The 288,358-nt window shown below is 39.9% G+C and overlaps 3 protein-coding genes across 3 annotated transcripts; 1 reads left to right on the top strand and 2 right to left on the bottom strand.

The window, feature by feature from the left end:
• Nucleotides 1–42,441: 42,441 nt before the first annotated feature.
• Nucleotides 42,442–44,712, bottom strand: LOC116758023 (follitropin subunit beta). Its single transcript, XM_032640616.1, has 2 exons — nt 44,550–44,712; nt 42,442–42,920 (listed from the first exon to the last, which is right to left on the bottom strand). Exons 1-2 carry the CDS (start codon nt 44,706–44,708, stop codon nt 42,690–42,692), a joined length of 390 nt encoding a protein of 129 aa, XP_032496507.1. The 5' UTR covers nt 44,709–44,712; the 3' UTR covers nt 42,442–42,689.
• Nucleotides 44,713–104,438: 59,726 nt separating this feature from the next.
• Nucleotides 104,439–236,521, bottom strand: FSHB (follicle stimulating hormone subunit beta). The gene is made up of 4 exons (XM_032641181.1): nt 236,506–236,521; nt 106,465–106,523; nt 106,237–106,395; nt 104,439–104,669 (listed from the first exon to the last, which is right to left on the bottom strand). Exons 1-4 carry the CDS (start codon nt 236,519–236,521, stop codon nt 104,439–104,441), a joined length of 465 nt encoding a protein of 154 aa, XP_032497072.1.
• A 10,809-nt stretch (nt 236,522–247,330) lies between these two features.
• On the top strand, nt 247,331–254,799 carry KCNA4 (potassium voltage-gated channel subfamily A member 4). Its single transcript, XM_032640620.1, has 2 exons — nt 247,331–247,700; nt 250,803–254,799. The coding sequence occupies exon 2, from the start codon at nt 251,590–251,592 to the stop codon at nt 253,579–253,581; it is 1,992 nt and encodes a 663-aa protein (XP_032496511.1). The 5' UTR covers nt 247,331–247,700; nt 250,803–251,589; the 3' UTR covers nt 253,582–254,799.
• Nucleotides 254,800–288,358: the final 33,559 nt, after the last annotated feature.

The following is a 288,358-nucleotide window of genomic DNA, read 5'->3' as shown; positions in this document are numbered from 1 at the left end:
GTCCAGGAAGTGCAGAGAATCCCAGACAGGATAAACCAAGGAGAAACATGCCAAGACATGTAGTAATCAAACTGACAAAAATTAAAGACAAAGAAAAATTATTAAAAGCAACAAGGGAAAAATGAGAAATAACTAAGGGAACTCCCATAAGGTTAACAGCTGGTTTTTCAGCAGAAACTCTACAAGCCAGAAGGGAGTGGCACAATATATTTAAAGTGATGAAGGGAAGAACCTACAACCAAGATTACTTTACCTGACAAGGATCTCATTCAGATTTGATGGAGAAATCAAAAGCTTTACAGACAAGCAAAAGCTAAGATAATTCAGCACCACCAAACCAGCTCTGCAACAAATGCTAAAGGAGCTTCTCTAAGTGTGAAACACAAGAGAAGAAAAGGACCTATAAAAACAAACCCATAACAGTTAAGAAAATGGAAATAGGAACACACATATCGATAATTACCTTAAATATGAATGGACTAAAAGCTTCAACCAAGAGACACAGTCTTGCTGAATGGATACAAAAACAAGACCCATATATATGCTGTCTACAAGAGACCCACTTCAGACCTAGGGACACATACAGACTGAAAGTGAGGAGATAGAAAAAGATATTCCATGCAAGTGGAAATCAAAAGAAAGCTGGAGTATCAATTCTCATATCAAATAAAATAGACTTTAAAATAAAGAATGTTACAAGAGACAAGGAAGGACACTACATAATGATCTAGGGATCAATCCAAGAAGAAGATGTAACAATTGTAAATATATATGCACCCAACATAGGAGCACCTCAATACATAAGGCAAATGCTAACAGCTATAAAAGAGGAAATCGACAGTAACACAACAATAGTGGGGGACTTTAACACCTCACTTACACCAATGGACAGATCATCCAGACAGAAAATTAATAAGGAAACACAAGCTTTAAATGACACAAAAGACCAGATAGATTTAATTGATATTTATAGGACATTCCATCCGAAAACAGCAGATTACACTTTCTTCTCAAGTGCACATGGAACATTCTCCAGGATAGATCACATCTTGGGTCACAAATCAAGCCTCAGTAAATTTAAGAAAATTGAAATCATGTCAAGCATCTTTTCTGACCACAATGCTATGAGATTAGAAATCAATTACAGGGATAAAAACACAAACACATGGAGGCTAAACCATACATTACTAAATAACCAAGAGTTCACTGAAGAAATCAGAGAGGAAATCAAAAAATACCTAGAGAAAAATGACAATGAAAACATGATGATCCAAAACCTGTGGGATGCAGCAAAAGCAGTTCTAAGAGGGAAGTTTATAGCAATACAATCCTACCTCAAGAAACAAGAAAAACCTCAAATAAACAATCTAATCTTACATCTAAAGGAAGTAGAGAAAGAAGAACAAACAAAACCCGAGTTAGTAGAAGGAAAGAAATCATAAAGATCAGAGCAAAAATAAATGAAATAGAACTAAAGAAAACAATAGGAAAGATCAATAAAACTAAAAGCTTGTTCTTTGAGAAGATAAACAAAATTGATAAACCTTTAGCCAGATTCATCAAGAAAAAGGGGGAGAGAACTCAAATCAATAAAATTAGAAATGAAAAAGGAGAAGTTACAACAGACACCACAGAAAAACAAAGCATCCTAAGAGACTACTATAAGCAACTCTATGCCAATAAAATGGACAACCTGGAAGAAATGGACAAATTCTTAGAAAGGTATAACCTTCCAAGACTGAACCAGGAAGAAATAGAAAATATGAACAGACCAATCACAAGCATTGAAATTGAAACTCTGATTAAAAATCTCCCAAGAAACAAAAGTCCAGGACCAGATGGCTTCACAGGTGAATTCTATCAAACATTTAGAGAAGAGCTAACACCCATCTTTCTCAGACTCTTCCAAAAAATTACAGAGGAAGCAACACTCCCAAACTCATTCTACGAGGCCACCATCACCCTGATACCAAAACCTGACAAAGATACTCCAAAAAAAGAAAGTTACAGACCAATATCACTAATGCATATAGATGCAAAAATCCTCAACAAAATGCTAGCAAACAGAATCCAACAACACATTAAAAGGATCATGCACCATGATCAAGTGGGATTTATCCCAGGGATGTAAGGATTCTTCAATATACGCAAATCAATCAATGTGATACACCATATTAACAAATTGAAGAATAAAAAACATATAATCATCTCAATAGATGCAGAAAAAGCTTTTGACAAAATTCAACACCCATTTATGATAAAAACTCTCCAGAAAGTGAGCATAGAGGGAAACTACCTCAACATAATAAAGCCCACATATGATAAACCCACAGCAAACATCATTCTCAATGGTGAAAAACTGGAGGCATTTCCTCTAAGATCAGGAACAAGACAAGGATGTCCACTCTCGCCACTATTATTCAACATAGTTTTGGAAGTCCTAGCCACAGCAATCGGAGAAGATAAAGAAACAAAACGAATACAAATTGGAAAAGAAGAAGTAAAACTCACTGTTTGCAGATGACATGATATTTTACATAGAGAATCCTAAAGATGCCACCAGAGAACTACTAGAGCTAATCAATGTATTTGGTAAAGTTGCAGAATACAAAATTAATGCACAGAAATTTCTTGCATTCCTATACACTAACAATGAAATATCAGAAAAAGAAATTGCGGAAATAATCTCATTCACCATTGCAACAAAAAGAATAAAATACCTAGGAATAAACATACCTAAGGTGGTAAAAACCTGTACTCGGAAAACTATAAGACACTGATGAAAGAAATCAAAGGTGACACAAACAGATGGAGAGATAAACCATGTTCTTGCATTGGAAGAATCAATATTGTGAAAATGACTATTCTACCCAAAGCAATCTACAGATTCAATATAATCCCTATCAAATTACCAATGGCATTTTTTACAGAACTAGACCAAAAAATCTTGAAATGTGTATGGAGACAAAAAAGACCCTGAACAGCCAAAGCAAACTTGAGGGAAAAAAATGGAGCTGGAGGAATCAGACTCCCTGACTTCAGACTATACTACAGGGCCTCAGTGGTCAAGACAATATGGTACTGGCACAAAAATAGAAATATAGATCAATGGAACAGGATGGAGAGCCCAGAGATAAACCCATGCACCTATGGTCAACTAATCTATGACAAAGGAGGCAAGGATATGCAGTGGAGAAAAGACAGTCTCTTCAATAAATGGTGCTGGGAAAGCTGGACAGCTACATGTAAGGGAATGAGATTGGAACACTCCCTAGCACCATACACAAAAGTAGGCTCAGGATGGATTAAAGACCTAAATGTAAGACCAGACACTATGGAACTCTCAGAGGAAAACATAGGAAGAACACTCTGACATAAATCACAGCAAGATCTTTTTTGACCCATCTCCTAGAGTAATGGGAATAAAACCCAAAATAAACGAATGGGACCTAATGAAACTTAAAATCTTTTTCACAGCAAAGGAAACTATAAACAAGACAAAAAGACAACCCTGAGAATGGTAGAAAATATTTGCAAATGAATTAACGGACGAAGGATTAATCTCCAAAATATATAAACAGCTTGTGCAGCTCAATATTGAGAAGGCAGACAGCCCAATCAAAAAATGGGCAGGAGACCTGAGTGGACATTTCTCCAAAGGAGACATAGAAATGGCTGAGGGGCACATGGAAGGCTGTTTAACATCACTCGTTGTTGGAGAAATGCAAATCAGAACTACAATGAGGTATCACCTCACACCAGTTAGAATGGCCATCATCAGAAGATCTACAAACAACAGATGCTGGAGAGGGTGTGGAGAAAAGGGAACACTCTTGCACTGCTGGTGGGAATGTAAATTGATACAGTCTCTATGGAGAACAGTATGGAGGTTCCTTAAAAAACTAGAAATAGAATTAGCGTATGACCCAGCAATCCCACTACTGGGCATATACCCGGAGAAAACTATAATTCAAAGAGACACGTGCATCCCAGTGTTCATTGCAGCACTATTTACAATAGCCAGGTCATGGAAGCAACCTAAATGCCCATAGACAGATGAATGGATAAAGAAGATATGGTACATGTATACAATGGAATATTACTCAGCCATAAAAAGGAACAAAATTAGGTCATTTGTAGAGATGTGGATGGACCTAGAGACAGAATGAAGTAAGAAAGAGAAAAACAAATATCGTACATTAACGCATACATGTGGAATCTAGAAAAATGGTACAGATGAACCAGTTTGCAGGGCAGAAGTAGAGACACAGATGTAGGGAACAAATGTATGGACAACAAGTGGGGCAAGTGGTGGGGGGGCGGTTAGTGGTGTGATGAATTGGGAGATTGGGATTGACATGTATACATTAATATGTATAAAATAGATAACTAATAAAAAAATGGTAGTCTGGCTTGGTAATGAATTCTAGTTTGATAATAATTTTCCTTCAGAATTTTAAAAGGATTTCACCACTGTTATCTAGCTTGCAGTACTGAGATTAAGCCACTTTGAATCCCATTTTTCCTTTCTTGTTGCTTGAGGGATGGTCTCTTTGTCTCCAGTGATCTGAAATTGGAAATTGCCTGATAGTTTTTGTTTTGCTTTTTTTTTTTGGTGAGGTGTGGGCTGATTCTTCTCTCTACATAGTGTCTCCCTGTCATTTTTTTCTCTCTCAATTCTTCCCTCCACCTGCATCTTTTAGTTAATAAGTATGTTATAATAACAAATACATTTGGTCTTTTCCTCTGGTTTCTGGCAGAGAGCTCCTTAAACCTTGGAATTTCCTGAGTGATAGGAGTATCATTTGTCATTCATAAGGGGCCCCTTTTGAGTACACCTGAGCTTTATTAGTTTTTTAATATTTATACATTTATTTATTTATTTGGCTGTGCCAGGTCTTAGTTGTGGCACGCAGGATCTTGTAGTTGTGGCCTGTGGGCTCTTAGTTGCAGCATGCGGGATCTAGTTCCCTAATCAGGGATTGAACCCGGGCCTCATGCATTGGGAACTTGGAGTCTTAACCACTGGACCCCCAGGGAAGTCCCTACACCTGAGCTTTACTGAGGTGACTTAGGGTGGTGCTCCTAGTCAGCCTAAGGTTGGGGCTGGTCACCAGAAAGACCAAGTGACTAGAGGGTTGGAACTTACAGCCCCATCCACCAGCCTCTGGGAAGGGGAAGTGGGTGGCATGGGAAATGCATGTTAAGCTTTAAACTCTTGAACAAAAAGATTTGGAGAGTTTCCGGGTTGGTGAATGCATCCACAAGCCAGGAGGGTGGTATACCCCAGTTCCATGGAGACAGAAGTTCCTGCTCTAGGGAACCTTCTGGACCTCACCCTGTGTACCACCTCTTTATTTGCCTGTTCATCTGTATCCTTTAAAATACCCTTTATAATAAGCAGGTACACAAAAGCAAATGTTTCTCTGAGTTCTGTGGGTGGCTTTAGCAAAATAACTGAACCCAAGGAGTGGGTTGTGGGAACCTCTGATTATAGCCATTTAGTCAGAAGCACAGGTGACAACTGGGACTTGTGATTGGAGTCTGAAAGGGAAGGGCTGAGTCCTTAACAGGTGGGATCTGATGCTTTCCAGGTAGATAGTGCTAGAATTGAGTTAAATTGTAGGATACCCAGTCATTGTCCACTGAGAATTGGACAATTGCTTAGTGGCATTGGAAAAAACACATATTAGAGGAAGTTTTCCCTAGATGTGTGCTGATCTGTGGTTTTCTGCTCAGTTTTCAGAGGGAACTAAAAGGTTAATTTTCACTAAGAATGTGAAAACATGAGTGCAGACTGTCAACTGAGAGCTCCCTTGCAGGTTGCTCCACCTAGTCCTTTGGAATGGGGGACCTCTCATGTTTATATCCTCTAGTGCTGGTGAGATTCTGTAGAGAAGAATCTAAAGTCTCCTTCCTGGCAGTGATAGCTGGCTGACAGCATTCTGTGAGCCCGGTGGGGTAGCAATGTCCTCTATTTTTAGTAAGCTATTTTTAGTAGCTGACCCTTCAGCTATTTTCAGTGACATCAGTCCAGAAGGGAGGTACCTCTGTCTTACATTCTTTAAAGAAAAGACCTCCAATCTTTTGCTGCTGCAGAGCTTTGCTGGTTTCCGGGCTATTCAGAGTAGACTGAGCATGTGAGATCTCCTAGACGTTCAGATAATTTTCTTTTTAAAAATCCTCCCTTTACCCACATTTCCAAAGATACCTGATACTGCCAATTTCCAGGGTTTATTGCTGCCAGCTAAGGATTCAGTTTGCTTGTATCTGCTAAGTCATATATTTATTTCCTTCTGTTTTATATTCTCTCAGAATTTGTTTCTGTTTCATGTTCTCCATGTTTTTGTGGGTTGTGCCTTTAAAAAAAAGATCCCTTTACTATTTCAGTGGATCTTTGATAGGTAGTGAAAATAGGTATGTGTATTCGGATTTCTGTCTTTACCCAGAAGTCCAGAAAATGCCAGGAAACTCTGGAGTCTTTTGATGTTGCTGTGCTTTTGATTTCACTTATTAAAGCTAGTTTCCTTGGTGGCATCCTTTATGGAGATAAAGAATGATAGCCAAAATGCCCTTGTTGAATGGATTGGAACAGGTTCGTTTTTTGTTTTTTTGGTCTCTGCCATCAGCTGGCTCTGCGGTTTGAGTCAAATCCCTTAAACTCTGCTTCTTAGTCTATGTCTCTATAAAATAGAAATAATACCTTATGCTCACAGGTTATTATGAAGATAAAATCAGATAATCTGGCAGTGTTTTGTGAAAGGATTTTTAATGTGCTTCATAAATGGAAACTAATATATGTGAAGATACCTTAGTGTTCTTCATGGTATAAACAATGTCAGTTTTAAGCCCTTTCCCCCACAGATTCTTTTCTTTTTTCCACTGCCTAATCATTTTTGTTGCTTTTCCCTGAAACTTTACTCCCGTTTTCCAAGAGCAGCTAATTGCTCTACCCTATGCCAAGAGAAGGGAAATGATTATCCTCAGCTCTTGTCAGACTTCTGCCAACACCTCCCATGACATTTCTTCACTAAGACAAAAACAATGAGGGAATAAATTCATCTTCAGTTCATTATGTCTTCTCTGTTTTTCTGTCTTTGAGTATCCCATCTGCTTACCATAGATGAGGGACTTTTCCCTGTGTCATCACCAAAGTTGCAAACCAAATGACAGGGCCTGTCAGTAGCTTATCCCAACTGCCAAACTGTGGACTATACTTGCTCTACTAACTGGAGAAAAAATACTGACAAAAAAAAAAAAAAAAAAAAGGTGTGGATTCAGTGACCTAAGCCAAAAATAGTTACAGGCTTAAAAAAAAAAAATCAATTGTTTATGATTCTCTGCTGGCAGCAAAGAACTCCAAAATAGCCGTTCTTCTCCTGAACTTTCTCTGAAAGATTAATTATCTCATGTTTCTGTAGCATCAGTTCCTGATATTCATGTGCTAGAGATACAATTCTTAAGTACCTTTCCTAAGAAGTTTTTCTTGAGGCTGTTGATGGCTGGAAACTGTATGTTTTGTAATATAAAAAGAAAATGAGATGGATTTTGACTTCTGGACCTGATGGAGTAATTGGGACCAGCCTAGCTCTCCAACTTTAAGCACCTAGAAAACTGGACAAAATTTATGGAACAACATTTATTTTGTAAACAGTGGATAAGAGGCATCCCTGAACTCTGATCCCTGAGAAAGGAAACAAATAAGGTGAATCCTAAAATCACTTTGGTTTTCTGCCAGAGGAACAGGGATGGGGATCCCAGGATGATTCTCCTGATTTCAGGAGACAGAGATCACAGTGTGGAGAAGAGATGAGGCAGCTGGAATTTGCAGGACAGAGTACAGGAGAGGAGAGAGCTGTGCAGAGAAAAAACTCGAGAAATCTGCTTATGAGTCCTTTGGGTGTGATGCTGAATACAAATCCAGAAATTTATAGGGTAGAAACCAATGAGACTGGGGAAAGATAGTTGGGGAGTTGTTAGCTGAAAATTCCCATAGCTCACACAGGGCTGGGAGATGTTAAAATTCTGACCGCTAGATTAGAGGGTGCTCATTTAACACCTATGACATTTCCATAGAGACTCCAGAAAGGTCATACATTAGAAGTGTGGCAAAACTAGACATAATGTAAAGGCTACTCTAGACTTTTCATAACAAAGCTGAAAAAGAAGTTTTGAAAAGATCAGCCTTATTGGCAAGCAGATTAAACACCTGGCAGAAAAATGTCCAATGCTATTTAAAAGCTGAAACAAAATCTAGCAATCAAGAATGTAAAATTAACAATGGCCAACATCCAATAAAAGATACTAAAGCAATAAAGAACCTCAAAACAGCTATTATGAATATGCTTAAAGATATAATGGAAACCATGACAATAATATTCAACTATAAAAAATAACCAAATGGAGCTTTTGGAGCAGAATAATACAATGTTCAATATACTTATTGGATGAGATTAATAGCAGATTAGATACTGCAAAATAAAAAAAAATTAGTGAACTTTAAGATATATGAATAAGGTCTACCCAAACTGAAAGTCAAAAAGAAAAAAGGCTGAAAAAAAATCAACAGAGCCTCAGTAACCTGTGGAAAATATTAATTCATTTGGAGTCCCAGAAAAAGGGATAGAGGGCAAGAAAATACTTGAAGAAATAGTAGCTGAAAAATGTTCATATTTGAACAGTCCCAAGAAATTCAAGGAACCCCAACCCAAGCAGGTTAGACACAAAGAAAACCACAAAGAGGCACATCATAATCAAATTGCTAAAATTAAATTATTAAAAGAAATTTCTTAGGAGCAGTTGGGGTGTGTGTGTGAGGAGATATATTCCATACAGGGGAACAAAGATAAGAAAAACTGGTCTTTTACACACAAACATACACACACACACACACACACACACACATACACAAGTAATGTAGAAGACAATGGAATGATTTCTCTACAGTGCTAAAAGAAAAATTCCACCTTAAGTTCTATACCCAGTGAAACTATTCTTCCAAAATAGGGGAAAACATTTTTTTTTTTTGCCCCAGACAAACTAAAGCTGAGAAAATTTGTTGCCGCTGACCTGCATTATAAAATATAAAAAAACATTGAAGAAAAATGTCACAGATGAAAATTTGTATGTAGATAAAAGGAGTGAAGGGTACCAGAAGTAGTAAATAAGAGGGTAGAGATCAAAATTGTTTTTTCTAATTGAAATCTTTTTAAAAAATAAATGACTTTTTAAGACAAAAATATATTGTCATGTTTATGAAATATGTAAAAGTAAAATATATAAAAACAAGGATGGCAGGGTGATATGGAAGTATATTGTTGAAAGTTCTTATAAGTAAAACAGTATAATATTATTTGAAGGAAGATTGTGATAAATTAAAGATGTATAAACCCTAGCATGACCACTAAAACAACTACAAACTTGTATAGCCAATAACCCAGTAGTGGAAACAAGATGGAAAACTAAAATATACTCAGTAAATCTAGAAGAATGATGGAAAAGAGAGAGAGAGAAAACCTCAGTAAATAAATTACAAGGGAAATGAGAATGTAACATGAATGGAATGAAAATGAGAACATAACATTGAAATTTGTGAAATGTAGCTATAGTAGTGTTCAGAGGGAAATTTCAAACATACTTGCTTATGTTTGAAAAAAAAAAGGTCTAAATCAATAATCTAGGCTTCCAATTTAAGCAGTTAGAAAAGGAAGAACATGTTAAATCCAAGTAAGTAGAGGGATGGAAACAATAAAGATAAAAATAGAAAACAATAAAATATTAAATGGGAAAACAATAGAAAAAAATCACTGGTACCAAACGCTAGTTTAAAAAAATAGCAAAATTGACACATCTAGCTAGACTCATCAGGAAAGAGAAGACACAAGTTACCAATTACCAGATACTGTAAACATTGAAGGAATAACTAGGTAATATTATGAACAACGTTGAGGCCATAAAAATAAGTGAATGCATTTTGTTGTATGTAAATTATATCTTAGTAAGGGTGATTGAAAAAAAGAAAATGAGTAATTTTAGTTGCTATGATTGAGTTTCCATCTAGTCACAGCTTATGTCATTTAATCTCACAATAAAATGGTGATACAACTTAGTGGTTTGGAGTATATACTCTACACTGAGACTACTGTCTTTGAATTATGGTTCAGCCGATTAGTAAGTATATGACTAGGTAAGTTATTTAACTACTAGAATGTAAACTGCACATGGACTGGGAATTTCTTTTTTGTTCACTTACATGATTTCTTGGCACGTGGTAGGCAACCAGTAAATATTTGTTCTTAAACCCTAGTTGACAGATGAAATTGGCAAAGAAGAGATTTACTGACTTTCAAAGATTACCAGGAAGGGAGAAACTCAGAATTTGACCTAGGTCTGCCAGATTCGAAAATTAGTGTCTTTCTCCTGCTGCTATCTCAGACAAGTAAGAAACCTTAAAAAGAGTAAGAGAGCCTGATAGGTAACTATGCATGTGTCTTGGAACTTCCTTATAAGAAAAGGAAATTATACTTCTTTTGATTACCAAATTAATCCTTGGAACTGTTGCCTCTCTCAGTTTAAATAGAACTGCTATTGCAGAATGGAAAGAAAGCAGGGGTCATTTTTCTTTTTCTAATACTTTCATTTGATGCTGCTGCTTAAACTGTACAGTTGAGATCTCAAATGCAAGTACTCAGTGTACCAGGATTTTTGTAAGGCAAAACCTTACAAAAACAAGTTAAGAGTTTTGATTCTTGAAGAGCATGCCATTTTGCTCTACGTTAGACTCCTCTAATATAGGCCATCAGAGCAGTATGAGATTAAATCCTATTCAAATTAATTTTAAAATGTGAAGCACATGCCCAGTATTTGGTAGGCATTGGGATAGGTAATGAAACTGAAGATATCAGACTAACTTTTATGTGCCAGATATCTCGCTCATTTTTATTCGATCTTCACAACTTTAAGTGCAAATCCCATTCTAACCAAATGGCGTAGAGTGTAATTGTGTAGAGTTACAGTAAATAATACATCTGGGATTTTATTTTAAGATTGTCAACCACAATCATAATGTGTTTGGCGTGTTTATGTTATTTTTTCTTCCTTCTAATCAGGTAACTCAATTGAAGTGTGACTTAACCAAGAATAAATCTAAAAACATAAGTATCCTCAACTGTCTTTCTCCAGCTTAGTTTCCTCGTGTTGCAAATTTTTTTTTTAAGTTTTATTGTAGAAAATTTCAAACATACAGAAGTGAGAGGCTAGTTCAACAAACTCTTATGTAGCCATCACTCAGCCCCAAAAAACATCAAGTGTGGTCAACATTGCTTCAGCTACTATATTTCTGCCTACTCCTTCACACTCCCTGGTAATAATATTTCATCAGTAAGACTTTCAGTATGTATTTCTAAAAGACAGGGAAATAATTGTTTAAAAAATCAAAATTACAGGGCTTTCCTGGTGGCGCAGTGGTTGAGAGTCCGCCTGCCGATGCAGGGGACAGGGGTTCGTGCCCCAGTCCGGGAAGATCCCACATGCTGTGGAGCGCCTGGGCCCGTGAGCCATGGCCGCTGAGCCTGCGTGTCCGGAGCCTGGGCTCCGCTATGGGAGAGGCCACAACAGTGAGAGGCCTGCGTACCGCAAAAAAAAAAAAAAAAAAAAAAAAAAAAAAAAAAAAAAAAATTCATTGGAGTAGATGATACACATAAATATTAAAGTTAGAACTATAAAATGCTTAGAAGAAACTATTGGAGAAAATATTTGTGATCATTGTCTAGACAGTGATTTCTCAGAGCACAAAAAACACAAACCATGAAAGAAAAAAAAAGATAACATGGCCTTCATCAAAATGAAAAAATTGCTTTTCATTTAAAAAGTTTATTTTTTCCAGCTTTATTGAGATATAATTGACATAAAACATTGTATAAGTTTAATATGTGCAATTTGGTGCATGTATATATTACAGAATGGTTACTACAGTAAAAGTTAACAGATCTATCACCTCACATAGTTATGATCCTGTGTGTGTGTTAAGAACTTTTAAGATCTACTCTTAAGCAACAAGGATTTACTGTAGAACAAAGGGAATTATACCCATTATCTTGTAAAAACCTATAATGGAATATAATCTGCAAAAGTACTGAATCACTATGCTGTACACCTGAAACTAACACTATATTGTAAATCAACTATACTTCCATTAATAAAAAGGAAAAAGAAGAAAAAAATTTAAAACAAAAAATATCTACTCATTTAGCAACTTCTAAATATGCATTACAGTATTGTTAACTATAATTACCATGCTGTGCATTACATTCCCAGAACTTATTCATCTTTTTTCACAATTTTATTGAGATATAATTGACATATAACATTGTATAAGTTTAAGGTGTACAACGTAATGATTTGATGTATGTATATATTATGGAATGATTAGTACAATATGTTTAGTTAACATTCATCACCTCACATAGTTACATTTCTTTTCTTGTGATGAGAAAAGATCTATTCTCTTAGTAACTTTCAAATATATAATACACATTGTTAACTATAGTCACCATGCTGTACATTACATCCTTAGAATTTATAGATCTTATAACTGGAAATTTGTGCTTTTTCACTGCCCCTCCCCCTGCCCCTGCAATCACCAATCTGTCCTATCTGTTCTCTGTTTCTATGACTTCAGTTTTCTTTTTAGATTACACATATAAGTGAGACACAATATTTGTCTTTGTCTGACTTGTTTCACTTAGCATAATGCCCTCAAGGGCCATCTCATTTTGTTCCTGCATTGTTTTCCTAATTTCCTTTAGGATATATTCTTGTACTTCACTAAACTTCTGTTAAGAGGATTATTCTGAATTCTTTGTGAGTTCATACTCTCCATTTCTTTAGGTTCAGTTATTGGAACTTTATTAGTTTCCTTTGGTTTTATCATGTTTACCTGATTCTTCATGATCCTGGATTCCTTGCGTTGGTATCTACATGTTTCCATTTCCTCTTCTAGACTTTACAGGTTCACTTTGGCAGGGAAAGAGCTTCACCAGTCAGCTCAGTTTGGGGTATTGGACAGGTCAGCTGGTAGAGCCCATGGTTTGCTATCAGGGTCTCTATGTGGGTGAGGTACTCTGAGGTGTGTGTGTGGAGGGTGCCCCTGGCTGGTCTGTAGAGTCAGTTGGGCCTACTGGCTAGGCTGTGCATTCAAGTGGATTCCTGGTGGTGTCCGTGATTGGGCAGGGCTGTAGGCTGGGCTCTAAGTCTGCTCAGGGTATTGTTCAGGCTCCCTGGTTATGGAAGACCAGAGGCTATACTTGTTGGGAAGGGCTGCTGGCTTAGCTCTTTGCCAGAGTGGGGCTGTAGGATGGGCTCTGTGGTTGCCGGTGTTCTTGGCCATGCTTGCTGGATGGATGGGACTGGAGCCTATGCTCAACAGTTGGGTAGGGCTGCAAATTTGCTTTCCTGCCCTTGCGACACAGTAGAATGGGCTCCATTCCTTGTACAGTCTGTTGACTGGGCACCAAATCAGGTAGAACTGCCTGTTAACCTATAAAAAGAGGTAAGCTGAGTCAAGCTCATATTACTAGAAATTGAATTTATTCGGGAATAGCAGAGGAATTGCAGTTTGGGAAACATACTGTAGCAAGCTACAGGCGAGTCTATTGAAGGTTTGGGGCAGGCTGTGTTAATGCAGAAGGGGTGTAAAGAGTCGGGGGAGTCCAGTTAGGGTTCAAGCCGCAAATTCATTGGCTTGAGTGACGATAGGGAGAGGTTCTCGGTGGATGTTCATTGGTTAGGAGATAAGTTCTAGATAGTTCTAGTCAGGCATTTAGGGGAAACCACTGTTTCATTTTCCTGTGGGCGCATGTGTGAGATTCTCCATTTCATATCTCCATTCCATTTTAGATTGAAATCCCTTTGCACATTGGATGAGCCCCCTGACCAGACGGGATCACCAAGTTGGCTCTGCAGATGGGCAGAGCCACTGGCTGAGATTTCTACTCTGGTGCCACTGCAAGCAGGAATGTGGTCCACCAAGATCTGATTGATGTAAGTCCTGCCCTCCTTCCCCATCTTTATCTGATCCCCACGGCTGAATCCTGCAGATTACCCCAGTAATTCCTGGGAGGTGAGACCCGAATGGCCCTCTTGGGAAGTGTCCTGCAGTGCTGGGGGAGCTGGGTGTCTAACTTGGTCTCTCATTTCCCCCTGGAGAAACAGTAAGCTGACGGGGGCCCACTCAGTTTGGCACTGTGCCAGCCGAGGAGCCGTGATGCAGTCAGAGTGTAGCCTCTCTTCTTTTTAATGCTGTCCTTCTTGGTCTCTGTGCTCCAGGCGGGTGCTTCAGCCCCACCCCTGGGTTCTGGGATTTTCATAATGGTGTTTTTGTCTACGCATAATTGCTAGTTCTTCTCGTGCGAGGAACCAAAGTCAGGATCAATCGATAGCACCATCTTGATGATGTCACCAAAACTTGTTTTGAAAAGACACTGTCAAATAAAGGGAAAAATAATCCACAGGCCGAGGGAAAATATATATATATATTTTTTGCGGTACGCGGGCCTCTCACTGCTGTGGCCTCTCCCGTTGCGGAGCACAGGCTCCAGACTTGCAGGCTCAGCGGCCACGGCTCACGGGCCCAGCCGTCCCGCGGCATGTGGGACCCTCCCAGACCGGGGCACGAACCCATGTCCCCTGCATCGGCAGGCGGACTCTCAACCACTGCGCCACCAGGGAAGCCCCAAGGGAAAATATTTTTGAAACTGATAGCTGATAAAGAAATTGTATCCAGAATAGAGAAAAAACTTTTACAACCCAGTAATAAGATAACTCAGTGTTTAAAAAAAATGGACTAAGGTATGAATAGACGTTTAATCAAGGAACATATACAAATAGTAAATATGCACATGAGAAGAGGCTCAACATCATTAGGCATCAGGGAAGTACAGTGAAGGGCCACTGCCCACTTAGTGGAATGACTAAAATTAAAAAGTCTATAATAGCAAGAGTTCGTGAGGATGAGAAGCAACTGTAACATTCATGCGTTGCTGTGGGAATGCAAAATGGTGCAGCCATTTTAGAAAACATTTCGGCAGTTTCCTATAAATTTAAATATCCACTTAACATCCTGTCTGGCAGTACTACTCCTACATATTTATCCAAGAGTAAAAACAAAACAAACCCCCAAAACCCCATATTCACACAATGATTTGTACCCAAATGTTAAGAGGAACATAATCTATAATGGCCATATGTAGAAACACTCCAAATGTCCATCAGCTGGTGAATGGATAAGCAAATTATGATATCCATCCAACGGAATGTTACTCAACAATAATGTGGGGCAGGACACCATGTACCAGTAATCACTGCCAGGGTAGGACTGCAACTACTTGGAGGACAGGAAAGATCATCACAATGCCAGCTCCCAGGAATAGAAGTCCAAACACTTTCCCCCACTATAACTTGGTATCAGAGTTGCCGGGGAAAACACAGCACAGTCAAACACTGGATGGAACAGTGCTTTCACTCACATAGAGAAGAGACAGCAAGATCAGCTCGTGTGTGTGTCCATCTCTAATGGCTAGCAGATGCCCCTGGCAGCTGACCAGGGAAATTGGCCTGTGTGCACCCCTCTTGTACTGCAGCAGCAGGACACTGACTGACCTCTCCTGTGTGGAGTCTGAAATACTGAAACCTGGGGCCATGCTTGAGAGCCATTGACATACATGCTTAAGCAGAACAAAGGAACACTCATTCAGCATGAGACAGTGAAAGCAGTCAGCCTGGCACAGGCTGTGTGGGCTCCTTATCTCTTGGTAAGGAAGTTTTCCAGGCCTAAGGCCCATTTTTGTGTGACCGAGCAGAGGTTGAAAGACTGCATGTGTGAGACTGACTTTCCTAACAAATAAAAAGGAACAGGTGAATATCAAAGCTCAGTAAAATAAGCCAAGACCCAAAGACTATATTCTGCGTAATTTCCATTATAGGGGATTGGGGAAGGAGATTGACTGTGAAGGAGCATGAGGGAACATTTTGAGGTGGTGAAAACATTCTATATCTGTATGTGACAGTTTTATAAGATTATGTATTTTTCAAAATTCATCGAATGTACGCTTACACTATGGATACAGCAGTCAGTAATATAGGTAAGGGGCTTGCCCTCATGAAGCTTATATCCTCTCTCTACTTACCTATGCATCGCCTCAAACTAATAGAGAATTTTATTAATTTATGCTGATCATTGGCCAAAACCTACTTGTTAGGAGGCTTCTTTTAGGCTATAGGACCCGTGTCTGTAGCAGCTGTTCCAAATCCCATGGTAGTGCCCGTGGTGGCTACCGTAAGTGTATTAGTTTGCTGCGGCTGCCATAACAAAATACTGTAGGCTGGGCTGAAACAACAGAAATTGATTTTTTCACAGTTCTGTAGGCTAGAACTCTAAGATCTAGGTGTTGTCAGGTTTGGTTTCTTCTGAGGCCTCTCTTCTCAGCTTGCAGATGGCTGCCTTCTCACTGTGTTTTCACATGATCTTTCTTCTGTGTGCATATACCTGTGGTGCCTCTGTGTGTGTCCACATTTTCTCTCATAAGGACACCAGTCAAGTTGAAGAAGTCCCATCCATATGACCTCATTTTAACCTAATTACGCCGTTAAAGGTCTTATCTCCAAATGCAGTCTCAGCCTTGGGGGTTAGGGGTTCCATGTAAAGATCTTGGAAGAACACAATGTAGCCCACAACACATGGTGTCATGCTTTTCCAGGCACCCCTTCCATGCATCTGCTGAGCATCCTAAGCACTACTTGTTAAGTTCTTGAGAAATGAATCACAAGGTGATTTGGGGAAAAAGTCTCATGCACTTTACATCATTTAGAATGTTGCAAGGACAATAAACAGGGATTACAAAGAAGCACCAGTCTCCAAAGCACCAGGCACCATAACCCAGCCTGAGGAGTCCCCTTTTATAGGTCTCATGGGCCCCCTCCTGGGGATTCCACATATTTTCCTTTGAGCTTTCTTCAAGCAGGGGATATACACAGCAGGTAACCTCTGGGGGTGTATCCTGATTTTCACCTGTTATTCCTTTTTCTATAAGTAACTTTTAGTATCTTAAAAGCGTGGCTTTTGAATAGCACTAAAAGGAATGTGGGCCCCCCTATATCTTGAGTGTCTAGCTCAATATCCGTCCAATTATGGTTCCTGGAGGTATCTTCTCTTCGAATTGGCTGTAAGCTTCTTAAGGGCAGTGGTTACTCCTGTTATGTTTCTTGGTACCTGTTGTAGTAGTACCAAGCTTAGTACCATGAGTGTAGTAGAGACTAAATAACTATCTGTTTAATAGATATTTTACAGATGAAGTTGAGAGACTCTCAAAGGCATGAAATATGTTTCTCAGCATCCCCTTTACTACATGGTCCTCGGTGAGAGTTTGAGGTGGAAGAGAAGGAGAAGTACCAGAGGCAGTTGAGGGTAGATATGAAGGCAGACAGAGGTTCCAGCTGCTTCTAGATGAGCTTGAGAATTATCACATTGGTCGTGCATACTGTGTGCGGGCTTCTCATTGAGGTGGCTTCTCTTGTTGCAGAGCACAGGCTCTAGGTGCATGGGCTTCAGTAGTTGTGGCACGTGGGCTCAGTAGTTGTGGCTCGCGGGCTGTAGAGCACAGGCTCAGTAGTTGTGGCACACGGGCTTAGTTGCTCTGCGGCATGTGGGATCTTCCCAGACCAGGGCTCGAACCCTTGTCCCCTGCATTGACAGGCGGATTCCAGACCAGGGCTCGAACCCTTGTCCCCTGCATTGACAGGCAGATTCTTAACCACTAAGCCACCAGTGAAGTCCCCAAAGTGAACTCTTGAGACTCACCTGTTGACTGTGAGCAGACTGGGTGAGTTTGTGTGAGGAGCTTCCCAGAGGCTCACCAGATTGTTAGCAGCTTTTGGTTCATCTCTTGAAAACCATCCACATTAGTACTTCAGGCTGGGGTAGTTGGTGGCAATTTTCCTGACTTCTCTCCCAAGTCTTCCAACTTTGGTAAAGCTCTAATTCTCGTGCAGACCTGTCCTATCTGGAATACGAGGAGGGACTTCGGCTTTCCCCTTTGAAGTCCAGTTGGTACACAAGACCACTCAACTGAGCAGAATTATAAACTGCTCCAGTCAGAGAACGATAGAATTAGAAGATAACTTAGAGATCTCTAAGTACATTTCTTATTTTACAAATGAGGAAACAGGGCTCAAGTAATTTAGTGATATGTAAGAGAGAAGTAGAATTGTACTAAGAATCTGATTTCAATCCAATGCTTTTCTATTTTTATCATACTATATTTGCCTTTAGAAATGCATAAAGATAAAGAGGGATTTTTAAAATTTAGGCAATTACTTAAGCATTTATTTATTTTATGAATGTGAGATATTCTTTCTTTATAGATATCTCTATCTTTGTCTATCTACCTATCTATCTATCTACCTACTTACCTACCTATCGGGAGAGAGATCAGCGAGAGCACCAGAAAGCATTTGCTGGAATCCAAGGTTGAAGTATGTCTGTGAAGAGAAGATTGTTCAAGTTTCTTAGGACAATTTAGAGAAGAAGCAGCTAAATAGAGAAGCAGGGCAGCCTGGAAATGAAAGGGCCATATTAAATAATCTTCCAAAGCTCAGGATAGATCAAAATAATAATGAAAAAGAATATGGAATAAAGTTTCATTAACTCAGATACCTTATGATGATGAAAGTGAGGAAATTACCAGGATGTCCTATGTTGGGGGACTGATTAAATAAGTAACAGTACATGTTACGATAGGATTTTGTACATCTATTAAAATGAGCTTAATAATGATTTAAAAATAATATTAGAAAATATTATTGACATAGTGATGACTGGAACACAAAAAGGATTCAGAATTATCAATAAACTGTCACCTTGACTCTATTTGATATGTGCAAAGGACAAAGGAAATTTGCCAAAATTATACTAGTCTCTGCTTGGGGAGTGGGATTGTAGGAAAACATTTTTTTGCATTTATTTTCTCTTGCCTAAACTTTCCAAATTTTCTACAATGACCATATTATGTTTATCATCAGAATTAAAATTAGAGGGGAAGAAACTCATGGTTTCAAGAAGTAAAAAATTAATAGAATAGTTAATCAAGGACAAGGTGAAGTTGTTTTCCTGAAGAAAATATCAGCTACATCTTTTTCTCTTCGTGAACTGTTATCATAGTAGAATATTTGCAGTAAAGCCTTAAGGCCTGAATGGCTGGGTAACTGGCAGTTTTTAAGAGGTTCTGTCGTGCAGTCAGAGAAGTGCATAGATTCTTTCGTTTGGTGTGACATGTAGCAAATGAGGATGGAGGGCTATTTTCTTAAATGATTCTGGAATGGCTCCTAAGCTTTTTTTTTTTTTTTAAGTCAAATTTTGAATTTTTTACATACACCATGGGAAATCTTTCAGGTTCTTAGAATGTTCACAAGAAAACATGCTGAGTAAAACAGTCTCTTTGTTAGGAAAAAACATGCTGCTTACCTTCACAAATTCCCTTTTAACTCCCCAGATATTCATGACCACCACTGAAGCATCTCTTTACAGAATTCCCAAACATCTTTTTGTAGGTCAATAAACCTCTAGGGTTGATATTTGACTTTGATTCATTTTGTAGAAATGTTCAAAAGGATGGAGCCAGTGCCTCCCATTTCTCTTATTGTGTGGCTTGTTGACATTTGAATTTTCAAAATATCAAGGGTTTCTCCAATGTGACTCATTTGAATCAGTTGCTTTTTTTCCCCCTCTGAATGATGGGCTGCTGATTCAGAACTATGTGATAAAATTAGAAGTACGAATATTTCATTCAGTCTACTTTTAAAAATCTGTTCTTTCATTTTTGGTATCAATTGGCAAACTAATTTGATTATTCAATTTGGTACAGAACTTTGTATTTTAATTTTATTCTTATGAACAAATAGCCTGAAGCACATTGATAAAATCTGTATTGGAAATGGCACCATTCTGGGACTCTGGCTATCTAGGTCATAATATTATCTCTATCACTAACTTCCTAGGTAGGCTGGGCTCTAAGCTGTTGGCTCTTGGTTTTAGTACTTGTAATATGAGAGGCGTTGGACTATATATCAGTCAGGATAGGCTAAGTTATGCTGCAGTAATAAAGAGCACCCATATTACAAGGCTTGAAACAATCAGAATTTATATCTTGCTTCTCCTATTGGTAACCATCATGAGTCATCTGGGATCGCTGCTTCCAAGTCATCATCCTCCTCAGGCTGACAGAGCGGCCATTACCTGAAACGTTGGTGAGACCATGGCAGAAGAAAAAGAGAAGATGGCAGAGCATGCACTGGCTTTTAAAGCCTTTGCCCAGAAATGACACATGTCACTTTCTTATATGTTATATTGGCCAAAGCTAGACTTATGGCCAAGCCTGACTTCAAAGAAGGGAAATTCGATATTGGTAAAACAATGCAGTCTATTGGTAATCTATAAAGGTCCTTTAATTTCTAGTAGCCTGTTTCTAAAGTGCATTGAGGGACTTCCCTGGTGGTCCAGTGGTTAGGACTTCACCTTCCAGTGTGTGGGGTGGGGGGATGGGTTCAATCCCTGGTCGGGGAGCTGAGATCCCACATGCCTTGCGATCAAAAAGCCAAAACATAGGGCTTCCCTGGTGGCACAGTGGTTGAGAGTCCGCCTGCCGATGCAGGGGGCATGGGTTCGTGCCCCGGTCCGGGAGGATCCCACGTGCTGCGGAGTGGCTGGGCCCGTGAGCCATGGCCTCTGAGCCTGCGTGTCCGGAGCCTGTGCTCCGCAACGGGAGAGGCCACAACAGTGAGAGGCCCACGTACTGCACAAAAAAAAAAAAAAAAAAAAAAGCCAAAACATAAAACAGAAACAGTATTGTAACAAATTCAATAAAGACTTTAAAAATGGTCCACATCAAAAAAAAAGAATCTTAAAAAAAAAAAAAGTACATTGAGAGTGGTTATGACAAACATTTGCCTTGAGAACAAATATGTGCTTTGCAGCAAAGATGGATGATATTTTGGGGGAAATTTTTATTGAGATAATTGTAGATTCACATGTAAGTATGAGAAATAATACAGAGAGATCTGTGTACACGTTACCAGTTTCTCCTAATATTAACATTTTGCAAAACTGTACTATGCTGTCACAACCAGGATACTGACATTGACACTTACCCATCTATTTTATTCAGATTTTCTGGTTTCACTTGAACTCATGTTTGTGAATGTGTATTTAGTTCTCTGCAGTTTTATCAGATGCGTAGGTTCAGGTGTCCTCCACCACAGTCAGAGTACTGATCAGTTTCAACATCACAAGAAACCTTCATGTTGACTTTTTATAACCACACCCATCTCTTCCTACCATTATTACCATTACCACTTGTGTTCTCCATTTCAAAATTTTGTGATTTCAAAAATGCTATATAGGGCTTCCCTGGTGGCACAGTTGTTGAGAGTCCGCCTGCCGATGCAGGGGACGCGGGTTCGTGCCCCGGTCCGGGAAGATCCCACATGCCGCAGAGCATCTGGGCCTGTGAGCCATGGCCGCTGAGCCTGTGCGTCCGGAGCCTGTGCTCCGCAACAGGAGAGGCCACAACAGTGAGAGGGCCGCGTACCACACACACACAAAAAATGCTGTATAAATGGAATTATGCAGTATGTAACCTTTGGGGATTGGCTTTTTTCATTTAACGTAATCTCCTGGAGATTCATCCACATTGTATGTATCGATAGTTCCCTTTTATTGCTGTGTAGTGTTCACGGTATGTCTCTATCTCAGTTTAACAACTGCCTGTTGAAGGATATCTGGGCTATTTCCAGTTTTTGGCTAATATGAATAAAGCTCCTTTGAGTATTTTTGTATAGGGTTTGTGTGAAAATAAGTTTTCATTTCTCTGAGATAAATACTCAAGAGTGAAGTTTCTGTGTAAAATGATAATTGCGTGTTTAGTTTCATAAGAAGTTGCCAAACTGTTTTCTAGGATAGCTATACCGTTTTACACTCCCACCAGCAATATATAAAAGATACACCAAATGCTTGCCCGCATCTGGGACTGTCATTATTCTTTATTCATCAGCCATTCTGATAAATGTGTAGTGATTATCTCATTGTGGTTTTAATTTACATTTCTTTGATAGCTAATGATTTAAAAAATCTTTCCAAGTTCTTATTTACCATTTGCATATCTACATTTGTGAAGTATCTGTTTAAGTCTTTTGCCTATCCTTTTTGTTTTAATATTTATTTATTTTTATTTATTTATTTTGGTGTGTCAGGTCTTAATTGTGGCATGCAGGATCTTCATTGCGGCACGTGGACTTCTTAGTTGCAGCATGTGGACTTCTTAGTTGAGACATGTGAACGCTGAGTTGTGGCATGCATGCGGGATCTTGTTCCCCAACCAGGGATTGAACCTGGGCCCCCTGCATTGGGAGCACAGAGTCCTATCCACTGGACCACCAGGGAAGTCCAATTTGCTTGTTCTTTATTGGATTTTTTTCTTACTACTGAGTTTTGAGAGTTCTTTGAATATTCTAGATACAAGTTTTTTGTCAGATATATGATTCACAAATACGTTTTCCCAATCTATTGCTTGTCTTTTAATTCTCATTGCAGTCTTTTGCAGAACAAAAATTTTAATTTTGATGACACCCAGTTTATCATTTTTTCCCTTTTGTGGATTATGCTCTTGGTGTCATCTAAGAAACCTTTACCTGTCCCTACGTCTTGAAGATTATCTCCTCTTTTCTAAAGAGTCTGACTGCAGGACAAAATCCTATGTGTGGTCTTTCAGGCCCAACCATAGACAGTTACAGGGTTGTGACTGGAAGTCTGCATGAGGGCGGGGAGGTTGTCCACCCCACACCAGCTGGCACACAGCCAGTGCACTGTAGTTTTCTTGAAGGAGTTGCTGTCAAGGCCCCCACTAGTAAGCCATGCTTGTGTGCATATCTGCATTCCTAGCCCAGTCACCTCGAGTCAGAGACCTCTTTATTGGGAAGCTTGGCTGAGACACTTCCCAAGCACCTCTGCTGAGACCTCTTTATTGAGGTCCTTGGCTGAATTACATTTCTCCACTTTGCCTCAGAACCTTTCCGCTCCTAGCCTTTCCCCAGCCCATGAATCCATAAAGAGGCAGGAACCTTTTGTTGAGGGCTCCTGAGCAGTGACACAATGTTCTCAGGCTGTGCTGGATCCACCTGATCCTCACCTTGGGCCATTTTGGGGGGGAAATATATAACACTAGGGAGCCAGCACCTCTTGATTACACTGTCACATTAAGTTAATAAAAGTTTGATTTTTACTTTTGGTTTGGCACATTGTCCTAATTGAGCACCTCAATGCCTGATTGCTTGACATTTTTTTTTTTTAAAGATCACACTATTAGTATTTACATTTAATTGCATGATTCTTTTTTTTTTTTTTTTTTTTTTTTTTTTTTGCGGTACACGGGCCTCTCACTGTTGTGGCCTCTCCCGTTGCGTAGCACAGGCTCCGGACGCGCAGGCTCAGCGGCCATGGCTCACGGGCCCAGCCGCTCCGCGGCATGTGGGATCTTCCCGGACCGGGGCATGAACCCGTGTCCCCTGCATCGGCAGGCGGACTCTCAACCACTGTGCCACCAGGGAAGCCCCTGCATGATTCTTGAGTTGTTTTGTATAAGGTGTGACATTTAGGTGGAGTTTCTTTTGTGTGTGTGTGTGTGTGTGTGTGTGTGTGTGTGTGTGTGCACCTATGAATATCCAATTGCCCCAGCACCACATTTTATAGTCTGTTCTTCCTCCATTGAATTGCTTTTGTACCTATGTGAAAAATCAGTTGAGCATATTTGTTATTTGTGTGGGTCTATTTCTGGTTTTCTATTTTGTTTAGTTGGTCTGTGTGTATATCCTTCTGCCAATACCACACTGTCTTGATAACTTGTAGCTATATACTTGTAGCCTTAATATCAGGTAAAGTGATTCCTTTCACTTTATTCTTTGTCAAGATTATTTTAACTATTCTAGTACCTGTGTTCTTTTTGCATATTAGAATAAGCTTGTCTCTGTTTACCAAAAAAACCTTACTAGGGTTTTGATATGAATTGTATTAAGCGTATAGATCACTTTGGTGGAGAACTGATAGCTTTATGTTGAATCTTCCAATTCATGAATATAGTATGTCTCTCCATTTATTTAGGTTTTCTTTGATTTCTTTCATAAGCATTTTGTAATTTTCTGCAAACAGATCCTATACATGTTTTGTTAACTCTGTACCTAGAGATATCATTTTCTTCAGAGTGACTGTAAATTGTATTGTTTTAAAATTTTGTATTCCATATGTTCATTGTTAGTGTTTAAAAATGCAATTGGGGCTTCCCTTGTGGCACAGTGGTTGAGAGTCTGCCTGCCGATGCAAGGGACACAGGTTCGTGCCCCGGTCTGGGAAGATCCCACATGCCGCGGAGCGGCTGGGCCCGTGAGCCATGGCCGCTGAGCCTGCGCGTCCGGAGCCTGTGCCCCGCAGCGGGAGAGGCCACAACAGTGAGAGGCCCGCGTACCACAAAAAAAAAAAAAAAAATTGCAATTGATTTTTGTGTGTTGACCTTGTATCATTCAACCTTGAGAATTTTAGAAGGTTTTTTGGTTAATTTCTTGAGATTTTCTATGTAGACAAGCATGTCATCTGTCAAAAGAGAATGTTTATGTTTTATTCCTTCCTTTCCATTCTGCATGCCATTTATTTCTTTTTCTTACTGCACTGGCTGAAACTTCTAGTATTATGTTGAAAAAGAGTGGTGAGAATGAACCTTCTTGCCTTATTCCTGATTTTGGGGAGAAAGATACAAATTTTACCATTAAGTCTGACATTAGTGTAGGTTTTTGAAGATGCTCTTTATCAAATTAAGATAATTGCCCTCTATTCCTAAATTGCTGAGTCTCGTTTTTACTGTGAATGGTTGTTGGATTTTGTCAAATGATTTTTTTCTGTTTCCGTTAATGTGTTAACGTGATTTTTCTTCTTTAGTCTGTTGATGCAGTAGATTACATTGATTTTTTTAAAAATTAATTAATTAATTTATTTTTGGCTGCCTTGGGTCTTTGTTGCTGCGTGAGGGCTTTCTCTAGCTGCGGCAAGCGGAGGCTACTCTTTGTTGCGGTGCGCGGGCTTCTTATCGCGGTGGCCTCTCTTGTTGTGAAGCATGAGCTCTGGGCGTGTGGGCTTCAGTAGTTGTGGCACGTGGGATCAGTAGTTGTGGCTCACAGGCTCTAGAGTGCAGGCTCAGTAGTTGTGGCACACGGGCTTAGCTGCTCCACAGCGTGTGGGATCTTCCCAGATCAGGGATCGAACCCGTGTACCTTGCATTGGCAGGCGGATTAACCACTGTGCCACCAGGGATAATTCAAAAACATTGATTTTGAATGTTGAGCCAACCTTACATAGCAATAAGTCCTACTTGGTTGTGGTGTATAAATATTGCTGTATGTTGTTTGGAATTGATTTACTGATATTTATTGAAGATTTTTGCTTCTAAGTTGATGAGAACCATTGGTCTATAGTTTTCTTTTTTCTTTTTTTTTCTTTTTTATTGTCTTTCTTTTTTATTTAAACTATCTTGGTTTGGTATACTGGCCTAATAAAGTGAGTTTGTAAGTGTTCCCTACTCTTCTATTTTCTGGAATAGGCTGTGTAAAATTGATGTTAATTCTTTAAATGTTTGGTAGAATTCTGCAGTGAAATCATCTGGGCCTGGAGATTTTTTTGTTGGGAGCTTTTAAATTACAGATTTAATTTTTTTAATGAAAATATATCTATTCATAATAGATAGTTCATCTTGATTGAGTTTTGGTAGTTTGTGGGTTTCAAGGAATTGGTCAATATCTTTTAATTTGTAGAATGTATGAGCATAAAGTTGTTTGTTGTATTTCCTTATCTTTTTAATGTCTGTTGGATCTGTAGTGATATCCTCAGTTTAATTCCTGATATTGGTTATTTGGGTCTTCTCTCTTTTTTTCAGTCTTTCTAGAAGTTTACCAACTTACTGATTTTTTTCAGAGAACCAGCTTTTTGTTTCATTGATTTTCTCAATTTTCCTATTTTCAATTTCATTGATTTTTACTCTGATATTATTATCTTTATTGTTTTTTGGGATTATTTACTCTTCTTTTTCCAGTTTTTTGAGGTAGGAACTTAGGTTATAGATTTGAGACTTTCCCCATTTCAAATGTAAGCATTTAGTGATAAAAATATCCCTCTCAGCACTACTTTAGTTGTATCCCACAAATTTTGATATGTCATACTTTGATTTTCATTCAGTCCAATGTATTTTTCACTTTTCTTGAGATTTCCTCTGACTCATCAATTATTTAGGAGTTTTCTGTTTAATTTCCATGTGTTAAGAGGTTTTCCTATTGTCTTTTATTATTATTGTTTTTTGGTAATTGATTTCTTGTTTGATTCCACTTATATTGAAAAACACACTCTGAATGATTTTAGTTCTTTTAAATTTGCTGAAGTTTGTGTTATAGCCCAGGATATAGTGTATCTTGGTGAATGTTCCATAGGCACTTGAAAGAAAAAGATTTATTCAGCTGATAGTGGTGGAATGTTCTATGTAAGTCAATTAGAACCTCTTAGTTGATTGTGTTGTACAGATTTTTTAAATTCTTTCTGCTTCCCTCTCTTGTAGTTCTGTCACTTGCTGAGAAGAGGGTGTTGAGGTACTCAACTGTAATTGTAGATTTGTCATTATGTCACTGCCTTCTTTGTCTCTAAGTAATTTTCTTTTCTCTGAAGCCTACTTTATCACATTTTAACATAGCTATTCCTGCTTAACATTTTTTTTATTAATATTTCCATGGCATACCATTTAACTTCCTTTTACAAACTACCTACGTTATTGAATTTAAAATGAGTTTCTTGTAAATAGCATATGGTTGGGTCATTTCCTTTTTTATTTTTTTAAGGGGTGCTGCATGGCATGTGGGATCTTAGTTTCCTGACCAGGGATCTAACCCATGCCCCCTGCATTTGAAGCACGGAGTCTTAACCACTGGACCACCAGGGAAGTCCCTGAGTCATTTCTTGGCACATTCTTGAGGGAGGTGTGAAGGGACGGTGGAGGGGTCTGGCCACTTTTTGCTGTCAGGGCTCCTGATCATCCCAGCGGTGTTGGGCTTACAGGATGTTTTCACAGGGCCAATCATGGGGAGGAATAAGCCTTACTAGGTTGGGGGTTGGTAAACACAGGTCTGGGTTGCCTTCTTCTCTTGGGTGGATGTCCAGCTGCTGTGTTTTTCCTCCAGTTAGGATCCACATAAGTTACTTTCTCCTCACCACCTTTTAGAATTCTCCTTTGGTTGCCTTTTATGTTCTTTCCAGGATTCATATCTCAGCAGGGAGAAGCAGGGGGAAATGAGTCAATACCATCTTGTACAGACTGAAAGTCAATATACTTTCTATGTCAAATTACTAGATTATAAATTCATTGAATGTAAGATCTGCCTTATACTTCTCAGTATCTTTCACAGTCCATAGTACAGTTTTTTGTATATTATAGCTTTTCCATAAATATTTGCAATTTTAAGTTGGAATGTTTACAATTGTGAACTCTAGGTTATTTCTAGACCCAGTAACTGGGTTTAAATGTCCATTTGTAATTGTTTTTATACTGAATAACAATCTTCCTTATTGATTATTAAGTGAATGCTTCTGTGTCATTTTGGCAAAACTTATAGTGCTGTCACCATCTTTGGGACATTGCTCATCCTACTTTTCTTTCAGGATTTCTGTATGTTGGATCTAGTGACTACAACTTAAGGACTTTTCAAATTATTTGTAGATCCTGTAAACAAAGATCGTAATGGTAAACTGTTAATATGGAAACAGGATCCCGTTAAACTAAATTTACGTTCTGAAATAGATGAAATATTTATTTCAAAGTCAGCTATAGTAAGACAGAGAAAAAGATCTAGAGATTTTGAAAGTAAGACATAAGAACTTGTCTTTTAAAAACATTGTTTTCCACTAAAAGGAGATTAGCATGTGATTTGGTTTAACATCATTGAATGCACTTGGCTTGATCCCTGCTGGAGCTGAGTGACATACACTGGTTTGCTTTTCCGGCTTTACCTCACAAATGATAACTTGTCACATATAATTACCTTTTCTATAGCAATTTCAATAGTTCATTTGCCTGTCGCGTTTCAGAGAACTCTAAACCTTTCTTCATGTATCTTTTAAGCGGGCCGAAATGCTCCTCCCCCATTCCATCCTGTGCAGCTGGTATATAGTAAAATACTCACTTATTATGATCAGTGGCTATATATTCCAGTTACCACATTTCTTTCATAAATACATTTCCTTTAAATGATTTAACTTTTGGATCTGCCAAAGTCATTTTGAATGTGGCACTGTTCCAAGTGAGTAGGATGAAAAGTCATTTAGAATAAGGAATCTAGGGGTCAGGTTTTTGCTTAACAAGAATGTCAGTTACTGAGATGACCAGAATGCTCAGATGAATGGATGTGAAAATGTATAAAATCACTCAGAACTCAAATGGAAGTTAACATGAAATATTTGAAGTGGACATGTATTTCTCCTTTCTTCTGTAGCTTTCATCATCTGTACTGTACAACCTAGCACTTGATTGTATTTTGTTTTCTAGTGTTTATTATCTCCTTTGGTTAAGTATTATTTTACTTGACATTATATACAAGCTGCTTATAAATCAGAATTAAGTCTCATAATTTATCTGCTTTCTCCTTTATCCCTTCAACTCTTCCTTTTGATAAGATCTTGTATTTCAGACGTTCTGGCCAGCAATAATTTTAAAGGTTCTACCATGCTGTCCCACAAACCATCAACATGTCTCAAAATTCCAACACCCCAGTGTTTAAACTAGATCCAACAAACTGGATCTCATAATTGAAGTAAAACTGCAATTCTTTGGCAAAATGAACTGTATTAATATTTGTGTTTTCTGCTCTGCTTATGGAGCTAACAATAGATAATCATGCTGATATTGAAGGCAATGGCCAGAGTGATGTATTTTATTTATTTTATTTTTATTTTATTTATTTATTTAGTTTTTGCAGTACGGGGGCCTCTCACTGTTGTGGCCTCTCCTGTTGCGGAGCACAGGCTCCGGATGCACAGGCTCAGCGGCCATGGCTCACGGGCCCAGCCGCTCTGCGACATGTGGGATCTTCCAGGACTGGGGCACGAACCCGTGTCCCCTGCATCGGCAGGCGGACTCTCAACCACTGCGCCACCAGGGAAGCCCTATTTTAAATCAATTTTTGATTCAGAAAATACATTCTTCTATCCATAGTTCCTAGTTCAGTACCTGGTTACATTATAGGATGTTAGGGGATGAAATATATTTATCACGGTTTCCATTGTTGCTGAAACCTAGGGGAGAGGAAAGAAGGAGATAATTTCACCAGTAGTATATTCAAATTTATATTATAATCTTAAAAATAATTTTCTATATCTGTTGACTTTAAGTGTGGGAAATGAATATCTTTAAGAGTGGGTGTGATAAATTCTGTTTTGTTGTTGTGTCTTTGGAGAGATCTCTTAGGTAAGTGGAAATATATTTTAATGCTGTTTTCCCTGGGTGAGTAAGTGACATTCTCTCATGAAACAATAATCTATTAGAACAGAAAGGAATCATCAGGACTATCTAGTTTAAAGATCTGTATTTACAATTTTCAATTTTAGTAATGGAACCATTTTTCAAACAAGGGAGAGGATCCTGAGGACATAGTGTGAGAATTCTTCCGGACTTCGGTGTACTTGAAGCTGGTACCATGCTAGCCCTTCTTAATTATGTGTATTACAGATCTCCTCATTTGCTTGAGTTTCTGGCTCTTGTAAACAAACAAAACAAAACAAAATTCTTGACAAATGTAATAAGTTTATTTATAGTAAAATTGAGAGTGAAAAATTATAAAGTATCTTAAGGCTTATTCTATCAAATTTCACCCATAGTCTGTGATAGTTACTTTATTTAATATTCAGCGAGTGATTTTTGAGTGCCTACCATATGTCAAGCCCTGAAATTTTAGGCTCTGAAGACAAAAGTACAAACAAGTACTTTTGTAGTTACCATCCTCAAGGGGTGCTTAGAGTCTAGAAGATTTAGCATCAAAAACAGACATTAAATTATCTCCTGAAAGCATCCTGAATTTTTTATCATGGAACTGTGCAGACAGGCCATAAACTGTCCTGATTCAGGTCCCATGTACCTTGAGTCTAGCCAGTCATGTTTTACATTTCACAAAAGTATTCGTATTTGAGATATGAATCTCGACTGGAAGAGTTGGACCCACTTTTGGGGAAGGAGGATGAGAGCCTTTGACAGGTGTGTTAGTTTTCTATTGCTGCCATAACAAATAATTACAAACTTAGTGGCTTAAAACAACACAAATTATTGTTTTACAGTTGTGTAGATGTTCAGCACAGGTCTCACTCAGCTAAAATCAAGGTGTCAGCCAGGCTGTGTTTTTTTTTTTTTTGAAGCTTTAGAGGAGAATCTATTGCCTTGCCTTTTCTAGCTTCTAGAGGCCACCCACCAGCCTTAGTTCATGGCCTCCTTCCCATCTTCAAAGTCAGCAAAGGCAGGTCAGGTCATTCTTACATTGCATCACTCTGACTTTCCATAGTCACATCTCTCTCTGACTCTACTCTTCTGCCTCCTTCTTCCACTCTTTTTTCTTTTTCTTTTTTTTAAGACACACCATGTGGTTGCAGGATCTTAGTTCCCCCAACCAGGGATTGAACCTGGGCCCCCAGCAGTGGAAGCACGGAGTGCTAACAACTGGACCCCCAGGAATTACACCTCTTTCACTTTTAAGAATCCTTGTAGTTACATTGGGGTCATCTAAATAATCCAGGGTAATCTCCCCATTTTAAGATCCTTAACATTAATCGGTTCTGCAAAGTCCCTTTTGCCATGTAACATAATATATTCACAGGTTCCAATGTTTAGGGCATGGATATCTTTGGGGGCCATTATTCTGCCTACCACAGTAGATTATATAAGCTTAAAGATAAAGGGTCCTGATATGGCTTGTAATTCACTATTAGAAATTCAGGACCATGTCACCTTCACATTTAGCCGTTCCAGCTATAGAGGCTACTAGTCTTATCACAACATGGAGTAAAAGAATGTTAAGTTGGCTGGTGTTATAATCATTTCTATTATGGTCTAAATGTTTTTGTCCCTGCTCACCCTCCCTCCCTCCAAATTTATATGTTGAAGTCTCAACCCCCAATGTAACAATATTTGGAGGTGGTGCCTTTTTGGAGGTAATTAATTAAATTAGGTCATAAGGGTGAGGTGCTGATCTAATAAGATTAGTGTCCTTATAAGAAGAGACATGAGAGAGTCCTTTATCTCTTTCTCTTTCTCTCTCTCTCTCTTCTCCCTGCTTCTCTCTCTCCCTCCCACCCTCATTCTCTGTCCTATGAGAACACTGTGAGAAGGTGGCCATCTACAAACCAGGAAGAGAGCTCTCACCAGGAACTGAATTGGTTGGCACCTTGATCTGGGACTTCTAGCCTCCAGAACTGGGAGAAAATAAATTTCTGTAGTTTAACCCACCTACTCTGTGGTATTTTGTTATGGCAGCCCAAGTGACTAAGACAGACTATGGGTCAAGCAAGATGATTGGCCAGAGACAACCCAGAAACTAACCCCATTACCATAAAACCTGAGACTGCGAGCCACGTTGGCAGAGCAGTTCTCCTGGTTCCCTTACCCTGCTGCTCTCCACCTGGGCACCCCTTCCCAGTAAAGTCTTTTGCTTTTTCAGCACGTGTGTCTCCTCAGACAATTCATTTCTGAGTGTTAGACAAGAGCCCACTCTCAGGCCCTGGAAGGGGTCCCCCTTCCTGCAACAAAATCACCCAGTCTGTGGTATTTTGTTACGGCAGCCTGAACTAAGACAGTTTCCCAAACTGCTTTATTCCCTTCTTCCTTTTTCAGTCACTGGCCTGTCTCCTTGCAGCTTCTGCCCATTTGTCTTTGTCCCAACTTTTATTTAAGAAAATAAAAAAGGACATAAAACATGTTCAAGCCTGGATGAGAATGTAACATTTTGCCCAGAGGAAAATTAAATTGGGAAGCAGCATTCTGCAGGTGCATATTAAGTGAACTGGTGGGGAAAGTATAATTTAGGAGATGGTGAAATTGCATTTGAGTGGAGATGTCATCTCACAGTGCCTGTGTTGATCTAGAGATCATTTTCATTTTAGTTGCTTGCATGTGTCATGTACCAGCACTCCCCACTACATTTCTTTTGGGATCATCAAGAATAGATACTCAAGAATGATTTGCAGATCAGTGTACAGCTAGGAGAAGGTTCCTGCATTGAACTAAAGACAGGGCAAAAATAAAAATCATGGGCATAATGTTTTTCTTTCATTTTTAATCAGTTGATTTCTCACAATGTATTAGGCAGTAAAACACGATGTTTAAAACTGGGATTTCAAGATCTCAAAATGTAATAGATTTCAGATATCAGAATGAGCCCTGAGATAGACCATCCTCTTGGAATATCAGAGCAGATGGCCAAAAACTTCATAGAGAACCTCTAACCCTCATTAAGGATTAAAAAAATGTAGACGGTTGTTTTGTCAAGCCCAGGTCTGTGTGCCTGATGCACAGTGAGGCCAAACAAACTGAAATGTTGGAGTGTGGAGCAGAAAAAGGTTTATTGCAGGGCCAAGCAAGGAGAACAGGCAGCCCAGGCTCAAAAGATCCAAACTCCCCAGTGGTTTTCAGGGAAGAGTTTTTAAAGGCAACGTAACAAGTGGTGAGGGCTGCAGGGCACATGACTTTCTTCTGAGTGGTTGGCGGTGAGGTAACAGGGTGGTGTTCCAAAAATCGCAGTCAGCTGCCCTCTCGTTCCAGCCAGTCTGGAGTCTCAGCATGTAGTTAGCATCTTCCACCTGGGTGGGGGCCTTAGTTACTGCAGAACAGCTCAAGGATTTGCATCAGATTGTTAAGTACATCCCTTGAGGAGGAACTGAGACTCTGTCTTATGGCAGAACAGTTGTTTCTTGACTGATTTTCCTTTGTTTCTGCACTCCTTCACTTCCCTAATTAGCAACTACTTGAATCTGCTGTTTGGAACTCAGGGAAGACCTAGGAAGCTAAAGGGTTTTTCTACAAATAGGAGACAGGGGGACATGGAGGGGCTTTTGTACCTGGGAGGGCCCCTCTGGGCCCTGCTCGGTTTTAGTTGGAAACGAGATTTTACAAAGAGGAATACTTTGGAGAAATTCCCACTCTATCAACTCTTGCTGAGGAGGCAAGACAGAGAGGTACCCTCTCGTTTCAAGTTCAAGGGTGGGAGGCTTCAATGTAACCATTCAGAGAGCTTGATACACATTCCCTAGAGTTGGTGGATGCAGTGGCTGATTTCTGACTTGTGCCTGAGAAAGCCAGAAGTCAAGAAGCTGGCTAAAGCTTCCTGTGACCTCAAGGTAGAGGGCTGGATCTGATCTTGGGTGGCCTCGGCCTGCAGCGGCTCGAAGAAAGATTTCAGTTCCCCGGCCAGAGATTGAAGTCGGGCCATGGCAGTGAGAGAACTGAATCCTAGGCCACAAGACTACCAGGGACAGTGGCCAGTGACAAGACCCTGACCTGTCAGCTTTGTAGAAATGAATTCCCACAAAGAGATGGAAAGTGGTGAAACAAGTACAGTGTTTATTAGGAGGAAAAAGGGTATGTGTGGATAGGTACACAGGGGGGCTCAGAGAAAGAGTCATGCCCTCGTGGTAGTTTGAATCACATATGGGGCATTTCTTCCAGGTTTCCTTTGGCCAGTCATCTTGCTTTGCCTGGTTCTGAGTCTGAATTTGGTTTATCTCAGGGTCCTCCCACGTGTGTGCACGCATCCCTTAGCCAAGATGGATTCTAGCGAAGAGGCCTATGGTTAGGTTGACAACACCTACTATAGGGTGACACCCCCCCTCCCATTTTGACCTTCAAGGAGGCTTTCTGTGCACGTGAGGTCGGGAAGGTCTCCTTGACTTGGAGAATAAGGAATATGTGGTCTGTTTGTCTCTTATCTGGGCAGTGCTCAGCTTCTCTTCCCTCCTGTTATTGCCTTCATCTTGGACTATCTGTCCACAGGGGACAAACTCCAGCTGCTCAGCCTGGGGCCCATCTATCTCCTGCCGCAAATCTGGAAAGCAACTGCTCTCGTCTCCAGTATTGGGCCAATGATTCAAGAGTTCTGGGATCTGAGTAGGAAACCCACTTCAGGAGTATCTATTTAATAAGGGATCCTGCTTAAGAGGGTTTTTGCCAGAGGCTGGAGGTGTAATGTTGGGTGAAGGAGCTGAGGGAGGTCAGGAAAGGCCTGCTTATGGAGATGCACTACCCACGTCAAGGGAATTATGTTGGAGGGTCCGAGCAGAGGAGCCTCTGAAGAACACAGACACATTCTCAGGAAAGAGTCAGCCTCAAATGATTGTCAGGTCCTAAGAGCAGACAATCATCTTTTTTGTCCTTTCTTTTTTCCCTACTATTCTGCATCCTAATCCAGAGGGGTCAGCAACCTTTGGGTGCAAATCCCAGATGGAGAGAGAGAGTTAAGAATCATGCCCCCACTCCTCCAACGATTGGAAAAGTTTAATATCACCTCCCGTTGAAGTTTTTAGTATTAGCTGGAACTGAAGCTTTGGGGTTACTGTCATGTTTGTGGAGTAATAATGAAGATTTTATTACTCAGGAGTGACCAGTGGTATTCTGTAGCCTGATACATTTTCATGCAGTGGCTGCAGAACGACAGCTACTTCTGAGCAAATTCAAAGGGACAGGGGGGAACAAAATAAAGTTGCTTTTAGGATTATACCCCGTGAATCCTGCTTGTTTGGTGTACCGATGACAGAAGCATGTGATATTCATCTTTCCTTTTTTTTTTAATTTCAATTTTGTATTTTTTGGCTATGCCGCATGGCATGTGGGATCTTAGTTCCCTGACCAGGGATCGAACCTGCGCCCCCTAAGGTGGGAGCATGGAGCCTTAACCACTGGACCACCAGGGAAGTCCAGTAGCATGTAATATTCATCCCTTGGGGCCAATGTACAGAAAATAGACTGAATTCAGATCAATATGCATATCTTCAAAAGGATGAGTCACCTTTTCTTTTCAAATGCCGAACGACAACTTAGAGCTTTTCAATGCCATTAAAATCGTTGGGTCTGACTTCAGATAAATATTTATTTTAGATACAGCAATCAATCTGCCTGCCATGTTCAACTTCCCCTTCTAAACTGCCTTTTCACTTCCCCCTTGCTCAAGAAAACAGCATCAGGCTGTTCTTTGCTGGTAAGAGGCCACTGTAGGAACAAAGGTTGTATCCTTTGTTGTATCCTGCTTCCAGAGGCAGCTTGATACTAGGGTACTCAGAAGTCTACTGTTGGGGTACCTAGTGGCCTTCATCATTGCTTTGTGTGAAGAGCTCTACCAAACAGAGATGGTAACATTTGAGTCCATCAAATCCTTTCTCTTGGAAATTTAAGCTGAGAGACTCAAAAAGAAGTTCTGATGGATATTGGGTGCTGTGTTGAAAGGAGCCCATGATTAACAACACATCCATACTGAGGATATTGGAACTGCTATGCAGAGAGAAAGGCATGCTAGTAATGAACCTTGGGGGCCCCTGACTGCCTTGATCCTTTTGGGTGTTCTCATTTTAGTTCCAATTCCACGAACATCCTTACAATAAAAGCTTCCTTTCCTGTAAAAGAAACTTGATGAGTGTCTGTCCTTTGCCAATATAAAAGCTCTGGCTGGAAGAATATGGTAAACTTCACGCAGCAGCACTGAGTTCACTGCACGCTCATTGCAGCCACATCTTCAGTATTTACTTGTATCTCAGCTCCAGTGTGAGGGGCCCTTGTCTTTCTGCTTATTTTAAGGACAACTGACTTCCTAGATGCAACATCTATTATTTCAGTTGGTTCTGAATGTTTATTATTTTCACCATTTAATGTGAGCTGATTGTCTAAATACCTGTGTCTTCACATGGGCCAGCAGACCATATTCTATATACAGGCTTTACATGTGATCATTACATATATTGCTTCAAAGTGGCTCAGATTTTTTTTTATTATTATTGATCTTATTTGCTGATCTTTTCAGCATCTATATTGAAGATTGAGAAAGAAATGCTAATGGGGTAAAGACATTGTGCTCTAGATTTTGAAAAATTATATTAAGATGGAAATAGATATGTTCCATGTACAGGAGCCTTTGAAGACTTATTGCTTAATAACCCCAATTCTTTTCCTAGCTCCTCTGTGCTTCACCAGTCTCCCTGGTACTAATCTTTAATATTTGGTCTAACCAATATTACCTCTCCCCCAGGATCAACCACTGTTTCCCCAAAGTGGGTTGAGGCTTTGAAGTAATCTCATTTGAAAGGCAGCATTTAATCCTAGTGCCATGTGAGTTCCTGGATTCATTAATCCAGTTCCTTATCAGTGAACTGAGGGTGAACAACATTTTAAGTTCTAGCCAAAGGTTGCCCAGAGGTCTACCTCTACATGGACCCCACCCCCTAAAATACCCTTGCAGTGAAGCTTGTGGAGAAACAGTGGAGCACAGTAGATAGCACGCAGGCCTTGAAGTCATGAGAACTTCCTGAATTCTGTATTCCCCAGTTAGTAGCTCTGTGATCATACTGCCTCAGGGAAAGGGACTTTACCCAGGGAACAGGCAGGAGGCACTAGCTTGACTTTTTATGTAGGGTTTTTCACTAGACAGCAGGGCTCTTCAGTGTCATCCCCTGAATCCATTTTCAGACTGAAAGACGAAGGAAGTTCCATTTAGGGAAATTACACACACACAGGCACATATATCTGGGATCAAAGTTAAAGTACTAATTAACAAGTCTTTTTCTTTTTTGACCAGAAGCTGGTGATCTAGGGTGTATATGGGAACAATAGTAGATTACTTGTTTTGTGCTTGGTTCATGTGGCTTGGTGTGAAACATTGTATTTAAGTTCCTGAGATACTGTGGATACCTGTTAAGGTAGCATTACCTGCTGTAACATAAACCCTCAAGTCTCAGTGACTTAACACAAGAGAAGTTTATTTCTTGCTGACATTAAGCCCTCTCAGAGGGAGCAGGTGTGTGGGTGTATGTGGGTCCTCTGGTCATTCAGGGATACAACCTCATGGATGCTCTGCCATCTTCTATACAGGGCTTCCATGCTTGCTTTAAGCATGAACATTCAGCCATTCAAGAGGGGGAGAGAGTGGATTCACCTGTGGGAAGGGTTTATGAGCCAGACCTAGACAGAGTGCATATCATTTCTGATAACCTCCATTGCTAGAATTCAGTTACATAATTAAACCTTTCTACAGGTGAGGCTGGGACAAGTACATTATGTATGTCCCCAGGAAGACTAGAGAAAGGGTTTTGGTGAACATGGAACAATCTCTGTCACAGTCCAAATCTCTGAGAACAAATACAGTTTCATCTTTCTCCCTCAGATGGAACCACCTCCTTCCCTCTCCAAAGATCTCATCCATCTCTAAATCCAATTCCCCATTTTCCAGATGAGCCTCCTTATGGGATGGCAACCCATGAACTAAAAAGACAAGTTATCTTTTTTGTCTCCCTCCATTCAGTATTCAGTGATGAAGTTGGGACACTTCCACACAATAACACTGTTCACAGTAACACTTCCATTCATAAAAAGGAAGACTAGAAAACATAGCTCACTGGATTAAGCAATGATCAAACCCTTCTTGGCAAGCTCTATGGAATCCTGCTTCTTGGCAGTGGAGGAAGTTCCTTAATTAGATGATGATTCTTCTGGAGGAACATTCTTTCCTTGTCCATTGTTCTCCATAGCTCCTGGCTCCATCATCTAGAAGGTTCTTCCATATCCATTATCTTCCACAGCCACATTTGAAGTAGGTATTGGAGAGATGCCATCCTTGGGGTTGTATAGATTTAGTAGCCTACTTCCTGCTTGTCAAGTTAGGGGACCCAAAGGTTGTGCAAACAATCAGGCAATTTTAGTCTGGTCTTAGTTTTGTTGGCAATAAACTCCCTTAAAAGCAACTTTCATTTGGTTCCTGGTGCCTATAAACACATCTAATGTTCTCTTCTTAAACATAATTATCAATCTTAATATATATATATTTTTGCTTCCTCACAATTTAATGGTTCTACCACAAGATAAAAGACCTGGGTGGGAAGGCCACACCCTAAATCTGTCGTACCTCAGGGCTGAATCTTAATGGCTTTTTCCTCAAATTTATCTTATCTCTTATTATTTGGGATCTAGAAGCAATAGGCTTTGATATACCACCAAGGCTCCAAATTCCTGCACTTTCTCCATTTCCTTTTACATCCCATTGTAAACAAGCCATCTCTTTAATAACTAGGAAGTAAAGGTCCAATCCCATTAACATTCAGACTCTTTGTAAACCTTTCCCTTACAGCATGAGTTGTCACACTTTTTCTATTAAAGGTCTAGATGTAAATATGTTAGACTCTGTGGACCATATAGTCTTGTCACAGCTACTGAATCCTGCTGTTGTAGTACAAAAAAAGCCTTAGACAATATGTAAACAAGTGGGTATGGCCGTGTTCCAGTAAATTTATTTTGAGAAGAGGGTCAGATTTTGCCTCTGGGGCATAATTTCCTGACCACCAAGCTAAAGCTTCAGTAGGCATGTGGTTCTTCGTGTTTTCACAGGGGAAATTTTTACTCTGATTATCACTCTTATTCTGTTGCAGGACCACTAAGCCAGTGCCATATACACTAAGTTTTCTGTTAAAGCAGCCCTCCACATCCAGTACCAATTAATGTATTATTAAAATAATGCAATTTTTCCCTAGCATATAAACCCACAAAACTCAGCAACTTAACCGATAGAAGCCAAGTCCATCTGGTTTGCTATAAAGGGTTGTTGATGTTGGGGCACACCATTCCATGTAGACATTCAGGAATCCAGGCTGATGATGATCCTGTTATCACCCACACAAAGCTTTCAAGGCCACTGTGGATGGTGACATTCAGCCAATAGAGGAAGAGAAGGAAAATCCTTATGAGAGGATTTTGTGGGCCAGGTATGGAAATATCTCATTGTACTTCTGCTCACATTTCATTGGCTGGAATATGGATATACCTGATTATGAAGAAAGCTGGGAAATGTAGTCCAGCTTTACAGCCAGGAAGAAATAGGCACAAATCCTGGTGCACACTGAATTCTCTGCCACAGTCCCTAAGTGAATATTAATGACTGAGCCTTTCCTCACTAGCTGTGTGAGTTTAGGCTTAGAGCCCATTTCATTTTTCTTACAGTAGACATAAAATCAGAATTAAAAATATAAGGCACATAAAGATGCCTTGTTAGTTTCAAATCGCAAGCACTTTACATGCCTGCAAGAATCTAGTAAATACCTGCATAGCCCTCTCCCAGATTTATGTATATTAACGTTATACCATATTTGTGACTCAGATTTATTTTAAGATGTAAACATTACAGATATAGTTTGAGGCCCCCTAAGTACTTCCATTCCTCTTTCTCTTTCCTCACTGTCATGAACCCAGTGTCTATTAATCTTATGTACTGGCATCACATTTTTTTATCACTTGGAATTCAGTGCTGCTGACTTACTGACTAGTTTACAATCATAGCCACATCTCCTGTGGGATGAAAGGCATGGTATTATGGCTAAATCATTTCAGGAGTGGAAGGCACAAAATCCTCCCTCAACCCTCACAGCTGGTCTCTAGGTCCAGAAGCCTCTTGGGGAAGAGGGAGATACGAAGTTAGAGGTAATCACAGGTCAGACCATGAGGGGCCTTATGTGCTAGCTAAAGATTAGATGGGACTTCCCTGGTGGTCTAGTGGTTAAGACTCTGCGCTTCTATTGCAGGGGGCGTGGGTTTAATCCCTGGTTGGGGGACTAAGATCCTGCCTGCATGCTGTGTGACACGTGGCCAAAAAAAAAAAAAGATTAGAATTTTATCCTCTTGAAAACAATGGGAAATCCCATTTATTATTAAGCATGGTCAAGGTTGTGGTTTAGAAGGATAGTTCTTGTTGCTGTGTGAGGACTGTCCAGAGCTAAGAGAGACCCTTGCCATAGTGCTGGGGAGAGATAGTATGGGCTTCAACTCAAATGGTGGCCTGTGGAGGAGTGCCTTTTCTTCGCATGGCCCTGGAGGGCTCACAGATTTTCTCTCTTGCTTCTTCAGGAAGGGCTGCACTTCAGTGTGGCATGGAGGGGCCTCAAGCAGAAGCTGCTGCTGCTTCCTAGCATTTTGACCTTGACCTTTTTTAGCTAAGTGGTGAAAAAGTCTCTCTTTATCAGGTTTATAGCTCTTCTGTTGGACTCCCAAGCACCTTACATGCATTATCTTTTTTAACCTTCACAGCAACCTAGTGGGATAGTATTCCGCTTAAAAAGGTAAGAAAAGTGAGACCCAGAGTGGTTAAATAGTTTACCTAAGATTACTAGAAAGAGGCTAAGCTGGGTTGTTTTTAAATCTGATTTACCAACTTGCTACATTATCTCAAGGCATAACAGCTAATATTTACTGAGGAATTGCTATGTGCCAGACACTATTCTAAGCTTTCTATATGTGTTATTCTGTTTAATTATCAGTATAATCCTCTGAGGCAGATAATATTAGTATCTTCACTTTATAGTTAAGAATCTGAGGTCCAGAAAATTCAAGTAATTTGTTCAAGATGACACACATCTGGTCAAGATGATTAAGACAAATTAACTCTGGAGCCATTGCCTTCCAGTACCTCTAAAGCGAAAGCAATTATTTTGACTTTCAAAAGTATAGGGAGAAGGAAAAGGCTGTGTTATAATTTAAAGCATCTTATTAAACATTGTAAGTATAGCTCCAATTTTAATGTATCAAAATGTTGTAGAGAATATAGCTATAAGCCACACTCAACAGCAGATTTGAATGGACATAGCTGATTATCAGTACCTGCAATTTTGCTTCAATCCTTGCCAAAATGACTTAATATGATAGAGTAGCCATAAGAGAGCTGGGCTAAGAGCTGGGAAGCCAGGATTCTTATCCTGCCTCCCATAAACAGTCTTTGTGATCTTGTCTGGGTCACTTGACATCTTTGGGCTTCAATATCAAAAATCCAAGGAATGAACTAGAGACTCTCCAGTGACCCCATCTACTCTGTGATTCTCTCTTGCTTTTTCTTTCCCCACTACATCAGAAAGTGACTTCAAATAGTGACAAGAAATTTAAACAAGGAAATACTTTTAGAAATGCAACAAAATTAATTTTAATATCTCCAAACGTCAGGACAAGTAAATATTACAGATGCACTAGAAATTTTTTTGTAAGATTCTTTCTACTAATATTATAAACATATAGACATTTTAGTCATCTGCTTTTATGTGGAAAAAAAATCCAAATCTATGACTCTGGTGGCGAGTATCTTTATTAAAAAAATAAGATTTAAATAAACAATCTGAAGATGAAACAAGTACATAACTAAAAGAGGTAACATCTCGAAATCAACTCATGAAATAGTTTCAATATTTACCCTCTTGAAAGAAACAGATTTGGGAGAATATTGATAGACAAAAGACTGATATAGAGAGGATTCTAGAAAATAGCAGTTTTTTTTTTTCTCATGGCTAATTCTTCCTAAAAGAGCTATTTCTTTACATAAATGTATTTGTAGGTAAGACAAATGTACTTATAAAGTTGCCAGAATTGCTTTCAAACCTGCTTTCAAATCCACCTCTCTCCAAAGGTGTGGATCCCAGCCTGGAGGGCAGAGCGATGTAGTTTTTTTCCTACTTCCCAAAGGGAGTTTTGCAGGAGCCTGACAGCATTTGTTCAATTTATTTAAATGATGGAGTAGATGTGGGCTAATTTCCACAAGCCCACATTAACATTTCTTGCTTTTGCCCTTAACTAAAGGGGTTGGCAGTAATAGCTTGTAAATCCTGAGCTCGTTAACCACCACCTGCTTGAGCAATTCAGAGAGATGCATCCTGTCTCCATCCACCCTCCATGTGCCAGAGAAGAAGAGGTGAAGCGGAACTGGAATGGATGCCCCGCTTCCGTGGACTGACCGGCATTGCTGAGCACAGCCTCATCAGATAGCCTCAGACATCCTCTTTCAGTGTTGTCCTACCCCCTACCTTTCTGCTCTTACTTTCCTTAAGGAAGCCATTATTGAGTTTCTTACTAAAGTCTAGTCATGAAGTTAGGCATTGAGGTTACAATCACGAAGAAGAGACTGGGACTGCTCTCGAGGGCTCAGGAGTCTGGCAGGAGAATGCTACATTTAGTACTTTCACCCACTCTTAGCTCATTTCCTTCCTCTGGGCCCATATCCCTATGTCTAAGAGGAAGGGATTGCCTGAGAGGATTTCTAAGATTATTAAATGGGAAAGCAACCCCATGTCTGTAAGTTAAGTAAGACCGAATAAAACTTATGGAACCAGACCTAGAATACAGGGTTGGGTGGTGACAGGCCCCAGGCCCCAGCACTCTCCATTCCTGGAGCTCCCTTATGCAGGAGAGCAGGGATCAGTGTGCTCTCCCACAATGGTTTGCAGCCTGGGCACATGTACACACAGACGTCTTGAATGTCTTGGTCCTTCAGGTCAAGGGTGGGCAGCTCAAAGTGTCCACTGCTCTTTATTCTTTGATTTCACTGAACGAGCAGTAGTTGGGCCCCAGGCCTCGCACGGTGCAGTCAGTGCTATCGCTGTTACACTTGCCACAGTGACATTCAGAGGCTACTGGGTATGTATACAGGGAGTCTGCATGGTGAGCACAGCCAGGCACTTTGACCGTCTCATACCTCAGCTCCTTGAAGGTACATGTTTTCTGGATGTTGGACCTGGCTGGATCCTTGTACACTAGATCCTGAGTGGTTTAGGAGACAGAGAGAGTTAAGTTACAGTATTCTGGAACTTTCTGTTTAGCTTAATCAAAATGAGACGGGGATTGAATACCGCTTGCTCTAACGTTTACCCACTAAAGCTCACTTATGGAATTCCTAACCAAGGAAACATGATCTCAGAAGTGACCTATATGCTATACCATGTTTCCAGATTGTTTTGGAAATCTTACAGAAAATATAAGTTATTTCTTTTCCTATTCCTTATGTCAATGTCAAAATATTAATTATTTCTCCAACTATAGAGAAAGTTGAATTTTAATATAGAAAAATGATGAAAAGGGAAATATGACAAATTTTAATGACTTTTTATACTTAGTTTAAAGCTATAATGACAACTTGAACCATAAAACAATGGAACTTAATTTCTCAGAAAATTTTTCCAAATACATTGTCCTTGAGTATTTATAAAATATAAAACACTGAAGTTTAATTTCTCAGAAAAATTGTCCAAATACATTGTCCCTGAGGATTTATAAAAAGTCAAAAAATATATAATGTGGAATGTTAATGCTTAGCTTAGCATGACTATGAAAGCTTTCATGAAAGCTCATGAAAATCATGAAGATTTTAAATATTCCACAGTCCTGTAGACATCTTTCCCCCTTAAATGCTGTGTATTTTTCAGAGCTCTCAGTTTCAAAGCCTACATGGTTTGCATATAAAAACTTTAATCCTGGTAGTATAGGTTTATTCTAACACTTTCTAGTAAAAAAAAAAATTCACTGAGGGAAGAAGTTGGCACTTCTGTTTATTTCAATATCGTGCCACCAAGTCTGTATCCCAGGAAGATATGATAAGTGGAGTTTGGTCAAACTCATTTACCACCCCATAAAGTATATTTCATTAAAATTTGCTGTTTTCAATTTCAGTTTATAGAATGAAATGCTGCATAGATAGCCAGGTACTATAGGGGAAAAAAAAGAAAAAGGAGAAACTGCTTCTTTACTTGGATTAATTCAAAGAAGCTGCGTGAACACAAACTAGTGGTTTTATGCCTCTGTGCCTTGGGTTTCTCAACGGTATAAAGAAGTGAGTGGGTTTGCTGATTCATTTTGGTTCTAATAGTCTGCAAGGACTGGTTGTGTTCTCAGGATGCTTGTTGACATTTGTATTCAGGTGGGCCAATAAGACAGTTTTTATAACATGGCTGTGTTTTTATATGGTTTGCAAACGTATTTTGGTACTATCTCTATTGTAGAGATATGGCTTCAGTTACAGAAATTGGCTTTTGGGGAATATCGTAGCTCTTCTATTATTAAATGTGTGTATGTTTATCTCTATGTAAAATCTAGTATAGAACAATTTTAAAAAATTGTTTTAAATTTTAAATAAAATTAAAAAAATAGATTTGACATATTACTAAATTGATCAGATCAAATCTGAGGCTTTCTTGCATTTACCCTAATCAAATATAAGTCCAGATGTTTAACTGATATCATGGTAAATAACCCCAATCACAATACAGACAGTACTAGCTAAGGGACTCATGGCTATTCCTTGGGAAACTTAGAATATTGATAAAGTGGGAATTAATGAAGCCTGCCTTGTCCAGACCCTCAGCACCCTCACTTCCAGCAAAGCCAAGTACCTACCCGGGTGTAGCAGTAGCCCGCACACCATGTGGTGTTCATGCTTATGCAGAAACCACATTCCTCTTTCTCCACTGTGATGGTGATGTTGGTCAGCTCACAGCAGTTGCAGCAGATTGCTGTCCAGCAACAGAAGAGAAAGCAAAACTGGACCAACTTCATCCTGGGCTGGGAAGCAAACAATTAAGGCCCATGAGAAACCAAGACCAAAGCATTATAATTGTTATGTAAGTTGACCAAACCAAAAATAATTGGTCTACCCAATCCTCTCCGGTCACATTTTGCTCCAGCAATGTTTTCTCCTTTTCTTTACGTCTTCATTTCTTGAACAACGATTTCTTCTTATTCTCCTCCTCAATTTCTTTTTTGTCAAAGTAGGAACATATTATAGATCAAAACTCTAGTATAATGATTTAAGCAATGTTTAAGGATTAGGGTGGTACTGCTGACTGTCTTAAAGTGAACACGCGAAAGCAAGTAATCTTAATCATCATATTTGTCCCTCGATTATCATTTTAAAGACTAGTTTTATTTAAAAAGAAAAAGAAGCTTCTATATTACAAAATTAGTTCTTCATTTTTAGCAGCTCATAAGTATTATCATTTGCTTTTGCCCCAACCTCCCCCCCACCCCCGCCATTGTTTAAAACAAGACTCTTTCAGAGGCCAGGTGAATGGTCTATGTAAAGTCAATTGCTTGCTAGCAGTGATTATAATTATTAACCATATTTAAGAAGCCAGGTTGACAAGCAAAAATTCCCTACACAACAGAAGTCGGAAAGCTCTAGATTTGTTCTCCAGATCCTGAAAAATCTGTAGATTTCAGAAATAACTGTCACTGCTTGATAACTATAGATCTGAGACTCACCTGCGGTTGGCTGCCTTTTCTGGGGAACGTTGTAGGCTGAGTCTAGTCTCAGTTCACCTTTTATACAAAATCGTCTGAAACTAACACCTTGTGGATTTGTTGGGTATTAGTAAGAGCAATGTTAGCCTGAAGCTTACTGTAAGTGAATCAGTGTTTAGATAGACAGGGAGATCAAGCCTTACTAAAGTAGTCTAAAGGCAATAGATCAAGAAAAATAATGTTACCAGAGATGATTATTTTATACAGATTAAATTTGATATAGTACACCCACTCCTTTACCTTGTCAAATTAAATCTGACTCTGGGTTTTTCTTTTGTATCTTTAACCCAGGGGATTCAGAATCCTTTCCAGGTGTTGCTTTGGCCCTGTTGAGGTTCATCAAAAATATATGGTTAATAAGTTACTCCCAGGGTAGATTGAAAGCTGTAAGGGAAGAAACAAATAGAAAGTCTTTCATGATCTGATTCCTATCTAAAGTATAGACTGTATTTCTGTTTACTTCCCACATCCAGATCCTCTAATCTCAAATGTTATTCTTTGATGCTTTACTTGTAATTCTTCAAATGTTCTGCTGATTCATTTCTCTAGGTCTTTGCATGTGCAATGTTCATCCTGCCTGAAATGTCCTTGCTTCCTCCCTAGGTCTCCTACACCACTCACCCCTGGCCAATTTCTCAACCTTCAACACTCACTTGCCAGCGTTTAGGATGGGAGATAGAGGAGAGCTTTAATTACCACCTTCTTTTTGTAATCCTTTATATATCTCTGTTTCTCCCAGTAGACCAAGAGCTCCATGGAGACCGGGCTTGATTTGTTTAACAAATATTTATTAATTAAGCAGTGTGGCTGGAGCAAAGGAACAATGGTGGAAACACTAGGATGTGATGTCAGAGATGTAACAGAAGTCACATCATGTAGGACCTTTTAGGCCGATATAAAGACTTTGGTTTTTACTGTCCCTGACTGGGTACCAATTGCAGGGTTTTGTATAGAGAAGTAACACAATCGATCTGACTTAGGTCTTAAGGGATCCCTCTAGCTGCTGTGTTGCTAATGCAGGGGGAAAAAGGTAGAAACAGAAAGTCCTGTTAGATGCTATTGCAGCAATCTGGGTAAGAAATATTTGTTCAGACTAGTATGGTAGCAATGAAGGTAATGAGACAGTTGGATTCTGGATATATTTTGAAAGTAGAACCAATAGAATTTTTTGAGGGATGAATGTTGGATGTGAGAGAAAAAGTCAAGGATGACTCTAAGGATTCTGGTCTGAGCAACTTGAAGGATAATTTTGCTACCACCTGAAATGGATGGCTATAGACATAGTAAGCTTTGGGAAAAGATAAGGAGTTCAGTATGGACATGTTGAGCTTGAGGTATCTTTAAGACATCTAAGTAGAATGCTGAATCTGGATTTTGGGAGAAATATATTGGCTGAAGGTACACATTTAGGAGTTGTTGACATGAGCCTACAAGAGAGTACAATGGGAGTGGGTGTGAATAGGGAAGACAAAAGGACCAAGAGTGGAGCCTGGTGTATTCCAACATTAAGAGGTCGAGGACATGATTAAGTTTTTTTCTTCCTTTATCCAAAGGAAACAGAAGGGCCATTGAGGAAAGAAGGGAATGGAGAGGCTGTGGTGTACCAGAAATCAAGTAAAGCGAGTGTATCAGGAGGAGTGAGTGACAAGTGTACCAAATGCTGCTGACAGGTTAAATAAGAGGAAATTGCACACTGCGTGTGGCAGTGGAAGGTCGCTAGTGTCCTTGGCTAGAGACGTTCCTTTGGAGTGAGGGGAACAAAATCCTGATTGGTATGTGTTTAAGTGATTGGCAAGAGATGAATTGAAAAAAAAACAGTTGAATATAGATAACTTTTTTTTCCAGGAATTTTGATCCAAAGATGAGGAAAGAGCTAGGTGATTTGGTAAAGCGGAAGTGGGGTAAAGATAATTTTCTTTTGATTTTTATGTTTTAAGATGGGAGAAATAACTGCTTGTTTTTATGGTGATGCAGATGATTTAGTGGAGAGTGAAAAATGATGATGTTGGAGGAAGAGAGGAGAAGTCCTGCAGTGTTCTTGAGTAGGTGAGAAGAGATGAATCTTAGAGCACAGGTGGAGGGACTGGCTTTAGACAGGAGGATGGAGAGCTCATCCTGTATCAGGCAGGAGGCTGTCTTGTGGGTGCAGGTGCTACTGGATGGGGAGGTATGGTGAGCGCAGAAGATGGTGATTGGTAGGTGTGGTGATAGTCTCTGTGCAAGCTCTCCTGAGATTAATTTCATTTTCTCAGTAAAGTAGGAAGTAAGGTCATCATTTCAGAATTAGGATGGTGGATGAATTGCTGAAGATTGAGGGATGAAAAGATCTGAATAGTTTTCTGAGACTGGGAGAGGGCTGAGTTATCAGTGAGTTAGGCAGAGTAAAACTTCCTATCAGCATTAAGGGCCCACTTGAGGTTTATGGTAAAAAAATTAACATGAGGTCACTAAGCATGGATGTGCGTTTTTCTTTTGACCCGTTTAGTGGCAGGGGTTCAGACTTACAGGTGACAAATAGTTGGATTTATCCAGGGTTATGATTTTATCAAACATGCATGACAAAAATAAAACTTAGCAAAGTAGTGGGCACTGTAAATAATAATTCAGCATTTATGTAAGTGATATCTGGAATGCAGAAATACTTTTGAAATCTGTTAGTAATAGGTAAGTAAGCATATTATCAAAGTTATAGAATGGATAATTAAATTTCATATAATGCATATTAAATGACATATACTTATGATTCCTGGAAAATTATAAATCCTTTCAATTTCTCTAAAAGAATACTAACAATGTTATGACTATTAGTTACACCTTGTGTTTGAAATTAGCTCTTTTTATGTTATCTATGTGTGTTCACAAAGTATATTTATATGAATATATGTTAACCTATGTGTTTTAATGACTAATGTATATACAGTGTTATTAGCTCTTTACATATTCAGTTTGAAATATTAACAACTTCTTTTTATTGAGCACCTACTATGCCCAAGGCACTTAAGTAAACACTTTAAATATATGATCACATATTATCTTTACAACAACTTTTTAAAGGGGTTACTATTATTGCTCTTTGAAAGGTGGGAAAACTGAGGATAAATGACTTGAGCAAGACTATGGAACCTGTAAGTAACAAGGCTGGAGTTCATATCTAAGTCTGTTTGGCTCCAACACAGAGAGCTACTCTTCAAACCATATTGACCTCAGTAGTTTATAATTCTCACCAATCCCATTAGTGGGAGAGGGGCCAAGACAGAAGCCATTCAGAATTTGGACAGATATTCCTAATGTCCTTGTTTATACATCCATCCACATTTAGGTCAGAGGTCCCCCCAAATAACCCTATTTTCCTTGGCCTGTCAAGAGGTCCCCCAAACCTTTCTCCTAACATCAAGCCTCTTATAGCCCAGTTTACCTGACTAGTGTATTTCCTAATTAGGTGTTATTGTTTTCACAAAGCTTGTCAAAATATTTTTTAGTGAAAATTTAGAGATCTTTTTTATTTACCTTTGTATTCCTAATAGGAAAAGAGTTTCTAGTCCACAGTAGGCACTAATACACTTTTGTGGAACAAATTGAGACACAAATCGCTCATAGTTTTCCTTATGCTCTGCTGGTCCATAGTCTGTTTGCTAGCTGATGCATTCCTTGTTCTTACTCTGTTCTGCTCTTGGGAGAAAGGACCTCTGCAGGCTACCTTTCCCAAGCTGCAGTGTCAGCAGGCTTTTGCTTCTGGGGAGGAAGACTGGCGAGTGAAAGGAGGGGGAAGTCAGAGCATCTGTCTCCTTTTTTTCTTTTGGCTGCACAGCGTGGCATGCAGGATTTTAGTTCCCCAACCAGGGATTGAACCCGGGCCCTTGCCAGTGAGAGTGCAGAGTCCTAACCACTGGACCACCAGGGAATTTCCACATCTGTCTCCTTTACATTCTTTTTTTCTGGTGTGTAGCTGCATCTTTTCCCTGGGTCCAGGCCACAACAGGTAGCTCTTCTCTTAGTTTTCCCAGCTTTTGTGAGGAAACTCCTTTTGTGGTTTGAGCTTCTGCTGGGTGGTCTCAGGTTTTGTTTCTGGAAACCCCACTTGTAACCCTCCAATCCTGAAGGTGAATGGGGCTTCTGGTGGCTGCTGATCCTTGGGTTACGTCCTTTCTCCTGTCTGGCTTCTCAGCGGTTCTAACACTTGCATAATTAATTCCCTGGATTAAATTCCCTGTTTTACATATTAGAAGTGGTTTCAGATTTCCTGGTTGGAAACTGACTGATAACACCCATCTTTATTCCTACCCCTTTATTACTGGGTTTTAGTATAGTAATATTAACTCAATATTTTAAAAAATATTGATTATTTAAGGAGACCCTATGTCAAATTCTTACTTTATTGGCTTGAAACACCTCCCCACTTCCCAAATTCACATGTATTTTTTGTTGTTTTTGCTGTTATTTTTTGCGGTACGCGGGCCTCTCGCTGTTGTGGCCTCTTCCGTTGTGGAGCACAGGCTCCGGATGCGCAGGCTCAGCGGCCATGGCTCACGGGCCCAGCCGCTACGCGGCATGTGGGATCCTCCTGGACCAGGGCACAAACCTGCGTCCGCTGCATCGGCAGGCGGACTCTCAACCACTGCGCCACCAGGGAAGCCCGATGTATTTTTTCCTCTCTTACTTGAGAGAAAAAAGGTTCTATTCCTTAGGTCTGAGATACGTTTCTCCTACAAGTACTTCTACAGGATTTCCATTTAGATGTAGCTTCTTCTAGGAGTCATTCACTCATTCCACCTTACACAGTAGTCAACATTCAATACTCATTCCAGTACTTTCTGTTTCATTTCCTTAGTTCCTAGTACCTATTTCAATGTTAACACTCATCACATTATATTTTAAATGAACAGCAGACTTCTCTCGTGAATTCTGGTGAACCAATGTCCACAACTGTGTGAGCATCCTTAGAATTTCTACCTGTGCATATGCTCAATGACCTACATCGTTCTTTTCACTTGTAAAGATTTTTTTTCAAACGATTTCTTTATGTTTGTGTTTAAAAATAGGAAATTAAGGACCTGTGCTCATATCTTTATTTGCTCCTTCTGTGGTCTGGTATCCTTTTCCTCCTTCTCTTTTGTCCATGAGATATATGTGTTGTAATGTAAAATTTAAAAAAATGTTTAATATATTAAATTTTCTAATTTAAATTTATTTCCTTTATTTAAATTACAAAGTAATATATAACATATATGATGTGATAATTCCATATAAAGTGCTAAATTTTTATTAAGTTTTTACCCTACCAGATTACCCAACAATAGTTGAGCTGCACTGTCCAGTATGGCAGCCACCAGCCACATGTGGCTATTAAGCACTTGAAATGCATCTAGTCCAAATTAACATGTACTGTAAATGGAAGATACCCACTGGATTTCAAAGACAAAATAAGAGTGCATGTAAGCTATCTCAATGATTTTTGTATTGATTACATTGAAATGACATTATTTTAAAGAAAATTTATCATTAAGTCAATCTCACCTACTTCTTTTTCTTTAAAAGTACTTTATTTTAAACTGTGTTACTAGAAAATTTTAAATCACGTAAGTGGATCACATATTTCTGTTGCACAGCACTAGTATAGAACTTGTCAGCTAATGTAAATTTTCAGAGGTCACAAGACTTACTCACAGGTCTCATGTCTGGTCCTTGTTCATTACACATTGCCAGCCTAGGTCAATTGGTAAAACCCTGAAAAAATAATAAACTGAAAAGCCCACTGGTTGTCAATATTTATAAATATGAAGATACAATAATGTACTTTATATTTTTCAGGGAAGGGGTCAGGAAGGTCAGTCTCCATATTAGCAGGTAAACTTCTTGTTCTCATCCACGGGGCCAGTCAGATGGACCTCTAATTCATATCATCATAACAGTTTATGATGTTTCGCGGCTTCCTTAAGCTCATGCATGTCCTTTAAGTATTATTGCCCTCATTTTACAGAGCATAGACATTTATCGAGCAATTACTCTGTACCAATCACTGTGCTAAATGTGTACATCAACAGCCTAATGAATTATATATTACTATTATCTGTACATTATAAATAAAGAAATGAGGGTCAGAGCAGTGTATTAACCCAATGTCACAGTAAATAAGTGGTAGAGCTTCAAGTCCAGACCAGGCAAGGAGACGCCAGCGTCCCTGTTATTCTTCCTTCAGTCACATAACTATTTGCTAGACAGATTGGACCAGTGGAGGAGAAGCACCCAGGAACTAAAAGGCATTGCCACTGCTCTGCATTAACATTGTGTGTGTGTGTGTGTATGTGTGTGTGTGTGTGTGTGTGTGTGTGTGTGTGTTTGTGAATTTTAGAGAAGCCCCATTTGATTCCAGACAAGAGAGAACCAGCAACTGGGGAGATTAGAAAAGCAGAGACTTAGAAAGAAGAGAGAGGAGAAGGGTATGGAAACTATACAATGAATCATTAATCCAAGGAGACGTGTTAGAAAACTGGAGTCTGAAACTGAATCAATGGGGTAAAAAGACGGGACACTAAACAAAGAGTTAACTTTCATTGAACATGTAAGTGCTAAATATTTTACATGCACAATTTTAATTTAATCCTTACAGGAACCATAAAATAAGTATTATAATCATCTTCATTTTAAATATGAGGAAACTGACATAGAGAGTTCAAATATCTTTACCAAGCTCATGCAGCTGGTAAATGGGGGAACTGAAATTCAAACCCAGGCTGTCTGGTTCTAGGGCCTGTGCTTTTACCTATTACACTGTTCTATCAGCCACTCTCATCAGAACACAATTCAGACTATTTTAGAATAAATACATGTGTACTTCCATGCCCTTTAGAATAAATTTTTATTCTTTCACTATGTGTGCAAAGAGGGAGTCATGCTGGAAGACCAAGATATTGTCTTACCTTCTACAAAAGAAGAAAGTTCTTCAAAATAAAACCTGTCATTTATAGAAAGCATGAAGAAAAAATGAGGCAGGAAGCATTTCTTAGATAATTCAACAATCACTATGGCATAGAAAAATCGCCAAATATTCCATGTACTTGCCCACATCGTCTAGCTTCTTTGCATTTAGATTGGGGCCGTGTGACTAGTTCTGGCCAATGGGCTGTGAGCAGAAGTGAAGTGTTTTATTTGTGGGCTATACTTTATTTGTGGGTAAAAATCTCTTGCATGACTCTCCAGTGCGCTCTCTCCTTTCTGTGGGTACAGCAGAGGCTTTGTCTTCCTGGTGATGCACCTAGAAGTTGGTAGAGACTGACAGTCTGTGTCCTTGGACAGATGTGTAGAGCACAGTCTCCTCTGGCTTAGGTATGTAGCATGGGAAAGAAATTAACTTTTATTGTGTTACATCATTGAGAATTTGAGGTTCTTTTGTTAGTGTACCATAACCCAGCCTATTCTAATAAGTCTTTACCAGGTTACCTAGAGGGCATAACAACCTGCTTGACTTTGTATGTTGCCAGACCACAGGAAGAGGATAAAAACATACAACTGAAGCCAGAAATCTGCTCTAATATGATTTTCAGATTTGTCCTTTGCTTTTCCAAAACGTTCAATCCCCCCACTCTGTGCTCTCTCTGTTCCTCCTGCAGAGCAGGGCAAAACCACAGCATCTATGCAAGTTATCTTTAACAAGGCTCCTTTGCCCGGATTTGTTTCCTTCCTTGAAGCAGTTTAGAATGCTTAGGTGCTTTCTAGACATTCCATCTCTCCACTGCTTTTCAACAAACAACAACAGAAACATCAATAATGGCAGCAAAACTAAACCCTCCAGAAAATTATTAAAAAACACCAGCTGATTTTATAGCTGCTCTACTTGTTCGAAATGGCTAGGGTAGCTTCCTTTGCAAAACAGATTGCTAGAACCTAAAATTTGTCCGAGGGATAATAACTTCTGGTATGAAGATCTAATCCCATATCTAATAATAACAATTAAATATAGGCAGAAGGTTGAGAAACCAGGTTGATGGTGTGAGTCTTCACAAATATTGGCAAATTCTAGAGAATTTCCTTTTCTTTCTCAATATACAAATGACCCTATCTGAATCAATATCAGACCACACAGCTTTGTTTCTGACCCTTTGCTCTCTTGACATCTATCTGCCACATTTCACTAAGAAACCTAAAAGGGGAATGGAGATACTTTGAAAGAGAGACATATATGTTTAAAGAAGACAAAAGATAATTTATTGCTTTAATTCTACTTTGCCTCGAGAGTTATTTATATCATGTTTCAAAAATTACTTTCACCTTTATTATCTCAGTTTATTCCCAATCAATCCTCAGAACAATCTTTTAAGGTGGCAGGACAGACATCCCTATTACAATAAGGCAAAGAATTAAATCACTGAGTGACTTGCCAGTGGTTACACTGAGTGGCAGAATTTTGACTTGTAGCTCAGCTTTTTATAAAAACAGGAAATTTAAAGCATTCTATTTTAGGTGACTCCAGGGTTTATTTTTAGCACAGAGAAAGAGTGATTTCAGGAGCACAATATAACAGAGACTTCTATTTGTCCCCTGATATCCATTCTCTTTCTATTCTCCCACAGGAATAGACTTTGTAGGTGGGTATATGTCTGCCTAGAACAAAGAGTAAAATGCCCCTACCTCCCTTTCAGCCAAGAATGGCCACGTTTTGAACAAAAGGATATGTAAGTAGAATGTTGTATGGCAGCTTTTAGGAACTTCAGGGGACAGGTGGCAAGCAGCTTTTGCCCCTTTTTCTTCCTTCTTGTGCTATCTTTCCTCCATCCTGCCCCTTGTAAGGTGGGTATGTCATTTTGGACTAAGAGGGCAAGGGCTACACTCTATAGTCGGTGGTACAGTGACCTAGAAGCACATGAGTTGCTGAGGACTTTTCACAGTAGTCTAGCCCTAGACTACTGAACTTCAAAATTTTACAGGAAAGGGAAAACAATCTCTATCTTGTTTAGGCCACTATTATTTTGGGTCTCCATTACTTCAAGCTGAATGACTCTCACTAATACATGTGGTCAAAGTCATTATCTCAGGGCAGAGTTCCCATTCTTAGGTTAAATGCTTAGGATAACTACCTTTATAGAGTCTGTAGAGGTCAGGGGATGCCTCTGGTACCATGAGATGAACCTGAGATTGAGTCTTGGCCATAAGATATTGGAAACCTCAAAACTGCGGAAGTTGCCATTTTAAAACTACAGGTTATCGTCTTCTAAGATGGAGATTTTTTTTTAACATCTTTATTGGAGTATAATTACTTTACAGTGTTAGTTTCTTCTGTATAACAAAGTGAATCAGCTACATGTATACATACATCCCCATATCTTTTCCCTCTTGCGTCTCCCTCCCACCCTCTATCCCACCCCTCTAGGTGGTCACAAAGCACTGAGCTGATCTCCCTGTGCTATGTGGCTGCTTCCCACTAGCTATCTATTTTATGTTTGGTAGTGTATATATGTCCATGCCACTCTCTTACTTTGTCACAGCTTACCCTTCTCCCTCTCCATATCCTCAAGTCCATTCTCTAGTAGGTCTGTGTCTTTTTTCCTGTCTTACCCCTAGGTTCTTCATGACATTTTTTTTTTCTTTCTTAGATTCCATATATATGTGTTAGCATATGGTATTTGTTTTTCTCTTTCTGACTTCCTTCACTCTGTGTGACAGACTCTAGGTCCATCCACCTCACTACAAATAACTCAATTTCCTTTTTTATTATGGCTGAGTAATATTCCATTGTATATATGTGCCACATCTTCTTTATCCATTCATCCAATGATGGACACTTAGGTTGCTTCCATCTCCTGGCTATTATAAATAGAGCTGCAATGAACATTGTGGTACATGACTATTTTGAATTACGGTTTTCTCAGGGTAGATGCCCAGTAATGGGATTGCTGGGTCGTATGGTAGTTCTGTTTTTAGTTCTTTTAAGGAACCTCTATACTGTTCTCCATAAGTGGCTGTATCAATTTACATTCCCACCAACAGTGCAAGAGGATTCCCTGTTCTCCATACCCTCTCCAGCATTTATTGTTTGTAGATTTTTTGATGATGGCCATTCTGATCTGTGTGAGGTGATAACCTTGTATCACACGTTGTAGTTTTGATCTGCATTTCTCTAATGATTAGTGATGTTGAGCATCCTTTCATGTGTTTGTTGGCAATCTGTATATCTTCTTGGAGAAATGTCTATTTAGCTCTTCTGCCCATTTTTGGATTGGGTTGTTTGTTTTTTTGTTATTGAGCTGCATGAGCTGCTTGTAAATTTTGGAGATTAATCCTTTGTCAGTTGCTTTGTTTGCAAATATTTTCTCCCATTCTGAGGGTTGTCTTTTCGTCTTGTTTATGTTTTCCTTTGCAGTGCAAAAGCTTTTAAGTTTCTTTAAGTCCCATTTGTGTATATTTGTTTTTATTTCCATATCTCTAGGAGTTGGGTCAAAAAGGATCTTGCTGTGATTGATGTCACAGAGTGTTCTGCCTATGTTTTCCTCTAAGAGTTTTATAGTGTCTGACCTTACATTTAGGTCTTTAATCCATTTTGAGTTTATTTTTGTGTATGGTGTTAGGGAGTGCTCTAATTTCATTCTCTTACATGTAGCTGTCTAGTTTTCCCAGCACCACTTATTGAAGAGGCTCTATTTTCTCCATTGTATATTCTTGCCTCCTATATCAAAGATAAGGTGACCATATGTGCATAGGTTTATCTCTGGGCTTTCTATCCTGTTCCACTGATCTATATTTCTGTTTTGGGGCCAGTACAATACTGTCTTGATTAGTGTAGCTTTGTAGTATAGTCTGAAGTCAAGGAGCCTGATTCCTTCAGATCCATTTTCCTTTCTCAAGATTGCATTGGCTATTCAGGGTCTTTTGTGTTTCCATACAAATTGTGAAATTCTTTGTTCTAGTTCTATGAAAAATGCCATTGGTAGTTTGACAGGGATTGCATTAAATCTGTAGATTGCTTTGGCTAATATAGTCATTTTCACAATGTTGATTCTTCCTGTCCAAGAACGTGGTATATTTCTCCATCTGTTTGTATCATGTTTAATTTCGTTCATCAGTGTCTTATAATTTTCTGCATACTGATCTTTTATCTCCTTAGGTAGGTTTATTCCTAGGTATTTTATTCTTTTTGTTGCAATAGTAAATGGGAGTGTTTCCTTAATTTCTCTTTCAGATTCTTCATCTTTAGTATATAGGAATGCAAGAGGTTTCTGAGTATTAATTTTGTATCCTGCTTCTTTACGAAATTCATTGATTAGCTGTAGTAGTTTTCTGGTAGCATCGTTAGGATTCTCTATGTATAGTATCATGTCATCTGCAAACAGTGACAGCTTTACTTCTCTTTTCTGATTTGGATTCCTTTTAGTTCTTTTTCTTCTCTGATTTCTGTGGCTAAAACTTCCAAAACTATGTTGAATAATAGTGGTGAGAGTGGGCAGCCTTGTCTTGTTCCTGATCTTAGTGGAAATGGTATCAGTTTTTCACCATTGAGAATGATGTTGGCTGTGGGTTTGTCATATATGGCCTTTATTATGTTGAGGTAAGTTCCCTCTATGCCTACTTTCTTGAGTGTTTTTATCATAAATGCGGGTTGAATTTTTTTGAAAGCTTTTTCTCCATCTATTGAGATGATTATATGGTTTTCCTCCTTCAATTTGTTAATATGGTTTATCACATTGATTTATTTGCATATATTGAAGAATCCTTGCATTCCTGGTATAAACCCCACTTGATCATGGTGTATGATCCTTTTAATGTGCTGTTGGATTCTCTTTGCTGGTATTTTGTTGAGGATTTTTGCATCTGTATTCATCAGTGATATTGGCCTGTAGTTTTCTTTTTTTGTGACATCTTTGTCTGGCTTTGGTTTCAGGGTGATGGTGGCCTCATAGAATGAGTTTGGGAGTGTTCCTCCCTCTGCTATATTTTGGAAGGGTTTGAGAAGGATAGGTGTTAGCTCTTCTCTAAATGTTTGATAGAATTTGCCTGTGAGTCATCTGGTCCTGGGCTTTTGTTTGTTGGAAGATTTTTGATCACAGTTTCAATTTCAATGCTTGTGATTGGTCTGTTTATATTTTCTGTTTCTTTCTGGTTCAGTCTCGGAAGGTTGTACTTTGCTGAGAATTTGTCTATTTCTTCCAGATTGTCCATTTTATTGGCATATATTTGCTTGTAGTAATCTCTCATGATTCTTTGTATTTCTTCAGTTTCAGTTGTTACTTTTCCTTTTTCATTTCTAATTCTGTTGATTTGCATCTTCTTTCTTTTTTTATTGATGAGTCTGGCTAATGGTTTATCAATTTTGTTTATCTTCTCAAAGAACCAGCTTTTGGTTTTATTGATCTTTGCTATTGTTTTCTTCATTTCTTTTTCATTTATTTCCGATCTGATCTTTATGATTGCTTCTGCTAATTTGGTTTTTCTTTGTTGTTGTTGTTCTGCTTTTTCTAATTGCTTTATGTCTAAGGTTAGATTGTTTATTTGAGATTTTTCTTGTTTCTTGAGGTAGGATTGTATTGGTATAAACTTCCCTCCTAGAACTGCTTTTGCTGCATCCCATAGGTTTTGGGTCATCGTGTTTTCATCGTCATTTGTTTCTAGGTATTTTTTGATTTCCTCTTTGATTTCTTCAGTGATCTCTTGGTTATTTAATAGCGTATTGTTTAGCCTCCATGTGTTCGTAATTTTTACAGTTTTTTTCTTGTAATTGATATCTAGTCTCATAGCATTGTGGTCAGAAAAGATACTTGATACGATTTCAATTTTCTTAAATTTACCGAGGCTTGATTTGTGACCCAATATATGATATATCCTGGAGAATGTTCCATGAGCACTTGAGAAGAAAGTGTATTCTGTTGTTTTTGAATGGAATGTCCTACAAATATCAGTTAAGTCCATCTTGTTTAATGTATCATTTAAAACTTGTGTTTCCTTATTCATTTTCATTTTGGATGATCTGTCCATTGGTGAAAGTGAGATGTAAAAGTCCCCTACCATGATTGTGTTACTGTTGATTTCCCCTTTTATGGCTGTTACCTTTTGCCTTATGTATTGAGGTGCTCCTATTTTGGGTGCATAACTATTTATCATTGTTACATCTTCTTCATGGATTGATCCCTTGATCATTATGTAGTGTCCTTCTTTGTCTCTTGTAATAGTCTTTGTTTTAACGTCTATTTTGTCTGATATGAGAATTGCTACTCCAGCTTTCTTTTGATTTCCATTTGCATGGAAAATCTTTTTCCATTCCCTCACTTTCAGTCTGTATGTGTCCCTAGGTCTGAAGTGGGTCTCTTGTAGACAGCATATATATGGGTCTTGTTTTTGTATCTTTTCAGCCAGTCTGTGTCTTTTGGTGGAATGTTTAATCCATTTACCTTTAAGGTAGATATTGATATGTATGTTTCTGTTACCATTTTCTCAATTGTTTTGTGTTTGTTATTGTAAGTCTTATCCTTCTCTTGTGTTTCCTGCCTAGAGAAGTTCCTTTAGCATTTGTTGTAAAGCTGGTGTGGTGGTGCTGAATTCTCTTAGCTTTTGCTTGTCTGTAGAGGTTTTAATTTCTCTGTTGAATCTGAATGAGATCCTTGCTGGGTAATCTTGGTTGTAGGTTTTTCCCTTTCATCACTTTCAGTATGTCCTGCCACTCTCTTCTGGCTTGCAGAGTTTCTACTGAAACATCAGCTGTTAACCTTATGGGGATTCCTTTGTATGTTATTTGCTTCTCTTCCCTTGCTGCTTTTAATATTTTTTCACTCTATTTAATTTTTGATAGTTTGATTATCATGTATCTTGGAGTGTTTCTCCTTAGATTTATCCTTTATGGCACTCTCTGCGCTTCCTGGACTTGACTATTTCCTTTTCCATATTAGGGAAGCTTTAAACTATAATCTCTTCAAATATTTTCTCAGACCCTTTTTCTCTTCTTCTTCTGGGACCCCTATAATTCGAATGTTGGTTCATTTAATGTTGTCCCAGAGGTATCTGAGACTGTCCTCAATTCTTTTCATTCTTTTTTCTTTATTCTGCTCTGTGGTAGTTATTTCCACTATTTTATCTTCCACATCACTTATCCATTCTTCTGCCTCAGTTATTCTGCTATTGATTCCTTGTAGAGAATTTTAAATTTCAATTATTGCATTGTTCATCATTGTTTGTTTGTTCTTTATTTCTTCTAGGTCCTTTTTAAACGTTTCTTGTATTTTCTCCATTTTATTTCCACGATTTTGGATCATCTTTACTGTTACTCTGAATTCTTTTTCAGGTAGACTGCCTATATCCCCTCCATTTGTTTGGTCTGGTGGGTTTTTATCTTGCTCCTTCATCTGCTCTGTATTTCTCTGTCTTCTCATTTTACTTAACTTACTGTGTTGGAGCCCTCCTTTTCGCAGGCTGCAGATTCATAGTTCCCGTTGTTTTTGGTATCTGCCCCAAGTGGGTAGGGTTGGTTCTGTGGGTTGTGTAGGCTTCCTGGTGGAGGGGACTGGTGCCTGTGTTCTGGTGGATGAGGCTGGATCTCGTCTTTCTGGTGGGCAGGATCATGTCTGGTGGTGTGTTTTGGTGTGTCTGTGAACTTATTATAATTTTAGGCAGCCTCTGTGCTAATGCATAGGGTTGTGTTCCTGTCTTGCTAGTTGTTTGGCATAGGGTGTCCAGCACTGCAGCTTGCCAGTTGTTGAGTGGAGCTGGGTCTTAGCATTAAGATGGAGATCTCTGGGAGAGCTTTCGCTATTTGATATTACATAGGGCTGGGGAGTCTCTGGTGGAGCAATATCCTGAGCTTGGCTCTCCCACCTCAGAAACACAGGCCTGACATCCGGCTGGAGCATCAAGACCCTGTCAGCCACATGGCTCAGCAGAAAAGGGAGAAGAAAACAGAAAGAAAGAAAAAAAATAATAAAAGAAAGTTATTTAAAAAATTATTAAAAATAAAAAATAAAAAAGTAATTAAAAAAGAAAAGAGAAAGAAAGAGCAACCAAACCAAACAACAAATCCACCAATGATAACAAGCGCTAAAAACTGTACAAAAAAAAAAATAATAGGACAGACAGAACCCTAGGACAAATGGTAAAAGCCACGCTATACAGACAAAATCACACAAAGAAGCATATACATACACACTCACAAAAAGAAAAAGGAAAGAAAAAAATATGTATATAAAAAAAAACAAGGAAGAGAGCAACCAAATCAATAAACAAACCTACCAATGATAATAAGCTCTAAATGCTAAAGTAAGATAAACATAAGACCAGAAACACATTAGATGCAGAAAGCAAACCCCAAGTTTACAGTTGCTCCCAAAGTCCACTGCCTCAATTTTGGTTTGGTCATTGTCTATTCAGGTATTCTACAGATGCAGGGTACATCAAGTTGATTGTGGAGATTTAATCCGCTGCTCCTGAGGCTGCTGGGAAAAATTTCCCTTTCTCTTCTTTGTTCACACAGCTCCTGCAGTTCAGGTTTGGATTTGGCCCTGCCTGTGAATGTAGGTCACCTGAGGGCATCTGTTCCTGCCCAGACAGGATGGGGTTAAAGTAGCAGCTGATTAGGGGGCTCTGGCTCACTCAGGTCGGGAGGAGGGAGGGGTACGGAATGCAGGGCGAGCTTGTGGCAGCAGAGGCTGGCATGACATTGCACCTGCCTGAGGCGCGCCGTGCGTTCTCCCGGGGAAGTTGTCCCTGGCTCACGGGACCCTGGCAGTGGTGGGCTGCACAGGCTCCCAGGAGGGGAGGTGTGGATAGTGACCTGTGCTTGCATACAGGCTTCTTGGTGGCTGCAGCAGTAGCCTTAGCGTTTCATGCCCATCTCTGGGGTCTGCGCTGATAGCCGCAGCTCGTGCCCATCTCTGGAGCTTGTTTAGGGTGTGCTCTGAATCTCCTCTCCTTTTGCACCCGGAAGCAATGGTTTCTTGCCTCTTAGGCAGTTGCAGACTTTTTCCCAGACTCCCTCCCAGCTAGTTGTGGTGCACTAGCCCCCTTCAGGCTGTGTTCACGCAGCCAACCCCAGTCCTCTTCCTGGGATTTGACCTCTGAAGCCCGAGCCTCAGCTCCCAGCCCCTGCCCGCCCCAGCCGGCAGGTGAGCAGACAGGCCTCTCGGGCTGGTGAGTGCTGGTCGGCACCAATCCTCTGTGCGGGAATCTCTCCGCTTTGCCCTCTGCACCCCTGTTGCTGTTCTCTCTTTCATGGCTCCAAAGCTTCCCCCCTGCCCAGCCCCTGTCTCTGCTAGTGAAGGGGCTTCCTAGTGTGTGGAAACTTTCCTCCTTCACAGCTCTCTCCCAGAGGTGCAGTTCCCATCCCTATTCTTTTTTCTCTGTTTTTCCTTTTTTCTTTTGCCCTACCCAGGTACGTGGGGAGTTTCTTGCCTTTTGGGAAGTCTGAGGTCTTCTGCCAGTGTTCAGTAGCAGTTTTTCCACATGTAGATGTATTTGTGGGGAAGAAGGTGATCTCCACCTCTTACTCCTCTGCCATCTTGAAGGTCCCCTCCAAAGATGGAGATTTTAATCCATCTTTGGTACAGAACGTTTTAGTTAGACAAACATACATGTGACATGAGCGATTTTCATTTTCCATTTCCCTCGTTTTCCTTCCTGGCACTGGTAGGAAAAGGGTCTCTGGGCATAATGCATCAATGTGATGCTATTAGAGACAAGAAAGGAATGGTTGGCTTATAGATGCTCAGCTGTGAAAAATTTGAAAAACCCAATATACAACTATGGAGGAGCCGTGAAAAAAGGATATGTATGGCCTTGATCTGGGAGAGTGGGGAAACCAGCAGGCCAGGAACAAAAGGGTAGAAAAGGTAAGCTGGGAGGGAGGGAGGGAGATCAGGGAGAGAAGATTCTCAGATACTCTTCTGAGTCTGATTCAGTGTGGATCAGAAGTGATCAAGAAAAGTAAAGAGATGTTTGGATGACTCTGAGTATTCCTGAGAGATGTTTATTTCTAATAATACATCTTTATGCCTGCCCAATGCTGTGGGTCATAGAAGGGGTTACATAAAGCCAAACCCTTCTTATAAAGTGGACGTTTTTGTGGATGTGTGACCGGGGAACTAATTGGAAGGAAAATACCATGTCAGTAAAATGAGAACTTGAGGGTATATATTTTTAAATGACTAGATTTAGACTGTCCTGAGGAGGAAGAACTGTTGCATATTGTTGGAGAAAAATGTGTGAGTTCTGGTTAGGGACTTGCCCCAGGAAGATGACAAATGTTTTCTTTGGGGCCCAAGTGACAAAGTGTGGTATAGAGTTAGAGGGAGAGGAACAATTTCCTACCCGGAAGGGAAGCCAGCATCTCTCTCTTTCCCAGCTTAGCAGTTTCAGCAACAATATCTTTGGCCAGAACTTTGGCATTCATATGACGGGCATCACCTGCAGTGGATATTGCTCTCAGGGCCCTAGACACAAGGAGCCAGAGTCTGAGAAAACATGGCGGACACTAGGTAAAGGACGAAACTGGATGCCTGGTCTATGGGCATGTGAGACACCCCTTTGTGGGCCTCTTAAAAAGTTGGAGACACTTTGGGGGAGGTAGGGTCAGGATTCTTCCTGAGGTGGTGGGTAAGGGAGGAGGCTATGGTGAGTCATAAGGTAGTAGAATGAGGAGTAATCAAAACAGTGGACTTAAGGTTTTGCAGATAAAGGGAAGAGTCTATGCATACCCCAGAAAAAAGTGAGGGCACAGTGCCTACTAAGGGCTCTGGTGTGAGTAGCTCTAAAGGAGTATGAGGGGGATTGACATAGCTGACAACTGTGTAGTGGAGACTGACTTTACACAGAGACTAGTATATGTGCCAGCTGACCAACTTAATGGATTAGCCCTAAGTTCCATTAGCCCTAAGTTCCATTTTGATTCCTAAGTTCAATTTAGGGATCAGAATTCTGGGGAGGCTCTGAAAGGTTTTTTTTAAAAAAAGAAACTGGCTACAGTCAGTAGAGAATCTTCTTATTTAGATTTTAAAATATGAGGTGGGATTTTTTCTAATAGCAAAAAAAACCCCATCTCCCTTTGGCACCATGGTGTTTTTATTCAGTATCAGTCCTTTTTCCATTCTTAGGCCAGCATATTTCTTCCAATATACTAATAAAAGCAGTTTCAGTTAAGTACTTCTACCTCGGGCAGTTTCTTTTGATGTGACATTTCTGCAGACACCACTATTTTAAAAGGCATAAGCCTGAAAGAATAGTTACAAAAAAAAGACAGTGCTTTTGTGTGTGTGTGGGTTGGCACATTTAAGGATTTTTAAAAAAAAAAATGGGTCATAGGGCTTTTGAAGTGGGTGGAAAGAGCATATATTATAGGCTTATGTACCATTCTGGAGGATAACAGGCAGTTTAATTTTAATAAACTAGGTTGACCCTAGAGTGATGAAAGACATAGAGGCCCATTTTGATTTGTAACTCCAGCAGATAGGTCGTGAGGTAATCAAGAGGGTGTTTATAACATTGAAACATGCCTGGTTTTCATTTGTGCAACACTCCTTCTGCCTCAGCACTCTTCTAGATATACTAAAACAACCCAGACTTTGCCAACTTTTACAAGCACTTTGAAAATCCTGTTGCTTCCCAAGAATCTTTCCAGTTCCATGTTGGGGAGACTTGTACTTGATAACAAATGCTCTTACTAGGGACATAATAGTAATAGTAAATACCAGTTTTCAAATAATTTTCTTGTGGTTGTTGTCAAAGTGAAAATGGCATAGTGGAAGTAGAGAATGATCAACGAATATACTCAAGTAAATCAATGTTCTGTAGTCTCAGGATAATATAAGGAAAACAATTCCACTGTAGTCTATATCAGAGATCAGCAGTCATTTCTGTAAAGGGCCAGGCAGTCAATATTTTAGGTTTTGTGGGTGTCAGTCCATTTGGGCTGCTATATTAAAATAGGACAGATTGAGTAGCTTATAAACAACAGAAATTTCTCAGTTTGGGAGGCCAGAATTCCAAGACCGAGGCATCAGCAGATTTGGTGTCTGGTGAAAACCTGCTCTCTGGTTCATAGACAGCCATCTTCTCGCTGTGTTCTCATATGGCAGAAGGGGTAAGGGAGCTCTATGGGGTCTCTTTTATAAGGGCACTGATCCCATTCATGAGGGCCCTACCCTCATGACTTGCATCTCCCAAAGGCCCCACCTTCTAATACCATCACTTTGGTGATTAGATCAACATGTGAATGTGTATAGAGACTATTATAAGTACCACCCACCCAATTTAGTGGATTAGCCCTCAGCTAATCCACACTTGGTACATAGCAGCAGGCCATATGGTCTCTATTGCAGTGATTCAACTCTGCCTTTGTAGTGAGGAAGCAGCCATAGATGATAAATAGATATGGCTATGTTCCAAAGTTCCAATAAACTTTATTCGTGAAAACTGCCAGTGGGTCAGATTTGGCCCATGGGCAATAGTTTGCAGACTCCTGGTCTATACTGTCAGAATTGAATTATATAGTGATGGAAAGCTTCTAACAGTGAAATTGTAAGCCAGTGGCTCTCAAAATGTGGTCTCAGGGCCAGCAACATCAGCATCATTGGGGAACTTGTTAGAAATGCAAGTTATTGTGCCTCACCCTTGACCTAGTAAATCAGAAACTCTAGGGGGTGGGGCCTGGCAATTTGTTTTAAGCAGCTCTTCAGGTAATTCTGATGCTCACTTGTTTGAGAACTGCTGTTGTGGGCAAAGATTTTTTTTTTTTTTTTTTTGCGGTATGCGGGCCTCTCACTGTTGTGGCCTCTTCCGTTGTGGAGCACAGGCTACGGACGCACAGGCTCAGGGGCCATGGCTCACGGGCCCAGACGCTCCGTGGCATGTGGGATCTTCCCGGACCGGGGCACGAACCCGTGTCCCCATCATCGGCAGGCGGACTCTCAACCACTGCACCACCAGAGAAGCCCATGGACAAAGTTTTGATTGCAAGAAACAAATCTACCCAAGCTAGCTCAAAGAAATATCTTACTGAAAACCAGGATAATTAAAAGTAGTTGCTGTGGGCTTCCCTGGTGGTGCTGTGGTTAAGAATCTGCCTGCCAATGCAGGGGACACGGGTTTGATCCCTCATCCGGGAAGATCCCACATGCCGCAGAGCACCTAAGCCCGTGCGCCACAACTACTGAGCCTGAGCTCTAGAGCCTGCAAGCCACAACTACTGAGCTCATGTGCCACAACGACTGAAACCCGCGCACCTAGAGCCCATGCTCCACAACAAGAGAAGCCACCACAGTGAGAAGCCTGCGCACTGCAACAAAGAGCAGCCCCTGCTCACCACAACTAGAGAAAGCCTGTGCGCAGCAATGAAGACCCAGCACAGCCAAAAAAAAAAAAGTAGTTGCCGCAATAGGCAATTCCCCAAATTTTGGTGCCTTAACTTAGAAGTTTATCTTTTGCTTATGTTATGGTGTGCTTTGGGTGGCCTCTGTTTTGTAGCTTTGTGACCTGGAACTCTTGGCCTCTGAGGTCACTGCAGTAGAGGAAGAGATAGCTAGAGGATTGGATTTTGTATTTTTAAGTGCCGGGGTTGGAAGTGGCCTATATCAGTGCTTCTTGAACTTTAATGTGCCTCAGAATCACCTGGGATCTCATTGAAATGAGGATTCTGATTCAGAGGCCTCAGGTGGAGCCTAACAAGCTCCAAGATGATGGTGTTGCTGCTGTCCTGCAGACCACATGTTGAGAAGCAAGGGCTCATCTCCCCTCTGAACACATCCCATTAGCCTAAACCTCTCACTTGGCCCCAGTCTAACTGCAAAGGGGTTGAGGAGCATAGACTTCCTATGTGCCTCGGAAAAGGCATTATTTCTGCCACATGAGATTACAATAAGCGACCTTACAGAGTCAGGGCTGGAAATAGTCTGAGGCTGCGTGGTCACAATGGTAGGCTAATAATGCTCCCCAGGTGTCATGCAAGGTAATATAGCAGGCTAAGGGAATTAGGTTGTAGACAAAAGGGACTTTGGAGATGTGATTAAAGAGCTTGAGATGGGGAGATTATCTGGATGGGTCCAGTGTAATCATTAGAGTCCTTACAAAAGGAGGTCTGAGGGTCGTAATAGGACATAGTAGGGGAGGCCATGTGACAGCAGAAGTAGGAGAGAAAATGTAATGATGGAAGCAGAGGTTGGAGTGATGATGTAGCTGGAAGGAGGCTACAAATCAAGGAAAGTAGGGGCCTTGAAGAAGCTAGAAAAGGCGAGGGATTTTTGGCTTTTCCTGTAGAGCCTCTGGGAGAAATGCAGTTCTGCCAACACCTTGATTTAAACACAATGAGACCCATTTCAGCCTTCTGACCGCCAGAATTATAAGTTTGTGTTGCTTTAAGTCACTGAGCTTGAGAATATTTTTGTAAGGTTAGAATTGCTTTTATTGGGGGTAGGTGCCTCAGGGGGGAGTTACTGTTCTGCCCTCACAGATGCAGCTGGAAGCTCCCGCCTCTACCTACTGCCTGCCTGGGTTAGTGGAACATGCAAAACTCAGAGGGTAGAGGCACGGGTGGAAGCCACCAAGGCCAGGGGCTGTTTGGAGCGGGAGGGCTGGGTGGTACCTGGCTAGAGGGCCTGGGTTGGCATAGACAGCCCAGCTAGCATCCATGGACCAAACTAAGGGGCTGTGGCTTTTCTGGGGGCTGAAGCTTTGTAGGAGAGACAGGCAGACTCCAGGGTGAGGTTCCACCAGTTCAAGGGACCACTAGGCCCACAGGGGAGAATAGCTCTGCAGAAGCCCCCAGCCATGTCCAGCCTGACCCTGGGCTGGCATGCCTGAGAAGCCTGTGATAATTTGTTACAGGAATGTATAAGCACTCTCCTCACTCCTTTCTTTTCACGTCCGCTACTCCTCTCTTAATGAGCTTTCAGTATTATTTATCCTCTATATGACTGTAGCCATCAGCTGCAAGTCTGTATTCTGATGCTTCAGCTCCACTTCCTTCCAGTTACTGGAACTTTCCTCTACTATTCAGAGTTTCAGGTGAGAAGTTTTGATTGAATCAGATTAGTTTATGGATGGGCCTCCTCTAGGGTCAGTTAACCTGGTCCCATTAATTATGGTCAAGGATTAATTTCACCTGGTTAATGTCCAGTTAGAAGCTTAGTGGGACAGGTAATTATAAACATATTTAATATGCAAGAAATGGAAAAGATTATCATCAGTATTTGCTAGTTACTCTGCTAGATAGACTCTTTACAAGTATTATGCTCATTGGACAGATGAAAAAACTGAGGATTAAAGTTTAATTAATGTCTCCAAGGTAATGAGACCTATGAGGGTAATGTGTGGTGAAATCAAGACCTTAAACCCATATTCGACTTCAACGTCGTGTGCTTTCCTCTACCTTTAGCTCTCAGAGAGCCCAGGAGCTGGTTAGACACTCAGAAAAGCAACTGGCCTTTTTTAAAGATAAAGACTTTTGCTGAGGATAAATTTGGCCTCCTAAATTGCCAAAGTAATAAGCTATTCAATTCTTAGACTTTATCTTACATGACTTTTGTTTACCATTTTTCCAGTTGACTACTCTCCTCTTTTTAAAATAATTGTTTTTTCCTGCAGTCTCCCACTTAATACTTTATCATTAGCTTTCATTCATGTCATTAAATATCCTTATAAAGTTTGTTTTCAATTGTTGGATGAACTTGGTTGATCTAACAACCACTTTCCTACATACAATTGGATAATCTGTTTCCATTTTTTTCACTATTATAAGCAATACTGCCAGCATATCATAATATTATTCATCTGTATCTGATTCTTTTTCCTAAGGTCAGATTTCTAGAGGTAGGATTAGGAGAATAGGAAAAAAATATATATGTATATGTTGGACTACACCCTGCAGGCCTGCATTTCTTGTGATCGCCCAGCCTCGAGACCGAAGAAAGAGCCCCGAGCCAGTGACAGAGACATCAGTGTCTTAATGGACATGGAATCTTACCAGCCCAAAGCAAGGTCCTGGAGCAGCATCTCCACTGTGTACAGCAGAAGGTGAGCAAGACATGACAGCAGACTTCGCTACCCTAGGGGAGAAGGAGGCTACTATTTATAGGGCGAATTGCCGTCAGGTGGGCTTGTCAGTTATCAGGGTCTAATGAAGCCCTATAATTAAGCAGATTGGGTAGTCATGTGAGTGAAGCAGGGACTGATTGAGCAGGGGATGTACAGTGAGCAAGAGAACAGCCATCTTGAATGGCCTGACTATATATATATAAGGATTGGGGTGAGGGAGGCCTGTAGACTGGCTCAGCTTGACTTGAGCTTTTAAATTTCATTGGTGTAAGCACGTTGCCTAAAGAGGCAGTTCTGTTCCTTCCTGCGTTACAGCTCTTAGGGAGCAGGGCCTTGGTTCTTCCTCCTCAGAACACAGGTCTGGGGGAGGTTGGCCTATGGCAGAAACCAATCACAAGTTGTTAGTGCACAGTGGGGAAATGGCTGATGTCACCTGTCAGGTACTGTCCATTAAGTCTGGGCACAATCATTGGAATATCCAACTGCATCCAGGCCTGAGGCTGCTGACACTTGACACTAGGGCTCCAATTTAGTGCAGAGTGCTCATTTGTCCCTTGAACGAAGAAGCAAGGCCTGGGGTTGGGAACCAATACTGAGGTGCTTGCAATATCTACTGTGTCTTCACTATTCAGAGCTTGTAACTAAAATATTTAAAGAAACTGATTTTAAATGCAAATTAAAGGGCAAATGTTCTCAAACGGGGGAGATATATATATATATATATGTGTATGTGCATGTGTGTATGTGTGTGTGTGTGTATATATATATACATACATATATATGTCTATATCTGTATATATAGACACACACATACACACCCACATTCATACATATGTAAAAACTGATGAGGTTATAGTAACAAGGACCTTACACTGGTGGCAATTTATATTGAAAATCCTAAAAGAAGGGGTGTGTGTGTGCGTGTGTGTGTGCGCATGTGTGTGGCATATTTGGCAGTTTGCGGCTCAGCAACTTGTAACTTGTTTGTATTTTCTTTATTAGTAATGCTGAACTTTTTCTTATTTGTTTATTTGCATTTCTTTGGTGAATTATTGGCTCATCTAATTTGCTCATTTTAAAATGTGAGTAAAAGGATATCTGTTTTAGTAAAGAATCTTTAAATTTTAATCTCTCCAAATAATATTTTCCTCCATAATTTCCTTCTAAGACTTCAATGCAAATCAGTTACAATTCAGCTAGCTTCCTATGTGCTAGGTTAAGATGAGTAATACTTGGTGCCTGCCCTTAGGGATCTTACAGTCTATCAAGTAGACAAATACATGGACCATAGGCAATACTGCAATATGACTTGGGCCACAGTGTGTTGCAATAAGATCACAGCAAAGGGAGTGACTAGTCCCAGCTAGAGTCAGAGCAGCCTTCTCAGATGCTCACAGGTATTTCCCGATAGGTACATGGTAATGTATGTTAGGGGAGAGTTGGAGTATGATAGTCAGGAGCATCGTAGGGCGAGAGGGTTGTCAAAAAATGAAGCTGGAGGGCCTTAAAGCCAATTGCCTGATATCAGAATTTGCCCAAGGCCAACCCTGTGTTTCTTTAGGAGTTTCTTAAGAGCTATGACTGTAATTTTCATTTCTCCTGGCACTTGACTATGAAAAGCTCTGTCAAATAAGGAAGACAGACCCCCACCTGTTCAGCCTGCAGAGCTCAGTGCCCTGGAAACAGCTGCTGAGGATGAGTCACAGAGTATTGCCTGGGACTTCGTTGCCTGGAAATGAGAACGGTGTCTCTGGCCATGGCTGTGGCCTTTTGGAGGAATCCCATTCCCAGTCCAGTTGGAACTGCCCCAAGGTTCACCTCTGGGTCACTGACTTTCTTGACTTTCAAAGTGAGTTGCAGTCTAAATTCGAAGGTGAGGTGAGGGATGGGAAGCTCAAACCAGGGGCCCTGATGGGTATCTCTGTTGTCACAGGCTTGTGGGAACAAGAATCAGAAGCAGGTGTTGTTAAAGTTGATGATGTTAAGGCAGGTGGGGGTGGTGGTTTAGTAGGAAAAGAGTGATGAGTCCATGATTCGGAATCACAGAGGACATTAGGACCAACATATAGTGTGTGAAGTGTGTGGTCTTAAACTTGGTAAATCTGCTTCATGAACTTCAAGGATAGAAGACAGCTTTGCTTTGTTATTTCTTACACAGTCAGCAACCATTTATGGAACTGAGAAACCAGCTCCATCCTAGGCACTGTTCATGACCACCAATTATGCTTCATGAAGAAATATTTTTAAAAATTTGAAAACATTTAAAATCCAGAATTCAGGTATCAACATCAGAGGTTGTTTTAGTGTTTTTGTTTCTGTTTTTTTTTTTTTGGCGGTACACGGGCCTCTCACTGTTGTGGCCTCTCCCATTGTGGAGCACAGGCTCCAGATGCGCAGGCCCAGCGGCCATGGCTCACGGGTCCAGCCGCTCTGTGGCATGTGGGATCCTCCCAGACCAGGACATGAACCCGCGTCCCCTGCATCGGCAGGCGGACTCCCAACCACTGTGCCACCAGGGAAGCCCTGTTTTAGTGTTTGTGTGCACACAGAATTCTGAAGTTTAAGACTTTAAAGTTGCAACTGAGACTTTTAGTTTCTTCCTAGGAGATTTACCTCCCTGCAGGTGGCTGCCACCAGGTGAGAGATGGAACTAGGTATTGCCATCAGCTGTTCAGCTTTCCTGCTCTCTGCCAGGTGCAGCTGAACACACACCTGCTGCAGCCCAGATCCTCACTGTGCTTAACCATAAATGAAATACAACGGACAGCAAAAATGAGCTGTAGGGCTTCCCTGGTGGCGCAGTGGTTGAGAGTCCGCCTGCCGATGCAGAGGACGCGGGTTTATGCCCCGGTCCAGGAAGATCCCACATGCCGTGGAGCGGCTGGGCCCATGAGCCATGGCTGCTGAGCCTGCGCGTCCAGAGCCTGTTGCTCCACAATGGGAGAGGCCACAGCAGTGAGAGGCCTGTGTACCGCAAAAAAAAAAAAAAAAAAAAAAAGAGCTGTATTACTAAATCACGGATTCCCTCCTACTGAAAGCACAGTTGCAAAACAACAAGAAAATATTTAAGTGCTAAACGATCCATTACCTGTTTGAGCTGATAACTCTGATTTTGTTCCCTGATAGCATTTTACTTTTATCCAAAGTCCCCCTTTTCTAGAAACTTTCCCCATAGTTGTACTCTATCTATATTTTGTTTCCCTTACAAGCGCATCAGCAATTTAGATAAAGCCTTTATTAGAAGTAGCCTAGTTATATTGTTTTTAAAGATTCTGTAAATGCATTTTGGAGTAAGTTCAGGGTGTAAGTAATTAGTGTTGCTCTAAGCAGACTGTCATTCTTCTAGATTGATAGTCTGAATGCAAATGAGAAACTCTGGGCCTTAGAAGAGGTTCTGAGAAGGACACACAGAGCCAAAGCTAAGGGTGGTGCCTTGAGCCGCTAGTACTGTATGATTCTAGAAATCCCGAGCCTCTGGACAGTTGGCTGCTTTCCCCTTCCTTAGAAGAGGAGGGTATATATAGCACTGTGTTAGGGGGCAGCAGACTCCTAGGGCCAGGGCTCTCTTGGCATCCTTGGGGTCTAAAAGAAACTGCTGAAGAAGGAATAAAGAACTGAGTTTGTCAGAGGTGGAGGAGCCTTTGGAGACAATCTATTTAAGCAGGGCAGATTCCTGGCAGGTGGGCCTCTCCTCCTTGCTCAAGAGCCGTGGCTGAAGTCTTAAGCAGTCATGATGTCTCCACTTGCCTAAGCCCACTGAATTCCAGCACTTCCTCCAAATCCTTCTGAACCAGCACCCCAGACAGTGACTGCTACGGCCAACATGGAAATGCCTGCTCAGGTCTCCTTTCAGGAAAGGACTTGCTGCCCAGATGCCGACGGTATGGTTTGTTAGTGGCCTTCCGCTCTTCGGTCCTTTGGGGTCTGTCTTAACTTTTGAACTGAGGCTGTACTCTTTCAGTCCTTGAGCGGGGCTGTGGTATAAGTGCCCAGCCATTTGTGCCCACTGTGAGACACCTCTAAGGGGCAGCCTGCTCTAGAGCTCCTAGACGGGCTTGTCAGATAGTTGCCTCTGTCCAATCCCACTTCCTCTCCATTTCCTTCTATAGGTATTACTCCCTAACACACCTTTTGCACTCCTAACTTCACATCACATCTATATCCAAATAACCCCAACCAGCATAAGTACTAATCACTTGGTGAGAAAGACACAGCAATATTTATTGAGCGCCTATCATGTGCCAGGAATTGTTCTAGATAATCAATATGTACTCTCTTTTTCAACCATGCCACAACATTATGTGCTAGGAATTGTTATTATCATTATTTTTAAGATGGAGAAACTGTGGCACAGAGGACATAAATGACTTGCTCAAGGTCAAACAGCTAGTGGAATCAAGATTTGAGTGTCGACAGCCTGACTCCAGTGCTCCTAATTGTTTTTCTCACCTAGCTTATTTGCCATTCTCGGGCTAGTTCAACCACTTTAACCATTCTATGCTACCACTGCTTTAGCAGTCTGTTGCCCAAGCAGTAGATGGTTAGTATGTATGTGGGAGAAGATGGGACCCTTCATTCTCTTTCTGGTATTTCCAACCCACAGTATGTTGCCTGGCACATAATGGAAGCCCACTAAAGTTTTGATGGTGAATGGACAAAAGAGAGTTGAACATCCCAGCGTCCCAACTCAGATAAAAGATCATGGCGCAAAGGAGAGTGAGTGTGGGGAGAACGTAATGACTGTATGTGGGGTCAGTGTGACAAGGAAAGAGAGTACCTATAGACTGTGAAAACTATGTGTGAGCTTTTATAATTTTGAGCTCACTCTAGTTTCAGCATAGCTGTCTCCCCCTTAGTCTAGCTGCTGACTGGTGTGCTGATGTGGGAAAGGGTATAAAGCAACTAACTCTAATATGTTTGACCTTGTTGTGTGGGTCTATACTCTCCCTTAACTGAAACAGAAGTGTCCTTTAAAGTTCAACTGGGATATTGAAAGTTAACAAGTATCTCTGAGAGGGGAGTTGATTTTTTGTTTTAAGCTATAGTTTAGAGTCATTCAGTTACCTTCTTCCTCATTCTTCTTCTCATCCTCATGCTGAAATCCATACTGGGTTGGGAACTGTGGAGGTACTGGTTAAGATTCAGAAACATCTCTGGAGATCAGCCCTGGGTGTTTGCTTAGGGATTGGATCGCTGGGGTCCTGGTAGTGAAATTAAACCTCGATGTGCTCACAGTTTGTATACTTGTAAACTTGTATGTTGTATTACGTGCTTCTTTGAAAATGTAACCCTCTTTGAGACCTGTTACGAGAGAGGAGATCAGAATTAGTAGCCCCTCTTTGGCTTCCTTTTTTCACTTCTCTTACTGCCGTCTTAGCACATTTGTTTCTCTCTCGTCCAGGACTATAAATTCACAGCGGGTAGGAACAATGTCTCATCCACCACTGTTTCTCCAGCTGATTCCTAATAAACTTAAAATGATATACTTCCATAAACTTTTGTTGAATAAATAAAAAAGAACAGTCTGAGCTAGCTGAGGGTCTTGGGCTCTGGGACTTGAATCCATTTTTATATTTCACCAGCTATGTGACCACAGGCTATTCACTTCTTTAGGTCTCTGCACAATTTTAGGTTGATAAGGAATAATATTCTTTTGTTATAAGGTTGTGTAAAGAAAAATTGATAAGATATATGTATATTTGCCTCACAATAGGGATTTGATATTCATCCCTTCAACCTCTGACAGAAACATTATCTTAAAGCTTTACTTTAATTGTATCCGTAATAGCCAAAGAAATGTTTTTCTCTTTTTAGCACACACAGGAAATCTGCTCTATCTTTGACTGTCATGTTTTCCCTTTCACCGGTTTGTCAATTTCCAACACTGATACTGAAGTTTTGTGCTAAATGCTCTTCTCCTTAAAATGCAAGTAATGGGAAATACTGCAGCCGAATCTGATGGGAGTTAACCAAAAAGGAGACTTTCTAATTTGAGATTTTACACCCATTTCAGCTGAGAGTAAGGTTTGGTAAATATTTAACTGGATTAACACTTCTTAAAAGGACTTCTGTTGAATTTCATAAAGAAAGATGAAAGCTTTGAGGTTTAAGTTCTGATTCTATGTATTTTCTACTTATAGTGAAAACCTCTGAAACTTTTTCTCCTACAGGAAAGTTCTAATAAATCCTTGGTGAACCATTTCCACTAGAGAATTTGTCTTTATTACAGTCAGGAGACTGGGTATTTTAATTCATGGTTGAATTCCAGTTCCAGGGCATCTAAATGCTCTGTCTTCTACAACATAAATGGTCAACTGGCTAACTATATTTCATGACCTTGGTTTGTATAAAATTCATAGAGGGAAGATGTTTAACTAGTTTATTCTTACTATCCTTAGGACATAGTTCTAAAAGTACAAATATATCCTCGAATTTAATAATGATGATAATAATAGCAGCAGCAACATTAATTATAGCATCTAGTGTTTATTGAGTGCTTAATGTGTCCTAGGTACTTTGCTAAGGACTTTATAGGTATTATTTCATCGAAGCTTCATAATAACTCAGAAGGCAGGTACTATTATTATCCCCAAATTACAGATGAGAAAAATGAAATTCAGAAAAATTATATGACTTGACTAAAGCAATATTATAATTGGCCTAGCTGGAATATTATGATTCCGATCACTGGCTCTTAACCATTAAGCGCTACAGCTAATAAAAAATAAAGGTTGGTATTTGAAGGACTATTGAAAGGAATATGTTTATCTGTGAACTCATAGAATCTCAGAATTAGAAGAGACCTTAAAGGTCATTTAATCTAATCATGAATTATTTGTGTAATGAGGTTTATATAGTCTTTGGAAAGTACATGGAATTGAGGAAAGGAGAACTGTTTTTGTCATGGATCTGATAACTTACTACATCTTCTTAATATCTTGTGTCACTTTTTTTAGTGCGTAAAATGGTGTTGATAACATTAGCCAAACTATCTCAAAGTGTTGTTACATGAGTTGATGGGTTTGGAAAGGTTTTTTTTTTTTTTTTTTTTTTTTTTTTTTTTATGCGTTACGCGGGCCTCTCACTGTTGTGGCCTCTCCCGTTGCGGAGGACAGGCTCCGGACGCGCAGGCTCAGCGGCCATGGCTCACGGGCCCAGCCGCTCCGCGGCATGTGGGATCCTCCCAGACCGGGGCACGAACCCGTGTCCCCTGCATCGGCAGGCGGACTCTCAACCACTGCGCCACCAGGGAAGCCCCTGGAAAGGTTTTGAATAGCATCATATGTAAGGAATTACAGTAATTAATGCCTTAACATCCTTAATCCACAATAAAATTCCAATTTGACTTTAATGAAGGTCTTGAAGGAAGCAGTACCCTATCTTATCTGTACATATAATTACGATAAAACATCATAGAAAAAATTTTGCATACAAGTGTACAACCTTATGTATATATTACCCTCAATATTCAGAGACTAAGAACATGTTAAGAATGTTAACATGTTAAGAAGATTAAAATATTAAGAAATAATTATCATATATTAATACATTTGGAAAATATTTACAGTGTCAGAATCAAAAAAAAACACTCCCAAGTCTTCAAAAAAATCAGTGTGTACTGGCTCTAATCCTCTTGCTAAGTGATTAGATTGAACACAAATAGAGAGTGAGGATAGTTACGTTTCTACTGGCCCTGAAGTAAATATCAGAGGACAGAACAATATTAATTTTCAGACATAATAATCTAACTGTATGAAAATACCTGAATCATGAGGAACTGTTTCTCCTTGTAATAAGTGACCACATTAAAGAGGATAACAGCACATCTGGCAGATGTGAAAGTCACTAAGTCTTCAAAGAAAACTCATCCCTTCCCCCAAACAGGTGAGTCAGTAGCATTAACATTTTTAAATGTCAGCTGCTGGATTCTGTTTAATTCTGTTTGATACAAAGCAACATTAGTTCATTCATGCAAAAGGCCCTTCTTTGAGCACCTACTATATACTAGGCACCATGGCAGGCTTCAAGGGGTGCCAGGGATAAATAATAGAAAGGATTTTCCCTGAAGAGTCCACAGCCCCAGTGCAGCAGATAGACACACATAGAAATCAAGTTCATATGGAGAAATTGCTAATTGTCCTTGAAGGATGGTAGGATGAGGATGAGCAGAATAATGGAAAGGTCATTCCTGGGGGGGGAGGTAACATGCACAAAGGGCCAGAGGCCACTGCACTTCGGGCAAGTATGTAGGGACAATTCTGTGTCACTAATGCTGAGGGATTTTGAAGGATGCTAAAGGGAGATAACATTTAAAAGGGGTTAGAATCATATTGTGGAGACCCTTGGATGGTGGACTGATTGTTTTATTGCCAGTGGGAGCCATGGTGGTGACCTTGAGCCAACGGTAGAGGGGCCCTAGGAGGATTGTTTGTAGGATACGGTTTCAGAACCTAGAGTTTGACACTAATGACTACTCTCCTTCTTGAAACTTGCATGTCCTCAGTCTCTCCTAATTGTCCTCCTACTTCTTGGGTCAGGCCTTCCCTATCTCTTTCGTAGGCTCTTTTCCTTGGTGTCCCTCTGTCATGGACTCTCCTGATGCTACAGGCTCTCCTAGGGTGAGTGCATTTACACAGAAAAGACTCCCAAGTCTTTACCTCCAGGCCAGTGTACTCTGCCCAGCTGCAGAGCCATGTTTGTAACATCCTCTGAGAGTCTCCCCCGGATGGACATGATTCTGAGCTGAATTTGTCCCCTTCCCCTACCCCCTAAATTCATATGTTGGAGTCCTAAACCCCAGTATCTCCACATGTGACTATATTTGAAGATAGGTTCTTTATAGAGGTAATTAAGTTAAAATGAGGTTGTTAGGGTGGGCCCTAGTCTAAAAGGTGTGTTATCCTTATAAGAAGAGGTGAAGGACACAGACACACACAGAGGGATCAGCGTGTGAAGACACGAAGAGAAGGATAATCATCTACAAGCCAAGGAGAGACCTCAGAAGGAACCAACCCTGCCCACACCTTGATTTTAGACTTTTAGCCTCCAGAATTGTGAGAAAATTAATTTCTGTTGTTTAAGCCACTCAGTGTGTGGTCCTTTGTTATGACTGTCCTAACTAATGTAAACATCTCACACTTGACATATTTAAAATGAAACCCCACCATCATCTCCCTCCCAGGCCCCCAAATCAGGCACTTACAGGGGATGATCCAAAGTTAGCCTGAGGGCCAGTAGAACTCTCTCTAAAACATTTATCAGGACAGCCAGATATGGGAAGGATGTTATGATTCACCAGAAAGAGTACTGGATTACAAGTAAGGTTTAGTGTCTGGGCGATGAAAGGAAAGGAAGAACATATAGATAGAAAATAAAATAAAGTCACTTGAAATCCCACCACATTTGAATAAATGTTTCCCAACTTCTGCCATGCAAACAATATGCACTTTGGGGACAAACATATTTTACTATCATAGTGTTCTTTAATATGCTTTTTCCACTTGTCAGTACACTGTAGTATATTTCACATGTTTTATATATATATATATATATATATATATATATATATATATATATATATATATATATACACCTTGTACCCTTCCTTAAACCCTCTCCCTCAACCCTCCATCCATTGGCTACCCATTGCACTTCAGATAAAATCTACATTTCTTGGCATGACTACAAAGCCCTCTTGCGTACCTTTCTGACCACATCTGTCACCACATTGCTTGCTATGACTTAACAAGCCTGGGCCGCTCTTGGTTCTTAGAATGCTGTAAGGCTTCAGGGCCTTTGCATGCTCTGATTGCTCTTCATGAAGTACTCTTTTCCTTATTCTTTGAATGACTTGTTTTTATTATTCACGTGTTAGATCAAATGTCAGCTCCTCAGCCATGTTCCTCTTCCTGTCTACCTCATGAGAATCAACAATTTCTGGGTCCCTATTTATCACGTTCCTCTGTTTTGTTCCTGTAACACACTTAACACTCACTGCAATGGCCTTGTTTGTTTCCTGTCTGCCTTGACAAGAATGTCATCTCCATGGAGGCAGTGATTTTGTGGGTCTTGCTTGTAAGCGTCTAGAAGCGTGACTAGCACACAGCTACCACTTAACTCACATATAGTTAATGAATAATGAATAAAACCCACTTACACTGTGGAGTTAATATTATCTTTTAATTAAAAAAATATTTTTTTAAATTGGGAGACATTTCATAGATTTAGAGAAAAAAATAGGATACTATAACAAATGCTTTTATACCCATCAGCTAGCTTTATACCTCTTAATATTGTGCCATTGTTTTTATTCAGATTTTTCATATTTCTAAGAGATTAAACATTATGGTTTTAGTTGAAAGTCCCTGTCTGCCTCTTTTGATCCCATTCCCTTTCTTTCCTTTTCAGAGGTAACCGCTATTACGAAATCACTCTTTGGTGCAGGCCAAGGGAATGACTTTTTTTTATAACTAAGACTATAAGCAGCCCTCAATTTCTGAAGAGTTTGAAGTTATGTGAAACTTAATTTCTTGGGACAGAAGAATCATATTCTGATTCAATCGTTCCAGAGGTGAGGAGGAAAAAATCCCCCGTGCCTCCTGTATGCTTCCCGTCCTTATTCCTCAGAACTGGTCGTGTTCAGTGGCCTCCTAGTAACAACAGTAACAGTTCAGGTGCCCTTCTCGATAGATCTGTGAAGTTTCTAACTACCAACATTTAATTAACATTGATTGCTCCTCTTTACTCTTTCAACCAGGGAAAAGCAGAATGAGAATCGACTTTTGCTCACTCGATGGGTTTGGGTACATCACTTAACCTCCTTAAGACTAAGAGAGAGTTTCCTTATCTCAGAGATAAGTGGGAACGGTGACTTTTGCCTTCTATACCTATTGAAAGTATTAATTCTTATACATAGTTAGTGCACTTTAGCCTCCTCTGTTTGTATGTTGTGTTTATCTGATTGGGGGCATCTGGTTATATAAGTGTCTTATTTGGATTTTTAGATTTTTTTAGAAATGAATAGTTGTCCCAACACCTGTGAATTTTAAGCTTCTCAGAGTCCGGCAGATGCTAGATTATATCTTTGCCAAAGGTTATTTACCTCCCTATACCCGTCTTCACTGCATCCTTACCAGCGGGTTTCAGGGCAGCAATATTCCCAGCTCCAAGCAATGAATCACGACTCGGCTGATCTAGTCCTGATAATGCTGTTACTCTTTGCCAGATGTTAGATTTCTCACCTTCCCTTGCAACTAGGTATTTCTGTATAACCCAGTTTGGACCAATAAGACATGTAATAAAGTATTATTGGAGGGGTTGTGTGGAGGTTTCTGATAAGAGGGCACCCGGGTCCTTCATGATCTCACTGAGTACCCGAACCACCCTACCATCACTAACTCCAGACTTCTTGTTATCGAGCAGAGATTCTTCCTCAGAGCATCTATATTAGTTTTCTATTGCTACTCTAACAAAAAGCTATAAAATCAGAGGCTTCAACAGCGCACATTTACTTACTATCTTACTGTTCTGGAGGTCAGAATCTAAAATGGATCTCGCTGGGCTAAAATCAAGGTGTTGGCAAAACTGTGTTCCTCTCTGGAGGCTCTAGGGAAGAATGTTCCCTTGCTTTCTCCTGCTTCCAGAAGCCACCCACATTTTTTGACTAGTGGTCCCCTTCCTCCATCTTCGACAAGCCAATGACGTTCATCTCTCTGTGCCTTTCTTTCGTGTTCACATCTTTCTCTGACACTCTGACTTTCCTTTTCTACTTTTAAGGACCCTTGTGATTACATTCGACATTCTTGGCGAGTCCAGGATAATCTCCTCATCTCGAGGTCAGCTGATTTGCAATCTTAATTTCAATTGCATCCTAATTCCCCTTTGACATGTAACATAATTTATTCATAGGCTCTACAGATTAAAATGTGGACATCTTTCTGATTATATTTTAATAAAACTTAAAGAAGAAAAGTAAACTACTTTTCCACATTGCTGCTCACCTATACCCATTTGGATATTCCACAGGTGTTTCGAACATCTCAAACTGAATCCATCCATTTCCTGACAGGCCTACTGGTTTACCCACTGTTTTTCTATCTCATTCAGTGCCATAGTCAAACACCGAAGGCACAGTTGGAAATGTAGGATATTTTCATAATTCTTCCTACTCAGAAAATGTTACCAATTTCTTCCTTAAACACCTTGAAATACTTTTTCCCCTAAGTATTTCTGGAATTCCTTCCCTTCATCCTCACTCCCAGCTTTACCACTTATTTCTTATTACTGTATTGCTCTATTACTTTTAGGAGAGTTATTTAAACTACCTTCTATCTCAGTTTCCTCATCTGTAAAATTGGGATAGTAATAGGTCTTACCTTATGGGATTTTTGTGAGCATTAAATGAATTAATATTTATTAATTGCTTAAAAGAGTGCCTGGAACAGAGTAAGTACCACAACATGTTAATGCTATTATTAATTATTATTACTACCAACACAACTATGTTCAGGTTCTGATCAACTCCTATCTGGATTATTTAATCAGCCTCCTAACTTTCCTTCTGCATCTCTTCTTGTTGTCACATTGACTTCAACAGTGCCTTCAGGCTACTCTGTCTAAGTCATAAACTGGATCCTTTGGCCATGCTGCTTAAAATCCTCTGATATCTTACCCAAAGGATCAAGTCCATGTTTCTTATCCCAGCATATACAAGGCCTTTCCAGGAATTGTCCTGTTCTGCTCTACCTCAGACCTCACCATGCTGTGCCTTAACTGTATTTCTTCACTAATTCAGACCTGCTACAATACCCCTGCCCACATACACTGTCTGCCACAGTGCCTTTGCTTATGCTGCGTGTGCTCATGGGACGCTCTCTGTCTCCTCGCTTTTTCTCACTTCCTTTGTCTAAATCAGCTACGAAGGTTGATGAGATGACTTAATTCCTCCCACGGGCATTCTCATAATCCTCCCACACAGGTTGGTCTAGGGCTACACCTCTGTCCTTGGACAGGGAACAGCTCTTCTAAAAATCTTTGTTTCTCCCACAATAAATCAGATCGTATCTCTCTCTTGCTTAAAACACTCCTATAGCTTCTCTTTGTGATTAGAATACAATCTAGATGCAATATCATGTTTCTTAAAGGTCCCCAGTCTTTGCCTCTGAATCTGTTGCCTATGATTCTCTACCAAAGTCACCACGACCTACCCCTAACTACTCTGACCATCCAGCCACACTTGCCTTCTTTTGTCCCTTAAAGATATAGAGCTTTTCTACCTCAGCGTCTTTGCCATTGCTGTTCTCTCTGCTTGGATACTCATTCCTCAGATAGTCACATGGCTGCTTTCTTCTCATTCAGATCTCAGTTTAAATGTTACATCCCCTAAGTGACCTTCACTGACCCTGGCTACAGTGCTCTTCATGTCCTCTGGGTTTTTTTACGTAGTTACACTGTGTCCCATCACTACTTTTTAAAACTTTGCACTATTTGAAACTCTTACATAATCATTTGATGACATGTTTACTATCTGTCTTTCCCACTAGGATGTAAGCTCCATTGAGGGCAGGGATTTTATGAGTCTTGTTCACTTCTTAATCCATCATTTCTAGAAGTAGTAGGTTCCTAATAAACAGCTGCTGAAAAGATTCAGTGAATGTACAGATAAATAAAATTGTCTCAAGATATCTGTGTAGCAGAGTTTAAATAAATGGGGTTTGAATTATGAATAAGTGAATGAAATTTCTTAAAATGTGGACATCTTTGGTGGAGGCATTATTCTGCCTACCACAGTGCCCAGCAGGGTGCTCTGCTATTAAACAACCACCACCACCACAACAGGAGCGGTAGCAATGGAGCTGCTGCCTTGGGTGGTGTTGCTGTGTAGGGGAAGGAGAGGTGATCTGCACCGAGTCCTGTTCTTGGCCCTGTCACTAATTTGGGCCATCTACTTTCCATCTCTGGGTTTCATTGTCCTCATCTCTTACAGGAGAAGATGGGCCTAGACCAATAATTTTTTGGAGCAAATCCCCTTTAAATAAAATAGAAAAATATAAAGACTTCATAGTTGCAGTAATGATGCAGTTTATGCAAAAAGGACCCAATTGCTCTTTCTCCCCTCTACTCACATACTGTCATTATACTGGGTTGAATAGTGTCTCCTCCAAATTCACGTCCACCCAAAAGCTCCGAATGTGACCTTGTTTGGAAATAGGGTCTTTGCAGATGCAGTTAGTTAAAATGAGGTCAAACTGTATTAGAGTGGACCCTAATCCAATGACTGGTGTTCTTCTAGTAAGAGGAAACAGAGACACAGACACATGGGGAGAACACACTAGAGATGGAGGCAGGGATTGGAGTGATGTGTCCACAAGGTGAGGAACATCGGGGCTTGCCAGAAACCGTTGTGAGCTAGGAGAGAGGCATGGAACAGATTCTTCTTCAAAGTACCCAGAAGAAACCAGCCCTACTGACACCTTCATTTTAGACATCTAGCCTCCATGGCTGTGAGATAATACATTTCTGTTGTTCTAAGCCCCCCAGTTTGTGGTACTTATTACAGTTCATAATCGCACATTTTTAAACTGCCCATCCAGCTCCATTTAGACAAAGCCCAGGACCTTTCTGCTATATGGTTTGCCTCTTCTAGATTTTCAAATGAAAGATAATTTCAAGGTGCTAACCAGTGGATGTCTTTGAAATAAAGCTAAAGATATGGTATTTTACTCTGTCTTTCTTGATCTGGAGAATTTCATCTCCTTTAAGTCTGGGCAATCGGGACTGTTGAAAGTGGAAGAAGAATAGTGTGCTTTTGAAAGATGGCCACTAGGTGGCAGTGGCGCTCACCCACAGCCCAGGTAACCTGAGCTGGGAGCCAGCCACTTGGCTCGAGGTGATGCATAACCTTGTGTACCATCCTGCCTCTCATCAGCATCAAATCACACTGAAAGAGCAAGGCTCTGGTGTTCTGATGCAGAACATAAGTGGATAGGAAACCTGAGAACTGAATATGCCACCTAAGCCTCAAGCCCCAGGCATGAGACAGACTCACTGATTCCAAGGCTCCTATCACTGTGTGAACAACCAAGATTAACTGTTCTGGGCCACTGGGATCACTTTCCCACTCTGGCTTGTGGATCCTTTTTATTTTGAAATAAAAAGAAGCCATGCAGCAAAACAAGGGTTTTTACTGCTTGGAAATAGAGTCTCTCTTTGAGCAGGTGTCTCCCTGTTTTCCCATCCTTCCTTTCCTTGAATGCATTCAGACCGGTCATTCTTTGCCAGGGACACCTGTGTGCCTGTTAGTACAGCTGAAGCTGGGCCTGCACACTCTATGCAAACTACACACGCACGGGGTCTTATCAGATACCTTCCCCTTCCCCCTCTCATTACTTCATAGGGACTGATTTCCTGTAGGAACCTCTGAGGGGAGGCGCTAAGGCTAGCTGAGCCTTCCAACCACAACCTGACTGTTTTGTGCTTCTCATTTAAGGCCGCCCCTCCTGAGTATAATGCTTTAGAAACAAAATAAGATTCTCTTCCAATTGGCCAGTGTTTGGGATTGTTTGATTTGGTGAATTTAACCCAGTGTTTCAAACTATTCTACAAGCTGTAGTTTGGGGGGGCATATTTTGTGTATGATGACAAAAGGAGTCCATTGTTAAATATATTTGGGGAATACTGTGTTGACAGTGCTAGGTGCCTTGGGTTGTTGCTTCTGGAGTTCTTTTTTTTTTTAATTAATTGATGCAATCGTCATTTATTTCAGATACCTCTAAGTGACATTATTTACCCATAATTTGTTTATTCATTTGTTTAATGCTTATCGCTCCTGATTAGAATCTAAATTCTATAAAGATAGCCTTTTACTGTCATGGTCTCATCTGTATCTCAAGACCTGATGTTCTGAAGTTCTTAAAACCATTAGTTTTATGCAATGGAAATTTTAAAAAAGATACAGTGTGAGTGATCACAGAACTACCACTCTCTCCCCCACCTTTATTTTTTATTTTTGGCCAAGGCTTGCAGGATCTTAGTTCCCCAACCAGGGATTGAACTCGCACTCTCGGCAGTGAAAGCACAAAGTCCTAACCACTGGACCGCCAGGGAATTCCCTCCCACACCTTTATTTTTTCTCAGGAAACTTGGTGATACCTCCCAGGGCACCAGTGTTTCTCTTAGAGCAGTAGAAGAAAGGTTGCCCTACCTTATTGCTTATTGTATCAGTTTTCTTACTGTATAATAAACCACACCATATTTACTGGCATAAAAGAACAGCCATTATATTATACTCAAGCTTCTGTGGACCAGGAATTTGTAAAGGGCACAGTAGGGATGGGCTGTTTCTGTTCTATAAATGTCAGTGGGAAAGACTCCAAGTCTCAGGGTAACTTGAAGGCTGATATCACGTGCAGCCTCTTTAACAAGTCTGGAGTGGCTGGAACCTCAGCTGTAGCTGTTGGCAGGAACACTTACACATGGTGGCTCCATGTCGATGTTGGGCTTCCTGAGAGCATGGTGGCTGCTTTCTATCAGTGAGCATCCCCGAAAGTCCCAGGCAGAGATTGTATCACCTGTTATGGTCTTACTTTGAAAGTCATGTAGTAGCACTTCTTTCAAAGTCACAAGCCCACCCAGATTCAAGGGGAAGGAACATGTCTCACCTCTCAATGGGCAGAGAGTCACGTCCATTGCAAGAAGACCATGAAGGATGGGAGATACTGTTGTGGCAATTTTTAGAATATGCCATCTGGCACACATCAATACCTTATCTTCAGACAGCCATTGATGAATGACTGGAGGGATGACTGGGATTCATATCTGTATAATATCAAGCATGCCCTGTATATAGTTAGGTCTTGAAAGCTATTAGGTTATAGAATGTTGGAACTAGAAGGGAGGTTATGTATTCCCACTCTCCGTGGAGTAAAACTTTTATTGCTGAAAGGAGGCTGTACAGTCGGGACCTGAAGATATCAAAATATGTAAAGTTTTAGACTTGTTTTTATGGCGCTCGCTGTATATTAGGGGACGGAAATGTGTAAAGAAAATAAATACAAATACAGAGCTAGGACTTTGGAGTTGGATAAAGAAGGCTTCAAAGACACAGTGAAGTGTGAACTGGGATTTGAAGGAGTAAAGGAGTTCAAGAGCCAGCATGGAGCAGGGGAGGGCAGGCCAGCCTACAGATGCTGTATGCAGGCAGGGGCGGGGAACGAACTGGTGTGCTGTGTTTCAGGACATCAAAGTGATTCATAAAGGAAGTGCAAAAAGGTGGAGAGTAAACGGAGCAGCTGAAGAGTGCTTGTCCATCTTCATACGAGGGAATTTGAATTTTATCCTGTCATCCACAGAAAACCATGCAAGAATTTTGAACAGAGAAGTGACAAGATCAGGTTTCAGAATTAGAAAGGCTCTTTGTCCCAATGGGGAGGAGAGACCAGAGGGCTGAGGTGGCCAGAGTGAGAGACATCCATTAGGAAGCAGTGTGGTCCAAGGGAGAAATGACAAGCCCTGAATTAGGAAGCTGGCAGTAGAAATGGAGTGGAAGGAAAGGATTTGAGTAATATTTAAGGCCATTCATGAATTAATATAGGTAAAGCACTTGGAATGAGGACCAGCACATAGAAACACTCAAAAAGTGTAAGCTGGGCTTCCCTGGTGGCACAGTGGTTGAGAGTCCGCCTGCCGATTCAGGGGAGGCGGGTTCGTGCCCCGGTCCGGGAAGATCCCACATGCCGCGGAGCAGGGTCCGGCCACTCCGCGGCATGTGGGATCTTCCCGGACCGGGGCACGAACCCGCGTCCCCTGAATCGGCAGGCGGGCTCTCAACCACTGCGCCACCAGGGAAGCCCCAGAGCTGGATTTTATGAGTCGCCAGTTGTACGGATGAGGAGAAGAGAGTCTAAGATGACACCGCATAGCTGATTTGGTGACCGGGAGCTGTTAGTGCCATTTCCTAGCATAGGTAACAAAGGAGAAGAAGCTGGTTTGAGGAGATATATAATGAGTACAGTTTTGGACCTGTGAATTTTTAGGTGTTCTTTGTAATTCTGAAGAGATAAGTTTTAGTAGTTGGTTGGAAATTTTGGTCTGGAGCACAGCAGCAAGGTCTTGGCTTGACATAATTTGGTGATCATTACTGAATGCCAGTGGAAGTTGTAATGAAGCACATTTCAATATTTAAATGTTTTAAGACACTTGTCTTATCTCCCCTCGTTCTTTCCACAATTCCTCATGTGCTACAAAGGCACTTTATTTTCCAAATAATCTTTTTAAAACACACTTTTAATATACCTCTTAAAATATGATAATATTATTTAGAAGGGGCTTTGGCATCATTGTAACCTTAATAGACTTGAATATGAAGAACAATAAACTCTGTTTTAATAGAATCCCACTGTCCTTTGCAAAAGGGAAATATAAAACACTTCCTGGATTTCCTGTTTTCATAATTTGTTTTGATTACCGGTTCTGATGACTTTGATTATATTGCTTTGATTTTAAAGCAATTTTATTAAACTATTGCTTTTGCTTTGTTAATATAAATTGTGCTTTGCTAAAGAAATTCTATCGTAGCTAATCAATGAAACTCTGTGCGGGGCTAGTGCTAGGGATTGAATAGATTCGGTGGCTGCAAGCCTAAGAGGTTCCAAAATTATCTTTGACCCCAGATGTATGCAAGGCCTGCCACTGGATCAGGCAGAAGGAAGAATATTAGTCTCGGCTTTAGGATAAGGCCAAATTTGCAGATATGTGACATATACTGCAACTGTTTCCTTCTGAATCTATGGTAAATACGTGGGTCCCAGAGGTGGCCCAAACCTATCTTAAAGCATGCCCCCTTCAGCCACCAATTGACTAGCAGTTACTTGTAATAAAACCAGTTTTTCATTTCATCAGAGGTGATGTCTTCAGCCAGGCTCCTATCAAAATACTTGGAAGAATATTTGATTTTAATATTTGTTACCACCAACACATTAGTGAGAATTATTTTCAGGGTTGTTGGATATCACTGACCCAGACAATTTGAAAACAATCCCGAGCAGACTGGCACTATTCTTGAGCCTACTCTCCTTGATATTTTTGCCAATTGCCTGGAAGAAGACAAAATACATCAAGCTGATAAATTTTCTGGGAGACAAGCCGGAATACATACTTAATCATAAGATTCTCCCCAAATCTTGGTAAGCTAAAATAAAAGACAGGAGCTGACTAGATAAGATAGAACTGATTAGAAAGAATGTAAAGTTCTGCCAAAAGTTTAAATAAATCAATAGTACAAGCACAAGATGGGGGTGAGGGGAGGAAGCTTAACAAATGTCTCTGAGGGAAAATACAGCTAATGGTTCCTTTCACAAACTGATGTCTTTAAAGAGACTGCGCTAATTGGGAGACTGGGATTGACATATATACATTAATATTTATAAAATAGATAACTAATGAGAACCTGCTGTATAGCACAGGGAACTCCACTTCGCTGTACAGCAGAAACTAACATGACATTGTAAAACAACTATACTCCAATAAAAAAATAAATAAAATAAAGACACTGTGCTAATAGGTGGGCAGCATTGCCCAAAGCCTGTTCTCAAGGAGGGGCTATGCAGTGAAAAATGTCTGCATCAAATAATTTTGGAAAATGCATAGTTAAATTAAAGTCAACAGGTTTCTTTGTTGTAGGACTTCTCAGAACCCCGGATTTGCTAATGTGTATTCTAACTCTAGGAGAGGAGCAACATTTTCCAAACTGATTTAATCATAACCCATTCTCCCTACGGAGGAAATGTGCCACCCATGTGGCACACTCTGGGAGATGCTGATTTAGGTATTTTAGTTGACTCAGGTTCAATTTTAGCTAATGATTTGGTGGACTGAACTTGCTGCTCTCTCATCCCACCAGAAGCACAGTGTATGGGTAAAGGTAGATAAAGGTATCAGACACTTACATAATGCTTAATATGTGCCAGACATGTAAGATCATGCTATTCATTATCACATTTCGTGGATGAGGTAACTGAAGCAAGAAAGACTTCTTAACATGGGAAAGTCACCCAGCTAACAAGTGGCAGAGTGAGGATCCAGAGCCGGGCAGTCTGTCTCTAGAGTCTTTCTTTACACTCTCCTGCCACAGCTGGAAAAGTGCTTCCAGTGCCTTCCATGTTGGGAGATACCCTTAGCCACCCTAGTGAAACCAAAGTGGTAACAGTATCACATATGATGTGGCAGGAGATGCCAAGCAGAGAAAGAGGACATGCCAATGGCAAAACACACCGTGGTTAGCCTTAAGTTAACTATCCAGTTCCCAGCCAGAAAGGTTCCAAGCATCTCTATGAGAACAACTTGATTCTCACTGTGTTTAAAGGAACACTAGAAATATTCCTGGGGTGTGAATAAAAAAGAGCAGCGGCTTCCAGGAGGCATGTTCATGTGACTGCAATCAGCAAACTCCCAGGAATCCTTAACATATTAACTAACAGCTCACATTTTGGCCCTTTTGCTTTTCTAGCGGCTTTCTGTAAAGAAGTAAAGTCATTCTAAATTATTCTCCACTTCTCTCAGACAAGTAGGAGGGCTGGATGTGTTCCAAGCCAGGGTCCCCTTTCTATTGATACCTGATGATAACTCTTAGCAATGTGAAAAGTATGTGTGCCATTTGACTCTGTAAGTCATTGCAGGAGCTTAAGACAGTTTGAAGGTATTCAAGAATATTCAGTGCATCATTGGCTGTAATGAAGGAAGTTTGAAAGAGTTTGTATCCAACAGCTGGATAAAGAAATTAGAGTAAAGAAATCAATACAGAAAAATACTTTGCAGAGCCACCAGAAACAATATTATGGAAGGGTGGAATATGAATATATATGTACATTTATATACATATAAATATATATATTTAATATAGAAGGCCATATTAAATCCCAAATTTTTTCTAGAGCAGTCTATCCAATAGACTTTCCTATGATGATGGAAATGTTCTCTACCTTTGTTGCATGATACAGTAGCTGCTAGTCACATGTAGTTATCAGACACTTGGAATGTGGCTAGTATGACTATGAAACTGGATTTTTAATATGTTAATTATAATTAATTTAAATAGCCATGTAGTGCAAGTGTCTACCTGATTGGAGTGCACACTTCTAGAGGGTGGAAGAATAAGTAATGTTAATATTCTTCCTTTTTTGTGCATTTGTATTTAAAAAAATTTGTAATAATACTTTAAAGATAAAGATGCTGGCTGTCTATAAATATGAATTCTCAATCTGTTGGCCATAGGAAGAGAGAAACAAAAATTTACAAGGTCAGAGGGATAGAGTTAGGAAAACCAAAGGAATGACATTTGGGAAATATTTGGGGGTGTTCAAGCAAATGACAGCCTTCCACATCTGAGTTCTGAACCAAATGAGAAACCAGAGAACAGATTAAGCAAATAGAGCCAAAATATTACCTTTATTATGGATAAACCTGATATTGCAGGATGTGGCCTTTATCTGTGGGCTAGTGGGCTTCCTAATAATAAATCCCTGGGTAGAGAGACTTACCATCCAGTCACAGGCAGTGCTGGCCCCCCGCTCCCTTCAACCCCATTCCCAATGGTGGGACCTTTACACCAAGTTTACTGCATGGTTGAGGGCAAGTGGGAACACATTCTCTGCATATGCACCATCTCCCAATGAGGAGACAAGGGGCAGAGTTACAAACGTACAACTAGATACCTCTCTTTTCTTCCCTGGGGGATAAGTGATGGAGCAGAAGGAGTTCGAGATGTTAAGCTAGTGGATCTCCCATCACATGAAAGGAAATATTAGGAGTAAGAAGAACATTCCCTACCCCCTGCCCTCACTCCCAACATCAAGAAGATTTAGGGTGGAGCGTGTGAAGAAGTTTCAAGATGCATTTAATAGAGTAAATGAGTCCATGACTGGGAATACACAGTTTTGGCCAAGATATAATGATTGAAAAATAGATAGATCCCTCCTTTTCCAAAGATTACCTATTACTTGTTTGACTTATAAAATAAATTTTAACCTACTGAATTTAAACTCCTTAAGATAAGCAGAGATGACCCTCAAATGTGATCTGGCAGTACATAAAATTCTGCTGAAGAAATGGATAGTGGACCCAAATGTCATACTATAACTATAAAATTTCTAGAAGAAAATATAGAGGAAAATTTTCTTGATTTTTTTGTTAGGCAAAGATTTCTTACATAGGACACAAAAGCAAGCTATACAAAAAATAAGAAAATTGGATTTCACCAAAGAGAGAAATGTTTTCTTTTCAAAAGATTCCATTAGGAAAATAAAAAAAGGCAAGCCACAGACTGGGAGAGAATATTTTCAAAGCATATATTTGACAAAGAGCATATATCCAGAATATATAAAGAGTTCTTATAACTTAATAATAAAAAATAGGCATAAGATTCAAGTAGCTATTTCTCCAAATAAGCACATTAAAGCAAATAGGATCTACATCATTAGTTAATAGGAAAATGCAGTTTATAGCCACAGTGAAATACCACAGTACACCTACTTGGAATGGCCCAAATGAAAAAGACAGCACTAAGTGTTGATGAGAATGTGAAGAAACCGGAGCTGTTAGTCACTGCTGCCAAGGAATGTAAAATGGTACAGTCACTTTGGAAAACAGTTTGACAGTTTCTCAAAAAGTTAAACATACCCTTCCATGAGCATATACTTACCTAGATATTTACACAGGAGAAATGAAAGCATGTGTCTACACAATGACTTATATGCAGATATTTGTAGTAGAATTATCTGTATTAGCCCCAAGTGGGAAATCTACCAAATGCCCATCAGCTGGTGAATGGATAAACAAAATGTGACATATGCATATACTGGAATCCATCTAGGCATAAGAGGAAGAAACTGGTGATACACACAGTAGTATGCATGAATCTCAAAAACATTATAAGTGAAGGAAGTCAGACTCACAAGACTGTATTTTGTATGAATGCATTTATATAAAATTTCTAGGAAAGAAAAAGCCATAGTTATACACAGCAACCAGAATGATATTTTCAAAACGTAAATCAGTTTGTATCATTTTTTGCTTAAAAATCTCCAGTGGTTTTCCACTGGCTTAAAAGTAAATCTGAACTCCTTACTATGGCTTAGGAGTCCTTCCAGGATCTAGTCCCTCCCTCTCTCTGATTCAACGTTCCTCATTACACTGCAGTGATATCAGGCTTCTAATTTTTTCTCAAGCACACCAAGCTTATTCTTGCCCCGGGGCTTTGTACTTGCTATGTCTTCTGCCTGAAATGCTCTGCCACCAGAGTCTCACAGCTGGTTCCTTCTTTTCACTCAGCTCAAACAACAGCTTCTCATAAGTCCATTTCTAACCATCAGTCTAAATGATCTTCCCCACAAAACATGTCTCTGTTTGAGGATCTACTTCTATGTAACCAACCGCCCCAAAATATCGTGTCTTAAAACAACACTTTATTATTGTGGGTTTCCTGGGCTCAGCTGGGTAAGCAGCTGCATTTGGTGGGGAGCTGCTAAGAGCAGGAATGTCCAAGATGGCCTCTTGTTTGGCAGGGCTTCCCTCCACGTGGCCTCTCTCACTCTAGAGTTTGGCCTGAGCTTCTTCACAGCACGGCAGCTAGATTCCAAGAGGGAGATGGTTCTCTTAAGACCTGGTTGGAAAATCTCAGAATGCCACTTTTGCTGCATTCTATTGGTCAGAGTAAGTCACAAGCCCTGCCCAGATTCAAGGGGGAAGAGAATAGATCCACTTCTTCTTCTCAGGAGTAATATGTATGTACTTGGATGTGAGGAATTATTAGCCACCATATTTTTAATCAACCCAGAAGAGTTTCTATCACGATGTTTTCCCCATAATATCTGATACTACATTGCATGTTTGTGTTTGTTTTATTATCATTTTCTCCCACTGCAGTTGGTGGCGATGTATAAATTACCTTATTGCTCACAAGTATTTAATGATCACCAAGGTGAGTGTTGTATTGTGTAGTTTGGTGATCCACACAATCTGTTGGAGAAGGAGAGAACGAACTCAATACATTTTCTTTCTTTCTGTTCCTTGGGTTAACTCCTATAATACTGCATAAAAACCAAAAGTTAAAAGATAAACCAATGTACTATTCTCCTGTGTGTTCAGAACTTGGGCAACTTGGCTCATTAACACTGGTTAGCTTAATATTGTCCCCTAAGTCTCACAAAGATTACTAAGTCTTCTTTACATGACTCATAAGGCTTTAGTATTGTAATTATGAAAATCAGTCACTTATTTATGAGCGGATATGCTGAAAACTGTTTCTCTCATCAATTTCATTAACCAATCCTTGTTTAGTATTTCTCCCCATAAAGGAAAAAAAAAAAAGTAATGAATCTCTGGCTGATTGGATCCTTGGCGAATAGGAGTTTACAGTAGGTTTTAATTTGATTATTACCATTTTATGGTGTACTTTTCTTTTACTCTTCAATGAATAAATTACCTCAGGCATACATAGTTAAAGTCCTTAATTCATATTACAGATACTTCTTTTCTAAATGCCAATCCATGAATGTGCAAATAAGGAGTACACACTTGCCTCCTTTACCTTAGAATGTTAATGATGGTAAGGTGTACCTTATGTGGTCACCGAAGCTCAAAGGTGGCAATTTTCTTCTGTGGAGAAAAAAAAGGTAGAATAACATTGATCTATTTGGAGCTGCTTTGAACTTCTTTGATTTGGTTTAGGAGTGGGATTGGCCAGACTTTTTCTATAAAGGGACAGATGGTAAATATTTTAGTCTTTGTGGGCAACCTGGTCTCTGTTGTGACTACTCAACTCAGTCATTGTTGCAGGAAGGCACGTGCAGACAATACATAAACAAATGAGCCTGACTGTGTTCCAGTAAGACTTCATTTCCAAAAACAGGCAGCAGGGCAAATTTGATCTTTGGACTGTAGTTTTCTCACACCTGGTTTAGAATTTAGGGGTGAGAGGGAAGGTGCTGTCTAGTGTAATGGAAAGAACACCAGCAAACAGAATCAGGTGACTTGGTTTTCAGTCCTGGGTCTGCCAATTGGGTTTAACTCAACGAACATTTATAGAGCATTTACTGTAGGGATGGAAATACTGAGCACTGTGCTGCCACTGTCCTCTCCCTTACATGTCAGCAGGTGGCACTGTTCAATCACAGCCCTTGTTCAGAGTCCAGATGCACTCCCAGAATCCTTCTCAACACAGTGTTGCAGGTAGCCAGTATCAGCGGATTGGAGTGGCTGTGTAAGATGAAATGACTTGTCACTCCTGAAACACTATGTGTCATTTACTGTGCAGCGTGATTAGCATATCAGGATTAGTTAGACTTAATACTTACCCTAAGTAAGTACTAAGGGCCTCAGAATCCAGTGCCATTTCACTAGGTCATATCATTCAACACTGCTGAAATCTCTAAAATGGGAATACAGGATCTTTCTCACTGGACTGTTGTGAGGGTCAAATGAGGTACTGTGAGTGAAAATATTCTATAAATGGCAAAACATACTTATTTAATAAGTGAAAGCACTAAACAGGTATCTATCAAACCTCATTTCATTCCTTAAAATTTGGACAGTGCCTGGGATGAGGATCAAATTCCTGTAAACTTTCAAAGTTTACATGAAACCGTTTAGCAACTGGGACATGAGAAATTTCACCACCCCAAAAATGACTTTAGTTTGAGAAATTAGGCCAAACATTTCACTTCTGCAGAAGTGATGTGTGAGTTGTGTTGCCTAAGGTGTCCTCTGTTCTCTAATCTTATAGATGCCAGGCACCAAATTCTTCTGAAGTAGTTCCTGAAGGACAAGCATCCCAATGCAATAATAGCAGGAAACATTTTCAGCGGAGACGGCAGTGAGTGGGAGCCTTCAGGGAAAGCTCTTTGAGAGCTCGCAGGGGACTGTAATGCTTTTTTAGTTTCAAATGACAGAAGTCAACTTGGTCTCACCTAAGGAAAGACAGAAAATTTATTTAAAGAAACAGAGTTGTCTTTTGGAACTCAAGGCAATAATGCAGCCAAATCAAAGAAGTGGCTGGGAGCAAAACGTAAAAGTTGTGAGGCTTCTCTGGATATCACTTTAGTTTCTCTGTGTGTGATTGTTTCTTGCCTTGCTTGCTCTCTCTTTGTGGGCAGTGGTTCTCTCTACTCCAGTCTATGATGGGGAAAAATTATAATTCTTCATCTTCCAGACTTCTATGTTAGAGGCCTCAACCCACTCAACTCTTGGTTTTAATTCCAAATGTCTAGGGATGGAAGTATATGCAGCAAGTGCCTACTGGCTCAATCAGCTGGAGTCAGTGATTGCAAAGATATGCCAAGAAGGCGTTTTAATGAGTAACAGGGAGATGTTTTTCCCAGAGAAAGGATGTAGGAGTATGGGGCAGATACTCCAAAAGGTGTCCACTTTAGGGTTCCAGTGAAAAGATGCCCTTCTGGCTTAATAGCTTATGGCTGTAGTGATGGGCATACATTTTGGTTTAGGGGAATAAGGTGGTTCTGGCCATGTCCCCTCCAAGAGTTTAATCTCAGTGATATTGACCTTTCTCAGGCCCTTCATCCTGGGCCTGTGTTTTTACAGCCTGTGTCCTCTCTAGTACAGATTATTAAGTTCATATGTGGACATGGTGACTAATAGGTGTTCTGTCAAGTGTCAGTAAATTGATGATAATAATACATAGTTTTGTAAAATTCTTCTGCAAAAAATGTGTGTATCTCCGATTTTTTCCCCTAGATCTAATGAAAATCTTTTTAATAAAGTGAGTTTTCAGAATATTGCACCTTCTGTAAATTCTTGTGCTTTCCCAAGTATATCAGAAATCTTTGAAATAGAGAATATTTGTCCTTGTGTATTTACTTCTTCCCTTTGTCCCTGGCACACTGCTGGGCTTATGACAGCTGTCCCCCAAATATTTGCTAAAGTGGCTTCTCTGATAGGAGGCCAAGAAAATGGAATCATAAGAAAGAAGATGGCATCCTAAGAAAGTGATCTGAGAGAGAATCCTTAAATACAAAAGCTGGAGAGGAACTAAGCCTCTAAACTAAAGTGGTAGACTGGGTATTTACCCCCCACATATGTCCATGTCTTAATTTTTTGGAAGCCGTGAATGTTACCTTATATGGCCAAAGGGAATTTTCAGATGTGCTTAAGTTAAGGATCTTGAGGTGGGGAGATTATCCTGGATTATGTGTGTGGGCCTGAAGTAATCATAACACTTCTTATAAGAGAGATGCAGGAACAGTCAGAGTCAGCAGAGAAGGCCTTGTGATGACAGAGGCAGAATTGGAGTCGTGTGCTTTGGAGATGGAGCAATACTCCACAAGTCAAGGAAAACAGGTCGTCACTGGAAGCTGAAAGAGGAAAGGAAGTAGACCTTCTTCTCAGAGCCTCCAGAAGGAACCAGTCCTGCTAACACTTGACTTTGACCAAGTGAAACTAATATAACTAGAGATCACGAACTGAAAGTCATAGGCCAAATCCAGTTAGTATATCTGTTTTATTCAGCCAGCGTAGTATTTTTTTTTTTTTGCAGTATGCGGGCCTCTCACTGTTGTGGCCTCTCCCGTTGTGGAGCACAGGCTCCGGGCGCACAGGCTCAGTAGTTGTGGCTCACGGGCCCAGCTGCTCCGCGGCATATGTGATCTTCCTGTACTGGGGCACGAACCCGTGTCCCCGGCATCGGCAGGCGGACTCTCAACCACTGCGCCACCAGGGAAGCCCAAGCGTAGTATTTTGAGAAAGGAAAATAAATAAGCCAACCTTTAAAATTTAAAAAATTGATGTGTTTGACATAAAAATCTAGATTTTTGGTTTGTTTGTAAAACAAAAAACAAAGATAAAACCCAGAGATCTAGAAATACAGGATCTGCATTTCTGTGTGGCATTCATCCCCTGAATCTGGGCTGCAGCTCCTCCCATTCCTGGGATTTGTGCCTGTTACCTATCATTTCCTCTACTCCCTACCATATCTCTCATTTAAGCTGAATTATCAACACAAAATTGTCTTTGTTCTTCCTAAGTAGAGATATATTTCTCTGTATTCATATTTGTAGATAGGCTGAGAAAAAACAGTCGTGATAAATGTATGATGCTCATGTAAGATGTTAACAAAAGGGGAAACTGGGTGTAGGGTATATTGGAGCTCAACTATTTTTGCAACTTCTCTGTAAATCTTTTTTTTTTTTTTTTTGCGGTACACGGGCCTCTCACTATTGTGGCCTCTCCTGTTGCGGAGCACAGGCTCCGGACACGCAGGCTCAGCGGCCATGGCTCACGGGTCCAGCCGCTCCGCGGCATGTGGGATCTTCTCGGACCGGGGCACGAACCCGCCTCGCCTGCATCGGCAGGTGGACTCTCAACCACTGCGCCACCAGGGAAGCCCTCTGTAAATCTTAAACTATTCTAAAATTAAAAGTTTACTCAATGAAATTGGCATATTTCTTTATGAAAACGGAGAATCTTATTATGTATTTAACATGCAAGCAAAGTGTTTCTCTGTTGAATGATTCTTAGTCTATTTCACTCATTGCAGTTCTCTCTAGGCCTCCTTGAGCATGCATTTGTGGCCTGCAGACATCTGCATTTTACAGATGAGGATTCCGAGGCTGGGAGAGAAAGTGACTTGCCCATGGTCACAGAGATAGTCTGGGAGTTGCTGTGAGTACCCCAGGCCTCCTGACTGACTTCCAGCCCAGTGTTCTCTTCTTTCCTGCTATTGTGGGGAGTAATGGCAATAGGGAGGGCATAATAAGGTCAACATTCTAGAATACAGTGGGAATCTCACTTACCCTTCTAGAATCCTCTACTGGAGGAGAAGAAGCAGCACCAGAATCAGAGCAGCCTGCTTGCTTGCCATTTGCTTTTTTTTTTTTTTAACTTCCCCCATTTATATTTTAAATCTGGTGCATAGGGAAAACATTTGACATTTGTCCAAATACCAAATGTACTTTGGATTTTCTCTCTTACATATTAGCAAACTTCAGCTATGCGCTAGAACGTTTCCTCTAAAAGCAGGAACCTCAGGGTTTGAGAAGGTTGGAGCAGAGTAGCTGGGACTGGGCTCAGGTCTTTGTGGAAGCTGTTGGGTAAAGGCTGAGAGGTAGGTGTTCAGTGTGAGCTCCTGCCATGCTGGGAGGTGAGGATTAAGGGATTAAGTGGATTTGGGAGGTTATGACTGCTTGTAGAACACTGTGCATTCACAGCCTTGGGTCTGAAGAGCTGTTGGTGTGGCAGGCTCAGAGCCGGCCAGAAGGTCGAGGTCAGCTGTTAGAAGACTAAACAGGCTCAGAAATGGGCTGGTTCCTGGCCTTCCTCTGGCCTTAGCTCTGCAAGGCTATTTCCATGCTAATAACTTTCTCTGGAATCTGAAAATGGTGAGCGTAATGGAGAGATGTAGCTTTTCTAACTTTTCCTAAGGTTGAACACTCAAGGTATGCGGGCAGAAAGGGAAAGGGAAAAGTAAATGATAATGACAGATGCAATTGTATTGAGTGCATCTTATGTCCTCACGTAATTTATGTATTATATAGGCAAGCAAAGTGTTTCTCTGTGGAAAGGATACACTTTAGTCTGTCTCATTCATTCTTTGGACATCTCTAAGCATGAATTCATGACCCCTGAACATTTTCATTTTACACATGAGGATTCTGAGGCCCACACAGAGAAAGTAACTTGCTCAGAGTCACAGAGGTAGTCAGGGAGGAGCTGTGAGTGGAATCCAGGCCTCCTGATCCAGCCCGGTTCTCTCTTTTCTTTCCTGCTGCTGAGGGGAGTGATGGCAATAGGAGAGAATATTTTGGAATTCATGCTTATGAGAGTCTAGGCAGTGTGATGTAATGGCTGGACACAGAAGCTCTGGAGCTGATTGCCTGGGTTTCAATCCCAGCTTCACCACTTATTGGCTGTGTGACTTGTGCAAATTATTTAATCTTTCTAAACTTATTTCTTCTTCTGTGAAATAAAGATAGTAATAAACCTACTTCAGAGGACTATACCAGGATTAAATGAGTTAGTTATAAAATCGTACCTGGCTCATAGTAGCTTCCATATAAATGTTAGCTATAAATATTATTGCTATTTTGAAAATGAGGACCCAAGCTCGGAGAGGTTACATAGTTTGACCAACAGCACACAGAAAGGAGCCAAGCTGGGGTTTGAACTCACATCTCTCTCAATCATCTATTATATTACCTACCTATTAGCAACTCAGGTTTGCTCAGGCCAGGATTCCTTGGCTACCTGTCTGGGCAGCCCATGGTATGTAAACAAAGTTTCTGTGTTTATATTGGTAAAATATTGATAATCTCGATAGGTCTTAGATCTTTCACCTCCTCCTTTTTTTTTTTTTTTTTTTTTTTGCGGTACGCGGGCCTCTCACTGTTGTGGCCTCTCCCGCCGTGGAGCACAGGCTCCGGACACACAGGCCCAGCGGCCATGGCTCACGGGCCCAGCCGCTCCGCGGCATGTGGGATCTTCCAGGACCGGGACACAAACCCGTGTCCCCTGCATCGGCAGGCGGACTCTCAACCACTGCGCCACCAGGGAAGCCCTCACCTCCTCCTTTTAAGTTCTTGCCTTGAATATGTTTTCCTGTTTTTCTATGTGAAGAGAAATAGGAGAAGTAATGATATAAATTTCAAACTCAGTAGGCTAACTGAAGTACATTGGTAGGGAGTAACACTGAGTGCAAAAAAGAATGCTTACCATTGAAATGGGCAAAAGACTTTGTCTTAATGGTTTCAGATGGAGAGAAGAAAGACAATGCTCTGATCAGGTCATTTAGACGTAGTCGCTGGAGCCTAGTGTGGGCCAGGTGCTCAGGACATAATTATAATACATTTGTTGTCTTCAAAGACCTTCCATTTGAATCTGTTATCTGCAGTTATTTAATGTCTTCAGTCTGGGTCCATTCTGCCCTTTATGAATCCCCATACTTTATATAGGCCCTTAGCACACCAAAGAATATTGATCAGGATTGTGGAAGGGTCTGTCTGAACCCTGGATTATTCAAAGAACAGCTCAATGAACTGTTAATCTTCAGTCTGGAAACAAGAACATAGCTGCTCTCCTTACTTGAATGGTGTTCAAACAGAAAAGAGATTAATTTTGTTTTGGATGGCTCCAAAAGAGAAAACTGGATGGAAATTGCAGGCAAACAGATTCTCGGTTCAGTTTGAATCAATCCATTTATACCACTAATGGTACCTACTAAGTGCCAAGGGTTTACCCAAAGGCAGACAGAGGCAGACAGAATCCCTACATCCACAGAGTTACTAACTTTTTTTTTTTGATCACCAGAACTGCCATCTAGTCTTGACATAAAAATGTTGTAGAGAATATAGATGTATGTGATAGTCTACACTTTGCAGATAGCCTTGTTTGAATGATCTAGTTTGGTTGGCAAAGTGTTTTGATGGCATAATGGGAGATATTCTGAAGAGAGACTAAAAATAAGGGGTACAGGGTTCTAATTCTGATCCTATGTGATCTCAGGCCTCAGTGTTAGCACACAGTAAATGGCAACACAGAACTAGATGGCCTTCAGTCCTCTCTCCATTCTGTGATTCTATTCAGCTTTCATTTTGTTTGTTCTTAGATCTTTGTACAGTCAAAAAGTATAATCACATCTGTTCGTGAAGAGCAGAGCAGATGATTATTATGAGAGGCCCACTGTTTTAACATGTACTCATTCTCAATTCAAGAATTTCAAATTGAATGGAAAAAAAAAGTCATTTGGGAAGAATAATTATTTTTCTTTAGAAATTTAATTTTAATTTTTTTCCAGCCTTATCAAGATATCATTGACATAAGTTTAAGGTGTGAAATATGATGACTTGATATATGTATACATTGTGAAATGACTACCACAGTAAGGTTAGTCAACACATCTGTCACCTCATGTAGTTACCTTTTTATTTATTCTATTTTTATTTATTTACTTTTTGTGATGAGAACTTTTAAGATCTCTTTTAGCAACATTCAAGTATATAATACAGTATTGTTAATAATAGTCACCATGATGTACATTAGATCCCCAGAACTTATCATCTTATAACTGGAGCTTTGTATCCTTTGACCACCTTTACCCATTTCTCCCTCCTTGACCACCTGCCCCTGGCAACCACCGGTCTGTTCTCTGTGGTTTATTTTAGATTCCACATGTAAGTGAGATCATACAGTATTTGCCTTCCTCTGACTTATTTCAGTTAGCATAATGCCTTCAAGTTTCATCCATGTTGTTACAAACGGAGGGATTTCCTTCTTTCTTTATGGCTGAATAATACTCAATTGTGTGTACATACCGCATCATCTTTATCTCTTTATCCACTGACAGACACTTAAGTTATTTCAAGGTCCTGGCTATTTTAAATAATGTTACAGTGAACATGGGGGTGCAGGTATCTCTTTGAGATAGTGACTTTATTTCCTTCTCATATATACCCAGAATTGGAATCCTGGATCATATGGTAGTTCAGTTTTAATTTTTTTTTGAGGAACCTCTCTACTGTTTTTCATAGTGGCTGCACCAATTTACATTTCCACCAACAGTGCGTGGGTTCTCTTTCTCCACATACTGGCCAACACTTGTTATCTCTTATCTTTTTGATAATATCCTTCTAACAGGTGTGAAAGGATATCTCATCATGATTTTGATTTGCATTTCTCTGCTGATCAGTGCTGTTTTACCTTTTCACGTACCTGTTGGCTATTTATGTGTCTTGCTTGGAAAAACGTCTGTTTAGGTCATTTGCCCATTTTTAAAATAAGATTTTTTCTTTTTTTGGCTACTGAGTTATATTTTGGATATTAACCCCTTATCAGATATGTGGTTTGCAACTATTTGTTCCCATTCCCTAGGTTGCCTCTTCAACTGGTGATCAATTCTTTTGCTGTGCAGAAGATTTTTAGTTAAATGTAGTCCCATTTATTTTTGCTTTTGTTGCTTGTGCTATAGGTATCATATCCAAAAAAAATCACTGCCAAGACCAATGCAAGCAGCTTACCCCTATATTTTCTTCTAGGAGTTTTATGGTTCCAGGTTTTACATTCAAGTTTTTAAGTCACTTTGTGTTAGTTTGTGAGTGGTGTAAAGTAGTGGTCCAGTTTCATTATTTTGCATGTGGATATCCAGTTTTCCCAATATCATTTAATAAAGAGACTATCTTTACCCCACTGTGTATTCTTGGCTGCCTTGTCAAATACTAGTTGACCATATATGCATAGGTTTATTTCTGGGCTCTTGATTCTGTTCCATTGGTCAGTGTGTCTTTTTAATGTCAGTATCATACTGTTGTAACTACTGTAGCTTTGTAGTATAGTTTGAAATCAGGAACTGTGATGCCTCTAGCTTTGTTCTTCTTCCTTAGGTTGGCTATTCAGGGTCTTTTGTGGTTCCATACAAATTTTAGGATTGTTTTTCCTATTTCTATAAAAGATGAATTTTGACATTGAATCTATAGATGTTTGAGTAGTATGGATATTTTATTTATTTATTTATTCATTTTTTGTGGTACGCGGGCCTCTCACTGTTGTGGCCTCTCCCGCCGCGGAGCACAGGCTCTGGACGTGCAGGCCCAGCGGCCATGGCCCACGGGCCCAGCCACTCCGCAGCATGTGAGATCCTCCCAGACCGGGGCACGAACCCATGTCCCCTGCATCGGCAGGCAGACTCCCAACCACTGTGCCACCAGGGAAGCCCCTGGATATTTTAACAATAGTAATTCTTCTGACCCATGAGCATGAGATATTATTCCATTTATTTGTGTCTTCTTCAGTTTCTTTCATCATGGTCTTATATTTTTTATTGTACAGATTTTTCATTTCCTTGATTAACTTTATTCATAGCTATTATATTGTTTTTGATGCTATTGTGAATGTGATTATTTTCTTTAATTCTTTTTCAGATAGTTTTGTTGTTAGTATATGGAAATGCAACTGATTTTTGTACATTGATTTGGTACCCTGAAACTTTGCTGAATTCATTCATTAGTTCTAACAGTTTTTGAGTGGAGTCTCTAGTGCTTTCTACATATGAGATTATGTCATCTGCAATCACAGACAGTTTTACTTCTTCCTTTCTGATTTGGAAGACTTTTATTTCTTTTTCTTGCCTGATTGCTATGTCTAGGACTTCTGGTAATGTTGGAATATTCTCTGGTGAGAGTAGACATCCTTCTCTTATTCCTGAACTTAGGGGAAAAGCTTTCAATCTTTCACCATTGAATATGAAGTTAGCTGTGGGCTTGTCATATATGGCTTTTATTATGTTGAGGTACATTCCTTCTATATCCAATTTGTTGAGAGTTTTTATCATGAAGGATGTTGAATTTTGTCAAATGATTTTTCTTCATCTCCTGAGAAGAATAATCCTTGATATCCATGTGCTGGAAAGTATATCAGCTCTAGTACTTAACTAGATTCCAAAGGTTATGAGGAAAACTTCCCATTGAGTCTGAGTTACAGGTAAGACATGCTAAGAGCTTTCTGGGAATAAATCAATTTTAGTGTAGACTGGGGGTTAAGAGTAGGAATAAATTAAGAAAGTGATGATACAAGAAATGACAGAAGGTCTATTTTAGGGAAAAAAAGAACACTAAAATCCAGCAAAATTCTTATTGATATTCCCAAATGAACAGTAAGCACAGGTGATATTTATAGAAGCATTTAAAAATAGATTTCTAGTAATGTTACCACTTATATTATGAAAATACACATATATGTGTCATGAGCAAGTAGTTCAAGAGCATGAAAAAATCCAAAGTTGTGCCTTTGTTAGACAACATTTTTGATTTTTAAGTATGTTTCAACATTCAGGTAAAAAAAAGTTATTATCTTTAAAAGTAATTTAAGTCATGAAGCATTTTCAGAGTACACCCTTTTGAAAGAAATCATAGATTTGGGAGAACATGTAGTCAAGTGATAAAGCAAATGTAGAGAGAGCCCAGAAAATACAGCTATTCTCTCTAGACTGCTAACTCTTTTTAAGAGAACTATTTCTCTGAAAAGTTAATTGGCAAGTAAGTTAAATGTAGCCTGTTAAGTTGCCTAACGTGCTGTCACATGGACTTCAAGGTTCCCATCCCAGCAATGGAGGAGATTTCTGGTACAGGTAGCACAGCAATGAGTGACAGATGATATGCCCTATTGCCTGAGGGGGAGCTTTGAGAAGGCTGGAAATTCTTGATCAAATTTATTTAAGTGGCAAAGTACATAGGGGCTAGGAAGTTAGGAAAGGATATTTGTTGATCTTGCAATTGAATTTCCACAGACCCAAATTCATAGTTCTTGTCTTGGCTCTTAATTCAAATTTCAAATAAAAATTAAGATTTGGTTTTTAAGACTGCAAATTGTGAATGGTCTCACTGTTTCCCAGCTTACCACCCTCCCACACCTGCTCCCACCTTCTGAAGTCAACAACTTCTCTTCAGAAAACACAGGCGAGGTGGAACTGTTGTAGCACCTGCATAGGCTGGCAATAAAGTGGATAGTCTTGATTTAGTATCCTTACCTTCCTGACTCTCCTCTTAATAATGAAACAATTAGACATAGAGTTAGGTACCTGCTCCATGACACTAAAGTGATACCGGCTCTGCTCTTGCAGGCCATATATCTTACAGGAGACTGTGTTCCATTTAGTTCTCCTACTCCATCATCTTGAGACTTCCTTCTCCTAAGTCTAGGTTTTCTCATCTGTAAAATGACAGGGTTGCTCTAGAGGACCTCTAAGTCTATTAAAAATGGGAAACAGCTTACAGCCCCTGCATTCAAGTTGAATGAAACCGACAGAGCCCAGAACTAGGGATATAGGGTTGGGTGGTGACAGGCCCCAGGCCCCAGCACTCTCCATTCCTGGAGCTCCCTTATGCAGGAGAGCAGGGATCAGTGGGGTCTCCCACAGTGGTTTGCAGCCTGGGCACATGTACACACAGACTTCTTGGATGTCTTAGTCTTTCAGAACGTGGGTGGGCAGCTCAAAGTGTCCACTGCTCTTTATTCTTTGATTTCACTGAAGGAGCACTGGCTGGGCCCCAGGCCTCGCACGGTGCAGTCAGTGCTGTCGTTTTCACACTTGCCACAGTGACATTCAGAGGCTACTGGGTATGTATACAGGGAGTCTGCATGGTGAGCACAGCCAGGCACTTTGACCGTCTCGTACCTCGGCTCCTTGAAGGTACATGTTTTCTGGATGTTGGACTTGGCTGGATCCTTGTACACTAGATCCTGAGTGGTTTAAGAGAGAGAGAGTTAGGTTACAATATTCTGCAAGTTTCTGTTTGGCTTAGTCAATATGAGACAGGGATTTACTACTGCTTGCTCTAATATTTGCTCTCAGAAGATCAGCTTCTAAGATACTTAAGCACAGGAAACTTGACCTCATAAAGGAACATTTATACTGCTTTTCTGAACTGCCCTGGAAGTGTTATAGAAAATATAACTGTCTCTTTTCTCTCTACCATGAGAGTACCCACATATTTAATATTTCTAAAACTCTATAAAACCTTTGAATTTATATGGCATAAAAACATGTAAAGATAAAGGTATCTTTAGAAGATATGACCTTAGCAACTTAAGGCTGGGTGTTTTTTTTTTTTTTTTTTAGTACCTTGTAATCTTAAGCTATATTAATGACTGGTAAAAACATAGCACTTGGAAAGAAAAATATTTCCAAGTACTCTTTTCTGTGTATATTTAAGAGAGGAATAAGAGCCGTAAGTTAAGTTATTGATATTTTGCCTAAAGTGTTTGGGAAATCTCATATTGGATTCTGGATATTCTATTGCCTTTTAGGTTCTTCCTTGCCACTGCCTTAAATTCTGTACCTTTGTGGGGTTCTTAATCCAAAAGTATATGATAACAGTTTCACTATCAGAACATCTAAGTCAGGCCAAATATATTTCACTCTTCTACTTGCCCAATGAGAAAATAATTGGCTTTGAGGGAAAAAGGGGACTGGGGGTTAATTCATTTCCCTAGCTGGCCACTGGGTCTATATCTCACCCAAAGTGCAGTAAGTTGAGTTTTATAGATCAATTCATTTAATATCAAACGAAGTATTTTCATTAAAAAGCAGCCAATTTCAATTTCAGTTTATCAGACTTCTGCACAGCCAGGTACAACAGAAAAATGACAAAGAAACACTTTCGCCTTTAACTGGTTTATTTTGAATAAACTGTGAAACTGTAGACAAATGGTTTAATACCTGTATTCCTTAATTTTCTTAACAGCATAAAGAAAGGTGTGGGTTTGATGATTCATTTTGGTTCTAATCTACAGGGATTGATTGCTCTCAGGCTGCTCGTTGGTATCGTATTAAAGATGGGCCAATAAAATGATTTTATAATTGGCTGCTTGCAGTTTTTATTTGGCTTTAAAATGAATGTTATTACTATCCCTGTTGCAGTGGTATGCCTTTTATTATTGCAATTGGCTTTTTAAGACTATTGGCAATATTCCATGATTAAATACAGATATGTACTCATGCCCATGTTTATCCAATAGGTAAAGCTAGCAGAAAAATGCTCTTTTAAAATGCAGAGTTGGCACATTACTGAAGCATTCATTTACATCAGTCTGAGCTGTCCCAAATTTGTTTTACCCAAATTAAATCCAAACCCAAACATCTAAATGGTATCATGGTAATTTACCTCAATCATAACACAGACAGTGTTGACTAAAGGACTCGTGGCTGTTATTCAGAAGAGACAAGATATTGACAGAGTGGGAATAAATGAAGCCTGCCTCATCCAGACCCTCAGCACTCTCACTTCCTTCAAAGCAAAGTACCTACCTGGGTGTAGCAGTAGCCCGCACACCACGTGGTGTTGATGCTTTTGCAGAGACCACATTCCTCTTTCTCCACTGTGATGATGATGTTGGTTATCTCACAGCTACTGCAGCAGATTGCTCTCCAACAACAGAAAAGGAAGCAAAAACTACTGACTTCATCCTAGGCTGGGAAGCAAACAATTAGACACCCAAAGTATTTTAACTCTCATGGACTTTGACCCAGTCAAACTGAACTGAAGTAAACCTGCTCCCCAAACTCCACCATCACATTCAGCTTCAGCAAGCACTCTTTGACAAAAGAGAAACACAGTACAGGTCGGAAATCCTCATATAATTTTTTAAGGATTAAAATGTCACAGGGTATATATCTGAAAAAGACAAAAACACTAATTCAAAAGATACATGCACCCCTATGTTGGCAATTTACAATTGCCAAGATATGGAAGCAACCTAAGTGTCCATCAACAGACGAATGGATAAAGATGTGGCATACACACACACACAATGGAATACTACTCAGCCACAAAAAGAACGAAATTTTGCCATTTGCAGTAACATGGATGGACTTGGAGGGCATTATGCTAAGTGAAAAAATTCAGACGGAGAAAGACAAATACTATATGACATCACTTATTTGTAGGATCTAAAAAGTACAACAAACTAGTGAATATAATAAAAAAAGAAGCAGACTCACAGATATAGAGAACAAATTAGTGGTTACCAGTGGGGAGAGGGAAGAGGGGAGGGGCAATATAGGGGTAGGGGAATAAGAGGTACAAACTATTAGGTATGAAATAACCTACAAGGACATATTGTACAACACAGGGAATATGGCCAATATTTTGTAAGTGGAGTATAACCTTTAAAACTTGTGAATCACTATATTGTACACCTGAAACTTCTTTAATATTATACAGCAACTATACTTCAATTAGAAAAAAATGTCACAGAGGATTACCTTAATATAAGCATTTAAGGGACTTCCCTGGTGGTCCAGTCATTAAGACTCTGTGCTCCCAATGCAGGGGGCACATGTTTGATCTCTGGTTGTCGAACTAAGATCCCTCATGCTGCGTGGCACAGCAAAACAAACAAACAAACAAACAAAAAAACAAACCATTTAAAGCTACAAATTTCCCTGTAAGTGTTGCTTTAGATTCATCCCCAAATCTTAATTCATGTTGAGTTTTCATTATTCAGTTAAATATATTTTCTAATTTCTCTCTTGCTTTCTTCTGTGACCCATGGGTCATTTGGAAGCATGTTGTTTAATTTCCATATTTGGAGGGATTTTCATGACTTTTTGGTTATTGATTATTTAATTCCATTTTGCTTAGAAAACACACTTTATGTAATTCCTATCATTTTAAACCTTTTGAGATATATGTTATATCCCAGCCTATGGATTGTTTTGTTGAACATTTGTGTGCATTTGTAAAGAATGTGCATTCTGCTGTTTTGGGGTGAAATGTTCTAAGGGTATTGATGAATTTAACCTGATAGTGTTGTTTGACTCTTCTATATACTTTCTCATTTTTCTGTCTGCTTGTTCTATTGATTACTGAGAGAAGAATGTTGAAATTTCCAACCATAATTTTATCCATTTCTTCCTTAAGGCTTATAAGGCTATAAGTTTTTGCTTTGTGCACTTCGAAGCTCTATTATTAGGTTGCATGTACATTTTGTATTTTTTTCATATTCTTGCTGAATTGACCATTTATTTTATGAAATGTTCCTCTTTAGGCATGGTAATATTCCTTCTCCTGAGCTCTATTTCACCTGGTATTAATATAGTCACTCTAACTGTATGATTAGTGTTTTCAAATATATCTTTTCCATCCTGTGTCTTTGTATTTAAAGTGCATTTTCATATGGGCAGCATATAGTTGAGTCTTGCCTTTAAACAAATCTGGTCTGATAATCTTTGCTTTTAATTGGAGTGCTCAAAATCTTTATGTTTAATATAGTTTTCTTTTTTTTTTTTTGTGGTACGTGGGCCTCTCACTGTTGTGTCCTCTCCCGTTGCGGAGCACAGGCTCCCGGACGCACAGGCTCAGTGCCCATGGCTCACAGGGTCCAGCCGCTCCACGGCATGTGGGATCTTCCCGGACCGGGGCACGAACCCATGTCCCCTGCATCGTCAGGCAGACTCTCAACCACTGCGCCACCAGGGAAGCCCTAATATACTTTTTAATAATCGTGGGTTTATGGTTATCATATTGTTATTTGTCTCATTTATTTTTTGTTTTACCATTTTTTCCTGTCTTCTTTTGAATTAGTTATTTTTTAGTATTTGTTTTATTTCCACAATTGGCTTATCAGCTTGCTTTATTTGTTTGTTTGTTTGTTCTCAGGTTTAAAATACATACTTTATCTCAGTAATATTCCACTTCACACATAATTAAAGTATGTATCTTGTAACATTTCATTTTCCTCCACCTTCATCCTCTGTGCAATTGTTATTTATTTTACTTTATTTACTTCAACATTATTCTACCCTCAATACATTGTTGTTATCTTTGTTCTAAATAGGCAGTTATATTTTTTAAACACTTAAAAAATTAGAAAAGTCTTTTATATTTACTCATATATTACCTTTTTCAACACATATTATTTTTCTTCTGCTTAATGAACATTCTTTAAAATTCTTTGTCATGCATATATCTGGCAATACGTTCTGTCAATCTTAAATTTACTAAAAATGTCCTAATTCAACTTAATTTTTGAAGGAATTTTTTTCTAGTTATAGAAGTCTAGGTTAGAAGTCTGTTGGTAGTTTTGTTTTCAGCACTTTATATTCTTTATTTGCATGTTTCTGATAAGGATTCTGCAGTCTTATATATTTATCCTCTCTATGTAGTGTGTCTTGTTTCCCTTTGACTGCTTTAAAGATTTTTATCTTTATCATAAATTTTCAGCCTGCCTTGCTGAATTTATGCTTATTTATGATGTGCCTTGGTGTGATTTTCTTTGGGTTTTTCCTACTTGGGTTTTCAGTGAGCTTCTTGGATATACAGGTTTATAGTTTTTATTAAATTTGAGAAAATTTGCAGATAATTGCCAAATATTGCTTATCATTGCCTTGAATACAGAATAAATAAAACAGTTAAGTTTTCTTTGGCCTCTGTTTCTTGGTGTTCTGACATACCTATCTTATTTTTAAAAAGAATCAAAGTAAAGCTTGGAACAGAGATCAGTCTCAATTTTGGTAGGGGTCATCTAAGACAAGCATTTTTTGTATAGCTGTCATAATTTTCCAGTGTGATAATTTTCTTGACATTGTGCTCCTCTGCTAGACTGTGAACTCCATGAGAGACTAGTGGGAACAAGAAGGAGCTCAGTATTTTTTTTAGTGAATGAGTGAATAACACATGGTCTGCTAACTCAAAGAGTGAGGCAATATTGATTTCTCAGAAACACTAAGACAGGTGGAGACCTAGGTCAAGCCAGGGGAAGGCGGGAAAGAAGCCACACTAGACATGTTGTCAGAGATACCTCTACAATCTCAGTCCAAACTGCAGTAAAGCTTGGTCCAGGGTGTCTAACCAGATGGGTGGTTCAAGAACAGCAGAAACTCTGCCCACCTAGACCTCTAGCATGACCCAGCAGAAAGGCACAGATTTTGGGGACCCAACTATATTAGTTTGCTAGAGCTGCCATAACAAAGTACCACAAACCAGGCGACTTAACAGAAATTTATTGTCTCTTAGTTCTGGAGGCTAGAAGTCCAAAATCAGCAGATTTGGTTCTTTCCAAGGGCTGTGAGCAAGATACTGTTCCATATTTCTCCCCTAGCTTCTGGTGATTTGCTGGCAGTCTTTGGAGTTCCTTGGTTTGTAGAGTATCCCCCCGATCCCCGCCTTCATCTTCACATATCATTCTTTCTGTGTGCATCTGTGTCCAAATCTCCCCTTTTTATAAGGACACCAGACATATGGGATTAGGGACCCGCCCTACTCCAGTATGGCCATCATCTAACTTCACTAGTTATATCTGCAATGACCCTGTTACCAAATAAGGTCACATTCTGAGGTACAGGGGTTAGCACTTGAATATGTGAGTTTTGGTGGGGGACACAATTCAACCCATAACACCAACAGATCTGAATTTGAATCCTGTCTCTTTCTCTTACTGACTTGACATGTTTTCACATCTGAAAATGGGCATAATACTACTTATCTTTCAGGGAAATTACAAAGATTAAATAAGATAGTGTTGGCAGAGCACTTAGCTCAAACCGAACACATGGTAAGCACTCAATACATTGTGGCTTTTACTGTCCTAAGCTAAATGCACATTGATTTATTGAATAATTGTGCTCCTCCTGAATATAATTGAGAAAAAGCCCATTTTTCATTTGATTCATTTGTCCATTGGAAATAGACCTGGTTTCTTTGAAATGTTTGCCAGTTTCCCTCTCAGATTGTTTCTGGGGCAGCAGGAAGACAGCCACTGAATCTCAAGTACTTAAATAATTAAGCCCAAACAAGAGAAAGCTGATAATAAACACTTTTCTGTGCATTATAATTGTGGAGCAATATCTTCTAGATAGTTAACTCTAAAGGCTTTATCGATTTATCTGAAACCTAATCAACTAACAACTCAGAAGTACTGTTGGAAGCACTTCTCCAGAGAGGCGTTGTAATTAGCAGCTGGCCCCCTTCTGGGCAGTGGGGCTGCCACCCTGCTTGTGTTTGGTCAAGTAATTTTTCAGCCAAGTGATCAATCCCAGAGGACATCGTTTCCCTTCATACAACTCCCTCCATTTTGCTGGCCACAGCAAATTAACCCCAGCCTTGCTCCTCAAAATGGTCAGGACCTGAGCCTCCCTTCTCTTTGGAAGTGAAGGGCACACATTTAGAAATTCTGAGATTTTGAAATGGAGATCTGATCATCTTGACTGCTTCTGTGTGGTCAGGTTAGGGCTTCAGTTGCCTGGATCTGCTTCTACTCTTTCTCCCTAGTGTAACCGAGACTGGTTTAGTTTGTTTCTTCATTTATTTCTTCCATGATGTTCTGGATGGGCAGTCTTTCATGAATGAGAATGCCTTTTTCCCATTCCCAGTTTTCATATGGAGGGATTTTCCTTAAGAGCTGTCCTAGCCTCTCTGGAAATCTTTACTGCTCCACCCTTGGGATGATGGAGGGTTTTACCTGATTGTAAACTTGGAAGGAAATGCTGGGTCTGCTTGACCTGGCTCTGCCCTTCCTTCATTAGACATGGACTTGCCCACAGAGAACGTTCCTCCACTGCTCTTCCTCCTTTCTAGTGGGAGCCCAACCTCTGCCTCAGTGGGTGTCCACCTAATTTGGGAGAGGAGTTAGTAGGCCAGTGTTGTTTTTCACACCACGCGGTGTTTCAATTTAGCCTCTTTCAGTAATAAGGGGGACATGTGGGATTCCTTCTGATATACTCCTCGTTCTATTTCTCAAAATTCTGGGGACTCAGGAATGGATAATAGAGTGCTATTTATTTGAGTCTTATAGGAGACAATGTTGGCAAGCCTCTGAGAGTCAGCAACACAGTTGGTCTCTTTAGCCAAGTGGAGATGTCTGACGAGGAACAGTTTCCATGTATCAACCAGGGATTAGAAAATCTCTACTTAGGGACTTCCCTGGTGGTACACTGGTTGAGACTCCAGGCTCCCAATGCAGGGGACCCGGGTTCGATCCCTGGTCAGGGAACTAGATCCCGCATGCTGCAACTAAGAGCCCGCATGCCACAACTAAAGATCCCGTGTGCCACAACTAAGACCCGGCACAGCCAAATAAAAACAAACAAACAAAAAAAGAAAAACCAAAAAAACCTTTATCACATTAAACTCTACTCTACTTATAAAACACAAATCCAGCAAGGCAATTGAATATTAGACACCCAAAACCTTTAGGGAAAGCAGAAGAAATAATATTTATAAGGAGCCATTTAATAAGTGCCAGGTCTTGTGGTGAGCATGTTAGTCACATAATTTCATTTAATATTGAAAAGGATGTGAAACCAGGTAAAAAATCAGAGAAGATGTCATTTTGCCTTGGTAAGTCTTGTGAGGAAAAACGTGGAAAGCTAATCCTTTGTCATTAAACATAGTCTTCCAAAGAGTACGATACCTCTGAGTGGACCATCTTTAGGCACAGAACCAAAGGTTTTCTAGTTTCTTTCTTAGGTGAATGGCTCTTCTAATACTAACCCTGAATTTAGCCTGGTGAGATACTCATTGTTTAGAGATGGAAAGGATGTCAGATGATGAATTCCTGGTACCGAATTCTTTTTTATAGAGGTGGAACAGATCCAGAGAGGTTAGGGAACTTGCCCAGGATCACACTGCGATGCAGTAAGAGAGCTGGGATGAGAAGTGCAGCCGTGGAGACCTAGGCTGGTGCTCATTCTGCTCTGTCCTGCCATCCCCGTACCTGGGAGTTATTGACAGCAATCAACCCCTTCCACCACTTACTCTATTTTTAAGGCTGCTGGTGAATGGGAAAACAGTCTGAACCCAAGAGCAGCACTTTAAGGTGAGCCCTTCATTTACTACTTATTTCTCAGTGCCTTATGCCATTCTTACCGTTCCTAGGAATTAGCATCCACTCCTTTTCCTTTAGGATTGGGGCAGTACACAGCCATCAGATGGCAGCTACCACTTGTCTTATTGACAAGACAGATAGTATTTCAATGAAATTATATTCTGTAGCATCGATCACCATGACAGGATATATGATAATACATAATTGGGATGTTTACCTGGTGCCCCATTACACTTTTGAGTTGTTCACTGAGATTTATGTTTTTCCTATTACCCTGTCTTGTTGGCAATTTGTTGAAATTCTCCAATGGTGTAATCATTTCTTAAATGCTTTGCCTCTGGTATATTTAAGGAAATTAGTCAGCGTATATAGTTGCTGACTTAGTTATTTTGGAATGATTTGAGAATCATTTAGGATTAAGGCCCAGCTCAAATGCCACCTTTGGGATGTGTTGAGGAGCTGTTCTTAAGATCCCCAGTCTGGACCAGGGGCTCACCTTTTTGTTCCTATGTACCTTGCATTTTCCTCTGTCAGAGCTCTTATCATCCTGCACTGTTACTGTTTGTTTACGAATTTGTCTCCTTTGCTAGAAGGTGTGTTTTTTTTCTTTTTTCTTTAAGGTGAGGTTTTCTAGAGTCATATGAACCTGGGTTCAAGTCCTGATTCTGCCACTTAACAGCTGTCTTAACTGTCTAAATCTCAGCCAGCTCATCTGTAAAGTGGGTCTAATAATATCCTTCACAGAGAGTTTTTGAATATTAAATGAAGACATGTATTTCAAGTGCAGAGCATAGAAGTGTACAATGGAAGCATTCAATAAATGCAAGTTAGCATCTGCTTTTGTTGTTGTTGTCCTGGTATAATTATTAATAACTCCCCTTTCACTCTACAGATTATCCTCATTTGAATAAGTTATGTGGTTTCCTTTTACTACATAATCTGTTAAAGAAATAGACATCATTACTGTCCAAGAAAAGCATATATCTAAATGTATAGGCCATGAATAAAAATCTTAATACCTACTCAGCAAATAATTTCTTTCAAGTTAATTTATTTGGCTGTCAAAATTTTTGCCCATACATGTTTTATCTCTAATTTGAGGTAAAGATGTATGTCGTGGCTTGTGTCGGTAGCTAAACTCCCAGGGAACAGCCCCATGCCCAGAAAATTGTACATATTTACAAATCTGGAGCATGGTGAACAAAGTAGAAAAAAACACGTAGCAAGCCTTCATGCATTTAAATTCTGTGCCATGGAGTTCTCATTCTTATCACAAAGAGTAAGTCTAAGTAAACATTGCAATAATCACAGGACCAAAAGGGAATTAATTTTGTCTGTTTTCCTGTCTGTAGGAAAGATGATACTTGTTATAACTTCAGATTGATGGTTATACTGGCTCCTCTTTTTGTTGCCAAGCAAGGCAATACAAAGTGCTTCCCAAGGAAGATGAGTATGGCTCACTTTGGAATCTTGTAAAATAAAGTTTGTTCGTTTTTTTAACAGAGTTTGTTTTTTAGCATATATGTATGTATGGATATATATATATATATATATATATATATATAGTCAATATTTTGAGTGGGATTCAAAAATCAGTATGTCTGTTTTATATCAACCACATTTTAAAAAAACAAAATACTTTTTTTGTATTTTAGTATTATAGTATAGTAATATTTTAATATTTAAATAAATTACTTTAAAAATACTTTTGGGGGGCTTCCCTGGTGGCGCAGTGGTTGAGGGTCCGCCTGCCGATGCAGGGGACACGGGTTCGTGCCCCGGTCCGGGAGGATCCCACATGCCGCGGAGCGGCTGGGCCCGTGAGCCATGGCTGCTGGGCCTGCGCGTCCGGAGCCTGTGCTCCGCAACGGGAGAGGCCGCAGCGGTGAGAGGCCCGCGTACCGCAAAAAAAAAAAAAAAAAAAAAAAAAAAATACTTTTGGGGCTTCCCTGGTGGCGCAGTGGTTGAGAGTCTGCCTGCCGAGGTTCGTGCCCCGGTCCGGGAAGATCCCACATGCCGCGGAGCAGCTGGGCCCGTGAGCCATGGCCGCTGAGCCTGCGTGTCCGGAGCCTGTGCTCCGCAACAGGAGAGGCCGCGACGGTGAGCGGCCCGCGTACAGCAAAACAAAAAACAAAAAACACTTTTAATTATTATTATCCTAGGGTAAAGCACAGTGTGTGTCACATGGTAGGTGCTAAAAATGAGTGCATGATGAGTAAACAAGTGACCTTCAAATTGCTTAAACTCTTCCACACTGATGTTATTACCCCAATTTACCTGATATTATCGTAGTGTTTACTTATCTTAGTCTCTTTCCTCCCGGAGCTTCTAGTCCAGGAGATGTTGCTTTCATCCTCACCAAATGGAGAGATCGATGTGAGATAGGTGATACAGGTATAATGTGTGCTTGGTCTGGTCTCTATCCCACCCTCTCCCCTAGCTCCAAAAAATACCAGATGCCTGTCACAAAGTCAGCTCAACCGTCCTCTACAGATGTTTAATAGTCAGAAGGACCAGGCTACAACCATCAGGGCTCAGAATAAGTGCCAGAGCCTTTTCCTTAGCCTCGTGGGTACGTTGCCCCTTCTGAGAACTGATTGGGGCAGGTCTGCCAGTCTGTGGGACACAGTGAAACAGCTATGCTAGCTGTTAAAATACTGAACTACTTTATTTCCCCAGGAGTAAATAGTTCTGCTCTTAGCCCCCTGAATAACCACGCCCCTCCCACCGGCACCCTGGCCATCTTAGACCCTCTCCAGGACCTCCTGGACCCCCTTATGGTCCAACAACTGAAGAGTTAATGCCTGGCATGGCAGAGGGAGTCCAGGATGCACCCTTTCTGATTGCTCTGGTGCCTGCTTCCCAGCTGCTAAATACTTTTGAGTACCACCCCTTTTCAGGTGGTAACTGAGCTGTTCCCTGAGCTCCTTCTTGGTCCTTCAGGTTTCTCCTTCTTTCCCATCCTGCTGATGTTCTGTTTTGGCCCTGCCAGCTCCAAGTCTGGGACCTAGTACCCCCTTCCTCACTGTGCTCCAGCCCCTCCAGTCCTCCACGTGATCTGTCCCTAGTCCCTCTGCATGCAGCAAGTCTGCCAGTGATTGAAGACTCCTCCCTTCATCCAAGCTCCTCTCAAATGTCATGTTAATGGGTAGACCTTGGCCTTTAATTATGGGCCCTTCCCCTTGGGGCAAGTTTGCCAGGCATCCTGTATTGACAAGATATGTCTATTTTTTGACTTGTATCATATATTGACTTTGTTAGGACATCCTGAGCATCCTGATTTGAGCTTTTTTTCCAAAAAATTGCAAGAATATGACAGGGCTATTTTTCAAAATTTAACCAGGTATCCTGATTTTTCCCCCCTTAAAACCTGGCAACTCTACCTTCCTAGCTTGAAGACCACAATTTTACCCTCATTTCCTTGTATTGCTATTAGTTTCTGCTGTTTGTTTTCTCTCTCTGAGCTAAGGTTTTGCCATCTATCTACAATGCTGTATGGCCCAGAGGCCAGGTGGTTTGCACCAATTCCATGCTAACTAGCACACAACCAATTTTTACTGAATGAATGGATGAATGAAGAGATGAATGAATAAAAGAGTTTGCTCTGTAGAATTCTCTTTCTCTTTAGGACCCCATTTGGAATATAATAGGGCCTTTGAGTCTGAAAAATAAATAACTATGATGGAAACTAAACCCTCTTCTGGGGAAGCCAGGTTGCTTTATACAGCCACTGCTCTGTATTTAATTACCTTTTGTTTTTCCCTTAGCAATTAGTAAAGTGTCAGTCTGTCTCACATGTGCTAAGGAGAACCAAGAGAAGATGTTTTTGTCCACACTTGAGCCAAAGTGTTAAAGGAACAGTAGCACACTTGGGGTGGGGGCTGGGGGAGAGCGGAGATAGAAAATAATTAATATTTATTGAGCAACCATCATGTACTTTTTTAGACATGGTCTCATTTTGTCCTCACAGTAACCCTGCAAAGAATATTCTAGACAAAGAATCATGTTTAGCCAGGCTAGGTAACTTGCTCAAATCCTAGAGTTAATAAATAACAGAACTTGAATTTAAACCTAGGTCTTTCCACACAATACCATCCTGCCTTCTATTGCTAGAAGCATCATGGTGGTGGCAGTGGCAGTGGCAGTGATAAAAGACAGAGAACTCAAGGGGAAGGTAACACTCTAAGACAGAGCCAGGCCCACTCATTCCCTATCTTTTTCACTCTCTTTCTCTCCTTTCTGCCTTCCATTCATTCTAGAACATTCCTGGCATAGTTCCGTATTCTCAGGATACTGATGAGCTGATGAATAAGATAAACACAGTCTCTGACCTCATTCAGTTATAGTCTAGGGCAGGTTATAGAGACTGAAAAAGTCATTTCAAGCATGAAGTAATTACTAAAGTTATTTTGGAAAGATAAGGAGATAATGGGAGAACAGCAGTTGTTGGAAGGGTGGGGATCAGCAAAGGCCTCATTAAGATAGTAACATGTGGGTTGAAATGTAGGGATAAGAGTAATTTAGGGCTTCCCTGGTGGCGCAGTGGTTGAGAGTCCGCCTGCCGATGCAGGGGACGCAGGTTCGTGCCCCGGTCCGGGAGGATCCCACATGCCGCGGAGCGGCTGGGCCCGTGAGCCATGGCCGCTGAGCCTGCGTGTCCGGAGCCTGTGCTCTGCAACGGGAGAGGCCACAACAGTGAGAGGCCCGCGTACCGCAAAAAAAAAAAAAAAAACTAAAAAAATAATAAAAAAGAGTAATTTAGCTTTGCCAAGAGTTGGGGGAACAGTTGTTTCAGGTGTAAGAAACTGCTATAGGACAAAGAAAGTGCAATAAGTTTGGCTTATCCTTCTAAAGAGAAAGCTGTAGGATCCCAGTTTTATTTCATTTAGAGAAGCAGCCTGTTACCATAGGGAGAGGTCATGACTCCTGAATTCTCAGGAAAGGATCTTACGTGGAGAAATATTTGGATAGAGAATGAGGCAGTCATGCAGGCTGGTTTGATTACAAGCAGTTGAAGGAGACAGAGGCAGAAAGTAGAGATAATGACATGAGCAAATGAAGAACCAGGAAGGGACATTTAAGTTTGTATCATTTGATAAAGAATATCTCCAACTGCAGTGGCAGCTCTGCCTTTGCTGGTTTTGAAACTGCATTTGGAATGAGGAGACAGTAAAGTTGTAAAAAGTCACTCTGCACTGGCAAAGAATACATTGAGTGGCAGTTGGGATTGTGATCAAATCCAGTCTCCCCACTTCTCCAATTATAAAGTGTTTTCCAAAAGTGTAGGTAGATAGGCCGATTAAAGTACATGCTCAAAAATAGCCAAATGCTTCCTCCAAATGTTTAAAATCCAAGCAGGTCCTTTATCACAGAACACGTTCTGTATTAGATATTAATCAAAATAATTTCATTTTGCAGATTCAATACTTAAAACATCAATCTAGATGATGGATCATGAACTTTAAAGCTGGAAGAAATGTTAAACCCATCTCTCCCTCCAGCCCCTGCATTTCACAGATGAGCGAGCTGGAATCCAGAGAGGATAAGGGGGTGTTCAGCATCCTAAAGCTAGCTTATGGGAGTTAAACCAGAATATTGCATTTTCCTGAAAAAAGAAAGAAAATCAGGTTGACACCAAGCTTCAGCTTTAACTGAGCTGTCCACTGATGGCATGTAGAACTTTCCCCGTATTTTGCCCTTTGACGTATATTAATTTTTCTTGCTTTTACCTCTGATGAGATCTCTATACTAAAGTGATTGTTGCTATTAGAAATCTGGATGGAATTCCATTCAAAGTGGGGAGAGAGGTGTTGTAAACATGGCAAGTGAAATTGGTTGTGGATATGGAATATCCCAGAATCATTGTGCTTTCCTTTGTGTCATGACAAAATGCCCCTTAAGCTTCAAAATCATAAGGTAGTTGCCTGCTTCCCCTCTTTTTCATTCAAGCCATACTAAGCACCTGCTTTGACCTTAGTTCTGTCCTGGGCACAGTGTGTTGTGGTGGGGGCCGTGTTGCGAGACACACTCCAGTCTTAGGAAATGTACCATTTAGATGATTTTGGTAATGAGTAGACAAAAATGTGTTAGGGATAAAAGGGGCAAATAAACTTGCCCAGAGAGCTGGAATCAATATTTCTGCAATGCAGCCTTGAGGGTGAAGAAAAGTGAGACACCCCAAACCTGCTACCTACAGCTCTTTCTCCCTTTGGTCAGGAGGAGAGAGCTGAAAAGTGGATGGATGAAGCCAGGTCAGAGGGTTCTGCTGGGCTCTGACTTGAAGTTAGTAGGAGACTGGAGGAGCTAATCAAAACCTTTCCTACCTTCAGGATTCAAGTTACTCCATGTTTCTTTACTAAGGAAAGACTGGGTGATAGGAATATTGGGCTATATTAGCTACATGCAGAGATTATATGGAACCGATGCCCAGGAACCCATTAGTAAATGCTAAGTAGATCCTTCTCCCTCTGCCAGGGCCCACTGGCTGATACAGCTAATCAATCATGGCATTCCTTTCCCTTTTAAGACTCAGCATCTTTCTCAACACCATGTTTCAGACAAACACTAACAAATGATTGGATTTAGTGCTTGAGATGAAACTGACTTCCAATTCTTGTGCCAAGTTGTATGGCATAGAATAAAGGGACATCATGAATGCTTGGAGTATCCTGTGTGGCCCAGTAGAAGAGATGACATTAGTTGGGTTTTGAAGGTTGGGTGGATTTTGGGCAAGTGATAAGAAATCTTGGGAAAGAGTACTATGGGAACTAGAGTGTAGAGATGGTGAAGAACATAGCTGTTTCAGAGAGATTGAAGATGCTGACCCGAATAGAGGAAAGGGTATGTGTAAGGAATAGGAAGAAATGTATAGTTGGACAAGAAGAGTGAGTCAGATCATGCCAAATATTCAAAATTTGTTGTGATAGGAAATAGGGAGCTATTACAGGCTGGTACGGAATTGCAAATCTCTTTAATACCTGGCTTAATAAAAGACAGCTGGATTCTTGTATCTTGCATTCAGTTGGTACATTCATGAGAAAACAAGTGTAAAAAAGTCAGATAACGGCTTAGTGTTATTATCAAAATATTCTGACTGCATGAATCCCCTGAACTGGTCTCAGGGATGCCCAGAGAACTGCTGTTCTAGACCCTGCTAAGGATTTGGAAAGGGGAACTACTGAGATAGAGGACAGTTAGAACAAGAGTAGTGATGTAATCTGATATATGCTTTAAGAATTACTTTGACTGGCGTGCTGTGGAAGAATTGTGAGCAGGCAGTCACAGGAGTAGAAGGAAGAGACTTCCTAGGTGGTTTTTTCAGAGTCCAGGGGGTGGAGGGCCCTGACTGGATGGGAGTGGCAGAATGGAATGGAGGCAATGTGCACCTGGTGGAATGTGAGACCCATTTCAAGGGAGAAATCAATGGTTCCTGCTTCTTCTTCTTTGTGTCCTATCCCTCTCTTCCCTTTGCTGTTTCTTTTTCTTTTTTTTTTTTTTTTTTGCGGTACGTGGGCCTCTCACTGTCGTGGCCTCTTCCGTTGCGGAACACAGGCTCGGGATGCGCAGGCCCAGCGGCCATGGCTCACGGGCCCAGCCGCTCTGCGGCATGTGGGATCTTCCCGGACCGGGGCACGAACCCGTGTCCCCTGCATCGGCAGGCAGACTCTCAACCACTGCGCCACCAGGGAAGCCCCCTTTGCTGTTTCTTTATTCTCATTCTGTGGATTGGGATGGCCAGGAGATAGTGAGGAAAGGAGATTTTTTAAAAAAGAGGAAAAGGTAGGAAACTGGCTTACTGAATCAAAGTAGGAAGTCTTAAATACCGTATGCTAACACATATATATGGAATTTAAGAAAAAAAAATGTCATGAAGAACCTAGGGGTAAGACAGGAATAATGACACAGACCTACTAGAGAATGGACTTGAGGATATGGGGAGGGGGAAGGGTAAGCTGTGACAAAGCGAGAGAGAGGCATGGACATGTATACACTACCAAACGTAAGGTAGATAGCTAGTGGGAAGCAGCCGCATAGCACAGGGAGATCAGCTCCGTGCTTTGTGACCGCCTGCAGGGGTGGGATAGGGAGGGTGGGAGGGAGGGAGACGCAAGAGGGAAAAGATATGGGAACACATGTATATGTATAACTGATTAACTTTGTTATAATGCAGAAACTAACACACCATTGTAAAGCAATTATACTCCAATAAAGATGTAAAAAACAGAAAAACAAAGTAGGAAGTCTTTTCCTGAGTCAAATACTTCCTCTTTCTGTTGTTATTGAAAAGAATAAAATAAGAATTAACAATTTTTTAAAAATCCGGTAACTCATTAGTCTACTGTCTTAACACCGTGAATAATTTTTTTCATATTGGCTGTCATATGTATAAATATTTTTACAGTATTGCAATCAGTATACATTTTCCTCTGTAGGTATGCCATTTTAACCTATCATATTTATAATTGTCCATGTTTCTATGTAATTTTAGTTTTGAAGGCCTGCTTTCTTGCATTTTGTTACTATGCCATGATTTATAAAAGTCTGTCTCTAAGGGTTAACTTCTCCATTATTTACATTTTCTTGTCTTCTAGATAATACTGTTAGGATTCCTAGAAACATATGTTTTTACTTGTATTACACCATTCTACATTGAGAGTAGATTCTTAGGTGTGGAACAAGGGAGTCAAAAAGCATTGCTAGCTTTTTGTGAGATTTCAAACTTGGCGAAACTTTCCCCTAGGTCTTAAGGACTGTCTACTTCTGCAAGAGAAATAGGTAAGTAACATACAAGTACTCAGTCCCCAAACCTTGGAATCATTCTTGGGGGAAAAGAGTGAAGGATTTATAGATGTTCTTTGTTTCTGACCTTGCAATTTTTTCTACAAATTTGAAAATACTTAACAAAAAAATATCAAACAACAATTATATTTTTCCTTAGGCAAAAAGGCCAGACATAATCACCAAGAACACACAGTGACACGCAGAGCATAGCTGAGCTTCTCTCATTCTTTCACATCCTACTTCCAATCCCTCAGCAAATCCTATCAGTTCACCCTTCAAAATATAACCAGAGGGGCTTCCCTGGTGGCACAGGGGTTGGGAGTCCACCTGCCGATGCAGGGGATACAGGTTCGTGCCCTGGTCCAGGAAGATCCCACATGTGGCAGAGCGGCTGGGCCCGTGAGCCATGGCCGCTGAGCCTGCATGTCCGGAGGCTGTGCTCCACAACGGGAGAGGCCACAACAGTGAAAGGCCCGCGTACCGCAAAAAAAACCACCAAAAAAACCAAAATATAACCAGAATCTGCTGCTCCTTGCTATCTTTACCACTTATGCCCTGGTTCACACCATCTCTTCTCTTGCCTGGATGATTTCAATAGCCTCCCCACAGGGTCTCTTTGCTTTAACCCTTGCATCTCATCCCTGAAGCTGGAGTGCTTCTTTTGAAGTGTAAGTTCGATCATGGCATCCCTCTGCTTAAAATCCTCTAAGGGCTTCCCATCTTATTCAGAGTCAGAGCCAGCACTCTTAAAATCACCTGTGAGCAGGGTGACCATATAATTTATTAACCTAAGTGGGACTATTTTGGGAAAGAAAGAAGATGCTATTAATAATTATGTCCAGACAACAGCCATATATAAATGTAAGCTGGCCCGGTTTGCAGTCACCCTTCCTCTGAGGCCCTACTTGCTGCTATCCTGTCACCTTTGATTTCATCTTTATCCTTCCCTCTCCATCTGTCTCTCTCTCTTCACCAGTCCTCTTGGGCTACACAGCCGTCCTAACTGATTCCCTACCATGCCAAACGTGATGCTCTCCTCCAGAGAGCTTCACAGCTCATTCTTTTACTTCTTTCAGGTCTCGGTTCAAACACCACCTGTTAGGCCTTTTCTGACCATTCTACGTAAATAGTATTCCTCTTCCACTCACTCCCATACTTCCTGGACTCCTTAACCTGTTTTATTTTTCTTCATAGCATTTATCATCCTCTGATATACTTGTTTCTCTGTGTATTGTTTTGTCTCTTTCCACTAGAATGAATATTCCATGAAGCCTGGAAATTGCTCTGTTCATTTGTTTTTAATTACCAGCATTTAAACAGGGCCTTGCACGTGGTAGGAACTCAACAAATGTTTGTTGAATTAATGAAAGAATGTGAGATGGATGGTGTTCAGCTGCTTGGTTGGACCTGTAGCCAGAAATTACAAACTCGAGGCTCAGCTTCTTTTCCTAACCCCGTAGAGTCATGTTTGTATCCCAGGGTGTTGGCATCTACAGCTTTTCCAGCTCTTCACGCTCTCTGGCCTGAATATACACATGTTCCTGTGCTCTAAGAATGGCTGAGACCCGCCTTTCTCCTAAGCACGTCTAGTTGAACAATCTGTGTTTCTATCAGCCTTTTCAATATATGGCCTCTCTGGAAAGTATACTATAGTAACAAGCAAACCTCTTTTTAGCTCTTTAATGAATTTTTTCAAGTCAGATTAAGAAAGTGTTTCCTAGGAGCCTTATGGAAGCCAGCATAGCCCTGCCTACCTCTTTTCCTCATTCCTTACCATTCTGTCTCATGCCTCTTATACTGTAGAGGAAAGGAATGCTCTGATTTTTCATGCCATGGTGTGTTTGCAATATTATTCCTCTGTCTTGAATACTCTTGGCAACTTCTGGTGGTCCTTTGATTCTTTAAAGCCCAACTCAAGCAACTCAGCAAAAGCTTTCTTTGACTCATTTAAGCAGAGTTGATTACTCCTTCCTTTGTGTCATCACTGTTCTTTATTATATGTCTGATATACTCACCATACTCTATTGCAAATGTTCCCTAAAATATCTCCCCCATTAGACAGTGTACTCAGGAATACACAGCATCACCTTTGCGTAACAGTACCTGGCAAAAAGTAGACAATAAAAGGTCAGAGAAACTAGAAATGAAATGTCAGGATGGCTTCAAGTTCTAGGAATAGTAGAGATGTTTCAGCAAGCCCCGGTTTTTATTGTTACCACTAAGGCTGACGTGCCTGGAAGATGCTACGTCTCTTTGATACTCTTCAATACTGAGGAGGTATCGTAGAACAAAGGAAGACATTTTTTATATAGCCCTTGGTTTCATTAGCATATAGAACGCTTGCCACTATTGATCAGACATTTTTGTTAGATGGCTTTATTTTTTGAAGAGTTTTTATTTGCTGCAATTTGTCCTTCATGCTTCAACAGGTGATATTTCACTTTCTTGGTTGACAAAGTATTTTTACCCTCTAACCTTTGGAGAAATGGAATAGTATATCTAAGCCTAAGATACACAAAGCCTTAGCACATATAACGTAGTTTGTAACTTCCAATGTGAAAGTCAGTGGGGCAATTGGACGAAGCAAGGGCTTTACGACAGAGTTAGCATCAAGTCCTGACTTTATCATTTTTGTGCTGCATGACTTAGGGAACCTCTGAGCTTTAGTTTCCTCATCTGTAAAAGAGAGAGACTAATTTCAGTCACATAGGCCCTTCTTAGAACTTGGTACGGTGCTTAGCACATAAGCCTTTCAGTTACATAGCTGTCCCGTTATTTGGATTGGATCATTGGATCCAATTACTTGGATTTTAATGACAAGGCAGAGGTCGTATCTGAAATATTTGGAAAACAGTCACAGCACTGTGTAACTGGGAAAGTTTGTTTGTGGGCTGCAGCAGTCAGAATGACCTCCCAAAAGAAAAAGACTAATTTGAGGAGGACCTCGAAAGGGTGAGTAGGAATATGGGCTAGACAGGAGGAGACGGAGCATCGCAAGGAGCCCGTGAATAGTTTACGGGGGTTACGTGAATAGTAATACACTCAGATGTAATAGCAAGACACTTAAGCTTTGTGTGGCGTATGGAAAACATAGTCTGTTGCCACTGTCATTACTGTTTCCCTTGGGGAGGACATCTAAGGCCAGCAATGAGTCAGGTTCAAAGACAGAACAAATGCAGAGTACTGGATTCACGCCTTCCCTGCGTCCCTCAAGGCTGCCCTTGGAGCTTCCTGGTTCCAGCACATCAGAGCTGTACATGCTTCCAGCTGTCGGGCCAGATAGAGGATACCTGCAGCTAGGGAGTTATGGGACTTCCCTTCATCCTGGCCTGGTTAACATACAGAGCTGGGCTGTTTGTGGTCAGCCATTGGAAGCCCGTATGTCTTAGGGAGAAGCTGAGGCGTTTTGAGAGCATCCTTTAGTTCCTGCTCAGAAGTAGCAGAGGCAAACTCATTTATGCCTGTGGAAAAATACAGCATTTCTGCTGTCTTCAAGGTTGAAAAGAAGGACGGTATGAAAGCATTTTTTTTTTTAACACATTGCAGTGTTGTAGCTAATGAGGTTTATCCAAAGCTCTGCGATTTCTGACAATAAATTCTAAACTTAGGTTAGACTGGAGGTGCGTGTTCTCAGGTGTAACCACTTATGAATTAACCCTTTGTGACCTACTTCCACAGCAATCTGCTCTCTCTAAGGACACTGGTCAGACATCTTCAGGTTTGAAATTTAGTGGCTTTTTCTCAGTTCTCAGCTTCCTTGCTTGGGCTGCCACATTTTTTTTTCTCTCCTTTGAATTCCTCCTTTGGAAGATGGTCATGCACCTTGTCTTAAAGCTGTTGGTTGCTTTTCTTCACCAGTTGTTTGAAGCGGGGGGGGATATGTCTTACTCATCTTCCTAACCTGTCTGTTACAGTAACTTCCATGTACAAATGTTTGAACTGATGGATAGCTTTTCTCTTTACACATGAGTGAAGGAGTTCTACAATGAATTATGTTGCTTTGCCTTTCTAATTTACACTCATCACAAATTTCTGATGGGCCTGCCTCTTTTCTAAGCATGAGCCAAAATGCCTTTGATTACTGTCATTATCAACATAGAAAACGCTTATGGCCACAAGCCCCGAAGTTTGGAAGAGCAGTTGAAACTCTGAGCCATCAGGAATTACAGAGTTGAATGAGGGTTTTGCGGCAGCTATGTACCAGGAGCCAATAGAATTGCAATCTCACATCAGCTGATGATTTTAGGCAGGTCATTTGTTTTCCCTATTTTGAGATGAACAAACAAAGTGCAGGAGATATTTGCCTGAGAGGTTTGTCCCAAAGGTTTAATGAAGAACTGTTTGTGAAAATGCTATGTAATGTGTACATTGCTATATAAATTGCTTTGATGATGACATTGCTGGGGTCCCACACTAGAGTATGTCTTAAACTGGATCAGTTCAGTAAAGAAAATGCAGAAACATAAACCCATTCAAAAAGCATTTTGACATAAATGAAGATGTATATTACTTTTTGTTAAATATGACTTCACCTTTGTGGGAAATCATACTGTTAGTTCCAATCAACAATGTCTAAAGTGTGTTCTGATGGTATGTGAATGGGTGTTACACAAGAAAGCATTCCCTGTTGTATCGATTTGAAAAACACTGAGTTAAAGTTCAAAAATTCATCAAGATTTTATATTTATAACTTCTTACACCTTTTGATGTGCCAGTTTTTTTGAGGAGTTTCCAAAAAATTTGCATATATGTGTTTGTGTGTATATATTTATGGTGTACTGTGTGTATAGTATATCTTACTGTATTTCCTAAATATATATGAATATGGAGTTCACTCCCTCTCTTTTTTTCTATAGAGCATCTTGGGTCTAGAATTCCATAGAACACATTTTAGGAAATGCTGCTCCAGAGGGTAGCCAGAACTTTTTTGTGACCCGCATATTTAGCTGGAAGACAGAACTAGAAGAACAGTTTGATAATCACAGGTATAACCTGTCAAAGATACTATATATATATTCTTGTGATGTGACCAAGAGGCTTGGTCACAAGCCTCCATTTGGTTTGGCAGAGGAAGTCATCATCTCGGTATTCATTACCCTCAAACGAATACGCAAGCTGAAAGGGAGGGCCAGATGGTCAAGCTAGGGTGTGCATTAGACTGGCTAGAAAGAATTTTAAGAAAGACTTCTAGAAAGACTTTTCAGTAACTCCCATGCAAACATAGAAATCAACCCTGCTAACTACCCAGGGCCTTACTTCTCAATACTTGTCCTTCTCTACTAGACCTAAAGATGACTTAAAGGAAGAACATACTTTTATAGAATTCTATTCGGGCAATATTTCCTTGTCATTCATTTTTACTATAAGAATCTACAAGATATATGGCCTAATGGAAGTCACAAGTGTTGGGTTCTAAAAGGCCAAGACTGAGACTTGGGTTGGGCTGGCTTTTGCCATACATCTGATAGGATGGCTTCCCTATTAAGACAAGCTGAGGGTAATGAATAATTAGAAGACGGGTCCATAAGCTGTTAATTCCCTGGTTGCATCTTGCTTTCAGATATTTCCTGCTTGGGCGACATGGTGTTTTAAAAATGAGGTAATTATGCTACAATGGATATTTGTACTTTCTCTTGAAAAAGCCAGAGATGTAGCAGTACAGGGCTACACTGCTGCATGAAAACCATCAGTGAGAGCTGAGTAGCACTTGCCCGATTCAGATGCGCCATGTGCTTCCAGTTTGTCACAGACCCTACATCTTTCTGTTTTTGGACATGAGCTGCTTCACTCAATTATTTTTATTTTTTTATTTTTACATCTTTATTGGAGTATAATTGCTTTACAATGGTGTGTTAGTTTCTGCTTTATAACAAAGTGAATCAGTTATACATATACATATATTCCCATATCTCTTCCCTCTTGCGTCTCCCTCCCTCCCACCCTCCCTATCCCACCCCTCCAGGTGGTCACAAAGCACCGAGCTGATCTCCCTGTGCTATGTGGCTGCTTCCCACTAGCTATCTACCTTACGTTGGGTAGTGTATACATGTCCATGCCTCTCTCTCGCTTTGTCACAGCTTACCCTTCACCCTCCCCATATCCTCAAGTCCATTCTCTAGTAGGTCTGTGTCTTTATTCCTGTCTTACCCCTAGGTTCTTCATGACATTTTTTTTCTTAAATTCCATATATATGTGTTAGCATACGGTATTTGTCTTTCTGACTTTCACTCTGTATGACAGACTCTAGGTCTATCCACCTCATTACAAATAGCTCAATTTCATTTCTTTTTATGGCTGAGTAATATTCCATTGTATATATGTGCCACATCATCTTTATCCATTCATCTGTCGATGGACACTTAGGTTGTTTCCATCTCCGGGCTATTGTAAATAGAGCTGCAATGAACATTTTGGTACATGACTCTTTTTTTTTTTTTTTTTTTTTTTTACATGACTCTTTTTGAATTATGGTTTTCTCAGGGTATATGCCCAGTAGTGGGATTGCTGGGTTGTATGGTAGTTCTATTTGTAGTTTTTTAAGGAACCTCCATACTGTTCTCCATAGTGGCTGTACCAATTCACATTCCCACCAGCAGTGCAAGAGTGTTCTCTTTTCTCCACACCCTCTCCAGGCATTTATTGTTTCTAGATTTTTTGATGATGGCCATTCAGACTGGTGTGAGATGATATCCCATTGTAGTTTTGATTTGCATTTCTCTAATGATTACTGATGTTGAGCATTCTTTCATGTGTTTGTTGGCAATCTGTATATCTTCTTTGGAGAAATGTCTATTTAGGTCTTCTGCCCAGTTTTGGATTGGGTTGTTTGTTTTTTTGTTATTGAGCTGCATGAGCTGCTTATACATTTTGGAGATTAATCCTTTGTCAGTTGCTTCATTTGCAAATATTTTCTCGTATTCTGAGGGTTGTCTTTTGGTCTTCTTTATGGTTTCCTTTGCTGTGCAAAAGCTTTGAAGTTTCAGTAAGTCCCATTTGTTTATTTTTGTTTTTATTTCCATTTCTCTAGGAGATGGGTCGAAAAGGATCTTGCTGTGGCCCTATAGGACTTTATAGTTAGTGGCCCCTGCACTGGAAGTAATCTTCTTTAGAGCTGTTTAGCGCTGATGATTTTCCTAACCATTCTATTTAGAAATACAAAGAGCCGTAAGGTGAAGGAAGTGTTTATTGACTTTATCAGCATGCAGTGAGCCCCACTTACTAGATTGTAAACTTGAGAAGGCAAGGGCCCTTTCTCTCTTATTTTCTCTTATAGCTAGTGTTAAGCATAGTGCCTGTTACATAGTAGGCACTCAAATGTTTATTGAATGAAAAAAGAAGGAGTGAAAGTAAGATAAATAGAAAGAATGAAGGAAAGACACAGAAGGGAAGATCAAAAAAAAAAGATAGACAAAGGAAAGGAAAAAAAAAGAAAAAGAACTGAAGGAAGGGAAGGAGGAAGGGAGAGAAGAAAGGGAAGGTCAGTGAGGGAGGGAGGAAGAGAGGAAGGAAGAAAAAAAAAACTGTGTGTTAGGGTCTAATCTTCGTGTTACAGATTGAAAGATTTACATATATTTTTTGTTCCCTACTCTTGAGTTCATGTGATTTTCTTCTCTCTCACATGGCTACTGAGATGGAGATTTCCTGATGATTTATTCACCTGCTAAGTTAAGATGGAGATAGTCTGACAAAAGAACTCTTTTTGCTGTTAAGAAAATATTGTTAACTGATATGGGAATAGCGTCAGGGTAGGTAGAAAGGAGGAGGGGTACTCTGAGAGTCAGGTACAGTTTTGGTTCATTTTTGGGGTCTTTGTGTTCTTTTGCATTCTTGATAGCGTTTGTGACTCTTTCTGAACTTCTGTATTTGCATGAGGCTTAGTGCTCTTTATTAATAAAAAATAAAATGTGAAAATAATAAAAGATATTGTCAAAGACTATGGTCCCCTATCGAACCTCTTATCCATATAATTGCCACTTCTGGGCAATTATCATAAATTATCATACAAAAATGTTTAAACTCAAACTTACTGAAATGTGTATCCAGGGACCTAGATGGGCCCCTGGGCTATACCTGCTCATACCATTTCTCTAGGGCAGGGGGAGAAAATATATTCCCAGCGCCCAGGGGCCTGGCTGGGGGTAAAGAATATAATCATGGGCAGCCACTCTGTAAACCAACTTGAACTTTATGGAGCCTATAAAATTAAAGAAGCATCAACATAAAATACTTGAAGGGTGTTCCATGAGTGTTGCTTGACTAAGAAAAAACACCCTGGTGGGCAAGCCAAGAAGGCCAGCAGGATTGTCTCCCGTTATTGCAGACTTCGATGATCCTTCAGGCAGCCTGCTTAGCTAACTGTCTTCTAGCCCCTTGCTTCACATTTCTGGAGTATGTGTTTCCTGATACCTGATGCCAAAGGTGTTGGTATTGGACCTTTTGGAAAGGAATATTATAGATTCCAGGAAGTTTTCCCTGTATATTTTGGTTTCCAGTCAATCATGACATTCTGAGGCTCTCCACCTGTTGATCAGTAATAAGCCTTGCTTCCAGGTTAGGGCAGAGAGGCCCTAAACTATAAGAACCACTGAGCTACAAACTAGGCTTTTGTTTAGTCCATAGCAAGTCAATAATCTTGAAAGACTGGTGTTACTAAGAGAATAAAGCATTTACAAGGTTCTGAAAACTTCCCTTTACGTATCAAGAATTAAGCTGGAGATCTGAGCAGAGAGTTTTTCAAAAAGCCATAATGTAGGGAGAGGTGGTATATGATGGCAAAAGCTCTCCCAAACTGTGAGAGGAAATAAAGTAAAAGAAGTGGACGAAAATAGAGAAAATCAGAAGGGGATTAGATTAGGTTCTGATACAACCTGGGACCCTGAGAATGGCAATAGAATTCCTGTGGCCACTTACTTGCCCCAAAGAACCAAAGATATTAGGTGGAGGGAGGACCGGAGTTTATGCAGGTTGGGGCTTTACCTCCTGCCACGTGCAGTGAAGCCCAGGAGCTGTAGAGCAGCCTTGGGGGAGGTTGGTGTTGATGTGCATTAGCCTGAGATGGTGCTCTCAGCTGTCCCCAGCCTGGACATAGCACGTAGGAAATTCAGTAAGTACTTTGTGCCTTAATCAAGAAGCATTGAATTGCTTTAGAGGACAAGTGGACTGAAGAAATCTGGGGTTAGTACAGGAAGGCTGTAAAGTATAGGGAATTCATGACCAGAGGCAATGGTAAAGTCCGTGGTGGTTGTCAGCAGTGGATCTGCAAACGCTCAAAACCTGGTACAGGTCAGCCAACCTTATCAGGTATCAGGGAAGAAAGTCCAGAGACAAAACCAGACCAGCCACACCTCAGTGGCGTCAGGGAGGCTCAGGAGGTCAAAACTTGGATTAGAGTCCTCTCCTATCATTATGATATTATCCAAGCTATTCCCTTCTACTTCAATAGGGAGAAGGTAAGAAGAGGGGAAATGGGGAAAAGCTAAAATGAACAAATTAACAAAAAACCCGAAGAAATGGTAGAGAATTTAAAGTGGCAAGATTCATGTGATTATAATCTACCTTGTACTGATTTTTAGTTCCATCAGTCTCCCAGAAAGATTGGGGTAGATGTACCAAAGACTCAGCATCTGCTTGTCAACTGGACTTGCAAACATGTCAACTGGAAAGCTTTGCATCCTCGCTCTCGCCCCTCTTACCATTTGGCCCAACAATTCCACTGCTCATCTATATCATGCAGTTTTACCCATCCAAAAATATAAAGATAGATTTTAAAGGCTGTTCTATGAAGCATAGTTTGTAATTGTTATTTGCTAAAATTTCTGAAAAAAATCAGTCAGGACTGGGTAAATAAATTATGATAGATGCAGAAATATTTGTGATGTGTGGCCACTTAAACACGAGGTAGATTTATAAGTGTTGGTATAAACAGATCTCCAAAATATACTATATGGAAGAAGCTGGGTAATAGGATTTTATTTATGTATATGCCTATATACTTACACACATAAAACTCTATATACAGATTATATCTGGGGATAAAGGTAGGGGAAGACTTACTTTTCATCTTCAATTCTTCTAGACATTTTTATGTTGTTTCTTTTTTAACCAGTATATGCATTGATTTTATAATGAAAAAGTGAAATTCATGTCTTAAGCCTATTTTTCAATGTTCCAAATGGAAGAAAAAGAAATGTGAAAAAACTGAGTCTTCAATATAGCTATTTTATAGTAACTCTCACTTTTACTAAATTTTATCTATAAAATCATTTTTGGAGAGCTATTGGAGAAAACCAATCTAGAGTGTTAAAATAATAAAACATTTAACTCCTACTAGTTACATGGATGCCATTGTGTTATTCCGTATCTAGTTTTCTGTTTCAAAGGCCCTGGACTTATATATACTACCAAATGTAAAATAGATAGCTAGTGGGAAGCAGCTGCATAGCACAGGGAGATCAGTTCGGTGCTTTGTGACCACCTAGAGGTGTGGGATAGGGAGGGTGGGAGGGAGACGCGAGAGGGAGGAGATCTGGGGATATATGTATATGTATAGCTGATTCACTTTGTTATAAAGCAGAAACTAACACACCATTGTGAAGCAATTATACTCCAGTAAAGATGTTAAAAAAAAATAAAGTATGAAGGCCTACAATCTTCTCTGTTACAGAAACCGTCAGCAAAGAGATGACAAAATGATTTAGTGAAGGTGATCATCCTGAGAAGATAAATAGACTCTAAAATTGTTTTGCTTGCAAAATCAATTCAGTTGTCCACAGGCTTCACAGGAGGAAAATCACCTTTGCTGAGGAAAATATTATTTTTGTCTCCAAGAGGAACAGACCAAAACCAGGAAGGAAGGGAGCCTTTTTGAAGTGATGGCATGTCCCTCCGACTAAGAATGAACCTTTACATAGAAATAGGGGACATATACTTATTTTTCTCAGCATTGAATTAAAAACCTTATCATCCTTTATTACTCTCCCAGCTCCGGGGCATTACTCACTTAGGCATGCAGGATAGAGAGGCAAAAAGCTGTCTCATACTGTGAGGGCAACAGACTGATGTTCCAGTGAATTAAAAACAAAAAACTTTGAAGGTGAGAGAAGAATGGGGGGAAATGGGCAGAAAAAAGTATCAGCTGAGCAAATTATCTTCTGGGTCACGAGTCAGCAGGCTGCTGCAGCTTTCTTCTCTGTGTTGGGTGACCCATGGGAAGAACAATTACTATAGATTTTCTGCGAGGAGCGGACAAAAGTATGAATAGCCTTCTAGCAACTTCTTGGAAAAGGCTAGTTAGAAATGTCTGACTTGTGATGGACAGACTGATTGGAGCGAGTTGCTTCCTTGGAGTGAAGAGTGTCAGAGTAGGAACTTGGTGGGAAGGGATTAAGAGGATTTGGAAGAGCCAAAACCCTAACTTCAAGTGATCTAATAGAAAAGAAAGAATTATTTGAGCCCTAAAACCAGCTGAGGGTTTGATGCAGAGAGTGGGAAGGGAATTGACATCCATAAGCATCTTCTATTTGGAAGCGTTTTCTCTTAATCTTAGAAATATCAATGTGAGGTAGGTATAGCTACCACTTTTTATAGATGAAGGAACAGATTCAGAAAGGGTAGCCTCTTCCCTGTTGTCACACCACTATTAAGTTATGGAATCAGCTTTTGATCCATCTTTATCTATTCCTCAGTCTGTGTTTTCTCTTCTACACCGGCCATCTCTTGGTTACATTGGGACACCCATAGGAAGCTCCTGACCAGCTCATCTTTACCATTTACCATCTTTACTCTTGACTATTTCAAGAATTTCTCTCCTCCTTTCCTGCCTTTATTCTCCATTAACCAGGTACTACAACTCCAGCCTTTGAAAATAACTTTATCGACATAACAACTCTGAGAGGTTGCTGTTGTTTCCCTCCATATTATAGATAAAGGAGACTTACAGGTTATTGTAATGGCAAAAATGATGTTTGGTAGTACTCACTAAACAAAAGTGTTCAGGGACTGGTATCAGCTTTTTGGCTTGAGCTAACTGTCAGAGCAAGGACTAGAACATAGGTGTTTGGACTCTTGTGCAATGATTTTAATGTCCACTAGATGGCATTGTAAAAAAATACTGTGCTGTGGCTTCCTCTGGGAGAGCTGCATTTCCTACTTAGCAAATGCGTCACCCTCCAGGGAGGCCTGGGGCACAGTTCTCCTGAGTGGCTGGCATCCCAGCTTTTACTCAGAGCTCTCTGTTCTGATGCATCCCTTTACCCATTGCTGTTGGGAAGCGAATGATTTAGCACTAATGACTCATCATTAATGAAAATTACCAATGATTAATTTTTAAAACCTCTCCTTGGGAAGTTTACTTCTCCTATGGAGTCTGTTCCCCATGAAAAGTACCCATCTGTCCTGCATAAACCTTCTCAACCCGTGGGGCATGCGCCTGACCTGTATTCATTTTGGAAATTTGGGAAATTGTCCCAAAGTCAATAATTGGATGTCTACCCTGCTTTAAGTAAAGGAAGATTTACTTCCATGAGCTTTACTCTCCAGACATATGCCCTCTGTCAAGAAGTCAGGTTAACTCTAGAACCAAATTGCCAAGTGTGACAGACCCAGGGCTCAGTTAAAACTGTTGCCAACAGCCGAATGTAGTAATGATGACTATTTTGTTAGTTCCCAATCATGAGTAAAGAGAGCTCGTGATATTTTCTGTGATTTCATCTTACCAATAAAGTCAGCTTTCTCACCTTGGAGACTGCCTTGGATGTTCTTGCTTTACCCGTTTGCCTAGATCAGGGAACAGAATATGCAAATTTCTAAGTCCAGTTCAGATCTTAGCTTAATTATCACTTCTTTCTACACCCTTGTGTTAGGTTAGAACTCACTATTATATTCTCCCATAACAAACTGTATTCTACCTTCCAAGCATTTTGCACATGAATTAATTATCTATAAAGTTTAAAAATGTCTGTTTTCTCCAGTAGATCTGAAGAACCATTAGAGCATTAACCCCTCTTGTCCTGTTCATTGCTGATCCCTTAGAGCCTGGCATATACCTTACTTACAATTAGTGGTTAATAAATGTTTACTGAAACTGAAATGAGCCTTTTCTAGTCAGCTGTCTGGGGAATAAGTATCACTTGAGGAGGTCTATGATATATATATTTACAAGGTACATTTAGTTTTGAAAGATATAGGAGAACCTCATAGGGTCTAGAGAGATATACATTCTCTTGGTAAAGAGATAAGGAAATTGCCTTCTAGACTGTATAGATAAGATCCAAAAGAAAATGCTTATCTTTGTGTTATTTGAACAAAGCACCCAATAAGTGATTATTCGTTAGCACTATTTTATTATTACATTTTTATTTCTTGGGTTCTTGATTACGGTGATGATTAGGCAAATGCCTTCCAAATTGTATTAGAATTACAGTTTTGGAACGGTAAACTTATAAGCTCTTATTCCATCAGAACATTTTTTTCTTGTTCTTTTGTTTTTAATCGATCTATTATTTGTGATGTCTGCAATAGAGATGAAATGGAGAGAATTTTGTACTGATGTATAACAGAAGCACTAGGGTTCTAGTCAGGGATGTAGACTGGCTATGTGATCGTATTGAAGCCATCTGTTGTTTCTGAGCCTCAATTTCCTCATCTGTAAAATGAAGAGTTTTGTTTATATGAGTGGTGTGGCAGGTAGCTTTGGATATGGCTCACAGTCATCTCCACTGCTGGTATTTGCACCTTTGTGTCATCCTCTTGCCTTGAAAGTGGGCTGAATCTATTGTCTTGCTTATAACCAATGGACTGTGGCAAAGGTGATGGGGTGTCACCTTTATGATCGGTATCAAAAGACTGTGACTTTCATCTTGCCAGCACACTCTCTCTACCTCTGTCTCCCTGACTTTGGTGAAGCAAGCTAATATACTGGAGAGGCCCACAGGGCAAGGAAAATGAGAGAGGCTTCTGGCCAGTATAATTAGTGAGGACCTGAGGGGTTCAGTCCAAATCCTACCAAAAACCATGTAAGTAAACTCGGAAGCAGATCCTTGTCCAGTCAAGTCTGCAGATGAGACCTCAGCCCTATGAACATCTTGACTGCAGTATTGTGAGAGACTCTGAAGCAGAGCGTCCAATTAAGTCATGCCTGAATTCCTGATGCTCAGAAACTGAGTTAAATATTCACTGTTGGAGCTTCTATGTTTAAGACTTCTACATTCCACAGCCCAGGGCCTTCCCCCTTTGGGGGAGTATGACTTAAAATAAAAAAAAAAATTGGGGAGGAAATGTTTTACCCTACAATAGGGAACGAATACTAGTGGTTTTCAAACTGATTGATGAGTTATACGGGTTGTACGGGTGACCACCTGTATAGCCTCCCTGTCCAGAGATCTCTCCCCTCCTCTCACCTATCCACGTACAAATGTGTATAAACATAGTATTTATAAAACTGCTTTCTTTAAGGTTAATAAAATAAAAATTTCTGATATGATATGCAGTTATCAGAGAGAGGCATCAGAGTAATAATGATAGGTGGGGGTTAGAAGAACTGGTTAGAGATGAGTCTTTGGGCAAATCAATTCAAATCCCTTGAAACTTGGTTACTCATTTGGAAAATGAGGAGGCGGAATAGACCTGGGTTCTCAAAGTGTGACGACCACATAGCAGTGTCAACATCATCTAGGAACTTGTTAGAAATGCGAATTCTCAAGCCCCACCATAGACCTATGGAATCAGAAACTCTGGGGTGTGAGGCCCAGCATTTGGGGTTTTAACAAGTCCTCCAGGTGATTGTGATGCATGTGAAAGTTTGAGAACCCCTGGGCTGTAATCTCTTACAGTTCCACCAACAACTGATGTTAGTAATAACAAGAAATGGGTATTGATCATGTGCCAGGACTTGTAAAGGGAGTTTGTATTCATTAACTCATTTAATCCTCACAATGCCCTGTGAAGCGAATACTTATTCTCATTTCCACTAAGATATCCAAATATCTTTGCTTCTTAAGGACAGAGCAATTTTTTTTCATCTCTAAACTCTTACAAACCTTGCATAGGATGCATCATTTCTATCTGTGTGTGTGTGTGTGTGTGTGTGTGTGTGTATGCAGTACTTGGTTAGTGTTTAAACAATGAATAAATGAATGATTTTTTTCCAAAAAAAAAAAAAAATGGAAGTGGCTTTGGAATTGGGAAACAGGCAGAGGCTGGAAAAAATTTGAGCAGAATAATAGAAAACATATATATTGCCTTGAAGAGACCGTTAGTAGAAATATGGATGTTAATGACTACTAGTGAGGGTTCAGAAGGAAGTGAGGATTCATAGAGAAAACTTATATCATCTTAGAGAGTACCTAAATCTTCATAAAAACTGTTGGTAGAAATACGGGCATTAAAGGCACTCATGGGGAGGGCTCAAGAGTTAATGAGGGACATGTAAGAACTATGAAAATGTACCCTTGTTATATAATTACAGAAAACTTATTCGATTTGTTTCCTATAATCATGTGGGAAGTAGAACTTATAAGTGAATTTGGATATTTCGCTGAGGGGATTTCCAAGCAAACTGTTGAAGGTTCAGAGTGGTTTCTTCTTGATGCTTATAATAAAATGTGAGAGGAAAGAGATAGGTTGACGGAAGAATTGTTAAACAAAAAGGAACTGGGAATTTGGGAAGTTCTGTGTATCCAGATTGCAAGAGATGCTAAAATAAGGAGATTCACTGTGAGGAAAGTTTGCCCTGGAGAAAAAGCCAATGCTGTGATTGGACAACTTTTTGCTAGAGCTTTAGAAGAAGCAGTCAGAATATCCTGTCACACAGAGGTATCTTGGAAGAGATCAGGCATATGACTCATGGATCTCCTTAGCTATCTGAGCAGAAGCCAGGAATAGAGATGGGATTATCCAGGAAAGATCTGTGAAGGAGCCTCTTATCTAATGGAGTGAATCCACAGGACACACAGGAGATCCACAAAGATCTAGAGAATTTTATACCAAAAGGAACACTTCCAGCTTAGACTGAAAGGGACAGAGAATGCAATGAAAGAAAGCTGTTGGACTACCAAAATTCTACAGGCAAGAAACAGGCTGATAAAACCACTCAGCTGCAAACATATGCTATCCTTCATGAAAATGGAAAGATGACTCAGAGAGGGGAGTCCTGGGCCCAGAAAATAAAGCCTCAAGTCACAGAAGATCATTCCCAGGCCTTGAAACCTACTAGAGTGTGCCCTGCTGGTTTTCTAGTTTGCTTGGGACCAGTGACTCCTTTTCCCTTCCATTTGATCCCTTTTTGAATGTGATTATGTTGGATAGCCTATGCCTGTACTACCATTACATATGGGGAGCAAATATCTTGTTTTCTAGTTTCACAGGTCCACAGATGATGAGAAATATTGCCCCAGAATAGATTACATGAATCTTACCCATACCTGATTCAGATAATTTTGCTGCTGAAATTTGGGACTTTGGAACTGATCAAGTTAAGTTGAGATTTTTTTTGTTTTAGAGTTGATGTAATGGGTGAGACTTTGGGGGATGTTGGGCTATGGTGAATGTATTTTGTATGTGGGATGGATATGAATCTTTGGCGACCAGGGGGAAAATTGTACTAGAAAGAATTAGTCCATGCCCTAATCTCCCAAGCCTGTGAATGTGTTATCTTATATGGCAAAAGAGACTATACAAATGTGATTCATTTAAGGATCTTGAGATGGAGAAATTATCCTGTATCATCTGGGTAGATCCAGTGTAATCACAAATGTTCTTATAAGAGGAAGGCAGGAAAGTCAGAGACAGAGGAAGGAGATGTGATTATAGATGCAAGGGGTCAGAATCAGAGATTTAAAGGTAGTACAGGGCTGGCTTTGAAGATGGAGGAAGGGGCTGTGCGCCAAAAGAATGCAGGTGGCCAGTAGCAGCTGGTAAAGACAAGAGAACAGCGCCTTTTGAGTGAATACTGCCCTGCTGACATTTTGATTTCATCCCAGTGACACTTACTTTGTACTTCTAACCTGCACAACTGTAAGATAATAAATTTGTACTGTTTTAAGCCACCAAGTTTGTTGTAACTTGTTGTAGCAGCATAGGAAACGAATACGTGTCTTATTTGTAGCAGGGTGTGGCTCCTAATCCCAAATGTAAACCTATCTGGTAATCTGGGTCTTGGCCTGAAACTTGGGCCTAAGAGGAAGCCTCTTTTCAAGGCAAATTTCCTATTAGCTGCCCAAGACTGGGTCAATGAGAGTTCCATGTGTATATGAGATAAGAGAGGGGAGAGAGAGACAGAGAGACAGAGAGGCAGAGAGGCAGAGAGAGAGAGAGAGAGAAGCATTCTGCCATATAGGCTTATCTTTAACTCCTGCTACATGGAAACAAAGAGAATGAGGGAGTCGCACTTGCAAGTTCATGAATTTCTAACCTATACTGAGACAATGACTGCAATAATAGAGCCTAATCAGAGTTCTAAATTCTGATCTAGTCAGATTAGTACTTAAAATAATAGTTAAACGCCTTGGATTTGGAGTCAGGCTACCTAGGTTTGGACCCCAGCTCACCACTGTGACCTAGAGCAGGATGCTTTTAACTTCATTGTGCCCCATTTTCCTCATTTGCAAAATCACAATAGTAAGTGTACCCTCCTCACAAGATAATCGTGAGAAAAGATGTACAATGAGATTGGAACAGTATCTAGCACTGTTATGGAGGAGAGGAGAGGATAGAAAGGAGTGTACACACACATACACACGTATACACACACACACTTTACAATAGTTCTGATAATGTGCAACATGTTGCTAAGCTCAGAGTAAGTTCTCACTGTACACTTATTTACTGAGACGTCTGAGAGCACCAAGTATCCTGTGTTTACCTTTAGTTGACAAAGAGAACAGACCTGGAAAGGATGTGGAGGCAAACCCAAATAACCCAGCTAACTCAAAAGATCCAAGGGGGCTTCCCTGGTGGCGCAGTGGTTGAGAGTCTGCCTTACGATGCAGGGGATGCGGGTTCGTGCCCCCGTCCCGGAAGATCCCACATGCCGCGGAGCGGCTGGGCCCGTGAGCCATGGCCGCTGAGCCTGCGCATCTGGAGCCTGTGTTCCGCGACGGGAGAGGCCACAGCAGTGAGAGGCCCGCGTACCAAAAAATAAAAATAAAAAGTATAATTCAAATCTTTGCTTATACCCTTGAGATATGAATTTATTTCTGTAAAATAATTTCTCTCCCAGGGCCACTCTCCAGAGAAAATGAATAAATGTCATATTAGATTCTTCCATAGTTGAAGTCTGCAAACCAAAGTCAATAGGAACCAAGAGACTGAGATCAAGTCCAGCCTCATAGGTAAGCAAATTTGGTGCTACCTTCCTAATATTAATTTAAGAGGCAAGGAGACTATTTTATGCTAGTATAATCAGGAGTCCACAAATTCTGCCTTAGTGCATCCAAGCCTCCTGCTTCTGAGGCCACTAGATACTTGAAAGAAAATGCAAGAGAAAGCAGAGTAATACTACTATTAGCAGAGACTTCTGCTTGAAATTCCAGTGCAAAATAGCAGTACACTGGGGTGAGCCACATGGAAAACTTTGTAAGACACCAGAAGCAGCCTATATATATACATCAGTAGCTTAGATCCAAAGCAGGCCAAACAGCTTTATATGTTTATTAAGGTCAGCCTGGATAGGAGATCTTCCCCTGATGGTGTGGAAAGACCAATTCAGATTTTACCCAGTGCCAGGGAGAAAGTGCTGGTGGGTCCAGGCATGAATGAGGAGAGAATATTCACAAAGGAGAGAAAGAAGGTTGCACAGAGCAGCCCTGAGCCTTTACCCTTCTGGCCTGGTTAAACAAAGGGGGAAAAATTGCAGTCACAAAAGCAGTAAACCTTATTCCATCTGATACTCTACTCCTAGAAAATGTGACTAACTCATTTTCCTTGAAATTAACCACCTGTTGAACTCCCCCTCCTCTTTGGTGAATGGGGTTTCTTGCCTTTCTTCCTGGCTCATCCTTAGGGAAGAATAAGGCCTAAGGGTGGCATGAAAACCTTCTTTTCTACTAGAGGATCGTCATTTTAAGGCTGGTTAATTGGTACTGTTTATTGATAAAGGGAACAGGGGAAGGAATTCTATTTGGAGTGAGGGGTTGGCATATTAGACAATGTCTATACACAAGATGACGTTGCACATTCAAATTGAATGAGTTTTTCAACTGAGTGGGCAGGTTTTAAAAGAACATGAGAGCTATTACCACTTCTTGTGCTGAAGAGTCAACAGGAGAAAATAGTTAATGGAACCCAAAGAGGGTGGTTGTCTCTATGGAGAAAGCAGTCTGAAGAAAGCTATGGCTTTAGGCCACAGTCAACCCTGGTAACTCAGCAGGTAGGGCACTGGGAGAATACATACTGAAACTTCACTCTTCTCCCACCCTTGAATCTTTTGTTGATGTTTCTATTGGCCAAGAACAAAAAACCCTGTTCATGAAGTTCACATAAGTAAACCTTCCTGGGCACAAACTGAACTGGAGAAAGGTAGAGGGAGGTTCTGGAGGGAAAACCAGAACTTTCCAACACAGGATAGATTGTGAATTCAGTGCTGAGTGAGCTAATAGCTGGGCTTGAGGGAGGAGATGGTTCTTAGCTTATAAAAAGAGTGGGTCTTGTGGTAGAGATTTGGGATACAAGTTATGGAATGTTTAATCTGGAAGAAAAGACAGAACTTTTACTTAATATTTATTATGTACCAGGCACAGTGCTAGGCATTTTTGTATGTTACCGTGTTTATTCTTTACAAGTAACTCTGTAAAAGAAGTATAAGCATTCTGAGAGGTTTGCTAGTTCATGGGTCTCGAACTGACAGCTCAAGGGCTGAGCATCTGTATTTTCTTTGGCCTGCTTAATGCTGTAGAAGTCAGAAGATTTCACATAAAAATTCAGGTTTCTGTTTTCTCTGGAAAAATCAGAAGCTCTGGCAGCAGCAAGCTTACATTCCTGCAAGCTAGAATTGAGTGGTAACTTTCATCTTTAGACTGGACATGAACTTTGACACACTCCCCACCACTCTCTATTGTGTTGTAACTTCCAGATTAATTGATCGAAATTATTTGCCAAGTTATTTTAATTTGCAACCCTTATCTACTCCCTCCTGCTTTGCAGATGAATAAATTAAGGCATGGAGAAATTGGATGATTTGTTCAAAATTTCACAGCTAGTTAATGCCAAAGTCAGCCCTAGAACTTAGGTCTTAGGCTTCTGCATCAGGCTATCTGTGAAATCTAGAAGTGGATTACTATACATTTTACAGTAATCAAGGCAGTGTGGTGCTGACTTAAAATTAGACAAATACATCATCAGAACAAAGTACAATCCAGAAATAAACCCACACACATATAAGGTCAACTGATTTTCAAGAAAGGTGCCAAGGCAATTCAATGGGGAGAGGAAAATCTTTTCAACAAATGGTACTTGAACAACTGGGCTAAACACATGGAAAAAAGTAACGTCTACCACCTCCTCTCGTTATACATACAAATTAATTCAATGGATCATGAGTTATAAAAGCTAAAATTATAAAGCTTCTAGAAGAAAACATTGGAGCATGTCTTTGTGACTTGAAAAAAGCAAATATTTCTTGGAGAGGACACAAAATGCACTAGCCTTAAAATAAAACAAGTATTTAAAGGAATGGATGCACGTTTTATATGGGATAATGTGGAGAGGGTCAGGAGTGCTTAGTATGGGAGAATAAGAGTAGAGACCTTGAAGAAGCAGCTGCAAGAGATAAATAAGAGGTGTTGGCAGAAATACGGTAAGAGGGTGGAATATTATGAATCTTTCCCAGGGTTCTAACAGCCTATTTAATTTGGGTCTATAGAGTTTATTTGGGAACTTACTAAATGCCTCTTCTCTTAGTAGGCACCAGTAAACTAATAATTCAAATTGCTGAAGCTCTTTGTTTTTGAAATTTTAAGCCGTCTCCAAAGCTTCGTTTAGTCCTCTGTTGATGACATGCTCTGAAATTTAATATTTTTATCCCTAGTCGGAGTCATACCAGGGTTTCTAGCCTTGGCCGTCAGACTCTGTTAAGGCAATAGCTCCACACAGCGTTGGTTTGAAACAAACCTATGTTTATGATGCAGTGAGACCTGGACTCAAAAATACATGTAGTCCTTTCTCCTGATTGAGTCAATTTGTAGGGTGCAAAAAAGGTGAATATGACGTTGAATAAGGTTGTTTTTCATTTCCCCTCGCCTGTTGGACACCAGGTCTCTTCATCTGGGTTAAGCAGACATTTGGTTTCCTTATGGTGAAAGTTCCCTCTCTTCCCTCCTAAAATATTGTATTCTTGATTTTAGTGAATTATTGTATTCTTGATTCCTTTGGGGCAGGCATTCATTTTTCTGTGTCATATACGAAGCTAAGAGTATAGCTCTTCTTTTTGGAGTATGGTACTCAGCTTCCGAAAAAGTGTATTAATGAAAACTTCTTTATTTTTTGTTCTCCTGTTGCTTCTAGAATATACTGGTATTTTTCAATAGAACAAATCTATCATTTCTACTTATCAGTTATCTTCTGTTTTCTTAATATAGTCTCTTGTTCTGATCCTAAATTTGCTCTCGCTCTCTACTCTTTATATGTTATCATTTCTGTGTTTATAATGCCCTGAAGAGCTTTTCCATGCCTTTTATGCCCTGAAGATTAATGGAAATTTGAATTTGGACAGCAAGATGACGATCACCATCTAATCTCCTTTTCAACTTCATTTCCTTTTTAAATTACTTCTTTAAGGATGAAACTTACCTTAGTTCCTTGAATAAACTGGAATAGACAAATGGGAGTTCAGCTCCTTGGGGAAAAGAACACAGACACACAGAACAGCGCCCCTGGGAGATGCTCCTACACAGCCTCGTGCACAACTCACCTGGTGTCTTCACAAAATGGATCAAAGTCATAGTCGTGTAAAATATGTCTTCTGATGAAGAACTTAGAAGGTATAAAACCAGCTGTATGCTGTTAGCCTTGTCACACTACAGGACAGATTGGAGAAAACATGCACTGTACAGGCAATGATTATGGATCCAACATAGTGATATTTAAATGCCAGAACTTTCTATGGGATGGGCTTTTCTGTCTGTTGAGGCTTGTGTCTTCTATTTGAGCCCTTCTACAGAGCTGCCATTACTGTTGTCATTTGAAGTCACAGAACAGCTTAGATGTCACAGAAAATGCAGATGGCAGTTAGGACAAATTGTAATGCTTTGCAAACAAAAGGAGACCAGCCAGCACATATAGCTGCTACCTACTCTCAGAACTTCTCCAGGCCCTGTCCTCCCTCATCAGAATTGGACTGGTTTTCCTGAGACACATTTTGTTGTTCCCTCATCTTGATAAGGTGATAGTCTAGGCTTCCTTTTTATTTTACATTTATAAATACTAAAGCACAAATAGCATGTCACAGACAATTTGGAAAACAAAATAATTAATAAGCAAAAAATATTATCAATGAATTTTCATCGTGTTACAGGCTCTGTAATACTGGGCACTTTAGACACATTGTCATGACAACTACTGTGAGGTTTGGCATTATCCTTGTTTTATTGTTAGGACTGAGAAAATCAAATGACATGAATAAGATCTGCCACTGATCAAGTGCAGAGCTGGCATCGAAAACAAGTCTGTTGGACACTGCAGCACAGGTCCTGTCTGCTCTTGCTAAGCCTCGGGGCTTGTTGGTCCAAAAGAAAGTAAATATCCCGACTTGAGCCAAGGTCTGTGCTAAGGAGTGAGGACAGTTAGATATATGATGCTGACTTTCTAAGAGATACAGCAAGGATGCATTTAACTTTCCTGAGCATGGAATGATAATACGATGGAAGGAAAGTTTGGGGAAGATGAATGTCCCACCATTTTGCAGGAAAAACTGGGGGAGGGGTGACTAGAGGCAAGGGCCCTGGGCTGGGAGGCCATTGTTGTGATCCAGATGTGACTCCATAAGGGTCTCAGCTAAGCATTTTCTCACCTTCTGCAGTTTTCACTTTCTCTTTAGAGGTCACTGTAATTTTCACAAGGATAATATTGCTCTAAGACATACCATTTTGGATCTACTTTGGTTCTAATTTCTTTTTTTCCTAATATGTTCTCTGGCCTCAGGGTGACTACAGGTGAAATACAGTCCGTTAGCCCCCTTTTTTTATTGCCTGATCCCAGTCATCCTTTAAGCTTGTTCAGTTCACTAATTAGAGCTCAGGAGACACCTTGTTTTTGTAGGCTGATTCCCCAGTCCTTAGCCTGATAAGCCCCTTGCAGTTGGAGTTGGAGGTGTTTGGGGATAGCTAAAGAAGGTTATTTCTGTTCAGGCTGAGACCTGGCATTTATCCTGCCTTGGAAATTGTGAAACAGAACTCAGTTTCTTTCACTGGGAGGCTTTTCTCCAGCAGCCTCTCTGCCATTCCCAGCCACTCTGCCCAGCATCGCTGTACAGCGTCAACCAGATGCCTCTAGGAGCTCAGGTCTGCAGCAGGCTGGCAGCATCATCTCCTTTCTTCTCTCCTTCCCAGGCTATAATTCAGGAGTCCCATTTACCTGTAGAGAATGGTGGGTGGTATGTCAGCTGTCAGCCTGAAGCTATACTTCTTCTGTCTGATAAAATCGGTACTCATTATTTACTGTTCTGTTTAGCTGAGTATTATGTGGAATCTTTGAGATGTTGTGGAGAATCAGCCAAGTCTTAAAATACCTAAGAGATGCAGATCCTCCACGGCTGTTTCTTAGCCTCGAGTTGGTTAGAACCCAGGGACCCAAATGTCTGTGTCTCAGTGTAAACTTAAATATTAAGTTCAAAATGTCCTATAAATGTGGTAAAGTATAAAGGTCAAGTCAGATTGTGCATCTCCTCTTTGCACTTACAGCCTTCTTTTTCTACCACTGTAACTACTGTTTTATTGAGGTGGAATTAGATACATTTAAGTAAGGATCAGAGAAATTTGAAGACGAAAACAGTATCCCTTTAAAATGGATTTGGAAAAGCAAATCAAGCCATTACTTTTTCCTGTACTCAGGCATTTAGAAGCTGAGGAAACTCAAAAGCCTCTATTTTATGCAGGTAGCCTTCTCCTCACCTTCAGGGATTGGCTGTCGCCCCATATGACTTCCCTCTGGAATCATTATAGAGTTCCCTGCAAGTGTGGAAACAAGGGGCAATGCCCTAATTTATCAAATCCTGGAGACACTGAAAAAATTACATATTTGACAGTTCCTTGCCCATTACATTATGAACTAAGACAGTGAAGCTAGCTCCCTCTAGAGGTGGCCTCTTGCAAATGTTGAGCAGCGCAGTGAACTGGAGATTGGAAACTACTCGAATTGGAGCCTCTGAAGGCAGAGTCCTCATCCCCAACTCCTCTAGGGATCCCACGGGGGTGTCTGATGGGCATGGATTCAAAATTCAAGTCATCAGGGAGAAGGAGAAGTAAAGCCAAAAGAAAAATAAGACAGATATGCATAGTCAGCCCATGGCAATGCTTAAGGAAAAAATACCACTCATTCCCCCACCAGATTCTAGGGTCAGGTTTCCTCTCCTCTGTATGCAAAATTTACCCCAGGGGTAGGAATTAAGTAGAAGCTTTTGGAAAACAGTCATGTTGTCCTAATGGAAGTTTCTGTTGTTATTTGCTTTAAAATATGATTTCACTTCTTATCAGTAAGGAACTTTAGAAAGTCCCCTCCATCAGGTGGCTCATTTGGTCTACTTTTGGCCTCCAAGAAACCCAGAGTCAGATCACGGCCACTTACCCTATACTGGGGCTCCAACTGGGGTAGCAGGTAGGTTTCATTTTATTTTTTGACTCTGATTGACTGGAAGTGGCTACCTGGTATGATATTGGGAGAAAAATTCTGAAGCTACATCGAGGCTCAGAGAGAATGAATTCCATAATTTTTATGAAATGTCTGCCATAGGCACAGATAGGGGTAGTGGAAGCATAGCTTTGCCATCCTAGAGCATCTTGTCTCTCTTTGAAGTGACCTCTAGTGCATGCTACATCTAGTTCCACATCCAGATTCTTCATTTTGTTTGTTCACTAAACTTACTGGGAATCCCCCCAGCCAAATAGTGCTTATTATGTATCAGGCACTGATCTAAGGTTTTATATACGTTAACTCTTCACCACAACCCTGTGAGGTTTGTTTATTACCTCTATTTTGAAGGTGAGGAAACTGAGGCACAGAAAAGTTAAGAAAATTGCCTGAGATCACAATCAGTGAGTGGCACACTCAAAATTTAAACCCAGGTAGTGTGGATCTAGAGTTCCTGCATGTAACCGCTATGCTATACTGCTTCTCTAATTAGGGCAGTAGGTATTCTGATCTCTCCAAGAGACCTATCTCCTCACACAAACTTCAAAGAGCCAACCTTGATAACTCTCTTAGTCTCTCTTTTTCTTTTCTTCCCTCCCTCCCTTTTCTTGTTAGAGATAAGCAAAAAGACACAAAGTGCATCGTCTCAATAATTGATTTCATTTTTTCCTATTAGAATTCCATTAACACTACTTTCTAAGGCTCATGTTGTTTTAATACTAAAGTACTTAATAGTATGTTTATAAATTATATGAGTGAAAGAGGAAATGGTCTAGAAATTATGGATTCAGAATCCTGGGTAGAAAGAGAAGAAAAAAAAGAGTAAGGTGAAATATCAGAGGCAAAGCAAAGTAATTGGGGAAAGAGAAAAATATTACCATTTCTGGAATTGGAAAAGGTAGGACATAATATTAATTAATTCAGCAATCAAGTATTTTGTGTCTACTATGTATCAGGCAATAGAGCTGAGCCCTGGAAATAAGAAAGGTGATTAAGACACAGTCCCTTATTCTAAGAGTTTTACATTTATCACAGGGAAATATATATGTGGAAACAAACTAAACTTTATGAGTTAGACTCTTAGTCCTGACTTCTCTCTACCCGCTGACCACTCTTCCCTGGGAGGAGTGACTTTTTCATTTGAAATTGCATGTATGTGGCTTAGCCCTTTCTAGGATCTTCTTGGCATTTGTCTGCCTGAAAAGAGCATGCGTTCGATCTTCTCTGTGGGCCATGTCTAGGTTTACTGGGGTAGGCCCTGTCCTGTGAACTAGGCCTGTAGTTCCCAGCTCTTCCCATGACTAATTGTGAGAGATGACTTCTTGGGTGCAGTATTAATAAGACCATTTTTTGCCACACACCTAAGCCACATGTTCCTAACCAACTTTAAATAGTAACAAAGCTAATATTTTGGTCACCATCTGTTGAACTATTTCTAACTTTCAATTCTGTTCAAACTAAGAGAGGACTATTTGTTAGACATTCTCAAGCCTGAACAGTCCACGTAATGCTCCTGGGATTCAATGAACCTCAGCAGTCCCTCGACTCCTTCTTTATAAAAATGGGTTGAGGAGATTGATCCAATCCTGGCCCAGAACTATCCTCATTGGCAAAGGGAAATGAGTAATAGTTGTGATTCGTGGACTGATTGGCAGTCATTATCAGGATTACCAGAAATTCATCTGGAATATTTTGTAAAACCTAAAAATATATCTCTAACATGTGTTTCACTGTTTTTAGTAGCTTGTCAATGCCCTAGAAACTGAGGTTCTAGCTGACAAAACTCTGAGGGTGAGTGTGCACTGAATTAGGGTAACACCCAGAGAGTAGATACCAGGATACTTCATGGGGGAGGGAAGGGCCGTCATGGCTTTTCTCAATGACTTGCCTCCTCCTTGTAGGCTCACTTGTCATTCCGAGAAGCACTTTGGGCATCATTACCACTGAGACGTCCTCCCTGCCCCCACCCCCCTTTTATTTCACAGCACTCTGTGATATAGTGCTATGGCACAGTATCAGAATTGTGTGTTTTCTTATCTACATTACTGGAGGGTAAACTCCCTAAGGGCAGGAACTGTGACATATTTACCTTTGGGTTGGCCCTCAAGATATAATTGTGGAAAGAAAGGAAGGGTTATGCAACATTTGAAGCTTCCTGAACCAGGATGGAAGGGGGTATCTAAAGGAGGTAGGAGCAGGAAAATAGACTTCAAAAGACAAAGGATAAAATTTATGGGCAGCTGTATGGGATGGAATCAAAATCTAATTGATTTTCTTTTCCAGTTTGGTTTTGGCATTTGGTGTATTGAATACAATCTTACAGAAAGAAGACCGTGGCTGATGAGAATAAGTTAAAAACCCTAAGTGGTTATTAACTGACGCAATTCCAGCAAGACTATTAACAGTGATGAAGCCAGGTGACCAAACATACCAAACAAGAGCCTCCAAGAACACTTGCTACAGGTTTAGATAGGGGGACATGGCTGTGAGATGCTGGGAACTTGAAAAAGTTTTGGAGGGTGGATATCAGACAGAGAGAGGAGATGAAAAACAGGGTTTCTTAGCATGAAGAAAACAGGACTGGATAGTAATTCAGTAATGACTCTAAGATACATGAAGTTTTATTCTGTGAGACTGCAGTTTGAATCCATGAAGTATACAAGGCTTGATATGTTACTCTACATACAATTCTCAACATTCACCCTTGAGAGCGTTTAAGTCAAGTATTTTCACATCTATTTTGTAATACGCATTATTGACTAAGCCAAAGAAGGCAGAGGAAGGAAACATGTGGTGTATGGAATTTGATTTTGCATGGAGCAGTTGAGATGATTGGTTGACTTGGCTGATTAGGGAAAGGACATAATTTAGCTTGGCTGCTGGGCTGTGACCCGGACAGATGGTAAATGTTTGATGCAGGTGGTAAAACGGATTAAATGATTATAAAGACTTAAAAAAAATCACTCAAAATGAAAATGAAAAAAAAAATAACTGGACAGTGAAAAGGTAAAAGCAATGAAAATTAAAAAAAAAAAAACCCACAGAAGGCAGTATTATTAACATCCAAAGGGCAACATATTTTAGAAATTAATGTTTTTAATGGTCATCAGTAGTTGCTTATGATGTTATAGATACCATAAGTTATTAAACCTTCACAACTTGAGAATTATTCCCTCCCTCCTCCAAATCAATAATTTCACTAGGGACTTCCCTGGTGGCGCAGTGGTTAAGAATCTGCCTGCCAATGCAGGGGACACGGGTTTGAGCTCTGGTCTGGGAACATCCCGCATGCCGTGGAGCAACTAAGCCCCTGTGCCACAGCTACCGAGCCTGTGCTCTAGAGCCTGTGAGCCACAACTACTGAGCCCACGTGCCACAACTACAGAAGCCCACATGCCTAGAGCCCGTGCTCTGCAACAAGAGAAGCCACTGCAGTGAGAAGCCCAGGCACCGCAATGAAGAGCAGCCCCTGTTCGCCGCAACTAGAGAAAGCCCGCGCATAGCCAAGAATTAAAAATAAATAAATAAATAAATAAATAATTTCACTAACTCCAAAGTCCAATTATCAGGACGTTGAGGCCTCACTCCCAGTTTTACTTACTTATGGCCTTGAGCAGCCATTATTTCTTTGGGTATAGATTGTTGAGGCCTTTCTTTCATCCCTCTGACAATGCTCCCTCGTCACTGTCTCAGCCTGCTTCCTAATAGTCAGCATTTATTGCATGTGTAGAATATATAGACCTGTGCTAAGCACTTGTGCTCATGAGCGCTTTAGTCCTAATTTGTCCTATTGTTAATGTATTTTACAGATTCAGGAAAGTGAAGCTCAGAGAGGCTAAGAATTCATTCAAGGAGACAAACATATCAAAGAGCTGAGCTGGATTCAAACGTGAATCTATTGGGCCCAGAATCTGTAGTCCTAAACACCAAATTATGCCACTGACATACTTGACCTCACGGCAACACTTAGTCTGGTTAGTTTATCTGACTGCTTTCATCCTACCATAACTAGATTCTGGGGTAGCCAAAGGAGTTGTACAGGCACTGATAGTGTCTGTTGTGCCAAGCATCTGGACCAACACTTGGCATTATCAGAGTTTTTATGTCTTGCCAGTCTATTGGGTGTAAAACAATATCTTACTGTGGTTTTAATTTTCATTTCTCTGATTACTGATGAAGGTAAGATCTCTGGATACATTTGTTGGCTATTTGTGTTTCATGGGAAAGACCTATTCTTGTCTTTTGCCCACTTTTTATTAGGTTGTTTTTAGATTTTTCTTATTCATTTGTAGGAATTCTTTATATATTCTGGGTATATGGTAGAGAAAGGCTAGCTGTTGATTATTGATCAAACCTGTTTCCCTTCCATTCTGGGCACACATCTAGATTATTTTCATCCTTCCTTGCAGTTAGATGAGGTTATATGACTGACTTCTGATGAGTGGAATATAAGAAGAAGCAAGGCACATCAATTTTCAGACCCCTTCCAGAAAAGCCTTCCCTGTGCTCTGCTATCTTTTTCCTTCCCCCATCTGCCAATTACCTACTAATGATCAGGGAGATCTTGGAAGCCAAGCACTGAAGATAGTAGAGCCTCCTCTAGCCCAGAGTCCTGAATTACTGAATTAAGGAAAGCCATCTCAAGCACAGACTGGAATTTACATGAGTAAGAAATTAACTGCTTTTGTGTTATAGCACCTTGATTTCAAGATTTACCAGTTAAAGTAGTAGCTGACCTTCATAGAGGATAAATTGTCTTTTTCAAGTTACATGAGGTACACATATCCTGGATGTGGCTTATGTATATGGTAAAAATGGACTTACTAATATTGCACCTAAAAAATCACCATATCTACTCAGTCCTGGACAGAGCTGGAAAACTACAGGCCTAATTTATAGGGGCAGGGCTCGCCCCAGTAAACCTTCCTGGCCCAGAGTGCAGATCAGAATGCATGGTTTTCCAGACAGACAAATGCCAAGAAGATCCTAGAAAGAGCTAAACCACACAGATGCAGTTCCAAATCGAAAAGTCAGTGGGTGGAAGTCAGGACCAGAAGTGTAGCTGTTGGGGATCTGTCTTCTTAGAACATAGAACCTGGAAACGAGTCCCTCTCATGAATCACAAATCTTGTAGTGCTGCCAGGTACCACTATGGTTGTGGAGAATATGCTTGACCAAGTAGCTAGTGGAAGTTCAACTTCTCATTTTAAAAAGTTCTTGATTAACTCTGTATTATCCTTCATCCTCAAAAGGGAGGGAAAATGCTGATGGCCTGCAATGCAAGGCTGGATATTTGGAATATAGAAGTAGAAGAGGCCTGCCTGAGGGATGGGAGAGGGTCCCACTTAGCAAGTATTGTAATGAAGATAGTTACCTGAAAATACAAGGTACCTTTACATTGATGAATTTTTAGGGGAATCTGAGCCTACATCGTTTTAATTAAGCTGAGTTCTCTACTAAGTAATTCTTTCTGAGGTTGTCTAAAGCATTTAAGGATCAACAAAGAAAGGAAAGTAAAAACCTATTATTTTTGAGAACAGGGCATTATGAAACTAAGGTCATTAATGACAGTAGTAGTTGAGAGTACAAGTTTTGAACTCACACATAACTGGGTTAAAATTCCAATTTTGTCACTTACTAGTTGTGTGACCTTTGGAAAGTTACTTAATTTCTTTCAGCATCAGTTTCCATATCTGTAGAACAAGACTAACATGGCACGTGCATGATGCAATTATTGTAAGACTCAAATAAGATTTTAAAATGCAGTGCACTTAGCACAGTATCTAGACATGGTAGGGACTTAATAAATGGTGGCTACTATTACTTTCAGTCACAGGTCAGCTTAAATGAGATAATATATGTGAAAAATACTTTGTAAACTTGAATAATCTGGCTCTGTGCCCCTGGAACATATTTTCCTGCCTCTATGAAAGCACTTTTCACTCTTTCACGTTAAAGTTGTTAGAATGGCCTTGCTTTGCCAGCCAGCAGGGCATGAGACTCTGATGCAGACTGTGATACAAGGGGAAAAGCAGGTTTAAGCAGTACTCGACTATGGGGCGGGGTCCACAAGGACCATGGAGGACAACTAGGGGAGAGGAACAGATGGGGGTGAAAATAGGCACGAGTACTAATGATGCTATATAAGTGATTGCATTCTAGAATGATTTGGTGTTGCCTTTGGTATGGACCACAAAGAACTGACAGAGATTTTGAGCCATAAATGCAAAGAGTTCAGATCCCTAATTTTGGGCATGAACAGAAAAGGAACTCTACTACACACCTTTGTCTACTTGTTTCCTTCTAATACCACACATTCACATAGAGGTGTCTAGTGTTCAGCTAGGGCCTGAATTGGGGCCATGATTATAAATATTATTCTTTCTTCTATCCCTAGCATCCAGCCCAGTACCAAGGAAATCGTGAGCCAACAGTACATGCTAATTGAACATATTAATTTAAACATGTAAATGTCATGTGTTCACTTTGGTTAGACCCCTTGTTTCTTAGACACCCCTAGAGCAGCCCTGAATTGCCAGGGGAAGGGCAACAGAGAAAAGCATAAGACCATAGGGACCTGCCACTTTAACAGTCCAATGACCAAGGGTTAGGTGCATGCCATGGTGAGAAAAAGAGCTATTCTAAAATTGAATTGGCTATCATACAAGAGAGCGAGGTGCAGACAGAGAGTGGAAGGGCAGTGGAGATAGGATGGACATCAAGCAGAAGCTCATGACCATCTGAGGGCAATGCAGTAGATCGCCCTTAATCTTTTAAGTGTTTTTGTACAAAAAAAAATGGTTTTTTTGTACTTTTAAAATACCAGAGCATGGGGGAGGGATGCAAGCAAATAACAAAAAAGATGCTTTTATAACATGATTTTCCCTGTTTAGAAAGGAAAAAAAATATCATTCCAATAGTATTTAAAAGTCCAAAGATGAAATAATTTCATTTTCTTCTCTAAAGGCTAAAAAGGCCCCTGCCTGTTGATTCCATCCTCTTGTATCCAGTGGAGCCATATTACTCTTCAGTGGCCCACATTTGGCTAAATCTTCATCATACTCACACTTGGCTAAATCAGACCTACCTGTGGATGGGATTAAAAAAACAAAGCAAAACTCATTCCTTGGCCCTTTTCCCAGAATTTTTGATTTAATACAACTGAATTGGGTTCAGACATCTGTGAGTTTTAATTGACATACAATAAAGGCACCCATTTAACATGCAGTTTGATGAGTCTTGACATGCTTATATCCATCACAATCAAGACAAAACATTTACACAACTCTAAAAATTTACCTTGCAATCTCTGTGGTCAATTTTCCCCCTCCCAGTTCCAGAGCTCCACTGATCTGCTTTTTGTCACTATAAATGAATGTTGCTTGCTCTAGAATTTGATATATAGCATCTATAGTATGAACTGTTTGTTATGAGTCTAGCTTCTTTCCTTTAGCATAATGTTTTTGAGGTTCGTCATTTTTCCAGATGTATCAGTAGTTTATTCTCTTTATTGCTGTGCAATATTCTGTTGTATGGGTATTCCACAATTTCCTTACACATTCACTCTTTGATGGGTATATGGGTTTTTTGAATTTTTGCCTATTACGAATAAAACTTTCATGAACATTTATATGCAAATCTTTGTGTGGACATTTTCATTTCACTTGGTTAAATATTTAGGAGTGGAACTGTTGCATTATATGGTAATATCTATTTAACTTTTAAAACCATCATGTTGTTTTCCAAAGTAGTTATACCAGTTTCCAATTCCTGCCAAAGATGTGTGACCGTTCCAGTTGCTCTGCATTCTTGACGTTACTTGGCCTTGTCAGTCTTTCTAATGTTATCTATTCAAGTAAGTGTGTAGTAGAGTCTTACTGTGGTTTTAATTTGTTTTCCTTATGACTAACGATGTTGGTTTGAACATCTTTTTATGTGCTTTATTGGCCATTTGTATATCGTCTTATCCGATGTGTCTGTTTAATCTTTTGCCCATTTTTTATTGAGTTGTCTTCCTGTTAAGTTTTAAAAGTTCTTTATATATTCTGGATACAAATCCTTTGTCAGGTGTAGGTATTGTTAATATTTATCCCAGTCAGTATCTTGCCTTTTAAACTTTCTTAACAGATTCTGTTATGGGTTGAACCACTTCCTCCCAATATTTATATCTTGAAGCTAACCCTCAGTACCTCAGAGTGTGACACTATTTAGAAACAGGATCTTTAAAGAGGAGATTAAGTTAAAATGAAGGCTATATAGTGGTTCCTAATAGAATCTGACTGGTGTCTTTATAAAAAGAGGAAATTTGGACATGCAAAGAGACACCGGGGGTATGTGAACATGAAAGAAAGACCATGTGAGGACACAGCAAGAAGGTGGCCATCTGCCAGTCAAGGACAGAGTTCTCAGGAGAAACCAAAAATGCCAACACACTGAACTTGGTCTTCTAACTTCCAGAAAAAATAAATTTCTGTTGTTTCAGCCACCTAGTCTATGGTATTTTGTCATGACAGTCCTAACGAACTACTATAGTATCTTTCAAAGAGTAAATGTTTTATTTTAATGAAGTCCAATTTATCACTTTTTTTCTTTATGGTTTGTGTTTGTTGTGCTCTATCTGTGAACTCTTTTCCTACCCAAAATTTGCAAAGATTTTCTCTTGTGTTGCTTTCTAAAAGTTTCATAGTTTAGCTTCTGCAGTTTAGGTTCATAATCCATTTACAGTTAATTTTAGTATGTGGTGTGAGGTAAAGTTGGAGGTTATTTTCTGTTTCAAATAGATATACAGTTGTTTCAGCACCATCTGTTGTAAAGACTACCCTTTTCCTGTTCAGTTACTTAGGAAATCAATTGACAATACACGTGTCGGTCTATTTCTTGGCTTTCTATTCTGTTCCATTGATCTATACCCAAGTGTCTGTTTTTTAATAACCATAGGTGATTCTAATGCACAGCCAAGCTTTGACACCCCTGTGATTGATGATTTCTAAGAAACCTTTAATTCTATTTAATTCTAACTCTTTAATTCTATGAGAGCTCTCTTAACAAGTTACCACTTCTATGAATCAACACTAGAAAGACAGGAACTGATAAAATAGATGATCTCCAAGAGTCCAAGAGTATTTGTCCTCTCCCTTGGCACTTGAAGTCACTCAGAATTCAAAACAGGTATGGATTAAAAGAGATTCTCATGAAAAGAAATGTTGCCTAATTGTTGAAAGTCAAACTGGGAGCACTTTTTCTCAAAAGCATCTGTTAAATGGCATTAACATTCATTCATAAGTGTCTGTTAAATTGTGTTGTGTCGATACAAGCTAAAATGGATATTACTTAGACGTAGAAAGATTTTTTCCATTTAATGTAAGAAGAGGAACAAAAGATGTTCTGGGGATGGAGTCAGATGAATAGAGGAAGTAGGAGAAATCGTAGCTCAATGTCTACCATAAAGTACACTCTTAATGGATGTGGTGTCCCCAGTGCCCAGAATAATACCCAACACATATTTGATGCTGGCTGGTTGAATGAATGTTCAAAGGACGCAGAGGAAAAGGGTTTGGAAAATATGTAACAGAATCAGGGTAGTGAGGCATAAAGTCAATGACACAAATTTACAAATTTAGCAATTAAATGATGTAGTAAGAGCAAAATCATTTGAGTCAGAAGATCCTAGGTTCAAATCATGACTATTTACTAACTGTGACTTTGGAAAAGTTATTTAACTTTTTTAAGCATTGCTTTCTTCTTCTGTAAACATTGGGATAATGAACATTTTTCATTGTTTTGAACATTAAATGAGCTGAGAATCATTTATTTATTGTTTCTCTTTCTAGCTGTAAATTCCACTCCTTAAGGATAAGGACTGTGTCTTGTTATGACCTTATTTTGGAGCATATAAAAATGCTACACACTCCATATATATTTGATTAATGAATGAACATATAAAATATTTAATACTGTGTTTTGCATGTAATATGCCCATAGTTAATAATAGCCATGATATTTTTATTGTTATTCCATCTCAGGAAGGACAATGTTATAGTCAACTAATTCCCCACTGATGACAGCAGCTATCTGTTATAAAAATAAACAATCCAATTAGGACTGATATAGTTAATGTAGATACAACTCATTGTTGTATCTACAGCAATGTCCAACCTTGATGGATGTTCATAGGGTCACAGGCTGTAACTGTGTCATATGCAGCTTTCCATGCTGATGTTTGAAATGGTCAATTATTGGTTCAAATGATGTTTCGTTCAACAGGACACATTTCCATGGATGGCTGAACACAGATGAATACTTTCTAAATAGAATTAGTATATCTTAGTTTTCTCCATTATGAAATGTGCACGAAGGCAGACATCAAATTCTCTTCCCTAATGTATGTATGGTGCCGGTTAACCAAATTTGGAGCAAACAGCCCATTCCAAAGTGCTAATTGGAAAGAAGGCTGCCTGTGATTAATAGCTGGTGAATTATGAAGCCTGGACAAGTGCTTGGATCGAGCAGACCCAGAATGCTGTTTGAATAGGTCCAAATGCTGTGATTTCAGGGCTGACAGGAGAACTCAGTAGAAATCTCAACTTGCTTTCTTCCCTTTCTCTCATCTACTCTTGTCAGTTTGGTTCAAGCACCAGAAATTCCCACCTTTATGCACACCCTGACCTCAAGCTGTTGAAATCTCCTATTAAAATAAATATATGAACTTAAAGAAGAAGTTTGGTATTTTTAAAATCAGCAATTCTTTAATCACTCATAACACAATTTAGTTTTTTAAAAAGGCATAGGCTTTGGAACTAGAAAGATCTGGGTTCAGATCCGAATTTTGCTACTTTCAAACTGGGCACATTATCAAGAGATTCACATTTTGCACTGACAAAAATACTGAAATTGAGCTATTCCTGAAAGAAGAAATGTAAGTCTTTACTGAGTGATCAAAGACTCTTTTGATTACCGATTCCAAAGCTATTCATGCTTCATACCAGAGAACGTTTGAGAGTCTTGAAAAATTTGAAACATGGCCTTCAGTAGCCTCCTAAAGAATTGCCTTCATGAAGTTGTGTTCTCATGTTATATTTTTGGTTCTTGTAGTATACTACATACAAAAGCTGGCTGTTAGAGTGGCTTGGGAAAATGCTATCTGCTGTGTCACTTCCTGTTTCCTGTAAAAGGGATCCACATTAAAAAATGTGTTTCAGAGTGCAGTTCAAGAAACATTTTGTTTCTTCTAAGGAAAGTGTGTGCTTACTTTCTCCTGATATTGAGAAGTACATACTTGCTTGTCACTTGGATTTTAGGGATCTTTGAGACAATGTTAAAGATCAGTTCTGTCTATTGCATAGCGCTTTATAACTGACATATTTGTGTTCCTTACTTGGTCTTATCATTTCTCCTCTTATTTTTACTGTTTACCTGAAATTCAGTTTTTTTTTTCTATCTTATAACTGTTGTATTTTTTGAATTCTAGTTTTAAGCTCCTTTAAATTCTTTATGAGAGGAGCCAGGCAATAAATAAATATATGCACAAATAAACAAATATAGTAAATGGATTATATTTCATCCTGTGTATAACAGTTAAAATCTTGTAACACTTATAGGAGATGGCTGTTAAACAAGATGTATTAGTTATCTGTTGCTGTGTAACAAACCACTCCAACATGTGGTGGCTTAAAATGTTATTGCTCATGAGTCTGTGCATTAGCCAAGCAGTTCTGCAGTCAGCTAGTGGATCAGCTAAGATTTGATGGTCTAGGATGCCTTCCCAAATGTGACTGGCTGTCATCAGACTGGTTGGGCTAGTTGGCCTCAGCTGGGCTGCCTCTCTTGCTTTCCTTGATCTCTTCTCCTCAGGAGACTAGCTTGGGCTTCTTCACAGGTTGTCTCAGGGCAGCAGAAGATAAGTGACATTAAGCAAGCACTTTTCCTGCCTCTGCCTATGTCGCATTTTCTAACATCCCTTTGGCCAAAGCAAATTACACAGTGAAGTTTAGATTGAAGGGTGGAGAGATAGATTCCATTTCTTTGTGAATCATATTGCAAAGGGACATGAATATAGAGATGAAAATAATTTGTAGCCAATTGCAATTCATCATACAAAGTCAAGATTAAATAGACAAATGGGTCTTTAATAAAGAACAAATGGGAAAAAAAGGACAAATGGGAATCAGCCATTAGTGTTTACTGAGCACAGACTGTGTACAAGTGTTTATAGTATTTATAGAGCATTAGGTTTAGGGGAAGAGCATGATATTTATAGAACATTTAGGTTTAGGTTTTCAACTACAGAATTTGAGAATCAATGACAGAGGATTTTCCATGACATTGTCTGGGCAGGATTCCAGGTATCTGCTTTATAAATTCATCAACTCCAGTTTCCCCTTCTCTGTCTCAAGTTGGGTCTTGGCATCTGGGCAACTGAGAAATGCTAGAAGGGTACAGAGTAACAGACTGTGAAGGTCTCAGGATACTATAGGTATGAGGAATCTGTTATGATTTCAGAAAGTTGCAGCTATGGTTTTGCTTTGTGGATGATTGAAGGATCTGCCAATTTAGGGATGTGGGAAATTAAAATTCACCACAAACAGTTTATGGTCTTATCCCCTTTTGTGAATAAGGATCAAGGAATTATAGGATGTTGCAACCGGAAAGAGTATTAGGTCGTAGAGTCATGTCCTGTTGCCTGTTTGGTTTTCTGACTCCCACTTAAGTATCTGTTTCTGCTCTGTGGACAGCATGCCCCTGGCTTGGGCTCTCAGTTCTGGTTCCTGACTCAGCTGTCTCTCCCTGACTGTGAACCTGTGTGTGATAACATTGTTTCCAGACTGTTTTGGGGACTTTCACTCCCATTGAATGGGATGGGCTTGGGGTTCTGCTGATCAGGTCTTAGTGAATGAGAAAGGAGGATGGGAGGGGAAGGATAACCTTTCTCTCAACTACTGGGTCAGACAAGGAGAACTACAGATTCTGATCCAATATTTATTGAATGCTTACTCTGTACCAGAAACTATGCCAGATGATTCCATATATCTTCTAATTTAATCCCAAGGAATCTCTGGCCAAGATCAAGTGGAAATTCCGGAGACTAAGACTATGCTTGTCACTCTCAAACTGCCATACAAGAAAAAAAATATATTTAAAAAATCAGTTGCACCCGACACTTCGCATTTTTTAAATGATTAAAAATACAACCATTTTCTCTTCAAACACTTTGGATTCCTTCTTTCAGGGTGGTGTGGGGAGGTCTTTGCATTCTAACATAGGGTGGGGAGAGAAGATGTAAGATGGGTATAAATTGTGATAATTGTGAGCCAGTCTTCTTTAGGCTGTCTTCAGAGTGTGCAAACAAAATGTAAACTAGGCTGTTCCCTCAGACAGAGAAACCTTCATGGATGAATATTCAAAATTCATTGACTAGCTCCATACCCTCTTTCAAAGATAAGTGCCAAGCCCTTCCCTTAATTAGACTCTGAACAAAATATGTAGAAGAAGAGAATGCATTTTAAATTTCTATTCACTCTCATCCCGTCTTCTAATTACACAAAGCATCTTTTATATCTGAAACCCAGAGACAATTTTCTGCTTGAGAATGAGGGCCGACTTTCTTTTGCAAGTTGATAGCACAGTTGTTATGTTGTTAGGTAGAGACAAAATGATATTGTGTAGTGGTGCATTTCTTTACTCCATGCCCGAGAAGTTCGAAGTCTCATATTAGCTTCAAAAATTTGAAAAGGTAGAGTACATTCATTTGGATGGACTTCATGAGTTACAGGGAGAGGTATGAGATGCCAATGATGGGGATTAATGTAGGCCAGAAGATAGAGGAGACTTTGTAAGTGTTGACAAGTAGAAGAAAATTCTCTAGAAGGAAGTCTTCCAATAGCCCATTGAGAGCTGATGGAGTAAGAGATCAATGGTTCCTGTAACCATCCATTGCTCCTCTGGTAGCAGACACTCAAAAACCAGACCAAGTTTCTGGGAGTAGTGGGGCAAGAGAGGGGCATAGAAACAAAATGTCAGGGAAACATGATTAGAGCACCTACAGCAAGTAAGAAAGAGATATAAAACAGCAAAATTGGTCTAACACACAAAACAGGGCAAGAATATAAAGAAATAGATCTTTGGGAAGGGACAAGGAATATGAAAGCCTTGGGGAAAATCAAGGTTACTGTCTGGACTACACCCCAGGTGTGTCTGTCACAGTTAGGAACATTGATACTTGGAGGAAGAAAGGAGGTGATGTAAGTCACCTTTAACATGTTAACAAGCAGAAAATATCAATCAAAGAGGGAAAACACAGGCACTAAACTGAGAAGTGAAGCCAAGAACCCAGATGGGTACTCTAGGGGTCATAACTGGACAGCCGAACAGGCAAAAAATAAGAAAAATGATGTGAGTTTCAAAACAGACTACGGGGAGAGAAGACAGTTAAAGGCCAGTTTGGGAAAGCAGACCACTATAATATCTTACTGTGGGCTAGGTTGTGTCATAAGCAATATATGCTCATTTATTCCTCCTAATACCTTGAGGTAGGTACAGTTCTGACCCCCTGTTTACAGTCCAGAAAACTAAAATGTAATCAGGTAAGTAAGCTGCCCAAGGTTACTTGGCTAGCAGGTGGCAGAAGCAGGATGAGCCTGGCTCTGGAGTCTGTGTGCTTTCCCACTATGCTACACTGCTACTGTTATAGTTGCTCTCGATTGCCATGGTGTATATTTCTGCGTGGCCCTACAACTCAGGTGAGCCAGAGACTTGTCCTTAAAACAACCTCATACCGTTGGACAGATGTAATTGGTACCTAATACCTTATAATTTGCTTTATAGGCTTTATTTTTTAATGAAAAAAAATTTTTTTAATGGAGTATAGTCGATTTACAATGTTGTGTTAGTTTATGGTATACAGCAAGTGAATCAGTTATACACATACATATATCCACTCTTTTTTAGATTCTTTTCCATATAGGCCATTTACAGAGTATTGAGTAGAGTTGCCTGGGCTACACAGTAGGTCCTTATTCGTTATCTATTTTATATATAGTAGTGGGTATATGTCAGTCCCAATCTCCCAATTTATCCCTCCCCCACCTTTGGTAACTGTAAGTTTGTTTTCTACCCTATTTCTGTTTTTGTAAATAAGTTCATTTGTACCATTTTTAAAGATTCCCCGTATAAGTGCTATCATATGATATTTGTCTTTCTCTGTCTGACTTATTTCACTCAGTGTGACATATCTCTAGTCCATCCACATTGCTGCTGAGAGAAACTGTTGGATTTGTCAGTACACTGTTATCAGAACCAAAGGAGAAGTGGGAGCAGCCTGGTTATTTTATTTTTATTTTACTACATCCTTTACTTAGCTTGGTTTTGAAATGATCACTAATTGACTATGGCCTTTATCTTTAGAATTCACAAATCCATAAACTACCTCTGGGTTGAAGTGTTGGAGATCTATAATAGGAGCACTTAAATAACACCCAAGGATTTTTTTAAGAAGGATTTGATTAATTGCTTTGTAGTGCAGAATAACAGCCCCAGATATCTGTTTTGTTCATTAGGTTTTAGCAACATTTGTGAGAGTGTTTTTGAGGCAGAGCCTTCATACTGGGAAAAGTTATTCCTTCCCAGTAAGGAAAGTTAGAGCCTTCATCAGAAGGAGGAGTGAGTTGGGAGCGTGAGGCCAAGGCTTAGGAGACAACATAGTGGTTTCTACCTTTCTCCTCCAGAAAGGGTCAGCTGCCCAAATCTCCATGTCAAAGGGAGGCAGGGTGTTTTGTGTTGTCTCTATGCTTTGGTCAACATCTGTGGATTTCCAGTCAAGGGAGGTTGGAGTCCTTGAGCAATGTCAATACAAGGAGGCAGGGCAGCCTGTTTGGATTTTTGCAGAGGCCAAGCCCAGTCTACTGTGTAAAGGGACAGAGTCAACTCTGTCCCTTTACATTTGCAGGCAGGAAATAAGTAGGGTTTGAGGAAACATAGCCTGCTAAGAGGTAGCTAGCTGAAAGATAAGATACACACATTTAAAATCAGAGCTGGATTTGAATTCTGGCTTTACTCCTTATTAGCAAACAGCTTAACTACTTAGAGCCTCAATTGCACATCTCTGAAATAGGCATAATAATGTCTATGTGAAGATATGTCATGAATATTTAAAAAGGAGATGAAGCAATCAGTTCCTGATTCACAGAAGATGCTCAGTAGGCTAGCTATTATTATTACCATGGTGATGACCATAATGATAATGATGTTGATCATTATGATTCAGAGCTGTGCACCATCTTAGTGAAACACACGGTGCCAAACCAGGACTAGAAGTGGGATAACAGTGGAAAGAGGGCGTGCATAAACCCCAGCTGTTCTACTTGGGCACCCATGGAGGGATCTAGGAGGGAGGTTAGCCTGGAGAGAGCCCAATATTCAAATTGTAGCCCCTGCACATCCATCTCAGGGCAACAGATCAATTTTTGCCTTACATTTCCCCTTATGCATAGTAAAGGCTCTCCTATGATAATACTGGGTCTGGTTCTATCAGTTCAGAAATGGACAGGGGCTTCCCTGGTGGCGCAGTGGTTGAGAGTCCGCCTGCCGATGCAGGGGACATAGGTTCGTGCCCCGGTCCGGGAAGATCCCACATGCCGCGGAGTGGCTGGGCCCGTGAGCCACGGCCGCTGAGCCTGCGTGTCTGGAGCCTGTGCTCCGCAACGGGAGAGGGCTACAACAGTGAGAGGCCCGCGTACCGCAAAAAAAAAAGAAATGGACAGGCAGTGGGCTGCAGGTGGCAGGGCTTCAGCACCCACAGTTGGTCAAAGAAGGGCCAGGAGCAGGCAGGGACTGAGAGATTTGCCTGCCCCCTCTCCTGCTGTAAGGCTGTGCCCTCCATTAAAGAACATGCTGTCATTTAATAAGTAATGAAGAATGGTATCTCAAGTAGCATCTCTTATTGTGGCATTGTCTTTTAAATAACTTGAAGGACTTACTGAAGGTTGTATGCTGGTCTGAGATAATTGCCAGCAGCAGGCTTGTATATCTTATCACTTGTTTAATTCACAAACAAAATTTTCTCTTTTAGGATGGATGCCATTGGTTAACATTGATATAAAAGGCGGATTGTTACTAGAAGGATACAGTGGAGAAAAAATAGAGAAAGATGACTTGTGTGATGATCTTGGTAAAAATATGGATAATTAAATAATAATAGTAGTAGCTATAATAGTACCATAATTTTTCAATGCTAAGAAACCATGGATTATGTGATTCACTGTTAGTTCAAGAACAGCTTATTCTAGAGTTGGCTGGCAAAGGAGTTGTATATATCAGCAGTAAAAGGAAATAGGACTATCTTAGTAAATATAGCAGCTTATATTTTTTGAGCATTTACTAGGTTCCAGGTGTTGTCCTAAGTGCTTTACACAACTCATTTAATTATCACAGCGACTCTGAGTAGTACTATTATTATTCCCATTTTTACGATGAAGAAGCAGATGCTTCAAGTATGTATTGGTTAAGGTAATGATAGGTAGATAAAACCTGAAATCTCAATGGTTTCCTCCAATCTAATTTTACTTATCGTTCATATAAAGTTCAGTATCGGGGAAGGAAGGTGGTGGTGGTGGTGATAGTGGGGGGCCCTGCAGTCATTCAGAGATCGAGACTGAGAGAGGCTTCACCACATGGGTGCCATGGTGGTATCGATATTCTGCCAGAAATGGGGAAAGAGAGACATAGAGGGGGATTTTCTGGGCCAGGACAGGGAGTGGCATCTATCACTCCTACCCACCTTCTCTTGGCCAGACACATTTCACATGGTCCTTTCTAGAATTTAACAAGGGCTGAAAATGCAGTTGCTGGCTGTACAGCTGCTTCCTGACAACAGCTCTACTGTATGGAAGAATAGGATAAATTTTTGATGGACAGCAGCCATCCTTGCCACATAACAGTTAAGTAGATTGTGAAAGGTCACACGTTTAGCAAGTGACAGGGCCAGGATCTAAACACTCATTTGTCTGAGATCAGAATCTACAGTCTTTGTATTCCAGCTGCACTAGGGTGAGAATAGTTAATACAGAGAGAAGCGTGTGGGTTTTTTTTAAGTTGCCTTTATTCTTAGCCACAACTTGAGGAGCTCAGAGAAAAACACTATGCCCTGCTGCCTCCTTTCTTAAGAAGATAAAAATTGTCTGGATGATGCATTGTTTTTTGCAGTGACTCACCCAAGATTGCTTTAGTTTCGGCAAATGCATCACCTCATGAAACAGAGTGACATCTTTGAAGCCAGAGCTTGGTACTTCTCAAAGTGACACACAAGAAATGAAAATGAGTCGTGCTTTCTAAAAAAGATGGGAAAAAAAATTTTTTAAAAACAGTAACAACACAAAGTTAAACGAAAGTTTTATTAAGGCATATCCTACTCAGTCATTGCTACCCTCATTACTTGAGGTTCAGTGAAATTCTATGCAGATCATTTATCAGACTGATCATGTGACTGTGTTTTGAGGGAATTTTGTCACATATACTTTGGCAAATGTGGTATTAGGAATAATGATATTAGCAGGAAATGGTGAGTGTCTACTCTGTACCAGAATCTTGTCTAATTGTTTCTCATACATGATCCCATTTAATACTTTATCAACTATGGTAAACTCTGTTTCAATTAAACTACTTTGCGAGCGAGGTATTGTTATTGTATTATTATTTCCAACTTGCAGATGAAAAAAACTGAGGCCCAATACTGTTAAATAACTTGTCCCGTCCAAGGTCACAAATTAGGAGATGGAGCCAGGATATGAACCCGGATGGTGTGACTAGAGAGACTATATTGTAAATCAGAGATATAGAGAGTCTATATTGTGGATCGTACACGGGTAAGGCAAGTAAAGAGATGGGAGAATTGGAGGAGCTTAACAACAGAGAGCCTACTAGTTTCTGGGCATTTTGTACATGTAAACAGGTACCTGGTTTACTCCATAGTCTTATAGTTTACTGTTTTAACCCTATTTGCAATGATTTTCAAAATTTAGACCTTCACAAGCTTCCATGAGAAATCAAATAAGCCCATGAATTTATTTGGCCAGAGAAAAAAATTGCATTGCATGTGAAAACCCACATTAGGAAGCTCCCTGGCCCACCCCACCTCCTACCCTATCTTTTTATTGATCAGCACTGGGCCTTTCTTCTGTTTGAACTCTGGGTTCCACAACTTTATCAAGCGGCATCTTCTCAACATAGCAATCCTCTTCTTACACTGTGATTCTATCCCTTACCAGCTGCTAAAAAGATAAAATTTTCTCCAGATCCTAACATATATGTTATGTCATTCAATTTTTACAATCCCTTAAGGGTGAGAATTATTCTCTCTGTTCTGTAGATAAGAGAACTGAAACTCCATGAGGTTAAAGAACCTGCTTCAGATCACACAGCTAGTAAGTAACCAAGTGGCAGTTTTGAATTCTCATCTCTCTGACTTGAAAATCCAGGACTCTTTTTCCTTCTATCATCCATTCAGTATTTGGATCTAGGCTATGACTTGACCTGAGAGCAGGACAAACACAACCTTGGGGTCAGTCCTTGGTTAGGACTGGGCGAGATTCTCTAGAAGTCAGCCTGGCAAGTTGGTTAAGGGCAGAAACAAATCAGTTGAGGAAGAGAACGCATTAGCCTCAACTAAGGAAGTTGGGAGTCAGAAAAGGGTCAGTATTAGAGAGTTGCAGTAAAAGGCAGAGGGGAATCTTGGGAAATAACTTAAACAGAAATATCAGATGAGGTCAGACAAGAGGAGCTGGCCCCAGAAGCAGGGGTGACTAGACTTGGCAGGTTGGGGTCTGAGCCTGAGTCACCCCACAATGGTGAGGTGAATGTCAGTTTTCTGAGGCCAGTGTGAGAATGCTAACCATGGTGGGTTCAATGAAACTCTTCTATTCATGTGATTTTTGTATAGCATGCTCCAGCCCAAGAGGGCAGCAGATGTGCCCTCTGTTCTTTACTCTTTGGAAAATTTCCTCAAATTCATGGACTTTTTTTCTTACCCTGACTACCCTCCTCCTTAGAATATTTTTTTCCTTATCTTATAGCATCTTATAATGCTATACTCATAATCATATTATATATATATATGTGCTGTTTTCAATTTCTTTTCCTCCTATTCCCTCTTAAACCCTCTTCACTCAGGATTTCATCTTCACCATTCCACTAAAAATGCTCTTGTCAAGGTCAACCACAGCCTCTACACTGACAGATCTAAGGGTCAATCCTCAGTGCTCATTTACTTGATCTCCCTGTGGGAATTGCCATAGCTAGTTACTCCTTTCCTTTTTTAAACACTGAACACTTTCTTGCCTTGGCTTCCAAGGACTCCACGCTCTCCTGGTTTCATCTCCTATCACACTGGCATCTTCTTGGTTTCCTCCTCCGTTCGGTTACCTCTAATCATACCATCCTCAGAGAGTGTCTTGGAAGTCTTCTCTTCTGTTAGTTATATCAGGCTCCTTGGTGATCTCATGCCTTTCTTCTGGCTTTAAATACCACAACTATATATAGACAACTACTAATCTACATCTGTAGCCTTAACCTCTCCCCTGAGCTCCAGCCCAGAATTTAATTTTCTCCTTGGTATTCCCACTGGGATGTCTATCAGGGAAGTCAAACACAAATGTCCCTAACCCTACTGATCTACCCCATATGTCCATCCTGCTCGTTTCTCAAAGCAAAAAAACTTGCAGTCATCCATGACTCTTCCCTTTCCTTCACACATCAAATCCAAACTCTTGGCAAATGCTTTTGTTCTGACCACAAATGCATGCAGACTCTGACCACTTTTTCACTATTTCCATTATTGCCACCCTGGTCGAAGCCAAAGCTACTTTACCTGGATTTTTAAAATAGCCTCCTAAGTGGAATACTTGTTTCCATACTTTGCCCTTTAGTCTCAATATAGAGCCAAGGTGGTCAGTTTAAAACAAAAGCTAATATCATATCACTTCTCAATTCAAAACCTCCAATGGTTTTCTATCTCAAAGTACAAGCCAAAGTTTTCATAGTGGCTGAGTGACCTGCTACATCTTGATTCTCTTGCCATTTCTATCTCTCTGACCTCATCTGGTCCTTTCTCCCTCACTTCATCTACTCTAGCCACACTGAACCTCCTCGTCATTCCTCAGACACACGAGGCAAGATCTACTTCAGGCTTTATGACATGCACTCCCCTCTTCCTGGAATGCTCTTCACGCAGATATCTACATGAATAGCTCCCATTCTTCTTTAGGTATTTATTCAAATATCACTTTCTCAGCAGTTCTGCCTCTATACACTATCAAGCAGTTCTTATTAGACAAATCCTACTGTAGATGACAAATAAACTTTTAATATAAAAGTTTTAGTGTAAACTTTTAATATAAACTTTATAGGCACTGGAAAGTGACCAAAAGCACGTAGGTACTAAAAAAAGTCAATGCTTGGAAGAAGAAAAGCATTGAGTGACTTTCTAGTTTTTAGAGGTTTTAATCTCAGGTTTTTAATCTCAGGCCTTAGTCTGCCCTGTGTAGAGTTATTAAAATATGTGGAATCTAGAAAAATGGTACAGATGAACCTATTTTCAGGGCAGGAATAGAGATGCCGACATAGAGAACAGATGTGTGAATACCTCCATAAAAAGCAAACAAACTAACAGAAACTCTGATACAAAGCCTAGAGTCTTACTGGTTTGAGGTAATCATAGACTTTCTGGAAAATCCCAGGAAAACAACATCAACAATGGGACCAGAGAAGAGCTCAGAATTCTGTGAATAAACTTTGTCAAAATCTCCAGCAGGCCTCTATAACATTCAATCATGGGCCAGACCCTAAGCAGCCCAGTTCACTGTAAAAGAGTTGAAATGAGTTTTGAGCTGTAGAGGAGAAAAAACGTACAGTTTGCACACAGCCCAAGTGTACTTTCCACTTAAAAACAAATCAGTACTCTTCATAGGAAAATTTCAGAATCTCAACAACATACTATTTCTAACATCCATTTATAATCCAAAATTATTGGACATAAGAAGAAACAGAAAAAATGGAACCTATTCTAAAATGAAAGAAATCAATGGAGACTGATACCAAGATGACCCAGATATTGTAGTCAGTAAACAAGGATTTTAAATCAGCTTATTATAAAATGCCTGAGATTGGAAAGAAAACCAGGTGCATGAAGACAGAAAACAGAAATTATAAATTTGTATTTAGAAATAGAATAGTTTTCTGTAGACAAATAGTAATTATAAAAACCAATTGTAGAATGTAAAAATACAGTATCTGAAATTTAAAAATGACTGGCTGTATTTCACAGCAGAATAGGCATGCCAGAAGGGTCAATGAACTTGAAGAAAGATTAATAGAAATTATCTAATCTGAAGAACAGAGAGAAAAATTATTTTAAAGAATACATTACATATCTGTAATCAGAGAGGGAAAAAGAGAATGGGGGAGAAAAATATTTGAAGAACAGTAACTGAAAATTTCCCAATATAGTGAAAGATAATCATCATCTTCTCAGTGAGGCCTTCACAGCGAGGCCTTCTCAGACTACCTTTTTAAATATTAAAACTATGCTCCCCCCAGTATTTTTTTGAATAAACTTATTTATTTATTTTTGGCTGTGTTGGGTCTTCATTTCTGTACGAGGGCTTTCTCTAGTTGTGGCAAGCGGGGGCCACTCTTCATTGCGGTGCATGGGCCTCTCACTGTTGCTGCCTCTCTCTGGAGCACAGGCTCCAGACACGCAGGCTCAGTAGTTGTGGCTCACGGGCCTAGCCGCTCCGCGACATGTGGGATCTTCCCAGACCAGGGCTTGAACCCACGTCCCCTGCATTGGCAGGCAGATTCTCAACCACTGTGCCACCAGGGAAAGCTGCTCCCCCCCAGTATTTGATATCCTCCTTTTTGGATTATTTTTTCCCATATCACTTACCTCCATATAATATACTAGATATGATACAGAATTTGTTCCATAAGGACAACCTTTTTTTTTTAACATCTTATTGGAGTATAATTGCTTTGCAATGTTGTCTTAGTTTCTGCTGTATAACAAATTGAATCAGCTATATGTATGCATATATCCCCATATCCCCTCCCTCTTGCGTCTCCCTACCACGCTCCCTATCCCACCCCTCTAGGTGGTCACAAAGCACTGAGCTGATCTCCCTGTGCGATGCAGCTGCTTCCCACTAGCTATCTGTTTTACATTTGGTAGTGTATATATGTCAGTGCTACTATCTCACTTCATCCCAGCTTACCCTTCCCATGCCCATGTCCTCAAGTCCATTCTCTACGTCTACATCTTTATTCCTGTCCTGCCCCTAGGTTCATCAGAATTATTATTATTATTATTTTTAGATTCCATATATATGTGTTAACATACGGTATTTGTTTTTCTCTTTCTGACTTACTTCACTCTATATGACAGACTCTAGATCCATCCACCTTACTACAAATAACTTATTTTCTTTCTTTTTATGGCTGAGTGATAATTCCATTGTATATATGTGCCACATCTTCTTTCTCCATTCATCTGTCCATGGACACTTAGGTTGCTTCCATGTCCTGGCTATTGTAAATAGTGCTGCAATGAACATTGTGATACATAACTCATTTTGGATTATGGTTTTCTCAGGGTATATGCACAGTAGTGGGATTGCTGGGTTATATGGTAGTTCTATTTTTCGTTTTCTAAGGAACGTCCATACTGTTCTCCATAGTGGATGTATCAATTTACCTTCCCACCAACTGTGCAAGAGGGTTCCGTTTTCTCCACAGCCTCTCCAGCATTTATTGTGTGTAGATTTTTTGATGATACCTCATTGTAGTTTTGATTTACATTTCTCTAATGATTAGTGGTGTTGAGCATCCTTCCATGTGTTTGTTGACAATCTGTATATCTTCTTTGGAGAAAATGTCTATTTAGGTCTTCTGCCATTTTTGAATTGGGTTGTTTTTTGATATTGAGCTACTTGTATATTTTGGAGATTAATCCTTTGTCAGTTGCTTCATTTGCAAATATTTTCTCCCATTCTAAGAGTTGTCTTTTTATATTGTTTATGATTTCCTTTGCTGTGCAAAAGCTTTGAAGTTTCAATAGGTCCCATTTGTTTATTTTTGTTTTTATTTCCATTTCTCCAGGAGGTGGGTCAAAAAAGATCTTCCTGTGATTTTATGTCAAGAGGGTTCTGCCTATGCTTTCCTCTAAGAGTTGATGGTGTCTGGCCTTACATTTAGGTCTTTAATCCATTTTGAGTTTATATTTGTGTATGGTTTAAGGAAGTGTTCTAATTTCATCTTTTACATGTAGCTGTCCAATTTTCCCAGCACCCACTTACCGAAGAGGCTGCCCTTTTCTCCAATGTATATTCTTGCCTCCTTTATCAAAGATAAGATGACCATATGTGCGTGGTTTATCTCTGGCTTTCTATCCTGTTCCATTCATCTATATTTCTGTTTCTGTGCCAGTACTATACTGTCTTGATTACTGTAGCTTTGTAGTATAGTCTGAAGTCAGGAGCCTGATTCCTCCAGCTCCATTTTTCTTTCTCAGGACTTGCTTTGGCTATTCAGGGTCTTTTTGTTTCCATACAAATTGTGAAATTTTTTGTTCTAGTTCTGTGAAAAATGCCATTGGTTGTTTGATAGGGATTGCATTGAATCTGTTTGATTGCTTTGGGTAGTAGAGCCATTTTCACAATGTTGATTCTTCCAATCACAGAACATGGTATATCTCTCCATCTATTTGTATCATCTTTAATTTAATTTCTTTCATCAGTGTCTTATAATTTTCTGCATACAGGTCTTTTGTCTCCTTAGGTAGGTTTATTCCTAGCTATTTTATTCTTTTTGCTGCAGTGGTAAATGGGAGTGTTTCCTTTATTTCTCTTTTAGGTTTTTTGTCATTAGTGTATAGGAACGCAGTAATTTCTTTGCATTAATATTTTATCCTGCTTCTCTACCAAATTCATTTTTTAGCTCTAGTAGTTTTCTGGTAGCATCTTTAGGATTCTCTGTGTATAGTATCATGTCATCTGCAAACAGTGACACTTCTACTTTTTTTTCTGATTTGGATTCCTTTTATTTCTTTTCCTTCTCTGATTTCTGTGGCTAAAACTTCCAAAAATATGTTGAATAACAGTGGTGAGAGTGGGCATCCTTTTCTTGTTCCTTTTCTTAGTGGAAGTGGTTTCAGTTTTTTACCATTAAGAATGATGTTGGCTGTGAGTTTTTCATATATGGCCTTTATTATGTTGAGGTAAGTTCCCTGTATGCCTACTTTCTGGACGGTTTTTATCATAAATGGGTGTTGAATTTTTTCAAAAGCTTTTTCTGCATCTTTTGTGATTATCATATGGTTTTTATCCTTCAGTTTGCTAATATTGTGTATCACATTGTTTGATCTGCGTATATTGAAGAATCCTTGCATCCCTGTGATAAATCCCACTTGATCATGGTGTATGATCCTTTTAATGTGCTGTTGGATTCTGTTTGCTAGTATTTTATTGAGGATTTTTGCATCTATGTTCATCAGTGATATTGGTCTGTAGTTTTCTTGTTCTGTGACATCTTTGTCTGATTTTTGTATCAGGGTGATGGTGGCCTTGTATAATGATTTGGGGAGTGTTCCTCCCTCTGCTATATTTTGGAAGAGTTTGAGAAGGATGGGTGTTATCTCTTCTCTAAATGTTTGATAGAATTCACCTGTGAAGCCATCTGGTCCTAGTCTTTTGTTTGTTAGAATATTTTTAGTCACAGTTTCAATTTCATTGCTTGTGATTGGTGTGTTTATATTTTCTATTTCTTCCTGTTTCAGTCTCAGAAGGTTGTGCTTTTCTAAAAATTTTTCCATTTCTTCCAGGTTGTCCATTTTATTGGCATATAGTTGCCTGTAGTAATCTCTCATGATCCTTTGTATTTCTGCAATGTTAGTTGTTACTTCTGCTTTTTCATTTCTAATTCTGTTGATTTGAGTCTTTTCCCTTTCTTTCTTTATGAATCTGGCTAATAGTTTGTCAATTTTGTTTATCTTCTCAAATAACCAGCTGTTAGTTTTATTGATCTTTGCTATTGTTTCCTTTATTTCTTTTTCATTGATTTCTGATATGATCTTTATGATTTCTTTCCTTCTGCTAACTTTGGGGTTTTTTTGTTCTTCTTTCTCTAATTGCTTTAGGTGTAACGTTAGGTTGTTTATCTGAGATATTTCTTGTTTCTTGAAGTAGGATTGTATTGCTATAAACTTCCATCTTAGAACTGCTTTTGCTGCATGCCATAGGTTTTGGGTCGTTGCGTTTTCATTGTCATTTGTTTCTAGGTATTTTTAGATTTCTCTTTCATTTCTTCAGTGATATCTTGGTTATTTAGTAGTGTATTGTGTAACCACCATGTGTTTGTATTTTTTACAGATTTTTGCCTCTAATTGATATCTAGACTCATAGCGTGTGTTCAGAAAAGATATTTGATATGATTCCAGTTTTCCTAAATTTACCAAGGCTTGATTTGTGACCCAAGATTTGATCTATCCTGGAGAACATTCCATGATCACTTGAGAAGAAAATGTATCCTGTTTCCTTTGGATGGAATGTACCATAAATATCAATTAAGTCCATCTTGTTTAATGTGTCATTTAAAGCTTGTGTTTCCTTATTTATTTTCTTTTTGAATGATCTGTCCATTGGTGAAAGTGGGGTGTTAAAGTCGCCTACTGTGATTGTGTTACTGTCGATTACCCCTTTTATGGCTGTTAGCATTTGCCTTATGTATTGAGGTGTTCCTACGTTGGGTGCATAAATATTTACAATTGTTACATCTTCATCTTGGATTGATCTCTTGATCATTATGTAGTGTCCTTCTTTGTCTCTTGTAGTAGTCTTTATTTTAAAGCCTATTTTGTCTGATGTGAGAATTGCTACTCCAGCTTTCTTTTGATTTTCATTTGCGTAGAATATCTTTTTCCATCCCCTCACTTTCAGTCTGTATGAGTCCCTAGGTCTGAAGTGGGTCTCTTATAGACAGCATATTTATGGGTCTTGTTTTTGTATCTATTCAGCCAGTCTCTGTCTTTTGTTTGGAACGTTTAATCCATTTACATTTATGATAGTTATCGATATGTATGTTCCTATTACCATTTTCTTATTTGTTTTGGGTTTGTTATTGTAGGTCTTTTCCTTCTCTTGTGCTTCCTCCCTAGAGAATTTCCTTTAGCATTTGTCGTAAAGCTGGTTTGGTGGTGCTGAATTCTCTTCGCTTTTGCTTGTCTGTAACGGTTTTAATTTCTCTGTCGAATGTGAGTGAGATCCTTGCTGGGTAGAGTAATCTTGGCTGTAGGTTTTTCCCTTTCATCACTTTCAGTATGTCCTGCCTCTCCCTTCTGGCTTGCAGAGTTTCTGCTGAAGGACTAGCTGTTAACCTTATGGAGATTCCCTTGTATGTAAGTTTTGCTTTTCCCTTGCTGCTTCTAATATTTTTGCTTTGTATTTAAGTTTTGATAGTTTGATTAATATGTGTTGGCCTGCTTCTCCTTGGATTTATCTTGTTTGGGTCTCTGTACTTCCTCAACTTGAATGACTATTTCCTTTCCCATATTATGGAAGTTTTCAACTATAATCTCTTCAAATATTTTCTCAGTCCCTTTGTTTTGCTCTTCTTTTTCTGGGACCCCTATAATTCAATTGTTGGTGCGTTTAATGTTGTCCCAGTTGTCTCTGACCCTGTCCTCAATTCTTTTCATTCTTTTTTCTTTATTTTGCTCTGCAGTAGTTATTTCCACTATTTTATCTTCCAGGTCACTTATCTGTTCTTCTGCCTCAGTTATTCTGCTATTGATTCCTTCTAGAGAATTTTTAATTTCATTTATTGTGTTGTTCATCATAGTTTGTTTGCTCTTTCGTTCTTTTTGGTTCTTGTTAAAGGTTTCTTGTATTTTCTCCATTGTATTTCCAAGATTTTGGATCATCTTTACTCTGAATTCTGTTTCAGGTAGACTGCCTATTTCCTCTTCATTTGTTTGATCTGCTGGGTTTTTACTTTCTCCTTCATCTGCTGTGTATTTCTCTATCTTCTCATTTTGCTTAACTTACTGTGTTTGGGGTCTCCTTTGCTCAGGCTGCAGGTTTGTAGTTCCCGTTGTTTTTGATGTCTGCCCCTAGTGAGTGAGGCTGGTTCAGTGGGTTGTGTAGGCTTCCTGGTGGAGGGGACTAGTGCCTGTGTTCTGGTGGTTGAGGCTGGATCTTGTCTTTCTGATGGGCAGGACCACATCTGGTGGTGTGTTTTGGGGTGTCCGTGAACTTATGATTTTCAGCAGCCTCTCTGCTTATGGGTGGTGTTGTATTCTTGTCTTGCTAGTTGTTTGGCATGGGGTGTCCAGCACTGGAGCTTGCTGGTTGTTGAGTGGTGCTCAGTCCTATCGTTGATACAGAGATATCTGGGGGAACTCTCACCCATTGATATTATGTGGGGCTGGGAGGTCTCTGGTGGTCCAATGTCCTGAACTCGGCTCTCACACCTCAGAGGCTCAGGCCTGAAACCCAGCTGGAGCACCAAGACCCTGTCAGCTAGACGGCTTAGAAGAAAATGGAGGAAAGAAAGGAAAGAAAAATAATAAAATAAAATAAAGTTATTAAAATAAATAAAATAGTAATAAAATAAGAAAAGAAAGAAGAGAGCAACCAAACTAATAAACAAATCCACCAATGATAACAAGCGCTAGAATCTATACTAAGAGAAATATAAAAATCAGAAACTAGTCTGTTACATACAGCAAACCCCAAGTCTACAGTTGCTCCCTAAGTCCATTGCCTCAATTTTGGGATGATTCGTTGTCTATTCAGGTATTCCACAGGTGCAGGGTACATCAAGTTGATTGTGGAGATTTATTCCGCTGCTCCTGAGACTGTTGAGAGTGATTTCCTTTTCTCTTCTTTGTTCGCACAGCTCCTGGGGTTCAGCTTTGGATTTGGCCCCGCCTCTGTACGTAGGCCGCCCTCTGGGGTCTGTTCTTCGCCCAGACAGGATGGGGTTAAAGGAGCAGCTGATTCGGTGTCTCTGGCTCACTCAGGCCGGAGGGAGGCAGGGGTACGGGTGCGGGGCGAGCCTGCAGCGGCAGAGGCCGGCAGGACGTTGCACCAGCCTGAGGCCGCGCCGTGTATTCTTCCGGGAAAGTTGTCCCTGGATAACGGGACCCTGGCAGTGGCGGGATGCACAGCCTCCCGGGAGGGGAGGTGTGGAGACTGAGCTGTGCTTGCACATAGGCTTCTTGGTGGCTGCAGCATCAGCCTTAGCGTCCCATGCCCGTCTCTGGGGTCCGCACTGTTAGCCGCGGCTCACGCCCGTCTCTGGAGCTCGTTTAGGCCGTGTTCTGAATCCCCTCTCCTCATGCGCCCCGAAACAATGGTCTCTTGCCTCTTCGGCAGCTCCAGACTTTTTCCCAGACTCCCTCCCAGCTAGCTGTGGCACACTAGCCCCCTTCAGACTGTGTTTATGCAGCCAACCCCAGTCCTCTCCCTGCATCCGACAGAAACCCGAGCCTCATCTCCCAGCCCCCACCTGCCCCTGCCGGTGAGCAGACAAGCCTCTTGGGCTGGTGAGTGCTGGTCGGCACCGATCCTCTGTGCGGGAATCTCCCCGCTTTGCCCTTCGCACCCCTGTTGCTGTGCTCCCCTCCGCGGCTCCAAAGCTTCCTCCCCCCCCCCCCCCCCCCCCAGTTTCCACCAGAGAAAGGGTCTCCTAGTGTGTGGAAACTTTTCCTCCTTCACAGCTCCCTCCCAGAGGTGCAGGTCCCATCCCTATTCTTTTGTCTCTCTTTTTTTCTTTTGCCCTACCCAGGTATGTGGGGATTTTCTTGCCTTTTGGGAAGTCTGAGGTCTTCTGCCAGCATTCAGTAGGTGTCCTGTAGTAGTTGTTCCATTTGTAAATGTATTTTTGATTTATTTTGGGGGAGGAAGGTGATCTCCATGTCTTACTCCTTTGCCATCCTGAAGGTCCTCCCGTGGATTCTTTTTATTTCTTTTTCTTCTCTGATTACTCTGGCTAAAATTTCCCAAACTATGTTGAATAATAGTGGTGAGAGTGGGCATCCTTGTCTTGTTCTGATTTTAAAGGAAATGGTTTCAGTTTTTCACCATTGAGAATGATGTTGGCTGTGGGTTTCTCACATATGACCTTTATTTTGTTGAGGTAAGTTCCCTCTATGCCTACTTTCTGGAGAGTCTTTTATCATAAATTGGTATTGAATTTTGTCAAAAGCTTTTTCTGCATCTGTTGAGATTATCATATGATTTTTATCCTTCAGTTTGGCAATATGGTATATCACATTGATTGATTTGCATATATTGAAGAATCCTTGTATTCCTGGAATAAACCCCACTTGATCATGATGTATGATCCTTTCAATGTGCTGTTGGATTCTGTTTGCTAGTATTTTGTTGAGGATTTTTGCATCTACATTCATCAGTGATACTGGTCTGTAGTTTTCTTTCTTTGTGACATCTTTGTCTGGTTTTGGTATCAGAGCAATGGTGGCCTCATAGAATGAGTTTGGGAGTGTTCCTCCCTCTGCTATATTTTGGAAGAGTTTGAGAAGGATAGGTGTTAGCTCTTTTCTAAATGTTTGATAGAGTTTGCCTGTGAAGCCATCTGGTCCTGGGCTTTTGTTTGTTGGAAGAGTTTTAATCACAGTTTCAATTTCAGTGCTTGTGATTGGTCTGTTTGTATTTTCTATTTCTTCCTGGTTCAGTCTTGGAAGGTTATGCTTTTCTAAGAATTTGAGGGACAAGCATTTTTATATACTTTTTCATTGCTGTATCCTCTGTGCATAGAACAATACCCATCATATGGTAGGAATAAAATAAAAATTACTGAATGTTGAAAAAATGAACCTCACTTTTATTTCCAACTTAGAACACAAAATTTCTAAGCATCATCCCTGACTGTTTGATGTTTATGCTCAAATGACATTCAGTCTGTGAGTGTGACACGCCAGGGGATTGTGGATAGCATTTTTTCTCTCTGGTTTCCCAAGTTGCTTTTTAGAGCTTAGCATACTGAAATCAGTGAGCTGGGGACCCTTTTCTGGATTCTGCCATTGTAGTTTGATAGTAGACTGAGGAATTCACCTTAGCACCTGAATTCTTGTCTACTCTTGTCTGTGTATCTACCGAGTTGTTGCCTGTGGTGGAAACTGAAATCTCTAAGGCACATATACAAATGTTGTATTCAGAAGCATATTCCTAACACCATGTTACATGTGTCAGAATTCATCAGGCATCAGATAAATCCTGAGAAGCAGATGAACGTGTACCCTACCTGCCACCTTTCCACTATGGCACCACCCTCATCTCTTCCTCAGATATCTGAGTCGGAACAGTAACATTGAGCTGATGCTGAGCTCACTGCGTGCCATCCCTGTGGGTGAAGGCAGACATGTGACAGGGCTTGTCTATGTTGATGCAGTGAAGGGCTTGCCCTGGAAACCCTGTGAAGGAGCAGCAGCTTCACTCAGGTGCATATCCACTCTGTGTCACCTTGACCTGCAGCTGCCCCAGCCCTGATCTTCATAATAAGAAGCATTTGTAAGGAACCCAGGAGTATAATCAACACAGCCAGACACTCTCCTTTTTTCTCTTTCTTTGTTCCACAAAAAAATGTATTAATTGTAGTTCTATTTGTAGTTTTTTAAGGAACCTCCATACTGTTCTCCATAGTGGCTGTACCAATTCACATCCCCACCAGCAGTGCAAAAGTGTTCCCTTTTCTCCACACCCTCTCCAGCATTTATTGTTTCTAGACTTTTTGATGATGGCCACTCTGACTGGTGTGGCACATATATACAATGGAATATTACTCAGCCATAAAAAGAAACGAAATTGAGCTATTTGTAATGAGGTGGATAGACATAGAGTCTGTCATACAGATTGAAGTAAGTCAGAAAGAGAAAGACAAATACTGTATGCTAACACATATATATGGAATTTAAGAAAAAAAATGTCATGAAGAACCTAGGGGTAAGACAGGAATAAAGACACAGACCTACTAGAGAATGGACTTGAGGAAATGGGGAGGGGGAAGGGTAAGCTGTGACAAAGCGAGAGAGTGGCATGGACATATATACACTACCAAATGTAAGGTAGATAGCTAGTGGGAAGCAGCCGCATAGCACAGGGAGATCAGCTCGGTGCTTTGTGACCACCTGGAGGGGTGGGATAGGGAGAGTGGGAGGGAGGGAGACACAAGAGGGAAGAGATATGGGAACATGTGTATATGTATAACTGATTCACTTTGTTATAAAGCAGAAACTTACAAAAAAAATGTTACCATAAAATGCTTTTTAAAATTAAAAAAAATGTATTAATTGTTTACTTCAGCCAGGCACTGTGTTAGACAGAAGTGATCCCTGCCCTCATGGAGCTTAGAGTTTAGTGGGGATCTAGGAAAATAAGTGGCTGATCAATATACAATGCAGTGAAGTATCATAAGAGATCCAGGAACAAAATTCTGTAAGAGCATATAAAGGGCTACCTGACCTAATTTTGTGGGAACAGAGAAGGCTTTCTGGAGGAGGCTGAAGCCTGAAGAATATGTAGAAGTTAGCCAGCTGCAGGTAGGAGAATAAGGGAGAGGAGGCAAGGAGGAGAAGTCGAGCATACAGAATGGCGCAGAAGAAGAGGGTGCCAGCTGTGTCCAGGACACTGGCATTACTTTGGGAAGGCTGCAGCTTGCAGTATTGGCATGAGGAAGACCAGGAAGAGAAGATGCTCAAGAAATAGACAGAGGGGACCCCTGTGTGAAGGGATGGGAAAGCATTATCAGAGTATCTAGACGTTGTCCTCAGAGCTGGGGAAGTCATTGATGAATTTTTGGCAGAGCGATGATGCAGTCAGGTTTTATTTCAGGAAAATTATCTCACCATGTTGTGTGAAATTTATGTGTGGGTGCTGTGTAAAACTGGAGGAGGGAAGAAAAGATGGGTGGGGGCTGCTGGACTAGAAATCGAGGTATTGTGGGGCTTGAACTGTAGTTCACGTCGGGCAGGAGCACAGAGAATAGATTTGAGAGATGTCTGCGGTGGGGTATACTGATCAGTGGAGTCTGAGAATTAATTTTGGCTGCTCTGTTCAAAAGATTTAAGGTGCAAACCCTTTAGAGACATCACCAAAAGACTGCCCACTGGCCAATCCTACTTGTAGTCAGGGCTTGTTGAAAGGCTGGTATGAACCAAGGAGGACTGAGTCAGTCTTGGGGGCCTGAGCCTGGAGCAATGCTAGAGGGACTGGGGGTAAAACTGCATTTGACAGGCAGTGCTCGGTGGAGGCAGAGCTGGCAGAAAGTATAGAGCTCCAGGGCTAGGAATCAGGGGCCAGGGAAGTGAAGCAGGAAGCTGAAGATGCTAAGCAAGAGCAAGAAGCATAGAGTAGCTTCTCTAAAGAAAGGGAGGAGACAGGAGGTGTGCCATGGAAGGAATTTCAGAGATACCTAAGCGAGCTTGCAGCTGGCCTTTTATGAAGACAGGCTCTTGTCCCGCTCCCTTCACTTGGTCTCCCTTGGGCTTCTTCCACTGGCTTCAGGTAAAATCCTGCCCTTTATGTCAGCCAGCCAGGAGGTGCTCTGCCCTCTGCTTCAGCTGACTTGCTGGTGCCTTGCTTGATACTTTAGCTAATGCAGTGTTCCCTGCCGTCTACTTCAGACAGACGAAGCAAGACTGTTTTCTTCTTTTCATCCTGCTGGTGTGAATTCCAGGCCCCCATGCCCGCCCTGTCCTGCCTTGTTTTCAGATAGATTTTTCTGAATGACCCAGTCAGATCTGGTACTCCCACTGTTTATTAAGCCCATGCATTATCTTTGCTGACCCCTCACTCACCTTCTGTGAAAACACACTCGTTTTCTGTGTTTGTTTGCAGCTGAACTGTCTTGGCATGCCACTCTCTGGGTAGGATTGTTAAGTGTTGTTTCCTCAGTGTTCTGACCCATATTCTGCTAGCTGTACTCCTCCACCCCTCAGTCCTTCACTCGCACCTTTGCTCTGTGTGATATATTACTGTACCAGGGAGCCTTTTCTGCCCTCTCAAAATTGCTTTTGGTTTTCTCGAGGTGAGAAAACATAGAAATTCCTGCCTGCTAGAGAAGTAAGAGAGGTTTAATTCTTTTACATCTTTCCTTTCATTACCATGTGACTTGACAGAAGTCTAAATAATTGAATTTACTTCTTAAGATGCTTTGAAACTTCTAATTGAGAATGGAGATAGGATTGATGATTTCGAACTGGTGATTCCAAAATAATCCTTATGCAAGAAAAATGAGGAAGACGAAATTCACTTTAAAAATGTGTGATTCTCCTGAATGCCAAGAAAAAAAATGTATAGACTGTACCCCAAGGGACCATGACCCAATACCATACCCAATTCTATTTGTCTCAGCCTACTAATACATTTCCCCTCAGAGGCCGCTATGCAAGGACCCTGGGATGTTAGTGAGTTATAAGACTGGTACAGGGCCCCAATCAGTGTGGTGTTGCTATTTAATATTAGCCCAGATTCAGTCCACTCTGGACTTCAGAGAAAGACAATATGGGCCATGTTACTATTTCATTAACTGTTTTATGTTTCTGGAAAGGAATAGGGTAGATCGACTCGAGCTTGTCATAAACTTTGTTTTGCTTTTGTCATTATTGCGCTCTCTCATCTTTACCTCTCAGCTCTCCATACGTTGCTTCTCCAACTAGATGTTGAAATTTCCCCAGGGATATGGTTCTAGTCTAAGAAGACCCATTTTGTTGCTCTAAGGAAGGCACCATGGCACCTTCTGAAGATGAGGAGATGAAACATGAAAATCTAGAGTAGAGTCAAGTTGGCCACATCGACAGGAAAATATTCTTTAAGACTCCCTGAGATAACAAATTTAGGATATATCTGTATCCGTATTCATTATCACTATCAATTCTCATGTTCACCCAATTGCTTACTTTTCTCTGGATAAATTTTCAATTTACATAAGAAGTTATGATAAGATCAAATTCATTTTTCTGGGGCATTTTGAACTTTCATTGAAAAATATAGCTTTCTTTTTCCCTTTTATTTATTTTTTTAATGTTCCACTTAGCTTAATGGTATGAAAATGACAGGAAAGAGATTTAATTTTTATACTTAAGAGATTCATTTTGGTAGAATTTGATGCATCATAGTGTACTGAGAATCATTTAACTGCATACTTCAGCAGCAATATGAAAAATTCTAAAAATGAATTTTCTGATACAAAATACTACATTACAGGAAAATTGCTCTTCTGAAAGATAACATTTTCCCTTCCCTAAATGAAAAATACATACGTAACCTGCTCCAGTTTGTTAAAAGGTAAAACAAATATTTGTTCTAAATTGGGACCATTCAGAAATAAATTTGGGTAATTGCAATATTTTTGGGTGTAATGACATTTCAGCCTTTTACTGGTATTTTAACTCCTTTAAAAATATCCCTCTTTTTACTTCTCTCATATTTCAAAATGTTAAAAAGATCCAGGGAACTAGGAAAGTAGGATAATTTCAAAAGCATAATTTATACTTTCCTTTTATTTTTAGCTATTTTTTTCTAGACTTTGGGCTGGTAGAAGAGGGAAAAGGACTAATGTTTGTTGCTAGACTTTCTCTGCACCTGGGCCTGTGCAGGCCATTCCCATGTTATCTCATTTCAGCTTCACAAATTGTTCACCAGTCCTGATTATTCCCATTTTTCATGTGAAGAAACTGAGGTACAAGTTCACACAGCTGGTTGATGAAGAGCTAGGATTTGAAACCAGGACTTTGATTTCAAAATGTGCTCTCTGGACAGCTACATGTAAAAGAATGAAATTAGAACGCTCCCTATACACAAAATACACTCCCATACACAAAAATAAACTCAAAATGGATTAAAGATCTAAATGTAAGGCCGGATACTATAAAACTCTTAGAGGAAAACATAGGCAGAACGCTCTCTGACATAAATCGAAGCAAGATCTTTTTTGATCCACTTCCTAGAGTAATGAAAATAAAAACAAAAATAAACAAATGGGACCTACTTAAACTTAAAAGCCTTTGCACAGCAAAGCAAACCATAAACAAAATGAAAAGATAACCTTCAGAATGAGAGAAAATATGTGCAAACAAAGCGACTGACAAGGGATTAATCTCCAAAATATACAAACAGCTCATGCAGCTTAATATCAAAAAGACAAATAACCCAATCAAAAAAATGGGCAGAATCTCTAAATAGACATTTTGCCAAAGAAGTTATACAGATTGCCAACAAACACATGAAAAGATGCTCAACAGCACTAATTATTAGAGAAATGCAAATCAACGCTACAATGAGGTGTCACCTCACACTGGTCAGAATGGCCATCATCAAAATATCTACAAACAATAAATGCTGGAAAGGGTGTGGAGAAAAGGGAACCCTCCTACACTGTTGATGGGAATGTAAATTGGTACAGCCACTATGGAGAACAGTATGGAGGTTCCTTAAGAAACTAAAAATAGAGCTACCATGTGATCCGGCAGTCTCACTTCTGGGCATATACCTGGAGAAAACCATAATTCGAAAAGATATATACACCCCGATGTTCATAGCAGCACTATTTACAAGAGTCAGGATACGGAAGCAACCTAAATGTTTATTGACAGGGGAATGGATAGAGAAGATGTGGTACATATATACAGTGGAGTATTACCCAGCCATAAAAAAGAACAAAATAATGCCATTTGCAGCAACATGGGTGGACCTAGAAATTGTCATACTGAGTGAAGTAAGTCAAACAGAGAAAGATAAATATCATATGATGTTCCTTTTATGTGGAATCTAAAAAAATGGTATAGATGGACTTATTTACAAAACAAAAATAGAGTCACAGATGTAGAAAAAATACTTATGGTTACCAGAGAGGAAAGGAGAGGGAGGAATACATTGGGAGTTTGGAATTGACATATACACACTACTATATATAAAATAGACAACTAATAAGAACCTACTGTGTAGCCCAGGGAACTCTACTCAATACTCTGTAATGGCCTATATGGAAAAGAATCTAAAAAAGAGTGGATATATGTATATGTATAACTGATTCCCTTTTCTGTATACCTGAAACTAACACAACATTGTAAATCAACTATACTCCAATAAAATTTTTTTTTAAATGTACTCTCAATACTGTACTCGTTTTCTCCCTTACTCTATCTTGAGTTATAATTCACTGAAAGTAAATTTACTATTCAAGGAGAATTCTGATTTAATGAGCTCCAGGAAACATTAAAAAAATGCATCCCTCATAAAAATGGAGGTTTAGTGTAAAATGATACAGAGGAGAATTTCTCTTTGTTTATTAATTTGTTTTAACATGGAGAAAATGTTTAATATCACTAGTATCTTGAAGTAGAGTAACAGAAGAAAGGATATGGTATAAAAAATAATGATTTGCTTCTTCCCTTGTAGTGGTGCCTGAGTGCGTAAATCAACTGTTAGATTACTTCTGTTTTCCTTATTTAAGGATTTTCATGCTTTTATGCTCAAAAATATATCTTTATAGTAGAGAACTTATGCTGATAAACCACCATCCAGAGAAAACTAATGCTAACATTTTCTTCTAGATTCATGTGAATATATGGAATTTATTTCTAGAAGTTGGATATTTTACCTACTAGTTAAAACATGAATTTTTTCCATTTAAGAATCTCCCCAACACTATTTCTATGCTATAAGTTAACATCTATATGCATTTTAGAGATTAATTAGTATTCTGTAATAAGAATGTTACATAACTTATTTAGCCTATGTTGGATGTTTATGTTGTTTCCAATGTCTTTTATTTACAAACTGTGCTTTTGTAAGCATCCATGTATCTTTGCATACATCCCTGATTATTCCACTAGGATAGATTACCAAGTGTAGTTCTTTTAGACACAACATGGAACTTTCTCATTTTTAAATACTGTAGGAGACGTATATTTTGGGGGCAATTGGTATTCAGGATTCAAGCTGGTGTATATAACGACAAGGCACTGTTCAGCTCAGGATGGAAATATCAGCTCTTTGAGTGTAACAATTTTTTTGGAACACTTATGAAATGTCCCAAGTCTGAATTTTTAATCACTGACTTGTTGAGCTATTGGGAACATTCTTACCTTACAGATGAGGACATTATTATTCATTTACATCTCTGTCGTTCCTTAATATATGAAGTCCTTGAGAGCCAAGACCGTGTTCTTTTCAAATTTATATCCTGGCATCTAGGACCATGCTTAGCTTACAGCACCTGTTCAGTAAATGTTCGTGAAAATGTAAACAAAAATTAGGTGTTGAGTGGCTAGAGAATTTACTAAAGGTCATATATCCAGTTGGAGGTGGAGCTCAGACTTGAACCCATAACTCTTGACTTCTAACTCTATGCTTCTTCTCAGTTTTACCAGTGCCTCAGCCCCAGTTAGGCTGAGGCAGCAGTTTGGGTGCCACTATTTTATGAGGAAGTCCTATCCCTGGGAAGCAAGAGAGAGGGGAAGGGGAAGGAGGCAAGAAGAGAGGGAGCATAATGATAAGGTATGTTATCAAGGACCCTACCTTTTGGCATCTAGAGGAACTGCTTGACATCATGGGATCGTTTTCTGGGAAGGCTTGTAAGCAATAGCGCTTCAGGATAGTTCATTGGTGGGGAAGTAGGAAGACAACTGTATCTGCCAGCTGCAGTTTGCTATGGAGCATTAATATCTAGGGGTGCATGTGTGGGTATGAATAGGCTCCTCCGCAGTGGGCAGCAGGGGACAGGGCACACTGTTGGGTTGTGCCCACTAAAGTCAGTTTTGTGGAAGCTGGGGCAAAACAAGTGGCTAAGGGCTCCAGAGACAGGTGGCTGAGAGGATCTGATTAGAGCCTTCAAGGTGTCTGATACAACCCAAGTTACATGCAGATTCACTTAGTACATAACCATTAAACATCTTGGACGTGGTGCTGAATTGATGGTGGGTATATACTGGAAAACTAGATGTAGTTCCTGTCCTCCAGGAGCTTACAACTTTAAGTAAAATGTGGTTATTGGGCTCATCAATTAATTCCCCTTTTGTTCTCAGATCTGTCCCCAGACCTTCCGCTACCCTACTCTGTTTTCTAGAGAACTGCATTTCCCTAGCATGGTAGGTTTGGCCATTGAAGACACTAGGTAGGTTGGAGAGTGGGAGGGAGAGGGGAGCCTCTCCCCTTTGCCACCCTGCTTCTGGTGGCATCTCCAGCAGCAACTGAATCTTTTCTGGAGTTCCAGCTCAAGGCATCCTTTGCTGTGGTTCTGTTCCCATCGTTTGGCCTGCCTCCTGCAATCCACTTATCCCCAATGTCCCTCCAGTCCTAGGAGTGGTGGTGACTTCCTGCTGTTGCTAATTTACAGATTGCCTCATTGTCCCCTAATTGGTTTACAAGCTCATTTATCACACAATAACCAGTTCCTGATATCAATTCCTTCTATTTATGAGACCTAGAGTGTTATCTTTTTCCTCACTGGACCTCCATGAAAATAGTTTTTCCCAAAGAAATCAATCCATAACCCATAATAGTTTCATTGATCATGAAGCAAATAATAATCAGTGAAAGTGATATTTAAAAGAGTGAATATTTTGTTCACGGCCAGTTAATGAAAATCATCAGAGAAATAGATTTTTAAATACAGACCTGGTCAAAATAATTTTGTTTTATTTGAAGCCATGAGGAGCTAATATAAAACTATGATCTAGAGCAGGGATCCCCAACCCCTGGGCTGCGGACTGGTACCGGTCTGTGACCTGTTAGAAACAGGCCGTACAGCAGGAGGTGAGTAGCGGGGGAGCTATCGCTCGCATTACCGCAGAACCATACCCCCAACCCCGCTGTCTGTGAAGAAATTGTCTCCCACGAAACCAGTCCCTGGTGCCAAAAAGGTTGGGGACCGCTGATCTAGAGGGATGAGCATAATCTTGTCAGGATGAACATTTTTCTTCATGAACAGAGAACATTATTTCTGCCATTAGGTCATTAGAAATCAAACACACATATGGAATGCTGACTCTTTAATTTTGAAAGAATGCTGCATATGTAAAACTGATAAAAGTGAAAAAAAAACTATTATTTTCTCTTTGACATGCCAATGCTTTCATTTCCTTTTTCTGAATATGAGGATGGACATGGAAGAAGAGATATGGAAAAGCTTTTTAGGGAGGTCAGCCCTTTCTCTCCACCTATTGTGCAGCCTCAGATGATCTGTATAATAACGCAGTGCAAGCATTTGAACAGCTGAGCTATGCTGTGTGGTCTTATGAAAAAGTATTATGGTATTTGGAGTTATAAGCTCAAAGGAATATTAATATTATTGTTAACATTGTAATCTATATTAATATCCATCATGTACTCTACTAGATGCTTTATATATGCTATCTCACGAATCTTCATAATATCCTATAAGCTCACTATCATTTGTCCTATTTTACAGATGTGTAAAGCAAGGGAGGCAAAGCAATATGCCCAATGTTGCAGAAAGCGTAAATATTAGAGCTGGATATCAAATCCAAGTCTATTTGATTAAAACTTTCTCCTCTTTTTTTCCACACTATGTCCCTACTCTTACTACATAAAACTAGATTTCTATCTTAAGGTAAGGCCTGAAAATAAAAGTGAAGATAGATAGATAGATAGGTAGATAGACAGTAGATAGATTGGTATTTCTAAAACCTATTGTAGTTTAAAATTGTTTCTATGTTCCCCGGAAGTGGAGAATGTGAATTATTTTTCTTGACTGTTCTCTTCCATAGGGAGAAATTCTAAGAATTGTGAAATAGAGTCTATAGACGATAATGGTCAGACCTCCTAATTTTATGATGAGAAATCTTAGGTCCAGAGGTAGAAAATGATTCAGACAAGGAAGCTACTACCTCTCAGAATCTCCATTTGAGGACAGGCATTAGGTATTCAATGAGACTGCAACAGGGGAGAGGGGAATGGAGTTTAAGTGAAGCATTTGGACAGTAACTGCTTGCCAAATGGAACAGATGGACATTTCCTTCTGCATGTAGTAAGGGTCTGCAGTGTGGGCTGCTCCTTCATGTTCCTTTGAAAATTCTAAGAAATAAGGACTCCTGGGAGGAGGGAGACTATTGAGGGTTCCAGTTCTGTGAAGCCCCCAATAGGCTTCCTCTTAGGAAAATCAACACTTCTGATCAACACTCACGAGGAAAAGTGATATCCTATAACTTCATGAAGGCGATCTTGGGTTGAGAGGACAATTGCCACAAATTGGGAGAAAAATCAAAGCACAGTCCCCAGTTTAGTCTTGGGAACCTGGTCAAGGAAGAAGGGGTGATTTTTAAGGTGATTGTTTGAGATATCCTTTTAAGAGTCATCCCATAAGGAGTTTTTTCTGGAAAAATGGAAGTAGGAGTCAAATGCGTATTACAATTCCAAGAAAGTGAGGACCCAAGACAAATGAAACATTTATATGCAGCCCGAGAAATGTATAAGAGTTGAAACCAGCTATAAATATCTTACTTATACTTACATATGCTATAAACCACTCCATCAGATTCTAGTTATAGTAATTATAGGGTTAAACAGACATGAATTGTGTGTTTGCTCTTCATTCTTTTGTATGACCTTGGGGCTGTTACCTACTTAACTGATATTAGTCTCAGTTTTTTAAATCTCTAAAATGCGAGATAATAATACCCTTTGCTTGGCTAATGTTATTAGAGGTGTCTAGTCCAACTAACAAAAGCTATATCGTTTCCTCTGTAATTACATGATTTAGTTGCTCTGAGAAAAAGGTTACTGTCTCCCCCGTCAATTAAGGCAATCAGTCCCACTTGATTAATTCAGCCCACTTCAGAGCACTCAGCAGCTTGATGTACTTACAAAGGGGGCACCTACATACCAAGGGGATGTGCTGCACTGGGTAATAGTTACAGAAATCAGCCATTGGCTGTCAATATTTGAAGGCTTTGTTATCCAATCAAATGCCTGTGGCTAATGGGGTTCTTGATAAGCTACACAAATAGACAATAATTTTCCATTTATTAATGAGTAACAGTCAAATAATTTTGCAATATACTCATTACAAAAATGACAACAGTAAGAAGGTAGGAAAAGGGCAGAATATTTGAATTAGTTTATGATAAAGAGAAAACTGAGTGACTTTGGTTGTGATATTTTGCTTCATGGATAACTTTGCCAGACCTAAGCCCTTAGCTGCATCTCTAATTCTCTGTGACAATTTGCTTCTGCTCAGTTCTCTTTGCCTTTCACATCCCAATAGAAAGGGGACCTGTCATTGTATGTAAAATGAGTCTCTGCTTGAAAAGAGTAGCAATCAAGATACAAGATATTTGTGTCATAAAACTCAATGTGGTGACATTTTCCTTTTTCTTTGATGCTATTTTAATACATAAAAGTAATACATGAACAAGTCATAATATTTAGAATAGAGAATCATGTAGCAAAAGAAATAAAATCATTCATAATCAGTTGTGGTCATTTTTAAAACAAAAAATGATTTGACTCTAATTCCAGGTTTAGGAGCATTAAACAAAGAAAGAAACAATGTTCTCAGACTGTTTAATGAATTGTAGTATGGGCTCCTAAGTGACAGCCAAAGTAAACGAAGATAAGGGAAATCAGTCAGTCTGAAGAAAAAGTATCTGTACACAAGATCAGCATCCAGTTTTGTTAAGAATCAAAGCTATTTTAATTTGTGCTTTTTAATCAGAAATAGGAATAGCGGGGCTTCCCTGGTGGCGCAGTGGTTGAGAATCTGCCTGCCAATGCAGGGGACACGGGTTCGAGCCCTAGTATGGGAGGATCCCACATGCCGTGGAGCAACTAGGCCTGTGAGCCACAACTACTGAGCCTGCGTGTCTGGAGCCTGTGCTCCGCAACAAGAGAGGCCGCCACAGTGAGAGGCCCGCGCACCGCGATGAAGAGTGGCCCCCGCTTGCCGCAACTAGAGAAAGCCCTCGCACAGAAACGAAGACCCAACACAGCCAAAAATAAAAATTAATTAATTAATTTTAAAAAAAACTAAAAAAAAAAAAGAAATAGGAATAGCCTCATTATGATCAAGTGAAATGCTATATGGACTGAAATAATTATAAACATAACTAGAGTATGGAGATCAGATCACTTATTTTTTATATAGCAACATAATTATTCCAGTTAGAAGTAGAAAAAACATGAAGTATATTAAATTAAAAATACAACAATTTCCTTGTACAGTGTTCTTCAGGTTAAAAAGTTTAAATTTGTTCCTGAGATTAATCCTTTATTATACTTACAATGCAATTATTGACATTATTTATTATATGTGATTTTTCCCAGTTTAGAGATGAGGAAAATGAGATTTAGCTCATTACCCAAGTCATACAATGAGTCACTATCCAGTGTTGCATATTATGTTGCACCTCATGACAGATTGCAGTATTTCCTTAGAGTAGCTCAGATGTACAGGTCATATAATTGAATGTTATCCAGCTTTTGTAATTGAAGAATATTTTCTTAAAGTTGTAGGAAGAACCCAAAAGCTTAGAAAGAGCCATATTGATAAAATGGAACAAACAAACACGAGTTGGGACTAATTGGTCCATCCATCAGTGTGCCAGTCTCTGAAGCCCCTCAACAGAACCCCAAGAACTGTTTAAAAACTGTTCACACAACTTTTTTGGCTGTTATTGTTTTTTATGGTGTTTGTTTTAAGTGAAAGACAAAATATGTAAATGAACAATGGATAGATATTTTAAGAAAGAAAACTCTGATCCACAATATATAGCAATCAGCCTGGAAACCAGCCCATTTTCTAGAGTAACCAGCTCAGGAAGACAGCCTACTCTCTGCAAGTCAGACTTATAGGAATTCAGCCCATTATTCCAGCTGGTTGACTCGGGATGCCACACAATAACTCCTGGAACAGTCAGCCCCCAAATGGCCGGGACTTGATTAATAACGGACAGCTTCCCTAATTTTTGTCACCGCTTCCAACTGAGGGCCAACCAGAGAAAGCCAAATAGGTACCCCTAACCAATCACACAGGATGCCTCACTTCTAGTTAGCCCACCTCCAGCTTCCCCATGCCTAAAAGCCCCCAATCAGAGCACACCTGAGACTTCTCTTCTTTCCACTAGAAAGCTTGCCCATTCTTCTGCCCGTCTTTGAGCCTCTGCCAAAGCGCAAGCAATGGTTACTATCGCAAGCTCTGAATAAATAGACTTTGCTTTCCTCATTTGGGCCATCTTTTAAAATTTTCCACAAGAGAAAACCTTTATTATTTTTAATAGAATGATACCTAATCATCATTAAAAAGCTCAAGCAAGGGCTTCCCTGGTGGCGCAGTGGTTGAGAGGCCGCCTGCCGATGCAGGGGACGAGGGTTCGTGCCCCGGTCCGGGAAGATCCCACGTGCCGCGGAGCGGCTGGGCCCGTGAGCCATGGCCGCTGGGCCTGCGCGTCCGGAGCTTGTGCTCTGCAACGGGAGAGGCCACAGCGGTGAGAGGCCCGCGTACCGCAAAAGAAAAAAAAAAAAGCTCAAGCAACACAGGAGGGAGGAAAATAATCTCATCAACCAGAAATAAACACCATCACCATTAAATGAACATAATAGCAGATATTTCTTTGTGTCTACAGACAGACAAATAAGTAGATAGATAGGGGAATGGGTGGGTAGGTAGACGAATGAGAATGATTTTCATAAAATGACATCATGGAATACATTCTATTTTAAATTGTGTATTAAGTTATTTTATTATAACAAATGAAAATAAACAGAAGTGAATAACTAGTTCTTTCCCAAACATATATTAGTTCCTAATAGATTGTCCTAAAGGTAGGTAAAAATAGTGTGAAAAAATATGATGTGCCAGTCACTTCTTTAAACTCTAGATTTCAAATTTAAATGGTACTGAATGCCTGCCTGCTATGAAGAATAGGACAAATTCAGATGAACATTTCTTCCTTCTCCATTTTCCCTCACATCCTTATATAGGTTATTTATATTAGTATATTTGTTTTGTCAAAATGGGCAATATTTACATTATTTTCTATCAAAAGATCAGTGGCTGACATTTGTTGAAATCTGTAGATTCCATGCACTGTTCTAAGCCTGCCTACCTTTTGTCAGCCTTATGATTCTCTTTCTCTGTCTCTCTTCTTTTCTCTCCTTTTTGCTTTAGAGTAGGGGCAGAAGCAAGATTAGGGGAAGCATTCATCAGCTCCTGACATTACAGTTTGCTTTGACAAAGAAGTGAAACACTTAGGATTTGCTCTCTTCTGAGTTGTTGTCAGATATCCTGTACTATGTATTTCACCTGGTTGGAGGAATATCCTTTTTTTCTGGTAGAATACACTAGGCCTTCAGTTAATTCACGCAACTTAAAATGTAGCTTTGGAAAATTGTGTCCCTGCTGGCATTTTCTTGCTCCAGCTCACTCATCATGGGCATGACACTTACTCTTAAGAATTTGCCTTGACTGTTTTTCCTACATTACTTATTCCTTTAGTCCACATCTCTGAAAATTAAAGGTATTAATGAAAATCTCAAGATTTGGAGTGCTCACATTCTTTCGCCAAGATGGTTCTCAGGGGACAATAATGGTAGTACATGTTAGAATCTGCACCAAGTCATATCAAGATTTCCTACATCCTCCCTTGGGCTGCTGCTTTGCAGAGTTGATAGCATTTGCCACTTTTGAACTTTCCCCCATTTTTCTGCTTTTAACTATTTTATGTCTACTTTTCAGGTGTAGAGTCGGTAACCTAAGTATCAGGAGCATAGGATGGGAGTGTTATATATATATTCTTTAGGGCAATGGTCACTAACCTTTGAGTGAGGCGTAGAGGACTCCATGAGAGGTGCAGAGGTTTTGAAGGAGGTTTTCGAATGCATATGCATTCCAAAAATTTTCTGTGGGCTGAATAAAAATAGTACTTATGTACTACTATATTTCAAATGAATTCAGGTGCTGTTTTATGGTGGATAAAATGGAAAGTAATTTAAATGCATTACTGAATTCTTTATAGCTCTTTGTCATTATGCATTTAGGCGAGGCAATATAGTGGTACTCAGGGGCTGCAGACAGAAAGCTATGTCACCCTGTAACCTTGAGAAAGTTATTTAACTATTGTGAGCCCTGCTGTACAGTGAGTTGATAATAGTATCTACCTCACAGGGTTGTTATAAGGCCTAAAGGATAAATACATGCAAATCATTTGCCATGATGCCAGATACCTCATGAGCACTCGGTGTTAGCCACTACAGTTGCAATCAATGGATACTATCACATGAAGATCTAATAATTGTTTAGAAGAGGATCTTCTTATTTTAATGTTGGGAATCACAGCAGGGCCAGATAAGCCTCTTGACTCTTTGGACATGGCTTATCTACTTCTATTAGGTTAAATTACATAAGTACTTCAGCGGGAAAAAAATGTATTGAGCATGTCTCCAAAGAAACAAGGCTGATGGCAGTTTAGCATGTAGCATCTATTTGGATGCATGAAATGTCCCAGCTTGATTTCCACAAGAAGCAAATACTGACATGAAGATTAGCATGCGGAAGTTTATTTGGAGGGCTCTCAGGACCAACACTTGGTGGAAGGAAAGGGAAGAAAATAAGATTAGGCAGAGGGAGAAGTTAGGTGTTGATTCAGTTTCAAGGAAGGCCATAGATGAATCTCGCGGGGAGCTCTGAAGTTATGATGGCCCATCGAAGTGGTCTCAAGTTGTGACAAGGAGGGCCGTACCTTTGTATTCCCACATTGACCAGTGATCGTGTGCTGGGTACCTCTGCTTGAGGCAGGTTTCCCCAGTTGAGGGTAATTTCTGGCAAGGGCTCAGCTTGGAGGACTGGCAGCTGGCAGCACTCCTGGCAGGTGGGGCACACGTTCTTCAGGTCTGAAGGGGGATTTGAGTAGGCTCCTCTCTATTAGCTGTGGCATGCTCTTGAAAAATCATGTATTCCTTTCTCAAAATAGTTCTAAAATGGCATTCAAAATAAATTTCAGAGCTAGTTTACTCGCTGCTTTAAAAAATGTGTCTAATTACCATTTTTATTCTATGTTCTGATGTCATGAAGTGAAACATATAATGAAAAATATCAATGTATTCTTTAGTGGAAATGTATTTTAATATGTGATTAACATGGTTTGAGACATTTACTATAGATATTTATTGCATTGAATCTGATGGATCCTGGCCATCCATCTGTGTTTTAAAGACTATATGTATATATATATATATATATATATATACACACACGTGTGTGTCTTTGCACACATATATTCAGATCTGTTTTGTGAGCAAGCTTGATTTTTACATATTTATGTAAGAGTGGCATTTTTTTCCCAGGTCAGTGTCAGGCACTGTAGGAAAACGCAAAGAATAAGAAGCATTCCAGTCCTCAGGGAGCTAAGAGGAGATAAAACACATGCACAGTAATTATTTGTAGCAGATCACTTTTAAAAAGAGTTAAGGGGCCTGACATGGACACGACAGGATAGGCAGAAGAGAGGAGTATTCAGGTGCACAGAGTGTCTAGCCAGGCTGTTCAGGTTCAAATCCCAGCTCTGTTACCTCCTAGCTCTGTGACATTAGACAAGGTACTTGACTTTTCTGTGCCTCACTTTCCTTATCTGTAAAATAGATTTAATGGCACCAACACTGCAGGGTTGTTAGGGTTACATGAGTTAACATATGGGTATGAGTTTTGTCTATGAGCCAATGCAAGAAACATGATCTTATTTTTCTTAAAAAAAATCAGATCAATGTACTCAGAACTCCTCCCTACCTGCTTCAAAATTGAAATTTATGTTTTTGCAGGGAGCCTAGAGTAATATGAGAGTCACAATATTTTGTTGTTGCTGTTGTTAAATCTGCAAAGTGTCTCTTTCTTTTTTAATTGAACTATAGTTGATTTACAATATTGTGTTAGTTTCAGGTGTACAGCAAAGCGATTCAGTTATATGTGTGTGTGTGTGTGTATATATATGTATATATATTCTTTTTCAGATTATTTTCCACTGTAGGTTACTACAAGATATTGAACATAGTTTCCTGTGCTATACAGTAAATCCTTGTGGTTTATATATTTTATAAATAGTGGAGTGTTATCTGTGTCATTCTCTGTCTGACTTACTTCACTTAGCATAATATCCTCTAAGTCCATCCATGTTGTTGCAAATAGCAATATTTCATTCTTTTTTATGGCTGAGTAGTACTCCACTGTATACCACATCTTCTTTATCCATTCATCTGTCAGTGGATATTTAGGCTGCCTCCATATCTTGGCTATTGTAAATAGTGCTGCTATGAACATTGCATATATGTTTTTGAATTAGAATTTTTGTCTTTTCCAGATATATGCCCAGGAGTGGGACTGCTGGATCATATGGTAAGTCTATTTGTAGTTTTTTTTTAAGGAACCTCCACACTGTTCTCCATAGTGGCTGCACCAATTTACATTCCCACCAACAGTGTAGGAGGGTTCCCTTTTCTCCACACTCCCTCCAGCATTTATTGAGAATCACAATATTTGAAGAATATTTGAAGTATATTTGAAGAATAGCCTTCTGGTCTGCAGTGCACACTGGTCATCACTGTTACATGCACCTTCTCTGCCTCTATCAAAGGGCATTTAGATATTTGCTGAAGCTGGAAACTGCATTCTCTAGTCACTGACCTTCGGAGGTACACCTCGCAGTCATCTCACCTGAGACCAGCATCTCCCTGGTAGTAGACTACGGATCAGCACATCATTCTCCATTGCTTCTGAACTCTCCAGACTCCTACTCCACCATTTTCCAGAAAAACTCTCTCAAAACCTTTCTTGTCTAAAGGCTAATTTATTACCTTTCCCAATCCTGAAATCCCTCTACTTAGATAATATAGTTCCATATTCTCTTATGAGCCTAGACTTTTGAAAACAAATGTTCTGTTTGGAAGTGATCTTTTGGGTATGCTTGTGTTTTTTCCCATTTCTGGGAAAAGCAAAGACAAAAACATTGCTATCTTCTTTAGACAAAGAGGCGAAAATTATTTACAGCAGTGAGAATAAAATGCAGATTAATATGGCAATACATTATTCCACCATACACAGATTGCTCTATGTTAAACAGGGTTTATTTCTCCCTATTTAACTTGCAATTCAAGCTATTATAAAACCCATTGCCTGTATTGGTTTGAAATGAGTTTCAATATTTGCAGAATTCGAAAGTAGTAACTCCAGCAATCTGTTGTTAACACAAGGAGTAAAATATCAAGAGCATCTTTTTTTTTTTCCACCCTTCCTCTTGTATCTGTTTATCAAATTGTCCACAGATGGTTCAGATCATAGGGTATCAAGTTTTTATTGGAAAATCAAGTGCACTCTTTGAAACTGTATTGCTCCCATCTCCTAGGCATGTTCTCCAGGGTATTAATATGTTTAGATATGCTTCTGTCAAAATGATGCTGTTACATTCCCAGAGATAGAATATTGAGCAGGCTGAATGTGAACTCAAAGAAGGTAAGTGTTTTATTGAGTTATAGGAAGGGAGGTTCCCTGTAAAATAATGTTTTAGAAGAATTATAATATCAAACGAAATCTTGGACTGTTCAGATACAACTCAAGTGGAAATAAGTTGGAAAATAAAGAAATTTAGAAATAATAGAGAGGAGTATTATTAACAGAAATGATGGAATCCTAAACGTTTAGCTGTACCTTACATTATGATTGTCACATCAAATGCTTTGGTGAACACCTGAAAAGCTATATGAAAATAAAATTGTATTGTACAGTTACTAAAGAATTTTTAGAGAAGGATAATATTTGGAAAGAACATTTTTGCAAACTCCTAGGGGAAATACAGGGTTAGATTACCGCAAGTCTCTGGTCATAACATTTTCATCGACCAATCAATATATAACCTTGTTTTATGTGTGTTTTTATTAAAAGACACCCTATTTAATACATATTTTTGATTCTTTAACATTGAACTCATCACCAACAAAACTACAACTCATGTCTGAACAAAGCTTATCTAACACACGTGTTTTCTACATAAGGTACATCAGAGCCTTCTTGGACTTGGGAACATTAGCATTGCTCTTGGGGGCAATTTGAAACAGAGAAATCACCAACAAAAAGTGGGAAAAAAAAGCAAATAATGTGGCAGTAAAAAGATTGCAAAAAAAGGCACTTTATAGTAGGAGAGCTGAAACAAGCAGACAGAACTTTGCCTTATTTGACCTCAGCTGGGAACATGTACATTGTGTGACTCAAATTTTTCAACACATTGAGCATATCCATGAATGCCCACAAAAGCAATGTGAGTTTTGATTTTGGGGTTACAAATAAATTTTAGTGAGCAGGCAAATTCACAGATACAGAGTATTTTTTTTTTTTTTTTTTTTTTTTTTTTTTTTTTTTTTATGAAACAGTATATTTATTTTTTTTTTTTCTTTTTTTTTTTTTTTTCTTTTTTTTTTAAACATCTTTATTGGGGTATAATTGCTTTACAATGGTGTGTTAGTTTCTGCTTTATAACAAAGTGAATCAGCTATACATATACATATGTTCCCATATGTCTTCCCTCTTGCGTCTCCCTCCCTCCCACTCTCCCCATCCCACCCTTCCAGGCTGTCACAAAGCACCGAGCTAATATCCCTGTGCCTTGCGGCTGCTTCCCCCCAGCTATCTACCTTACTACGTTTGTTAGTGTGTATATGTCCATGACTCTCTCTCGCCCTATCAAAACTCACCCCTCCCCCTCCCCATACCCTCAAGTCCGTTCTCCAGTAGGTCTGCGTCTTTATTCCTATCTTACCCCTAGGTTCTTCATGACATTTTTTCCCTTAAATTCCATATATATGTGTTAGCATACGGTATTTGTCTTTTTCTTTCTGACTTACTTCACTCTGTATGACAGACTCTAGGTCTATCCATCTCATTACAAATAGCTCAATTTCATTTCTTTTTAAGGCTGAGTAATATTCCATTGTGTATATGTGCCACATCTTCTTTATCCATTCATCCGATGATGGGCGCTTAGGTTGTTTCCATGTCCTGGCTATTGTAAATAGAGCTGCAATGAACATTTTGGTACATGACTCTTTTTGAATTTTGGTTTTCTCAGGGTATATGCCAAGTAGTGGGATTGCTGGGTCATATGGTAATTCTATCTGTAGTTTTTTAAGGAACCTCCATACTGTTCTCCACAGTGGCTGAACCAATTCACATTCCCACCAGCAGTGCAAGAGTGTCCCCTTTTCTCCACACCCTCTCCAGCATTTATTGTTTCTAGATTTTTTGATGATGGCCATTCTGACTGGTGTGAGATGATATCTCATTGTAGTTTTGATTTGCATTTCTCTAATGATTAATGATGTTGAGCATTCTTTCATGTGTTTGTTGGCATTCTGTATATCTTCTTTGGAGAAATGTCTATTTAGGTCTTCTGCCCATTTTTGGATGGGGTTGTTTGTTTTTTTGTTATTGAGCTGCATGAGCTGCTTGTAAATTTTGGAGATTAATCCTTTGTCAGTTGCTTCATTTGCAAATGTTTTCTCCCATTCTGAGGGTTGTCTTTTGGTCTTGGTTATGGTTTCCTTTGCTGTGCAAAAGCTTTGAAGTTTCATTAGGTCCCATTTGTTTATTTTTGTTTTTATTTCCATTACTCTAGGAGGTGGGTCAGAAAGGATCTTGCTGTGATTTATGTCATAGAGTGTTCTTCCTATGTTTTCTTCTAAGAGTTTGATAGTTTCTGGCCTTACATTTAGGTCTTTAATCCATTTTGAGCTTATTTTTGTGTATGGTGTTAGGGAGTGATCTAATCTCATACTTTTACATGTACCTGTCCAGTTTTCCCAGCACCATTTATTGAAGAGGCTGTCCTTTCTCCACTGTACATTCCTGCCTCCTTTATCAAAGATAAGGTGTCCATATGTGCGTGGGTTTATCTCTGGGCTTTCTATCCTGTTCCACTGATCTATCTTTCTGTTTTTGTGCCAGTACCATACTGTCTTGATTACTGTTGCTTTGTAATATAGTCTGAAGTCAGGGAGCCTTATTCCTCCAGCTCCTTTTTTCGTTCTCAAGATTGCTTTGGCTATTCGGGGTCTTTTGTGTTTCCATACAAATTGCGAAATTTTTTGTTCTAGTTCTGTGAAAAATGCCAGTGGTAGTTTGATAGGGATTGCATTGAATCAGATACAGAGTATTGAACCGTACGGATCCATTGTACTTGGAAATAAATGTTTGTTGGGTTCCCTAAAGGAGTAATGTAACTGTATGTTTTTTAGATGTTCAGTTATTCGAATATTTTAAGGCACTTTAAATTAGGTTGTAATTATTCAGTCTAGAGTATTAATATTGGGAGGAATCTTAAAGATCAATCTTCTCACTTTATAGATAAGGAAGATTAATCCCAGAGAGAAAAGGCAACTTTCCTAAAGTTGCATTGGAAATCACATAGTGGCAAAACAGGACCAAAATCCCTTATCCCTGATCCTAAGCCCTTTTCTTTGTTTTAAATACTCTACCCCATACAATGCAGAATATATTTTTAAGATTAATGTTTTTTTTTTTTTTTTTTTGGTTGCATTGGGCCTTAGTTGCTGTGCGTGGACTTTCTCTAGTTGGGTGAGTGGAGGCTACTCTTCGTTGAGGTGCAAGGGCTTCTCATTGCGGTAGTTTCTCTTGTTGCGGAGCACGGGCTCTAGGTGTGTGGGCTTCAGTAGTTGCGGCACATGGGCTCAGTAGTTGTGGATTGCAGGCTCTAGAGCGCAAGCTCAGTAGTTGTGGCTCATGGGCTTAGTTGCTCCATGGCATGTGAGATCTTCCCAGACCAGGGCTCAAACCCATGTCCTCTGCATTGGCAGGCGGATCCTTAACCACTGTGCCACCAGGGAAGTCCCTGATAGTCAGTCTTGGTGATCCACTATTATCAATGGCAGGTATTCTCTAATTTTTATGTCTAATCATATCACTTATTTATCACACCCACAGAGATGCATTCTCTCTACATATACACAAACCAATTTTAGTCTTCAGCACCTACTGTGAGTAAAGTCAACCGGGATTGATCTTAAATGTATTGTTAAAATGATGAAACTAAATTTAAGAAAAAATTTTATTGTATATACAGTGTCAAAAATTAGATTTTTGTTTTTAACATTTTTATACTGTATTTTCATTAAGCCTTAAACATTCAAATAATTCACCCTCTAAAAAACTATGGATATCTCACTCCTTTGGGGCACTATTGACCCAAGAAGCATTTATTGTCTGTTTTGAAATTAGGAATAATTTAAATATTGAGAGGCTGATTCTAACATAGATGATGTATAGGTAGATGGATGAGCAGATAGAGAGAGAGAATTATGGTATCTGAAACAAAAATACATTTAGTCATTTTTGTAACATATTCCACTGGAATGTTTCTGTACTCAAGACATCTTTGCCTCTGGGATTAATGATTTTCATTTTGTTCTCAATTTGCTACAGTAACCAGAGATCAATTTTTAATATCCCATTGAGTTAAAGTTAGTAATTATTTCAGAAAGTCAGAGGGAAGGGGTTCTGTCAAGGAATTGGTTTGTGAAGCCTGAACTATATTCTGAAGTCAAAAATATCTCTTCTTTAATGTTCTTCTTCAAACTGACCACAAGTTTAAATGGGTCCTAAACTTGTTCTAATGGTTTGGCATGGATCATTAACTATCCCAGGACTCTAAGTATTTCCTGCACTATGAAATCAAGGATGGAACTGTCAGATTGCTGGACCAAGAGTCAAAGGGCCCAGAGTCAAGAGACCACTGTCTTACTGAGGAAATTTTATTTGAGGATGGGAGTCAATAGGTGATGGATAATTATCCATCTTACTTAATGCTTTTAATAAATTTAAATATAAATGATTTTTTAAAAGGACTATGTTCCCTTAATCAAGGAGGTGAAAGACATATATATTGAAAACTATAAGACATTAGTGGAAGAAATTGAAAAAGACACCAATAAATGGATATTCCATGCTCATGGATTGAAAGAATCAATACTGTTAAAATGTCAGTACTACTCAACAGACTCAATGCAATCTTTGTCAAAATTCCATTGGCATTTTTCAGAGAGATAAAACAAGTAATCCTAAAATTTGTATGGAACTAAAAACCAATCTCAAATAGTCAAGGCAATCTTCAGAAAGAAGAACAAACCTGGAGATACCATGCTCCCTGATTTCAAACTATATTACAAAGCTACAGTAATGGAAACAGTGTAGTATTGGCATAAAAACAGACACAGAAATCAATCCATGCATATGGGTCAATTAATTTGCAACAAAGGACAAAGGACAAGACTGTACAATGGGAAAAGGACAGTCTCTTCAATAGATGTTGGAAAAACTGGACAGCCACATGCAAAAGAATGAAACTGCACCCTTATCTTATACCATTCACAAAAATTAACACAAAATGGATTAGAGACTTGATTGTATGACCTGAAACCATAAAAGTCATAAAAGAAAACAGACAGTAAGCTCCTTGGCATAAGTCTTAGAGATGATTTTTTGAGACTAACACCAAAAGGAAAAGTAACAAAAGCAAAAATAAATGAGACTACATCATACTAAAAAACTTCTGCACAGCAAATGAAGCCATCAACAAAATGAAACCTACTGAATGGGAGAAAATATTTGCAAATCATATTTCTCTAGGTGGCTAATATCCTAAATATATAAAGAACTCATAGAACTCAATAGCAAAACAAAAACAGTATGATTGAAAAATGAGCAGAAGATTTGAATAGATATTTTTCCAAAGAAGATATACAGATGGCCAACAGGTACGTGAAAAACTTCTCAGCATCATTAATCATCAGGGATATGCAAATCAAAATCACAAATGAGATATCACCCCCCACCCGTTAGAATAGCTTTCACCAAAAAGACAAGAAATAATTGTTGGCAAGGATGTGGAAAAAGGGAACCCTTATGCACTATTGGTGGGAATGTAACTTGGTGCAGCCACTATGGAAAACACTATGGAGGTTCCTCATAAAATTAAAAATAGAACACCATGTGATCCTTCAATTCAAGCAATATATCTGAAGAAAACAAAAATGCTAGCTTGAAAAGCTATATGCATTCCCATGTTCATTGCAGCATTATATACAATAGTTAAGACATGGAAACAATTTAAGTGTCCATTAATGGATGAATGAAAAAAGAAAATCTTTATACAATGGAATATTATTTAGCCATAAAAGATATGAAATCTTGCCATTTGTGACAACGCAAATAGACCTTGAAGGTATTTTGCTAAGTGAAATAAGTCAGACAGAGAAGGACAAATACCATTTGATCTCTCATATGGAGAATCTAAAAAAAAAAAAAAGCTACTAGATAAAGAGAACAAATTGGTGATTGCCAGTGGCAGGGGGTGGGGGGGTTTGGGCTTTGTTCCCAAAATAAATAGCAATAATAATTTGGAGGTTATTTTGAGGAGCTCAGACTTAGGCTGTATAATTTAATGTTTATAAAAATCTTAGACTGTATTCCCATAAATGTGTATAAAACCTAGTATTTTTCTCTGTGAGAGCTACTAAGGCTTCCAAGGTCCAGTTAAAGTAAAAATCAGTAATACGTTTCAAAAGTAGATCAAAGTTTATTCCTGAATAACTTCAGTAAGTCTTAGTTTAATTTTTTTTTAGATTAATAAGAAAATGAATTTATTTAAGTATAAGGCCAGACTGAAGCCACAGACAGGAAAATGTTCAACATCACTGTGGGGGAAAGGGACTTCTTTATTGAAAAGACCTCTGCAGCCACTGATGCTGAGAACTGGATGCCAGAAATTCCACCTTGGCCACTCACAAAGAGAGCAGTGATGGTGGGGAGGGGGATGAAGGTGAGGATGCAGTGAGGATTAGGGTTGGGACAAGAATCCTGGCTTCAAACCATAGGCCCTGTAGTTACTAGGGTCATGAGGAATGTGCTCCTGCATTCATTCCTTTCTTCCTCAAATATTTATGGACTGTCTCCTTTGTGCCAGGAACTGTGCTAAGTGCTAGGGATAAAGTAAAGACTTGCTCTCATGGCGCTTAGAGCCGAATGGATGAGACAGAGAAAAGGCATGTAGACCCATGGGGAGAAGGAAAGGGGCAGGGTTCTTCAGAGGAGGGTAGCATTGAGAAGGAAGTGGAGGAGGCCATACTGTTTCAGAAGCAGCCACAGCCCATCCCTGCATGGGTCCTCCCCGGACTTCAGTGTCTCCAAGGAGCCCAGTTCACAGGTCCTCGTCAGGCCCCCACAGCACCACCACAGGTCTTCTTCTCACGGCAGCCGCCATATACAAAGGTCTCGCAGAGCCCAGACTTAGAGTTGTAGAAGTACCTGATCTTCCAGGCCCTGCAGAGACCCGTGTACAGAGGCTCCAGGCAGAAAGCAGGCCACAGGGCTTGGGTAGGGTTCTTGTTTTCACCCCCTGGGGTGCCAGCCACCAGGGTGGCCAGGAGGATGAGAAGAGCTGCAGAGAGACAGAACCGGCTCATCTTCGTGGCCTTGCAGAGGGCTGCTTATTTTAATTTTTGAAAGCAAAACCTACACAGATTCAAAAATAATCTCAAAAATGAGTAAAAAAAGAAATTAATATCCTAGCTAAGAAAAAGCATGGCTTTGGGACTTCCCTGGTGGTCCAGTGGTTAAGACTTCCCCTTCCAATGCAGGGGGTGTGGGTTCAATCCCTGGTCAGGGAACCAAGATCCCACATACCTCACAGCCAAAAAACCAAAACATAAAACAGAAGCAATATTGTAACAGATTCAATAAACACTTTAAAAATGGTCCACATCAAAAAAAAAAAAAAAAAAGAAAGAGCATGGCTTTGGAATCAGGCAAAATTAGGTACCAGTAGGAATTAGTCATTTGACCTCTCCTGGTTTCCTCTGTAAATCAGTATAATACCTACATCATAGGATGGCTGTAAGTTCTAAATGAGAGCTCTATTGCTGCATAAAAACTAGCCACAAACTTGGTGGCTTAAAACAATAAATATTTATCATCTGATGGTTTCTGTGGGTCACGAATCTGGGTCCAGCTTAGTTGGGTGGCTCTGGCTTAAATTCTCTCATGAAGTTGCAGCCAAGTTGTTGGCTGGGTCTGAAGTTTCATCTTAAAACCTGACTGGAGGAAGATTTGCTTTCAGGTTTGCTCATGTGGGCCTCTATTCCTTAGGGCTGTTAGACTGAGGGCCTTGTTTCCTTGATGTCAGCCAGAGGCCTCCCTCAGTTTCTTTTCACATGGACCTCTCCAGCGGGCTGCCTGATAACATGGTGTGTGACCTCCCCAACAGTGAACAGTCCAAGAACAAGAGAACATCCAAGACAGAAACCACTGTCTTTTTATAACCTAATTTCAGAAGTAGCATTCCATCACTTGTGCATATATGATTCATTAGAAGCTCAATAAATCCACTCAGGAGAAGGGAGTTACACAAGGGTGTGAAAACCAGGAAGTGGGGATCATTGGGACCATCTTAGAGGCTGTGTACCATAGCAATAGGCCAGGCAGGCATAGTGCTGAGTTCCATTGATATTAGCTATACTAATAACTCACTTTCCAAGTGGATTAAGTCCACTTGGTTTTTAAGCATCCTTTGATCATGACCTTTATATGGAGCTTGTTATGTGCCAAGCAGTGTTCTAATTGTTTTTATATGTATTAATTAATTTAATCCTTACAAATTATCATGATACTTTTACAGATGAGAAAATAAAGTTACAGGATGATTAAGTTGCCCATGGCCACAGAGTTAATAAATGTTAGACTTGTGATTTGAACCCAGGCAGTTCCAAAAACTAGGACCCTAAATGTTATGCTATACTGTCTCACAGTCAGTGTCTCCTAACCTTTATGAGTTTTGGACCTCTTTCATGAACCTGATGAAAGCTGTGAGCCCTTTTCTTGAAAAATATACTAAGGCACATTTTCCATACCATTTTAGAGGGTTTTCATAACCCCTAAATCCACAGATGGACATCTGATTTAGAACTCTTGTCTATAATTCTCCAACTTGAATAGAATTAAGTAAAGGCTAGATTTCTACATAAACCAGGCTGGGGTAGTGAGACAGAAGCAGATTGTGAATCAGTAGAATTGAGTTTGGATTCTAACTCAGCAGGCAAGTCATTAAACTTGAGGCCACAGTTCTTTTATCTATAAAATGATGTAACAATCCTATATGTAAGAACTAACACATACTCAGTGCAAAAACTCACATATATTACTTTGTGCCAGGTCCCATTTCAAGTCTTTTTCTTATAGTATCTCACTTAATACTTACATATCCTCCCCTTTCCCCTGTGAGATAGATATTATAATCCTGTTTTAGAGATAGGGAAACTGAAACGCGAAGAGGTTAGGTACTTTGTCTAAGGTCACATAGTAAGCAGCAGAGTCAGAATTTGAACTGAGGCAATCTGATTTTGAAGTCCATACCCTTAAATGCTAGTCACCATCATTCCCTGGGGCTACTCTAAGGATAGAGTAAATATGCATATATGAAAACACTCCAAAAATTGCAAGCGCTAAAACATTCCAGATATATAGTTGAAAGAGAAATGGAATTGATTTGCATCACATAACTTCACAGTTGTGTGCCCTTGAGTAAGATGTTTAATATCTCTGGACCTCTGCTTCCTCAACTAAAAAGGGGAGAATTCATACATCTCCTCCTTTCTGTAAATAAAATGCCTACAGGAAGGTACTTAGTAAACTGTATAAAGCATTAAGTTAATGCAGGTTCTTCTTTACATATTTATATTTCATCAGATTCAATTGACCAAGGTCCTTAAGATAGATAAATGGTATATTTCAGTGAAAAAAAAACCTTGAGTTTCTTTGATAAAGAATGATCTCCAAAAGTAGCAAGCCCAGCTACATTTGCTAATGTCTGTTATATTTGAACCTCAAATATATGTTTTTTAACCAGATACCACCAAGCACTTTGACTTATCTTCTGAACACCCAGACCCACCTGGAGGGCAGTTTAAATCTTCAAGAATTGGTTTGGCTTCCTTCTTAAAATTTTCTGCATTTTCCATCACAGAGAACATTTTTAAACCTAATTTTTATTTTTAAAGACACTAAATAGCTAAATGTCAGTTAACATGATAGTTAGATTCTGCTGTGATAAATGATGTAGTTTCACTACATATGTATAAAAAAGGCATCATGAAAACAATGAGCTATCTGAAAAAGAAATTAAGAAAAAAACCCATTTACAATAGCATCAAAAAGAAAAAATACACGAATAACTTTAACCAAGGAGGTAAAAGATCTGTATACAGAAAACGAGAAACATAGATGGAAGAAATTGAAGAAGATATAAATTAATGGAAATATATCACATGTTCATGGATTGAAAGAATTAATATTGTTAAAATGTCCATACTACCCAAAGTGATCTATATATCCAATGCAATCCCTATCAAAACTCCAATGACATTTTTTTACAGAAAAAAAAAAACCAATCCTAAAAATCGTATGAAACTATGAAAGATCCAAAATAGCTAAAGCAATCTTGAGCAAGAAGGGCAAAGCTGGAGGTGTCATACTTCCTGATTTCAAAGTTTATTACAAAGCTATAGTAATCAAAACAATATGGTATTGGCATAAAAAGAGACACATAAATCAATGGAACTGAATTGAGAGCCCAGAAATAAACCCACAGATGTATGGTCAACTAATTTTCTACAAAGGTGCCAAGAATACACAATAGGTAAAGGATAGTCTGTACAATAAATGGTGTTGGGAAAACTAGATATCCACACACAAAAGCAAGAAATTGGACCCTTATCTTACACCATACACAAAAATCAACTCAAAATAATTAAAGACCTAAATGTAAGACCTAAAACCATAAAATTGCCAGAAGAAAACGTAGGGGAAAATCTCCTTGATGTTCCTCTTGACATTGATTTTTGGATAGGTCACCAATAGCACAGGCAACAAAAGCAAAAATAAACAAGTGGGACTACATTAAAAAGTTTCTGCACAGCAAGGGAAACCATCAACAAAATGAAAAGGTAGTCTATGGCATGAGAGAAAATATTTGCAAACCCTATTACAACTCAATAGCAAAAATAGACCAAATAACCTGATTAAAAAATAAGCAAAGGACCTGAATAGACAGTTTTCCAAAGAAGACATACAGTTCACCAACAGGCACATAAAAAGATGCTCAACATCGCTAATCATCAGGGAAATGCAAATCAAAACCACAATAAGACATCCCCTCATACCTGTTAGGATGTCTATTATCAAAAAGATAAGTGCTGGGTTTCCCTGGTGGCACAGTGGTTGAGAGTCCGCCTGCCGATGCAGGGGACATGGGTTCGTGCCCCGGTCTGGGAAGATCCCACATTCCGCAGAGCGGCTGGGCCCGTGAGCCATGGCCGCTGAGCCTGCGTGTCTGGAGCCTGTGCTCCGCAACGGAAGGGACCGCGGCAGTGAGAGGCCCGCGTACCGCAAAAAAAATAAAAAAAATAAAATAAAATAGAACTACCATATGATCCCACTTCTGGATATATATGCAAATGAGCTGAAATCTCAAAGATCTCTCAAAGATATCTAAGTGTGTGTCGATGGATGAGTTGGTAAGGAAAATGTGACATGTACACAATGAATTTTACTCCATAAAAAAGAAGGAAATACTGCTATTTGCAACAACATGGATGAACCTGGAGGGCATTATGCTAAGGCAGACAGAGAAAGACAAATACTGTATGGTATCACTTATTTATGGAATCTTTAAAAAAATTAAACTCATTTAAACAGAGAGTAGAATGATGATTGCCAGGGGTTGGGGGAGGGAAGAAATGGGGAGATGTAGGTCAAAGGATGCAAATTTTCAGTTATAAAATAATCAAATATACAATACGGTGACTATAGTTAATGATACTGTATTGTATACTTGAAATTGGCTAAGAAAGTAGATCTTAAGTGTTCTCACCAAAAAAAAAAAAAAAAAGCTATATGAGGTGATGGATATGTTAATTAACTTGATTGTGGGAATCATTTCACAGTAGAAATGTATATCAAATCATCCCACTGTATACTTTAAATATATTACACTTTCATCAATTTTACCTCAAGGAGGCTGGAGGGAAAAAAGGCATCATGTGTAGTATTAAGGGGGTTGACAATGGCCTCAGCCTGTCTAGGTTGAAATCCTGACCCTAGCACATTTTGTCTGAATGACTTGAAGCAAGTTTCCCAACTGCTTTATCCCTGCTTGTGCATCTGTAAAGGGGGTAATAATAGTACAAACCTCATAAGATTGTGATGTGGGTTAAGTGACCTTTGTACATAAAATATTTAGAACAGTGCTTGGCATATATTAGATGTTCAATAAATATGAGTTATATTTGTAGGACTTGAAATCTCTTCCCCATATCTCACTTTAATACCTATAAAGTGGGAACACTATTGCATTTTCTTTCTCATTAGTATTGTAATACATTTCCAAGTTGTGTGGAGAATGTTTTAAACTGTAGGTCCTATGGATCTACAAAGGGTAACCGTTGTTCCATTTTTAAAAGGGAGAAGAAAATTACTATGTGGTCTTTTTTCAGGAGGAGCATTAGTCAACAAACTTTTTCTTTTTCTTTTCTTTTCTTTTTTTTTGCACCCACGGAGTTGCAAGCTACTGTGTGATGAAATTTTTGTAACTGCAATATCAGAGCAGGAGAATGTCAGTTTTCATGTGGAAAAGAAACCCTTTCCTAAGAAACACACAATATTTTACAAAGAGTAAGTAAAGAAGGGATCTATTTTAAACTGCCTCTCCTCCTAAGAAAAATGTAGCCATATATTCTTCTTTGCATATTATGTCCATGTCTGCCCTCCTCTTTGTTAGAAGCACAAAGGTATCCCAGACATCTACCAGGTCAGCCTCCCCCAAGTGCATTTCTATTTTTGTTTCCTTGTAGGAAACAACAAAGCTTATGGCTTGTTTTAGATTAGAGTTCTTTTCCCTGTCACCACTGGGAACTAACTGTGCCTTCCCATTGCCAAACCTCCTACTTAATGGCGCTGACAGAGACTGGCTCAAAGGAAAAGTCAATTTGAGTTTATGAAATAAACATCTGTTAGTGAAAGATGGGGACTAATCAAATCCTGTCATTAGGAAAACTCATTTAATTAGAGGAACAGAATATCGTGGGCTCACTTTGAGCATTGTAAAATCTTCTCCAAAGACAACTCCCACCCCCAACATCTCAAAGTTAAGATCAAGCAGAAAAGGATGCTTACTTTTTTTGGCTAGTTGAACACAACTGGACCTTGAGCCTGTTTAACAAGATTTCCTGAGAAGTTACACCATCCTTGGGTGAACCCCAAAGAATGGATGGGGAATATATGCTTATTAGGATATATACTGGGAAACATGAAAAGGGAGTTGAGGGAGCATTGTGATATCCTGAACACAGAATGCATCCAACCTATCTGTGAATGAAGGTGAAACAGGAAAAGTCCCCACATGCCTGAGTGAATATGAAACCTAGAAGTGTTGAGAACCAAGGTGCCTGCCATGTGTCTGTCATGAGTCAGGAAGACCTCTTAGCAGAGACTTAGGGGAGACCCCTAAGGGTACACGGGGCATTAGAGCTCAGTGATGCCAATGAGAACAGAGCCATGGCCCAAGTCATTAAGGATGGGAAGGGGAGACTGAAAACTTTTCCCGAGTGAAATTACTGCCTCTGTCCATTAAAATGGATAATATGCATAGCATCTATGGCTACCAGTAGAATCATTATCTACTCATTTTAGGATGATGAGTAATTCCCCTAGGAAATTAGACAATCCCCCAAGAAAAAAGGGGAACAGAAGAAACCCGACATTTGACTACCCAAAAGGATATGAGTTTCCATTGGAAGTGTTTTAAGTTCTGTTTAACAGGGATGATTAGGTTTGTGCCTGCTAAGCACAAGACGCAAAAATAATTACATTTGTACATCTGAGTTGGGTACCATAGGCTCCATCACAGAGGATGAGAAAAAAGGAGTGTCAACCTCATTGTGGGGAGGACGAAAGGGTACAGAGAAAGGAATTTTGGAATTAATACTCTGGAGATTATCACGGACAAAAGTCCCACTTTCATTCTTATGTCCTCTCTTTACTTTGGAGAGGACTTGGAAAACAGTTACTAGGGCCAGTTAGGTCTGGAAGCCTTGCTTAAAGTTTCATAAAGCCTAGACCTGACTGCCCATTTTCATGGTTTCACCCCAGTTCTATATACTGACTACACTTTTCATGTTTAAAATAAGATTTGTAGTAAACAGCATAGCTTCATTTCAAAATCTGCACAGATACTAGTGGTTGGATAGAGATTTGCAGTGACTTAGAATGGTACTTCAGAGTTTTTAAAGCATTGAACTCCTTTGATTTTTTTTTTTGCGTTTTTCTTTTTTGTTACCCCCATGGCCAACTGCCAAGGCAACAACCAAAATGAAACTAATGTATTTCCCAGAAATGATGTCTGCTGTATTTTTCCTGGCAAGGTAGGGTTATATTGTATGAGATCAAATGTTGGAATGCATCTTAAGATTGATTGACTCAAACAATTGCTTGTTTTATACATTACAATATACGTCAATTCATAAAAATGTAACTTTTCTGTGTCTGAAGCCAACTACCAAGCTTAAAAAAAAATGGAAGAAGAATTAGGAAATAGAATAAGAACAATAATGTAATGAGATCAATTTCTGTTATGATTTGATAATTTAGACATTAAAGAGAAGTCCTATTTTTAAAATACAGAAAGGACGGGTAAACCAGTGCTGTCAAGTAGAAAGTTGGAAGACCAGAAGATTATAGTAGATAGAGCCTAGAATGGGAGGCCAGGATAGGTCTCTTTATGTTAATTAATTAGACGAATATTGGTTGAATATTTACCATGTACCAGACACTTTTCTAGACACGGGGATATAAAAAGTTGCTGCCCTCATGGTGAGAGAAACAGACAAGAAAGTGGTATACACATATCAAATGGTACTGTGATTATAACTGGTTGTGTTTGGTGCCTCTTTAATAGGTATTTTATACAATTTCCACTTGTCCCAGAGAAAAGTCACATATCCTTGCCATGCCAAAGGTAGAAGAGGCTGTTCTACTGCCACTCCTACTCTGATCTGCCCTCTTGCTGCAATCCTTTTTGCCCCAATGTCCAAATGGGGCAGGGAGCAGAACAGCCATTACACTGTGTAAGCAGGTGTCCAACAAGGAAGGGGATGCCTCTCTCCCTTTCTAGTAGGCTTGCCCAATATCTCTTAGTAGTTTTCTTAGAGCCCCTGCTCCCCCTGCCCCATGCCCTGCACACACACACACACACACACACACACACACACACACACTTGTTTTGGGCATAGGAATGCGTACCTGTCACCTCTCTCATGAAAAGTTAAGGAGAAAGCCTCAGCACTTTCCTTTGGGTGGACTTCGTACAATCTCATTCCCCTGCAGTTCCTGTAGTCTTCTTCTTATACAGGTTGGGAAATACCAGGTGGCGTCGGGGGTGGGAGGGCCTCAGGTGGATCACTGGGAGTATCAGGTTCAGTTAGACTGCTTCCTAATAAAGCTTGAAGGGGATTATCTTGCCCGCTATTGTTTTGCATCCTTTGAGAGGGATTCTTTTTTTTTTTTTTTTTAAGCAGAGGTCTTCTTAGAAGCCCATATGATTTAAATTTATTTATTTATTTATTTATGGCTGTGTTGGGTCTTCGTTTCTGTGCGAGGGCTTTCTCTAGTTGTGGCAAGCGGGGGCCACTCTTCATCACGGTGCGCGGGCCTCTCACTGTCGCGGCCTCTCTTGTTGCGGAGCACAGGCTCCACACGCGCAGGCTCAGTAGTTGTGGCTCACGGGCCCAGTTGCTCCGCGGCATGTGGGATCTTCCCGGACCAGGGCTCGAACCCGTGTCCCCTGCATTGGCAGGCAGATTCTCAACCACTGTGCCACCAGGGAAGCCGCTCCCCCCAGTATTTAATATCCTCCTTTTTGGATTATTTTTTCCCATATCACTTACCTCCATATAATATACTAGATATGGTACAGAATTTGTTCCATAAGGACAACCTGTGGACTGTATTAAACTTGGTTTTCACAACCCTTCCAAGATGAATCTTCAAACCAGGGACTTGATTGTAGTAAGAATAAAAAATAAAAATAACCACCATGTAAATAACAATAACATATCTTGAATTTAAATATTTTGAAATATTACCAGTTACTATTATTATGTGATTGACTTTTACAAAAACTCTACTATGATGGTAAGAAAATGATCATTGTTACCCTGACTTTGCAGATGAGAAAAGTAAGATTCTCCTCACTTAAGTTCCTTACTTAGAGTCACCTGAGAGAGTAATGTTGGATGCAGGACTTCTATTGATTCTTCTTCTATAGATTCATCCTGCCACACAGCCAGCCATCAGTTCCAGTTCTACAATACTCGGCAACATCGTGTTATGTGGGGATGAGATTCAAGATTTAGAACTCATGGCAGAAGTTCAGTAAGGCTAAAATGACTTTGAAAGATCTGGCTTCTTTGAAGTTTAAAAAGCAATGACTAACTTAAAAATATATTATTTTTCCATATATCTAATTTCAGTAAATTAAATGCATAAATGATGTGATTCTACTGAAATTCTGTAATAATATTTGAAACAAAGACCATTATCATTTATTTTACAGAGAGTATGTTGTCTAATGGTCTATAAACTCCCCTAATTTCTCCTCTAGGATTGTTATTCTCTGCTTAAACAGAACCTCCATTGCTCTTAGGATTTCGGAAAAATTGTAAGGATTCTAGGGTTCAGTGCTTGTGGTCATCAAGCAGGCCCACTGTTATAAAGAACTAATGGCCCTATTGTCTTTGCTTTGTTGCTAAGCAATTCTAGACAGCACAGTTTTCTCTCCCATAGTATTTGGACTTCAGCTAATCCACGTACTTTCTGGGAACTTTCCCACATCTTTGAACATATATAGTAAAAGCAGAGGATTCACATATTGATTCATTGCTGTTACAGATTTAATGGTGGGAAATCTGCCATGGCTTTGTTTTGGATATCTGATGTTTTATGAGTAAGGCAGCTAGGGACATCAATTGCAAATGAAAGAAGACACCCAAATCCTGCTTTGCTGTCAAGGGGTTATAAGAAATAGGAGTTCAAGGATTTTATTTTTTGATGCTTCTATTTTTTCTACTCTTCTAGTATCTTCACCATTTTGAATCCTAAGCTATACCATTGTAACTTTGGAAACTTTCAGCTCTAAGAGACATTTCTAACAGATGATTGAGGGCTTAAAATCAAGCATATTTCTGAGAAATCCAAGGCTATTTCTAAAGCAACTGTCAATATAATTGAAGAAATAAAAAATTAAAAGAACAATAAAATTGATTAAAAATTTTAATTTTGGAGTTTAATTTTTAAAATGTTTCAAATTGAATGATGTGATGGGTTAGGATTGGTTTGCAAAAGGCACTGGATGAAAAATACCCAGATTCTACCACTTACTGTCAGAAGGGCTTTGGCAATTTACTTGAACTTTCTAAACTTCAGCTTCTGTCTCTTCCTCTTCTTTCTTTCCACCTCCTTTTAAAGAAAAGGGACAAATGACCTAGCAGTAAATGTGATTATTTTCCTTCAATTTTCCCCTTCCCTCTTATTTTAAGGTAGTGGCCATGCTTTGTAATTTCTTGCCTTTGGAATATTTGTAATGTATTCTGAACAAAGGAGAAGGTGGGACGTTCTCTTTCTATTCTGTTAAGCTTTATTTTTTATGATCTTAAAGCCATGAGGGATTATGCTAGTGTCCTGAATGGGAGAGAGTTGGGAGCAGGTATGTGAGTCAGAAGTTAGCTGAGCAGGGAGGGGAACTACTGAGAAATTGGGAGGACAGGAATTTGGTTGCCTTTGGGATGATGGCAAGACCTCAGAGGGAAATGGCTGCCATCTCCTAGGCCTCCTAGCCTTGCTTAAGTGTCACACGCCTGAAGCCTCACAGGAAAGCAACAGAGCAACCTCTCCTGAAGTGACCATGTGGACTGGGATAATTATGGGTGTCTGAGTGGGCACCAGCATGAATGGGTGACCAAAGACCAGCTGAGGGCTTCCCTGGTGGCACAGTGGTTGAGAGTCCGCCTGCCGATGCAGAGGACGCGGGTTCGTGCCCCGGTCTGGGAAGATCCCACATGCCGCGGAGCGGCTGGGCCCGTGAGCCATGGCTGCTGAGCCTGTGTGTCCGGAGCCTGTGCTCCGCAACGGGAGAGGCCACAACAGTGAGAGGCCCGCGTACCGCAAAAAAAAAGAAAAAAAATAAATAAAACAAACCAGCTGAGCCTCCCCAAAGTCTTAGTGCTGTTTGATCCCAGCATTTTGCACAACTCTGGAGTGATGGATGGGGAATACTCCAGCAATAACTGGTTAGATTACCCTTCAACCCAGTAAACTGGGGACCAGAGTCAAGATTAGATTGATTGAAAACAAATTTAAATGTGATATTTCTTGCACCCCTAACATGAGCTGAGAATCTGACACATAGCTTGATATACATTGATTTTCCTTCCTCCTTCCTTCCCTCCCTCCTTCCTTCCTTCTTTCTTCCTTCCTCCCTTCCTTCCTTCCTCCCTTCCTTCCTTCATTACTTCCTTCCTTCCTTCCTTCTTTCCTTCCTTCCATCATGGTATCCTCCTTCAGTCAATCTAAATCATAATTATTGCTGACTTACTGGGCTGATTAGCTTAATGGGTTGGATTCTGGTATTAATGGAGCAGTGGTCTCAGTTTTATTCACTCATTGTGCAGAAAACTTTGAACGGAAAAAAAAGACTACCCAACAACCACAGCCAACCCTGTTATTTTCCATCAGTCACAGATTCCTCAAATAGGAATTGATTGGTCAAAGGAAATTTTAGAAGAGTATTTGATGCATAACCATAACTAAAAGAAGTATGTCCCTGTGAACATGAGTTAGCCTTGCTAGCAACAAATGTCCCTATAGAGAGCAGCCCTTGACATTGTACTTGAGGCAAAACATGGATCATAATTTTCAGACATGACTTCTTTTTAATCTTTTTTTAAATTTTATTTTATATTGGAGTATAGTTGATTTACAATGTTGTGTTAGTTTCAGGTGTACAGAAAAGTAATTCAGTTATACATATATCCATTCTTTTTAGATTCTTTTCTCGTATAGGTTGTTACAGAGTACTGAGTAGAGTTCCCTGTGCTATATAGTAGGTCCTTGTTGATTACCTATTTTATATATAGTAGTGTATATATGTTAATCTCAAACTCTTAATTTATCCCTCCCCCCCAACCTTTCCTGTCTGGTAACCATATGTTTGTTTTTGAAGTCTGGAGTCTGTTCTGTTCCTGTTTTGTAGATAAGTTCATTTGTATCATTTTTTTCAGATTCCACATATAAGTGATATCATATGATATTTATCTTTCTCCATTTGACTTACTTCACTTAGTATGATAATCTCTAGGTCCATCCATATTGCTACATTATTTTATTCTTTTGTGTGGCTGCATAATATTCCATTGTGTATATATATACCACATCTTCTTTATCCATTCATCTGTCAATGGACATTTAGGTTGCTTCCACAGACATGACTTCTTAATATAAGTAGAAACAATGGTGCTTTTCCCCTTGATAGTCATAATGTTAATTAAAATGAAATTAACTATTGTGGATTGTGAGAGCTAAAATTTTTGTCTGCCCAGAAGGTTTGTGGCTCATCACCACTCCTTTCTGCTGATGGAATCCTCTTTCTCACAAGAATCCATTTTACATATCTTGGTGCTGAAGGCCGACCAAAGAGTTGATCATGAGACCCTACAGATCAGCAAAGTGCTCACTATAGCGACTGGTTTCAGGGTGACCACAAGACCCAAGAGATTGACTGGAACATTCAAGAATAAACTTTTCAGTGGCATTTTTTAGTCTAAGTGTGATGTAAACCTAGAATTGACAGTTGCTGTTTTGCCATCACATGAGGAGAATTTATCTAAAAATGAAGACATTTGAGTCTCTGGATCCAGCTTAGCTTAGCCTTTATAATCTCTTGGACTTCTTAGGTTAGTCAGTATAAATATTCTCCTCTGCTTTTTCCCTTAAACTCGGGTTGGGCTTCTGTCACTTGTTTTCAAAAGTTCCTGATTAATACAGAAATCACATCAAATCAGAGAATAACTGTAATCCATAAGGGACAACACAGGATTCCTTGAAAGCAGTTAAAAATATTTGTAGCAAAAGGGCTGGTCATGGTAACAGCATATTTTTAATTATATAAATGTTAACTCTACCTCTCAGTAGCGTGTTTAACCTTATTTGCTTGTTAAAACTTCCAGTAGGGATCATTCTGTAAGAATAGAATGGAGCTTGCTCTGCTCCTCTGCAAGTTTTGTAATTCCTGAAGCAGGATTTATTTCTATGAAGAAGGCTGCTGTGAACCCATAATGGGTTTCGTGGAAGATAATAACTATGTATCAATTTACAGTTGTAACCAGAAAAAGTTTTTTCCTGTTAAAGAGCATGCATTAAGTGATAGCACACTAAGCCTAGATAATGAAGGGTTATATTATCTGCCTGAAAACATTGCCTGTGCTCTGGATTCTTTCACCTGAGAGAGATGGCATTTAGTTCATTTACTGGTCTTGTTGGATGAGTCATTGCATCAAAGCAGCATATTGCCAGTTCATCACCAAAACCCATTGTTTGCTGCTGGGTAATAGAATAGGTGACAGTTTGAATTTGAAGGTAGGGTCTTGACAGGACCTTAATCTTGCAAGTGCTAGGAAACTAATAAATTTACTCTGTACTCTTTTTGGATTAAAGAAGGAAGATATTCTACTTTCCTAGTGGAAAATAAAAATAATTTTTTAAACTCTAGTGCATTTTGTTCTTTTGGCATTTGTATTAGTTGGGCCATGGTATCAAGAGACAGAAGGTAGGTCAGGCTAGCTTAAGCAAAAATGGGGAACTCACAGAAAGTTTAAAAATATAAGAATGGACAACCAAACTGCAAGAAAGTCGGGGAATCTGTTGGACCTCAGAAATAGCTGACCCCAAATATGAACATTTGAATTTTTCAAATGCTTTTATAAGAATTTATTAATAATAGTTGTACCTTTTTTCTTGTCATCTATATAATTTCTATTAATAGATATATTATTGGTTAGACTAGGCTAACTTCTGTAAGGAACAGAACCAAAGAATGTAATAGTTCAAATAAAAGTTTGTTTGTTTTTTGGGACAGAACAGGAGGGATGAATAAGTTAAGGCAATTCTCTTCCACATAATCATTCAGAGACTCAGACTGACAAATGCTCTACCATCATCAAAATATAGCTTCCTAAGTCCTGGGATCATTTCTATTCCAACTACCCAATTGGGAGGGAATGAGAGAATGCAGGAGTACCTTGTAAGAGGCACCTTGAACTGGCACATGCCACTTTTTTTCACATTCCATTGGCTAAAATTCCATCATATAGCAACACCTAATTGTGAGGATGGCTGAGAAATATAGTCCCAGTTTGGGCAGTTAGTTTCTAGCAGTAAATATACACCATGGTTGGGAGAACAAGAATTTTTAGTGGATCATTTTTAGCTGGTCACCTCTGTCATAATGTCCTAATATAGGGTTATTTTTGACTTTTTGGAATTGACCACACTGGTAATAATGTATTATTCTTTTAAGAATATATATATGAAAATTGACATTTCTATTAATAATTGAGTAGCATTATAGTCTCTTTGTTATGAAGTGGCCACTGAGTATATGCTTGGCTAGAGTTCATAACTCTGAAATGTACTGTTATTGTTATATTTTCTATTCATTTCTATTTTTTTACCTTAATTTATATTTGACAGAATTTAGTTAGTAGACAATTAAAAATTTTCACTTTCTTTCAAATCTTTTATTGCTTGTGTTCAGAGAATCTAATTTGTACTATTGCTTCTTCGGGGAAATATATTGTCATTTTCTTTGTGGCATTTGAGAAAAAGGTGGATATTTTCTTTTTAAGGTCTACTGAGTCACCCTTACTGATTCTATTGGTAATTCTATTATTTATTGCTTTATATATCTGCTTAATTTTTACCCACTGAATTGTCTTCTAGACTGAGAGAATGTGATAAAAACAAAATACACTAGTGGTGTATTTTGTTAAGTTTCAGAATTTTTAAATTTTCTCTTTTCCTACCATACAAATGATGCTATAGTTTACTGGAATCTATAGCTCATGGATTGGATCCATTATCATTATAAATTCTGTGTCTTATTTGAGTTTGGTCCAAATTGTTTTGTAATAGATGATACTATTTAGTTTCAGTTTGTGGCATGAGCTTTCAATGTTATCATATCTTTGCTTCTTTTACTCTTTTTTGGCTTATTTTAGTTGTGTTTGGTAAAGGGAGTTTCTCTTAAATTTAAACCTGTAAGACATCTTTCACAGAAGTTCCTATATTACAATTTTAAATGAAAAAAAAGGAGAACATAAAATTACAAGCTCACTATGACACATAAGAAAATGTGTACATATGGACAAAACATGGATGAGTACATGGAAAATTAAAGTGGCCACATTAAGGCATGAAACGTAGAAAGGTTTAGCATATTTCCCTGGATACAGTTAGAATGTTATTTTGATAATAATAATAAAAAATTCCTGGAGTTAAGGAATTAAAGATCTCACAAAATATGTCAGGTTCATCGGTGCCATGTATGGGTGATAATAAATACATAATCAATTAATTGACTGAAGCAATCAATGTCCATTAATGGTACTAAGACTACATTTGATGTCAGTTTCCCCTCTTGTCACTCTCCCAATGTACCTGCCTCCAGAAGGGTTTGCTTTGTCTAACCTACCTCTCATTCCTCCAAGTTACCATTTCTCACTCCTCCACTGCCTTCTTACTGGAGCATCTTGCAAGAGCCCAACTTAGAGAATCGTGATATCAGATGTCCTAGTGAGGTCAAGAGGCACGTGGAGAAGGAGAAATGTGGTATTCATGCACTTGTGTAGTCTTCTTTTGTGTATGGATTGAATCTAGTGCCTTACTTCTAAGAAATAAATATGGCAGGTGACGGGATGTCACTCCCTATGACTTCCATCTTCACTTGTCCTCTCTCTGGATTGCTCTGATGAAGCCAGATGCATGAGCTACCTATGGAGAGGTTCTTGTGGCAAGCAATCCAGGAAGGCCTGCAGCCAAGAGGTCCTGAAGAACTGAGGCCTTCAGTCCAAACCTGTGTGAGAAAATGAATCCTGTCAACAGTGAGCTTGGAAATGGATGCATCCCCAATTGAGCCTTAAGTTGACTGCAGTCTTGTCAAAGCATCCAACTAAGCTGCACTACATTCTAGGCCCAGGAAAACCGTGAGATAATAAATGTGTTATTATAAGCCACTAAAAAAATACTTAAGATGTTCCCCTGTAGAAGGGTACCACTGCTAGTCATCTACTACTATTCACAATTGAAGGATTAGAGGGAATTTCCTCTTTGGATTTGAGCTGTGGTCTAGATATATGCACACTTTTGTTTGAATCATCCTACATCTGGAGAAGAAAAAAATGCTATTACACAATATATACACAGAGAATAAATCCAGTACAGGCTAAGGCTATTCATTTGTAACTACACGAAAACCCCAATTAGTTGCTTGCTCCTATGAATTCTGAGCCTAAATCCGTTCAACAAATCTCTGACCCTGTCTGAGCTAAGTTTCCACAAGCAGCTTATTCATTTATTTATTGATTGTGTATTACATGGAAGAACTCTGAAGTGGCCTATGGAGTGGATGATTTACCTGAGAAAGGAAGTAAAGAGAGGAGCTGAATGCAGAGCCTTGGGGATCACCCCAGTTTAGGGACAGGATGAAAAGTGGAGACAGCAGAGAAACATAGATTAAAAAGGGTAAAATGGTCACTATTTTTTCAGGAGTAAGAATCCTTTTAATCCTTCTTCTGTTTTTTTTTTTTTTTTTTTTTTTTCTGAGAATTTTGTTTTAAACCTCAGAGCCTTATTTCCATCTATAACCTTTTTTTCTGCATTCACACATCCTGGCCTCCAGATTTCCAATATTCATTTCTCTCCCATGATAGTTCTGAGTCTGTCAGTCAAACCACTTGGAATCCAAGAACCGAGGTGTGCAAATAAGCACAAATGGATTCACTTCTCTGAGTATCAGTTTTCTCATATGACAAAAGCGGACAATTATGCTTTCTCCGTATAGTAATTGTGAGAAATAAGTGTGATAATATGAGGCAGTGTCTAGCACAGCACTTGGCATATAGTAAATGTTCTTTGACTCTGAAGCTGAATTGCCAAATAGGCTTCCCCATGATAGCATGATTCATCTGTAACTTTTGCCTATAGCTGAAAGATTTACAATTATACCACATTTATTGGGGAAGAGCTATTTATCACAATGAAAAATTATGCTTTTTGTATTCCAAGAGAATTAGCTTTCCTCCAAATTTCATTTTCTTATTTCTTTTTTTTTTCTTTTCTTGACTTTAGTGTATCCTGAGAAACATTTTTTTCCTTGCTTATGCCTCATTTCATATAGGCTGTCATAAGCTTATAAACAGAGACTACAAAAATATCAGGAAAATATGGAATTGTGAAACTAGAGTTCAATCAAATTCAGAACTTTGGTTTAATGTGAACCTTTATAGTTTTTTCTCTGTGGGAATGCCATATTGTAGGGAGCACATAGGTGGCTTGCACAGAAATAATTAGGTAATTCATTCTCTGCCTCTGCCAGCATCTGCTTTTTTGTTACATTTTATTCATAAGCTTTTCTTAAACACATATTTATAATTAAAAGGTTTTGGGGCCCATTATATGCTTTTTGTTGACTGTTGTGTTCACGTGAAACTTTCTCTAGGAATCAACCTGAAAATAATGCTTATTTTTTTTTTTTTTTTTTTTTTTTTTTTGGGGTATGCGGGCCTCTCACTGCTGTGGCCTCTCCCGTTGCAGAGCACAGGCTCCGGACGCGCAGGCTCAGCGGCCATGGCTCACGGGCCCAGCCGCTCTGTGGCATGTGGGATCTTCCCGGACCGGGGCACGAACCTGTGTCCCCTGCATCGGCAGGCGGACTCTCAACCACTGCGCCACCAGGGAAGCCCTGCTTCTTTATTTTTATCTTCATGATACCCAACCCGTTTTTTTTGGAGGGGAAAAAGAAGAAAGTCTTTTTTCCTGTTAAATTTCCATCCCTTCCCCTATAGTTTCATCAGGATCAGGTAGATTCCACATATTGGCAGCCACATAGAGCAGAGACCAAATCAGATGCATATGTGAAGCTGTGATAAAAGAGAGCTTTATAGAAAGGAAATAAAGGCCAAGCAGCCATGCCTGGCTGTCAGCTGAAGACAGTGCTACTGTCATTATTAAAGCCTCAAAGAACGTAGTATCAAGTATTTCCTGTGAACCAAAGCTGGGTGACTCATTCGTTTGGTCTTTCTGTAAATGGGAAAGCCAAGTGCCTGTTTAGAAAATCTGTTGATGACAAGGTGTAATGTAAAACACTTTAATAACTGTGGTGATTTGTCAGATCCTTAGTTTGTGCAAGAACTGTGCTAAGCAAGCTGGTGTCCATTTGTCTAATCCTAGTGGTAGCTCTGTGAAGGAGGGACTAGCGTTAGCCTCATCTTATAGGTGAGAAAACTGAGCCCAGAAAGGTAAGGTAAACTGCCCAAGGTTTATACCTGGTAAATACCAGAGCCAGAATGTGAACCTAGGCTCTTTGGCACCAAAGACTATCCCCGATCATTCTGCTAAAAAGTTTATGCTACTTTTGTAAGTATCCAATTAATTTACTTAAAAACAATCATATCTAACTAGGGTACAATGTTGAAGGAAGCCAGTGCAACCCTTAGAAAGAGGTTATATTGTCAGTGAGTTTATTAAATCACGTGTTTAAAAAATATTTCAGGTATTTAGTTCATTATATTTTTAAGGTAATAATCTAGTTCCATGTTCCTCAGCTAGTGGGCTTGGTAAGTCTAAGAATGTATATTGATTACTTATCCATCAAGTACAGTAAGAAGGGGAGGCTTCTAGGGGAGGCTTCTAGGGGAGGCTTCCGGGAAGATGGCGGAATAGTAAGACGCGGAGATCACCTTCCTCCCCACAGATACACCAGAAATACTACAAGTGGAACAACTCCTACAGAATACCTACTGAACGCTGGCAGAAGACCTCAGACCTCCCAAAAGGCAAGAAACTCCCCACGTACTTAGATAGGGCAAAAGAAAAAAGAGAAAACAGAGACAAAAGAAAAAAGAGAAAACAGAGACAAAAGGATAGGGACGGGACCTGCACCAGTGGGAGGGAGCTGTGAAGGAGGAAAGGTTTCCACATACTAGAAGCCCCTTCGCGGGCGGAGACTGAGGGTGGCGGAGAGGGAAAGCTTCCGAGTTGCGGAGGAGAGCACAGCAACAGGGGTGTGGGGGGCAAAGCGGAAAGATTCCCGCAAAGAGGATCGGGGCCGATCGGCACTCACCAGCCCGAGAGGCTTGTCAGCTCACCCACCGGGGCAGGCGGGGCTGGGAGCTGAGGTTCGGGCTTCGGTCGGAGCAGAGGGAGAGGACTGGGGTTGGCGGCGTGAACACAGCCTGCAGGGGGTTAGTGCGCCACGGCTAGCCCGGAGGGAGTCCGGGAAAAAGTCTGGACCTGCCAAAGAGGCAAGAGACTTTTTCTTCCCTCTTTGTTTCCTGGTGCGCGAGGAGAGGGGATTAAGAGCGCTGCTTAAAGGAGCTCCAGATATGGGCACGAGCCGTGACTGAAAGCACGGACCCCAGAGACAGGCATGAGACGCTAAGGCTGCTGCCGCCACCACCAAGATGCCTGTGTGCGAGCACAGGTCACTATCCACAACCCCCTTCCGGGGAGCCTGTGCAGCCAGCCACTGCCAGGGTCCTGGGATCCAGGGACAACTCCCCTGGGAGAACGCACGGGGCACCTCAGGCTGCTGCAACGTCACGCCGGCCTCTGCCTCAGCAGGCTCGCCCTGCATTCCATGCCCCTCCCTCTCCCCGGCCTGAGTGAGCCAGAACCCCCGAATCAGCGGCTCCTTTAACCCCGTCCTGTCTGAGCGAAGAACAGACACCCTCCGGCGACCTACACGCAGAGGCGGGGCCAAATCCAAAGCTGAGCCCCATGGAGCTGTGAGAACAAAGAAGAGAAAGGGAAATCTCTCCCAGCAGCCTCAGAAGCAGCGGATTAAAGCTCCACCATCAACTTGATGTACCTGCATCTGTGGAATACATGAATAGACAACGAATCATCCCAAACTGAGGAGGTGGACTTTGAGAGCAAGATTTATGATTTTTTTCCCCTTTTCCTCTTTTTGTGAGTCTGTATGTGTATGCTTCTGTGTGAGATTTTGTCTGTAAAGCTTTGCCTCCACCATTTGTCCTAGGGTTCTATCCTTACTTTTTTTAAAAAATATTTTTACTTAATGATTAATTTTAATTATTTTATTTTACTTTATCTTCTTTCTTTTTTTCCTTCCTTCCTTCCTTCATTTCTTCCTTCCTCCCTCCCTACCTGCTTTCTTTCTTTCTTTCTACTTCTACTAATTCTTTCTTTCTAATTTTTCTCCCTTTTATTCTGAGCCATGTGGGTGAAAGGCTCTTGGTGCTGCAGCCAGGAGTCACTGCTGTGCCTCTGAGGTGGGAGAGCCAACTTCAGGACACTGGTCCACAAGAGACTGCCCAGCTCCACATAATATCAAAAAGTGAAAATCTGCCAGAGATCTCCATCTCAACACCAGCACCCAGCTTCACTCAACGACCAGCAAGCTACAGTGCTGGACATCCTATGCCAAACAACTAGCAAGACAGGAACACAACCCCACCCACTAGCAGAGAGGCTGCCTAAAATCATAATAAGTCCACAGACACCCCAAAACACACCACCAGACGTGGACCTGCCCACCAGAAAGACAAGAGCCAGCCTCATCCACCAGAACACAGGCACTAGTCCCCTCCACCAGGAAGCCTACACAACCCACTGAAACAACCTTAGCCACGGGGGACAGACACCAAACAACGGGAACTACGAACCTGCAGCCTGCAAAAAGGAGACCCCAAACATAGTAAGATAAGCAAAATGAGAAGACAGAAAAACACACAGCAGATGAAGGAGCAAGATAAAAACCCACCAGACCTAACAAATGAAGAGGGAATAGGCAGTCTACCTGGAAAAGAATTCAGAATAATGATAGTAAAGATGATCCAAAATCTTGGAAATAGAATGGACAAAATGAAAGAAACAATTAACAAGGACCTAGAAGAAATAAAGATGAAACAAACAACGATGAACAACACAATAAATGAAATTAAAAATACTCTAGATGGGATCAATAGCAGAATAACTGAGGCAGAAAAATGGATAAGTGACCTGGAAGATAAAATAGTGGAAATAACTACTGCAGAGCAGAATAAAGAAAAAAGAATGAAAAGAACTGAGGACAGTCTCAGAGACCTCTGGGACAATATTAAATGCAACAACATTCGAATTATAGGGGTTCCAGAAGAAGAAGAGAAAAAGAAAGGGACTGAGAAAATATTTGAAGAGATTATAGTTGAAACCTTCCCTAATATGGGAAAGGAAATAGTTAATCAAGTCCAGGAAGCACAGAGAGTCCCATACAGGATAAATCCAAGGAGAAATATGCCAAGATACATATTAATCAAACTGTCAAAAATTAAATACAAAGAAAGCATATTAAAAGCAGCAAGGGAAAAACAACAAATAACACACAAGGGAATCCCCATAAGGTTAACAGCTGATCTCTCAGCAGAAACTCTGCAAGCCAGAAGGGAGTGGCAAGACATATTTAAAGTGATGAAGGAGAAAAACCTGCAACCAAGATTACTCTACCCAGCAAGGATCTCGTTCAGATTTGATGCAGAAATTAAAACCTTTACAGATAAGCAAAAGCTGAGAGAGTTCAGCACCACCAAACCAGCTCTACAACAACTGCTAAAGGAATTTCTGTAGGCAAGAAACACAAGAGAAGGAAAAGACCTATTATAACGAACCCAAAACAATTAAGAAAATGGGAATAGGAGCATACATATCAATAATTACCTTAAATGTAAACTGAAAAAATGCTCCCACCAAAAGACACAGATTGGCTGAATGGATACAAAAACAAGACTCATATATTTGCTGTCTACAAGAGACCCACTTCAGACCTAGAGACACATACAGAGTGAAAGTAAGGGGATGGAAAAGATATTTCATGCAAATGGAAACCAAAAGAAAGCTGGAGTAGCAATTCTCATATCAGACAAAATAGACTTTAAAATAAAGACTATTAGAAGAGACAAAGAAGGACACTACATAATGATCAAGGGATCGATCCAAGAAGAAGATATAACAATTGTAAATATTTATGCACCCAACATAGGAGCACCTCAATAGGTAAGGCAAATACTAACAGCCATAAAAGGGGAAATTGACAGTAACACATTCATAGTAGGGGACTTTAACACCCCACTTTCATCAATGGACAGATCATCCAAAATGAAAATAAATAAGGAAACACAAGCTTTAAATGATACATTAAACAAAATGGACTTAATTGATATTTATAGGACATTCCATCCAAAAACAACAGAATATACATTTTTCTCAAGTGCTCATGGAACATTCTCCAGGATAGATCATATCTTGGGTCACAAGTGAAGCCTTGGTAAATTTAAGAAAATTGAAATTGTTTCAAGTATCTTTTCCGACCACAACTCTATGAGACTAGATATCAATTTCATGAAATGATCTGTAAAAAAATACAAACACATGGAGGCTAAACAATAAACTACTTAATAACGAAGTGATCACTGAAGAAATCAAAGAGGAAATAAAAAAATATCTAGAAACAAATGACAATGGAGACACGACGACCCAAAAGCTATGGGATGCAGCAAAAGCAGTTCTAAGAGGGAAGTTTATAGCAATACAAACCCACCTTAAGAAATAGGAAACATCTCGAATAAACAACCTAACCTTGCACCTAAAGCAATTAGAGAAAGAAGAACAGAAAACCCCCAAAGTTAGCAGAAGGAAAGAAATCATAAAAATCAGATCAGAAATAAATGAAAAAAAAATGAAGGAAATGATAGCAAAGATCAATAAAATTAAAAGCTAGTTCTTTGAGAAGATAAACAAAATTGATAAACCATTAGCTAGACTCATCAAGAAAAAAGGGGAGAAGACTCAAATCAATAGAATTAGAAATGAAAAAGGAGAAGTAACAACTGACACTGCAGAAATACAAAAGATCATGAGAGATTAGTACAAGCAACTCTATGCCAATAAAATGGACAACCTGGAAAAATGGACAAATTCTTAGAAATGCACAACCTGCCAAGACTGAATCAGGAAGAAATAGAAAATATGAACAGACCAATCACAAGCACTGAAATTGAAACTGTGATTAAAAATCTTCCAACAAACAAAAGCCCAGGACCAGATGGCTTCACAGCGGAATTCTATCAAACATTTCGAGAAGAGCTAACACCTATCCTTCTCAAACCCTTCCAAAATATAGCAGAGGGAGGAACACTCCCAAACTCATTCTACGAGGCCACCATCAGCTTGATACCAAAACCAGACAAGGATGTCACAAAGAAAGAAAACTACAGGCCAATATCACTGATGAACATAGACGCAAAAATCCTCAACAAAATATTAGCAAACTGAATCCAACAGCACATTAAAAGGATCATACACCATGATCAAGTGGGGTTTATTCCAGGAATGCAAGGATTCTTCAATATATGCAAAACAATAAATGTGATAAACCATATTAACAAATTGAAGGAGAAAAACCATATGATCATTTCAATAGATGCAGAGAAAGCTTTCAACAAAATTCAACACTCATTCATGATAAAAACCCTGCAGCAAGTAGGCATAGAGGGAACTTTCCTCAACATAATAAAGGCCATATATGACAAACCCACAGCCAACATTGTCCTCAATGGTGAAAAACTGAAAGCATTTCCACTAAGATCAGGAACAAGACAAGGTTGCCCACTCTCACCACTATTATTCAACATAGTTTTGGAAGTTTTAGCCACAGCAATCAGAGAAGAAAAGGAAATAAAAGGAATCCAAATCGGAAAAGAAGAAGTAAAGCTGTCACTGTTTGCAGATGACATGATACTATACATAGAGAATCCTAAAGATGCTACCAGAAAACTACTAGAGCTAATCAATGAGTTTGGTAAAGTAGCAGGATACAAAATTAATGCACAGAAATCTCTGGCATTCCTATAAACTAATGATGAAAAATCTGAAAGTGAAATCAAGAAAACACTCCCATTTACCATTGCAACAAAAAGAATAAAATGTCTAGGAAAAAACCTACCTAAGGAGACAAAAGACCTGTATGCAGAAAATTATAAGACACTGATGAAAGAAATTAAAGATGCTACAAATAGATGGAGAGATATACTATGTTCTTGGATTGGAAGAATCAACATTGTGAAAATGTCTCTACTACCCAAAGCAATCTACAGATTCAGTGCCATCCCTATCAAACTACCACTGGTATTTTTCACAGAGCTAGAACAAAAAAATTCACAGTTTGTATGGAAACACAAAAGACCTCGAATAGCTAAAGCAATCTTGAGAACAAAAAACGGAGCTGGAGGAATCAGGCTCCCTGACTTCAGGCTATACTACAAAGCTACAGTAATCAAGACAGTATGGTAATGGCACAAAAACAGAAAGATAGATCAATGGAACAGGATAGAAAGCCCAGAGATAAACCCACGCACATATGGTCACCTTATCTTTGATAAAGGAGGCAGGAATGTCCAGTGGAGAAAGGGCAGCCTCTTCAATAAGTGGTGCTGGGAAAACTGGACAGGTACATGTAAAAATATGAGATTAGATCACTTCCTAACACCATACACAAAAATAAGCTCAAAATGGATTAAAGACCTAAATGTAAGGACAGGAACTATCAAACTCTTAGAGGAAAACATAGGCAGCACAGTCTATGACATAAATCACAGCAAGATCCTTTTTGACCCACCTCCTAGAGAAATGGAAATAAAAACAAAAATAAACAAATGGGACCTAATGAAACTTCAAAGCTTTTGCACAGCAAAGGAAACCATAAATGAGACCAAAAGACAACCCTTAGAATGGGAGAAAATATTTGCAAATGAAGCAACTGACAAAGGATTAATCTCCAAAATTTACAAGCAGCCCATGCAGGTCAATAACAAAAAAACAAACAACCCAATCCAAAAATGGGCAGAAGACCTAATTAGACATTTCTCCAAAGAAGATATACAGACTGCCAACAAACACGTGAAAGAATGCTTAACTTCATCAATCATTAGAGAAATGCAAATCAAAACTACAATGAGATATCATCTCACCCCAGTCAGAATGGCCATCATCAAAAAATCTACAAACAATAAATGCTGGAGAGGGTGTGGAGAAAAGGAAGCCTCTTGCACTTTTGGTGGGAATGTGAATTGATACAGCCACTATGGAGAACAGTATGGAGGTTCCTTAAAAAGCTACAAATAGAACTACCATATGACCCAGCAATGCCATTACTGGGCATATACCCTGAGAAGACCATAATTCAAAAAGTGTCATGTACCAAAATGTTCATTGCAGCTCTATTTACAATAGCCCGGAGATGGAAACAACCTAAGTGTCCATCATCGGATGAATGGATAAAGAAGATGTGGCACATATATACAATGCAATATTAGTCAGCCATAAAAAGAAACGAAGTTGAGCTATTTGTAATGAAGTGGATGGACATAGAGTCTGTCATACAAAGTGAAGTAAGTCAGAAAGAGAAAGACAAATACCGTATGCTAACACATATATATGGAATTTAAGAAAAAAAATGTCATGAAGAACCTGGGGTAAGACAGGAATAAAGACACAGACCTACTAGAGAATGGACTTGAGGATATGGGGAGGGGGAAGGGTGAGCTGTGACAAAGCCAGAGAGAGGCATGGACATATATACACTACCAAACGTAAGGTAGATAGCTAGTGGGAAGCAGCCACATAGCACAGGGAGATCAGCTCGGTGCTTTGTGACCACCTGGAGGGGTGGGATAGCGAGCGTGGGAGGGAGGAAGACACAAGAAGGAAGAGATATGGGAACATATGTATATGTATAACTGATTCACTTTGTTATAAAGCAGAGACTAACACACCATTGTAAAGCAATTATACTCCAATAAAGAAGGAAAAAAAATACATAATGAGGGAAAAAAAAAAAAGAAGTACTATCTAGAGCCTTTTCTTCCTTCCTTTCACTGACCCCCTGCTTCCTTCCTTCCTTCGTGTTTTTTTTTTTTTTTTTAAAGGTTGGGGGCATTTTATTTTTATTATTTATTTATGGCTGTATTGGGTCTTCGTTGCTGCACGCCAGCTTTTCTCTAGTTGCGGCGAGCGGGGGCTACTCTTCTTTACGGTGCGCAGGCTTCTCATTGCGGTGGCTTCTCTTGTTGCGGAGCACAGGCTCTAGGTCCATGGGCTCCAGTAATTGTGGCCCGTGGGCTCAGTAGTTGTGGCTCGTGGGCTCTAGAGCGCAGGCTCAGTAGTTGTGGCGCACAGGCTTAGTTGCTCCGCGGCATATGGGATCTTCCTGGACCAGGACTTGGACCCGTGTCTCCTGCATTGGCAGGCAGTTTCTTAACCACTTCACCACCAGGGAAGTCCCTTTTTGTTTTTTTGGTTTTTTTAACTAACATTTATTGAATACTTACTAAACTCTGGGGTGGGGCAATGAAAAGTTTCCTACATTTACAAAGCTTTCATTCTAGAAAATTAAATAATAAATGAATATGAGTATTTCTGATAATGATCAATGGCATGAAGAACATAAAATAGGAGGCTGTGATGGTAACTGGGTAGTAGGATTCCTTTAGGTTAGGTGGGCAGAAAAGTCCTGAGGTATTCGGCTGGTGACCCGAATGGTAAGAAGCCAACTACCCAAAGAACTGAAGTCAGCCCTCCCAGGCAGAAAAAACAGCAAGGACAGAGGTTGGAAAAACCTTGGTGTCTTTAAAGAGCCAAAAGACCAATGTGATTGGTCCCTGATAAGAGCAACAGGAGCTGAGGCCAGGGATGGAGGGATAGCCTGGTCACTTAGGACCTTGTGGGTCCTTGTAAGGAGGTGGGACATTGTTCTCAACAGATAAGTCATTTAAGTGGGGGTAGTGTCATGATCTGATTTAAGTTTTAAAAGCTAACTGCTGTGAAGAGAAAGAACTTAGGGGGTGAAGAGTAGAAGCAGGGGGACATATTAGGAGGCTTTTAGAGTGATGTAGAATTAGTATAATGGTGGCCAGGTACAAGACCACTCAACCTAGGATGCTGTTTGTAAGAGGGAAAGGGGTAAAGGATGGTAGGTAAGCAACTAACAAGATCTACTTTAGATAAGATAATAGAGGGTGAGATAATGAGAAGAATCAGATTTAAGAAGTGAGGAAGTACAGAAGCTGGTTCATCCTATATAATTTATGGAGATTATGGTTTATTATGACAGAAAGGAGATTTCCTTGTGGATATATCAATCTACTGGATCCCTATCTTGTTTTCCTTCAAGTCCCTCACAGATTCACAGCTGAGGCCAATGACATTGTCTTCCTCCTGCCCTCTCCCTTAGCCCTCTTGTAGGTTCAACAGCACCCCAGGGTCTAGGGCAATTTAGAAGTTAGGAGGACTTAGGGAGATCTAGATCTGAGACTCAATGCTAAAGCACACTTTGAATAATTGAGGCTCATACTTCCTTTAGAGACTGGAATAGATTGATGTTTAAAAATGAACCATATCATCCAGGCAGTGGAATATTATTCAGCACTAAAAAGAAATAAGCTATCAAACCATGAAAAGATTTGGAGGAAACTTAAATGCATATTGCTAAGTGAAAGAAGCTAATCTGAAAAGGCTACATACATACTTTTTGGTTCCAACTATATGACATTCTGGAAAACGTAAAACTATGGAGATGATAAAAAGATCAGTGGTTGCTAGGGGTGGAAGGAGGGAGAGAGATGAATAGGCAGAGAACAGAAGACTTTTAGGGTAGCAAAAATCCTCTGTATGGTATTATAATGGATATATGGATATATGTCACTATATATTTGTCCAAACCCGTAAAATGTACGAACCGAGAGTGAACCCTAAGGTAAACTTAGGACTTTGGCTGATTTGCTCTGTCAATGTAGGCTCATCCACGGTAAAAGGAAATGTACTATTCTAGTGAGTGATGTTCACAATGAGGGAGACTATGCATGTGTGGGGACCTGGGTCATGGGAAATCTCTGTGCCTCCCTCTGAATTTTGTTGTAAACCTAAAATTACTCTTAAAAAAAGCCTTAAAAAATGAACTATGACAACTTCACATATTTTAATGATAAAAGTACTTAGTACTTCGAGTATTTTAGGTTTGATACTAAGGGAAATACTAAAATGTACTCATTCTATAGTATTAAAGAATGGATATTAGGAAGGATCTTATATTGCCTGAGGTAAAGAGTCATATATAAATTGCTCGTGGCAGATAATTTCAAGAACATTTTTAACCATGTGCCTACAACATGCATGGTATAACATTTAAGATTTAGGAAGGCACAGAAGTGAAGTGAGTTTTTTTTTTCCTTTTAATCAGTGTTAACCTCACTAGCACAGTGTCTTAAAGTTGACTCTATTCATTATTTTTGCAAATAAGTTCCACTTGACAGGCCAATCAAACCTTTTTCTCCACCTTCTACGTATTCTGCTTATACTGAAGCTAATATTGCTTCCAGATTTCAGTATTATTGTGCCTACAGGAGCATGGCTGACTTTATTTCATAATCCCTTCCAAATTCAGTTAATTAAATGGAAAAAGTTAGTAAAATCAAACATTTGTTACTACAGTAAAAAGTTTATTTGAACGGAATTTTTCTCTTTATTGGACTGGTGGCTTGGCATTGTAAATCCGCCTTCCAAATTCACCCACAAACATGTTTCTGTGGAAACAGAGCCACAAATAGAAGCAGTGGTTATTGATTTTTTTGAGGGGCTACCACCTGGTTTCTGCAAAACCCTGGAGAGCATATGCCAACTTCCATGTGTATTTTATCTCCTTTCTCTCTCCCTACCCCTCCCATACCCTCACAGGTTTAAAATAATCCAGGCCTATCAATTATTTATCACAAGAGCAGTAGATTGGCTGATAAAACAAAGAGAATCTGACCTCTGATTGTTATTCGAGTCTCAGACGTGTGGCCGCTCCTACAACCAGGCTCTTTCTGTTTTTAGGGAACCTTACCAGGCCCAGGCTGATCCTCCACCCTTGGTCAGGCCCTAGTGCTGCATCTAAGATGCTCGTGTTATGTTCCCCAGCCTCTCCAAACTTTGTTTAGTTCCTTGTCCTTTGATCTAGGCTCTCCACCTACTTAACACCCCTCTCAGCTCTGTCTCAGCAGCTAACTCCTACCCAATCAACTGATTGCAATTTAGACACTTCTTCCTTTAAGAAGTCTTTCCTGACCCTCCCACTAGATTAACATGCCTGGCAAACATTGCTGTAGCCCCTGTAAATGGTGATCATAACATCTATGTTGTGATAGATGACTTTTAAGTTAAATAAAGAAAAAGTTTGGCATAGTGTATTCATTTTCTGCAGCAGCTGTAAGAAAGTAATACAAATTTGGTGGTTAAACCAAGAAATAGAAATTTATTCTTCCATACTTTTAGAGTCCAGAAGTTCAAAATCAACATGACAGCAGTGCTTTGCCTCTAGAGGAGATTCTGTTCCTTGCCTCTCCTAGGTTTTGGTGGCTGTTGGGAATTCTTGGCTTGTGGCGTCATCACTCTAGTCCCTGCCCCTGTGGCCGTGTTGTTCCCTTCCCTTCTCTGTGGATCTCTCTTGTGTATCTTTTATAAGGACACTTGTCATCAGATTTAGGGCCCACCTGGATAAACCAGGATGATCTCTTTATCTCAAGATCTTTTTCTTTCAAATTTTATTGCAATTTTTCCTTTTGTAAAAAAATGTTTATTGAGTTTTTTGTTTGTTTGTTTATCTTGACTGCACCAGGTCTTAGTTGCGGCATGTGGGATCTTTTAGTTGCAGCATGAGGACTTCTTAGTTGTGGCATGAGAACTCTCAGTTTCGACATGCATGTGGGATCTAGTTCCCCGACCAGGGCTTGAACCCAGGCTCCCTGCATTGGGAGCGCAGAGTCTTACCCACTGGACCACCGGGGAAGTCCCTCAAGATCTTAATTACATCTGCAAAGATCTTTTTTTCCAAATAAGGTCATGTTTACAGATTCTGGGGATTAGGACACTGGAGGACATATCTCTTTGGTGTCCATCATTCAGCTCACTACATATAGTCAGCGGCACCAAACACTATAAGGAATAGCAGCTCTTAATAATGAGGAAAGTAATGATAATGACTTGTTGATAGAGAAATCAGAGCATATTCCCACTGGTTCTCTTTAGACTACTGTCTTTACCTTGATGGGCTGTGTCATGCTAATACCCACATCAGTAACTTCACTCCTGCTATTGTCTTCACTTGAGGGATGCTTTGCTAGTCTTATCTTACCCATCTTTAACATTCAGCTCAAGTTTAACCTCCTCTACAAAGCCTACTAAGTCAATTAGCAGTGATAGTAAAAGTATCTAACATATATTGAGTCCTTACTACTTGCCAGGCATGGTACCAAGAGCATTAAGTTTCCTTTTGATACCCCCACTGTTCTTCCTTCCTTTGACTTGGTATAACATTTATATCTGTACCACCATAAACACTATTTAATTATATACTATCAGATAAATTAATTGTAGGCTATGCCTCTAGCCTATATATAAATTCTTTATAATATACACTACTTATATACTGTTTTACTATATCACTACAACTGTGGCTAACATTCAATAGAATACTTACCAAGGGCCAGGAACTGAGTACTTACATTTTCTCTTTTAATCATCAAAGCAATTCCACAATGTGTGTACTTCCTTTTTTCTCCTTTTTCAGATGAAGAAAATAAATTTTACAGCTAATTGTCCATGGTCAAGTGATGGTCTATTATTGATGCATTCAGAATTTGAGCCAAAGCTGTCTGACTTCCAAGACCAGAAAAACTTGTATGTTATCTTATATATTTGCCACTGTATCATGTCAGGGCTGGTCTTGCCTTCCCAAGCATGTAGGTGGATTTGAAGCTTCTTAAGGCCATACTTGTGCTTTCTATGATGGTCTATTATGATGCTGAGTCCTTAGAATGAAAAAAATTTTTTTGGTCTTGTACTGGATGATTTAAAGAGTTCTTTAGCCAATAGCTATCATTTTGGTCCCATCAGCAATGCAGATGTAAACCAATTGAGAGACTTCAGTCAAAATAACACAAACTTCTCCCTCATCTCATCCCTTTCCCCCTTTTAAATTAGTCTTCATCAAAGATAGGGAGTCAAGGAAATCAGCATAAAGTGTTTTCCTTCTTGGTATTTTAAAGGTCATTAAATGAGGTACAATTAATAGCCTCAGCCAGAGGCTGAGAATTGTTAGAGATAGACTCTGAACCCTGTGACAAAGCTCTCTGTGCTCTAGAAGGAGAGAATTACATGTTCGTTCAAGAATGTCTAGGACTGCTTTATTTGCTATTGTTAAACAGCAAAACCTTTTATCCTCCCAGAACCAAGTTCACATAAACAATGATCTGATAAGGTTTCTTTACCATTAATTTCACTCATTAAAAGGAAAAGAAGATGACAAGCTTTAAAAAATTTTTTTTCTCGGGCTTCCCTGGTGGCGCAGTGGTTGAGAGTCCACCTGCCGATGCAGGGGACACCGGTTCGTGCCCCTGTCCGGGAAGATCCCACATGCTGCGGAGCGGCTGGGCCCGTGAGCCATGGCTGCTGAGCCTGTGCGTCCGGAGCCTGTGCTCCACAACGAGAGAGGCCACAACAGTGAGCGGCCCGCATACAGCAAAAAAAAAAAAAATTTTTCTCAAACTATTATCAATCAGTTTTCTAGTTTATATCAGCTCAGCTGGAAAACAGCAGAATTATGGATTTTAACACAACAGAGACAAATGCCATTTAGTTTTCTCCAACTTTGATTTTGGTTTAATTTGTTAATATTTAGTTAATTATTTAAGGACAATTAATATCCTGTTTCCTTTACAATAGCAGAACTTTTTAAAGAAATAAATTCAAAATGTCCCTCTACTGTTAAAATTACCAAAATGATCTGGCAAATAAAAAAGTGAATCCTTGTGCTCTAGAAATGTTTACTTTGTCAGGTGGGTTTCAGAAATAAAAAAATGAACCATTTTCTAATGGCATTCATTCAGTTCTAAATAGTAATGTTAATAGTTAGCCATTGTTTATGAGTGCTCACCAGGTGAGAACCTGGTCTTAGAATTTTTCATTTTTAACCTATTTGCTCTTCACAACAGTTTTATGAAGAAGCCACTATTTTTATGCCCAATGAACTGATAAGAAAATTAAAAATCAGAGAAATTATGTAATTTCCCCAAAGTCATACAGCTAGTAAAGGATAGTCAGTATTTGACTCTACACAAAAAATGTAAAGTGTACTGTTAAATGCACTGCCCTCTCCAACAATAATTGCCAACACTTTGCTCTTCATGAGTAAACATTTTACAAAATTGACAATGTGACAATGCTGAACCTTTTTTTTTAACATCTTTAATGGAGTGTAATTGCTTTACAATGGTGTGTTAGTTTCTGCTGTATAACAAAGTGAATCAGCTATACATATACATATATCCCCATATCTCCTCCTTCTTGCATCTCCCTCCCACCCTCCCTATCCCACCCCTCTAGGTGGACACAAAGAACCAAGCTGATCTCCCTGTGCTATGCACAATGCTGAACTTAATCTGAGCCCTTTGCTCCTGGAAAGCAAATAATGGTTAAGAAATCTTCCTACCCTTAAATGACCACCCTGTGCTGGTGTATTTTGAGTTAAGACCCACTTGCCTCCTTCCCAAGGACTCCCATAAACTCCAGGATAACCTTCTTGCTTATTGGTCGCTAAAAAATCCCAGGCTCCCTCCTGTTCTTTGAGACATTCCTCATTTATGAATATTCTTCCTATTGTAATAGTTTATATAAAATAATCTTTTCTGCATTTGTCTTTCACAGTTTGGTACTGTAACTCTGATATGATGGCCTCACTTTTGGATCCCCGTTTACTCCACCCAGTAAAGGACTTTTGGAGCCCTTTGTCCTCTGCTCCTGGCTAGTGATTGGTGACCCAATGGTAAGTCCAGCTCCTGTTCCCGTGCGATAGACTCGTGTCCGTCGGTAGCACGGTAAGGATTTGATTTTGATTCTTTTTGAACACATGCCTGATTTCTGCTGCCGGCTTCTTTTGGTTTTGTGGTCTGACCATTTGGTGGTCTCTGTAAAGAAACTAATGGTTTATAAAGATCTTGTCTCTGTCAGGTGAAAGACAACAGAGACTCTGGGTTGTTAGTCTTGCCTGTTTGTCTGTTTGGAGTGCAAATCAATTAAGAACTTATACCCAGCGGGAAGAGAACAGTTCTTTGCATTTCTGTGTTTATGTTTGACCCATGACAGAAATTTTAGAATTGAAGTCGTAGGCTTTCTCTCTTTCTGTGTATTTATGTGTTATTCAGAAAGGCCTTTACCAATCTCATTGTGTGAGTGTGTAATATTTCCTACCGCCAGGTGGAACTACCAAATTTGATTCAACCTTAAAGAGCTCCTTAAGGCATTCTATTCTGATTGGCTTAGAGGTAAATTATTGCATATGTAAGTTGAATATTCCTAAAATTCCCAGGAATTAAGGAAGTTGAACTATTAAGATTTTCAATGTGCCGAATTTTAAAAGTATCCATACAGAAACCAAGTCAGAAATGTTTTATGATTTCAAGCTCAAATAATTTAGGTAAATCTTTGGCAAATAATTGTTTAACATTTTTTTGTTTAATAAAAACAGCTATGTTTTCTCTGATTTATCAGCATTGAGTATAATATACACATAGATTTTTATTCCATTTGCATATTACAGGGTAAGACTCACCTCCATCTTTCCTCATGACCCCTGTAGGATTCTAGGATGAGTCCTTTGTTTATCTGCTTCTGCTTCTATAAAACCCCCAGCCCCCTTCCTTTTATTTGAGACTCTCCTCATTAATGAATAATCTCCACATTGTAATGGCTCGAATAAATCGTCTCCTCAGTTGTCCTGTGCATTTTGTCTTTCACATAATTTGTCTCCTTCAGTTCGTACAACAACCCTATCAAGTATGTATCATTGTTCTCGCTTTGTGGTTGAGAACATTCCATTTAGAAAACTTAAGAAACCTAATCAAGGTCATACATCTAGTAATGGATGGAGATTTGCTGGTTTTAGAGGCTATGCTCTTAACTTGTAATCTGTATATCACCATAAACAAGTCAAATTATTCTTTGCATATATCACATTCAACTTAGGAATGAAATATTCAATAACTTCCCATGAGTTAAAGAGGAGAATATAGTATATTTTTTCTTTAAGCTTGAAACTGGAGCCAAAGTTCATCATTTGATGGAGATGCTCTGTCTTGAGCAGGAAAATTAATAGTTATTAAATGTATTATTAGTACATGGACTCTGTTGAGCTACGTTTGAGGCACGTGACTAGACCACTAACTACATATACATTAGTGGTGGCAGAAGATTGTATGAACCAGAGCTGTCTTGAAAGGCTGCACCAAATACTTTGGTCCCAGGTAGAAGAAACCATCTCAGATTATCACATGTCAAGCCCACTCTTCTGTAAGTTGATTTTAAATTTTGGCAATTACTTAATATTATTTTAATTGTTTATAGAGTTTGGTATATCACCCCTGCTAAGAAACACCCAATTCTCTTGCATTTTTCAGTAAGTCTCTTGCTCTACACTTTGCGGCTTTCTCACTTAAATATTTCTGCAACATACTCCTATAACTTTTAAGCTCTAGTTCAGTCTCCTTTTTAAAAAATTTTTTCTCCTGAGTGAACCTGAAGAAATAAAACACTAAGCCATCAAGATATTATTTTGAGGAGTGGTCTTTACATTTTTGGCAATGTAGTATTCTAAAATAATTGCTGGAATGCTCTGCCTCTTAGAAATGACTCTCTTGATGCTTTTAACTAACGCAGGAGAATATGCATGTATGAATCTATTCTAAGAATAAAGCAATTGTCTATTGCTTTCAATATTGTCCTAAAAATAACTTTAATTTGGATCCAGTCAATTTTATCACACTCTTATTCAAATTATCTGTCTTTAAGTATGGAAGATTTAGTGCACCTAGTAAAAACGTCAGGAAAAATTCCGTAATGCCTTAAAGAAACCTGCTATTGTTTAGAAAACCGCACGAACAATTCCCATCTGCAAATGGTTATTTATTACATAGTTATTTTTAGATTTTTTTTTGGCTGTATCGCTCACAGTAGCCTCTGGGTGTATTTGCAGAGTTTAATAATTAGCTTTCCCATTATAGCTTACACACAACATAGAAGACAACATAAACACAGGATGCATTCACATATGTCAGCACATATTCACATGCAGACGAATAAACAGGTAAGTGAGGATATCTTTCATCCAGAGTTTATCAGCCAAAAATGTGATTATTTAATAATACCTTAAAAGCCAAGACTCTTAAGTAATTGACAGTAATCAAGGAGCTATTTCTTTGTTCAGGGATTATGTTTTGTTTCCGGGCCATGCCTGTGTGCCTATAAGCTTTTCAGGAGGCTATGAAATGTCTACGCTCTTAAAATTAACTCTGAAATACAGAAAAAACTTAAAATACTGCAAAATTTCCATGTAATACTGTCCACTACTCAGCTGCAACTCAACTGTAAAATAGATTGCATAATCTCTAACGTGGAATGTGTAAGCATTTAAAGTATGCTAGATATGATGCCGGGAAGATCCTCTATAAGTAAGAATAGCAAGGGTTTCCCAAGATCTTAAAACAACCCGACATGTTGCTATTAGAATTAGTGAGCTGGACTTACTTGTATTGGCCCCTGTTCAGAAAATTTCATTCTAGCTACAGACTCAGATGAGTGAACTTCCCTTTAGGACATTGGTGGCTTGACCAGTTAATCTGATAATTTGTGACTTGATTGGCTTGGTTAAAAAGTTGAGCTAAATTGATCAGATTCCTCCTTTTAGATATTGTAGAGCATGTGAAGGACCTTTAAACTGAAAGACTGTGTAACAACGGGGCTAACTCAACCATTGTGGGGCCACATGTATGGAGACATTATGGGAAAGCAGACTCATTACTGAGAAAGAGTTCTTCAGCTCTTTTGTGGACTCCTATAAGATCTGACAATAACCTTACTGTAGGCCGACTGTTTATGAGCTAGCTTGAATTGCTTTCTGTTCCTTGCTATGAAAAGAACTGTTAACAAAACAGAAGTCGTAACAGAGACAGCACATCATGCCTTTTAGAGAATAGGCAGCACTAGACCAGGGAGAGAAATCTGGGAACTACATTTACAACTCAGGACACCTGGGGATAGCAATCATCACCTCTTATGTACATGTGAGCGGTTTTCTGATGTAGAACTGTGAACTCTTCCCTCTGCCCAGGACTACCTCTCTAACCCCCTAGGAAGGCTCCTTCCTATCTATTCTCAGATACTTACAAGAGTGACTAAGCCTGAAATTGGGGTCTGAGAAAGGAAGGAGGGAGATGCACCTCCATGATCCCAACTTAAAATGATTAGGTGGTGGTATGTAGAATTAAATCGTATTAGGACTCTGGTGCATTAGATTCTGTCTGTTCACTAGACTCCTTATGGGAAGGCCTTTGCTTTCTAGTTACCCTTGTCTGACATTTTCAATTTTTAGACCACATCTGTTCAGACCTCTTCTAACAGTTTTTCTTTTCTCTGCCCTAAATCTTCACATGGCAAGCTTTCTTGTCATGTAGGCCTCAGTTCAAATGTCACTTTCTCTGTAGTTAGCCAACTGAAGTTGAAAACCTTTTTCCTGACACTCTATTACTTTATATTATTTTCCTCATAACAGTTAATGTTGTGTGAAATAACTTTGCTTATCTTTTTTTTAAAAATCAAATTAATTTTTGGCTGTGTTGGGTCTTCATTGCTGCACACAGGCTTTCTCTAGTTGCGGTGAGCCTGGGCTACTCTTCATTGCAGTGTGCAGGCTTCTCATTGTGGTGGCTTCTCTTGTTGCAGAGCACGGGCTCTAGGCGCGAGGGCTTCAGTTGTTGTGGCACGCAGGCTCAGTAGCTATGGCTCGTGGGCTCTAGAGTGCAGGCTCAGTAGTTGCTCTGCGGCATGTAAGATCTTCCCAGGCCAGGGCTCGAACCCATGTCCCCTGCATTGGCAGGTGGATTCTTAACCACTGCACCACCAGGGAAGTCCTGCTTATCTTTTTAAGAGCAGGGGCTTTTTGTTTATCGCTACTGCTTCCTGCTTAGACTGATGCCTGAGATAAAGGAGGTGCTCAGTAAAATTTTGTTGAATTAATGAACAGTTAATACTGTTAACAACATTCAGGATATTCAAGCTAATGTCATTTATAGCCATTTTACAAGAAAAACTGCCCAAAATTCCAAATTGGTTTAGAGTGAGTTTTAGATTATGAAGCCCTAATAAAATTTTACTACCATGTTAACAACTGGCAAGTTGATTACAAATCTTTCCATTCCTTGAAAGAAAACCTGTAAGGATCATTTCTTTCTCAACATGTTGCTGAGTTTTGGGTACCAGTTTCTAATACCATAGTGAAGTTTGCTAGGAAAGACAGGTTAAATATCTGTTATCAAGTTTTGATGATGTCTTAATCAGTTAAGGCTGCCATAAAAAAAATACCATAGACTGGGTGGCTTAAACAACAGGAGTTTATTTTCTTACAGTCTGGATGCTGGACAGCCTAAGATCAAGGTGCTGGCAAGGTAGGTTTCATTCTGAGGCCTCTTCTCTGGGCTTGTAGGCAGCCACCATCTTTCTGAGAGAGTGAGAGAGAAAGAGAGAGAGAGAGAGATTAGTATCTCTCTCTGATGTCTCTTTCTTATAAGGACACCAATCCCCTCATGAAGGCCCCATCCTTATGACCTCATCTAACTCTAATTACTTCCCAAAGGCCCCATCTCCAAACACCATCACATTGGTTACAGCTTGAACATATGAATTTGGGGGGCGGGGAGGTGCACAAACATTCAGTCCATAGCAGATGATTATTACTTTAAAATAATGTCTTCTATTTATGTTGTATTTTTATGGTTGTAGAACAGTTTTCTTACATTTTCTTATGTGATCTACACTCATGATCTTGTAAAAGAGGACTGATAGTACAGTTCCCCTTTTTATAGATAAGGAAACTGAGATTCACAAGGGTTAAGTGTCTTGCAGGAGGTTCTGCAACCAGGAAGCTGGAGAGACAATCTTATAACCCCAGCATCTGATCTCTGCTCCAGCCCTGCAAGCAGTCCAAGAGTAATTGCTTTAGTCAAATGTTTATTTCCCCCCCACCCCCAGGGCTATTGTAAATCATTAGAATTTCATTGTAATTTACTTTCAAGTTCAAATCTATATATGAATTCAGAAAAGGACTCATTCTGAAAAACCATCTAAAGAAGACTGTCAGTTTTTGTACTCCTGTGTGAACTTTGGGGCTGTCAGCCTATGTTCTCTGTGTTTATTCAGAATAAGAGCTGATTTGTGAGGTTGACTGAGAGATAAATTAGAGGGGCTTCTAGTGTATAAAAAACCTGATAGCTGATGTGTTGTTCTCAGCAACCAGTAATGAGAAACCATAAGTTAACAACCTAGACACTCATACTCTCAGCTTTGTTTGTTTGTGCTTTTGGTTCTAAAATACAGTTGACCTTTGAACATGGGTTTGAATTGTGCAGGTTCACTTACGCAAGAATTTTTTTCCAATACGCTGTAGTTGGTTGGTTGAATTCACGAAAGCTCAACTGCAGAGAGGGAGGAATGATTATAATTTATACTCGGATTTTTGACCGTGCAGAGGGTTGGCGCCCCAACCCTTGCGTATTTCAAGGGTTGACTGTATATCAGTTGGCTAATCCCCAGAATTGTGTTTCTCTCTTAGCCAGGAGTGGAGAAAAGTGAGCAAAGAGCAGATATAATTTGGGGTATATTTCTTAACTGATCTGTACCTACTACAAATTTCTTCTACATGAGAGCATCCTTCCTACAACTATGGCCCTTGTTTTGGAAAGCATGTGCTGGACAAAGTCTTTATAGTACTTAACCAAATCAGAAGTAATGTTGGTCTGATGAAGGAGAGATGGTCAGGGCTGTGATGGGTGTTGGCAGCCTGGAGGAGGCATTAACATTCTTAGGCTTTAGAGCAAAGGCCTGTTTTAAGCCTTGGTGATGTCTGTTCTAGGGGGTGAAAGGTACTGATCACAATCAAAATGGGGAAGATGGCAAAGCAGCCAACTCTTGAAAGGGTAGAATCCAGCCTGTACCATGGTCATTGACCATATTTAAAGGGACCTTCAGAGTCTGGAACACATTGTTGGCAGGAAGTATACCATGACCTCTTATTTTTATAAAAAGGCGCACATTTACTTATACGAGAAAAGCTCCTTGACATAAATTATTAGGAGTTAATATGGAAGGCACAGTGGTGGTAATGTCTGTAGGGACTGAAAACTATTCCATACCTAAACCTTCTTCTATTCATCTCTGCCCCAAGTTTGCACCTGATTGATTGGTGCCCGCACACAAGGATGTGGGTGATTTTTATCTGCACCAAGGTGGATATTTCATTTTAAGTGAGTCTCCATAACTGCTGTATACTCTAACCACATATAAGGAAAGCATAACAAAGAGCTAAAAGAATGAATCCACTTCACCTTGTTATAGTGTACAGTTGGCCCTCAGTACCCTCTGGCTCTGCATCCATGCAGTCAACCAACCAATCTGTGGATGCAGAACCCGCAGATACGGAGGGCTGACCATACTATGCCATTTTTATATTAACGGCTTTGAGTAACTTCAGATTTTGGTACCCACAGGGGATCCTGGACCAGAGGAACTACTGGATCTGACAGGGTGGATCTCAATAGCAGGGTCACCCCACATTGGTAGATTACCATTAGAGATGCGGTACATTGCAAATTCTGAGTTACTTCAGTTAACGGACATTTCTGATTGATTTGCATTCAGAAATCTAAATCTGAGATGATTTAAGGTTCTGCCAACTCAATTTCACTCACTTAGCTTCTCAGATGCATTCATAGATGGAGGAGAAAGATGTCATTTTAGCCAAGAAGCCTGGAAATGCCTGCAACTCAGTCTACTCAGTGGATGCTGCAGCTGCCTATCTGCGTTTGCCCAGGGGAGTGTGTCATGCGTGTGAACCACATCTGTCCTGTGTGTAGAGGTGGAAAAAGGGTTGAGAATCCTTTCATGCAGTGTTTTGTCATAGACCGTAGTTCAGACTCTTGAGCGTGGCCTAAGTCCACACTCAACTGCTTCCCATTCCCATTCCATGTCGGATCCTCTGCTTCTCTTTGATTATCCTTACACTCATTTTAGCCATTCTTATTCAGTAAGCCTTTGACCCGTGGCTCCTTCTGGCTTGAGGACCTTTCTAACCTCAGTTAATGCTGCTTCTCTCTGCTCCTCGTGTGACTTCTGTCAGACCCTAACCGCATGGGTGTGTTGATGCATCTCTCACCCCCCTAGACCGCAGGTGTCCATCCGGGGCAGAGAGTAGCTGTCTTACTCCCCACTGTACCTACACAGAGCTGTGGTCAGAGAGTCAGGAAGTGAGTGGTTAGTCTTTCTCTCCAGGATTGATGTTTCCTCATTTAATGAGAAGTGATTATGCTGTTCTGAGGTCTTAAGACCTGACTAGTACTGGTATGCATAAAACGGAATGCAAGGTGGTGTGGTGAAAGGTCACTGAAAAATCCATCTACAAGGAAAAGCTAGCTGAGTGACTCACATTTCACAAGGAATTATGGGCTGCTCAGAACATCTGCATCCATACATTAGGGAATGGGAAGCATGGAATCAAGCGCCCCAGAACTCTTTCCCCCTCACATCCCTTCAGAACTTTAAAAGGCCGATAGCTGAGAGTCTGGGGTGAGCAGGTATAAGCAATCTTCTCTGGGTTTTCTCCCAACACATTCACTGAGCTTTCTTGGCAAATGGAAGGCTCTTCCATTATTCATTCATTTTAGTACATTCTTATCGAATGCCTGCTCTGGGTCAGGTATTGCGCTGGTTGCTCGGGATACACTGCCTGTATTCAGGGAGGTGTTGTGGGCTTCTGGGGGAGAGAGAGGTGAAGTAAACAGAATGCTGCAATTCACTGGAGACCATGGTCCCCAAAGAGAACAAAAACATTTATAATGGACTTAGTTTGTATCCCACAGGGCCTTCTATCTGCTTTGTACAAAGGAGGATCTGCTGCCCTTTGCCCTTTTCTATATAAGCGTAAGCTTCATAGTGTGGTCTGGAATATTTGTATTACCACTGAGAGAATTCAAAGCCAGGGAGAAATTATGTGTGGTATTGGGTATATTTGGGTGTAGGGGGCTTGAAGAATTTTGACTAGTTGATGATTAAGAAAGGCAAGAAAATAATTTTTTCCTCTCCAGAGAAAACAGTTTGAAACTGAGACAAGGTAGATTTTTGTTGGTCACAGCAAAGAATCTTTCTGCTACTGTTTATCTGTGGGACTTTCTAGGAATCCTTAAGAGAATTTCAGGAAGAGAAATGGAATGTTACTTGTTTGCTTTATAAAGAAATTCTTTTAAAGTTCAAAGAGGTCTGTGTGTGTGTGTGTGTGTGTGTGTGTTTGGGAAGTGTGTGTGTTTGGGAAGTGTGTGTGTGTGTGTTTGGGAAGTGTGTGTGTGTTTGGGAAGTGTGTGTGTGTGTGTGTTTGGGAAGTGTGTGTGTGTGTGTGTGTGTGTGTGTGTGTGTGTGTGTGTGTGGGAATGGGGGGAAGCCTGAGTGAGGAGCATGCTCTTCCCAGTTGGGGGCCGCCTACCTCTCAGGTTTCAGTTGTTCCGTCCACGCCAGTGCCACATGTCCATGTATTCTTTATGGCAGCCACTCCAATTCTCACATTCCTCAGACACATTTCCCCTTTCTTTGTCAATCCTTGCTTGCTTCCCCCAAATTAGATGCTACTCCATTCACTGCATCCCAGGAACACGTTTCTCATACCTCCATCAAAGCACATACCCGCTTGTTTCCTAAACTGCCTCTGTATCTGTAACAGCCAGTAGTTTGTGAGGACAGATGGGCATTAGACCACGTGGCATTATCATCACTAGCATGGGGATTGTCCACATTGCTGAGTCAGCTGTTAAAGGCCCAGTTCTGCTAAATAATTAGCTATGTAACTTTGGGGCAAGTTCATTAACCATCATAAGCCTCAATTTCCTTCTCTATAAGATAGTGATAATAATAATCCCTATCACATAAAGTGTTTTATTTATGCAGATAAAATTAAACAATATGTATGCAAAGTATTTAGCAGAGAGCCAGAGAGCCGCTAGGTGGGCACTCAAAAGAGTGTTACCAGCCTTGATCAAGTTCTCAGTAACTATATCTTGTATGACCTGAATGAACATCTTCATGAAAGTGGTTTTTCCTCAGCTGTGTTCTTGCTGTGGTGCTTTAGTTACTCAGATTCCTGATACCTAAGAAGTGTAAATATTTATAGAGACCTCAGGCATTTTAAACTTTAAAATTCTCTGGGCTGTGATAGGAACAAACAGTAAATGGAAGCATATTATGGAAGCATAATTCATAAAGTTTTAACATGATCCAATTAAAATGTCCAAGCTTCAATATACCTGTCTTTTGTGTATCATTCCATCTCAGTTTTCATCTCCCTGAAAGTATTTCCACAGTTGCTTCCAACTGATCTCACAAATTGCTTTTGGGAAACTAGTCCCAAGATCCTGTGCTCTCAGCCCTGCCTTCTACCATCCCAAGAAACATCCTTCTGATGAGACAACAATAAACTCAACCATCTGCTTTTGGCATGTATGAAACTGCACAGTGACTACTACACATTGTGGCAGTACAGAAGGGATCTGGGGCCAGTACACGGGATGTTTTTTACTTTTGGAGAAATCCACTCTCCCTACTTTCAGAAATGGATTCTAGTGGGGCATGAATTGAGACAGAGCCTCTCTAGAGCTGGTGTGGATGCCACCTTTCTCTCAGTTCCTCCACCTGCAGTTGAGGCCAGAGGATCACAGATAACTTCATTCAGGACAAAGGTTCTAACTTTTGTCACTAACTGGAAGAAGTTAGGAAAACCAGACCCCATGTCAGTTTAATTTTTTTTTTCCTTTTCACCGATTACAATGCAATTTTTTTAGTTATTTAAAAAGATCCCTCCCCCGCCCCCCCCCCCCAAAAAAAATCAAACAGGAACGAAAATCAGCCCTCCTGTTGTCCTTCGCCAAGCCAGCAGCAGTTAGGTGAGTGAGCACCGGGCATATCTATAATTCAGCTCGGGAATATTTCTCTTAATAATTAATAGAGCACCACAAAAGGAGGAGGCCCAACAGGGCCCTCGAACAAAGCTGCCAGCTGAGGACGACAGTGGCTGCTTTGGCGCCAACTGACCCCCCCCAAGGTCGAGTTTGCTCCAGCAGTCCGGGCGCACGCCGCCACTGCCTGCTTGGCCCATCAGAGAGGGAGCCGGGAGAGGTTCCCCGAGCCCCGTCGCCACCTGAGCTCTCTCTCTCTCTCTCTCTCTGTGTAAATTCTGACTTCCCACTTCTTTTGGCATATTTGTGAGAATTGCATATTTACATCGATGTCCAGGGGCATTTCACACGCCAGCCAGCTAATAAGCAATCCGAGAGTCCACCGGGGTGAGGACGCCGCTGCTAGCGCGCTCGCCTGCCCACGGCGCGGGGGGTGGGGGTGGGGCTCGGGGAAGTGCGGTTTTTGTTGTTTTATGGAGGTGGGTGGCATTGGAGATCCGACCATTACGTTAGAGACCTCCCGGGAACCAAACCTCTTGCCAAATCATATTTCTTTTTGGAGCAACAGGTTCGCCGAGGGCTCCTCCCACTCTTCCAAAGCCCCCCGCCCCCGGGGCGGACTTGCAACCTGCTCCTAGCGCCCCGACTCTCTCCTAACTCGGACCTTAGCCTCCCTGCGCAGCCCTTAGCCTGGGCCCGATTCCAATTTCAGTAATCCTTCCCTCCCAGGGGTCGGACACCTGCGTAAAGTCGGTCTCCTCCTCTCCTGGGAGTCCCGACCCCCGACTTGAGGCCGGCAAACTCTCTCTCTACAAGGGAGGCGGAGGCCGAGGGGCCTGGGCGCGCTAGCAGACGACTAGAGAGCTCTGGGCTGGCGGCCTCGCAGAGATGCACCCGGGCTCCCAAACCCACAAACCCGTTATGGTGCCGGGGCTGGTGGGTGGGGTGCCGGGGGAGTTGCAGAGAAAGCGGGTCGGGGAGAGGAGAAGACGCCCAGAAGCACCCTGCGGTCGAGACTGGACCTGCCGTCGAAGTCACCCCTTCCAGCCTCTCTTGGCGTTCCTGCTCTGCCGTCGGGACCCCATTTCAGCTGCAAAGGGGACACCTCTCTCTCCGGGATTAGCTCCTCGCCTCTGGGAGCGCAAGCCAGGGGATCCTGGAATGGTTCCCACTGGCTCCCCGGAGCCTCGTTGTCGGGGGGCCGCAGCCGGGGGGCCGGCAGTCACGGCGTCGTGACTGCGCCCGCCTCGCCGCGCCGGGAGGCGCCCCCGGTGACCGCCGTGAACGCCACACCCTCGGACGGCCCTGGCCCCGCCCCCGGCCGGCGCGCGCTCCCGGCCAGGGGAGGCGTGTGCTGCTTCTGCAGCCAGCGAGAGAGGGAGAGGGAAGGATATTGGAGGAATTCGGGATTAACAAGTGATCGCTGCTGTCTAGGATTTTGTTTCTTTTTCTGGGGAACCTTGACTTTCCTTCCCCGTCGAGCCCTTCTGTGCTGAACTCCCGAGGAACCAGGAGTCTTGGGGTCCTCCGTGGGGCAGCCCCGATCCCCACCCCCGGGCTCCAGCAGCGAGGATTCTGTGCACCCCCGCTGGCCAGGCAATAGAACTTGTTCCGTGGATATTTTGGAGCCTCCACCTGCCACACCGGAGTGATTCCTTCCACCCCCAAGATCATTCTTCCCCTCCTCCAGCTGTTGCAGCTTGAGGGGGGAAAAAAGCCAACCGGGAATTTTCTTTATTTTTATTTTGCACCCCACCTGGGAATGGTAAGTATGATACCTCTCTTATCTTTCCTCTACTCTTTTGGCTGTTAAGAAACAGTGGACATTTGAGGGATAAATAATATCGAGAATGTGACAGAAGGGCATGAATGGAAGGCGGTTAAAAATAAACCAGGAGGTGGGAGAAGGGAGGTGCAGATGCTGTGCGGCTTTCCGGGGGGCCAAACAGTTGTTATTTTCCCAACCCAAGGGATGGGGTGCGTGCGCCCTGCTTAATGTGCCCGAGCGGGAACCTAGGTCTGGAGGCAAGGGCGCGATTAAAGATGTCGTTTCCCAACGAGGTGGGGTTTAGATTTAGCATCGTTTTGCCTCATCCCAGACTCACTGGTTCCGTTTCTTTGCGAACAGCTGGTGAACGGGTTTAAATTGCTGCTTCTCCCAACATTTGGGTTTGCGTGCATTTTCTGAGCATTTGAGCAACACATAGGGACTGTATAAATGGCGTGCGTTGAAGTGTATATTTCTCACGGTATTGGCCCTTGGAATTCTCTCTCTCAGTCTTCTCTTTCTCCTTTTCTCTCTCTGATAAGCTTCAGGTACCACCCTAAAACAGTTGCAGGAATTAGCACTGAGAGATGAAAACAGCCTTGTTGCGGGGGGGGGGGTGGGGGGGCGAGGAGGGAGGGGCGGGATGCTTGGCTCTTGTTTGGGGGCACAGGGATTGGGGAATAGGTAGTCAGCAAAATCCTATTAGTTGGTGGTGTTTAAAAGGAAGGGACATTACCCTGTGAAGGTCTCCCCCATAAAGTCTCCCGAGAGTTGACTCGAATAGATTCTCCTAACATGAATACCTTGAGTTGAGAAGGAAGAGAGATTTTAAACTAGTCTGATTTGCTGGTTGGATTTTTTTTCTTTTTCTCTCTCTTTTTTTTTTCTTCACTCTCTCCCTCCCTTTTTATATCCTCCTCCTCTTCTTCCAAGATCAGGGATAGTGAGGTAACTGGAAGCAAATTAGAAGGAATGTGATTTGCTTTTTGTACAGTGGGGGAGGGAGTTAAACCAAAATGAACAAACCCAAATAAATGAATAAGTAAATAAGTAAATAAGAAATTATTTGGTGTGAAGGGGGCAAGTCTAGCTCTCCTGAAGAGTTGATTGTGAATTAGAAGACCCTCTAACTGGTGACCTTCTGGGAGTCAGTTGGGTGGAAGAGGGGGTGTGCGTAGTATACAAATTTACAGGCACTTTGGTTACACTGGGGCTTTATTTAAATAGTGTATTATAACTGCTTTGAGGGGTTGGGGAAGAAACTGAGCAAACTCTCAGGCAATTTGGCTTGTGTGAAAGTCTTTAAAGGATGTTGGCCTGACCCTCCACAGTGAAGACAGAGATTTGGAGACCTTGTGAGAGTGAACATTTCAGAGTATGAGATGATGTTAGGAGTCAGGCAAAGGAAGGGGATGTCATTCCAAAAACCCTCAGAGGGGTATTTTCTGGGTTTTGTGTCCTCAGTCAGGCTCACCTCTTGCCCTGGGAGAATGTGTATGATCACATTAGAATGTGTGATTGGGAAGACCTTTGCTTGCCACTTCCCTGCATGTCACTTGATAAAACCCAGGTGTATTTAGGCTTCTAGGCTGACACAATTCAGCAAAGAGCAGCAGGTGGTCAAGCACTGGGTCCTGCTAATGGCTCCAAGTGCTTCCGGTAATAGAGTCTGGTAGGTGCCCTGAATTCCGGCTGTCATTATCTTCCCCAGTTCTCTCGGCCACTCTCTGCATTCTTGGACGTCCTGTTGGAAAGAGTGAACGGAAGAAGCAAGAGGAGACAGGAGAAGCAAGATTGGGGCAGGAGCATTTACACGTCCTGGCAGAGGAGATGAGTTAGTTGGACCTACGGAGAGCAAACTAAGGAAGAAGAAAGGTCAGGAATACTAAGTGACAGTGGGGACGGAGGAGGGCTGCAAGGAAGATGTGATCAGGAAGTGGCAGATTGGAAATAAACGGGGTGAGGTGGGGGAGGGAAGGAAAAGAGAGGGGAATTTGGGAGATGGGAACTATGGTTAAATTATAGGGAAGAAAGTATCATAGGCTGAAAACAAAGTGCACACAAACTGGGATTTGAACCATGAGGAGATAGTCCCTTGAGCAAAGTGTAGGAGGAAGCATCGAGGTGAACATGGGGAACTGCAAGGAGAGAAGGTGATTATTAGAGAAATGGAAACTGGGATAAGCTCCTAGGCTGTGGGCAGTATGGAGTGTTCTGGAGTCAGGGGAACAGAAAAACAACAACAGGGACATGCTTCAGCGAGTCAGGGAGTGCCAACATAATACAGGCCATTGGTGAGTCTCAAAATGTCCTGGATGTCCTCACGTTCTGCCCTTCCCCTGCTTAGACAATGCTATGAGGACTTGCGCATTTGGGGGTGGGTAGATTGACCATAAAATGTTATTATGTTGTTAATAACCGCCAGCCTTTATTGATATTCCTCATGTACAAGGCACTGTGGTGTTCTGTCAACATCAGTTATCTCATTTATCCTCTCAAAAGTGGGATGGGGGGAGGTTGTATTATTATCTACACTTTGTAGATGAGGTGATTGAAGATTGTTTAAGTGGTGGAACCTGGATTAAAGAAAACCGTTTTTTCCGACTTCTCTAATCCTGAATCAAGACAGAGAGGGGTGGACGGCCACTAAATTCAGAAATATTTTATGTGGAAATTTAAAAAAATGCCTTGAGATCAATGAATGATGGAAGCAGCTGTAAAGTGACAGCATTGTTATTGTGGAATGAAGAGAGTGACAGTGAGAACTAAGACCTGGCATTAGAGAAAAGGTGGATTGAAGGAAGAGCCATATGGGTCAAGAGTGGAGAGAGGAAAAAATAATTGAGTTGCCACAAAAGTAGACAGTGCTGAAATATATCCAAAGAAGAAGGAAAGAAGGATGTTTAGTGAGAAGGAGATTTAACAAGCTGCCCCATACTACTCCTTGGAAATTTATAGTCGCTTTGGTGCTTTATATAATGGCTTGCTTGCTTGAGGACAGGAGAAAAAAGTATATGTGAAGGAAACGCTCAGTTTGCTCTTTATTATTTGATTCTTCTTTTTATTTTTCTCCTATGCTTGTTTCCCCTCCTTTTTCAGGTGAAGTGGCTTCTTCTGCATGATTTTAGCTGAAGGATGCTGTGCATTTCCTTGATTTCTATGGAGACCTCAGAGCTGGGCTTGCCCCCACTGACACCTCATCTTGCACCTTCTCTACCTCCCAAGGTCTTTGCCTCTAAAGCTAGCTCGGCATTGCCCCTGGGTCCAGGAAGCCAGTGATGAATTTAAGGGGAAAGCCTGGAGAATCATCCTGATAGGCTTTGAGTGGCAATGTCTGGACATACTTCAAGTCACATGTTAACATGGGTCAAGCCATCACTAGAAGGCAAGTGCTAAGACTTAAAGGCTTATTTGCATTTTATTTAAATTTGATGGACTGAGCTCTGGACAATTTCCATGGCAGAAAAATATATTCCATTTTCTAGGCACGACTGCTGGCTGTTGGATACTTGCTGCCTTTAAATCTCGCAGCATCAATACCACATTCTAGACGTTATTTCCCACTTTGAACATCCCCCCAAAAAAATAAGTGTTTGAGAGACCCCAACATTTTCTGACTTAGGCTTGAAAGTGCCAGGCTGTTTCTCTGGAGGAACCAAGCTCTGGAGAGCAACACTGAATCCCTGGGAAGAGAGAGCATGGGGTGTGCTGATTTAAAAACAGAAAATGCAAAGTTGGACTGAAAATATCCTTAGTCTTCCAAGCAATCTGCTTAAAGGTTCCAAACTTACCTTAATTTGGTGAGAAAAGAAGCTGCCCTATTTTTCTTTCTCCTTCTTCTTCTTCTCCTCCAACTGGAACCAGCCATTTCCCCCAAACCACCACCATGGAGGTTGCAATGGTGAGTGCGGAGAGCTCAGGGTGCAACAGTCACATGCCTTACGGTTATGCCGCGCAGGCCCGGGCCCGGGAGCGTGAGAGGCTGGCTCACTCGAGGGCGGCTGCGGCGGCTGCTGTGGCCGCGGCCACAGCTGCTGTGGAAGGCGGCGGGGGGTCTGGAGGGGGCGCCCACCATCACCACCACCACCAGTTGCGTGGGGCCTGCACCTCCCAAGACCCTCAGAGCGGCCGGGGAAGTAGGAGGAGGAGGCGACAGCGGCCCGAGAAGAAGAAAGTCCACCACCGGCAGAGCAGCTTCCCTCACTGCTCCGACCTGATGCCCAGTGGCTCCGAGGAGAAGATCCTGCGGGATCTGAGTGAGGAGGAGGAGGAAGAGGAGGAAGAGGAGGAGGAAGAGGAAGAAGAGGAGGCAGAGGAGGAGGAGGGAAGGTTTCGCTACAGCGAGGATGACCGCGGCGATGAGTGTTCCTACACCGACCTGCTGCCCCAGGACGATGCGGGCGGCGGTGGCGGCTACAGCTCGGTCCGCTACAGCGACTGCTGCGAACGCGTGGTGATCAACGTCTCGGGCCTGCGCTTTGAGACCCAGATGAAAACCCTGGCCCAGTTCCCCGAGACTTTGCTGGGGGACCCTGAGAAGAGGACTCAGTATTTCGACCCTCTGCGTAACGAGTATTTTTTTGACAGGAACAGGCCTAGCTTTGATGCCATCTTATACTATTACCAGTCAGGGGGCCGCCTGAAGAGGCCCGTCAACGTCCCGTTTGATATCTTCACGGAGGAGGTGAAGTTCTACCAGTTGGGGGAGGAGGCCCTGCTCAAGTTTCGGGAGGATGAGGGCTTTGTGAGAGAGGAGGAGGACAGGGCCTTGCCAGAGAATGAATTTAAAAAGCAGGTTTGGCTGCTCTTTGAGTATCCAGAGAGCTCCAGTCCAGCGAGGGGCATAGCTATCGTCTCGGTCCTGGTCATCCTCATCTCCATCGTCATCTTCTGCCTGGAAACCTTGCCAGAGTTTAGGGACGACAGGGATCTTATCACAGCACTGAGCACAGGCGGGCACAGTGGGTTGTTGAACGACACCTCGGCCCCCCACCCAGAGAACTCAGGGCACACGATATTCAACGACCCCTTCTTCATTGTGGAGACGGTCTGTATTGTGTGGTTCTCCTTTGAGTTTGTGGTTCGCTGCTTTGCTTGTCCCAGCCAAGCCCTCTTCTTCAAAAACATCATGAACATCATTGACATTGTCTCCATTTTGCCTTACTTCATCACGCTGGGCACGGATCTGGCCCAGCAGCAGGGGGGTGGCAACGGTCAGCAGCAGCAGGCCATGTCCTTCGCCATCCTCAGGATCATCCGTCTGGTCCGAGTATTCCGGATCTTCAAACTCTCCAGGCACTCCAAGGGCCTGCAGATCCTGGGCCACACCCTCCGAGCCAGCATGCGGGAACTGGGCCTTCTGATCTTTTTCCTCTTCATTGGGGTCATCCTCTTTTCCAGTGCTGTGTATTTCGCGGAGGCGGATGAACCGACTACCCATTTCCAAAGCATCCCAGATGCATTTTGGTGGGCCGTGGTGACCATGACAACTGTGGGCTACGGGGACATGAAGCCCATCACTGTGGGGGGCAAGATCGTAGGGTCTCTGTGTGCCATTGCAGGCGTCTTAACCATTGCTTTGCCAGTGCCAGTGATTGTCTCTAACTTTAACTATTTCTACCACAGAGAGACTGAAAATGAGGAACAGACACAGCTGACACAGAATGCAGTCAGTTGCCCGTACCTCCCTTCTAATTTGCTGAAGAAATTTCGGAGCTCTACTTCTTCTTCCCTGGGGGACAAGTCAGAGTATCTAGAGATGGAAGAAGGGGTTAAGGAATCTCTGTGTGCAAAGGAGAAGTGTCAGGGAAAGGGGGATGACAGTGAGACAGATAAAAACAACTGTTCTAACGCGAAGGCTGTGGAGACCGACGTGTGAATCTCCTTCGCCACCCGCCACTGCCCCTCCCCCCAATCCCAGCATCTCCAAATATATTTATGCATAGAGAGTGCAGTTATGAAAATGATATATGCAAATGAATCCAATGCATACAGTAGTACGCCATTTAATGGTTATACGTGGCATAATTGTTACTAAACTTGTATTACATATCAAACAAATGATACATCTTGGAGAAGAGGGAGGCTTAAATAGGAGCAAATCTATCTTTATATTTTTTATTAGAATGCAAGAATTTTGCACATTAACTGGAGGAGGTGTTAAAAGTAAAGATGGTTCTGTGGAGAGAATGTGTATGTGTGTGTTTGTGTGTGTGTGAGTGCTGTGTGCGTGTGTGTATGTGTAAGTAAATTGTCAACGTTGTTAGTAATCGTGCAGTGATGGGAAAAGTTGGCATTTTGAAGTATTTACTATGTAAGACCTAATGAATTTGAGCTGTCATTTATCAGTGCTTTAATAGCATTTCATGTCTTTGGATCCCATAGCTGTTGTTTTTTAAAAATTGTAAGAATTACTATGTAGAAAAAAAGAAAGTGGATTATTTAATAGATGATAGGTTACATCATTTAATTAAAGTTTATTTTTAACTGGAAATTAACTTTTAAAAAGGCTGCAGGGGCCTTTAGAAATTGATTATATTTTATTATTCATTTTGGGGAGATGTGACAGCAAATGCCTAACAATGATGGAAGAAATGAAATCAGAGAAAATGTAACAAGTTTTGTTCACAGATAACAGAACTGGAATTTTCTTTCTTTCTTTCTTTCTTTTTTTTTTCCTTTTCCTTTGCACTACTTTATATGCTGGAGATTGAGAGAGACTTCATACTGTGAATGTTTACTAATGTAACAGTTCAATGACAATCATTGGAAGAATGATTTCTTAGTCTTATTTTACTGTTCTCTCATTTTCTTTGTGTGAGAAGAATGGCCACAGAGATAACAGCACATGATTCCCTTCTCTTCTTAAATCTAAATAACTGATCTGCAAAGGGACTATGAAGTCAAGTTTAGCAACTGAATCTTTTGAAATTGCTCTGTTACAATGATGCTTCTGAAACCATACTATTTTAAATATTCTTCTGCCTTTAAATCCAGAATAATTTAACCAAAGTTAATGCATGCACTGAAAGAATTCTTGAAGAATTAAGATGCCCAGCAGCTACAGTGATTATGGCTTAAGAGCTTTCTATTAAATGTGCAACATAAATTCTAGATTTATTAAGTTTATTTATTTGTGTAGCGACATAAGTGCAGAATGTGGGGATTCACCTCAGAATTTAGCATTCTATTTGCTAAAATTGATATAAGAAAGAATTGTGTCAAAACATTTGGCTTCCACATCACCATCATTATCATTTTTATTAAAGGAATTAGTGACACATGTAACTGCATTTAACTCACGACAAGATGTTCTAGAATGTGAGGTAACAGCTAGTGATCCAACTTACACTGTTAAGTCATAATGAGATGTAGGTCAGCAAACTCAGAATACATAAGAGGCCTTATTCTCCAATATTTCAACTTCTTTATAAAGTTGTTGTTCTGAAGTCTGGGGAAAAAAATGCTATGTAGGGTATCTCAGCACGTAATGAACTCTGAAAACTGCGAACTTTTTTTTTTTTAAAAAAAGGGCTAGAATAGCTTTCCTGAAGCCTTTTAATACCAGGTCATCATTTGATAATAATATAAATCTTAGCTCTCCTTGAATGATATTTAAAATTCAAAGTAAATTCAATATTAGGTTTAAACCCAAAGCTACCCCCTTCTCTTCACCCTTTCACCACCACTTTAGAGAAACACCTCTCAAGAACACCTTTTGGAGAATGAAAAACCACCAGGGGTAGGGGGGGTATTGATTGAGTGCAGACCAAAGATCTCTAGTGGACAATGGAGAGTGACAGAACAAGGAAATGCCATCTGTAACAAGACTTCAAAGGTGACATTTTAATATATTTTGGATTTAGAGCAAAAAATGTAACAAACATTAGACTAGGGGTAACACTATTCGGGTTGGTCACCGTTCATTTGGGAAAGTCACTGTTAATCTCTGTACCCCAGTTTCCTCATTAGTAAAAAAGAGGGCACGTAAAGCATTTGTTACATCACAGAGTTGTTATGGGAGGCAAATGAGAACATGTGAAACCTCTGAAATGCCGAGTTCCGTATAAATTTCTGATGCTATGTCTAAATTGTTTAATCTTCCTCTGGGAGAAAAAGAGACTTAGAACCCATGAGTTACATCTGCTTTATTAGGATATTGTGAAAGTAATGGGTAATTTCTTTAATTTTGAGCTCCTTACAAGAAGTTGATTTGCAGATACAAGATAGCCTGTCACTGAATAATTACTTCAGTTTCTTCTTTTTGGGGAAGATCCCAGGCATGTCATGGTATGAAAAGTTGGCTCTGTGGACAAGGTACTGTGTAGCTTTTGCTGTACCCAACTAGGTCAGATTATATCTTAATATAGTTTAAATGCTCTCTGGTATTGGATGTTTATTGACTATTCTATAATAGCAATAGCAGTGATTTGGCTATGTTAGGAAGGGAAAATGTATTTCATTGTTTCCACAACATCTCCTTTTAAAATCTGAAAAGTTACATGAAATTTTATTGATATGTGTTAGAATTTGGTATTTCTGAGAATTCGGGAAATATAGTCATTTGGGGACTCTGGGGTTTTCCTTTCTCTTACATGGTTTTCTTAAGGGTAAAAGGGTCAAGAAGTAACAGCAAGGGCTTCCAAACCAAATATTATTAGGTTATTACTAAATGTTTGTTTGTTTGTTTTTTCCTGCAAAGTGCGTTTATTTTAGCATGTCTGGATCGTGATTTCACACTGAGAAGGAAGCATTTAAGCCCTCGAGACTTGTATAGGAACACTTCTATATAGAACACTTCTCTTACAGATAATGTGTGAAGGTAGATTCCTCAGTGCAGCTGTGGGTTTGTAGTATTTTTCCAAGTCACAGCTAGGCAAAGTGCTTTAGTATCATTTGTGAATGTTTTATACTAAGAATTATGCTTCCAGGGGCTATCTGTAACTTATTTAGGAAACTGTGTCTTTTTTAAGGCCACCATACACATTTTGCTGTAAGATAAAAGAGAAATGACCCCATTTACAGATTTGAATTCTTGGGATCTGGGATCATTTAGTTGCTTTTCAGATGATAATAAATGTTACCAAAAGTACAGTATTTGAGGGTCATCCTAATCAGAGTCTTTTCAAGAGTGGATGCATTGTTCTCTTTTGCATATGCTTGAAAAGGAAACAGCTATGCCTAACAGTTACAGAGGAGAGAGGAGGGATAAATATTCCTTTGAATTTCTGTGAAAAGAGAGCTTGTGGGTACCAGAGGTGTGACAGTTGGTCTAGGGGTCCAGAGCCGACTTGTTGACTGTGGGCACATCATCTCATCTCCGTGATCTCAGGTTTTTGTTTTTAAATGTACAATCAGGTGATTGGGCTACATTATCACTTGATTCCTTCCAGTACCAAAATTCTGTGGAGTTGAAGAAAACTCTAGATGAGCTTGATATTTTCTAAGTACCCCTCAAGTCATATCAGACTTGTAGTAAGAACAAAATGGTTTTATTTATTTATTTATTTATTTTGCGGTACGCGGGCCTCTCGCTGTTGTGGCCTCTCCAGTTGCGGAGCACAGGCTCCAGACGCGCAGGCTCTGTACGCGCAGGCTCAGCGCCCATGGCTCCGTACGCGTAGGTTCACCGGCCGTGGCTTACGGACCCAGCCGCTCCACGGAATGTGGGATCCTCCCGGACCAGGATACGATCCCCCCCACATCCGATGCATCGTCAGGTGGGCTCTCAACCACTGCGCCACCAGGGAAGCCCCAACAAAATGCTTTTAAAATCTCCCTGTTAGGTTAAATGCAGAACCAGGAGTTTGAGATTGAGCTTTTAGAATGTAAACTAAACTGAGTAAGTCGGGTTTATTTTGAAGCTCTTTATTCTAGCAGCTTCTAAAGGGAAGGGATTCGCTTAATAAAAAATAACTCCTCAGTCTCCAGTTGAATCCACATGGTGAAAGTTGGTAAGTAAACATTTTGATTTCTTGCTTTGCTATAGTACAGTATTGTCAGTAAGCAGTGTTCCGACCTGTGCTGGGGAACTCATTTTATGCTTAGACACATGTAGTATTTCACAAGTGCTACTGCTTTCCTTGTGCAATTTGTTTTAAGCAGGATAGCTGAAGCTCTGTGAAAATCTTTTCATTAAGCATATGTTGAAATAGCATCCAATATATGAATAAGAAATATCTAAGGAAAATACTCTGAGTTAATGTGTATATATATATTCTTTTTCACCATTTTTAATTAATTAATTTATTTTTATTTTTTGTGGTACGCGGGCCTCTCACTGTTGTGGCCTCTCCCGTTGCGGAGCACAGGCTCCGGACGCGCAGGCTCAGCGGCCATGGCCCACGGGCCTAGCCGCTCTGCAGCATGTGGGATCTTTCCGGATCGGGGCACGAACCCGTGTCCCCTGCATTGGCAGGCGGACGCTCAACCACTGCGCCACCACGGAAGCCCTCCCCATTTTTTTAGAAAGTCAACTTTAACCAGTCGAAAATTATTTTTAATTGCATTGGAATCATAAATAGTAGTACCCCCATGTCCCAAGAGAATCAGGAAGGGTGTTCTCTGTTTTTGATTTTCAGGATTGTGATTCAGCATTAACATTGCAGCTATTCCTAGGTAAAGTGGGAAATAAATACACCTCGGTTCAGTTTACATTTTTAAGTTAACATGTGATGTGTTCATGGACACAATGCACAGTGTAACATCCCTCTTTATATATATATATGTATATGTGTGTGTGTGTGTATATATATATATATAGAGAGAGAGAGAGAGAGAGAGAGAGACAGACAGACAGACAGAAAGTCAGACAGAGAGAGATAGATACAGTTTAGGATGATTACGGGTTGTCATTCAGTGACAAAGGGGCCTGTTCCAGGAAATCTTCCTGACCCAAAAGTCATTCTGAATTCTGCAAGGGACATTTGGTGTGAACAAAAGGTACCTCTTGGTTTTCCTGATTGCAGAGAAACTTGACTCAAAACACAGAGTCTTCCAGACCAATCTATCCACCACTACAGATTAGAAGACAATCCTACCTTCTAGTATGGCGAACAGTATTCCTGTTTGAAAGAAGGTTGATGGAGTGGTTTGTGTTCAAGATTGAAGGGAGCAGACCTATTTTTGCAGTAAATGGGAATATGTACTTCTGAAATGTGAATTAAGATTAGGACTGTGATGTGAGTTTTATTTCTAACTTGGTTTTCTGTTTCCATAGCAGTCCCAATTTCTCATAGTAGCCTCCTCTTAAGAAGTATGCTAATACATATCAGACCATATGATATGGCCCAATTTGAGGTTCAGAAAATATGGTGGCTTTATTTATGGGTAAATAAATTAATCCCAGGGTATGAGTTGGGTGATTTGAAAAACAGCACATATTTAATGAGCTGCAGCTCTGAGTGAGACCCTAGCATATCCCCTTTCAGGCCTGTAAGTAATACTAGGTGGGATTGATGTATAAGGCAAGTAATGTGCTAAATAAGGAGTCTTACTGTCATGTAGGAAAGGATAGTTCACTGGTCATGGTGTTGCTGACGTGCAGTTAAGTTTTTTTTTTTTTTTTTTTTTTTGCGGTACGCGGGCCTCTCACTGTTGTGGCCTCTCCCGTTGCGGAGCACAGGCTCCGGACGCGCAGGCTCAGCGGCCATGGCTCACGGGCCCAGCCGCTCCGCGGCATGTGGGATCTTCCCGGACCGGGGCACGAACCCGTGTCCCCTGCATCGGCAGGCGGACTCTCAACCACTGCGCCACCAGGGAAGCCCCAGTTAAGTTTTTGATCCATTTTCTGTCACTGGTATCTTGGAAGGAGAATTTGTATCCTGAAGACTAGGAGCTAAATGGTTTTGATAGTTGATCCACGAACATTCAACTTTTGCTTCCTTATCTGCAAATTATCTGTTGGATAGATTTTTTCATAACTGGTTTCTCATCTGAGGCTGGCTTTACTCAGGCTCAGAACCATTGTCTCCCATTAAACAGCCAGTCCAGAAAATGCAAAATCATAAAAAGAAAATAATACAGTTACAAAGAATCAACAAATATACTGAAACCAGAAAGCCAAGAAAAACCTAACTGGGAGGCCAAGTCTGTTGTTCAAATCAATGTGTCACATACATCAAAATGAAATATAAAGTATTTAGGGGTAGACTTTGTCATGGCTTCTCACCACTAGCAGAGATAAGTCACTGAAAGGATATACAGTGTGAACATTTTCTGTGAAGATGATAGAAATGTCAACTTACTTCAGCAGTGGTCTTAGTAGTAATTTTTAGGAATAATTAATAAACATGGAAAATATGCTGTTTTTTCCAGTTATTGGCATTATGTGGAAATGTACTTGGATTGTTTTTTCATGCTTCTGTAGACCAGGGACATAGTTTTAAAGCCAGAGAGCATGAAGGCATTTTTATCCACAGTAAGCTACTGGCTGTTGAGGGGTCAGTCACCTCTTAAATCAGTCAAAGCACTTAAATAAATAGCCCCTATGGATATCAACTAAAGTTGTGTCAGTGCTGAGCCAAAGAATTATATTTGTTTTAACATAATTAGATTAATATATATCCATATGTTTACATATATCATATATTTCATTTTCTGCCTTTATTCTGGCAAAAGATATATAAGTAAATGAATGGTCTGAGGCACTGAAAGAGACTTCTTGAAGTGAAAGTGTGTAAATGTCATGTGGTTTGGGGAAATGGTGACACTTAAGGATTGAAAAGTCTTTATACTCTAGGTTGGATTTTTGTGCCATATAACCACAGCGGTATTAGGGTTAAGCTCTGAGACATTCCATTGGAGAAGGAGATGTGGAATTCATTCCCAGGAAAGGTTTTTATGTTTTATGGAACATTGCAAAATGTTTATTTTATTTTTCATGGACATTATATAAAGGATGCGTATAGCATGGAAACTGGACTATATGGCTGCATAGATCTACTCTATGCTCTCTAGAAATAGATTGATTTGAAGCCATTATCTTTCTACATTTTTGTTGTAGCTGTTGTTTGACATGACTTCCTTAATTCTCTTAGGTTCAATTACAAGATTAAAAGTCTCAGGTTATTGTTGGGTTTTTGTTTTTTGGTGAATGTTCTAATATCTTTCAGCCTCTGAGGGCACTCACATACAAAACTGTAAAATAATTGGAAAATCCCATATCTCTTGGGGACCAGGCCTATATTATCTGAACTCTCTCAGTGATGGGGGCCACATCTGTTAACATGGATGGTGCATGTTATTCTATTTATAAACTTAACTCACTCATACCTGAATAGATGAATGATTCCCCTGGAGAACACTAATGGTGTTGATGGCACCCGAGCGAGTCTTTTTTCCTCCTTCAATTGGTAAGGATCATGATCCAAATGAGGCTTTCATTTGCTATCAAGCAGGGTAGGAAATAATTAATGAAGCTCCCCCTGGACTGAAATCTATCAAGAGGAGATAGAATCTCTAGGGATTGTAGTAGGATTTATATTTATTTGTTCATTTGCTGTTCCTCATTGGTGTCTTACTGGCGTTACTATTGGGAGATGGATAGTAGTTTTAGGATGGTTTACCTAAGATTAACATGACTTTTGATAAGAAAATAGAGACTCTAAGTTCCACATTATCTTATTAGCTTCAGGAGATCTCTAATTAAATACTTTAAGAAATTAATGTGAGATTTGGCGATTGCAATCTATATTTAGAGCCGTGTATTTGGAGGGAGATTTATCCCATAAATAAGGATTCATTTATTCAGGTTTCTTGAGAGGGTAATGTTGTTTTTCTTTCCTTTTTCTTGACTTCACATTATATTTAAATCTGTGATTCTGTTTAAATCGGTGGATATAAATGTTTACCTTCTAGCAGACCAAGTGAAAGGGTTGGTTGTGATTGATTAGAGAATGACAAGATTGTTTGATGATCTTTTTTTGCAACTTGGCTATTAATCGGTCTAGAAGCTGATTTCAGTATATGTGAAAAATGGCATAGGGAAGTGCATATATACCATATTACCATCTAGATGACACAGGAGTATTAGGGACAGATTTTCTTTCTGGGTTTTTAGAAGTATTCTCAGAGTTCTTGACCTGTTTCCTTCAGATCTGCTCCAGCCAATGAGAAGCTAGTAAACTGCTTTTTTTTCTTGCAGTGGCAGCAGGTGATGCATCAGCAAGCTGTGATGCTAAGTGGGGGATAAGGGAGTGGGAGGGAGGGTGGGAGGCAAGGGGCAAAGAGTTAGGCCTAAATGAAGTCATTAATAGGATGGCAAAAATAGCTAGATCAGTTTAAAAACCGTTCCATTTGACAGTGTTAACTACTAGTATGTATTAATCCAGGAAATGCAGGACAGTGAATTGATCACTTAGTATTGGTACCAGACTTAGCAGGCATGTGTATGTATATGTCCCAATACCCTAATTCCCTTTGTTCTTAGTCTTTGAGAGCACTCGCATTCAAAACCATAAAACTGTTGCTGAGAATTAAAGCTATACGTCTTATTAAAGATAAAACTCACCTTTCCTTTCAGAGCAAGGGATTCTTTCACATCCTCAGAAGATTACAACTTGAAGATTACAATTTGGGCACTTATATTTCACAGGGGATAATTCCCTCCTCCTGCCTCACCCTCTCATTCTAATACAGAATGTTAATGTGGTAGTGTATTAAAACCAAGACAGAATTAAGCAACCAGTTGAAGCCCTGAGGGTGAATGTCACTAACACAGAGCTGAACGATGTGTTTGTGTTGGTAATTGCCGGTGTGCAATTCTTAGAGGAATGGAAAAATCATAAAATCTGTGCAGTAACAAAATTAGAACTCCTTGCTGCTGTCATATGCTCCTTGCTGATTTAGCTGCTGCTCATCCACAGAGAAGAGGTGTAATTTCACTACTAGAATCCACATACTTCACAGGCTGCAAGGCAGTGTGAGAAACAGTGGAGAAAGGGTTAGATTAGACAGATGAAGATGAAGCAAAGTACAGTATTGTAAGGTGTGAATCGTCTTGTGACACCAAACTATATTTACTCACTCAAGGGACTGAGTTGACTCTTTGGATGGGAGAGGCTGTTTAGGAATTACTGTTTCTTTTTGGTTTGTCCGTGGTATCAGTGTTGGAGATCAGTCTAGCATGGGATAAATCCTGCTGTCATTGCTAAAATAAGCTGAAAATTACATGCTGGAAACATTTTTTTTTTCGTTTCAGTTATGAAAAGCTGTAGTTGTGTTATAAGCTTTGCAAGAGAGATTATGAAGTCATTCAACTTTCAAAAATGTTACTGTACCCTTAAAAGGATTTGAAAAGGAAATAGAAGATTCTAATATAAGTTCCAACCAAATATAAACTTGTTCAAAATAAAGGGTTCAAAGGTTTCCTTTCTGGTTTCCCCTTTCAGTCTTTCCCCTCAGTTATTACGTCTATTGCCTTTTTTTAAACCGCAGAGATGGCCACGTAAAATGCTTGCACGCCCAACTCACCTTTGCTTCAACAAAAGCCCCGAGCAGGAAGGCTTCTGCCATCCCAGGTTCACCGATTTCTCAGGGAGAGCTTTTTTTGTGTGATCCAGGTAGATGTCTTGCCATTTTATAAATCAGGTCGTGCCAGTGCATACCCAAAAAGCTTCTACGATCACCTGCAATGTGGGTCTGTTATGTTCGGTCATTATGCTAGGTTATTTTTTGCCTATTAGTGAACAGCTGGGATTTTAGAAACAGCTGGATGATTAGTTGTGTATTTTCCATTTTTTCACCCAGATGCTTTATTACTGTGTAGAAACAGCCCCAGTTTGGAATGAGCTGCAAGTATGATAGCAAAAATTTTCCTCTGATGCAACTGTTGTTATTAGGAATGTAATGAAGAAAATCAAGGGCAAATTGTTCACTTTACAAACACGTTGTTAGAGATGACGCACTCATTTCCATTCCTGGACAAAGCAGTTGATTTACCAACTTTTTGAATGCCTCTCGTGATATTCCTTAGGCTACCGAAGCTCTGCTTTGACTGTTACATTTATTTGCTTAAGGGGAAATGTCTATACATGAGGAGACGTCACCTGAGCTTTCCATTCGCTGCTGGCAACGGAAGCTGACAGAGCAGGCAGGCTCCCGTCCTTTCACTCATCAGCCTATTTTTAGGTTGGTCCCTTTGTGACTAACTTCAACCCTGACTAGAGGGGTTGAAATTCGAAGACAACACAGTGTTTTATTATGAACATTTGCACGTTTATAAAACTTTGCTATTGTGAAAGGGACAAATGTAATTCACCCACTGTTTGTTGGTTCCTCACCCTGGACTAAAATTAGAATAAAAAGAGTGCCCTGACTTCTTTCCTTCACCAAGTATTTTTTCAACAGAGGTTTGTTAAGCTCATGCCAGGTGACTGGGCTGTACCTGTGTTCCCAATCTCTAAAGGTACTAACACTTCAGAGAATCACAGTCCACGTAGAAGGATTTTTGAGTTACGGAAAGATTTATTCTTCTCAATAACAGGATTCTTGCTTATTATTACTATTACCCCCTCTCCCCACTAGAATCTATATGTCTGACTGGGTCTGGTTTCTCCTTAAAGAGTGAATTGCCAGGCTATCATGCTTTAATAATACTTTTTATAAATTCTATCTAGTGTTTGTAAAGTGCTTCCATTTCTGTAATATCTTCTGTATAAACTGCGCAGTAAATGGGACCAAATTCAACTTGCCAATTTTTTAGGATTCTTGCTCATGTAATAACAATAGTCAGTGCTTTCAAACAGTAGAGGTAATCACCTCTACAAAGAGTATTTACTTATTTTAATTCCCAGCATTTATATTCTATTTGATAGCATGTGTTTAAGTTATAACTCAGAGAGGAGGAGAGAAGCAAAGATTTGATTGCAATAATAAACATCTGTGAAACAGTAAACAATAGTCATATTTTTTATTCCAAAGTAGATTTTTTCCAGGACCATGGTTCTTCTGTTCCATAAGAACATTTTTTTTTAAGCACATCTGTATCTATCTTTCTCCTTGGAATGGTATGAGTGCTGTTGATGGTGCATTTTCAAATTTTGACTTGAGTAAAGACCTGAGTTTCTTCTTTGGATAAATGTAAAAAAGCTTGTGCTTCTTGTGGACTAGCTACCTAGGCAAGCCAAATGAAACTGTGTCAATTACAGGCTAAGTCAGGGCTGTTGAGGCCAACTTTTGGGAGTTTTCTGAGTGCCTTCTGTCTGCATTGCTCAGATCTCATAAGTGTTTGCTCAGATGTCTGTTTGCTTTTAGGATGCTATCTGATTTCTTTCTCTCTCTCTCTTTTTTTTTATTTCCTTCTCTTGGGGTTAAGGCTTTCACATTTGAAATTTGGTTGTAATAACGTGTTTAGCTTTCTCTATCTAGCTTTAATTTCTTCAGAACAACTCAAACTTCTGTGAAATATGTCTTAAGGACTACCTTGTTTGTTTTCTGAGTGTTTCAGAACATACATTAGAGACCTGGGCTTTTAGTGTTCATTCAAGCCAAACAACTCTTATCTTTAATTGAAGCTCCTTCTAACTTGAAGCCAAAACAATTGGTCGAGTCAGTGAAGAAAAAAAAAAAAGGCCAAGTTGATTGTCTGGCATTGTGAAGTCACTGATTCAGTTCTGCTTCATTAAAGCCGTTAGTATGAAATGCATCCTAGATTCTTTTAAAATTTGGGGAGTTTTCAAGTACTATCTATTCTGTCAGGGAAATACTTTTAATCGTAAAACCATTATTTTGTGGAATTTTTATTTTTTACTTTAGCGAATTGTAACTATTCCTGTGCCTTAGAAATAGGACATTCTGCATACTAAATGCAAACAAAACCATTGTTTATGTGATTTCTTAAAACTAAGATGATTTTCCCTTCACAATTTTTCCTGAAAGCATTTTCAAACTTTAAAAAGGTATATTTAGCCTAAATTAGCAAATACATAGTTAATATTTGAAGATTTTTTTTTAGCCAAATAGCTGAATTGCTCATTATTTAGTGTGAAGGAGTAAATGACTCTTACAGTGTTTTTTTTTACACATCAGATATTGGAGATGGAAAGACATATATTTATTTACAATTTCTGAAAGAGGCTGAAGGTAACAGCAGAGTGTTTCATGTGATTCATTCAGAAGTCCTTTAACACAAGCCAACTGCATTTACAATATAGCAGAATTTTTCTATACCTAACCAGAGAGTGTAATTTAGAAATGTGATATTACATTAAGTAGATTACATTTCTGAAATTTTAAAATAAATTCATATTATATAACATTACCTCTATTTAGGGCCTTTAAAAAAAATGTACTAAATTTTCTAACAGGTGCATGTGAGTGTTCTCAGAATAGAGTTTGACAATTTAAAACCCTATTTCCCTGAATGAGCAATACGTTTTCAGAAGAAAAGTCTCTTTATGTACACGTTTGAATATAAATATATTACTCTGTCTTTAACTTTTATTTTAGATCTTGATCTTAAATTTGGTTTCCCTTTTTCTAGTATCAACTGATGGTTTCTGTGGCATTAAGTAATCATTAATTATTTGTTCCTATTAGAATAAAATTTTACCTTAAAAATAAGGACTAATAATTTGTACAGATTGACCCATAGAGAATTAGTACATAAAACAGACATTTCTCTTTTCACTGGTCATGTAGAGCCATTTCTCAGTAATTATGTCTTTCTGCTTTTTAAAAATGTGAAACTCACATTATTTTACTAAGTATTTATTGCAATCTGCTCATGCTATTTATCAAAACCTGGCTGTTTGCCGTGGAGAAATAAACCTCTTGGCCTCCATAGAATAGTATTAAAAGCATCTTGTAATAAACCTCTCACCAGAAAGATGGTTCCATGGCAGGTATTTAAGGACGGTATTGTAGGCAGCTCTAGGGTACTTAATGGAAAATACAGACAACTTAAGTGATTCAATTTCACTAAAAAAAAAAAAAAAAAGCCCATATTCTTAACAAGTTGAATGTTGCCATAGCTCCAGTCTTTTAAATCACATTGTTGCACAAAATTATTTGTCAGTGGATGGTCAAATGAAAAATTAGGGATGAGGTATAGAGTTTTGCTATTAAATAACATTTTTAATTTTGAAACCATTCCTACCTCTGCAAACAAAGTCTAATTATAGGAGATGTTTGGTTTTCTAACTGGAAGATAACAAGAGCAAGAAGTTCAAAGTCAGATTAATCATGAATAAGCAGAATTTGCTTTTGTGGTATGTTTCTGCGTGTGGTTATAACACAAACCTATTATCTTATAATTTCTATCATGAGCATGCTAATATCGTCACATTTTAATAACTTGTTAATTTCCACGGAAGCCTAGGTGGTAATTTAGGTTGTGTGCTTTGCAACCAGCTACCGGTTAGCAGATGGATAGACATGGTCATAGAATTTGCCACTGTCCACATCACTACTAGTACTATGAACATATTTGTGATGAAAGCTTATTTTTCATTTCTTTCTTAGGTTCTCAGAGAAGAGTATTTAATTTTATTTTATTTAAGGAAATCTTTATTTTTTAGGAGAATGTATCAAATCCATCCTTGAAATCGAGATCATGTGGCAATAGAGTGTGTGGGAGAAGTAGTTGTGTGTTATTCGTAGTTTTGGCCACTTAGTTGTTTGTCCATGTCCACATCAAAACATACATATGTTTTTCCTTGATTGGTTGAACTGGTTAATGTGTGCTTCTTATCTGTGTGAAGTGTTTTAAAGGAGACTCATTTACAACTGAGAGAAGAGTCATCATTTGTATTCATGCTAGTGGAAGATAAGCTTCATACTGGCTTGTGCTACTTAATGACACTGGAAACTCAAGGGCGTGTGATGTGCTCGATGCATTCCAGCAAATTGTAAGAGGTTCTGGAATCATTTGAATTGTGCCTTTATGTTGATGAGGTTGACCAAAGTATTTACTCATTGCTTTTGTAGATGCTGTGCAGATGCTCTTATATATCTTTTAAAAGTACTATTGAAGTGTGTTTATCTCATGCTTGTATTTCAGAGTATAATAAAATATATAATGATCACATGTAACCATGATGGCATGTGATCAATAACAAAAAGAGTAACAGACATAGTTAAGGCTTGAGGAATTATTTTAAATATTTTTTTGAACTAAAATAATATTACCCTATTATATTCTCAATATGTAGAATAGAGAACAGGCAGAGTGAGGGCAGGGGAAGGTGTTTTGTTATTCTAACTCCTTTTTTCCTATGCATTGTTATCCTACCTCATTATAATTATAATATACTTATATCTGAGTTGTGTTTTTCCCTGATTATAATATCACTGCCTTTTCCTTAGTGTCACTACATAGTTTTTTATTATTCTTTTATTTTTTGCCATGATTTTGTGTCTGTACCACAATCTATCAAATCAATGTGCGTAGTTTTCTTGTTCATTTCAGTATGATGGATATTTTATAGATTGCTTTATTTTTTTCATTATAAATAAAACTGATATCTTCATGAATATAATATTTTAAAAAAATTTATTTTACTATTTTTTAAAGCTAGCTTCCCAATAGAAGTTGTTTGTTTTTAAATAAAGGGACTTTAATTTTAAGTGCTATTGCAGTCTTTTCCAATATAATATAATATATTAGTAATGAATCTAGTGGGTCAAGAAATAAATTTTGAAAATAATTTATTTGCTGTTCTCTGCAGTTTAGCAAACATTAATCATTTAAATATTATCAATAATATAATGGCTGTACACTGACCTTAACTTTGCCTATTCATATAGCAAATTGTTTTAGATGTGAGTGTTGCTTGAGCAGCTCATGACAAAGTGGTTCACATTAGTTCTCTGGTCTCCTACTGTAAGCAGACTCCTGTACATTTTCATTTGGTTCATGGTAATCAGGATAATTATACATTTGTCCCTTAGTATCCACAGGGGATTGGTTCCAGGACTCTCCTCAGATACCGAAATCCGAAGATTCTCAAGTCCCTTGTATAAAATGGTGCAGTATTTGCATGTAATCTACACATACCCTCTCATATACTTTAAATCATTTCTAGATTACTTATAATACCTAATACAATGTAAATGCTATGTACATAGTTGTACATACAATACATGTGCTATGTAATGTGTGTGGCAAATTCAAGTTTTGCTGTTCGGAACGTTCTAGAATTTTGTTTTTTTCCCCAAGTATTTTTGATCCGTGGTTGGTTGAATCCAAGGATGTGGAACCCATGGATATGAAGGCCCAACTGTATCTCTCTCTCTCTTTGTCTTACCTGAAGGGCCTGCCTTCAGCTCTCTAATCTCTCTTAACTCCACCATCACTCAAGCCTTTCATCTGTCCTTAAGACAACTACTCTTCTGAACTCCTAGTCTCTGTATGGCTTGTGAATGTTTTCATGGTAATTTCATCATGGGATATTGAATTATAGGAGACAGGTTTTATCTCCAGTTCCATTTCTCCTCTTTCTCTATTCTCTTCTTCCTTCTTTTCCTTCAACTCCTTTTCTTCTCTCTCTTTCTTTTTTTTTTTTTTTTTTGAATGAATATCTCACTTTTCACTGACTTGATGTTTCAGTATTGAGGGACAGATTACAAATGGGAAATGCTCTGCCTACTTCTTCTCACCTTGGAATTGGATGGTCCCTTAGAAGAGTTTAAAACTGTTCATATTCAAGCTAAGCAGCCTGTCTCCTAGTAAGAGAACCAAGCTATGTAGACTACTGAATTTTATAAAGATTAAATGTTATATTCTAATGGTACTTGTCTCTGGAAATAATACAGGTTATTCCTGGGAATATTAATTCCTGCTCTTGAAGAATAATCTGTTTGCCTAACTTCTTGGATTCAATATTTTAATGAAAAAAGGCGGGGGGTGGGGAAGAGGAATGGATAATTTTTTTTTTTTTCTTTTCCTTGGCAGCTAAAAGCACATTTTTATCTCCTTTTTCCAGGGCTCCTGAAAGAATTTCTGGAATTATTGAAAAACTTTGCTGATTTTAAACTCTGAGCCCATAACTCTTTACTGTTTCTTATTATCTGCTTATCTTGGAAATGCTGGTTTTTGGAGAATTGATCCAATTAAATTAGAGCTGTTTCCAGTTATTCCTGGAACCCCTTCTTGTTTCGGGAAGAAATAGTAGAAATAAACAATTTTTTTTTAAAAGATTTGAAACAATTTGTAATATCTTGTGGACAGTTTGCCTACTGCATTTCTTCTAATTGTACCTTTCTTTTCAGAGAGAGAGGTCTTGGTATCTTAAACCATAACTACAGGGTTTTAAGGGTCAGTCATTTCAATAAAAAGGCTATAAAGCCAGGAGCCAACTCTCAGTTTCTAGAACAAACAAGGAAACGAAGAGATTAGAACATTTTAACTCACTAGTGAAACAGTGAAATTATGAATAATGCTTCTATTTTTGGAAATTTAGTTGTGTTTGGGGATGACTTCTGTGCACTGGCCTGGCTGTACCAGTTGTTTAAATGTTGAAATTTGTCTATACTGACTGGTATCCAGTGGACTCTGTGGAGCTTACCAAGTGCCCCAAGATCTTGGCCCCTCCCCTTAAATCTCTTCAAGATCCATGAATTAATGGGCAAACTCCTGGCATATCAGGGGACCTCTAAAACTCAGCCCTGTTGCTAAGGCTGTGATCTATCTTAATTGTTCACGCCTTATCAATTGTGTATATACTTTAAATATCATTCCTGGTCATGAGACCAGTCCTCAGGTGATCCAGCAGTTCTAGCATTTTGATTTCTAGCGTTTCTGGATTCTGTTTCTAGTTCTGACACCAACTTTGGCTTCGGGTATTTTAGATCTATTTACTTTTTCTATGCCTTAGTCTACCCATTTGCATCAGGATCTGAGGAAACCAGACTCATAGAAAGGATTGATAAATACCAGCTGGAGTTTGTCCAGTGCTTAAAGGTTTTAGTCATAAATTGGTTTACATGTTAATATGTAGATCAGTTAGTATTTTCCGTGTATCAGGCCAAAACTTAGTGGCTTAAAAGAACAGACAGTTATTAGGCATGATTTTGTAGGTTGGCAATTTGGGTTGGGTTCAGCTGGTTGGTTTTTATTTTGGTATCACCAGAGATCCCACATGTGGCTACAGTCAGCTGAGTGGGCTACTCCTGGCTGATTGATCCCAGATGGCCTCAAACACAAACTTTAAGTTAATGGGGGTGATCAATCCATGTGCCTCCAGCATTTAGTGGGATAGTCTGTGCTTCTTCACATGGCAGCTGGGTTCCAAAAGTGGCAAAAGAGGGCAAACATGAGGTAAGAACTTCTCAAGCCTTTGCTTGCATCTTCTTTGCTAACATCCCATTAGCCAAACAAGTTACATGGCCAAGATTCAAGGGGTAGGGAAACAGAGTTCTCTTTGTCATTAGAGAAGTTATGAAATATTTGTGGTCATTTTTTCATTTGATGACAACAGCATGTAACCAAATTTCTTTTGATAAAGAATCTATCCCAGAACATGGGAATTCCCTTGCAGTCCAGTGGTTAGGACTCAGCACTTTCACTGCCGGGTCTCAGGTTTGATCCCTGGTTGGGGAGCTAAGCTCCCGCAAGCCATGTAGCACAGCCAAAAACAAAAAAACAAACAAAAAATCTATCCCAGAAAAAAATATTTTAGAGATAGCTGTCCTTGTCTATAGAGAGAATGCATGGAAAAAAGAATATTTTAGTTTAGTTCACTTTTCAAACTCTCTTCTGCCTAGTGTACCTTGGGACATTATGGACTCTGGGTTATATGTGCTTGTGAAGGAAGTCATTTATAACAAGTGCTTTAAAGTTATTTTTTATCTCTATTAGGTTTTTTAAAAAAATTCCTTCCTGAGAGAATTATAAACTTCAAGAGATGAAGGACTGATTGCTTCTTTTGGTATTCTTTCCCAGTCTAGTAGCCTGCACATAGTGTTATTGGCTAATCTGTAGCCTCCACTGACTAGACATAGACAAGAATTTCACGTTAAGCATGTTTACATCATTTTGTTATGTTTGCTTGTGACTCAGTGCTTTTTAGCGGTTGTTTAAAATAATTATTTGAAAAAATAAATCTTTGCATTAACGTGAGCTGCTTATTTGTGCCTTGAATTTTGAGCCAAGAACATTGGTTTCTACTGTGAATTTAAAGCTTATTTCTTGTGAAATCTGATAAGTCATGTCCAACTTTGGATCTGTCGTTTTACATGCAGCACACATGAATTTCATCAAACGCTGGATCAATTCTGTCAGCCGCCAATGAAACATCTGGTAGTGTAATGTGCTCAACTTGATATCTGTTGAGTAAAGAATCAATCTTGTAACAAATTTTCAAGTGATTTCAGAGCATTCTTATTGGCTAATTACTGATATCAATAATAATTATGTTAAACTTGGTACTTCTCTTGCCATGTTATAGTAGATGTCTGGCAGTCATAGAACAAGGAAGCTAATATTTTTTCTAATGTACCTGTGAGGAAGTGACTTAAGGATTACTATATTGTTTCCTCTCCCTATGGTATTAAGATGTCTTTCCAAATGCATATGATAGTCTAATCTATCAGCAAATCATTAAATATTGTTACAGGGATTTTGGAAGGTATTATTGGTGGAACAGGTAAATCCATGTATTATAGAAAAGTTCTCATCACTACCCATAGTCATATAATAATAGTTGCTATAATTAATAGTAGTCATATAATAATAATTCTCTCCTTTGCTGTGGTGTATAGACATGTATATGGTTGCATCTTTTTCCCTTTGGCTGAAAGGTCTAAATTCCTTGTTCCTATCCATAAAAGATTTTGGATGCTTCCTTTGCCATATTTAAATTTTATAGCTGAAAATTGCCTTTTAATTTCCAAATAGCCATTAGATGGCAAAGTCAGTGCTTTGGGTAACGTTAGGATTCTTTAATAATTAAAGGCAGTTCTTTTCTTTGGATGCTTCCATCAATGAAATTTCTTGCAGCAGTCACTTTTCCATATACCTAAGGCAGCAGAGCTCTTACAGTGTTCTCTGGATGTATACAGATTAAATTTTGAATCATAACAATAATAATAAGTAAGGTTTTCTAAACACTTTTTTTTTTTTTGGCCAGAAAATAGGCATATCCACTACTTGGTGTGAGTGATTTCATTTAATACTTCATTTCTTAGGGATTTCTAGGGGAAGATCACAAAAATTATAAGTGCATATTTAATGAAAGAAGACAGTAGTAATCAAAAGTTTGCCTTCTGTTTGGTTTCATAACATTTATTTAACTTTTCATAAAGAAACACATACCATGCTTATAGGTCAATTTTTGTGTGCTCTTTGCCCAGTGATGTGATTGCTAATATTAAAAAGTCAAAGAAAAGATGTCCAGGAAACAGGGACCTGTCCCTGATGACAGGGACCAGGATTGAAGGATCTGGAAGAATTTTCGATATGGCATATTTGTCAAAAACAGTTGGGTAGGCTTAGATTTCGGTATCCTTTGCCATGTTGCTGGTACTTTCAGACATCTCTTTTTTGTCACTGTAAAATGTGAAAAATCGCATTTCAAAAGCAGGAAGGGAGCAAGAAAGTGTTTTCTTGGACCACTTACTGCTGCACTGCCCTCATCTACATTGGCTGTCCTGTTCATGATGTCTTCCGTACCTCAGTCTTTTCCCTTCTGATGGTGGACACCATTGAATTTTGATACTCTCACTTATCCAATGGTTGTGAAGGAGCTGAACTGATCAGTAGGTCAAGCACTCAGGAAGGAGGCCCCACTCTGGAAATCTAACTCATTAATTTTATTATGGTAAATGTTAAATGCTTGCTAATGTATCTTGGAAAATATGGCAAGATTAAACCAATACCTGTTTTTTCTATTTATTATTTTTTTCTTTTAAAATCATCTCTATTGTGGTATATATAGTGCCTGTACAATAAGCAGTATCTACCTCAAGTGTACAAGTAAATGAATTTTGACAAATGTATACACCTGTGAATCCACGACTACAATCAAGATGCAGACATGACTCCAGCAACCAATGAAACCTGCTTTGTGTCACTATAGATGAGTTTCGCAATTTCCAGAATTGTGTATAAATGGACTCTTGTTTCTGGCTGCTTTCACTTAGCACCATGTTTTTGATTCATCTGTGTTGTTGCATATATCATTCAGCAGTTAGTTTTTTTCTTTTTATTGCTGAGTACAATTTCATTGTATGGACATACCACATTCTGTTTAATCCATTCACCTCTTGGTGGACATTTAGGTTTTCTAAACCCTGTTTTGATGTTCTTTTTTTTTTCCCCCACCAAATCTTGTTCTTAGTGCCACCTGCTAATTATTTCATGTCCTTAAATACTCTACTACTTGGTTATATTCTTTATATACTACAAGAAATCAATCTACCATTAAAAGTTTATATAAGATATGTATATTTCAGTAGAATTACTTAATATTTTTAAAAAATCAGTTCTTAATGATTTCTTTCTGAAACGAAGTGCTTCTAATCAAGAATGTGTATTCTTTTTCTCTAGAAGTCACTTTTATCTCTGGGCCATTTTTGTTACTTTGATGGCAGCAATGATGAGGATTTCCCTAGAAATACATGCTGACATATAGGTAGACCAGCAGTCCGCTGACAGAGTACTTCCTTGCTTCAAAGAAACAGTACATGACAATTAGAGTGATTTCAGTTATAAAAGTTGGTAAATGAAATGCAAAGTTTTCTATGTTCCCCATTTGAAATATAAACTCTTTGAGACTTTCATTAGTTTTTTTAAAGTAACAATCTTCTTCTGCAAGTTATACTAATGGAGCGAGCTGCAGCCTCTCCACTGAAGCAAATTTTTGAAGACCAATTTTGCCTCTGCCCAACATAGTATAGCTACTGAAGTTAGGAGCAACGTGAGTTTAGGAGGACTGTTCTTTTAAATCTTTCTTTTAGATCATTTCTTTTAAACATCCAGACTTAATGTCTAAGTACATTCACATTTTTTTTTTTTTTTTTTGCGGTACGTGGGCCTCTCACCGCCGCGGCCTCTCCCGCCGCGGAGCACAGGCTCCGGACGCGCAGGCCCAGCGGCCACGGCCCACGGGCCCAGCCGCTCCGCGGCACGTGGGATCCTCCCGGACCGGGGCACGAACCCATGTCCCCCGCATCAGCAGGTGGACTCCCAACCACTGCGCCACCAGGGAAGCCCACATTCACATTTTTAAGTTCTCTGGGACTCCCTTTGTTCCTGTTCTCTCTTCTCTTTCTCTCCAGTTTTCTTTCTCCTTCATTTTTCATCCGCATTTCCATTTCTCTCTTTTTCTTCCTATTCCCCCTCTAGCCACAGATTCTCCAAGGAAGGACTGAGCACCACAAGAGAAATTCTTTCTGCTCTGCTTTGACCATTTTGCCTATGAAATTTTGCTTTCCTAACCCAGAAATCTCAAAGATGTTGCTAGAGTGAGTTCTGTATCCTATACCCTGGCAAAGTGCCTAGAACCGGTCCCAGTGGGATTTCTGTTTTAGAAGCTGCCTTAAGATCTTTGTAGCATTGTTCAGTTTGCTTTCCTAAAAGAATTTCAGCCAAATGCATCTCCTTAAAATGTTTTGCCAGAGTATGTGACCACTTCATCAGTGTAAAGATTATGTATATAAAAATACAAATATGTGTGTGTATGTATATACTTGAATATATATATATACTCACACACACAACTCTAAACATATATATATCTAAACAACTAAGTAAGTCCCCTTAGGCACCTTCCTCTTCTACCCTCAAAGCACTTCCTTCCTCCCACTCATAGTTGCTTTGACTGCGCTGGCTGTGTAAGGCTCCTGGGATTCTATCTCATTCCATCTCACGTTCAACTAATCATGTATTTTTAGCTTAGTTGTGATGATATAACAATTAGGCAGTTATACTTGTGCTTCCAACTGCAGATTGGGACCCTGGTGAACCAGTTGGCTAAGTGGAGGGGTGAGTGAGGCAGTGGGAGAGGTAGGGGAAAAAAGGTACTGATATGCTGGCATAGGTGGTCTTTGAGCATTAATAAAAGAAAATTGCCATTTTTAATTTGATTTACAACCATATTAGCAATGACTCTTATAGCAGGGAGAAAATATATCAGACTTGGTTAGTGGACATTTAGGGCCTTGTAAAATTGTTATAATTTGATAGTGTCACTGATCTTAAAATTCAAAAAGACCACTCATAGCATATGGTATAATCGTTCATTAATTCAGTCTTCAACTAATACTTGAAGTGAGCCTATACTGTATGAAGACTCCTGTGCTGGGACAGTGGCATGCATGAAGCATACTCTTTTTTTGGGGGTGATATGAAAATAGATGTATTTAGAACTAGCACCACAACACTTCACTAACATTCTTCAAAAGGTCACATCTGACGTCCCATTTAAATCTCTGGTTTTGGGGGACCCTGAAGATGGCGGAAGAGTAAGAGGCGGAGATCGCCTTCCTCGCCACGGATACACCAGAAATACATCCACACGTGGAACAACTCCTACAGAACTCCTACTGAAGGCTGGCAGAAGACCTCAGACCTCCCAAAAGGCAAGAAACTCCCCACGTAACTGGGTAGGGCAAAAGAAAAAACAGAGACAAAAGAATAAGGACGGCACCTGCACCAGTGGGAGGGAGCTGTGAAGGAGGAAAAGTTTCCACACACTAGGAAGCCCCTCCGCGGGCGGAGACTGCGGGAGGCAGAGGGGGGAGTTTCGGGACCGCGGAGTAGTGCACAGCGACGGGTGCGGAGGGCAAAGCGGGGAGATTCCTGCACAGACGATCGGTGCTGACCGGCACTCACCAGCCCGAGTGGCTTGTCTGCTCACCCGCCGGGGCGGGCGGGGCTGCGAGCTGAGGCTCGGGTTTTGGTTTTGGACGGAGCTCAGGGAGAGGACTGGGGTTGGCGGCTTGAACATAGCCTGAAGGGGTTAGTGCACCACGACTAGCCGGGAGGGAGTTCGGGGAAAAGCCTGCACCGGCCGAAGAGGCAAGAGACTTTTTCTTCCCTCTTTGTTTCCTGGTGCGCGAGGAGAGGGGTTTAAGAGCGCTGCTTAAAGGAACTCCAGAGACGGGCGCGAGCCGCGGCTAAAAGCGCGAACCCCAGAGACGGGCGCGAGCCGCGGCTGAGGGCGCGAGCCCCCGAGACGGGCGCGAGCCGCGGCGGGAAGCGCGAACCCCAGAGACGGGCGGGAGACGCTAAGGCTGCTGCTGCCGCCACCAAGGGGCCTGTGTGCGAGCACAGGTCACTCTCCACACCCCTCTTCCGCGGAGCCTGTGCAGCCCGCCACTGCCGGGTTCCCGGGATCCAGGGACAACTTCCCCGGGAGTACGCACGGCGGGTCTCAGGCTGGTGCAACATCACGCCGGCCTCTGCCGCAACGTCACGCTGCCTCTGCAGCCGCAGGCCCGCCCCGCACGTAGTGCCCCTCCTACCCCCATCCCCCAACCCCCGGCCTGAGTGAGCCGGAGGCCCCGAATCAGCGGCTCCTTTAACCCCGTCCTGTCTGAGCGAAAAAACAGACGCCCTCCAGCGACCTACACGCAGAGGCAGGGCCAAATCCGAAGCTGAGCTCCTGTGAGCTGTGAGAACAAAGAAGAGAAAGGGAAATCTCTCCCAGCAGCCACAGAAGCAGCGGATTAAAGCTCCACAATCAACTTGATATACCCTGCATCTGTGGAATACCTGAATAGACAAGGAATGATCCCAAATTGAAGAGGTGGAATTTAGGAGCGAGATCTATGATTTTTTTCCCTTTTCCTCTTTTTGTGAATGTGTACGTGTATGCTTCTGTGTGAGATCCTGTCTGTATACTCTTTCTTCCACCATTTGTCCTAGGGCTCTATCCGTCCATGACTTTTTTTTTAAAAATTCTTTTTCTTAATAATTAAGTTTAATTGTAATAACTTTATTATACTTTACCTTCGTTCTTTCTTTCTTTCCTTCCTTCCTTCCCTCCTTTAGACAACGAATCACCCCAAGTTGAGGAGGTGGTCTCAGGGAGCAGGATTTATGATTTTTCCCCCTTTACCTCTTTTTGTGAAGGTGTATGTGTATGCTTCTGTGTAAGATTTTCTCTGTATAGCTTTGCTTCCAACATTTGTCCTAAGGTTCTATCCGTCCCTTTTTTTTTTTTTTTTCCTAAATATTTTTTAATTCAATAACTATATTATACTTTATTTTATTTTTACTGTATCATCTTTCTTTCTGTCTATTTTCCTTCTTTCCCTCCTTCCTTCCTTCCTCCCTCCCTCCCTCCCTCCCTCCTTTCTTTCCTTCTTTGCTTCTTTCTTCCTTCCTTCCTTTCCTCCTTTCCTTCTTTCTTTACTCATACTTCTACTAATTCTCCCTACTTTTTCTCCCTTTTATTCTTAGCTGTGTGGATGAAAGGCTCTTGGTGCTCCAGCCAGGAGTCAGGGCTCTGCCTCTGAGGTAGGAGAGCCAACTTCAGGACACTGGTCAACAAGAGACCTCCCAGCTCCACATAATATTAAACGGTGGAAATATCCCAGAGACCTCCATCTTAACACCAGCACCCAGCTTCACTCAACGACCAGCAAGCCACAGTGCTGGACAACCTATGCCAAACAACTAGCAAAACAGGAACACAACCCCACCCATTAGCAGAGAGGCTGCCTAAAATCATAATAAGGCCACAGACACCCCAAAACACACCACCAGACGTGAACCTGCCCACTAGAGAGACAAGATCCAGCCTCATCCAGCACAACACAGGCACTAGTCCCCTCCACCAGGAAGCCTACACAACCCACTGAAACAACCTTAGCCACTGGAGACAGACATCAAAAACAACGGGAACTACGAAAGTGCAGCCTGCAAAAAGGAGACCCCAAACACAGTAAGATAAGCAAAATGAGAAGACAGAAAAACACACAGCAGATGAAGGAGCAAGATAAAAACCCACCAGACCTAACAAATGAAGAGGAAATAGGCAATCTACCTGAAAAAGAATTCAGAATAATGATAGTAAGGATGATCCGAAATCTTGGAAGTAGAATGGACAAAATGCAAGAAACAGTTAACAAGGACCTACAAGAACTAAAGATGAAACAAGCAACGATGAACAATGCAATAAATGAAATTAAAATCACTCTAGATAGGATCAATAGCAGAATAACTGAGGCAGAAGAACGGACAAGTGACCTGGAAGATAAAGTAGTGGAAATAACTACTGCAGAGCAGAATAAAGAAAAAAGAATGAAAAGAACTGAGGACAGTCTCAGAGAGCTCTGGGACAACATGAAACGCACCAACATTCGAATTATAGGGGTTCCAGAAGAAGAAGAAAGAAAGAAAGGGACTGAGAAAATATTTGAAGAGATTATAGTTGAAAACTTCCCTAATATGGGAAAGGAAATAGTTAATCAAGTCCAGGAAGCACAGAGGGTCCCATACAGGATAAATACAAGGAGAAACACGCCAAGACACATATTAATCAAACTGTCAAAAATTAAATACAAAGAAAGCATATTAAAAGCAGCAAGGGAAAAACAACAAATAACACACAAGGGAATCCCCATAAGGTTAACAGCTGATCTCTCAGCAGAAACCCTACAAGCCAGAAGGGAGTGGCAGGACATACTGAAAGTGATGAAGGAGAATAGCCTGCAACCAAGACTACTCTACCCAGCAAGGATCTCATTCACATTTGATGGAGAAATTAAAACCTTTACAGACAAGCAAAAGCTGAGAGAGTTCAGCACCACCAAACCAGCTTTACAACAAATGCTAAAGGAACTTCTCTAGACACGAAACACAAGAGAAGGAAATGACCTATAGTAGCGAACCCAAAACAATATATAAAATGGAAATAGGAACATACATATCGATAATTACCTTAAATGTAAATGGACTAAATGCTCCCACCAAAAGACACAGATTGGCTGAATGGATACAAAAACAAGACCCTTATATATGCTGTCTACAAGAGACCCACTTCAGAACTAGAGACACATACAGACTGAAAGTAAGGGGATGGAAAAAGATATTCCATGCAAATGGAAACCAAAAGAAAGCTGGAGTAGCAATTCTCATATCAGACAAAATAGACTTTAAAATAAGGACTATTAAAAGGGACAAAGAAGGACACTACATAATGATCAAGGGATCGATCCAAGAAGAAGATATAACAATTGTAAATATTTATGCACCCAACATAGGAGCACCTCAATACATAAGGCAAATACTAACAACCATAAAAGGGGAGATCAACAGTAACACATTCATAGTAGGGGACTTTAACACCCCACTTTCACCCATGGACAGATCATCCAAAATGAAAATAAATAAGGAAACACAAGCTTTAAATGATACATTAAACAAGATGGACTTAATTGATATTTATAGGACACTCCATCCAAAAACAACAGAATACACATTTTTCTCAAGTGCTCATGGAACATTCTCCAGGATAGATCATATCTTGGGTCACAAATCAAGCCTTGGTAAATTTAAGAAAACTGAAATTGTATCAAGTATCTTTTCCGACCACAACGCCATGAGACTAGATATCAATTACAGGAAAAGATCTGTAAAAAATACAAACACATGGAGGCTAAACAATACACTACTTAATAATGAAGTGATCACTGAAGAAATCAAAGAGGAAATAAAAAAATACCTAGAAACAAATGACAATGGAGACACAACGACCCAAAACCTATGGGATGCAGCAAAAGCAGTTCTAAGGGGGAAGTTTATAGCAACACAAGCCCACCTTAAGAAGCAGGAAACATCTCGAATAAACAACCTAACCTTGCACCTCAAGCAATTAGAGATAGAAGAACAAAAAAACCCCAAAGCTAGCAGAAGGAAAGAAATCATAAAAATCAGATCAGAAATAAATGAAAAAGAAATGAAGGAAACAATAGCAAAGATCAATAAAACTAAAAGCTGGTTCTTTGAGAAGATAAACAAAATAGATAAACCACTAGCCAGACTCATCAAGAAAAAAAGGGAGAAGACTCAAATCAATAGAATTAGAAATGAAAAAGGAGAAGTAACAACTGACACTGCAGAAATAAAAAAAATCATGAGAGATTACTACAAGCAACTCTATGCCAATAAAATGGACAATCTGGAAGAAATGGACAAATTCTTAGAAATGCACAACCTGCCAAGACTGAATCAGGAAGAAATAGAAAATATGAACAGACCAATCACAAGCACTGAAATTGAAACTGTGATTAAAAACCTTCCAACAAACAAAAGCCCAGGACCAGATGGCTTCACAGGTGAATTCTATCAAACGTTTAGAGAAGAGCTAACACCTATCCTTCTCAAACTCTTCCAAAATATAGCAGAGGGAGGAACACTCCCAAATTCCTTCTACGAAGCCACCATCACCTTGATACCAAAACCAGACAAGGATGTCACAAAGAAAGAAAACTACAGGCCAATATCACTGATGAACATAGATGCAAAAATCCTCAACAAAATACTAGCAAACAGAATCCAACAGCACATTAAAAGGATCATACACCATGATCAAGTGGGGTTTATTCCAGGAATGCAAGGATTCTTCAATATACGCAAATCTATCAATGTGATAAACCATATTAACAAATTGAAGGAGAAAAACCATATGATCATCTCAATAGATGCAGAGAAAGCTTTCGACAAAATTCAACACCCATTTATGATAAAAACCCTCCAGAAAGTAGGCATAGAGGGAACTTTCCTAAACATAATAAAAGCCATATATGACAAGCCCACAGCAAACATCATCCTCAATGGTGAAAAACTGAAAGCATTTCCACTAAGATCAGGAACAAGACAAGGTTGCCCACTCTCACCACTCTTATTCAACATAGTTTTGGAAGTTTTAGCCACAGCAATCAGAGAAGAAAAGGAAATAAAAGGAATCCAAATCGGAAAAGAAGAAGTAAAGCTGTCACTGTTTGCAGATGACATGATACTATACATAGAGAATCCTAAAGATGCTACCAGAAAACTACTAGAGCTAATCAATGAATTTGGTAAAGTAGCAGGATACAAAATTAATGCACAGAAATCTCTGGCATTCCTATATACTAATGATGAAAAATCTGAAAGTGAAATCAAGAAAACACTCCCATTTACCATTGCAACAAAAAGAATAAAATATCTAGGAATAAACCTACCTAAGGATACGAAAGACCTGTATGCAGAAAATTATAAGACACTGATGAAAGAAATTAAAGATGATGCAAATAGATGGAGAGATATACCATGTTCTTGGATGGGAAGAATCAACATTGTGAAAATGACTCTACTACCCAAAGCAATCTACAGATTCAATGCAATCCCTATCAAACTACCACTGGCATTTTTCACAGAACTAGAACAAAAAATTTCGCAATTTGTATGGAAACACAAAAGACCCCGAATAGCCAAAGCAATCTTGAGAACAAAAAAAGGAGCTGGAGGAATAAGGCTCCCTGACTTCAGACTATATTACAAAGCAACAGTAATCAAGACAGTATGGTAATGGCACAAAAACAGAAAGATAGATCAGTGGAACAGGATAGAAAGCCCAGAGATAAACCCACGCACATATGGACACCTTATCTTTGATAAAGGAGGCAGGAATGTACAGTGGAGAAAGGACAGCCTCTTCAATAAATGGTGCTGGGAAAACTGGACAGGTACATGTAAAAGTATGAGATTAGATCACTCCCTAACACCATACACAAAAATAAGCTCAAAATGGATTAAAGACCTAAATGTAAGGCCAGAAACTATCAAACTCTTAGAAGAAAACATAGGAAGAACACTCTATGACATAAATCACAGCAAGATCCTTTCTGACCCACCTCCTAGAGTAATGGAAATAAAAACAAAAATAAACAAATGGGACCTAATGAAACTTCAAAGCTTTTGCACAGCAAAGGAAACCATAACCAAGACCAAAAGACAACCCTCAGAATGGGAGAAAACATTTGCAAATGAAGCAACTGACAAAGGATTAATCTCCAAAATTTACAAGCAGCTCATGCAGCTCAATAACAAAAAAACAAACAACCCCATCCAAAAATGGGCAGAAGACCTAAATAGACATTTCTCCAAAGAAGATATACAGACTGCCAACAAACACATGAAAGAATGCTCAACATCATTAATCATTAGAGAAATGCAAATCAAAACTACAATGAGATATCATCTCACACCAGTCAGAATGGCCATCATCAAAAAATCTAGAAACAATAAATGCTGGAGAGGGTGTGGAGAAAAGGGGACACTCTTGCACTGCTGGTGGGAATGTGAATTGGTTCAGCCACTGTGGAGAACAGTATGGAGGTTCCTTAAAAAACTACAAATAGAATTACCATATGACCCAGCAATCCCACTACTTGGCATATACCCTGAGAAAACCAAAATTCAAAAAGAGTCATGTACCAAAATGTTCATTGCAGCTCTATTTACAATAGCCAGGACATGGAAACAACCTAAGCGCCCATCATCAGATGAATGGATAAAGAAGATGTGGCACATATACACAATGGAATATTACTCAGCCTTAAAAAGAAATGAAAGTGAGCTATTTGTAATGAGATGGATAGACCTAGAGTCTGTCATACAGAGTGAAGTAAGTCAGAAAGAAAAAGACAAATACCGTATGCTAACACATATATATGGAATTTAAGGGAAAAAAATGTCATGAAGAACCTAGGGGTAAGATAGGAATAAAGACGCAGACCTACTGGAGAACGGACTTGAGGGTATGGGGAGGGGGAGGGGTGAGTTTTGACAGGGCGAGAGAGAGTCATGGACATATACACACTAACAAACGTAGTAAGGTAGATAGCTGGGGGGAAGCAGCCGCAAGGCACAGGGATATTAGCTCGGTGCTTTGTGACAGCCTGGAAGGGTGGGATGGGGAGAGTGGGAGGGAGGGAGACGCAAGAGGGAAGACATGGGAACATATGTATATGTATAGCTGATTCACTTTGTTATAAAGCAGAAACTAACACACCATTGTAAAGCAATTATACCCCAATAAAGATGTTTAAAAAAAAAAAAAAAATCTCTGGTTTTTTTTCATGATCTTCTACAGGTCTCTCTTTATTAGACTGTGGCTTCAGTTTCAATGAGGCATACACTTGACTTTAATGTGTATTCCTGTCAAAGTCTTTGGCATTAGTGTATTAATTTATCATTCAAAAAACTCTTAGTGAGTACCTATAGGCACTCATTATGGGCCAAAAAATATTTGATGTTATGGAGATGCATAGAGATCAATAAGATACTCATTCTTACACCTTGAGCTTACAGTCATGTTAAGAGAGACAGATTTGGGAACAAATCATGTTAGTCACTGTGACACATGTGAATGGGGCTATGAATCCAGTGCCATGGAAATCTTAATTTCCCCGTTGACTTGGTATTTCTTTTATACCAGAACTTTATTGAAAACTAATGGGGGGGTGGGGAAGAAAACTAATTTTGTCAGCTAAACCCAGTCCATTATTTTAGGAAGATTTTTGTTCAGAGGAAAGCACACAACTTTGATCTTATTTATTTTAAACTGTTGCAAATATGTATTTAGAACTGTAGGTTTAATATTCTTTAAATTCTGTACCTTATTTTTGAAATAATGGTGCTACTGGAAAGAAGCATTTTATATTTCATATTTAGAGAGATGATGGGAGAAATTGATTAGCCTTGAGTGAAAGCAGGGATATTCTCACAAACGATGACATATTTTCTTTGCATATGATTCTAAAAATTGGATATTGACATTTACAATGGGGGGGTCTATCTTTGTTAATCTCCATGATTTCTTCATGTATCACTAACTTGGTATTTCATCAGCTGATTATTATATTGCTCATAGAGATACAGCTTTGGTTGTCTCTCAGCATCTGTTTCTTGCAACGGTGGAATTTCACTTATGGCCTTTTATTCTTCTAGGTAATTGAATTAAATGAGAAAGTACCTGATCAATTGCTGTATATTCTCTCTTTCCTCTCTCTCTCTGACATACACACACACACGCACACACACACACGCACACACAAAATGTAATATAATGGGCTTCAGTTAAGTAATAATAATGTAATTCTTCTCACAGGAAATTTCTAGGTAAGCAGCTCAATTAAGCATTTGTTTTTAAGTTTCTGCTCTTGGCTTCTGGGGCATGGCTTTTGGACAAGGTGGTGTCTGTTTGAGTCTCAAACGGAAGAGACGTTGTCTGGTACATTGTAGACTGTGTCTGACTGGTCTGATGTGGAGTCTAATGAGAAGGCTGACCTCATATTTCATGATTGTAGCATCAGTTTTGCCTCTGAATTAAATCAGAAAAAACGGCCTTAGTTCCTCTTTCTAAAGAACATTATCTAGTACTAACTAATCTTACCTTGTCTTCCTCCTCCATGGTTTCCCACCTGCGGGTATTGAATGCTGCTTTTTTTTGTGGAGCAGGTGAGAAGGCAGAAGACAGAGAGTCAGTGAAATCAGAGCATGCCACAACCGAGATAACACATGCAAAGTGACTAAAATGGTACCCAGTGCATAATAAATGCTCAACGTTTTTTATTATTGTGATTATTATCCTCATTACTCCACTGTGCTTTTACATGAATGCCTCATGAGTGTCAGATTGAATAGTTTAAGTATTTCTCCACCATTCCTCATAATCATTAGCAATAGAAAATTTTCACCTTTGAATATATCAATTGACAAATGTAAGAAAGATAACAGTATCTTTCCATAGTTTTGTGGTATATCTGATACAAATGGTACTGAAGCATATTCAGGTCTGTGTTAGTTTCTTATTGCTGCTTTTAAAAATTACCACAGATTTGTGTCTTGAAACAACACAAATTTATTATCTTATAGTTATGGAGATCAGAGTTTCGAAAATCAAGGTATCAGCAGAGTTGCATTCTTTCTAGAGGCTCAAGTGCAGAATCTACTTCCTTGCCTTTTTCAGCTTTTAGGGGTTTCCCACATCCCTAGGCTCCTGGCCCTCTTCCATCTTCAAAGCCAGCAGTCACATCACTCCAACCTCCACTTCACATCTCCTTCTCTTACTCTGACCCTTTCAACTCGCGCTTACAAGTATCCTTGTGATTGCACTGGGCCCATCTGGATAATCCAGGATAATCTCCCATCTCAAAATCTTTAACTGAATCACATCTACAGAGTCTTTCTCACAAGTTCTGGGAATCAGGATGTGAATGTATTTGGGGTCCATTATTGTGCCTGATGGAAGGTCCAGTGAAAACCATGACCATTACCTGTTGAGTAGAATCGCAGAACTTGAGATCTAAAAGGTACATTAGATCAGTCATTTTAGAGATGAGGAAACTAAAGCGTAGTAGATAAGGATTATACTACCTGGGACTAAAACCCAGGTCGTGAATCTCTAATCAGATGACTTTTCCAGTTTGTATGCAGCATTTCTTAAAACTGTGCCCATTGGCCGATTAATTACTTTTTTTTAAATTAAGAAGCCATGTTATAAAATTCCAAATAATAATTTTAGACTGAATTTGAAGCCACTTTGGAATTTGAAGCCACTTTGAAATCTGAAGGCAGTTTATCCTCTTGGACTTCATTTTTGACACATTTAACAAAAGAGCTGGATACTTCAAAATTAGTTCAGTGACTTTTTTTTTTAAAGGGAAAAATACTTAAGGTGCTCCCAAGAAGCTTATAAAATGTATAACTGCGACTCCAGTTGAAATTGTGAAGCCCAGAATTCTTCCTCTTCAGAGGGGAAAAATATGATCTTTGTGAATACTTCTCATTCAGGCCACAATTAAGAAAATTCCATACTAAAAAGTGCTTGTTTAGATTGACTATTTAATGGACTGTTTAGAAAACTCACAGTACCATTTAATTTCCTACATTTCATCTGTGTAGTATACCAGGATGCTATAGTCAATTAGAACAGTGTGTTCTTATGTACAATATATATGGTTTTTACGAAGCTCACCCAAGGATAAAATAAATTAGAAACTGGCTCGCTGCCTCTATTTCATTCTTCTTTCTTACTCTTTCTGAAGTTTGAATTTTTACAGTCTACAGAGGATACATTTAGTCATTTTGATGCTGTTTTATTTTCTGGGCTGCGTTTTAGAAGATGACCTGAAAGATAGACGACTGATCTTCTCATTTGTATTCAGTAGACATTACCTAACCAAATAAGCAAGGGTTTATTGAGCATCTCCTGTGTTCAAAGAACCATGCTGGGGATGTCAAGATGAATTAGACACAACTTTTTATAATGGGAAAGCCATCAACTTTGAATTTAACTTTAGTTCCTATTTTCTCTCTAGCCCTTAGTAAAAGTCAGACTGTGAGCAAATACTTAACTGCTTTAAACTTCCGAAAGTGGGAAAATGAGACCTATCTCCCAGGGGGGTTACAAGGATTAAACTGAGGTAATGCATGTGAAAACACCAAATACAGTACCTCATGCAGAGCAGGTGCTTTATAAATGTTAGTTTCCATCTTCAAAGAGCTCACAGCCTAGTAGGAGAGGTGAGCTATCTATAAATAACTGTAATACAAGGCAAAAGTGATAAGTGGCGCAAGAGAGGTCCAGATAAGGAGCTGTTGGAGGTCAGAGATGAACTATGTTATGGGGTTCAGAGAGGGCTTCTTGGAGTGTTTTCCTGGCATCTTAGCTGGCCCTTAAAAAAGAGAGAGAATTTAGACATGTCAAGATACAGGCCCTGTGATTTGTGCTCTGTCTCCCGGTTGATCTCGCACTAGCTTGCTTTCTGTGCCATATCTTGTGCATTATCCAGTGCTTGGGTTTTCCGGTTTTATCTCTTTAGATCTGACTTCTGGCTATGCTCATATATCATCAAGGATTAATATCCTTTCCTGCAAGGGCACTCTGTCTGGGCTGTTGCTTTTACACTTTTCAGAGTTATATGTAATATAAATAGAATAATTTTATTTGTTTTTAAGAGACAAGTCATTTTTCCCCTGAAATAACTTCTGATAGTAAGATGGACCCAATTAGAGTAATTTCATGTGGTTGGTTGGCAGAGATCTAAGCGAGTTTTTTGGGGAGCCCTTGAAGGGAATTATTCATGACCCTTGGAATCAAGATTTTTCTTTCAGGGAAAAAAAACAATTGTCAGACTTGTTTTTCTTTTAGATGTGTGATGCTGGAAATCCTCTCCACTGTTGCCCACGCAGCTGCTTCCATTTGTGCTCTCTGCATCATAGTCCCTCTTAATAGCAGTGCAACCTCCATTGGCCTCTGCACTTCACTGAAGACCTGATTTAGAAAATTGACTCATTTTGCACAGGCTACCGAGCAGCTATTTGGAGGTACTGCCTTCTAGTGACTTACAGCTTGAACTAGATTGAAAGCCCCAAATGTGGCTTTTCTTTCTTATTTACCTCCAAAGTCATGTAACCTCTACAAAATTTTTTTTTTTTGCGGTACACGGGCCTCTCACTGTTGTGGCCTTTCCCGTCGTGGAGCACAGGCTCCGGATGCACAGGCTCAGCGGCCATGGCTCACGGGCCTAGCCGCTCCGTGGCATGTGGGATCTTCCTGGACCGGGGCACGAACCCGTGTTCCCTGCATCGCCAGGCGGACTCTCAACCACTGCGCCACCAAGGAAGCCCCCAACCTCTACCAAATTTGACTCCAGATATTGACACTTCACATACTTTAACTCTAGTTAGTGTTCGAGTGATAGTATTTTCTGAATCAAAA

Source organism: Phocoena sinus, chromosome 8 (assembly GCF_008692025.1).
Source record: "Phocoena sinus isolate mPhoSin1 chromosome 8, mPhoSin1.pri, whole genome shotgun sequence".
In the NCBI taxonomy this organism is placed as follows: Eukaryota; Metazoa; Chordata; class Mammalia; order Artiodactyla; family Phocoenidae; genus Phocoena; species Phocoena sinus.
Note: the sequence above shows the minus strand (reverse complement) of the source record. Positions and strands in the feature narration are given on the sequence as shown.

Coding starts and splice junctions, on each gene's coding strand:
- LOC116758023 (XM_032640616.1), bottom strand. CDS start 44,708: ATGAAGTTGGTCCAGTTTTGCTTTCTCTTCTGTTGCTGGACAGCAATC. Junction 42,921..44,549: donor CGGGCTACTGCTACACCCGG/GTAGGTACTTGG, acceptor TAAACCACTCAG/GATCTAGTGTACAAGGATCC.
- FSHB (XM_032641181.1), bottom strand. Junction 106,396..106,464: donor AGCAGGTTTACTTCAGTTCA/GTTTGACTGGGT, acceptor TTCCCAGCCTAG/GATGAAGTCAGTAGTTTTTG. Junction 104,670..106,236: donor CGGGCTACTGCTACACCCAG/GTAGGTACTTTG, acceptor TAAACCACTCAG/GATCTAGTGTACAAGGATCC.
- KCNA4 (XM_032640620.1), top strand. CDS start 251,590: ATGGAGGTTGCAATGGTGAGTGCGGAGAGCTCAGGGTGCAACAGTCAC.